This window comes from Lepus europaeus, chromosome 14, assembly GCF_033115175.1.
Source record: "Lepus europaeus isolate LE1 chromosome 14, mLepTim1.pri, whole genome shotgun sequence".
NCBI lineage: Eukaryota > Metazoa > Chordata > Mammalia > Lagomorpha > Leporidae > Lepus > Lepus europaeus.
In genome coordinates, this window is record NC_084840.1 from 43,182,198 (window position 1) to 43,395,057 (window position 212,860).

Below are 212,860 nucleotides of genomic sequence, written 5' to 3' on the forward strand. Positions count from 1 at the left end.
GCATATTTAAAGAGAAGAGAAATAATGAATGTGTTTTAGAAGGCACAAAATTGTTAGCAATACCCTACGTATAGATGCAAAGGGAAGAACTGAAGAACTTACACCATTTTTTATTCTGCATTATTCTTTCATTGTATTAATTTTGTCCTTTCCAATCAGCCACTAGAAGTTGAGATGTCCCCATTCAAATCAGTGAACTTGACTCCTTCAATACCACAATAGTTAGACCATTTGACTTCAGTGAATTCTAATCAATTTCATCATAGAATATCATTCATTATCTCAGTTGTGCATACCACGGACGAAAGAGATCACATTTAGTTTTGTTTTTGTTTTTTTTTTTAATAGGGACTTAGATGATGAGATCAAGATTTCTGAAAAATGCCTTACTGTTAACCATGGCAGAATAATCAAACATTCCTGAACAAAGCTATCTTACCATATTCTGATAAAGGAACCCATCTGAGAAACCTATAAATGTTGTGCAGTCTTCAATTCATACAATACATACAACTTAATAATATATAGAGTCAAGATCCCTGAAGTCTACTGTTGCAGAGTTAGCAAGTCACACATCCCAGCCCTTTGTCAGTGGATCAAACACCATGCTTCTTCCCCACCAGCCCTGCCGAGGCGGGTGACTGGGCTGGTGGAAAAATCTCTCACTAGTTTTTGCCTCACCTGAAAAACTCAGTCAAAATCCATGACCAGCTCCAACAGGAGAACAACCCAGAAGGTGCGTGCTCCTTTCCCGTGTCCTATTACTAAATTAAACCATGGCCTTCCACTTCGGGTTTCGTTAAGGAAAATCATTAAACATGGGCAATCTTTCCCATTGATAAACACAGAAGAAATATGGGGAAGGAGAACTCTGTCAAAACTTCTCTGCAAATGAAATTTTGCCCAAGAACAAAGAAAATTTCTTGACTTTAGAAATTTCACCCTGTACAAGAGTTGTAACAAAATCAAAAGCAAAATGTCATTCATAATAACTGGAATTTATTGGATATTTACATCTGCCAAGCTGTGTGCTACATTTATAGATGTTATCTCATTTGCTTGTTAGACAACGTTCATCCCATTCTGCAGATGAGGACATTGAGGCTTAAAAAAGGTAAATATTTTTCCCTCAAACCTGGTGCAGGTTTTACTCCTGAGCCCCAATTCTTAACCATGACATATGTCACCATCCTCCATCAGTGAATGTGGCTGATAAGACCATTTCTAAATTCCTGTCATCAGAATCTAATAACCGAATTTTTTTTAAGATTTTAATTCCCATAAAAAGATACAATAATTCTTAATGCTCTAAGTTCTGTTTCTACATAAACTATTTCATGAAGGCTTACTTTGGAATTAAAAACACAACACCAGATTTTGGAACAAATGCTTATCCATAAAAGTTACCAACGAAGTTGTAGCTTTGAAGAAAAAAAAAACAAACAATATTTGATATTCAAAAATCTATACTCTCTGACCTCAGAAATGCTGTCATTTTCCCCTCTTGAGTACATTTAGTATCAATTAATCTTGCCATCTCTTCAGTTCCTAAGATTAATTTCTGTCATAAAGGTTTTAGAGAAGTTCAGTTAAAGTTTAACTCAATAAAACCAGCCTTTGAACACACTAATTTAGCCACAAACCTATTTTAGTCAACTTACGATTAAATTAAAAATCATTCAGGCAGATTATAATTACTTTCTGTCAGGCATATTTCTCAAAAATGGCAGCATATGTTTCCCCAATCTTGAATATATTCCTGACACAGGCTGTGTGCTGGGAAGACCATGTGAAGGGGAAGAAAAGGCAGCCCTACAAGTCTGATTCAATTACCACCACCACTAGGCAAGATTCTTTTAACAGTTTCTGACTGCAATGATGTCCATTACTTCGTGTTATTAAGCTATCAAAAAAAAAAATCCTCACTAGATTTTATACTGTGATGTCTCGTGGTCTCTGCCACTTGGGTGAATGGACAGATAACACTGCATGCCTCTAACAGATGCTAGAAGAGCAGACACGAAACATCTTACTACTTCAAGCTTGGTAAACATCAAGCTTTTCATTTTGAGAAAATGAACCCATGTTCATTTTGACAAGCAGTCATGGGGGCTGGGTACATCCTACTAAGGACACTGGCGTTTGTAAGAAGTCCTCCCCTGCACTGCCCCCACTGCTGGCCCTTGCTGTTTCTCTACTGTAGTGTTTCTCAAAGGCTGCTGGGACACCCAACCGGCCAGCGCCAGAACTGCCTAGCGCTTTGCTGAATCTGAAGAGTTCCTGGCCCACGACCACTGATGCAAATCTCTAAAGAAGGGACTCTGGGATCTTCAGGTTCCAAAAAGTCCATGGTATGAAAACCATTTGTCACAGATGATTTTTTTTTTAATTCTAATTTTTTATTTGAAAGGCAGAGAAAGAAGAGAGATGTCCCATCTGCTGGTTCACTCCCCAAATGCCTGACAATAGTCGGGCTGGGCCAGCGGAAGCCAGGATCCCGGAACTCAATTTGGGCACCCCATGTAGGTAGCAGGGACCTGGGTATTTGAACCCTCACCTGCTGCCTTCCAAGGTGTGCACTAGCAGGAAGCGGGGTCTGAAGCTGAGCAGCCAAGACTTTAAACAGGCACTCCAACATAGGGCAGGAGTGTTCAAAACAGCAGCTTAACCACTGAGCCACAAGGCCCTCCCCTGAAAACCATTTTTCTACAGTCGTTATCCTCAAAGTTAAGCCACAAAGTGTTAAGTAGATTTAAGAATAAATTTTAATTTTTACATTGTCCAAGCTGTATTTTAGAATATGGCAGTAAGGCACTATCACAAAAGAAGGAATAAAATGTATTTTCACAGCAATCTCAATCTTGCACTACGGATAATTTTAGCAGAGCAGAATAACATGGTAGGAGAATATAGCAAAGTAGAACAGAATGCTGTAGTTAAAAGAACTTTTAAGGAAAATCAAAGTATATTCACAGAATTTTATAAAGTATAATCTAGAGATATAATATCAATACAAAAGCTGAATTAGGGGCTGGTGCTGTGGTGCAGCGGGTTAACGCCCTGGCCTGAGGCACTGGCATCCCCTATGGGCGCCGGTTTAGTCCCGGCTGCTCCTCTTTGGATCCAGCTCTCTGCTGTGGCATGGGAAAGCAATGGAAGATGGCCCAAGTCCTTGGGCCCCTGCATCTGCGTGGGAGACCATAGGAGGTTCCTGGCTTCTAGCTTCAGATTGGCGCAGCTCTGGCCAATTGGAGAGTGAACCATTGGATGGAAGACCTCTCTCTCTCTGCCTCTCTCTGTGTAACTCTTTCAAATAAATAAATATTTAAAAAAAAATAGCTGAGTTAATAATATGCCTGCAAAGTGCATTACGTATACAGAATTTAGTACTTTTTAAGCACTTACAAAGAAATCAATCTTCATGTGTGAAAGCACACACTATTAATCTGGTAAAAAGATCCCAATGCCTCATTTCACAAACTCCTATGAATTAGAACAAAAGGCCATCTATTGCTAAAATACCTGTATGCTACTTTGCAATCAAAACATTAAAAAACAAAACCCCTAAAACATTAAAGTTAGTATTACCAGAAAATGGAAAAAATCAATTATTCTTGCCCAAAGGTACACAAGTTAAATGAAATCTAATCATAAGGAATCATCAAACTAGCTCAGATTCAGGGACTTTGCATAAAACAGCTTTCTTGTACTGTGAGCTGAGAAAGTGAAGAAAAACCAAAGAATGGCTCTAGACTACACAGATGACAACAAATGTAATTCCTGAACCTGGAATGGCTCTTGACCCAGAACACACAAGTGTACTTGCAAAAGTTTGCAGAGAGGCTGGTGCTGTGGCACAGAGGGTTCAGCTGCTGCCTGAGATGCCAACATCCCCTATGGAAGCTGCTGTTCCACTTCTGATCCCTCTCCCTGCTAATGCACCTGGAAAGGCCGCGGTAGATGGTCTGAATGCTCAGGACCCTGCCACGCACACTGGGGGCTCAGATGGAGTTCCAGCTCCTGGCTTCAGCCTGGCCCAGGCCTGGCCATTGCAGCCATCTCAAGAGAGAACCACCAGATGGAAGATCTCTGTCCCTCTCTCTCCCCTGCTAACTCTTTCACATAAATAGAAATAAATCTTAAAAAATATTCATAGTGGGGCTGACACTGTAAGCGTAGAGGCTAAAGCTGTGCCTGTAGTGCAAGCATTCCATATGGGCACCGGTTTGAGTCCCAGCTGCTCCACTTCTGATCCAGTTCTCTGCTGTGGCCTGGAAAAGCAGTAAAAGATGGCCCAAGTCCTTAGAGCCCTGCACCTGCATGGGAGACCTGGAAGAAGCTCCTGGCTCCTGACTTTGGATCAGTCCAGCTCCAGCCATTGCAGCCATCTGAGGAGTGAACCAGCAGAAGGAAGATCTCGCTCTCTATCTCTGCCTCTCTAATTCTGCCTTTCAAATAAATAAATAAATCGTTAAAAAAGATAAAGGGTAATCCCTGCGAAGTGCCATTTAAAAAAAAATTCATGGTAAATGGAATAGTACAAAACATTATTTCTTTAGCAAATCTTAATGTGTTTTACAAAAACACTATGTATGGACTTCAAAAATGTTTTGCACCAAAATGCTTATACTTTTAATCCTATTTTCCACAAATTTTTAGAAGTACCATTATACAGGCATATATACACATCTACAATCCTGAGATTGGAATAAGGTTTAAGGATTAGAGAAAGATACTGTATCAATATTGGTCTCCTAACGTTGATCACCTTAATTTTCCTAATTTTGACAATGTAAGAATGTCCTTCTCCTTGGGAAATACACCATGAAAAAATTAAGGTTAAAGTTTTCAGCTACACTCAAATGGTTCACAGATATTATGAAGAGGGAGAACCACCACAAGTGTTCTTGCTAAGTGGAGAATTTAAACGAAAGCTTTAGAGAATCTCCACTATTCTTGCAACTTTCCTCTAAGTGAATTTTTTTCAAAATAATAAATAACATTTCTTAATGCTACACAACAAGGAGGGTATTTGGTGGTGCATTTAAGATGCTACTGGGGAGGCCGGCACTGCGGCAACATAGCGAGCGGGTAAAGCTGCCATCTGCAGTGCTGGCATTCCATATGGGCGTTGGTTGAGTCCCGGTTGCTCCACTTCCAATTCAATTATATGCTATGGCCTGGGAAGGCAGTAGAAGATGGTCCAAATCTTTGGGCCTGGCCACTGCGGCCAACTGAGGAGTGAACCAGCGGATGGAAGACCTCTCTCTCTGCCTCTTCTTCTCTCTCTGTGTAACTCTGACTTTCTAGTAAATAAATAAATCTTAAAAAAATAAATGCTACTGGGCCACCTGCATCCTATATCGAAGTGTCTGGCTTCGAGAACCCAGCTCTGCTCCTGATTTCAACTTCTGCTAATGTGCGCCATGAAAGGCAGCAAGAGATGGCTCCAGTACTTGGGTCCTAGCTGTCCATGTGAGAAGCCCAATGTGAATTTGAGGATCCTGACTTTAGCTTGGCCCAGCCCTGACTGTGTTGTGGGCATTTGGGGAGTGAACCTGTGGATGGAAGATCTCTATCTGTCTCTGTCCCTCTCTCTCATCCTGCCTTACAAATAAATAAAAATCTGTTAAAAAATAAAGTTACAACAGAAACACTAAAATAAAAATCTAAAATTTTTAGAATAGATTTTAAGCTTCATAGACTAACTGCTCATGTCTATTTTTATATTTTGCTATATAAAATATACTCTTATATTTTAAAATTTGTATATAAAATGCCTTCACACTAGAAATACAAAACTTTTTTTATTCCATCAATTCTATGTATAATCCACATCTGTATGAAAGGAAAGCATATTTAGCATATTCATTTGAAAAATCATTTACATTGCTTTTTAGTTATTTTTTTCTTCAATGATCCCTTCATGATTGTTTTATCAATCTTATAACCCATAACTGATTTTGAGTTTCTTTTCAAGTAGTTTCAAACCAGAGTATTATATATTTATTGGTGATCTGATAAACTTGTACACTTAGAACAAAGAAATTCAACCCATTACATTACAAATGCATTGTACTGTAAACACAGGTGTAGAGGAAATATGGCCACAACCAGAGACAAAGAAAGAGAAGTAGACTCCTTCTCCCAACACAGACCTTGAAAAGTGGCTGTTTGCAATTAACTAGTGAAGCAACTGCCCACTGTTTTCTTGTCTAGGGAGGGAAGAAACGCAAGTTCTGCTTCTGTAAACTCCAGTCATAAACCAGTCCTAATAAATCTGCCCCTGGTATCTCTTTTACAAACATGCCGGGTCCATTGACTATGGGAGTGTGGTCCTAAGTCATGTAGGCTGCAATTTAAACCCACCAATTCTCTAACAGCTAAGGTATGATGCTGATGAACCTATAAATATTGTAAGAAACTTGGGATTGTTGCTCAGTTCTCGGGAAATGATTCCAGCTGAGCCCACTGGCATAATAAACTGCTTCGATCCTCCACTGTCTCTGGTGTCTGTTTGAACAAAGGGAGTTTTCCCACCTCAGATTTCTGTAACACAGGTAATCATTTTGCAATGTGACTTCCTAACCAATCTAAACTAGCAGTCGAGCCAGAGGTCTACCTGGAAGGAGGGACAAAAGACAGGAGGAAGACGTTAATTCCCCACAACAGTGCTTGGCACGCTGTAGGCACAAAAGAAGTATTTCTGGGGGAAAAAAAGGATAACTGCAAAATTCTGTATCACTTGCAACAGACAATGCACAGCAGCACAAAAATCAGGATACCTGGGGCCGGTGCTGTGGCTCAGTGGGTAAAGCTACCACCTGCAGTGCCAGCATCCCATATGGGCAGCAGTTCGAGACCCGGCTGCTCCACTTTTGATCTGGCTCTCTGCTATGGCCTGGGAAAGCAGTAGAAGATGGTCCAAGTCCTTGGGCCCCTGCACCCACATGGGAGACCTGGAAAAAGCTCTTGCCTCCTGGCTTTGGATCAGCGCAACTCCAGCCATTGCGGCAACCTGGGGAGTCAACCAGTGGATGGAAGACCTCTCCCTCTCTCTTTTCCTCTCTCTCTGCCTCTCCTTCTCTCTCTGTGTGACTGTGATTTTTTTTTTTTTTTTGACAGAGTTAGACAGTGAGAGAGACAGACAGAGAGAAAGGTCTTCCTTCCATTGGTTCAACCCCCAAATGGCCGCTACGGCCGGCGCACCGCGCTGATCCCAAGCCAGGAGCCAGGTGCTTCTTTATGGCCTCCTATGCGGGTGCGGGGCCCAAGCACTTGGGCCATCCTCCACTGCCTTCCTGGGCCACAGCAGAGAGCTGGACTCGAAGAGGAGGAACCGGCACTAGAACCCAGCACCTATATGGGATGCTGGCGCCTTAGGCGGAGGATTAACCAAGTGAGTCACAGCGCCGGCCCCATAACTCTGACTTTCAAGTAAAATAAATAAATCTTTAAAAAAAAAATCAGAATACTCAAACATCTAAAGATTAAAAATAACACACCTGAAAACCTACAGTGGGCAAGTAACAAAAGCTTTTGGTAAAAATTATATTCTCATGTTTATTTTTACATTTTTTAAAAGTTGTAGCTTATGAGGGATGTTGCTGCATTGATTTGAAGTTAAAACTTAGAAGACATTTCTAAGCATCCATAGTGCATAATACATCAAGTTATAAAGCTAAGAAAAACTGGAAATGACCAGAATTTTAAAGAATGTCACCAAATACAACTGCATTTTGCTGTTACCAAGATTTCATGGTAACGGCCGGCGCTGTGGCTCAACAGGCTAATCCTCCGCCTTGAGGCACCGGCACACCGGGTTCTAGTCCCGGTCGGGGCACCGATCCTGTCCCGGTTGCCCCTCTTCCAGGCCAGCTCTCTGCTGTGGCCCGGGAAGGCAGTGGAGGATGGCCCAAGTGGTTGGGCCCTGCACCCCATGGGAGACCAGGAGAAGCACCTGGCTCCTGCCTTCGGATCAGCACAGTGCACCAGCCGCAGCGCGCCTGCCGCGGCGGCCACTGGAGGGTGAACCAACGGCAAAAGGAAGACCTGTCTCTCTGCCTCTCTCTCTCACTGTCCACTCTGCCTGTCAACATCAACAACAAAAAAAGCTTTCATGGTAGATGTTTTTCAAATGCAAACATCTACAGGATTGAAGTCAAGTCCCATTTTGGTCAAGTTCTGATTTGTACGCTGAAGGTAACAGTGACTTAGGGAGAAATTCCAGAAGTAGTCACAGGAAACAAATGCAAAGCCATTTCAAACACTTTTTAAAACTGAACTACCATTCCACACTTTATTTCCTAAGCAAATGACAGTTGGAAATTGGTGAAATCTAGAAGATATTGAAGATAAACTAAGGTTTAGACATAATTTGAGTATATTAATAATGTGGTTCACCAGTTTAATGTTTTCATTTTTATTAAGGTTAATGACAATTCCTTCTTTTAAGACATTCCACAATTTGAAGGGGAAAACAGTATTATAGCTGTTTGAAGGGAGTACAAATGAATTAATGCAAATTTTAGAAATATTATTTAAAATAGTTCTTGCAAGACAAGCATTTAATAAAAATAAGTATGTCAATTCATTATACTATATCACCAACCTGCCTGAAAATCTCTTCCATATAAAAATTCAAGATGAAATGATCAAGTGATGATTTAAGAGCAGAATGAACATTAGCACTTTGAGAATTAGTAACCTAATACATATTGCTCATTAAAAGCTGAAAACATTAAATATAACAAAATAAATAGCACCTTTAAAAAACCAAGTCATTTAAAACGAAAGTTTTGCACAAAAATATTTTGTACTACAAATCTCTACATGAGAAAAATCAGTAAAGGAAATGGTAATGCAAAACTCAAGCAATTTTAAGAAGTGTAATGTTACATGTTAATTGTAAATGTAAACAATACAGAACAGTTAAAGCCAGAACTACACCTAGGTATCTATATAGTGGGCAAAAAATTCCTGTTCTTTTAAAAGCCACATATTTAATACTCTCTCTAAACAAGGGTCAATACATCAGCATACTTTGATAGAGGAGAGAACATTTTTAAAGGACCTACTTAGGAATCAAAGCAGGATTAAGGTATCATCAGTGTAACTTTTTATTAAAGATGAGGACAGGAGCTTTATTACAAGACTTTTTTGCTACTCAATGGAATTCAGAATAAAATAAGTCTGTTTCAGATCTTACCCTAAAACTTCCAGATTCCTAAGAACCACAAAGGATTACTTGTAACATGATCTTTATAATTCCACAGTATACAGCAGCCTTTCTCCATCAGAGTTCTAAGCACAACATAATGATTTGATGTCATTTTATTATTCTTTTTTCTCAGTGGGGCAAAGTATATACACTTGTATTTTTTTCTAACCTCTTAAAAATCTTTGTACTTAGAAATGTCCTGAAATGGTTAATTCAAAGAAAAATAAATACACTTAATGGTATTAAAGAATTCCAATGGCCTGAAACTATTTTCAAAAAATATTTTCCAAATGTGACAGCCACTTGAATATTTTTGGTGCTACTTTACATCGGAAGTCTGTAACAAATTATGCTCCAATTTCCAAGATTAATCATAAATGCTGCCTTATAACCTGAAAAAATAAGATTGTGAGCTGAAAAATACCAATACATTAATCAATGATTATAATTTTATACTTAGTTTCATTTCTAAATACCACATAAATATCACTGGCAGGTGTCCTAATGTTAAATCACTAAACTAATTTCTAAATATTGATTCCAAAAGCTTTGAACCTGCATTGCACAAAAATCTAGTAAAAGCAACAAGTTTTTTCCCCAGGTAACTCTCTCAATTACTCTTCAACACCCACCTAGGAGATGATAGTATTTGCATAGTTCTTGTAAAAAAATAAACCTGGCACAGTATGAAGATAAATATCAGCAAACACCATGTGTCTCAAGTTATACTTTAAGAAACAATACAATCCATGATATTTCATGAAGTTGTTTATTCTTGTTATGGAAACTTGGACTCAAGTAATCCTGGTTATTCTGGAAAAAGCACCTTGTTTGCAGGGATCTTTAATCATCCTTTTCTACAATCACCTCTCCATGAAGCACCTTTCTTCTTTGTCGTAACATATGAAAGTAGAGTTGTGGAAACACTTTATCAAAAAAAGAAAACAAAGAATGACAAACTTACATGTGAAACCTGCTTAACCTTACAGACCTTGACTACCTGCCTAGTACACACAGATCAGAGGAAGGCGGAAGAGTACTATGGGAGGCCCACACCCCTCATGCTTAAGTATTTTAATGCCACGTACTGTTGAGTTTTTTTTTTTTTTTAAGCATACTTAAATACCTTGATAAATACACCTTCAAAATGACCTCGAAAGTCATGTTTGAATTAGAATTCTTCAACTCCTTATAATATTGTGCCAAAACATTCCAGTAAAGCAAAGCTGGCTCACAGGGCCTTTCTCTCTGCTCTACTGGCTGTCTCCTGTACCAGGAGGGGTCTCAATCCAAGCTTCCTCCATACCTTTGCTAAGCTGTGATCTCAGGGTGCAAACTCAGGTGAGACAGTGAGCACACGGACAAAGGCCTATAGAGACCCAGATGTGCACACAGGGCAGCAGGTGCCATGACCGCCAGTTTCCAGAATGGGACCTAGGAGAAGGTGGGGTATTGGATGGAGGGGTAACTGCTGAAGGGGCACAGCAGGGCCCTCTCAACAGCGCCCAGCTCACAGTCTTCATGGCTGGGTCTAAGAGGAGTTAGTCTTTTATATACAAATATCTAAAAGGATAAGGTCAGCTGGACAAATGATAATCTGTCCAATCAGATGCACAGAATATTTTAAACCAAACCAATGCTTCAAAGCTCAGTATAAATGCTGGTGAGTCAACAAATTAACTGTAATCAATACAAATGTAAAAATGTCTGAAAATGATATAAAGAGTAACCAAACCAATAAACCCAATCACAAAACCAGCTTTGAGTGTCTTGCTTATGCAATTCTGGATAAAAAGTTTTTAGAATCCAACTCCAACGGAGCAAAAATGCACATAAAAGGTGTTCTCTTTTTTTTATTTAAGTACTTCTCATCTTGATAAATGCAGCCATCGTGTTACATCTGGTGGACTAAATATGTTCAGGTCATGTACACTTAAAGCTAACTGACCAAGTATTGCAAATACTTCTTTAAAATCTGAGTTTAATAGAATGTGTGAGCTTGAGCACAAATCCTGGCTTTATTTACCAGGTGGGTGATTTTTAAGCAGTTTATTTAATCTCTCTCATCTGGAATGCTCTCACTGGCAAATAAGAAATAATGTCACATCCTCTAAGTACTAACACATGTAAAGAGTACTTTTAAACAGCAAGGAAATTGATAAGCCAAGCGCAGTTAGTTGATACTACTGCTATGGATGTCCGGGTAGAGCTCCATCTTCCTGGTTGGAGGACACTGGGGCAAATGGGCCTCTCAGAACCCTTCAGCCTGCTGACCTTGGAAGCTGTTACTGGCACAGGCCTGAGTCTAACACAGCCAAAGGCTACCAGTGTGCAGCTGAAGCGTCGGGAACCTGGGTTTCTGTGCAGATGCCTCAGTGGTCCCGAGGAAGAGGGGAAACCCAAGGCCTAATGTGTATATGACAGACACCTAACGTGCCCAGCTCTGCTCAAGGCCTGCTACCATTCATTAAGTGCTGGGAAAGGCAAGGAGCGTGAACAGTGCATTAACCCCCTAAGCAAGTGGCTCAGTAGAACACTTGACACAGACTCGTGCTTAATTGACAGAGATAAGGGGGAAAACACGCTCTGACTACTAAGTCAATTTTGGTTTCTGAAAAGCTTTAAAGTTGGAGACCTCAAGGAGCTGGCCCAGTTTTATGCTCACTTCCTTTCAATGAAACATTTCATATTGTGTCAATGCAGACTTCAAATTCTATAAACTTTCTCCTTTCCTTTCTCTCTCTACTAACATCGGTCTCTCACTTTATTGAGAAAGGAAAATAATTTTATTAAGAAGGGTCACATTTCATGACAGTGACTATCAAAATTTGACCTAAAAATCTATCACTACTCAATGCTTTCAGGAAGTGACTAAAACCTCCCTAATTCACAGCAACCACTGAGAGATGATGAGAAATTAGGGAGGAGTCTGACTTATCCAAAGTATCTTTCAAAAAGCAGCATTATTACTTTCAAGTATATAGAGTAATACAAACAAAACTAAACAGAACTCCTGGATGATCTGTCCAAGTCTGTTCTTCACAAATAGAAATGGTCTGAAATTTTCCTGAATAGAATTCTAAATGCTTGTGAATCGTTCCTTGAAGCATGTTTTAAAAAGCTAATCATACTAAGCATACTTTTAAATGACTTTGAAAAAACAATCATTTGTATATCAGTTCACTTACCATTTTTCTCATCATCAGTAAAGTCTCTGATTCACTACCCCTTTGATTATCACAAATAATGAATAAACTTGGGATTGAATATATAAGCTTTAACATATTTGTAAGCAAGTTATTTCTTATTATTTTTCCTTGCTCACATCACATGCTAAAACAAACTACTAACAAAAACATACTTACGCGGTATATATGAAGCCATGGTTATAAGAAGAAAGTAGTAGTAGTCAAAAGAGACATTGTATTTGTTAGGAAGTCGAATTGAAAACATCCCCGATTTCTTCACATATGGCAAGGCAGCATATATTGTAAGAAGTTCACCAGCAACTCCAACAGGATATAAGATGATAAAAAAATTATATCTAGAGAAAGAAAAACCTCGGAGGATTATTTTTCTAGAAAAACTACTGGATTTTATATCATGGTTGTTTTGCTACTTCTGTTATTTAAACTTGAAAATTCTTTCTGTACATACTTATTACAACCTCACAAAAGGTGAATTTTTCTACTTTAATCATATGCTTGCTAATTATCACCCTTTCTTCTACAGCAGTTTCGATTTCAAATGGCAAGGTCTTTATAAAACAAAAAAGTCAACTTACTTTACAGTATTGAAATAGAAGTACACTTGGAAATTTTAAAAATGTATATGCAGTTTCTTAAACTATGAGTATTGGGGCCTGCGCTGTGGCACACCAGGTTAAAGCCCCAGCCTGAAGCGCCACAATTCATATGAGCACCGGTTCGCAACCGGCTGCTCCTCTTCTGATCCAGCTCTCTGCTATGGCCTGGGAAAGCAGCAGAAGATGACCCAAGTGCTTGGGCCCCTGCACTCATGTGGGAGACCTGGAAGAAGCTCCTGGCTCCTGGTTTCAGATCAGCCCACCTCCAGCTGATGTGGCCATTTGGGGAGTGAACCAGTGGATTCTCTCTATCTTTCCCTCTCTCTGTAACTCTACCTCTCAAATAAATAAATAAATCTTTATTTTAAAAGAAAAAAGACCAGTTAAGATCCTGATTTTAAATCTAAATATTCTAATTAGCAAAGTGGCAAACTTTGTACAGTTACTAAAAAGTAAAATAAATACATAATTACTATTGTAGAAAACTGATCATACTTCCTAAAGCATCAGTAACTACTGTGTAGATTGTCTAAAATTGCTTTCACAACAAAGTAAGTTACTTCCTGAATTCTCCCACTCAAGGAATAGCTAGCAAGCTTAAAACAGAACTGAGAAAGTTATATTCAAACTGCCAGTCACTATCTGTCCAATTGCATTGTGGCAAGGTCTCCAAACCAAGGTGGGTTAGGCATCATTTATGCCTCTGGGAGGAAGAGCCTGTGTTTTACTGTCTCCAACAGGAAGGGCCCAAAGATCTTAGACAATGACACCCCTCCAGTGAAGAAAATCATAAACAAATAAACAAATACCAAGAAATATCTATTCAAAATATGAAATAAATTTATGAGTTCTGAAAAAGCTTGGATAAAACTTAAAAATCTCCTGACTCCCACAGGCCATGGCTACAGGAAGATAAGAGATGGTAGTATTTACTAAATAGATTAACTGTTCTAGAAAGAATGACTCCTTTACTGTGCATGTATAGCCTCGCTGTGCTGACCTGGAATGTACCTACTTTCTTGCAAGTCTTGTGTAGTTGTGTATATCAATTAAATAGTTCTCCTATCTTAATTTTTGAAATCAAATAACTGAACCTTTATATTCTCTTCCCAAATAAAACATCCAAAGAGACTAAGTTGTTTTTTCTACTGTTGTTTTACTTTACTATCTCTCACATGATTTTTCTGGTACCATCATTCTTAAACAGAAAAAAAAATTATCACTCCTAGAATAAAGTAGCTTAAAGCCTTAAAGACAGTGACAGTTTCTAATGGGAAGGAACAAACTATGTGATTTATCTGACTTTACCTGCACCTTAAAATGATTTCATGTCACTAAATGTCTAAGTTCTAAGGGCAGTAATGCGAGATTTAACTATTTATAGACCACATTCAACAAAAGATACAGCATTTTCTTGAAGATTCTCAATTGCCACCTAAAATTTTTTCAAGGGAATGCATATTTTAAATTAAAATGGAAATCAATAAGACAAAGATAATTCAATATACAATTATCTGTTCTTTGGCCTTTTCCAAGAACACTTTTAACACACAAATAGAATAAAAAGTATATTGAAACCAGTAAGGCAAACTGTTTATAAGAAGCCATTCCAAAAGGGAAATTTCCTTTGAGAGTAATAACAGTTTTAATACTTGAATATAACTCTTATTTTAGGTTACTAGACAAGGTTGGCAAATATATTTAGATTTCTGAGATTCTTAAGATTTTTACACATGATATCTAATTATCATGATTTAAATTAACTGACATGATAATATTCTAACATGCACTGCAAAGTTAAAGATCTTATAATATCTTGTTTAACATTGAAGAAAGCAATACACAAATGTTCTTTAAACCAGCCATTTAAACATGCAATGGCAGAGTTCTGAACTTTCTCAGAAATCCAGGACATGCAAACGCATTCCAAAATGCAGACAGACAAAGCATGAAAGACTAATGAGCTTGGACTATGGAAAATGTGCAGTGTGCATTCAAACAAATTATGCAAGTACGGCCCAGGAAAAGTGACTATATGATGGATTAGTACTTTTGAAGGTACTGCAAGTTCAGAAGACTGTCCTGCAAAATTGCACTGACACACACTCCAGGATTAGTGTACAGACAAGCCCATGCAGCAGAAGTGAGCATGTTCTCACAGACAGTAGGAATAACGCCAACCAAACACAGAAATGGGAGCAAAACTTGCTATGAAAGATGATATATGCAGAGCTCAGTTTACAATTTGCAAGTATTTTATTATATGCAAAGAAGTAAGCCACAATTGTATCACAAATATCTATAAAAGAACTAGAAAATATTTAAATAGTCTGAAAGAAGAAATATTAACAATCTTTATCCTTATGTTCAGATTATAAGTAATTTTAAAGTTTTTTCCTGTTCTAAGTTTATTTATAAATCCTAGTTTATTATATTTAACAATGTTTAATGAGTTATAAAAAGGAAATTACCACTTAAAAATATTAGACTTTTAACTCAACTAGCTCAGGATCATCCTCAAATTAAATGCCAAAGTACTAAAAAATAAACAGAAATATAGACAGAGCATTTTATATCTCAAAGCATTCTTTGTAGTATTAGAAGACTAAACATGATGTACATTCTAGCAACAGAGAACTGGTTCAGTCACACTGTGGAATGTTGTGCACCATGAAAGAGCTAGATTAAGATGTACTGACTAAAAAGAACAAAGAGCCCCAAATATATAAATAAAAAGCAAATGTACTGATGTGTTAAAAACATCTGTGGTTTTTTGCATTTTTAGTAAAAAAAAAAAAAGTCTAGATGTGGAGGAAACTGTGTTTCCTCCAAGGGAAGAGAATGGGTTGGTAGGAGTACAAACAGGAACTTTCTACCTTTATTCCATATACTTCTGTACTGTTTGAATTTCTTACAAGGAAAATATATTACCTGCTCATCCTGCACTGGTCACCACCTGACACAGCCATGTATCTATTAGGTTGTTTTCTGTCTTTATCTTGGGAGGACGCATGATTTTGCTCATGCCTGCATCTCAAGTGTTCAGTAAGCACACACTATTTGCCATTATTGTTATTATTATTATTGCTACTATAAATATAAAATAGAGAACACAATGAACAAATCTATACTAGTTCATGATTTCTTCTCTAAAGAGCAGTTCTGTATTTATAACTTTTGTAAAGTATCAGTTGCTCAGAGAATCCAAATTTCAAAAAGAAAAGGGTACAGTTTTTATAACTGTTGGTTTAGAATAGATATATTTGGTAGCCATCACTGTGGCATAGCAGGTGAAGCCATTGCCTGCAGCACCAGCATCCCATATGGGTGCCAGTTCTAGTCCCGGCTGCTCCACTTCCAATTCAGTTCTCTGGTATGGCCTGGAAAGGCACTGAAAGATGGCCCAAGTCTTTGGGCCCCTGCACCCACATGGGAAACCCGGAGGAAGCTCCTGGCTTCGGATGGGCCCAGCTCTGGCCATTGCAGCCATCTGGGTAGTGAACCAGTGGATGGAAGACCTACCTCCCCCCCCCCGCCCCTTCTGCCTCTCTATATTTCGGCCTTTCAAATAAATAAATAAATCTTTAAAACTAGATATATTTGGAACTACTGAAATATAAATTTTGTCCAGATTCCAAATAAAGCAATTTCAAGTAACTGTGCCTTTTATAAAGGTCTGCGTTTGCTACCTAAAGCAAAAAAAAAAAAAAAGCATTATATTTATAAAAAAATTAAAATTGCAAGTGTTAGATTAAACAGTAATTTAAAGCAACTGGATAAAATATCATATTTTGGTAGTTTATTTACATAATTTAAAAAATGCGCAATGTGCTTTCAATGGATGACCTCGTGTCTAAGTTCCATTTCTGAGTCAGGCTCCTGATTTCAGCTTCTTGCTGATGCAGACTGGGAGACAGTAGTGATGGCTCAAGTAATTGGGTTCCTGCCACCCACATGGGACACCTGGATGCATTCCTGGCTCCCAGCTTTGGCCCTGGCCCAGCCCCAGTCATGGTAAGCATTTGGGGATTGAACCAGTAGATGAGAACTCTCTGTCCATCTATCTCTGTCTAACTGCCTCTCATAGAAACACTGTTTTAAAAGTGGATGTTCAGGCCAGCGCTGTGGCTCATTTGGTTAATCCTCTGCCTGCAGCACTGGCATCCCATATGGGCACCAAGTTCTAGTCCCGGTTGCTCCTCTTCCAGTCCAGCTCTCTGCTGTGGCCCGGGAGGGCAGTGGAGGATGGTCCAGGTGCTTGGGACCCTGCACCCGCATGGGAGACCAGGAGGAAGCACCTGGCCCCAGGCTTCAGATTGGCCCAGCGCCGGCTGTGGCGGCCATTTGGGAAGTGAACCAACGGAAGGAAGACCTTTCTCTCTCTCTCACTCTCTCACTCTCTCACTGTCTATAACTCTACCTGTCCAAAAAAAAAAAAAAAAAAAAAAAAAAAAGTGGATGTTCAATTCTGAGGTTAAGGATATTCTTATAACATGTCTTGTACTGGTTTAACTCCAAATATACATTAATGTGATTCATCTCTAATCATTACAGTAAGATTTTGGAATATAAATTATAACACTGCTAATATCCAAAACAAAACAGCATTCTGACATCATGAGACTAAAACACAAATTTTAATTGGGTGTTAGTTCAGCACACAAAACAAGCATGCACAAGACAGTGAGAAACTAAACTGCAAGACATTGCCACCTGGCCCATTTAATGAAGTATGGCAAGTGGTCGAGAAGACTGAATGTGTAGAAGGAATAGCGAGTGATCTCTGTCACAGTCCACGAGACCAGAAAAAGCACCACACTCTCCTCATTCTGGATCTGCAGAATTACAGAAAAATCCACAGTGTCCTTCAACCACAGTGTCCTTGAACTTATGTTTCAATGAAGATATTTCTTTCTAATGATTTGTTATCTTTTATTACAATGGAATGTTCAGGTTAGACAAATGTAATACAGAAGACAATGCTGTCACTATTACATAGTTATAGCCATGAAACTTAAGTATGTCCTATGTACCGAAATGGTCAAATCCAGATTGGTTTTCTTCACTCCAGCCAATGACACTACCATCCCAGGACATCCTCACATCCTCTAATGAGAACCTGGAATCTGACTCCCCTACCTGTGTTAGTCACTGACTCATACCTATTCTACCCTAACACTCACACCGACTCCTACTGCCCACTCATCTCTGTCCCAGTACCACTAATTTAATTCAGGCACTGATCTCGCATCCAGACTACTCTAACGGTCTCTTAAATAATCTCTCCTCTCTATATATTCCTCATGAATGAAAGTTTCCTCTTAAAAATAAAATAAAATAGACGAAAGAAAGATAACACCCACGAAACACACTGGAATCAGTTTCACTGGTTCCCCCACCATGCAACAGGATGAAATGATGAACTCTTGACACCTGAGCAAAAGAGGCAAGGTTCGCTACAACCGGAGCCCAGGCAGCTCTCTCATTTACAACCACTCATCCCTTCTATCAACTTCTCTAGTGATGCTAAGCAATTTCATGTCTTTACACGTGCTGATCCCTCTAGTAAGAACGCTACTTCCTTATGGCTTCCCACAGAAAACCCTCTATCTTTCAAGATTCAGCTACAACATCAGACCCTGCAGAAAGCTTTTCCCAAAGCTCCCACTCTCCCTGAGCAGTTAGTTCCTTGCTCACCTCCCTTCTCTATCCTACCTGCCAGTTTGCATTAGGATTTGTCTGGCTAGCTGCTGTGCAGCAGATAATGCTCCTCCCTTGGGGAAGCCTTCCATCACTTCTGAGGATCAGACAGAGTCCGTGGTTATCCTGCAATGTACACTGCTTGTTTCAAAGCACTTGATGCTAACATAATTTACTAAGTATTTGTATAACTACCCCGTTACAGGCTCCACAAGGTGGGAGTTCTTTTTGTACTGTAAAGAGTCACACCCCCAGCAGACAGTGCAAGCCCAGAACGTGTGCAGTTAACATGCTACAAGGTTCAGTGTTTGTCTGACTGCCCCTACTTTCCCACAGCCAGGACATTTGACAGCTGCAATTGCCTGTTTCTTTTCTAAGCCCAGAACTCAGCACAGTGCTAAGTGTACAGAATGAATCCAAGCAATGTTGGTTGGAGGTGGTGTTGGTTGCAGTCGTTAAGATGCCCTTGTGATCTGTAGAAACGGTTTGTTACTCACTTGACCCAGAAAACCCCACAAAATCATGCAAATCAAGAGATTCAGATCTTCATGTCCACTTTGAAAACACTCAAGAAATTGCCCAGGCCACCAGGGGTCGGAATATCCAAAAAGCCACCAATTATCTGAAAGACGCTACATTGAAGAAGCAACGTGGGGGCTGGCGCTGTGGTGTAGCGGGAAGATGCAGTGCCGGCATCCCATATGGTTGCTGGTTCGAGTCCCCGGCTGCTCCACTTCCAATTCAGCTTTCTACTATGGCCTGGGAAAGCAGCCCTTGGGCCCCTGCAGCTACATGGGAGACCTGGAAGCTCCTGGTTCCTGACTTCAGATAAGCTAAGCTCTGGCTGTTGTGGCCATTTGGGGAGTAAACCAACGGATGGAAGACCTTTATCTCTGTCTCTCCCTCTCATTGTCTGTAATTCTACCTCTCAAATAAAATAAAATAAGGAAGGAAGAGAGGGAGGGAGGGAGGGAGGAAAGAAGGAAGGAAGGACGGACAGACGGACACCCCCTGAAACACCTGTATCCCGTATCTGAGTGCCTAAGTTTAAGTCCCAGCTCTGCTTCTGAGCATAGCTCTCTGCTTGTGTACACCCTGGGAGGCCGCAGGTGATGGCTCACATGCTTGAGTTCATGCCACCCACGTGGGAGACCTGGATTGAGTTCCCAGTTCTGGGATTCAGTCTAGCCCAGTTGTGACTGTTGCAGGCATTTGGGAGGTGAACTAGTGAATAAATGATCTGTCTGTCTGTCTGCCTTTTAAAGAAAAATGAGAGTAAGTAAAAATTTAAATAGCTAAGAGTGTTGGCTGAATTAATTACAGAGTGGGATACAGGTCCCAAAGGGTATCCATTGTCTGAGAAGAACAAACAGTAACAATAAGGCAGAGATCCCTGGGAGAATAAAAAGATGAAATGGATGCTGTTTCGTTGGTACCTGCCACTCTCCACACTCTAGCTTCTTTATTTTTTTATCTTTTTAGATTTATTTATTTATTTGAAAGTCAGAGTTACACACAGAGAGAAGGAGAGGCAGAGAGAGAAAGAAGTCTTCCACCCACTGGTTCATTCCTCAGTTGGCCACAACAGCCAGAGCTGTGCTGATCCAAAGCCAGAAGCCAGAAACTTCCTCCAGGTCTTCCCACATAGGTGCAGGGGCCCAAGGACTTGGGCCACCTTCTACTGCTTTCTCAGGCCATAGCAGAGAGCTGGATCCAAAGTGGAGCAGCCGGGACTCGAACCAGTGCCCATATGGGATGCCAGCACTGCAGGCAGCGGCTTTACCTGACACACCACAGCAATGGCCCCTTTAGCTTTTCTAATGCTGGCCTATCTTTATGTTTCTTTATCTTCATTCTCAAGAACCCTGGTGGTCCTGGCCCAGCTATTACACTCACTCACTGCCCGAGATAGTCTCTTTTACTCTGTCAATGCTGTGCACCCGCTTTTAAACTACAAAGCAACTGTACTGAACACAGTTTGGCTCTCCACGTGGCATGTACTGGCTTCTCTCTAGAAGGGACCAGGTGGATCAAGTGGGCTGGGTGACAGACAGGAATCAAGATGGCTAACTGAAGAGTGGTAGAGAGGTCGGCAGGTCAGTGATCTGTTCCCGGGCAGGAAGGAGCCCAGGGCAGCTACTAGGAAACTGACAAGAGGCTAGTGTCAGTCCCAGAGCACAGAGCACACAGGAGACAAGCAGGCATCAGAGGTGTATGAAGGAGCCCGACCTGTCAGGTGGATGGGGACTGGGAAGGCTGTCTGGGAGGTTGGTGAGTAGAACTGGAAATGTCTATCGTGGGCCTAAACGGCGCCAATCTTCTGATACAGTCAGCATGGTGCTCCCTGTGCCTCAAAGGTTTAAGCTACTCATCAGGCTGTCATTAGGTCTGTCTCTCATCATGCTTCAATCAACAGTTTATTCTTTTCCAATTTTGTTAACCCTTTAAAAAATCATTTTTAAGTAACCAATTACAATTGGGCATATTAACATTGTGAAACCTGTTGTTCTGAAACACGGATGCAATCATTGAATGGCTATATCAGCTAGTTACCACGCAGCACCTCACACACTTATCATTTATTTGTGGTGAGAACACTCAACAGCTACCGTCTCAGCACACAATACACTGTTATTAACAACAGCTCTGTTGTTGTACAACGGACTCTTGAACTTACCTTCTGCCATCCAATAGTGCTCTTAAGCATATTCCCCTAACTGAAATTCTGTGTCCTTTAACTCCCTTCCAAATTCTCATTTTATCTTTCCCATTTGTTCTCCAGAACTACATTTAGTTTTTATGTCCAATGCTACAATATCCAATGCTAAATGAGGAAAAATAAACTGTTTATACTGACAACTTCAATTATATAATCAAATAGAGTAACTCTAATAGAAAGTTTTATAGAAAAGAAAGTTTCCAGTTAATTATGTCAGAATATGAATATTAATTTTAAAAACCAGTCAACATCAGGAGAGTATATTGTGGCTACAAAACGACAGTACTTGGTTTTGCTTGTTATTTCTGTCATTGTACTAAAGCACTACGTCAAAGAACAATGACACTTATATTCAAACCCAACCCCTTTTTATCTGAAGCTAAATCTGTAAATGATAACATTTGCATTCCTATGAAGGAGAACCTTTCCTGCAGTCTCAGGTGGACGATGCTTCTGCAGCACTTACCGGTTTTATACTGTGAGTAATGAGCCACACCATGAAGATTCTTGAACTCACTTGGACCCCAGTCACAAGCACAGAAGTAGGTACGATTCCTTAAGGAGAAAAACAAGTCAACTATTGCCCTAAAGGCAATTTATAACAAAAATTAAAACTAAAGCAACACTCACCAATTAAACAGTGGACTATCTGTAAGCAAATAAAAAAACCACAAATCAATAATATGAAGCATAAAATAAATCCCTGTTAGAATTGGTATTTAACGAATCTATAGGAGGTATGTAATTAGTGAAATAAGATTGGTTTCACTCAACAAAAAATTTTAAGATAAATATTACAATATAGAAAAACAGTATGATTAAAAAACTTACCTCAAGCAAGGCAAAAGTCTGGAAAAACTTAAGTGTCTTCTGGATACTTTTATATAAACCTCTGTGTGTTCCTTTTTCCATATAAAAACGTACCATGGCAATTGCCAGAACCAACCACCTACAGAAAATGAAAACATTTTATAAAGGTCTATGAAATTAATACCACCAATCCATACATTATAGCAGCACTACTCACAACAGCTAAAAGGTGGCAGCAACCCGAGTGTCCCTCAATGACTGAATGTGGATAAGCGGAGTGTGGTATGTATTAAATGCTGGGACGCTTTTCAGCATTAGGAAGGAAGGAAATTATCACACAGGCTATAACATGGATGAACCTTGAAGGCACAACGCTCAGTGAAACAGGCCATGCACAAGAAGACAAATACTACAAGATTTCTGTTCTATGAGGTCCCGAGAGCAGTCACGTTCATAGACAGAGACAGTAGAATGGTGGTTACAGGGGCTGGGTGCAGAAGGCACGATGGGGAGCTGGTGTTTAATGGGTACAGACCTTAACACAAGGAATATGAAGAGATATTTAAGAGGGATAAGGAGCTTAAGTGGATAATTCATTTCAGTTTTGCAAGATGAAAAGCTACAGAGATGTGCAGGAGTGATGACTGCACATGAGAAAGCGCTCAGTGACATAGAACCTAAACAAGGAAAAAAATGGAAAACAGCACATATTTCACCATGATCTCAAAAACACTGATTCCTGAGAACAAAGGCCACAATTTACATGGTATTATTTATGCTTTTACTATGCTTTTAGTTCATTATTCTATTTTTTCAAAGCCCACAGGAAAAAATGACAAATGGTAGTTTTATGTTGAATCTCAAGGGAGGAACAGAATATGAGACACCTACTCCATATAAAACAATGTCCACTGCATTTCTGGCTTTAGCAAAAAAAAAAAAACTGACAAAATAAAGAATTAGTTTTATGTATCCTAATCCAGTTTATCATAAAGCACTGACAACTATGAAAAAATATCTTGAGGTTAAAAAGCCATCAAACTATATGTGTGTAGATAAAAATGTATAATTACATATACCTATAAGTAAATTCATTAAAGAGAATCACCAATTTATACTGACATAAGTTTCACTAAATAAAAACAACTGCTGTATTACAGAAGGGATTAACAAAGAAGATGGGACATGGGCCAGTCCCTCACTTTTCAACCTACATTTGTATATTACATATGGATTCCGTTCCCTGAGTTACGAGGACTTACAGTATAAGCTAACACTTGTGGCTACCAGCTTTCTCACTCTACATTTCATTCTTCCTAGTCACTGACAGGAGGTAATTTTTTTCCAGTTTCCCTTGCAATTACAAAGGCACATTTAAGAAACTGGCCTCAGCTTTGAAGAAAAAAACCCATGGAAGTGTTTGCCCACCTCAGCCTTTCAGGTTAGTGGTCTCCAAAGTCTCCAGCCTAACAGATTTACGAATAATAAAATATGCAGTTTTAACTTTTTAACTAAACAACACTCATCCAATGGGCAAGCAGCTTTAAAAGATTCCTACAAAGAAATCAGTGATTGGCTATGGTGAAAATCCAAGTTTAACAGAACAATACAAATGGTGAATGCTACTTCTCTTTAGCACTGAACAAGATACAAGCAACGGCTCTCTTATCAGATATGACAAGAAGGCAGGCAAATGTCTGAAATACAAAGATTTGTGAAATGTAGAAATATTAGTAAAAAGAAGTATCTTTCCGGTATGGTTTCTATGTTGTAGATACCATTATAAATGCATTACACACTAACTTTTGATAGTCACGATAATCCTATGAAAGGAACTACTATGACCCTTGTTGACTGCTGGCCCTGTTCTGGCTCTAAATATATTCTGTGTCCTGAGACATCAGCTAATCAGAACAGCTCATATTTAAATTACAAGTGCATTATAAAACTATATGGAGAGCCTATGTTCAAATATTTTATCCAATAGTTTGCTATCAAAAAAGTGTGAGGGTCACTCTTGTAGACGCAACAGTCGTCAGGCAGACAGTAAAGCCACTCACCCCAAGTCTCAGAGTAAGTTACTGGCTGGGCCTGAAACAGAACCCGAGACCTCCACATCCCCAGTCCTGTTCTCCTTCCATTATACCGCAAGTCCACTGGATTCAACTGCTAGTTTCATCTCGTGAAAACCAACACTGAATTCAGGGCTGGGCTAACAGGAGGGTGCTAATCTGAATCATGGTGTAGGTACTTTCCAGGCTTAAAATGTGATTTCATTCTTCTCAATTCCAAGTCCCCATACTTCTAATATTCATGTTTTCCAGGCACTTGCCGGTGTTTAAGCAAACCCAAATCAAACATCCACAAAAGATAAATTTGAGAAGCAACTATTAACTTTCCAAGGAATTCATCAAAGGATTCATCTAGAAACTCCATGCATTAAATTACAAATTGTACTGCTGTTCCATAGGTGGCAGTATTGCACCGATAGTTTAGTATTATAATACGAATCACAAACTGTTCAAAATAAATCAACACACTCTGAGGTTCAAAAAAGTTCATCAAACCATCTATTCCTTTATTTTTCAATAAAGGTGGCCAGAAATATATTGCAGAGCTCACTTCCTAAATCCACATAGGGGTACACATAATCAAAGTTTCCCTAAAGTGCCTACATTTCACTAACTTTGGATATCCTTCATTGCTAAGTTTAGTAACTGGAATAAAACTCCAAAAGCAACTGGGATTTCTACAGTTAGGAATTTTTTTCTGGAATGTCATGCTTTGTTTTGTTTTTCACAATATGCCAGGACTATTGATCACATGAATACAAATAGATATCCTAATTCTTTGATGAACTAGGCTCTCATTGGGGAAACAAACAAAATATGTGTTTAGTATATTAGAAGACTTCTTGCTTGCTTAATTCATTTATTTACTCATTCATCTTCAGGTTCACCATGTTTTGCTAAGCCAGGTACAGAGCTAAGAAGCTGTGGAATTAGAGATAAATAGGACATAGTTTCTGCCTCAGTAAGTGAGGACAACAAAGCTGTGCTAAAAGAAGACACTAGACGCCATAATTTACTAAACACCGGGGACTTCTCTCTCCATTATGTCTCCAGTGCCCACCACAAGCCTTACAGAGGGAACATCCATCTTCTAGCTGCCTTCAGTGCTTCCTTTTCTCCTAACATCTCTTGGAGTCGACCAGTCCCTTGAAGGTTATTTACCTCTACACCTCTTTTTCTGTTCATGTAACATGCTTTAAGAGATTTCAAACGTGTACAAAGGTACAGAGGGGCCGGCACTGCAGCACAGTGGGTTAACGCCCTGGCCTGAAGCGCCAGCATCCCATATGGGAAGCTCTCTGCTGTGACCTGGGAAAGCAGTGGAGGATGGCCCAAGTCCTTGGGTCCCTGCACCCACATGGGAGACCTGGAAGAAGCTCCTCCTTCTTTCCCTCTCTGTTTTTGTTTCTGGCAATCTGTCTGAAGACACTAGGTAGCTTTTCCTGCAAAGCTATCCTCAATCTGAATTTTGTTAAGTGGATAATGACATGTCATTTATTACACATGTCCTCTGTACTGCCTGTAAGTTGGTAGTTAATTCTTGAGGCTCAACCAAATTCACATTTTATTTTCTGGTAAGGCTAATTCATGAGTTGTGTTGAATACTTCTATAAGGAACACTTATATTATGGCCACCTGTTTCCTGAGACGCTAGCAGTCATTGATGAACATTGCCTTGCTCTATCATTTCAATAGCTATAGAAAAATGATGATATCCCAATGGTCAATTTATCTCTAAACCTTCAAAGTAACCATTTTGATCTCTGACTCATACAGTCATTACCTTCCATATTGTTCACTGCCACCTCTAATCTACCTTTCCTAGATAAAACATATACTATCACTTAGTAACCAACTTGAGTATTTTAACTGCCTGTACACAGGCACTCATTGTCAATAAATAAGGCTTTTTTCTTACCTGTTGTATGGGGTTGCTATAGATTTAAGCTGCAGCTTGGGATGCCTACATCCCAGGTCAGAACTCCTGAGTAGAGTCCTGGCCACTCTGCTTCTGATCCAGCTCCCTGCTAATGCACCTGGAAGCAGTGGATGATGACCCAAGTACCTGGGGTCCTTCCACCCATGTGGGACCCTCAGGCTGAGTTCTGAGCTCCTGGTTTCAGTCTGCCCAGTCCCCTGGCTGTTGCAAACATTTGCAGAGTGAACCAGTGGGTGGAAGATATCTCTCCTTCTCTGTTACTCTATCTTTCAAATAAATATATGTATCTTTAAAAGAAAAAGGAGAGTTTGATAAACTTGACTTCATGAAGATTAAGACCACCTTAATCACTATATTCCTAAAGCTGTACTTATAAAATGCAAGAAGTTTGTATTCCTTAAGTAAAAAGTTTCTTTGTGAAAACAATTAAAAAAAAAGGGGGGGGGGCGGTGCAGTGGCTCAACAGGCTAATCCTCCGCCTAGCAGCGCTAGCACACCAGGTTCTAGTCCCGGTCGGGGTGCCGGATTCTGTCCCGGATGCCCCTCTTCCAGGCCAGCTCTCTGCTATGGCCCAGGAGTGCAGTGGAGGATGGCCCAAGTGCACCAGCATGGGAGACCAGGAGAAGCACCTGGCTCCTGCCTTCGGATCAGCGCGGTGCGCCAGCTGCAGCACGCTGGCTGTGGCGGTCATTGGAGGGTGAACCAATGGCAAAAGAAGACCTTTCTGTCTCTCTCTCTCTCTCACTGTCCACTCTGCCTGTCAAAAAAAAAAAAAAAAAAAGACCACCCAAGTGACACTGTTAAAGACAGTAAAAAGCCAAACCACACCTGGGAGAAAGTATTTGCAAATCGCTTATCTGGTGAAGGACGTGTATCTAGTCTATAAAAAGAACTCTCAAAACTCAGTAACAGGAAATTAAACAACCCGTTCAAAGAAAAAACTGGGCAAAGGATTTGAACAGACATTACAGTCAAGAAGATACACAAGCAGCAGGTGAGCACATGTAAAAAAATAGTGTCTTTAGTCACTGGGGAAATGAAAATTAAAATCACAATTAGGTAACACAGTATACAAGCTACAATGAGTGGCCATACCAAGTGTTGGCAAGGATGCATAGCGACTCCAAGTTTCATTCATGGCCAGCAGGAAGGTAAAATGGTACAACCACTTTGGAGAGCAGCTTAGCAGTTTCTTAAGAAACTAAACATATGACTATCACATGACCCAGACACTTTACTCATAGATATTTAGAAAGGAAAAAATGAAAGCACATGCCAGTATGAGACTTGCACATGAATGTTCCTAACTTGACTTGTAAGAGCCAAATCTGCAAAGAACTCAAATGTCCATCACAGGCCAATGGTTAAGTAAATTGTGGTAGGCTAGTGTATCTCTCTTCAGCAATAAAATATATCCTACAGGTATCAGAACACATGGCGATTAACATTTTGGGAAACAAATCTTGGGTTTACACAGTGTGAAAATATTTTTAATAGTTTCACTTTCATGGGGCCAGCGCTGTGGCATAGCAGGTGAAGCTGGCATCTCATATGGGCGTTGGTTCGAGTCCTGGCTGCTCCACTTCCAATCCAGCTCTCTGCTGTGTCCTGGGAAAGCAGCAGAAGATGGCCCAGGTCCTTGGGCCCCTCCATCCACATGGGAGACCCAGAAGAAACTCCAGGCTCCTGGCTTCGGATGGGCGCAGCTCTAGCCGTTGCAGCCATCTGGGGAGTGAACCAGCGGATGGAAGACCTCTCTCTCTTTCTACCTCTCCTTATCTCTCTGTGTAACTCTTTCAAGTAAATAAATAAATCTTTAAAAAAAAATAGTTTCACCTTCTGCATAAAGTGCAATTTTACATTAACCACTCAACATGGGAATTACCATTCTTAAATGCCCCCTGTGCATCAGGCACCCTGCCAAGAACTTCATATTATCTCTTTATTCCTTGTAATGATCCTGCAAAGTAGCAGTTTTGTTCCAGTTTCACTGATGAAAAAACCTAAAGCAGAAAGATTAGACTACTGGTCCCAGGCTACCTGGGTACAAAGAACAGAGACAACCTTTAATCAGCACCTTCTTACCCTACTCACAGATTACAATGCAAGCTTGTTAGCAAGACATCTGAAGCTCCATAAGCTGGCCTGAGCTACCTGTCCACCTCCATTTTCCACTCCGTGTTTCAGGCCCTTTCTTGTTGCCTCAATGGACGTCTAGCAATTTCCCATCTTGGCACCCTCACTCGCACTATTTCCTCATCTTTGTCTACCTACCCTTAAAGCTCAGTCTGACCGCTATGATCTCCTTCACAAACCTTCCTCTGGTCCTTCCTATACGTCGGCTCTGACATCTCTGTTGAGCATTCTTGCACTGCATTTCTATATAAATATCCCAGGTTACACTTCTTCAAAGAGGGGTCTAAGACACTTAGTTTATGTCTCTCACATGACATAGGATGATGCACTTACACATGTGGGCTCTAGTTGATAAGCAAAATGAGAGAGAAAGAACCAAGACCCTGCTATTAGCTAGTTCCCTAAAAATTCTGAAATCCTGGCTGGCGCCATGGCTCACTTGGTTAATCCTCTGCCTGCGGCGCCAGCATTCCATATGGGTGCCGAGTTCTAGTCCCGGTTGCTCCTCTTCCAGTCCAGCTCTCTGCTGTGGCCCAGAAAGGCAGTGAAGGATGGCTCAGGTGCTTGGGCCCCTGCACCCGCATGGGAGACCAGGAGGAAGCACCTGGCTCCTGGTTTAGGACTGGCATAGCTCTGGTCGTGGCGGCCATTTGGGGGGTGAACCAACGGAAGGAAGACCTTTCTCTCTGTCTCTCTCTTTCAATGTCTAACTCTATCTGTCAAATAACAAAAATTTTTTTCAGCGATCCTTTAAAGGTGTTAATTCTACTACTAGGACTTCAACAACAAATAAAAGCAAATAGGGACATTATTTAATCCATTATTATACATTAACTCTATACACTCTTATGTATAATTATGGAAACTATATAGAAATACTTGATAGTTAAATGAAAATAGAAAACAGGAAAAATACAACAGAGTAGGTATTATAACAATCTTTTAAAGTATGTATTCATTTACTCAATAAGTACTTATTGAATGCTTCAAGGAGTTTACACCCTAATGAGGATGACAGACAATAAGCAATGGCGAATTAGCAAAATACACTAAAAGTAAAATACACATTAAGATTTCATTATAACTTGAAGACAGTTAAATATGCATATGAAAGATGATAAAAAATGAGTGGCTATGCTAGGTTTACAGAATTAGGTCCCTTTTCACATTTATGTAATTATATTTATAGTAATTCTTAAGTACTATTTTATTGTCTTCAAAATTACAAAAAAAAGACCTCTAAAGTTCTGCTAAAAGAGAAATAAACAAGTGAGTTAAATGAGTAAACAAGAACCTTAGCTAATCCTCTGCTTCCCACCCCCATGAAATGTATGTCTTCGTCTCAGTTTCAACACTATGGTTTTCCCAACCTTATTTACTACTGCTCTCCAACACCATCCCTCAATTCAACAAAGAAACCATACCAGGCTAGCAGGTCATGTCTATTTCTGGAATGTATCTCATTTAAAATGTCCAATGCGTGGGTCCAACACTGTGGCACAGTGGTTAAAGCTGCTGCCTGCAGTGCCAATGTCCCATATGGGCGCTGGTTCAAGTCTCGCTGCTCTCCTTTTAATCCAGCCCTCTGCTTATGGCCTGGGAAAGCACTTGAAGATGCCCCACGTGCTGGGCCCCTGCATCCCTGTGGGAGACCAGGAAGAAGCTCCTGGCTCCTGGCTCCAGATCTGTTTAGCTCTGGCCATTGCGACTATTTGGGGAGTGCATGAGCAGATGGAATACCTCTGTCTCTCTCTCCCCCCTCTCTCTGTAACTCTGCCACTCAAATAAATTAAAAAAATTTTTTTTTTAAAAAGGAGAAATCACTTAATTCTGCTCAGGTGAGGGAGAACACCTAGTGAAGTTCAAAGAGGCTGACTGATTAGACAGAAGTCTTGGGAGAAATGAGGACACTACACCAAAAGTGAACAGGCTGTGCAAAGATGGGGGGAGCCACGAAAACGTGGTGTTCTCTGAAAATGTGTCAGAGATGTCAAATGCAAGAAAATCAGAAAGGACAAGCAGGGAGCATACTGCAAACAGTCCTGAGTGACAACCCAAGTCCCTTAGATTAGGGTGGACGTGGCGGGGAGTCGCCAAAGACTCAACACTGGAATTAGGCGCTGATTTTCATTTTTGAAATGGTAACCTGGCTTTAGAAATGGAGAGTGGACTTGGAAAAAAAGAGACAGCTAAACTAGTTAACACATGGCAAGTGTTCCAGAAATGTCCACCGAGAGGTCCTGCATCTCCAACTGCCATCTAATGGCAGCAGCACGTAAGATTATAAAATTAAGGCAGGTGGGAAAATGAAAAGTAGCACAGCCCTGGAGTCAAAGTAAGTCGGATCCTGAATCCACAGATGACGCTGGTTCGCTGGGATCTGCAGCAAGGGACTTCGTCGCTCTGTGCCTCAGTTTCCCAATCTATGCTAACACCACGTACCCCTCACAGGTCTAGAGAAGACTAAAAACGCGGTAACTAAAATAACCAGCGCGGTTCACTTTACCACGTGTGGTATTCAGCACCGCGCGCTAAGCACCTAACAGATACTCAATACCACCCTCGGCAATTTAAACCCTTGTCCATCAGCTTCCTATAAACACCGAAAAACAGTTTTAACTTTCCCCTCCGCACACGTCAGTTAATAATACTTCGTGTGATAATGGGAACACCGCCGTTTTAAAAGCCAGTGCGATTTAGAAAGGAAAAAATCATTTTCCCAGCAGGTTCTGATAAGCAGTTGACACAGAACTCACTTCGACAGCCCACGGAAGAGCTAAAGTCATTGTGTAACGTCAGTCATGATACACGTTCGGGGATCAGTAAGGGAGCATGGGGCCATAAAGATGCTGGACACGGCGGCCAAGGCTCCCATAAGGTAGGGTCCCAACTGAGAAACTCTGGGACCTACTGTGATTTAAAAAAAAAAAAAAAAAAGTCACAGTGAAACAGTTCAGAACACTCTGCCCGCACGAGGAAGTGCCCAGGAAACGGGTCTGGGCCACCGGCCGGACAGCTCCGCGCTCGGCGGGTTGGCAGGACCCGGGCGCTTCTTCCACAGCAGCCGGAGGCGGCGGCACCGGGGGCGGCCGCGCCGCCGTCGCCTCCCCCGCGGGTCGGCCCCGCATTCCTGCCCGGGTCTATACTTAACCTCCGGCCCGCGCCCCGCGGCCGCCGCGCCACGCCGTGCACCGTATTAGGCAATGCCCAGCGAGCCGAGCCCCGGCCGCCCCCCCCCCCCCCGCCCCGCTCCGCTCCATTCAACCCGGCGGCCGCGGCCGTGGCGGCGCCCGCGCCCCTCCCCCACGCCGGCCGCCCGCGCCCCGGCGCCGCGACCACCCACGCCCGGCCCCCCGAGCCCCTCAGGTCCCCGGCGCCCAAGCTTGGCCGAGGCCTGGGGGCCGGGGGGCGCACGTACCCCGCGGTCATGGCGATGTTGTAGAAGGTGAGCCAGACGGTGGCCAGCAAGCCGCGCCGCCGCCTCTTGCCGGCGGCCTCCTTCTCCTCGCTGGCCTCCGAGGCGCCGCCGTTGGTGCCGTCCTCCTCGCTGGACGCCATGGTGGCCACGCACCCGAGGGCCGTGGACGAGAGGGGCAGGGGAGTGGGAGGGGGCCCTGCCGCGCGCGCCGCCGCCTCGGTCAGCCGCCCCATGTGCCGCGTGCAGGGGGACTCAGCGCCGCCAGCCCGGGGCCGCCGCGAGGGGGAGGAGCGGGCGCCCCCGGCCGCCGCCCGCCCCGCCCCGCCCCGCCCCTGCCCCCGCCTCTCGGGAGCGCGCGCGCGCGCCGGGGGCCGGGGCGGCCGCCCTGGGCGCGAGGGGCTCTGAGCCCTGAGGGCCGCTGCTGAGGGGTGGCAGGCAGCTCTGTGGAAAAAAAAAATCTCCCCGCGTGCTAGCAGCAGGGGGACGTGTTCCTAGAGCGACGCGCAGACGGCGGGTGCCCTGGGACGTGCGGCTGCCCGGGGCCAGGCGCGGGGTAGGTGCTTTTTTGGGGTGCGGGACCCTCCCGCCGAACACTCTGCGGCGCGGAGGCGAGCGCCCACGCCGCTCCGTGTTCTCTGTGGCGGGGCGGGGAGCATGGTGTCGCGCGCGCCTGCACTGCTGCGGAAGACGCTGCCCTGGTGGCACGGGTTTGAGTTCCGCGCCGACGTGTCGTCGGGAAGCTGGAGGGGACGAGGCTGGGGCCAGGCGGCGGGGAAGAGCCGTGCCCAGCCCTGGGGCCCGCGGGGAAGCGAGCCCCTCCGAGCCCCGTGTCCCGTTGCTCCCGGAGTCCTCGCTTTTTCCTAACGGCGCTTCCCTGAGTGAGGCTCTGGAGTCAGGTTACTGAAACCCGATCCCCAGATCCCTGACTCCGCCCGTCTTGTTAGCGGAGGGACCTGGTTTCCTCGGGAAGAATTTTTCTCTTTGAGCCACAGTGGAGGGCTGTGGGAAGATTTAAGTGACTGTGTCCATGAAAAGCGCGAACAGGCCTGGAACCGTCCCACCGCCTCCTCCCTTCACTTCATCCCGAAAGGGAAATTCTGCGTCGGTCGGTGCAAGTCCCCTGCTGGTTAGGCGGCTCTGCAGTGGACGCCAGCGACTGAGCGCACCAAAGGGGAGGACCCGGGACCCCGTGCGCCTGGGTCTTAGCTCTGGGAGCCTCGTCCCGGAGGCCCCGCCGGCGTTCTCGGGGGTTTTAGAAGGCCTTCAGCAAGAAGTTCCCGTGGGGAAAGAGCGAGATAGGAGGCAGGGAGACGCAGGCTCGCCTGGGGAAGGTGTAATAACTGTGGAGGGTGCTCAACCTTACCGGAAACTATGAACGCATCTAAAAAGGCATTGAAGTAGAAAAGGAAAAAATAAAACTATTTGCAAATGACAACACTGCATAATCTTAAAAGACTGGTAATCATGAGGAAGCCTAAAGGAAAAGCTACTGGAACTAGTGGCAATGTAATGAAAATCTGTATTTTTTTTTTCTGTATGCTAGCAAAGAACTGAAAAATGAAATATAAAATAACTGTATGGCTGTACTATGGTCATCAGCATCCAAAACATAAAGTATACACAAAACATAAATTACATACAGATATATATATATAAAACCAAGAACTGTACACTGAAAATTATAAATCATTGCTTAAAATAAAAATCACTGTTGAGAGAAATGAAAAATATAAATAGTCCATGTTCTTGAAATGGAAGATTATCTGTTAAATGACATTTGTCCCCAAATTCTAACAGGACTTTTTTTTTTATTTGACGACTTAATGGCTAAGATTTAGATGGAAATGCATAGAAAGAACAAAGTTGGAGCACATGCACACCTGATTTTAAAACTTATTATAAAACTACAGTTTCCTGTACAAGGTAGTAGGCATCAGAAAGGCCTACTGGTCCACAAAACAAAATGAGTCCTCGGATGCATTCATGTGTATACAGTCCATTTCTAGAAAGAAGCTAAAATAATTCAGTGTGAAATGCAATCTTTTCACTAAATGGAGCAATTGGATATTCTTGTAAGAAATGAATCTTGGTCCTTTCCTTACAACAGAGACAAGTAACTTGAAATGGATCAGGCCCCTAAATAGAAAAGCTGAAGCTATAATACTTGTACAAGAAGACGCAGCAAAATCTTTGTGACCTTGGGGGAGGTGATTTCTTAGGTACAAAAAAGTACTAAGAAGAAAAGGCAGATTCAGCATCAAAATGTAAAAGTCTGTTCTTCCAAAAACATTTAAAGAGTGGAAGTATTCACAATATATGTGTCTGAAAAGACTATGCATACCTCATATATAATGAATCCTTGCAACTCAATAAAAACAGCCTGATTTTTTTAAGTGAGCAAAGATCTAACACAGGTATTCACTCTTAGTCATTTAGCAAAGCAGATTAATCCCACAATGAGATATACTATACTACACTACACCACTGCTAAAGTGGTTAATAATTTTAAACCTTGGCAAAGATGTGAAGCAATTGGCATTCTCACAGAAAGTTAAAGAGAACAGTACTTTGGAAAATAATTTAGCAATTTCTTACAAACACTTACTTGCCAATAGATCCAGAAATTCCATTCTTATTCAAGGACAAGAAATGAAAATATATTTCACACAAAGACTTGGACACAAATATTCATAGCAGTTTTAGTCATGGTAGTCCCAAACTAAAAATATCCCATATATCTATTCATCAACACAGAAGAGGTCAATTGTATAGTATTGTATTGGTATAATGGGATATTGCTCAACAATAAAAAGGAATAAACTACTATATATGCGGCATGAATGAATCTCAAACTGTATGGTGCCTGAAAGAAGCCAGACTTTAAAAAAAAAAAAAGTAGTATATGATTACTGTTATATGAAACTCTAGAAAAAGAAAATTAAGCTAGAGTGAACAAAATAAAAAAAAAAAAGTTGCCTGGGGCTGGAGATGTTTTTGAATAGAAGAGATACTTTTTAAAGTTTATTTACTTTTATCTTCTTGAAAGTTTGAGAAACGGGAAGATCTTCCATCTGCTGGTTTATTCACCAAATACCTGCAATAGCCAGAAATGGGCCAGGCTGGAGCCAGGAGCCAGGAAATCCATCTGTGTCTCCCATGTGTATGCCTGGGACCCAAATGCTTGAGCCATCATCTGCTGCCTCCCAGGGTGCATTAGCAGGATGGTAGATTGGAAGCAGAAGAGCCAAGACTCAAACCAGCACTCTGAAATGGGATGCAGGCATTGCAAGCCGTGGCTTAAAACACAGGAATGTTTTTTTAAATAATGCAAATGTTTAATGAGTTGATTACACAGGTAGATATATATATATTTGTCAAGCCAGAACAGATAGGGGCTGGCATTGTGGCACATCTTATCCAGTTCCTTGCTAATGTGCCTGGGAATGCAGCAGAAGATGGCCGGAATCCGTGAGCTCCTGACACGCACGTGAGAGACTCAGATGCAGATCTTGGGTTTGACCTGATCCAGTTCCGGCCATTGTGACTATTTGGGGAATAAGCAGCAGACAGAGGATATCTGTTCCTTTCTCTGATGCTGTGCATTTCAAATAAGTATTTTTAAAAGTCTGAACACAGGGCCAGCACTGTGATGTAGTGGGCTAAGCCTCTGCCAATGGCACTGGCATCCCATTTGGGCACCTGTTCATGTCCAGGCTGTTCCTCTTCCGATCCAGCCCTCTGCTATGGCCTGGGAAAGTAACAGAAGATGGCCCAAGTGCTTGGGCCCCTGTACTTATGTGAGAGACTCAGAGGAAGCTCCAAACTCCTGGTTTCAAATTGGCCCAGCTCCAGCCTTTACCACCATTTGGGGAGTGAATCAGCAGATGGAAGATCTCTCTATCTACCTCTGCCTCTGCCTCTCTGTAACTCTGCATTTTAAATAAATTTTAAAAAATAAATCTTTAAAAACAAAAGGATACAACTCAGGATCAAATAGAAGAAATGCATAGAGCAAGAAATGGAGGAAGGAATGTGGGGCTCCAATGCTGTAGTGAATTATTAAAATTTTCTGTTGCCTGGGCATCCATTTTGAATATAAGTTGGACTTTCTCATACCGGAGCTAGGGTTTAGTCACCCTTAACAGAGTTCCTAGTTACTCTGCCTCCCTCCTTTTCCCCAAGGTGGCCAATCCAGATACCAGCATTATACAACTACCTCCTGGTGACCAACTCCCTAAGTGATAACTGGATACAGCCTACTCAAGTTGCCCCATTGACCCCAAGGTCCCACCATAGATGGGTGGCTATGACCCCACCTCTTAGTCAGATCACAGCATGACTGCACAGAACTCTCGTCTACCTGTTCTGTACCACCAATCAAAACTTCGAAGGGAAACCTGCTTGGATAATATGCTCAACCCAATAAAGGATTTGAAGATTGGTCCCTCAATCTCTCTTTCTCATCATTTTTATTGGTTAAGCACCATGTCAGATGTCTCACCGCTTCCTGTTGGCCCTGTGAGGCATTCCACCTGCTTCTCTGGGATCTGTAAGCCATAAACTGCTTCTGTGATCTCATATTTGTTGAGTGGCCTCCTCTGTGTCTCACTTGACCAACACAACAGAACCAAGCTTGTTCCCCAGTCAGGGCTCTCCTTGAGAATCGCTATCTTGGTAGGAATACACTGGACAGGAGTCAGACAAGAGCTCCAAGGGGCTCTGCCCATAAACAAACTTCTTGTGAGTGGAGCACCTGGTCATGAGCTGGACACTAAAGCCACAGGCCATCACCAGGATAAGGAATGTGTGAAAGGCACATTGTAAATATCCACAAGGAATTTCTTGGAGCCCAGTCAGGGCCACTCTTGTGGGAAAGACTTCAAATCCAAATTAGAAAAAAAGAAAAACATGACACAACACATCCCTCCCCAAGTATGCCAGTTTCTCAGCACCTTCACACATGCGTCACTCTGGTGGTTCTCCAACACCTATCCTTGGGGGTATTGTGGAGGCTTCCTGATGTAGATGTAGCTGATTAAATCAATACCCACTGGTGATCAACTAGGGCTTCAGTCCCTCTCCCATCTCCAGAAAGTTCCAGCCCTCTAATCACATGGTGTTTCTCCTGGCAACCAGTTTGCATCCTAAGGCTATCCCAGAGCTCCTAGCGACCAGTCATCGTAGTAGCATACAGAAAAGACACTACTCCAGATATTCCAAGGATTAGAGGAGCTTCATGCCAGGAAAGGATGGAAGGGAAACAGAGACCAACTATATGTAATAGAGGTTACTGGGTACGTTACTCAGAAGTGTTTTACATCAGTAGCAGGACAAGAAAGCTTAAAAGTATGACCTGAAAGGATCAAAATGTTTTCAAGAAATCCAACTGTATACTACAGCAAAGTTCAAGAATATAGGAAAAGAAAAATATCAGCACTCAAAAAGATAAAATATGCAATCTCTGACATCCAATTAAAAAATTACTCAACAATCTACAAGAAATATCCTTTAAATATAAGAACACATTATGGTATATAAAGATTACCATGCTAACATAAATCAAAAGAAAGCTAGAGTAGCTGTATTAATGTCAGACAAAGTAGATTTCAGAGCAACGAATATTATCAAATACACAAAATAATTTTATAATGAGAAGGAGGGTCAGGTAAACAGGAGGATATAGCAATCCTATACATTATTGTATATAATGATGGAGATTGAAAGTACACAAAACAGCGCTGGCATCCCATATGGGCGCCGATTCTAGTCCCGGCTGCTCTTCTTCTAATCCAGCTCTCTGCTATGGCCCAGGAAAGCAGTAGAAGATGGCCCAAGGCTTTGGGCCCCTGCACCGATGTGGGAGACCCAGGCTCCTGGCTTCGGATCAGCGCGGCTCCAGCCATTGCAGCATTTGGGGAGTGAACCAATGGACGGAAAACCTTTCTTTCTGTCTCTCCCTCTTACTGTCTATAACTCTACCTCTCAAGTAAATAAAATATTTTTTTAAAAAAGTACACAAAACAAAAACTGATGGAACTTCACTAGAAAATTGACAATTCTATCATGATCTCTGGAAATTTCTACTGCTCTGTCTTAATGTAAGTTGGAAAAATAGAAAATCAGTATGGCTGTAGAAGACTTGAATAATGCTACCAACCAACTATTTAATTGAAGTTGACACAACAGTATATCCAAAGAAACCCAAAGATATTATTTTTGGCTGGCACCGCAGCTCAATAGGCTAACCCTCTGCCTGCAGCGTCGGCACACCGAGTTCTAGTCCTGGTCGGGGCACTGGATTCTGTCCTGGTTGCTCCTCTTCCAGTCCAGCTCTCTGCTGTGGCCTGGGAGTGCAGTGGAGGATGGCCCAAGTCCTTGGGCCCTGCACCTGCATGGGAGACCAGGAGAAGCACCTGGCTTCTGGCTTCGGATCAGTGCAGTGTGCTGGCCACAATGCGCTGGCCACAATGGCCATTGAGGGGTGAACCAACAGAAAAGGAAGACCTTTCTCTCTGTCTCTCTCTCACTGTCCACTCTGCCTGTCAAAAAAATACATTATTTTCAAGTGTACATGATGTATTTATCAAGACAAATCATATTTTGTGCCATAAAACAAATCTCCATAAAAAATAAAAGGATTCAAATCATAAAAATTATGCTTAACTATTAAGTTAAATTTAAAAAATATATAATGGGGTTGGTGGTTAGCCTCTTGGTTAAGACACTGTTTGAGATGTTCATGTCCCACATTGGAGTACTAGGTTCAATTCCCTGCTCTGGTTTCTAGCTCCAGCTTCCTGCTAATGTGGTGGACCCTAGGAGGCAGTGGGCAGTGGTGATATCTCAAGTAATTGGATCCTTTTATCCACTTGGGAGATCTGAATTGAGCTCCTAGTTCCTGGCCTGGGCCCAGATCCTGCTATTGCAGGCACTGAGGGAAAGAACTAGTGGATGGGATCTCTCTCTCTCTCTCTCTCTCTCTCTCTCTCTCTCCACTCCCTCTCCTTTTCCCTCTCCCTCTCCCTCTGTCTCTCAAACAAATGAATAAAAATAATTAACATCAGGATATTTGAAAATCCCCAAGTATTTGGAAATAAACCAATATAATTCTAAAAATGCAGGCGTCAAAGGAGGCATAAAATGAAAATTAAAAGTATTTTAAATTGAAAGAAAATGAAAAGTAGTGTATCAGGACTTGTAAGAAGCAGCTAAAGTGTATTCAGAAAGATATTTATAGTAAGAAGAAAGGTCTCAGATGAAGGATATCAGCTTTCATCTTAAAACCATGAAAAAATAGCAAATGAGACCCAAAGTAAGCAGAAGAGAGGAAATCCAAATGGAAGCCAGTGAAAAAGAAACCATGAAAACATAATAAAAATAAATGAAACTGAGCGCTAATTTTATGGATGTGTGTGTGTGCATATATATATTTGAAAGGCTGAAAGACCTGGAGAGACAGAGACACAGAGCGAGATCTTCCATCTACTAGTTCACTTTCCAAATGGCTGCAATGGCCAGGGCTGGGCCAGGTGAAAGCCAGGAGCCAGGAACCATCCAGGAAGTCCATCCAGGTCTCCCATGTGGTGGCAGGGAGCCAAGTAATTGAGCCACCTTCTGCTCTCTTCCCAGGCACACTAGCAGGGAGTTAGCTAGGAAACAGAGGAGCAGGCACTTGAGCCGCTGCTCTGATAAAGGACGCCAGGTTGCAAGTGACAGCTTAACCCTGTTTCACAGCACTGGCTCCTAAAACTACTTTTTGGAGATCAATAAACTCAGTCAATTTATAGCCAAATTTATGAAGAACAAAAGCAGAAGAGTCACAAATTATCAATTTCAGAAGATAGGTGGCATCACCACAGATGCTACAAATATTAAAAGGATAAAAAAATATCACAACCAACATTATACCTTGGAATGAGCAACATAGAGAAAGTGTCAAATTCCTCCACAGGCATAAACTACCGGAGCTTAACCTGAATAGCTTTATTTCTATTAAACAAATGGAACTTCTCATTGCAAACTTGGACAGTTTCACTTAAGATTTTAAAAAATGTGTACAAGGAAATGTTTTGGAAGGGGTGGATGAAGATGATGCTCCGTCTTCATAATTTTGATTGTGGTGATGGCTCCATGGATACATATGTAAATGTTTACCAAATTGTACATTTTAGATATGTGCAGATATTATATATGAACTATAATAAAGCTGTTAAAAGTCATCAGAAATAGAATCTTATGAAAAGTGTAAGATGATTACTTAAAGGTAAATGAGAGATGGTATGTATTTCAAAACAGCAAAACGAAAGGAAGGAAGGAAGGAAAGAAGGATGGAAGGGAAAGGAAGGAAGGAGGGAGGGAGGGAGGAAGGAAGAAAGGAAGGAAGGAAGGAAAGGAAGGAAGGAAGGAAGGAAGGAAGGAAGGAAGGAAGGAAGGAAGGAAGGAAGGAAGGAAGAATTGAAAAGCACAGATTGAATCCATTTTCTGGTAGCCTTATCCTGCCCACCTCCGTTTTCCCCCAGTCTCTCCTCAAAGATATTCTGGATACAGGTGCTTCTTCTAGCATGGCTTACCATCTTTTTTTGAGGAGGCTGAATCTATATATATAAAGCCAGGGCCCATAAACAGCCCTTTCACAACTAACAATAGCTTTGTAAGAAGTGTAAATTCTTCCAATTTATTAGAGCTCAAGTTGTGACTTCTACTGCTTCTATTTTTCTATTGTAAAGATCATATCTTTTCTTTCTGAGCAGCTGATGGATGCCACAAACTGAGGAACTGGATTAGCTTACCAGCTGGTCTGGGTTTATGGCAATCCCCTGACTTGGTCCATAGCTAGTGCATCTTGAAGGATCTTTACAAAGACCTCACCAAAGAATCTACTTCTCCTCAGCATTTACCATTCAAAGACTTTTCAAAGCAGAAGTCTCCGGTTTTGAAGGTTATTCAGTGTAGCAGAGTGAAAAAGGCATATGTTTAACCTCAGGAGATTTGCAAGAAAAAATGGCATGTTCATTCTGAAGTTCCCAGACTATATCTGTGTTGATATAGACAATTTTCTCCCAAGTGAATTTAAAAAGCTCTTCTTTTTTATATTGGAATTATTTTTATAATAGCCTATGTATATGTTTTATTTTGTTTTTATAATCAAATTTGTAAGATGTAAAATGATTCTTCAGGAATAAAATTCTTATTTACAATACTACACAGGTCAGGAAGATTTTACTGCGAAGTCTTGACTTTCAATGAGAGCCCAAAATGAAATTTGTGTGATTGATTTTGTTCTAAAGGAAATTCTAGATGAGCTCTAGAAGGACTTCACTGTATATCAGTTTTCACATGAATACAAAACAAGGAGAGTGGGTTAAATGAGTTTCAATATTCTTTCCAAACCACAGTGCTCAATTTAGTAATTTCTAGATGACTATCTCTGTGTTTACAGCTTTCTCACTCTTCATATTGCAATTCTCATTCCCTTTCTGCATATTTGCTCTTAATTGTGCTTTCATTACCATTCCTGCTACATTTCACAAAAAACCTACTCAACTTTCTTTCTCATATTCATTCCTTTTATGATACATAGAAAAAGAGAACCTAGTTAAAAATTTAAGTTCTTTTTCTCCTAAATTAATGACACCACTTCTTGTTAGTAATAACATTGCTTATATACTGTTGAGGTAACCATACCTCATGCTTAGTCAATTTCTATCATGATATATGAAGAACATAAATGTTACACATCACTAATACAAATCATTAACACTATCTGATTTCAACATTTGTTATAATCTATGGTAACCAAGATACATGGTATTGGCATGAAGACAAATCTATTAATGGAACAGAATAAATATTACAGAATTATTGGATAGCTTATTTAAACCAAGAAGATTTTTGAGGGGCAGAGAGACAAAGACAGGTGAGAGAGAGAGAAAGAGTGAGAGCACACTCCCAGCTGCTAGCCCACTCCCTAAATGCCTGCATTGGCTGGGGCTGGGCCAGACTGAAGCTGGAACCTAGACACTCAACGCAGGCATCCCACATTCAGTGGCAGAAGCCCAATTAGTTGAGCCATCACCACTGCCACCCCACCCTCACTCCCAGGATCTGCAGTAGCAGGAAGCTGGAGTCAGGACCCAATCGTAAAGCTGAGATATGAGACATGGGCTGCTTCTTCTTCTTCTTCTTTTTTTTTTTAAGATTTATTTGAAAGTCAGAGTTACACAAAGAGAGGAGAGGCAGAGAAAGAGAGAGGTCTTCTATCCGCTGGTTCACTCCCCAATTGGCTGCAACGGCCGGAGCTGCGCAGATCCAAAGCCAGGAGCCAGGAGCTTCTTCCGGGTCTCCCACGCGGGTGCAGGGACCCAAGGACTTGGGCCATCTTCTACTGCTTTCCCAGGCAACAGCAGGAAAGCTTCCCATATGGGATGCCGGTGCTTCAGGCCAGGGCGTTAACCCACTGTGCCGCAGCCCACCCCATGAGACACGGGCTTCTTAAATGGTATCTAAATGCCAGCCCCTGGACAATTAATTTTTTTCGTAAACAATCGTATTTTTTTTTTAGATTTATTTTTGTTTATTTGATAGGCAGAATTACAGAGAGGGAGAAAGCTGCGAAGGATGAAGGATACTTCTTTATTCCATGTGTTTTTTTTTTTTTTTAAGATTTTTTTTATTTAAATTGGAAGTGAAGTAGCCATGAGTGGAACTGGTACCTGTATGGGACGCTAGTGCTGAAGGATGCACTTAAGCCACCATGCCACAATACTATCCCTGAAAATTCTTTTTTTTTTCTTTAAAAAATTATTTATTTATTTATTTGCAAGATAGAGTTACAGACAGAAAGAGGGGGAGATAGAGAAAAAGGTCTTCCATCTGCTAGTTCATTCCCAAATGGACGAAATGGCCAGAGCTGGGCCAATCTGAAGCCAGGAGCTAGGAGCTTCCTCCTGGTCTCTCATGTAAGCACAGGGGCGCAAGGACTTGGGCCATCTTTTACTGCTTTCCCAGGCCATAGCAGAGAGCTGGATCAGAAGAGGAGCAGCCAGGACATGAACCAGTGCCCATATGGGATGTAGGCACTATAGGTGGAGACTTACCCACCACACCACAGTGCCGGCCTGACAATTCATTTTTGATAAAAGTACAAAGGCAAGTCATCACAGACAGGATAGATTTTCAACAAATGGTGCTGGAACACCTGTAATATCTTGAATATCTGTAAGGGGAAATCTGAAGCTCATACCATATTAAAAAAATAAGCTGCAAATGAATCATAGAACTAACTGCAGAACCTCAAACTATTGAATTTCCAAAAGAAAACAGGACAAAATCTTTGTGACCTTGAATTAAGCAATGATTTCTTAGACATAATACTAAAAACATAATTTATCCAGGAAAAAACCTGATAAATAGAACTTCATCAAAATTGATAACTTCTTTTTGAAAGACATTATTAAGAAAATAAAAGAACAACCTGCAAACTGAGAGAAAATATTTGCAAATCATATATGTGATAAAGGACTTGCATCCAAATATATATATATAGTGTTCTTTACACTTAATAATAAACAAATTGATCCACTTAAAAATGGGCAACAGATGTGAATATCAAGTATATATAACTGACAAATAATCATGTGGGAAAACAGTATCATTAGTCATTAGCAAAAGAAAATTTGAAATCGCAATGAGATAGCACATTTATTATTCATTCAAAGGCTGACAATACCAAGTGCTGGACTGGATGTGGAGCAACTGAAACTCTCATAAACAGTTGATGGGAAATTAAAATGGTGCAACCACTTTAGAAAGCAGTTTGACAGCTTCTTTAAAAGTTAGACATAACTGGCCGGCGCCGCAGCTCAATAGGCTAATCCTCCGCCTTGCGGCACTGGCACACCGGGTTCTAGTCCCGGTTGGGGCGCCGGATTCTGTCCCGGTTGCCCCTCTTCCAGGCCAGCTCTCTGCTGTGGCCAGGGAGTGCAGTGGAGGATGGCGCAAGTGCTTGGGCCCTGCACCCCATGGGAGACCAGGAGAAGCACCTGGCTCCTGCCTTCGGATCAGCGTGGTGCACCGGCCGCGGCAGCCATTGGAGGGTGAACCAACAGCAAAGGAAGAGCTTTCTCTCTGTCTCTCTCACTATCCACTCTGCCTGTCAAAAAAAAAAAAAAAAAAAAAAGACATAACTCTTACCATGTTACTCAGGCTTTCTTCACTAAAATATTTACCTATGGTGTATCTACATATAAACACATGTACACAAATGTCCATAGATGCTATATTTGTAACTGCAAAAAAATCCAATGTTTATCAACAGGTGAACAGATGGATAAACAAACTATGGCATATCCATACAATGGAATGCTTTTAGCAATAAAGGAGAATAAACTATTAATACACTTGTAGCCACACATGGATGAGTCTCTAATTCAGGACCAGATATATAGTTTTTGTGGGCCTATGCAAAGTGAAGATGTGGGTCCCCTTGTTCAAAAATTATTAAGAATTGCAGGGGCAAGCATTTCATGGAACCATAAGACACAGCCTGGGAAGCCCACATCCAGTATAAGAGTGCCAGGATCTGAATTGTGACTCTGCTCCTTATCCAGCTTCCTGATAATGCACACCCTGGGGAGCAGCAGGTAATGGCTGAAGTACTTGGGTAACTGCCACCCACATGGGAGACCAGGCTTGATTTCTGGGTTCTGGGTTTTGGCTTGGCCCAGCTCCAGCTATTGTGGACATTTGCAGAGTGAATGAGTGGATGGAAGATGTGCCTGTCTCAATCGCTCTTTCTTTCTTCCTCCTTACCTCCCTTTCAAATAAATGAAAATAAGCACAAGTTTATTAAAAAGCATTTCACAAATGTGACTATAGAACATTAAGCACCAAGGCTCTGTGGGACATGCAGGTCACACGCCCATGAAGCTGGGCCTGCTCAACATGAGTATCCTGAAAGTGAAAGAAGCCAAAGACAGGGAGTGGGTAAAGCCTGAGTCTATCTCCATATACTTCTTGACAAATGCTAATTGCTTTGTTGGACACAAAGAAGCTTAGTGGTTGCTTCAGGATGGTGTGGAGTGGGGCAGGGCTGGGAGGGAGACTACAAAGGGACGGGAGAGAATTGTTTGAGGTGGTGTTATGTTCACGGTCTTGATTGTGGTGAAGGTTTCATGAAGAATATGTTAATCAAAACTCACTATGGCCTTTTCAAATAGAGTGATTCTCAGTAATGTATCTGTTCTCTTTCTCCTAACACTTTGAAGTCTTCACCAATTTGCACAGCATGGCCCTGTGTTCGTGTCACACCTTACCCTGTATTATACTCTTGGAATCTGTCTCCTGAACTCATACTCACCTCTCAAGTATTCAAAAGTGATTTCTTCATGAAGCCTGTTCTGAGATGTGTGTGTTCCCTGTGGCGTCTTAACTGCTGCACCAAAAGCCTGCACCTACATATTTATCCATCTGTAATAAGGTATGTATTCCTAGAATATTGAATTTTTTTAAAAAATTATATTTTACGTTGTAGAAAGATAACCATTGTGAAAATGAGGTAAATCTCCTGCTAGAATCCATGCTTTAAAGTAAGGGTTGGAGGACCGGCACTGTGGCATAGTGGGTAAAGCCACCACCTGCAGTGCCAGTATCCATATGGGCGCTGGCTGGTTCAAGTCCTGGCTGATCCACTTCTGAACCAACTCTATGCTATGGCCTGGGAAAGCAGTAGAAGATGACCCAAGTGCTTGGACCCCTGTACTCATGTAGGAGACCTGGAAGAATATTCTGTCTCCTGGCTTCAGATTGGCGGGGCTCCAGCCGTTGCAGCCAATTGGGGAGTGAACCAGCGGATGAAGACCTCTCTCTCTCTCTCTCTCTCTCTCTCTCTCTCTCTCCCTCTCTGTCTCTCCTTCTCTCTCTCTGCAACTCTGACTTTCAAATAAATAAATAAATAAACCTTTTTTTTAAAAAAAGCAATAGTTGGGGGCCACACTGCAGCATAGTGGGTAAAGCCACCACCTGCAGTGCTGGCATGCGCATGGCACTGGTTTGAGTCCCAGCTGCTCTACTTCTGATCCAGCTCTCTGCTGTGGCCTGGGAAAGTAGTGGAGGATGGCCCAAGTGCTTGGGCCCCTGCGCCCATGTGGAAGACCTGGAAGAAGCTCCTGGCTCCTGATTTCAGATCGGCACAGCTCTGGCCGTTGTGGCCAATTGAGGAGTGAGCCAGTGGATGGAAGACCTCTCTCTCTCTCTTTCTGCCTCTCCTTCTCTCTGTGTGTAACTTTGCCTTTCAAATAAATAAATAAATATTTTTAAAAGTAATAGTTAGAGGTTAAACTATTAACTGCAAAATATAAGTGAACTATGTCATAATATCTTGCTTTATGTAAAATATGAATAATATATATTTTATACTTTAAAATTTTATTCTTAGCATTTCAAAATTAACTTTAAGTAGTAATCTATACACAAAGAAATGCATTCAGACTTTTTTTTAAAAAGATGTTATTTTATTATTTATTTGAGAGGTAGAGTTACAGACAGAGGGAAAGACAGAGAGAAAGGTCTTCCATCCACTGGTTCATCCCCCTGGAGAGAGCTGATCAGAAGTCAGGAACCAGGAACTTCTTTCAAGTCACTCACGTGAGTGCTGGGGCCCAAGCACTTAGGCCACTTTATTGCTTTCCCAGGCCATAGCAGAGAGCTGGATCAGAAGAGGAGCAGCTGGGACTGGAACTGGCGCCCATATGGGATGCTGGTGCTGCAAGAAGGGGCTTTAACCTGCTGTGCCACAGCGCCAGCTCCGAGTTGTATCCATTTTTAGAAAAAGTTTATGAGAGGGAGAGAAGTGAGAGAGAGAGAGAGTGCTCCCACATGGTGGCTCATACCCCAAATTCCCACAATGGCTAAGGCTGGGCTGGAGCCAAAGCTGGGAGCCAAGAATACAATCCAGGTCTCCCACATGTGTAGCAGAAACCCAATTTCTTGATCTATCAATGCTGCCCCCCAGGATCTCTATTGGTAGGAAGCTCGAGGAAGGAGCTAGAGCTGAGAACAAAAACTGGGTAATCCCATGTAGGACACAAGTGTCTGAACTGCTAAGCTAAGTACTCGCACTGAGTTGTATCCTTTTTAATAAATGGGTCAATGTAAGTAAAGTGTTCCCTTGAATTCTGTGAGCTATTGTAGAAAATGATTACATTCAGGAGCAGTTTGTGGGAACCTTGAGTTTATAGCCAGTCAGACAGATGCACAGGTGACAGCCTGGACTTGGCACTTGGGGTCTGAAGTGGGGGTAGTCTTGTGGGAGTGAGCCCTTACTCTGTGTGTCTGATCCTATTTCCTTGTAGATAGTGTCAGAACAGAGTTAAACTGTAAGAGATGGTCTTCATTCTTGTTTTACCCCTGCTATCGCAGGATAACACACATTGAGAGATTTGTAAAGAAAAGAAATTGATTTCTCACAGTTCTGGAGGCCAGGAAGTTCCATATCAAGGTGCCGGTGTCTGGTGAAGGCAGATGCGTCATCACACAGGGGAAGAAAGAGCGCGTGGCACAGCAAGAGGGCAGGAGCTTAAACAAGCAGAAGCTGAATTTGCTTTTTTGACAAGCCACTCCTGCAACAACTAACCCACTCTCAAAATAACGCCTTAGTCCATCATGAGGGTGGAGCCCTCATGACCTAAACACCTTGGAATACCAAAATTCTGTTACATTGACAATAAAATTGCAACATGAGCTTTGGAAAGGGCACTCCAGCTGCTCAGACCATAGCAGACACCCACATGATACCCAGAGACCTGCAGAACTGCTCAGCATGGAAAACCACACGTGTGAATATAGAAAGTGTTTGTTTCTGCTCTACATCCTCTGAAATATAGCAGCTTATTTCTCCTGTCTGATAGGAACAAGTGCTATTCTTGGCCTGTGTGTGCTCTAAATAGTTCCCTCTAGTCTGCCTGTCCCCAGATTTGAGTACTTTTCTCACAAGTACAAGCTGATCAGTATTCATCTGGATCCTCAGGAGGGATCCTCTGTAGACGTCCAGGGTTCTCTCTGTGTGTTGCCCTAGTACTCTGCCCTGTGAACCCTAAAAGTTTCGAACCACCAGTGATACCAGCTCCATCTCCTCATCCCAAGGAGATTGATTCTCAGCACCACAGCCTGGAAGATCAATCCAGGCAGTAAGCTGGGCCAATTATACAACTCATTTCATTTGTGTCTCATTTCGGTTGTTCCTAAACTCTCTCCAGTTTTTTCAGTTGGTCCAGACAGGAGGGTAAAGCCAGTCTCTAGGGGCTGACACTGTGGCGTAGCGAGTAAAGCCACCACCTGCAGTGCCAGCATCCCATATGGGCACCAGTTTAAGTCCCAGCTGCTCCACTTCCAATCCAGCTCCCTGCTAATGTGCCTGGGAAAGAAGCAGAAGATGGTTCAGGTGCTTGGGCCCCTGCACCCATGTGGGAGACCCAGGAAACTCCTGGCTCCTGGCTTTGGATGGGCCCAGCTCCAACTATTGCTGGCATTTGGGGAGTGAACCAGTGGATGGAAGATCTTGCTTGCACACTCTTTCTGTGTAACTCTGCTTTTCAAATAAATAAATAGGGGCTGGTGCTGTGGCACAGAGAGTTAACGCCCTGGCCTGAAGTGCCGGCATCCCATATGTGCGCTAGTTCTAGTCCTGGCTGCTCCTCTTCCAATCTAGCTCTCTGCTATGGCCTGGCAAAGCAGTGGAAGATGGCCCAAGTCCTTGGGCCCCTGCACGTTGTGGGAGATCTGGAAAGACGCTCCTGGCTCTTGGCTTCAGATTGGCGCAGCTCCGGCCATTGTGGCCAATTGGGCAGTGAACCACTGGATGGAAGATCTCTCTCTCTCTCTCTCTCTCTCTCTCTCTCTCTCCTCTTTCTGTGTAACTCTGACTTTCAAATAAAATAAGCAAATTAATTTAAAAGTAATAAATTAATCTTTTTAAAAAAGTGATTATTTTGTCTATCTTGTTCAAAGGCAAAGTTTTTATCATTATATATAGTATTTTTAGCAGTAAGACTTTCCATATGGAGTAAAATGGACATTTTGAGATTCGATAATTGTTTACAGCCCTTGTCTCTTCCATTGAGGAATAGTGGTTTTTTTTTTTTTTCTTCATACTTCTTGTTGAACTCTTTTACTTAGTGTAAGGTTAACTATATGACCATTAAGTAAACTGAAAATAGATCTTTATAAAAATTAAGAGTGGGGTGTGAGTCTATGGCCATACCATCCTGAACGTGCCCGATCTCATCTGATCTCAGAAGAGTGGGGGTGTGAGAAGGAGGAGGAAGACGGGTTGGCACATGGGTGTGAGGGAGGGTGGGGGATGAAGTATCACTATGTTCCTAACTCTGTATATATGAAATACATGAAACTTGAATAACTTAAATTTTAAAAAAATTTGAAAAAGACTATCCCAAGTGATTTTAGTGAATAGTACTGGTGAAAATGGGAATTTATCTATTGTACATATAGAAACAGTATATTTTCTTTCATCATTAATATGGTATTGTGAGTTTCTTGAAGATGCCCTTTAATTGGTTGAGAAAAGTATCTTCTATTTTTAGTTTTTTTCTGTGAACAGAGAAAGAGGGAGCACAACGTCTTCCATCCACTGGTTCACTCCCCAGATGGCTGCAGTGGTTGGAGCTGAACTGATCTGAAGCCAAAAGCCAGGAACCAGGACCTTCTGCTGGGCCTCCCACATGGGTTCAGGGGCCCATGTACTTGGGCCGTCCTCCACTGCTTTTCCAGGCCATTAGCAGGGAGATGGATAGGAAGTGGAGCAGTCAGGACTCACACCAGTGCCCATATGGGATGCGGGTGTTGCAGGCAGGTGCTTAACCTACTTCACCACAGCACTGGGGGTAATGCTTTTTAAAAATCCAGACTGGTAATCTCCACCTTTTAACTGGAGTGTTTAGACCTTTTGTATTTGATGTAATTATTAGCTTTGGATTTAAAATGATCATATTATCATTTGTCCTGTTCTTTTTTCTTTTTCTCATTTACTACCATCTTTTAAATTATTTGAATTTTTAACACTTTCACAGCCTTTCTGGTGGTGACCTCCATAAGAGAACATGCATCTAGCAAAGGATCTCCTCTCTATGTCTCCAGAAGAGGAAACTCAAATAGGGCCTGACTCCCAACCTGTTTTTACTTCACGGATGTGAAATGCCCAGGCTGCAATAAAATCGCAATGGTCTTTAGCCTTGCACAAGTTCTGTGTGTTGACTACTCCAGTATCCTCTGCTAGCCTACTGGAGGAAAAGCAAGGCTTACAGAAGGATCTTCCTTGATGCCAGAAGCTGGTAATCAATCCAGGACTCCCCCATAGGTAGCAAGACCTAATTACTTGAGCATTACCACTCTTCTCAGGGTGTGTATCAGCAGGAAGCTGGAGTCAGGAGCCAGAGCTGGGTATCAAACCCAGATACTCTGACATGGGATGCTGGCATTTTAACAGTTAGATAAAACACCTGCCCCCCAGAGTGTTTCTGCAGACTGATTTTTCTACTTGTTATTAGTCACATTTCCAGTAATTTTTAAAAATTGGAATCTGGCCATTATAGAGTCTTTTTATTTAATTATTTTGAAGAGAATTAAAGTAAGAGGGAGAGACAGTGAAAAAAACAGATCATCCAGCCACTGGTTCATTCTCCAAATGGCTGCAACTGCCAGGGCTGGGCCAGGCAGATGCCAGGAGCCTGTAGCTTCTTCCTCATGTGGGTGCAGAGGCCTAACCACTGGGACATCTTCCACTGCTTTTCCCAGGAGCATTAGCAGGGAGCTGGATCTGAAGGGTAACAGCCAGGACAGAAACGGGTGCCCATATGGGATGCCGGCTTCACAGGCAGCTCTACCCACTGCACCAAAACACTGGCCCCGTTTTTGTTTATTTGTTTAATATTTATTTCTTTAGAAAGAGTTACAGAGAGGGAAAGAGAGAGAAACAGAGAAAGAAAGATCTTCCATCTGGTGGTTCACTTCCCAGATGACTGTAACTGTAGCCTTTAGCAGGGAGTGGGGAGCTATTTCAGAAGTGGAGCAGGGGCTGGTGCTGTGGTGTAGTGGGTAAAGCCGCCACCTGAAGCGCCAGCATCCCGCTTGGGCACTGGTTTGAGACCTGGCTGTTCCATTTCTGATCCAGTTCTCTGCTATGACCTGGGAAAGCAGATGGACCAAGGCCTTGGGCCCCTCCACCTGTGTAGAAGACCTAGAAGAAGCTCCTGGCTCCTTCCTTCCGATTGGCGCATCTCTGACCATTACAGCGAACTGGGGAGTGAACCAGTGGATGGAAAACCTCTCTCTCTCTCTCTCTCTCCCTCTCCTCTTTCTGTGTAACTCTGACTTTCAAATAAATAAATAAATCTTAAAAAAAAAAAGTGGAGCATCCGGGATCCAAACTGGTGCACATATAGGATGTTGGCATTGCAGGTGGTAGCTTTACCTGCTATGTCACAACAGTGGCCCACTGTGTGTGTGTGTGTATATTTAAACTATTTTATTTGAAAGGAAGAGGGAGAAGCAGAAAGATAAAGAGAGACCTTATCTTTGCTGGTTCATCCCCCAAATGCCTGCAACAGCTGGGGCTAGGGCAGGCTAAAGTCAGGAGCCAGGAACTCAATCTGGATCCCCTAAATGGGTAGCAGGGATCCAAGAACTTGAACCTTCACCTGCTGCCTGGGGAGGGGTATACATTAGCAGGAAGCTGAATGGGAAGCAGAACCAGGACTCTGACATGAAAAGTGAATGTCTCCTGTGCCAAATGCTTATTCCATCATACCCTTATTTGTTACCCAGCTTGATCCTTACTAGAGTTACTTTTCACAATTTTCTAGAGCAAACACAGAGTAGCCTTCTCTCTCAGGCTGTTCCCCACTACTAAGACATTACCATTAGTGGTATTAACTTGATACCCAGTGTACTCAAGTGGGTCTCCAACCCTCTGGCTTTGACAACTGAGATGACACCCAAACTAGTCTGAACTTTTGTTTTGATTCCTCAGTAATTGTTCTTTCCCTCAAGATTGTTTACCTAGACTTGCAGAGCTTCACCCTATGATTAGATTAGCCTGAAGCTAGAGTCTCAAGATTTCTGTAGCTCTTCTCTGCATTGCATCTTCCTAATAGTCTCTTTAAATTCTAGTCTCTCTGCCTCCCCAAACTTGTGTGATCTTTTCAAAATATTAAGACCTTTTGATTCTTTTTGGGTTTCTCTCCACTGTGTCACAGTCCAGAAACTGATTCCCAGCAGAAAGCTGTGGTATCCATAGATCTCACTGAACGTTTCTTTTCTCTTTGGGAGCACAGTCCACTGCTGACTGTTGTCTCATGTTTGAAACAAATCATTTCCCGTATTTTGTCCAGTGTCCTATTTGCTTATAGTGAAATGATAAGTCTGGATCCTGGTACTCCCTCATGACCAGTAACAGAATTATGCCATTTTAACCATAACCTATTTTATTTCTTTACTGCACTTAACAAAATATTTATGAAACATCTATTGTGAAGAGTCCAGTCATACGGAGATAGATCATTCACAACTAATGTTTTTCCAAAAAACTTACAGTTTTACTGTAGATTTCAAATAGGGCCCCCACATTCTTTGACACTCCGTCCACTTTATTTTCTCTCCCCTTAAGTACAGACCTGTGCCTGCATTTCCAGCAGAATCTGAGGGAGATGATGCTGTGCCTATTTCCCAGCACAGGTCTTCAGGAAGTGGCAGATGCCTCTTCTTGCCTTTCAGAATGCTGTCCTATGCCCCTCTGATACGCTGGAGGGACCAAGCAGATTTACGGGAGGACCTATGCGGTTGTTATGGCTGCCAGCCCCATTGACCCAGCCAAATGTCAGTATCAATTGCCAGATACATAACAGAGTAAATTCTCAAATCCTTGTAGCCCAAGCTGTAGAGTCATTCAAGCCTTGGAGCCATCCCTGCTCATGTTCTGTGGAAGACAGGCAAGTTGGCGCTGCTTAGCTTTGTCCAAATTTCTGATACGTTAAGCAAAAGAAATGATTGTTGTTGCTTTAAGACACGAAATGAGGGTGCTTTTTATGTAGTAATAACTACCTGGAACAAACATCACATTATTAAAAATAGATTTAATATTTATTATGTACCTAATACCGGTCACATACTGAGTCAGGAAATCTGAGTGGAGGTTTAGAGAAGGTCTAGGATCTAAATAGAATAAAGGCCAAGAAAGCAGAAAGAATTGCTTGTTTGAAGATACAAAAAGTATGGAAACATTTGAGCAATTGCGGTAGTTCAGAAAGACTAAACTAGAGGGTATGAGGAAAAAACTGTGAAAAGACAAGGTATTCGGGGACCAGTTCTTAAAGGATGCAACACCAAAGAATTAGCGTTTAATTCTGAAGGCAGGATACTACTCTGCACACTTGTAATCAGGCAGTTAATTATTTAATGACTTCCCCACAAGCTGTACTCCAAAAAAACTAGGTTAAATCACTTAGAGTTTTTATTCCTATGATATTTCTATCAACTAGAATGGTACCTTGCATACACATGGAGTTAATATATATTGAGTAGCTGGGTGACCAAAGAACCATATAAAAATCTCAAGGGCATAACATAATCAGATTGGTGAGAAAAATCCTTCTGGCAGACGTGTGGAGAATGATTGGAGATAGACAGCTGTATTAGTCGGCATGGGCTGCCAAAACAAAATAACACAGGATGAATGACTTAAATAACAGAGCATTTCTCACACTTGTGGAAGTTGAAAATCAGATCAGGGTGCCAGGATGGTCAGGATCTACTGAGAGTTTTCTTGCCTTCTCATGGTGTCCTTGCATGACTCAGAAAGGGAGAAAGAACAAACATTGTGGTGTTTCTTTCTATAAGGGCACTGATTCTATTATGAGGACCCTTGCCTCACAGTCTCACCTAAATCTAATTAACCCCAAAGACACCCCCCCCCAAATATCATCATTTTGGAGATTAGTCAATGTAGGAAGAGGAATTCAGTTCATTCTACAGAAGTAGGGATGGATAAAACAGAGTAGGAGGCGAATGTAATACAGCAGTCCCCACTTAACTGGAGGGGATACATTTCAAGCTCCTCAGCAGATGGCTAAAATTGTACATAGCCTGTCTATGTACATAACCCTGTCTATATCATATTTTATATTAGTACACATCCTCACATATTCCTATGATAAAGTCTATTTTTCAAAAGATTTATTTATTTATTTGAAAGGCAGAATTACAGAGAGGCAGAGGCAGAGAGAGAAGTCTTCCATCCACTGGTTCATTCCCCAAAGGGCTGCAACAGCTGGAGCTGGGCCCATCTGAAGCCAGGAGCCAGCAGCTTCTTCCGGGTCTCCCACGCAGGTGCAGGGGCCCAAGGACTTGGGCCATCTTCCACTACTTTCTCCGGCCATGGCAGGAGCTGGATCGGAAATGGAGCAGCCGGGACTTGAACTGGCACCCATATGGTATGCTGGCACTGCAAGCAGCAGGTTTACCTGCTATGCCACAGCGCTGGCCCCAATAAAATTTAATTTATAAGTTAGTCACAGTATGAGATAAGCAACAATAATAAAACAGTAACTGTAAGAATATGCTGTAATAAAAGTTATGTGAATGTGGTCAATTTGATAGCTGAGAAAGCTCCTAAGTGACTAATTGGCAGTGTATACGCTCCAGAGAGATGATTCACTTCCTGGGCAGGACAGAGTGAGATTTTGTCATGAGACACAGAATGCTGCGCACTTTAATACTTATGAATTATTTCTGAAACTTTCCATTTGATATTTATGGACAAGTTTATTACAAGTGACTGAAACTGCAGAAAGCCAACCCAAGATAAGGGGGCACTGGTATAATTTACCTAAGTGAGAAGGAAAGTATGAACTAAAGTGATGACAATGAAGCTTGGCAGGATTTAAGAAATATTTATTTAAGAAATATTAATCAGTCCTATGTTGGGGAGAATTACTAAACTGTTAGCAACTTATCAGAGATACTTATTTTCCTGAACTTTAAAATTACAGATTTTTCTGAATATTTCCATGTTAGTATGTTTGTTTCTCTTAAATTTTTACTGATTTTAATTTTATATGAAAGACAGAGAAATACAGATGGGGAGAGATCTTCCACCCGCTGGTTCACATCTGCAACAGCTGGCGCTAGACCAGGCTGAAGTCAGGAGCCAGGAGTTCAGTCCGGGCCTCCCATGTCGGGGGATATGGTTCGCCTCCTAGGCCTGCATTAGCAGGAAACTGGACTTGGTCCCAGGTACTCTGAAAGGAATATGGATCTCCCAAGCTGCAATTTATGAACATTGTGTCTTTTTGGGACTGGCTTATTTCATTAAGTGTAATGGTTTCCAGTTGCATCCATTTGTTGTGAAAAACAGGATTTCATTCTTTTTTATGGCTGAGTAATATTCCATATTGCATATATACATATATAAAATATTTTGTTTATCCAGTCATTGGTTGATGGACATCTGGGTTGATTCTAAATCTTAATTATTGCAAATTGAGCTGTAATAAACATGGGGGTACAGATAATTTTCACATGCTGATTTCATTTCCTTTGGGTAAATTCCAAGGAGTGGGATGGCTGGGTCATAAAGTAAACACATAATATTACAGACACATTTCAGTGATAAGTTGATATCTAGTCTCTAAAATGTTTTAAAAACTATGTTAGTGACTATAGTTAGAGTCATGGCTGCTCCACTTCTGATCCATCTCCCTGCTAGCACTCCTGGGAAAGCAGTGGAAGATGGCCCAAATGCAGAAGTACTTGCCAAACACATGAGAGATCTGGATGAACCTCTGGCTCCTGGTTTAAGCCTGTCCCAGGTCAGGCCTTTGCGGCCATCTGGGGAATGAACCAGTGAGGGAAGGTCTCTGTCTCTCTCTCTGCCTTTCTTTCTTTAACTTGGCTTTCAAATAAAACAAACTACAGTAATACTAAAAGTGAAAATCTTATAATTTCATTGTCTTAAAGGCATGATAAGTTGATCTCAAAATACAAATCCAGGGGCCGGTGCTGTGGAAAAGTAGGTTAATCCTCCACCTGCGGCAATGGCAGCCCATATGGGTGCCGGTTCTAGTTCTGGCTGCTCCACTTCTGATCCAGCTCCCTGCTGTGGCCTGGGAAAGCAGAAGATGGCCCAAGTCTTTGGGCCCCTGCACCAGAGTGGGAGACCAGGAAGAAGTTCCTGGCTCCTGGCTTTGGATCGGTGCACCTCTGGCTGTTCTGGCCAATTGGGGAGTGAACCAGCGGATGGAAGACCTTTCAATCTCTCTCTCTGCTAACTCTACCTCTCAGATAAATAAAATCTTTAAAAAGAATTTTTGTTTTCATATTTGGTCTTTGTTGTTATATGTAAAGTTATTAATTTTCTAAAATGTTTTTTATAGCATATAAATTGCAAAGACTGCCAATGGTTAAAGTCTTTTAGGTCAGAATATGTAGAAAATACTATCAATTCTAATATGTTATTTCCAGTGTTTACATATTGATAATCAAAGCTTGAACAATTTGTTCACCAGCTTTTTACTGGCAACAGAATATTACCCAGTCTCATTACTGGAACACAAAACATGTCTAAATGCATTTTCTTAAACATCTGACTTTGATACAGGGTAATCATGATAATGGACCCAAGACACTGCCTAGGAACTTGAGGTGGACAAGTTGTCACCTGATTCTCTCAGACCAGTACTAAAAAATAGGTTTTTGAGAGAGAAGGTCCTGCTTCCCTTATCAATATGTTTTGGAATAATTTTATGTCCATCATAATGACACAAAAGCAAGGTTTCGGTATTGATCCTTCAAAATGTTAATTATATGGAGTACTAATTTTACATTGTTGTGTTTTAACTTTTTTCTGCTATTGAAAGAAATGTATGGGGACCAACGCCGTGGCTCACTTAGTTAATCCTCCGCCTGCAGCACCGGCATCCTATATGGGCGCCAGGTTCTAGTCTTGGTTGCTCCTCTCCCAGTCCAGCTCTCTGCTGTGGCCCGGGAGGGCAGTGGAGGATGGCCCAGGTCCTTGGGCCCTGCACCCGCATGGGAGACCAGGAGGAAGCACCTGGCTTCGGATCGGCGCAGTGCCAGCCGTGGCGGCCATTTGGGGGGTGAAACAACAGAAGGAAGACCTTTCTCTCTGTCTCTCTCTCTCACTGTCTGTCAAATTAAAAAAAAAAAAAAAAAAAGAAATGTATGCTCATCTCAGATGTGTCTGGAAAATATAAAATGCATAAAAAAATCACTGAAAGTCTAACCATTCAGGGATAATCATAATATTCTCATGTTTTTTGTCTTTTATGATTGTGGCTATTCGCCTCTTTACATGTTTTTGTATCTAAAATTCATGTTTTCAGATGTCTATATAAATATACCAATTTTTAGGTTCACTGGCCGGCGCCGCGGCTCAGTAGGCTAATCCTCCGCCTTGCGGCGCTGGCACACCAAGTTCTAGTCCTGGTCGGGGCACCGGATTCTGTCCCAGTTGCCCCTCTTCCAGGCCAGCTCTCTGCTGTGGCCAGGGATTGCAGTGGAGGATGGCGCAAGTGCTTGGGCCCTGCACCCCATGGGAGACCAGGAGAAGCACCTGGCTCCTGCCTTCGGATCAGCGTGGTGCACCGGCCGCAGCGCGCCTACCGCGGCGGCCATTGGAGGGTGAACCAACGGCAAAGGAAGACCTTTCTCTCTGTCTCTCTCTCACTGTCCACTCTGCCTGTCAAAAATAAAAAATAAAAATAAAAAAAAATTTTTTTAGGTTCACTGTCAAAGATTGTCTAGTTTTTACATAACATCTACTGTAATTTATTCAACCAATACTAATTATGATTATGTATCCTTTTCTACTTACTACTTTTAGGGCAGACACTTACATTTGACCATCACTGCCTTATTATTGTTTTGTATAGATGATTTCCTCTAGGAAGAGTCTACCAATTTACACTTCCAACAACAATATGAGTGTACAAATCCCCACATCCCTGATTCTTTTTCATCTTTTTGTCTAAATGACATAAAAGCATTATCTGGTATTTTAATTGCATTTTTGACGTTCAGAAGTGAGACTTCATTTGGATTGATTTTCGTAAGCACCCTATGATTTTAAATCTCACTGAACCTCGATATTGGTTCCATCACCACATCTGTAAGTGTTGGTAATTTGGGTATAATTTAGGTCATTCTGATGTACATGCAAGGTGCGTTTACTGAATGTCCTCCAAAATCTGTAGCAGATATTCCTCAAAATTTCCACATGGCAGAGGATACTTCTCCTTTGCTAAATACACTTATCAACAATATGATTAAAGCAACATTTTAAGCCGCTAGGAACCACTAATTCCTGGTTACATTTTTTCAGATTTTTTTGTTTTGTTTTTCCCCCCTTTTCAGTTTAGGAGCCGTCTTGGCTTGTGACATTCATTTCCTAATCCACAGCTGCTCAGGGACTCGATTGACGCCCCTCTAGAAAAGGGCTCCGAGACTCGGGAGCCCGGCTCCCAGCGACCCCGGGAAGGCGCCAGCGTTCCCGCAGCCTCTCCAAGGGAGCCGCGGGCCCTGACACTCCCCTCTAGGGAGTCGAGCCAGTCCGTTCAGCTCGCGGGACTTCAAGCAAGTTTCTGGCACCTCAGCGAATTGAACTGATACACTTTTTACAGAGAAGATGACCTAGAGGGATTTCCATGCCCTGCCAGAGCGACTACAAGGGTATTAACAGACAAGACGGCGAAAAAAGGGACTCGCTCGACCCAGGCTCGACCCCTGTTCTTTCTCGTTAGTCTCTGATACGCGACGGGGTTGTTAGTCGTCTTCGGCGTGCCTGGAGGACCCCATCCTCCGGAGACTCTTGGCCAAGGGAAAAGCAGAAAACACAGGCACTAATCCTAGTCCCATATGCAATGAGTCCAAAGAAGAGTCAAGTGGAGGGAACTCTTGGCTGGGTGTGGGACGGCGGAGCAGGTTCTGCGTCGTTTCTGGTCAGGCGGCATGGAGGGCCCCTAGATTCCCGACACGCTCTGCGCGGGGACCTAGTCGGCTGCTTAGCTGTTGCCGCCGCCGCCGCCGCCGCCGCCGCAGCTGCTGTTGCCGCGGTTGCTGGGGGTGGATGAGCTCCGGAGCTGGTGGGGAACTGGTAGAGTCGCTGTTGCTGCTTTTGCCTGAAGGGTGTTTCTTCCTACGTCGCATCCTGACTCCTGTGGTGGTGAGGGGGAGTCTCCGCGCTCACCTCGGCACGTAGTGGAAGATGCCTCTCTTTGCCACCAATCCCTTCGACCAGGATGTTGGTGAGTGTTTGTGCCGTGGCCAGTCCGTTCCCCCACTGGACTGCAAGCCCACTGTGCCCGCCGTTGTGCACATTCGGGACCCCCCGGCCGGGGCCAAGCTCTTCCCCTTTCCCAGGGCTGCTTCCTTAAGAGCTGGGAGAAGGTTAAGGGCTTGGCACATTCTCTTCGAGAGAAATGGCACTCGGGGAGTCTGTGAAATGGGCCTGGAGCTAGGACTGGGTTTCCAGAGAACTGCTTAAGGGGGTGGTGTAGAGGGCCTCAGAGGAGCAGCTGGTGTGGCATCTGGTGCTGGAAGAAGAGCGAGAGCTCAGGCGGGTGTCAGCTACAGGAGGCTTGTAAGCCCCGTGACAGAAGTGTCCCCCTGGACCACTGTTGAGCACCTGGAGCCAGCCGGGTGTTTTCGGTCAGGTTCCTCTCTTTTGTAACGGTTACTGGAGGCGCGAGCTCTGGTGCAGCCTTTCCAACGTGTTGGGACAGATGAAGATGTGAATCCTGGCGGTGGCTGAAGCGAAATCGGGGATCTGAGTCTTTGGGATGTTTTTCGTTGACGAGGTCTCTCAGCACTTTGAAGAAGTGTGGAGGAAGACCTTGAGTCAGGACAGGGGTTTGAAATGTTAAGTTTTTTGTTTTCTGAATCATGAGTGTTAGGTACTGGTCATATTGAGTCAAGTAATTAGGGTTTTTTGTTTTTTTTTGTTTTTTTTTTTTTTGGTGTGTGTGTGTGCTCTGGCTTGAAGGTAGTAATTGTGGGAAATTGAGTTTTGAGGTTATTTGAATACTCTTCGGAACTTCCTTGGCACACAAATATGGAATAAAAACAGACCAAATACCATATCCAAATCCCTTAAGGCATAATTTTATGCTTATTGTAATAAAGAAATATAAGGGTAACCTAAATATAAAGACCATCTGATGGAGTTGCTTTTTGACTTTCTATTTTAATTATGAAAGATGGGTGCTGAATTTTGCTTTTTAATTTCTAGAGTACGTTACTGGAGCTGGAAGGTTTAAAACTAGGAAAGGGTTTAATCCTATCTCTGCCACTTCCTAGCTCACAGTGAAATCATAGACAAGGTAAATTCTTTGAGTTTCAATGTCCTTATGTTGAAAAATGGGAAAACACATCATTCTGTTCTGTAAATCCATGAAATACTGTGTGTAGAGGGTCTCCTATGGTGGCATTGTGTAGCAGGTACTTAATACTAGCTTTTTGTCCGAGTTTAAATGTATGTACTGAATTTTGCAGTGCATGGAACGTCAGAGATAATACTTATATACTGATAATACTTATATACTGATAATACTTAATAACAAATTGGAAAATTATACTTAATGTAGTAAGCACTTAACACATACTCTTTATGGGACAGAGTACTCAGTAAACAACACCTGGTTGCTGAGCTCAGGCAGTTTTATAATTTGCTACATCAGGGCAAATGCTTAAGATGAAAACTTAAGTTCTTAATATTTCTTTGGTTTCCAGCATCTTTATCTAGTTGTCATGGCCCTATATAATCTAGCTAGCTACCAGTTATCCGTTCACATTTGAATCCTCCTGGCTTTCTAAATACACATTTGGGTTGGCTTCAGATAATGTCCACTCTGCCTGTCAAAAAAAAAAAAAAAAAGAGCCAGTTCATTATTGGATTAAAACTAGGGTTTCTCAGTAGCAACACTGTTGTTTTGGACCATATAAACATCTTTGTGGGAGTCTGTCCTGTGCCTGGTAGAATGTATAGTTTCAACCCTGGCCTCTACTCTCTAGCTATTAGTGACACCCAGCCCAGATTATTTAAATGTCAACATTTAAATAGTCCTATTTAAATAATTAATTTAAATTTAAATAATCTATTTAAATGTTGACATTTAAATAATCTCCAGACATTGCTAAATGTCACCTGAGGAGTCAAAATAGCCCCTAGTTGAGAACCACTGCTTAGTCTATTGTAACTTCTGCCTTTTTTCAAATGCTTGAAATGATAAGTATGATCTGTATTTTGCTCCTAAATTATTTTAATAGTTGCTACATATTAGGTGTTGAATAAATGTTTGTTGGGTTTGAGAATGTGTTAGTTGAGCCTTCTAGAGTATAAGGACATTGTTTTGACCCAGAAAAACTTACTTTTTGTTTTTTTTAAGATTTATTTATTTGAAGGTCAGTTACACAGGAAGAGGAGAGGCAGAGAGAGAGAGAGACAGAGAGAGAGGTCCTCCATCTTCTGGTTCACTCCCCAATTGGCCACAACAGCTGAAACTGTGCCAATCCAAAGCCAGGAACCTCTTCTGCATCTCTCACGTGGGTGCAGGGGCTCAAGGACTTGGACCATCTTCCACTGCCTTCCCAGGCCGTATGAGAGAGCTGAATCGGAAGTGGAGCAGCCGGGTCTCAAACCATATGGGATGTTGGCACTGCAGGCGGCGGCCCTACCTGCTAAGCCACAGTGCCGGCCCACCAAAAACTTAGTTTTTAAAGTTTGTCAGGTTTTTAGTATTTGTTTCAGGCCTCTCCACATGATTCATGTATTGAAATATCATGGAAGGTTTATTTAGGAGGGCCCTTCAGAGACTCCAAATAAATAATCCTTGGACAGCGTCCAGTAAACTCTCATGTTGAATTTTTACTGGTATGGCATATAGAATACAATATGTAGAATACATTTAAAAATACTTCTTGTCACTCTGTCCATCTTTGAGTATGTCAGTGATACTAAAGTGTTTTCACTACCTCATTTAATACAACTACTAATCACTTATGTTTGAATGCATTTTTACTTCTTCCAAATTACCTTCAGTTTTGTTCATACATTGAAGCTGAGTCAGAAATTCACTGATTTATGTAGTATATTTCTTATAAAAAGATGAGGTTCTGGCAATAGCTTTTCCTTTGCAAAAATGTCTAAACATGTTGTTAGCTCTATGAAGATAAAGATTTTTGTTTTGTGTGTTCAGTATTGAATTCCTAGCATGCAGACAAGTGTCTGCCACTAATAAACATTCGGTAAACATTTACTGTGTAAATGAATCTCATTTTGGTCATTATATTTCTTTTAGATTCAGCTCTTGAGTTATACTTATTCCATCATGGTTTTATTTCAGAGTCTCTGTTACTTCCACTTTGCTAAATTCTTTTTTTTTTTTTATTTTTTGCCAGGCAGAGTTAGACAGTGAGAAAGAGAGACAGAGAGTTATAGACAGTGAGAGAGAGAGAGAGAGAAAGGTCTTCCTTCCGTTGGTTCACTCCCTAAATGGCCACCATGGCTGGCATTGCGCCGATCCGAAGCCAGGAGCCAGGTGCTTCTTCCTGGTCTCCCATGCGGGTGCAGGGCCCAAGCACTTGAGCCAAACTGCACTGCTCTCCTGGGCCACAGCAGAGAGCTGGACTGGAAGAGGAGCAACCAGGAAAGAATCTGGCACCCCAACCGGGACTATAACCCGGGGTGCTGGTGCCGCAGATGGAGGATTAGCCAAGTGAGCCACGGTGCCAGCCCTCAGTTTGCTAAATTCTTTGTCCTTTTCCTTGATGATCTCTTAAGCATTCCTCTTTGATTGATATTATTCATGACTTTTCAGGACACCAAACTTTTTCTGATTTTCTACTTACCTCTTCTCTAGTTTTTTTCTTCTTGCAGCGTCCAAATGCTATACAGCCTTTTCTTTTAGCTTTTTTTCCTCCTTGGGGAGTCTTACGGGGCAACTTAATATAGTATTTAGAATTCAGACATTGTATTCACACTGCTTGAGTTCAAATCTAAGTTTTGCTGTTTCCCAGCAGCGTGACTTTAGACTGGTTGCTTTCAGATACCGTGTGCCTCAGTTTCTTCATTGTTAGTATGGCATATATGGATAATAGCACTTTTTTTTTTTTAACGGGCCCAATGTCAAAGACAGTTGATCCAGGATTTATTGAACCTAGGTTTTTTTTTTTGTTTGTTTTTTGTTTTTTTTGCTAATGATTTTATTTATTTAATTGAGAGGTAGAGTTACAGTGACAGGGAGAGACAGAAAGAAAGGTCTTCCTTCCACTGGTTCACTTCCCAGTTGGCCGCAATGGCCGGAGCTGTGCTGATCCGAAGCCAGGAGCCAGGAGTTTCTTCTGGATCTCCCACGTGGCTGCAGGGGCCCAAGGACTTGAGCTATCTTCTACTGCTTTCACAGCCATAGCAGAGAGCTGGATTGGAAGTGGAGCATCTCAGACTAGAACCAGCATCCATTTAGGATGACGGCGCCACAGGCTGAGGATTAACCTACTGTGCTGCAGCGCCAGTCCCATAATAACATTTCTTGACTCTGTTAAGAGAATTCAATATGTATGTTTAAAGCACTTAGAAAAACTTGTGTGCTTTCTGTTTATAAAGTAAGGTTTAAAAAAACCTCTCACCTAATTTTTTTTAACTTTAAATGCTGTGTGTATCCTGCTAATTCCCAAATTTATGTCCTTAGTCTTAGCGTAAGCATCTCCACGTGGATTCTGACAGGTGTCTAGCACACAAGATGTCAAAAACTCAATTACTAGTTTCTTTCTCCAGACCTCATTTTTTTCATCCTTATCCACTCCAGTAAATGGGACAATTAATATTACCTATTACTCAGCTCTGATATCTAGGAGTCATCATTGATTCGTCATTTTCCTTCACACTGTGTGTCCATTCTGTCAACAAGATCTTTTACCTCTACTTTAAAACTGTATTCAGAATCTAATCAGTTTTCTCTGCCTCATCACTATGGTCTTATGCCAGTTATCATTACCCCTTTGAGATAACTGTGGTTTCTTTTCTACTATCCTTGCCGCCACAATCAGTTCTGGTTTACAAAGACCAGTAAACTTTGAAAAATGTTAGATAATGTCACTTAACCTGCTCAGAACTGTCCAGAGGATTCCCATACAGCTTAATAGGAAATGCAAATTCTTTATGGTGACACACAATCTGGCCCCTTCCTGTGTTTCTGAGGTGATTGTACTGTTCAGTGTCTGTCTGTCTCCTTTCTTCCCTCCTTCATCCCACATACATTTTGGATCTGAACACTTAAAGCACACTTTTGTTTTTTGTATTTTGCTGTTTTCTCTGCCTGGGATACACTTTACTCAGGTAAAGGTCTTGCTGTCAATCACATTTTCCAGGTCTCTGTTCAGTAGTTATTTTCCAAGAGAGGCTTTCCCTAATTACCTTCTAATCTTTACCCCCTTGCTGTTTGCTGGTTCCATTTATTTTTCTTTTTATAGCACCTCACTACTTGAATTAAATTGGTTGATTGATTATCTTTTGTGTGGAATGTAAATTCTGCAAGGATGAGAACTTGTCATTTATACCTTTACTTTTAGGGACAGTGCCTAGTATGTAGTAAGCAATCTGAGTATTCATTGGGTAGTGAATTATTGATATTGTTCTAGGTAGTTAGTCTTGTATTTCTATTTGATGATCTGTTATTTAAAAATCTATCAGAAAAAATCAACTTTCCCAGCATGGCTCTTCATTCATTATTTGCTAAGTTTTTAATATGCTAGTCATTTGACTTGAAATCCAGGTGATATCATTGGATCATTCCTCTGCCTCTGCTAAGTCATTATGTTTTTGTTTTTATAAGGATATTTTTGTATTCTTAGAGTACTTTGGATCAGTCCTTATTCTTTTTTTTTTTTTTTAAGATTTATTTATTTATTTGAAAGGCAGAGTTACAAAGGCAGAGAGAGAGAGAGAGAAAGAAAGAGAAAGTCTTCCATTTGGCTGGTTCACTCCCCAGATGGCCACAATGGCCAGAGCTGTGCCAATCCAAAGCCAGGAGCTTCTTCTGGGTCTCCCACGCAGGTGCAGGGGTCCAAGGAGTTGGGCCATCCTTCACTGCTTTCCCAGCCCAAAGCAGAGCGTGATCAGAAGTGGAGCAGCCAGGACATGATCCAACACCCATATGGGATGCTGGCAGTGCAGGCAGCAGCTTTACTTGCTATGCCACATTGCCAGCCCCCAGTCCTTATCCTAAAACTTGAACATGTTTTAGTCATTCTTATTTAAATCAGTATCATTAACCACAGCCAGATTAATCTCCAAAAATGTTAATATCTTTTTTTTTTTTTTTTAAATTTTTGACAGGCAGAGTAGATAGAGAGAGAGAGAGAGAGAGAGAGAGAGAAAGGGAGAAAGGTCTTCCTTTGCTGTTGGTTCACCCTCCAATGGCTGCTGCGGCCGGCTCACCACGCTGATCCGAAGCCAGGAGCCAGGTGCTTCTCCTGGTCTCCCATGTGGGTGCATCCTCCACTGCACTCCCGGGCCATAGCAGAGAGCTGGCCTGGAAGAGGGGCAACTGGGACAGAATCCGGCACCCCAACCGGGATGAGAACCCGGTGTGCCAGCGCCGCAAGGCGGAGGATTAGCCTATTGAGCCACGGCGCCGGCCAAAAATGTTAATATCACATTATTCTCCTGAAGTATGATTTGATAGGCAGACCTTGACTTTGGTCTGAGATGTAGTATTCACTGTTAGTAAATGGACAAAACATATAGTTGGACAGGTACAGAACCCGTTGACGTTCCCTGTTCACCTTTTAAATAGGGATAAAAGTGTCTATGGAATTACTATGAGAATTACTTGTAAAAACACTTGGTATTCCGACTTTCTTCAGGAGTTGAATATGCTTTAAATAACTCAGATTCAACGTGTTCAAAACTATATTGAAACTTTTCCCCTCAATTATACTTTTCTTTGTTGATGACTAGTACTTCAGTTTACTTAGTCATACAGGTCAAGATCTTGAGAGCCATTCTAGATTTCTGTAATTGAGCTCTTTACATTCTTTTTTGTTTGCTTGTTTGTTTAAAGATTTATTTATTTATTTGAAAGTTGTAGTTACATGTAGAGAAGGGGGTGGGAGAGAGGGAGGTCTTCCAACCGCTGCTTCACTCCCTAATTGGCCGCAATGGCTGGAGCTGCACCAATCCAAAGCCAGGAGCCAGGGGCTTCTTCTGGACCTCCCACGAGGGTGCAGGGGCCCAGGGACTTGGACCATCTTCTTCTGCTTTCCCAGGCCATAACAGCTGGTTCGGGAGTGGAGCAACCAGGACTTGAACCTGCACCCATATGAGATGCCAGCACTGCAGGGGGTGGCTTTCCCTGCCACAGTGCTGCCAGGCCCTGCTCTTTACATTCTCAACAACAAGTATTTACTACCATCTGTATGCCAGGCACATTGAATGTGCCATTCCAGGATTCTGTTGTTGCTGTAGTTTGTATGCTTTACCTTCCTAATAGTCCTTGAACCCATTCCTCTTTTCATGCAACTGCCATCATTTTCCAGGAGGCTGACAGTGATACTTTAAAAATGTGGCTCCTATCATTAAAATATTTTAGTGAATCTAAAGGCCTCACAGTAATTTAAACTCCAAGTGGCATGTAAGACCTCTTAGTATTTGGTTCCTTGTCTCTTCATCTTTTCCTTTCATTTCTTTCCTAAAGGTATTTTTCACTCCTTGATTAATTTCCACTGCTGTGCTTTTTAGGTGTGGATCCTCTGGACTGACAGATCCTTCTCTTTGTTAGTCCTCATTAGGGTTGTTTTGGGCATATGAATCATGTAAAGTACTTAGGTCAGCACCTGACTTACAGTAAGCAGTGGACACATTTCAGCTCCTTTTATAATACCATTAGAAAGAGATGTGGGGACTCTTCTTCTTTTCTTTTTTTTAAGATTTATTTATTTATTTGAAAGGCATAGTTACAGAGAGGCAGAGAGAGAGAGAGAAAGAAAAAAGTCTTCCATCCATTGGTTCACTCTCCAAATGGCAGCAATGGCCAGAGCTGGACTGATCCAATGCCAGGAGCTAGGAGCTTCTTCCAAGTCTCCCATGAGGGTTCAGGGGCCCAAGCACTTGAACCATCTTCCACTGCTTTCCCAGGCTATAGCAAAGAGCTGGATTGAAAGTGGAGCAGCTGGGATGGGAATTGGTGCCCATATGGAATGCTGGCACAGCAGGCAGTGGCTTTACCCCCTCCGCCACAGCGCTGGCCTGATTTGACTATTCTAAGGGGTTTCTCAGTTAATGTCCAGACATATTTAGGAGAGAAATGTGAACTTTCAGAATACAAGAATGTTAAATGAATAATATTTACTGGATTAAGACATTACACTCTGATTCTTTTGTTCCTATTTTACCTCTCGTAGAAGCTCTTTGTTATAATACTTGTAGGTTATCATTTCTATTTTGTGCTCTTTGAGATGCTTCCATGCTGTTCTTTAGACATCTTTTCTGGTTAGCAGAGTTTAAGATGGCTTTTCTTTGTAGAAACGCTTTCCTGTAGTTAGGAGAGTCAGGGACATTAGGTAAACATTTTTGAAGAATTGATTCTTATCACAAAAAAGATGAGGGATTATTTCTTTCAGACTTGCTTTCTCCGTTGGCCATTTTTGAAGAGCTATTATATCTCCAAGTAGACTGAATGGAAGTCCTTTCCTCACAGCCTAAATATGATGGGCAGTCTCTTGTTAACATTTCTCCTCTCCCCAAATCTTTTGCAGGTATATTTTAAGAAAAATCAAAAGTACCTGCTTATCAAAAAAAAAAAAAAAGAGAGAGAGAGAAAAAGAAATTCCAATTTACTGAGACTGTTGAAATTCAAATATGGCTGTATGTGTGATTTTTCTGGATTTTGCTGTGCAGATTTCTCAATCTCTTTTATTTTAGTATTAGTGATAATCTGATAATAAAATGAGATCACTATAAAGTTTTGAATTCTTTAGAGTCAAGTCTGTATTTTTGTCTTTCCCCTTTCCCACAAAGCCTTGATTTTTCTTAGGAAATAGTTTTGACTTTATTTGCTGTTAACAAAACCATGCTGAACTGCTACTAATAGCCTGTATTCTCCTAGTTTAAAAATATTTGTTCTTTTGGAACTGAAAATTATACTACTGATCTTGTTGATTGTGAGCACTGATAAATGGGGAGAAAAATTTTACAGTTCTGAAATGAGTGCATTTCTGATTTTATGTATAGTAGTTTGAGTCAGACATTAATGCTCTTTGTGTATAGGAATATAAGCAAAGTAGTTCATGATTGTTTAACATATCTGCTAATGACTATATCATACATTCCTGGGTATGTCATTAATTCAGGAAATGTTAGGATCATACTTAGGATAATTGGAAATTTGTATTTGATTAGACATAAGCCTACCAGAATTAGGTACTAACTTTTTCATAAGTTAAGATTTAATATGCTCAGCTATTATGGTAGATCTTAAGATTTAAAGTGTTTTATTTTTAAAATGTGCCTGTAGGGGGGCCAATATTGTATACTGGTTCCAGTCCTGGCTACTCTACTTCCAATCCAGTTTCCTGATAAAGTGCCTGGGAACACAGCAGGAAATGGCCCCTGCCACCCATGTGGGAGGCCAGGATAGAGTTCCTGGTTTCTGGCTTCTGTCTGGCCCAGGTCTGGCTATTGCAGCCAATTGAGGAGTGAACTAGTAGATGGAAGGTATCTCTGCCTCTTTTTTTTTTTTTTTCCCTCTCTCTCCCTCTCTCTGTCGCTTCAAATAAATAAATAAGGGAATAAAGATTTTTTAAAAATGCCTGTAGATACATATTTGTTTTTTTAGAAAGCTTGCTTGACTGTCAGTAAGAATGATAAATTAATTATTAAAATGCATTACCAGATCAAAGTAATAACTGATTTTCCTGTTCTAAGATGAAATAGATGTTCATGGGATATTGCTGAGGATGGCTCAGTCTTTGTGGGTTTCAGAGGGGTTGAAGACCTATGTGGCAGGGCTCTGGTACACAGAAGCTTTGCATCTGGGATCTTGCAGAACCAGACCTATGTATCTTTGTTGACTGGTTTTTGCTATTTGTCCTTTAGCAATGCTATAAAATACAGTGCTTTTCAGTCCTGTGAGATGTTATGGTGAATTAGTGAATCTGAGGCAGTGGTGGGAACCCCCAAATTTGTAGCCAGTTGATCAGAAATGCTTGGGATAGCCTGAGAATCCAGAGCTTGTGCCTGGTGTTTGAAGTGAGGAGAGACTTACGTAGAACAGTGCCCTCAACCTGTGGAGTCTGTATTACTCCCTGTAGTTAGCCTCAGAAGTATCCTAACCCTTTGTGTAGTTAAAATTGTATTGAGGGGCTGGCGCCATGGCTCACTTGGTTAATCCTCTGCGCAGCGCTGGCATCCCATATGGGTGCCGGATTCTATCCTGGTTGCTGCTCGTCCAGTCCAGCTCTCTGCTGTGGCCTGGGAGGGCAGTGGAGGATGGCCCAAGTGCTTGGGCCCCTGCACCCGCATGGGAGACTGGGAGGAAGCACCTGGCTCCTGGCTTCGGATCAGTGTAGCTCCGGCCGTAGTGGCCATTTGAAAGGAAGACCTTTCTCTCTCACTCTTTACTAACTCTGTCAAAAAAAAAAAAAAAAAAAAAAAAAAGAATTGCATTGAAGGAGGTTTCTACATTTAAAAATAAAACTTGCAAATCATTGAAGTAGATGTTATTTATATTTAATATCTGTGTGTTTCTGTAACTCTAAGGATCATCCTGTAGATCCATGATTAACCTTTTTTTAAAATTTATTTGACAGAATTATAGGCAGCGAGAGAGAGACAGAGAGAAAGGTCTTCCTTCCGTTGGTTCACTCCCCAAATGGCCGCCACAGCCGGCGCTGTGCCGATCCGAAGCCAGGAGCCAGCTGCCTCTTCTTGGTCTCCCATGCGGGTGCAGGGCCCAAGCACTTGGGCCATCCTCCACTGCCCTCCCGGGCCACAGTAGAGAGCTGGGACTAGAACCCGGCGCCCATATGGGATGCCGGCGCTGCAGGCGAATGAGCCATGGCGCCAGCCCCCATCCATGATTAATCTTAGCATTTGATGAGCACTTAGGCCAAGAGGTTGGATATTGAAAGAACTTATTTTCAAGAGGTTCCCCCCCCCCCCTTCTTTATTTCTTTTATTTGAAAGGCATAGTTTCAGAGAGGGAAAGGCAGAGGCAGAGGCACAGAGAGATCGGTTGATAGGTCAGTCTTCATCCGCTGGTTCACTACCCAAATGGCCTCATGGCCAGGGCTGGGCCAGACCGAAGCCAGGAGCTTCATCTGGGTCTCCCACATGGGTACAGGGACCCAGCCTCTTGGGACGTGTTCCGCTGCTTTCCCAGGCACATTAGCAGAGAGCTGGATCAGAAATGGAGCAGCAGAGACTAGAACTGGTACCCATGTGGAATGGCAGCACTGTGGGTGGCAGCTTGACCCAGTGTGCCAAAGCACCGGCCCTGAGGGACTTATAATATATTATGGAAACTTGAACAGTGACAGGTAGATTTGAGTCAGTTGTCTTAGCATAACCCCCTACTTCCCAGAACAAAATTGAACAGCATTTCCACATTGGCTTTTTGAGTAATCACTTAATAACTTGGGTTGTGTTAGTTTTTTCATTATGCTTTCTTCTTCCTCCCCTTCTAAACCATTATTACGTATTGGCAGTATATTTCTCCAGAAAGCCCAGTTCTGAGTAGATTTTTTTCTTTGCTTAAAATTCTTGGCTCTGGTATTTTCTTGAATTGTTCAACACCTCATCTGGTGTTTTAGATTGTAGTGTGGTTCTTTCTTATTATTCTGGCCTTGTATTAAGTCTGAATTTGAGCCAGCCTTGATTCTTTTTTGTTTTTATAACTTCACTCTTGATTCACTGGAGTAGAAACAAGAGTTGATTAGTCTGTTCACAGTTTCTAAAGCTGTCAAGAAACTTTCCTGATTGTCCTCTCCTCAGATTCTTTCAACTTGCCTTGAACTTTACATTTTTTTCTATCATATTTAGGCCTCTGTCTGTTGGTTCTGATTCTTTTTTAGACAGTAAGCCACTTCAGATAGACCTTGGCAAAGACTAGATCCTCATTCCGTTTTGTTGAATATGTATTCAAATTTTATTATTTACTGCAAATAAATCATCTTACCAGCATAGGGGTGCTTGGGAATTGTAAAAGAATTTTATTTGGCACCATAGGATTTTCAATTCAGGAGTCACAGATTCAATTAGCTCTTGAATGAGTGTTCTGAAGGAGATATGGAAAGTTGGAACTTATGTAGGCATATTATGCTGAGTTCTTGTAAGGCAGTAACAATTTCTTTGTGGAAAACTTCAGTTGGAGTTGAAAAAGACATGACAGGGACTATGTGACAGAAGATAAAGAATATATAAACCAAATGGAAATGCCCAACATAAAAAAAAAAGAATTCAGTAACCTACTGGTATATATCTTAGGTCTCTGGGCAAATATGATTATCTGGTCCATCTAGATATTGGAATGAAAGGGTGAAGGTAACCAAAATTTCACATTCCAGGTAGAGCCTAAGAAATGCCTAAATCATGTTTTCTTAATGATCTTCTGACTCTGGTTTGAAAAGCTCTCTGTCTAGGTGCTGCCTTCATAGTGATTTTCTTTTTCTTTTCACAATGGAAAAGGGAGGTGATCCCTTATGTGCCCATTGTAAAGGATTATGGCTGACATACTATAAGAGGTCTTTTTCTTTTTTTGCAGTTTGAATGGCCTTTATTGGTTACCATGCAAAAGGGAACAGAGCATGGGATATGACAGTTCTTGCTCCTGGGGAAGGCCTCCACAGACTTGCTCCCTGCCCCCTGCCCTCAGAAAGCAATAAGAGGTCTTAATAATGTGATAGGAAGGTGTGATGGGAGGGGAAACCTGTTACAATTTTTTTTTTTTTAAGATTTTGTTTATTTATTTGAGAGGTAGAGTTACAGACAGAGGGAGGGAGAGAGAGAGAGAGAGAAAGGTCTTCCTTCCACGGTTCACTTCCCAAGTGGCCACAATGGCCAGAGCTGCTCTGATCCTAAGCGAGGAGCTTCTTCTGGGTCTCCCACACAGATGCAGGGGCCCATGAACCTGGGCTATCCTCTCCTGCTCTCTCAGGCCACAGCAGAGAGCTAGACCAGAAATGGAGCAATCAGGACTTGAACTTGGGCCCATATGGGATGCTGGCATTGCAGGCCTGGACTTAAACCCGCTGCACCACGGCACCAGCCTAACTTTTTTTTTTTAAAGATTTATTTATTTATTTGAAAGTCAGAATTACACAGAGAGAGGAAAGGCAGAGAGAGAGAGAGGTCTTCCATCCGATGGTTCACTCCCCAATTGGCTGCAACAGCCGGATCTGTGCCGATCTGAAGCCAGGAGCCTGGAGCTTTCTCCGGATCACCCACGCGGCGCAGGGGCCCAAGGAGTTGGGCCATCTTCCACTGCTTTCCCAGGCCATAGCAGAGAGCTGGATCAGAAGTGGAGCAGTCGAGCCTCAAACCAGCACCCATATGGGATGCTAGTGCTTCAGGCCAGGGCATTAAGCCACTGCGCCACAGCGCCGGCCCCACTTTTTTTCTTCTAAATAATGAAAAGTTACCAGCTTATTTTTTATGGCAAGTAAAAAAAAAAAAATAAAAGCAAGTGTGAATAGGGAAAATAATCGTGATGGATAAACTCTTTCCTTTAAAGATGAACATGAAATCATATTAACCTGATTTGTGATTAGGACTTGGTTATAATATAGTTTAGTGTGATTTAAATGTGAGTATATATCTTTTAAAGATTTAAGAATAATATTTCTGCAATTCCTTTTACAATCTACAGAGAAAGCAACCAGTGAAATGAATACTGCTGAGGACTGGGGACTCATTTTGGATATTTGTGATAAAGTTGGTCAGTCTCGCACTGGGTGAGTATTCAGTTTTGAAAGACTTTGATCCATCTTTTCATAAACATGAAGAAAAGGACTAGGAGGTAAATCATCTTATAATTTAATTTAAAAAGAATACTTTCAATGGAAAGATTTGAGGACTCATCTTACTGAGGTTATTCCTTATAGCCAGTTAGGATAACATGCTTGCTTTAAAAAAAAAAACCCTCTTACATATATATTTTTTTAAATCTAACTATCCCACTGATTTTTAGAATCATCCTTGATGTTTTAAAAAAATTCATTTATTAATTTATTTGAAAGGCAAGAGTTAGAGAAAGAGAGATCTTCTATCTGCTGATTTACTCTCCAGATGGCCACAACAGCCATTGATTCCTCTTTGGTAATTTAAAAAAATAGTTAGTTATTTGAGAGACACGGAGAGAATGAGATAGAGAGGATATGTGAGTGAGCTCTCCCATCCATTGGTTCATTCCCCAGTTTGCTGCAGTGGTTGAGACCGGCTGGTCTGAAGCCAAGAGCCAGGAACCCAGTCTACTTTTCCCACATGGTTGGCAGGAATTCAATTACTTGTGCCATCATCTTTGCCTCCCAGGATCTGTATTAGGTTCTAGTCCCGATTAGATCGTCAGTTCTGTCCCGGTTGCTCCTCTTCCAGTCCAACTCTCTGCTGTGGCCCGGGAGGGCAGTGGAGGATGGCCCAAGTGCTTGGGCCCTGCACCTGCATGGGAGACCAGGAGGAAGCACCTGGCTCCTGGCTTCGGATCAGCGCAGTGTGCCGGCCGCAGTGCACCGGCTGTAGCGGCCACTTGAGGGGTGAACCAATGGAAAAGGAAGACCTTTCTCTTTGTCTCTCTCTCTCTCACTGTCTAACTCTGCCTGTCAAAAAAAAAAAAAAAGAGAGAGAGAGAAAACTGGAGTCAGGAGCCAGAGTGGAGTATCAAATTCAGGCACTCCAGCATGGGATGTGGGCATTTTAACCTGTATCTTAATTGTTTAACCTTCTGACAGTGCTTTCTTTGGCTCTTCTTCCATCCTCTTAAATGTAGATAAACTTTCCTTGATTCATTTTTTTCTATAACTTTTCCTTTGAAAATTTCACATCTTCTAGGTGGGTGCCTCTGTGGTTTTCTCTCAATTCTCTTTTATTTTGTTTTTTGTTTGTTTTAAAGATTTATTTATATTTGAAAGGCAGAGTTGCAGAGAGAGAGAGAAGTCTTCTATCCTCTAGTTCACTCCCCAAATGGCCATGATGGCCAGGGCTGGGCCAGATAAGCCAGGAGCTTCATCTGGGTCTCCCTGTTTGTGCAAAGACCCAAGCACTTGGGTCATTTACTGCTGCCTTCCCAAACACATTGACAGGGAGCTGGATAGGCAGTGGAGCAGCTGGGATTCTTACCAGTGCCCATAAGGGATGCTGGCACTGCAGGTAGTGGCTTAACCCACTATGCCACAGCGCTGGCCCCTAGCTCATTTCTTTATACCTAAGCAGCAATCCTGTGGGCGCAGCATCAATTTTAGATAAAAGTCTCTAGTTTACCATAATATATAATATATATACCATAGTATATTTAATATGTAAGTCTTTATTTTATCTAGAAATCTGAAGCATCTCTTTTTGCTTTAAATCTGCTTCCCCTGTTTTGTTCCCTATCACTGTTCAGGACAAGATAATTCTTTCATCACGTTACTTTATTTACAACTTCACAGACACCTCCACATTTATTTGAAGGTAGAATTTGTCTACCTTCATCATCTCTCTCAAAAAGTTCTTGTTATCATCTCTAACTATTGAGCATGACCAAATCAGGCAAGGGCAGTTGTATTTAGGGCCTGTCTACCCCTTCTCTCTAGTCCTTTGTGGCCCTTAATATGCTTCCTATATTAAATTCTCCCACATTTGGTCTTACCTATCCCTGTAGTTGTCTTTTTACATTATATTTTACAGTATATTAAGTCTTGTTCTTTCTGACCCAGTTTATTAATTTAATTGAAATTTGAGTAACTACTTTGTGCTTCACAGCCATTCTTTTTCCTCCATTTTTTATTTGCCATTTTTATTTGCCAACTTGACTTAAAACCAACCTTCCTTCCTTCCTTCCTTCCTTCCTTCCTTTCTTTCTTTTTTTTTACAGGCAGAGTGGACAGTGAGAGAGAGAGACAGAGAGAAAGGTCTTCCTTTGTCGTTGGTTTACCCTCCAATGGCTGCCACGGCTGGCGCACCGCGCTGATCCAAAGGCAGGAGCCAGGTGCTTATCCTGGACTCCCATGGGGTGCAGGGCCCAAGCACTTGGGCCATCCTCCATTGCCCTCCCGTGCCACAGCAGAGAGCTGGCCTGGAAGAGGGGCAACCGGGACAGAATCCGGCACCCCAACCGGGACTAGAACCCGACGGAGGATTACCCTATTGAGCCGCGGTGCCGGCCTACTTAAAACATTTCTTACTTTGCCTAGACTGATAAATTTAACCTTCTGGTTAAATTCTTTCATTTCCATCTGTTTTCTCTTCATTTCTTATACCCACTTGCCATGTCACCACTGTATTCATGTTACTCTTCTGCTACCATGCTAGATCCAAACTCCTTAGTCCTCTGAAGCGTTTAATTTCCTTTTACTTCTTTCCTATATTCCATCCATTTCGACTCAATTGAGTTATCTCTGCTTTTCTACCTAAGTTTAATGCTTTTGGTTCTATTTTTTCAGTGTGGAATGTTTTCCTCTCATTTCTTATTCTGTGTCTCATATCCCTCCGTATTCAATTTAGATAGAATTTCTCACACAGACCCTTTGCTTATCCCTGTTACTTACAATAACATGGTCTTCTGAATTCTTAAAGTGCTTTATCAAAACCATTCTAATACTTTTGTCCTGTATTTTAGTAATTTTTATCTAATGAACTTAGATTTGTAGAATGAAAAATCCATATATTTTTATTGTGCAAAAGAAAGAAATCAATAGCTCAGTGGTTGAAAGCATGGACTGTGGGATTAGACTGTTTAGGTTCAGATCCTGCCTGTGATTTGTCATACTGGGTAAGAGATTTAACCTTTCTGGGCCTTACTTTTCTAGTTTACCACTTAAGAATAAAAATAGGATTTTCCTTATAGGAGGATTATTGTGACTGTGGGATTAGATAATATATAACGTAACATGGTTAAATGGTGGAACTCTGCTCACTTTTGATTGAAGTCATATTTTGTGACAATTTGTTGAAGATTGGATAGCCTACTTTTTTTTTTTTTTTTTTTTTTTTTGACAGGCAGAGTTAGACAGTGAGAGACAGATAGAGAGAAAGGTCTTCCTTCCTTTGGTTCACCCCTCTAATGGTCGCTACGGCTGGCGCGCTGCGCCGATCCGAAGCCAGGAACCAGGAGCTTCCTCCTGGTCTCCCATGCGAGTTCAGGGCCCAAGCACTTGGGCCATCCTCCACTGCACTCCCAGGCCACAGCAGAGAGCTGGGAGCAGCTGGGACAGAATCCGGCGCCCCAACCGGGACTAGAACCCGGAGTACTGGCGCCGCCAGTGGAGGATTAATTAGCCTAGTGAGCCGCAGCGCCGGCCTCACCTCCTCTTATTACTGGAAATAGTCTATATATTTTTCTAGTTATAAAAACAAATTTGCAACCCATCTGAAATTCTGTATGAGGTGTAATGAAGGTATAAAGTTCAGTTTTGTTTTTCTTCATGTTAACGTTATAGCAGAAAAAATTTTCAGGTTTTTTTTTTCTGATTTTAAATTGTTAATTAATTTTGAGAGGCAGAGCGATTGAGAGAAAGAGATAGATAGGCTTTTTGAAATCCACTGATTCAATCCCCAGTTCCCACAATTGGCATTTATTCTCTGTTTTCTTTAAATCTTCACAAGTTAATCTCCAAATATTTGTGTAAATGGAGTAATTTTTCATAGCTATTCTTAATAGAGTTGTTTGAAAAGGATTAAATGATAATTAAGATATCATTCTAATATTACTGAGGCTTTTTTAAAAATGTCAGACCCTCATTAATTGCTCATGTATGTGATTTTTATTTAAGAATGTTCCTTTGTATACATACCAGTTGTGTTTCACTTTTCTTGCTATACCTTGATAGTCTCATTATGACTTTGATGGGCTCGGGTCTCTTGCTTTCATGGGCCCCTTCCTTAAATATTTGATAACTATGCTGTTAAAAAGAAAACTATATTAATATTGCATATTAAAACATTTTCTTTGATTTACAAGTTCATTTTTTAATTATTTTAAAGGAAATGAAAATGATTGCCTCTAAAAAATTTTGGGAACTGTAGGCACTTGTACCTACATGCATAATAGGTAAGCATTACAGAATTGGATTATATAGTCCCAGAACAGGTTAGTCATAAAAAATTGTTAAGATTCTTTTTAGGTGAACAGTTAACTGTGGTATCCTGTGGTGACATTTCTAATATTCTATTTGTTTTTAAATTTATTTTGTTGTGATAAATATGTGTAAAATAAAACACCATTTTAACATTTTACTTTTTCAAAGCGTATTTTGTCCTCATTGACAGTAATTACCATAGGAATGCTTTTAAAAAATATTTTCATCTACTTTAAAGGCAGAGTGAGAGAGAGAGGAGGGGAGAGAGAGAGAGATCCGTCTTCTATCTGCTGAATCACTCCCCAAATGCTTACAATAGTCAGGGCTGAGCCAGGCCAAAGCCAGGAGTCCAGAACTCCTTCTGGGTCTCCTGCACAGGGGACAGGGGCTCAAGCACTTGAGCCAACACCTGTTACCTCCTAGGAAGCTTCATCAGAGGTAGAGTAGCCAGGACTGGAACTGGCACTCAAATATGGGATGTGGGCATTGTGAGTTGCAGTTTAAACACCTCAGGACAACCCCTGCCCCATTATCATTTTAATAAAGTATGTGGTTCAGTGGCATTAACATTGTTGTGCAGGGTATCATCACTATCTCCAGAACTTTTTCATCATCCCAAACTGAAACAATTACTCATTCTATCCTATGCCCAGCCCTTTTTACCATTTGTAACTTGTTTTTAATTTTTTACACTATTTTATACTTAGTGTGTATGAAAAAGTGGTGGATATCTGGTTTATATTGCCTAGGAACACAGATGTTTAGATACTTGTTGCTTATGGTAATGTAAGAATTCTGCGCAAAGTTATAGGTTGTCAGTGAAGTATCCCCGGTGCGCTTTAGAGAAGACCCCAAGACTTGTAATTTGGGTGACAGGGGAAAGAGGATTTGAGTTTTCCTGAGACAAATTCTGATAGAGTAGTTTGAAGTGCAGGAAAGTTACAGATTGGAATGTTGTTCATAAGATGATTTGTATATTAGGCAACAATCTAGATTTTTAAAAAAATTTTTACTATTTGGTGTTAGTCTGAAGTTTTATAAGGTGTGGAGAACTATGTAAGATCTGATTTGGGAATGGTGGAGGGACTTTAGGAAACACATTTCCCTTTTAGTAATTTTGTCTATTTTTAGTCAAAATAATTTGTAATCATTATATATAATGGAATTATTTAGTGCAAAGATAAAATAATTCATGTTATTTTAGTCCTTTTTTCCCCTCCCCCCTTTTTATGAAACCATCTCTCTAGAATTGTCTTAGTTGGAAGAATCTTCTCAGATTTTAAGAGAGGAGAAAAAGGTTCCATTATTATGAAGTTTTGTTTGGTTAGAACAGTGATCCAGAAATAGGCTCCCGGTGATGTGAAAAATTCTTCAATTTTCCTGTTTTAAAAAACTTTTTGAGGCTGGTACTGTGGAGCAGCGGGTTAAAGCCCTGGCCTGCTGCACAGCTATCCCACGTTGGCTCTGGTTTGAGTCCTGGCTGCTCCTCTTCTGATTCAGCTCTCTGCTAATGTGCCAGGTAAAGCAGTGGAGGATGGCCCAAGTCCTTGGGCCCCTGCAGCTGCATGGGAGACCCAGAGGAAGCTCCTGGCTCCTGGCTCCTGGCTTCAGGCTAGCCCAGCCCTGGTTGTTGTGGCCATTTGGGGAGAGAACCAGGAGATGGAAGACCTCTCTAATTTTATCTTTCAAATAAATAAAATAAATTTTAAAAACTCCTTTTTTATTATTATTTAAGCCACACATATGGATAAAACATACATATATGTAAGTATGTATTTTATGAAAAGAAAATACATGAATTTTTTTTTTTTTTTTTTTTTTTTTTTTTTTTTTTTTTACAGGAAGAGTTGTAGACAGTGAGAGAGAGAGAGACAGAGAGAAAGGTCTTCCTTTCATTGGTTCACTTCCCAAATGGCCAGTACGGCTGGAGCTACGCCGATCCAAAGCCAGGAGCCAGGTACTTCTTCCTGGTCTCCCATGTGGGTGCAGGGGCCCAAGCACTTGGGCCATTCTCCACTGCCCTCCCAGGCCACAGCAGAAAGCTGGACTGGAAGAGGAGCAACCAGGACTAGAACCCGGTGCCCATATGGGGAGGAGGATTAACCAAGTGACCCACGGTGCTGACCCCGAAGTATGTATTTTAAAAATACTATATATTCAGATGGCTCAAAAATCAAAAGTAGGCCGGCGCCGTGGCTCAACAGGCTAATCCTCCGCCTTGCGGCGCCAGAACACCAGGTTCTAGTCCCGGTCGGGGCACCGATCCTGTCCCGGTTGCCCCTCTTCCAGGCCAGCTCTCTGCTGTGGCTAGGGAGTGCAGTGGAGGATGTCCCAAGTCCTTGGGTCCTGCACCCCATGGGAGACCAGGAGAAGCACCTGGCTCCTGCCATCGGAACAGCGTGGTGCGCCGGCCGCAGCACGCTACCGCGGCGGCCATTGGAGGGTGAACCAACGGCAAAAGGAAGACCTTTCTCTCTGTCTCTCTCTCTCTCTGTCGACTCTGCCTGTCAAAAAAAAAAAATCAAAAGTAAAAAAAAAAATTGAACATTGACAAGTCTAACTCCTATCCCTGTTTCCCTCCCCTATAGATAACCACTTTTCTTTCTTTTGTATCTTTCCATTGTTTATTTGCACAAATGTGAGTATATTTCTACCCAGTCATATACGGGAAGCATATTATTGCCACTATTCTGCTTTTGCTATTACACAATTTCTATCAGTCTTAGAAATATATTTCTCTCAATGTCTATCAGTGTTAGACACACTTAGAAATCATTTCTTAGTTTAACACAGTTTTGGTTGGAGACATGTAAGATATTTGATACCCTTTAATATTGAATAAAATTTAATAGTTTTTAGTAATTGTATCAATCTCAAACCAAGTAGATGTAATCCCTATTGCTTCATATAGATTTTAGGATGCTTTTTCAAAAGCTTGAAGTGTTTTGATTTTGCTGAGCATTAAAATATTCTGAAATTTTTTGAGATTTCTCAAGATATTCACGTGATATTTAGTATGCAGATCCAGTGTATGAGTAAGCAGTGAACAATGCCTGGCCAATTTGGTCATATGATAGACTGAACAGTCTCTGTTTAGAAATCAACAGAACTTTCAGAATGATAGTAACGGTGTTTTTTTTTTTTTTTTAAAAACATATTTTTGCATAATAGGTTTCCTGTTTTGATGGGCATAATTAAATTGATTTAATTAATATTGAAGTTCTATGGTTGATCTCTAGATTCATTTGTTCTGTTATTTTATGTACTAATTGCCTTTTCTTAGCTTTATCTAAAGTTATAGTTAACTGAAAGTGGGGAAGTATGAGGCAACTTTCTTTTACTTGGCTAATGGATATATTTGGGTGGTAAATTTTTTCTTTATTCAAACAGAATTAGTAGAATAAAATAATAGTCATTACTGGTATTTTGTGAAAAATACTAGGAAGGAGTTTGTTAAAAATGTTTTTCTTGGTTCTGTATTGTCTTCTCCAGAACTGAGCTGTGACTATTTCTGACCTTCAACTGGAAGCTCATAGACTATTTCCCAATTTTGTGTATGAAAAATAATCCACTTAAACATGTTAGAATTGGAAGGGCAACATCAAATAGTGTCTGAATGTCAGTAATTTGTGTATTGCCCCAAACTGAGAAGGAATCCTAAGAGCAAAGAATGAGAAAGGAAGTCCCATATTAAAAGAGTTTAATTAGGGCAGTTTACATAGGGCAGTCTAGACAGAAGTACACAGATGATCTGGTTAGAAGCTGTAGCAAGATGTTGTTGCCCAGGAGTGCGGATGAAGGAAAAATTTTATACAGTTGCCAACCTAATGGAGAGAAGGGATAGGAACATGTTATGCAACATTCCTTTGTGTGTGCTTTCAGAGTTAACCTCTTAGGCATGGTCTTTCTGACCTTGTCAGAACAACTTACACTTTATAGCTGAAGAATCATCTGCCACTTAGACTACCAAGTTGTCAGTGTTCTTTTGAGAGAGAGAGTGTGAGAGAGAGAGATCAAAATGGAAGGACCAGACTCAAGATGGTATTAACTGGTTTGATCAACCTTTGCCATGTGTCTCTCTCCCTTGTTTTTACCCCCAAATAAGCTTTTAATTCCATTTTTTTCATAAACTTTTTAGGAAGCCTAATGTTATGTTAGTTTCTGGAAGTATTTAGTTCTTTAAGCAACAATTTGAGTTCCTGTATCTTTTAGCTATTATGTGCTTGCCAGTTACTAGCAACTAAGACCTGTAAAAGCTGTGTAGGCTCATATACCCTTCCCAAATAAAAATATGCATATATCCATTAAAGAATCACCCTCAATACAGCAAGATACTCAGAGTATGTACTTTTTACAAAGCAGGGAGCTAGTTATATGTGAGGCAACTACTTCAATTAGTAATCAAAGCAATAGTTTTGCTTTAATAAGTGAGGAAAAGATAGGTGTTTTTGACACATTTGGGAGATGATGCAGTTCATTCTCCAACAGGTAACTTCCTAGTAAGGGAGTATTGATTAACTGCGATTTTGGCTATACAACCTGACCTTCAAAACTAACTCCAGGCTTTGTTGCTACTCATGACACTTTACAATAGTGTGATTTGTGTCATGATTATTCAGCAAGTGAGAAACATATTTTTGGATGGAAAGACGAAAGATACTTCTTTATTCCTTTTTTTTTTTTTAATTTTATTTATTTGAGAGGTAGACTTACAGACAGAGAGAGGGAGAGACAGAGAGAAAGGTCTTCCATTGCTAGTTCATTCCCCAAATGGCAGTGACAGCCAGAGCTGGGCCGATCTGAAGCCAGGAGCTGCTTCTGGGTCTGCCTCCCACACTGATGCTTTTCAAGACCACAAGACCATAGTAGAGAGCTAGATCTGAAGAGGAGTGAGCAGATGGGACACGAACCAGTGCCCATATGGGATGCTGGTGCCATAGGTGGAGGCTTAGCCTATTACACCACAGCGCCAGCCCCTATTCCTTATTCTTACCCACGTCCCTGGCTCTTTTTCTTTTCTGGTCTTTATCTATCTTACAAAATGTATTAAACTATCAAAATGGATATTGAGAAGCTTTCTGAGAGAGTGAGAATTTGCTTATCTTTTACAAAGATACTTGATGGAAACTTTGAGTAAGTTTTCTAAAGGCTTAATATGGGTTTTATTTAACTTGCATTTTTTATTTTATTACCATCAGTCTTTTTTTTGCTTGCTTTTGTTTTTTTGAGACAATGCACATTTTAATTAGCTCTATTTTAGCTATTCTACAGTGTATGCATATTTCAAAACATCTTGAAGAGGCCGGCGCCGCAGGTCACTTAGCTAATCTTCCGCCTGCGGTGCCGGCACCCCGGGTTCTAGTCCCGGTTGGGGTGCCGGATTCTATCCCGGTTGCTCCTCTTCCAGTCCAACTCTCTGCTGTGGCCCGGGAGTGCAATGGAGGATGGCCCAAGTGTTTGGGCTCCTGTACCCGCATGGGAGACCAGGAGGAAGCACCTGGCTCCTGGCTTTGGATTGGCGCAGTGTGCCAGCCGTAGCGGCCATTTGGGGGGTGAACCAATGGAAAAGGAAGACCTTTCTGTCTCTCTCTCTGTATAACTCTGCCTGTCAAAAAAAAAAAAAAAAAATCTTGTAGAGGGGCTGGTACCATAGCTCACTAGTTTAATCCTCTGCCTGTGGTGCTGGCATCTCACATGGGCACGGGGTTCTAGTCACAGTTGCTCCTCTCCCAGTCCAGCTCTCTGCTGTGGCCCAGGAGGGCAGTGGAGGATGGCCCAAGTGCTTGGGTCCCTGCACCCGCATGAGAGACCAGGAGGAAGCACCTGGCTCCTGGCTTCGGATTGGCACAGCACCGGCTGTGGTGGCCATTTGGGGAGTGAACCAACGGAAGGAAGACCTTTCTCTCTCACTGTCTATAACTCTACTTATCAAATAAATTAAAAAAAAAAACTTGTACATGATAAATATGCACAATTTGTATTTGTCAATTAAAAATTAAATAAAAAAACCAATATGGAAGGTATCAGGAAAGCATCAAAGACATGCTTCCTCTACTTTAACATTGGTGACTTTAGATATGAGTAACCCCATATTTGCTGTGCAGATGATTTTAAGATGTGCCCCCTAGCGCTGTGGCATAGCAGGTAAAGACGCCCCCTGCAGTGCCGGCATCCCTTCTGACACTGGTTCGAGTCCTGGCTATTTCACTTCTGATCTAGCTCTCTGCTATGCCTGGGATAGCAGTAGAAGATGGCCCAGCCGGCGCCATGGCTTAACAGGCTAATCCTCCACCTTGCGGCACCGGCACACCGGGTTCTAGTCCCGGTTGGGGCGCCGGATTCTATCCTGGTTGCCCCTCTTCCAGGCTAGCTCTCTGCTATGGCCCGGGAGGGCAGTGGAGGATGGCCCAGATCCTTGGGCCCTGCACCCGCATGAGAGACCAGGAGAAGCACCTGGCTCCTGGCTTCAGATCAGCAAGATGCGCCGGCCGCAGCGGCCATTGGAAGGTGAACCAACGGCAAAAAGGAAGACCTTTCTCTCTGTCTATCTCTCTCACTATCCACTCTGCCTGTCAAAAAAAAAAAGATGGCCCAAGTTCTTGGTCTCCTGCAACCTTGTAGGAGACATGGAAGAAGCTCCTGGCCTTGGATCAGCCCAGCTCTGGCTGTTGTGGCCATTTGGGGAGATAACCAGCAGATGGAAGACTCTCTCTCTCTCTCTCTCTCTCTGCCTCTGCCTCTGCCTCTAACTCTGCCTTTCAAATAAATAAATCTTCAAAAAAAGAAAAATATGTACTTTGGCCCTGACACATGTGCAAAGCTAATTATCTCTTCTGTAAATTCTCTCCTGAATTCCACAAGAGTTTACTTTTCTGCCAATCTCTCTTTTTTTTTTTAAATTTTATTTTTTACGTTATACAAGTTTCATCTATTTCATATATACAGATTTAGGAACATAGTGATACTTCCTTCTCTCCCACCCATGCTGCAACCCTGCTTGCTCTTCCCTATCCCATTCCCACTCTAAATATTTAGAGATCTGCTTTCCATTACTTAATGATTGTAAGGTTAACCCTACACTAAGTAAAAGAGTGCAACAAATAGTATGAGGAAGAAAAACACTGTTCCTTAGCGGAAGAGACAAGGGATATAAACAATCATTGAATGTCAGAATGTCCATTTCACTGCAATACATTACATTTTAGGTACTCTGTTAGTTACCCCTGATTAGGGAAACATGATAACTTGTCTTTTTGGGACTGGCTTATTTCACTAAGTATAATGCTTTCTAGTTGCATACATTTTATTGCAAAACATAGGATTACATTCTTTTTTACAGCTGAGTAGTATTCTGTTGTGTATGTGTACCATAATTTCTTTATCCGTTGATGGACGGATAAATTTCTTTATCGGTTGATGGACATCTGGGTTGATTCTATATATTAGCTAGTGTGAATTGAACTGCAATAAACGTGGGAATAAAGAAACTTTTTTCATATGCTGATTTCTTTTGGTATGGATAAATTCCCAGGAGTGGGATGGCTAGTTCACATGGTAGGTCTTTATTCAGCTTTCTGAAGTATCTCCATACTGTCTTCCAAGGCGGCTGACCACCAACAGTAGATTAAGATACCCTTTTCTCCATCCTCACAAACATTTGTTGATTGTTGATTTCAGAATGAGAGCCATTCTAACTGCAGTGAGGTGAAACCTCATCGTGATTCTGATTTGTATTTTCCTGATGGCTAGTGATCCTGAGCATTTTTTCAAGTGTCTGTTGGCCATTTGAATTTCCTCTCATGAAAAATGCCTGTTCAAGTCCCTTTGCCTGTTTCTTAACTGGATTGTTTGTTTTGTTGTTGATGAATTTCTTGTTCTTTATAAATAAGATTCTAGATATTAGCCCTTTATCAGTTGTGTAGCTTACAAATATTTTCTCCCATTCTGTCTGTTGCCTCTTTGCTGAGTCTTTCTTTTTGCAGTGCAGAAGCTTCTCAGCTTGATATTGTCCCATTTGTCAATTTTGGCTTTGATTGCCTGTGCTTCTGGAGTCTTTTCCAAGAACTCTTTGCCTATGCCAATGTCTTGCAGAGTTTCCCCAGTGTTCTGTAGTAATTTGATGGGATTGGGTTGTAGAGTTAGGTCTTTGATCTGTTTTGATTGGATTTTTGTATAAGGTGTAAGGTATGGGTCTAGTTTCATACTTTGGCATGCAGAGGTCCAGTTTTTCCAACACCATTTGTTGAAGAGACTGTTCTTGCTCCAGGGATTGGTTTTCGCTCCTTTGTCAAAAATAAGTTAGTTGCAGATGCGTAGATTGATTTCTGGAGTTTCTGTTCTGTTCCATTGGTCTTCACATCTATTTTTGTGCCAGTACCAGGTTGTTTTGATCGTAACTGCACTGTAGTATGTCTTGAAATCTGGTATTGTGATGTCTTTGGTTTTGTTTTGGTATATAAGATTGCTTTAGCTATTCGGGGCCTTTTTTTGTTTCCATGTTAATTTTAGCATCATTTTTTCTAGATTTGAGCAGAATGTCCTTGGTATTTTGATTGGGTTCACATTGAATCTGTAAATTGCTTCCAGTAGTATGGGTATTTTGATTATATTGATCTAATCCATGAACATCGAAGATTTTTCCATTTTTGTGGGGTCTTCTATTTCTTTAATGTTTTGTAATTTTCATTGTAGGGATCTTTCACCTTTTTGGTTAAATTTATTCTAAAGTATTTAATTATTTTTATAGCTATTGTAAATGGGATCTTTTTTTTTTTAAAATAAATGTTTTATTTTTAAGATTTCATTTGAAAGAGTTACAGAGAGAGAGAGAGAGAGAGAGAGAGAGAGAGAGAGGTCTTTCATCTGCTTGCTGGTTCACTCTACAAATGGCCACAATGGCCAGAGCTGGGCCGATCTGAAGCCAGGAGCCGGGAGCTTCTTCAGGTCTCCCAAGCAGGCTCAGGAGCCCAAGCACTTGGGCCATCTTCTGCTGTTTTCCAAGGCCATAGCAGAGAGCTGGATCGGAATGGAGCAGCCACGACTTGGACTGGCGCCTCATATGGGATGCCAGCAATGCAGGCAGAAACTTAGCCCACTATGCAACAGCGCCAACCCTAGTGGAAGTTCTTTCTCAGCCATGGCATTGTCTGTAACTACAAAGGCTGTTATTTTTTTGTGTGTGTTAATTTAAATCCTGCCTCTTTACCAAACTGTTTTATGAGTTCCAATAGTCTACTAAGAGTCTTTTGGATCCCCTATATATGGAATACTATCATTATAAGTAGAGATATTTTGACTTCTTCCTTCCCAATTTGTATCCCCTTGATTTCTTTTTCTTGCCTAGTGGCTCTGGCTAAAACTTCCAGGACAATATTGAATAGCAATGATGAGAGTGGGCATCTTTGTCTGATTCTGGATCTTAGGGGGAATGCTTCCAACTTTTCCCCATTCAATAAGATGCTGACTGTAGGTTTGTCATAGATTGCCTTCATTGTGTGGAGGAATGTTCATATTCCGTATAGTCGATGAAGTGTTCTTTCCTCAGTAATGTGCCAACAGCTTTTTTTTTTTTTTTTTATAAAAAGCTTTTATTTAGGGCCGGCGCCGCGGTCACAAGGCTAATCCTCCACCTTGCGACGCCGGCACACCGCGTTCTAGTCCCGGTCAGGGCGCCAGATTCTGTCCTGGTTGCCCCTCTTCCCGGCCAGCTCTCTGCTGTGGCCAGGGAGTGCAGTGGAGGATGGCCCAAGTGCTTGGGCCCTGCACCCCATGGGAGACCAGGAGAAGCACCCGGCTCCTGCCATCGGATCAGTGCGGTGCGCTGGCCGCAGCGCGCCAACCGTGGCGGCCATTGGAGGGTGAACCAACGGCAAAGGAAGACCTTTCTCTCTGTCTCTCTCTCTCTCACTGTCCACTCTGCCTGTCAAAAAAAAAAAAAAAAAAAAAAAACCTTTTATTTAATAAATATAAATTTCAAAAGTACAACTTTTGGATTATAGTGGTTCTTCTACCCATACCCGCCTCTCACCCCCATTTACTTACTTATTTATAAACCATCCTACCTTTTATTCCCTCTCCCATCCCATTCTTCATTAATATTCATTTTTGATTATCTTTATATACAGAAGATCAGCTCTATACTACGTAAAGGTTTCAACAGTTTTCATTCACACAGAGATATGAAGTATAAAGTACTGTTTGAAGACAAGCTTTACCATTAATTCTCATAGTACAACTCATTAAGGACATCCTACATGGGGAGCAAGTGCACAGTGACTCCTGTGGTTGATTTAACAATTGGCACTCTTATTTATGACATCAGTGATCACCCTAGGCTCTTGTCATGAGCTGCTAAGTCTATGGAAGCCTTTTGAGTCCACAAACTCCATCATTATTTAGACAGGACCGTTTTTAAAGTGGAAGTTCTCTCCTCCCTTCAGAGAAAGGTACCACCTTCTTTGATGGCCTCTTTCTACCGAAATCTCACTCACAGAGATTTTTCATGTAGGCCATTTTTTGCCACAGTGTCTTGGCTTTCCATGCCTGAAATGCTCTCATGAGCATTTTTAGGCAGATCCGAATGCCTTAAGGGCCGATTCTGAGACCAGAGTGTGCAACACATTCTTAAGCATCTATTGTGAGGCTGGACAAGTGGTGATAAATTCTTTCAATTTCTGTTTGTTAGGGAAAGTATTTTACCTTCATTCATAAATGGCTTTGCAAAGTACAGTGTTCTGGGTTGACATTTTTTTTTTTTCTCTTAAAATTTGTACTGTGTCTCTCTATTCTCTCCTAGCCTGAAGAGTTTCTGATGAGAAGTCAGCTGTGAGTCTAATTGGAGATCTCTGAAAGTAGTTTGGTGTTTCTCTTGTATACATTTTAGATTTTTTCTTTATGTTTTACTGTGGGAACTTTGACTACATTGTGTTATGGTAAAGGTCTTTTCCGGTCATATCTGCTAGGAGTTCTATGTGCTTCCTGTACCTTGGACATACTTTCACCAAAATGGGGGAGTTTTCTGTAATTATTTCACTAAATATGCCTTCTAGTCCATTCTCTTATTTTCACACCTTCAACAACTCCTAAGCCCCACATGTTGGGTTATTTGATAGTACCCCATAAATCTCTAACACTGTTTTTGATTTTTCGTTTTTTTTTTTTTTTTGGTCTGACTGAAAAATTTCCAAAAGTTTGTCTTGTAGCTTGGATATTCTTTTTTCTGCCTCACTAAGTCTGTTGTTAAGGCATTTCACCACATTTTTATTTGATCTATTGCATTCTTCATTTCTAAAATTTCTTTTTGATTTCTCTTTAAAAATCTCAATTTCATAGGAAAAATTTCATTCATGTGATGTATTGATTTCTTTAGTTCGTAGATTTGCTTCTCATTGCTTTTGAATAATTCTGTGCTTAATCTTTTGAATTCTGTTTTCAGAATTTCATCAATCTCTTCATCTTCACATTCTAATACTGAATTGTTGTTGTGTTCAGTCAGTCTTTTTTCTCATATCTTCGGCTCCTTCTAGCACTATTTACTGTGCATTTTCCCATTATGGTTTTGTTACAGTCTTGTGAAGTTTTATGAAAGCATGTACATTTTCTGCTTAGAAAGTGAACAGAGTGGAAGTTATGCAGAAGTTGGTAGTAAATAGAGCTCTGTAAGGAAGATTATTTTAAATACTACTGATAAAAAGTAGTGTTTTCCATATTTATCTCCAAGACTTTTTATTGAGCATTGGCCATTGCCTGTTCTAGGACTGTTCAGAATGAAAGTATTCTCACTTTTTGTCACTGGAGAGCAACAGTAGTTGATAAGTAATTATTTCATTCTCAGATTTTGAGAATCTTTTTTGTGCCAGAGGTCATGGCTAAGGATAAGTGCTAAGAATATGCAAATATGGTCCAGGGCCCCACTGTTAGGAACTTTAAAACAGTTGCGTTTAAAGAGAATGTGGGAGAAGAGAGACTGAAAGAGAAAGGAAGGGAAGGGAGGAAAGAAAAACAGATCAGAAGGGAGATGTTAAGTGCCAAAGCTTAAACTGGCAGTGAAGAGCTGTCTGCTCATGAGGTTCTTAGCATAGCATCTAGCACAAAGTATGTACTCCATAAATGTTAACTGTTATCTTTACACTATTATCTGACAAATTTAGTTTGATATTTGAATTTGCAGCTGGAATACCTAATATTCCAGGCTCAGCTTGATATGGGGGAGCCAAGGACTAAATTTCTCAGTATAAGAGATGCTTAAGCTGTGACCTGGAGGAAAAGTAAGCATTCACTAAGAACTGCAGGGTAGGAAAGTGCTAGAGAGAGGAGCACCCAAGGACCTGGAGGGTCGGAGAAAAAGAGCAGGGTGCTTCTGGCAAGTTATCTAGAGATGAGATTCATGGATGGACTTTGTAAGCTTAACTTTTTTCTAATTTGAGCTTATAAACTTGAAACTAATTTATTTATGTACATGTTATGCTTACAATTTTTTAAAAGATTTATTTATTATTTATTTGAATGACAGTTACAGAGGGAGAGAGAATGGGAGAGAGATCTTCCATCTGCTGGTTTACTCCCCAGATGGCTGCAGTGGCTGGGGCTGGGCCAGGCTGAAGCCAAGAGCCAGGAGCCAGGAGCTACTTCTGGTCTCCCTCATGGGTGCAGGGGCCCAAACACTTGGGCCATTCTCCTATGCTTTCCCAGGCACATTAGCAGGGAGCTAGATCTCAACTGTGTCTCAAACCAGTGCCCATTTGAGAAACTGGCATCATAGGTGGTGGCTTTACCCATTAAGCCACAGCACCAGCCCCTATGCTTAAATTTTCATTAAAAAAAAAAAAAAAAAGTTGAAAAGAATACCTTTTAGTTCTAGTCATACAGTTTGATGTTATTGAAAGGTTATAGCTGTCATCAGTATACTTTGTTAGAGGCTGTTTTAGTTACCTAGTTATTCCTTGCTTTTTTTTTTTTTTTTTAAGATTTATTTATATGAAAGGCAGAGTTAGAGAGAGAGAGAAAATGAATCTTCCAACCCCTTGTTCATTCCCCAAAAGCTGCAATGGCCAGGGCTGATTCAGACTGAATCCAGGAGCTTTCTCTGGGTTTTTCACATGGGTGCAGGGGTCCAAAGACTTGGGCCATCCTCTGCTGCTTTCCTAGTTGCACTAGCAGGGAGCTAGACCAGAAGTGTAGCAGCTGGGACATGAACTGGTGCCCGTATGGGATGCTGGTGTTGCAGGTCGTGGCTTTATCTACTAAACCACAATGCTGGCTCCTGTGTCTTTTTCATGGTGAATTTTATGGTTTTTGTTTAATACACATGACAAAGCTTTTAGTTCTATTGAAATTATAAAAGCCAAAGTGAAGATAGTACACTTTTCTGAAATTCGTGGTTTTATAAGCAGTGTTGTGGTTTATACAAATTTGAAACAACCATTTATATTTATGCAACAGCTCTAATTTATTCTAGAGATCCATTTAATTTAGAGTTCAAGGCACAGGCTAGGCTCTAAGCAGTGTCAGTGTCCTCTTGTTTACTACTTTATTCCTAAAGCCTTGCATAGCACTTGTTACATAAAGGGTAATAAAAAATATCAATTAATGAGTTGTTTGCTGCCTATATAGTCAGTATAATTTGTATGGAGAAGGTGATTTATCCAAGCAGTATTACTTATCTGATTGGATTAATCTTAAGAGTCAATATCCTATATTTAACAATGATATATACAAATAGCACTCTGGATGGTGAAATTAAGACTTCTGGATACTTCAGTAAAGTTAATGAGCAAGAATTATTCATCATTATGCCAAACAGTGTTGTGGTAAAATTCATTTAAAAAATCTGTCCTTTTTAGATTTGCCATAAGAGCTCCATTCTGTATATTATATAGGAAATTGGAAAAGTGTGTATTGTAAGAGAAAGCATAGTAGCATAACTCTGATATGTGCCTGAAGAGTGATTGAGAGGGCTAACACCTTAATTTTCATTTTCTTTAAGCATGACAGAGTTCTTTCTTTTTTAAAAAAAAATTATTTATTTATTTGAAAGACAGAGTTACTGAGAGGCAGAGGCAGAGGCAAAGGCAGAGAGAGAGAGAGAGAGAGAGAGAGAGAGAGGTAGGTCTTCCATCCACTGGTTCACTCCTCAAATGGTTGCAATGGCTGGAGCTGTGCTGATCTGAAGCCAGGAACCAGGAGCTTCTTCTGGGTCTCCCATGTGGCTGCAGGAGCTATCTTCTACTGTCTTCCAGGCACATTAGCAGGGAGCTGGATTGGAAGTGGAGCAGCTGGGACTCAGACTGGCGCCCATATGGGATGCTGGCATTGCAGGTGGCGGCTTTACCTGCTGCCTTGTTATTTTCTTTTTAAGATTTTATTTATTTATTTGAAAGTCAGAGAGTTACACAGAAGAGAGGCAGAGAGAGAGAGGTTTTCCATCCAATGGTTCACTTCCTAGTTGGCCGCAATGGCGGGAGCTGCACCGATGTGAAGCCAGGAGCTGCTTCTGGGTCTCCCACACGGGTGCAGGGGCCCAAAGACTTGGGCCATCTTCTACTGCTTTCCCAGGCCATAGCAGAGAGCTGGACTGGAAGAGGAGCAGCCAGGACTTGAACTGGCGCACTTATGGGATGCCGGCATTTCAGGCCAGGGTGTTAATCTGCTGCACCACAATGCCAGCCCCTTATTTTTCTTTCTTTTTTTGTTTTTAAAGATTTTATTTATTTATTGGAAAGTCAGAGAGTTATACAGAGAGAAGAGAGGCAGAGAAAGCCGCTGCCTTATTTTTAAAAGTTGTGACTTCACCTTGACTCTGAATGGCTGAGAGTGGTAAGATGGGATGGGAGTGGAAATGATGAGGATTTGATAGAGAACAGCATCCTGTTAAAGCTGTTTTCTGTGATTCTGGCAATACAGTTGAGGGAGATTGGGGTAATATTAGTGAATAGTAAAGTTGACTTTGATGTTTTACTTCATCAAAGCTGATATAGGCAGTGTCAGGTATCTATATGCCTCTAAAATCTGTTCTATGTCCTATCTGTGATTTGAGAAAAAAGAAGCCACAGCTAGGTAAAAATGCTGCCTTTGTTTTTTCACTCTCTTAAGAACTGGTTCAACATCCAGATTTATTCATAAAAAGATGGTTTTTGTGGATGAACAGAGTTTTGGCTAAGATGCCCATATATCCAGTTTGCCTTGGTAAATTACAGTTTATACCTGCTATTTTTGTGTTATGTCATTTAGCAACCCCTTTTACTCTGAAAAGGGTACCTGCATTGATGATATACACACAATATTTGTAGTTTCCCTTCAATTCTTAGTAAAGGGACAACAGCCATATCATACTTTAAATTCACTTACAAGTCCTAAACCTTTTAAAAAAATAGTGTTTTAACTACATTTTGCATTCAATTTTAAGGTTTTATAAATACATATAGTTGTGTGGTATGTATAAAATTTCAGTTTGGCTTGTAGAAATACTAAAAAAAAGGACTGGCGCTGTGGCATAGTCAGTTAAATATCTGCCTGTGGTGCCCGTATCCCATGTGGACGCTGTTTCAAGTCCCGGCTGTTCCGCTTCTGATCCAGCTCCTTGGTGATGGCCTGGAGAGCAGAAGATAGCCCAGGTGCTTGGGCCCCTGCATCCGCGTGGGAGACCAGAAAGATTCTCTGGGCTCCTGGCTTTGAATTGGCCCAGCTCCAGTCTTTGTGACCATTTGGGGAGTAAATCAGTGGATGGACAACCTCTCTCTGTCTCTCCCTCTCTCTCTCTATAGCTATGCCTCTCAAGTCAATAAAAACAGGCTTTAAAAAATAAAAAAATAAAAAATTCAAATACTTAATGGAAAAAAACCACATGGAGCAGAAGAGGAGATATTTAATATGCATATGAGATTGTTGGGGCTCAGTTATATTGTTGAATAGTGCCAGCTTTATGTACAACTGTAAAGGGGTTTTTAGCCTGTCATCATCTTTAACCATATTGCTGTGTTAGCAAACTTAAAATGTTATCAGCACTTATAAATATTCTGATGGACTTTGAAGCTCCATATCTTGTTTTTAAAAGATTTATTTATTTGAAAGAGTGAGACACACACACACACACACACAGAAAGAGAGAGAGAGGGGTAGAGAGGTCTTCCATCCACTGATTCACTCCCCAAATGGCCGTGGTGGCTGGAGCTGAGCCTGTCAGAAGCCAGGAGCTTCCTCCCTTTCTCCCATGTGGGTGCAGGGCCCAAGCAACTGGGCCTTCCTCCACTGCCTTCCCGGGCCACAGCAGAGAGCTGGACTGGAAGAGGAGCAACCGGGACAGAATCTGGAGCCCCAACCGGGACTAGAACCCAGGGTGCTGGCGCCGCAGGCAGAGGATTAGCCTGTTGAGCCACAGCGCCGGCCTGTACCTTTTTTTTTTTTAAAAAAAAAAAAAGATTTATTTATTTATTTGAAATTCAGAGTTACACGGAGGAGAGGCAGAGAGAGAGAGAGAGAGAGAGAGAGAGAGAGAGAGAGAGAGAAAGGGGGAAGGAGAGTGGGAGGGAGGGGGAGAGAGGTCTTCCATCCGATGGTTCACTCCCCGGATGGCTGTGCCAATCCGAAGCCAGGAGCCAGGAGCTTCTTCTGGATCTCCCACGTGGGTGCAGGGGCCCAAGCTGGGGCTTTAACCCGCTGCACCACAGCGCTGGCCCCTTGTCTTAGTACTTCATTATTTTCTTCATTTTTTTTTTTTTTTTGACAGAGTTAGTGAGAGAGAGAGACAGAGAGAAAGGTCTTCTTTTTCTGTTGGTTCACCCCCCCAAATGGCCGCTACAGCCGCACGCTGCACCAAACCGAAGCCAGGAGCCAGGTGCTTCCTCCTGGTCTCCAATGCCGGTGCAGGGCCCAACCACTTGGGCCATCCTCCACTGCTCTCCCGGGCCACAGCGGAGAGCTGGACTGGAAGAGGAGCAACCGGGCCAGAATCCGGCCCCCCAACTGGGACTAGAACCCGGGGTGCCGGCGCCGCAGGAAGAAGATTAGCCAAGTGAGCCACGGCACTGGCCTTCTTCATTATTTTTATTCTGATAAAATATATCTGATAGAATATACCATTTTAACCATTTTTATGGTCCAAATTCAGTGACATTCAGTATATTCATGATGTTGTGCAACCAATACACCACTGTCCATTTTCAAAACTTTCTCATCATCTCAAACAGGAACTTTGTACCTGTTAAAGAATGATTCTCCATCTTCCCTCCTAGCTACTAGTTACTTCTTTCATCCTTTCTGTGAAATTTGCCTATTGTAGGTGCGTCATATAAATGGAATATTAATATTTGGTCTTTTGTGCCTGGCTTATTTACTTAGCATAATGTTTTCAAGGTCTATCCATATTGTTGCATGTCTCAAAATTTCTTTAAGGTTGAATAATAATTCATTTTATTTATAGACCATATTTTTTATATATATTCTTCTGGTAATGGACATTTGCCTTTGGTGAATAATGCTGCTCTGAACATGGGAATATACATGTCAGAGGCACTGCTGATTTATAAAATAGTGTTGTTTTAACTTTTGGGGAACTGCCAGACTTTTCCATAGTGTCTATATTATTTTGTATTCCTAATAGCAAGAAGAAAAATTTTTTGTACCAAAATAAGCTCGTGCTAAACTTGTTATAACATGTCTGAACAGGATTTGGTTTGAAACACTGAGGAGGATCAGACCTCAGTTGTTTGTTGTGCTTTTTTTCCCCTTAATATTTATTTTTATGTACTTGAAAGAGGAAAAGGAAAGACATGTTCTGTCTACTGGTTCACTCCTCAGATGGCTGCAGTGGCCAGGGCTGTGCCAAGCCAAAGCCAGAAGCCCAGAATTTCCATCAGGACATCCCACATGGATGGCCGGGACCCAAATTCTTGGTCCATCTTCTGCCGTTTTCCCAGGCACATCAGCAGGGAGATGGATTAGAAATGGAGTGCTGGGACTTGAACAGGTGCTCTGGTGGGATGCCATAGCTTAAGGTATTCTCCCACAACACTGGCCCTGGTATCAGTTTGAAAAGAGGCTCTATCAAAGCAACATGGACTCTATTGAAATTAAATGCGGAACAAATTTATGGTGAAACTTAGTGGAAGAATGGAGAAGTCATTAGTGCTTTATGAAAAGGTTATGGGGATGGATGGCTGGCCCTGTGGTGTAGCAGTTAAAGCCACCGCCTGCAGTGCCGGCATCCCACATGGGCACTGGTTTGAGTCCTGGCTGCTCCACTTGCAATCCAGCTCCCTGCTGATGTGCCTGGGAAAGCAGCAGAAGAAAGCCTATGTTCTTGGGCCCCTGCACCCATGTGGATGACCCAGAAGAAGCTCCTGGCTTTGGATCAACCCAGCTCCATTGCAGCCACTTGGGGAGTGAACCAATGGTTGGAAGATCTCCCTTCTCCCTTCTCTCTCTTGTCTCTCTTGTTTCTTCCTCTCTAACTCTGCCTTTCAAATAAATAAATAAATGTTAAAAAAAAGGGATGAGATGATATTGAATAGGAAGCCCACAGGACAGACCATCTATATCAGTTTATAAAGAAAAAATGAATTTTGTTTTTGCCCTAATTGAGTAGGACTAGCATGTAACAGAAGAAACAATAGCCAACACCATAAATAGCTCAGTTATTCAACTAAAATAGTTCTGACAGAAAAATTAAAGTGAACTAAATGATAATGGTGCTTGATGAATGCCAGAACTTTTGTACCCAGATCAGCTTCAGACAAGAGTGGTGCTTTCAATGCAAATATTAAACAAGTGGGATTAAGATCTTGAAGCAGCCAGAGCCAAGGCTCACTTGGTTAATTCTCCGCCTGCAGCGCCGGCACCCCAGGTTCTAGTCCCAGTCGGGGCGCTGGATTCTGTCCCGGTTGCTCCTCTTCCAGTCCAGCTCTCTGCTGTGGCCCGGGAGTGCAGTGGAGGAAGGCCCAGTTGCTTGGGCCCTGCAGCCCATGGAAGACCAGGAGAAGCACCTGGCTCCTGCCTTCGGTTTGGTGCAGTGTGCTGGCTGTAGCAGCCATTGGGGGGTGAACCAACAGGAAAAGAAGACCTTTCTCTCTCTCTCTCTCTCTCTCTCTCTCTCTCTCTCTCTCTCACTAACTCTGCCTGTCAAAAAAAAAAAAAATCTTGAAGCATTTCTTCAAAGAATTTTAATAGGAAATGGAACATGGCTTTGCCTGTCCCATTCTGAACACTGAGCACAATTAGAGCAGTGACTACCAGGAGGTGGAATTGATGCTGTCAGAGTAAAAGTGGACTGGTCCAGAACAGGGTTTATGGGTGACAGTTTTGTGGGAATGCTCAAGATATTTTGCTTGTTGACTTTCTGATGGGCCAAAGAATCTAACATCCTAACACCTGGTTGTTAGGAGAGTGTTTTAAGAAAGCCGAAGTTTTAACAGCAAAACACCGAGGAGAGCTTCCTGGAGATTCTTTCTGTACCACAGCAATGCTCCTGCCCATTCCTCTTGTTAATTAAGGGCTGTTCCGTAAAAGTTTCCAATAGGAAATCACCAGACATCCATGTTATAGTTTTGATATGTCTAATTCTGACTTATTTTTGTGTCCCAGTCTTTTTTTTTTTTTTTGACAGGCAGAGTAGACAGAGAGAGAGACCAAGACCTTCCGTTGGTTCACCCCCGAAATGGCCGCTATGACCGGTGCACTGCACCGATCCTAAGCCAGGAGCCAGGCGCTTCTTCCTGGTCTCTCATGGAGGTGCAGGGCCCAAGCACTTGGGCCATCCTCCACTGCTCTCCCGGGCCACAGCAGAGAGCTGGACTGGAAGAGGAGCAACCGGGACAGAATCCGGCGCCCCGAATGGGGCTAGAACCCAGGGTGCCGGCGCTGCAGGCGGAGGATTAGCCTAGTGAGCCACAGCGCTGGCCTGTGTCCCAGTCTTAACAAGTCTTTAAAGTACACTCATTTTCCTTTGGTTAATTATGTACAAAAAAAATATAAAGACTGCGTTGACAAGGTTAAATTTGCCGGATCCTCAGTTCTTTATGGAAGACCTGAATGACTGATACCTCATACAAAAGTGTACTGAACTCAATGGGGGTATAGAATGAGAAATAGTTTTTTTAATTTTTATCTTTTAATTCCATTTTCTGTAGACTGACATTTCCTCATATGATTTTTGAATATTTCTTGACTTTTCATTATTGATGGTGTCCCTTACACAAGTTTTTAATTTTGCTGATATTTAATTTATATATATTTTTTGTGAAAATTGATGTTAATTCTTCTTGAAACTAGTCTTGGAATTTTTTTTCTTTATACAGATTTATTTTATTTGAAAGGCACAGTTAAAAAGAGAGAAAGAGAAAGAGGAGGACGAAGGGAGGGAGGGAGGAAGGAGGAGGAGGAGGTGGGGGAGAGAGACAGAGATCTTCCGTCTGCTGGTTCACTCCCCGAATGACTGCAATGGCCAGGGCTGGACCAGACTGAAGCCAGGAGTCTCCTCTGGGTCTCCTATGTGGGTGCAGGGGCCCAAGCACTTTTCTGCTGCCTTCCCAAGCCATTAGCAGAGAGCTGGATCAGAAGTGGAGCAGCCGGCAGTAATATGGGATGCCAGTGTTATAGCAAGTGGCTTTACCTGCTATAACACTGGCCCAGGGATTTTCTTTTTGGCGAGTTTGTTTATTAGTAGTTCGATCTTTTTACTTGGTAGAAAGGCCTATTCAGATTTCTGTGGTTTGTGTCTTTGTAGGGATATGTACATTTTATCTTGTTCATAGTGATTTTATTTCAGCAAAGTTGGAAATAATGTTTCTTCTTTCTTTCCTGATTTTAATTATATGAATCATCTTACCTTCATGGTCAGTATAATTAAATTTGTCAATTTGGTTGATGTTTAAAAAACCAACTTTTGATTATGTTCATTTTTCTCTATTTCCTATTATCTATTTCATTTATTTCCTCTCTTTATTGTTTCTTTCCCTCTGTTTGCTTTTGATTGAGTTTTTTCCCCTCCCCCCCTCGCCTTTTTTCTAGTTAATGAAGGTAAATATTTAGGTTATCGGGACCAACATTGTGGCATAGTGGGTTAAGCCACTGCCTGCAGTTCTGGCATCTCATGGGTGCTGGTTCCAGTCCTAGCTGCTCAGCTTGAAATCCAGCTCCTTGCTAATGAGCCTGAGAAGGCAACAGAAGATGTCCTAAGTATTTGGGCCTCTGTGCCTGTGTGGGAGACCCTGAAGGAGCTCCAGACTTTGGCCTGGCCCAGCCCTGATGGTTTTGGCCATTTGGGGAGTGAACCAGTGGATGAAAGACCTCTCTCTTTCTGTCTTCCTCTCTCTCTGTAACTCTGGCTTTCAAAAAAAGAAGAAAATTGACCCGCGCCGTGGCTCACTTGGCTAATCCTCCGCCTGCGGCGCTGGCACCCCGGGTTCAGGTCCTGGTTGGGGCACCAGATTCTGTCCCGGTTGCTCCTCTTCCAGTCCAGCGCTCTGCTGTGGCCCAAGAGAGCAGTGGAGGATGGCCCAAGTGGTTGGGCCCTGCACTGGCATGCGAGATCAGGAGGAAGCACCTGGCTCCTGGCTTTGGATCGGTGCGGTGTGCCGGCCACAGCAGCCATTTGGGGGGGTGAACCAACAGAAAAGGAAGACCTTTCTCTCTGTTTCTCTCTCTCATTGTCTAACTCTGCCTGTCCAAAAAAAAAGAAAAAAGAAAATTAAGTTATTGATCCAAATTGTCCTTTAGCAATTTTTGATTGTACAGATACACATAACAAAATTTCTTTTTGTAGACTTATTTATTTGAAAGGCAAAGTTACAGAGAGGGAGACATACACACACACACATATACATTTTCCATCTACTGCAATGCCAGGGCTGAACCCGGCTGAAGCAAGGAGCCTGTAGCTGCATTTGGGTTTCCCACCTGGGTGGCTAGGGCTGAAGCACTTGAGCCATCTTTTGTTGCTTTTTTAGGCACATTGACAGGGAGTTGGATCCAAAGTGGAGCATCTGGAACTAGAACTGACACCCATATGGAATGCCGCTGGCATTGTAGGTAGCAGCTTTGCCCACTGTGCCACAATGCTAGCCCAGTGTTTTTCTGAAAAATTTTTTAAAATTTTGAAAATTTTAAACTATACAGTGTGCAGTTTTTCAAACTTGTCATTAATAATAAAAATTGAAGTTCTGTACTTTACCATAGTCTCCCTTTTGTATGGCAATCTACTGCCTATTACAGTTAAGGGGGTTGGGGAAAGCTAAATGTATAATTAATTAATAGGTTTTTTTTTTTCATCTTTTAGACCTAAAGATTGTCTTCGGTCTATTATGAGGAGGGTGAACCATAAAGATCCTCATGTTGCTATGCAAGCTTTGACTGTAAGTTATTTCATTTTTAACAGTACCACAAAATTAGCTGCCAACATTGAACGCTTTTAACTCTTGATTTTGTGTTTTTAGCTTCTAGGAGCATGTGTGTCAAACTGTGGCAAAATTTTTCATTTAGAAGTGTGCTCAAGAGATTTCGCTAGTGAAGTGAGCAATGTGTTAAATAAGGTAAGGAGCATTATTTCCATAAATTAAGGCAGTCTTCTTTCTTCATATGTTTTGTTGTTGAATTCTTCACATTTTTAATCGCAAGAGACTGTCCTGTGTTTTTTTAAAACCCTTTTTAGGTTATGTGTCCAGTGAGTAAGTAAATGTTATGTTTTTGCTGAAGAGACTATAAATCCATATAACTTTAAGAGGTTTTTTTTTTTTTTTTTGGATTTATTTATTTATTTAAAAGTCAGAGTTACACAGAGAGAGGAGAGGCAGAGAGAGAGGTCGAGAGAGAGGTCTTCCATCCGCTGGTTCACTCCCCAATTGACTGCAATAGCTGGAGTTGTGCCGATCTGAAGCCAAGAGCCAGGAGCTTGTTCCAGGTCTCCCACACGGGTGCAGGGGGCCAAGTACTTGGGCCATCTTCCACTGCTTTCCCAGGCCATAGCAGAGAGCTGGATTGGAAGTGGAGCAGCCGGGACTAGAACCGGCATCCATAAGGGATGCTGGCGCTTCAGGCCAGGGTGTTAACCCACTGCACCACAGCGCCGGCCCCAAGAGTTGGTTTTTTTTAAGCCCTGTTATATAACTATTTCCCCCCATCATTCTTTTCATCTGATAAGAAAACGTGTATTTCCAAAACTAAATAATACCAACCTACTTTAGACACAGTTTTTATTGCCATTTTTGTAGCCACACACAAGTATTTTCCTAACATAGAATCCTTTAGAAATTCTTCCAAAAGTATATGACAATCCTAAGTTTCATCTGAAACATGAATAAGGCCATTGCATGGCCATCACAGGATGTTAATATTTTACCTCTGTTCTCTTTGGCTGAACTTGTACCTGGAGTTCTTCAAAATAATGGCAGGGGAGTTTCCTGTCCAAAATTGCCCAAACCTTCCTGAGATGGGGCTGGTTGTGATTCCAAAGAATCACACACTAAATGCCAGGGTGATCAGTCAAAGGGGAACTTACTTGAGGCTATGGTGTCCTCCTGATAGACAATGAGATGAGAGATGTTCCATCCGGGTATGTCTGTAATGAATGGTCAGGTTTTTTATTGAGTAATATGAAGGTTTAAGGATTTTGGTTCAGGGTTGGGGCTAGTTTCTAGGTTTTTAGCAACATATTTGATCTTTTAGTGTTTCAGGCCACAATTTTAACTTTTGTCAATACCTGGACATGTTGAAGCCCATGTAACTTGATTAGGGCAAAGAAAAACTGGTGAGGTGAACTGAGAGACTTTACTTACTTGATAATGGAATAAAGGAAGTATACCGTTTGTTTTCTCCTTCCAATTTTTTTATTGGTTTTGCCGAAAACAAAATGTCTTTGTCTTCCTGATATACAGTGGTTGCTTAGTTGCAGGGTGCTCTGAGAAATCTTGTTTTGCTGATCTAGCAAATGCTAAAACATATTTAATATTTTAATTTTGAAACGATACATATAAAATGATTCTATGTTTTTTCATTGTGTGAAAATAGCAGTTTATTTCCAGCAACCAACTATTTTAGTATTTCACATGTGTAGTCTAGGAGTTCTTTGTAATTGAAAAGACTCTATAACTCTATAATCTTTCTATTTAAAATGTCTATATTATATCATCAGCCATGAAATTTCACTTTCTCATTAATTTTTTGTTCTGTTTCTTAGGGTCATCCTAAAGTATGTGAAAAATTAAAGGCTCTTATGGTTGAATGGACAGATGAATTTAAGAATGATCCGCAGCTTAGCCTGATATCAGCAATGATTAAGAATCTTAAAGAACAAGGAGTTACGTTCCCAGCTATTGGCTCTCAGGTATTTTATAAAGTTGTGTGTGTTACAGTTTGTTTCTCTAAAATAGCTATGTTTACTTACGTTTTTTTCTCCATCCCCACATAGATTTTACTGCTTCAGAGTAAAATTATTATTATTATTATTATTTTTGACAGGCAGAGTTAGACAGTGAGAGAGAGAGAGAGAAAGGTCTTCCCTTTGCGCCGGTTCACCCCCCCCCCCCCCAAATGGCTGCCATGGCCAGCGCACTGCTGCAGGCTCACTGCGCTGATCCGAAGCCAGGAGCCAGGCGCCCCCTCCCGGTCTTCCATGCGGGTGCAGGGCCCAAGCACCCGGGCCATCCTCCACTGCCCTCCTGGGCCACAGCAGAGAGCTGGACTGGAAGAGGAACAACTGGGACAGAATCCGGCGCCCCGACCGGGACTAGAACCTGGGGTGCCGGCGCTGCAGGCAGAGGATTAGCCAAGTGAGCCGCAGTGCCGGCCTATTATTATTATTATTATTATTATTATTACTAATAATAGTAGTCATACAAGAAAAACATCATAGTGGAATATTAAAATGCTCCAACTTATAATCTCTACTTCCTCACTATTTCTCTTTTCCAACTGAATTGATTTAGCATTTTATAATTTTTTATAGTTTTTTTAATAATTTTTTTTTTTTTTTTTACCTTTAAAAACTTTATTTGAGAGACACAAGGAAGGAGCTACTATTGTGCTAGTTCACTCCTCAAATGCCTCAGTGACCTTTACCCAGGGGCCAAAGCCAGGATCTCTATCTAGATCCCCCATCTAGGTGGCAGGGACCCAATTCCTTGAACCATCACTACTGCCTTCCAGAGTCCTCATTAGCGAAAGCTAGAGTCAGGAGCAGAGCCAAGCATTGAACCCAGGCTCTCTGGTATGGCAAGTGGGTGTCTTTAACTGCTAGATCAAATTCTTTCCCCATAATACAGTTTTTTTTTTAAAGGAGTTATTTATTTACTTGAAAGAGTTACACCGAGAGAGAGAGAGAGAGAGAGAGAGAGAGAGGGAGAGAGAGAGGGAGGTCTTCCATCTGCTGGTTCACTCTCCAGTTGGCCACAAAGGCCAGAGCTGTGCTGATCCGAAGCCAGGAGCCAGGAGCTTCTTGCGGGTCTCCCATGTCGGGGCAGGGGCCCAAGGACTTGGGCCATCTTCTACTGCTTTCCCAGGCCACAACAGAGAGCTGGATCAGAAGTGGAACAGCCGGGACTCGAACTGGCATCGATATGGGATGCCGGCATTGCAGGCAGCAGCTTTACCCGCTGTGCCACCGTGTTGGCCCCCATAATACAGTTTTAATAATGTAGACAGATTTGCTTTATTGTATCAGGTAACACTGACTATCTAAATGCTCTGAATGCTATAGTTTTATCTACAGAGAATGACAGCTCAAATATCACAATGTATCTTTAAGATTTAACGATGGAAGTCAAGTTCTTTTCATTGTAAAATTCATGAATAACTTAAAAATGAGATAAAAGAGCTAAATGGATAGACACATATGAAACACTTCTCTTAGAGAGCTGATCAATAAATAAGTCGTCTTCACTCCCCTGCAGACATGATTGAAAGGCCTAATTTTTTCTATCACAAAACGAAAAAGATTATGTAAAATCTCTAATTCATTCAATCTCTAATTCATGTCATATGGAAAAAAAAATCAGTGAATACTTTTTTTTTTTTAAAGAAATTTGTTTATTTATTTGAAAGAGTTACAGAGAGGGAGGGAGAGACAGAGACAGAGATTTGATTCTCTGGTTCACTCCCCAGATGATCACACATATCAGTGCTTGGCCAGGCTGAAGCCAGGAGCCAGGAGCTTCTTCTGGGTTTCCCATGAAGGTAGAAAGGGCCCAAGTACTTGGGCCATCTTCTGCTGCTTTTCTCAGAATATTGGCAGGGAGCTGGATGGGAACTGGAGCAGCTGGGACACAAACCAGTGACCATTTTGGATGCCAGCATCTCAAGCAGTGACTTTAACTGCTGTAGCACAATGCTGGCCCCAGTGGATATCTTTTGTATTCACTTTGACTTTTGGGTAATGGTCCTTTAGGATGCCCCACTAATCAGGGTGATTCAAAATGTGTGGTAGTTGTCTTTTCCCACCATATGTATTGGAATAGATTATAATGAGTGGCATAAAGTCATGGACAAAAAACTCTTAGTGTGGAAACTTAATTTAGACTTACGAGCACTTCAGAGAGTCTTGTAGATTAGCTGTCCTTCAAACTTATCTGAACTTTCTTCCCAGAGCATTTTCACTTAACTAAGGACTCTTGAAAAGATCCAGAAGACATCCAGAGAAAATGAAGCAAGAAATATTGTTCTTCTTACTTAAAAATGGTTTATTGATAGCTGGCTTTTCCTGTGTAGATTAATTTCTAGAATCTGTGTAATTAAGAAATAATTGTATTCAGAATATTCCAAGATGTTGTAAATTTCTTGATAACAGAAACAGTGTTTGCTTATCAAAAGTGGACTACTTGCAGAGAACCTAAGAGTATGGTTAGTTCAATTGTATTTTCTATACATGTTCTAGAACTTGTTACTCAAAATGTGGTTTATTGAATGGTATCACCTGCATTACCTGGAAGCTTGTTGGCAGTGTAGCCTCTCAGCTACCACTCAGACATACAGAATCCTTATCTCCATTTTAGTAAGATCCTCAGGTGATCATGTGTGTATGTTGATGTTTGAGAGGCACTGCTCTGAAGTTTTCAGTGCAAATAAAAATAACATTTTATTGCACAAAGAGGCTTACTCTTAGAAGGAAGGACAATTAATAATATGTAGCATTGTGTGGTTAATCTAGAATCTTAGATAGCTTAGGAACAACTTGAGGGATATTCTGTTCCTATCCTCTAATTTTACAGATGAGGAAACTAACACGGTTAAGTAACTTACCCAGGGCCACAGCTAGCAGTTGACAGAACTGGAACTAGAAAACAGGCACAGTGACACTCAATTCAGTATTCTTTCCACTACCCAGTCTTGCTTCTGTTTGATATAGAAGTTGTTGGATATGTGTCTGTCCAGATGGATTTCAAAAAGAGCAAGAAGTGGAGGGAAGTGGAGTAAAGTTATTTTGGTCTAGATAATGTAAAAGGAATAAAATTCTGTTTGCTGTGTCAGCTACAGTAAATACATAAAATGTATATAGAATATGATGAGGTAGGATTTTTTTAGTGACTTATGAAAAGCTTTAGAAATCATGTATATAAAGAGCTTCATGTTTAAGGAAAAAATGTCATCTATGTTCAGTTACAATATTCCCTCTAGATTTTTTTTCCAAATATTTATTTATTTATTTGAAAGGCAGATTTAGAGAGAGAGAGAGAGAGAGAGAGGTCTTCCATCTGCTGATTCACTCCCCAGATGGCTACAACAACTGGAGCTGGGCCCATCCAAAGCCAGGAGCCAGAAGCTTCTTCTGGGTCTCCAAAGCGGGTGCAGGGGCCCAACCACTTGGGCCATCTTCCACTGCTTTCTCAGGCCATAGCAGAGAGCTGGATAGGAAGTGGAGCAGCCAGGACTTGAACCGGTGCTTATATGGGATGCCAGCACTGCAGATGGTGGCTTTACCCACTACGCCACAGCGTGGGCGCCTTCCTCTAGATTTTATAACCGCTTAGTTATTTAAGTCGTCAGTACATTTTCACCAGACTAGCTTTTGTCAGAGCATACTTAAGAGCTCCCAGAAAATATGAAGATTTTTCTAAGTAAATTTTTTTTCATTCAAGTACATACAAGTACAGGGGAAAATAAGGTAAAAAATAATAAAAGTCATACTTTGGTTACCAGCTCATGCCAATGCAATGCTGTTTGTACTAACTTTTGATATATAGATACAAGTAAACTAATGCCATAATATTTGACTAGTTAGTAAGACATATATAATTTACTTAGGACCTGAAGATAGAAAGGGACTTTGAAAAGTGTGTAATTCAAGAATGTAGGGCTTTCTTCTGTACTTCCTACTCAACTGATGGACTTCCTTAATGTCACAAAAGATCAGTGTAGCTATAATGTGAAATTTATAAAACTGGCAAGAAAGATTGATACAAATAAAGTTTCTCCTCAGTACTTTGAATTTTTGGAAGTGTTTTATAATTAAAACATTATCTAAAGAAGATTACAACTAGGGATGGTTCAGAATTGAGGGTACCTAAGCCTGTAGAGAGTGAACTCTACAAATACCCTTTATTTTGTTTCATTTCATTTCATTTCATTTCATTTCATTTCATTTCATTTCATTTCATTTCATTTCATCTTCCTCACCTTCTTCTTCCCCTTCCCCTTCCCCTCCATCTTCCTCCCTCCCTCCCTCCCTCCCTCCCTCCCTCCCTTCCTTCCTTCCTTCCTTCCTTCCTTCCTTCCTTCCTTCCTTTCTTCATCCACTTGAAAGGCAGAATTACAGAAAGGCAGAGAGAGAGAGGGAGAGAGAGAGAGGGGTCCTTCATCCGCTGGTTCTTTCCCCAGATGGCCTCAACGGCCAAAGCTGTGCTGATCTGGAGCAAGGAGCTTCTTCTAGGTCTCCCACGTGGGTGCAGGGGCCCAAGGTCTTGGGCCATCTTCCACTGCTTTCCCAGGCCATGGCAGAGAGCTGGATTGGAAGTGGAATAGCCAGGACTTGAACTGGAACCCATATGGGATGCCAGCACTGAAGGTAGTGGCTTCACCCACTATGCCACAGTGCCGGCCCCACAAATACCTTTCTCCTTACCTACTTTTCCACAAATAAATGCTTGGGTGTTCATCTGACAATGTGAGATACAGTAAGTGAAGAATTAGAACACAACTTATCATGTTGACAAAGAGCATTTTGCTTTTTATAGTTAACAAACATTTATTGATTACTTGTAATATTTATTCACATTCTCTCAAGGAACATGTGATCTGGTTGTTGTGGGGACAGATGTTTTGCTGTATTATTATAATAGAAGCTGATATCTATTGTCTGTTACTGTGTGCCAGCTGCTGTTCTCAGTGCTATACATTTGATCATTTGAGTATTTTTTGAATTCTATTTTAAAAAATATTTTTCATTTGCTTTAAAGGCAGCGCGAAGGGTAGGGGAGAAAATGAGAGAGAGAGGGAGAATGAATGAATATGAGAATGAGAGAGAAAGCAGTCTTCCATCCACTGGTTTACTATCCAGATGGCTTACAATGGCCAGGCTGAAACCAGGAGCTCAGAACTTCATCTTGTCTCCCATGTCGGTTGCAGAGGCCCAGGCCCTTGAACCATCACCTGCTGCTTCCCAGAATGCATTAGAAGTTAGCTGGATTGGAAACAGTAGCCAGGACTTGCAGCAGCACTCCAGTAGGGAATGCAGGTGTTCCAAGCAGCAGTTTAACCCATTGTGCTACAATGCTCACCCCTAGAACTAAAATTTTTTAAGTTGATTGTTCTGAGGATTACAGTATACTTTGTATACTCTGGATTAATATTTTACCATTTGCTGTAAAATGCGGAAACCTGGCAACTATACATAGGTCAACTTATTCCTCAACTGAGCATTTTTTATGATATGATTGTATATGTATCACCTCCATTACATTATAAACCCCCTAGGACAGTGTTATGGTTTTTTGTTTAAACTGCTTAATGATTGTTGAGTTGAAAACTCAATAAGGAAAAGAGTAGATGGAGCAAAAGGAACCAGAGGGAGAGAACATACCATAGGTGGAAGCAAATGTGTTATCAGAGTGTAGAATACCACTACAAGGACTGCTCAGGAACTGCTAGTATTTTCTGGTAACTGGTAGAGTAGTTGAAAATATGGCTGATAAGATAGACTGGATTCTGATTTGCCTTCAGTGTTATGAAAAACTAAGAGGTCATGAAGGCCATAAGGCTTAGAAACCTGTAATTCCAGAAGTGTTAAACAATTTGTGTATTGACTTATTTGTATATTGCTTCATTTACAAAAGATGTTTCTTATAGACAGTAATACACTGTCAGAATTAACTATTTGTATTTTGGTTTACAAAACAGGATTTTATGAGCATTTACATTGTTACATGCAACAATGTTTTTTTTTATATATATATATATGTATGTATGTATGTATATATATATCATCCTGTGCTTTGATCTGGAAGGGAACATTAAAATATAACCATTGAATAGATAACAAATTTGTTTTAAAATGAATTGTTTTTAAAATAATCATCTCATTCCCTCTTCCAACCCCTTTTTAGAATTTTTCTGTAAAAATTGAAAATCTCCTTTAGTTTTTCTTTCCCGAATTACATATTACCTGCTTAAACTGTTACAGAAATCTGGGAGTGTCTGAGATGTCTACTCTTTTTTTTTTTTTTTTTTTAAATTTTTTTTTTAATTTGGAAATCAGAGTTACACACACATACACACACACACAGAGGGAGGGAGGGAGGTTTTCCATCCAATGATTCACTCCTCAATTGGCCACAATGGCTGGAGTTATGCCGATCTGAAGCCAGAAGCCAGGGGCTTGTTCAGGTCTCCCACTTTCCCAGGCCATAGCAGAGAGCTGGATCAGAAGTCAAGCAGCCAGGTCTCAAACCTGCGCCCATATGGGATGCTGGTGCTTTAGGCCAGGGCGTTAATCCACTGCGCTACAGTGCTGGCCCCTGAGTTGTCTACTCTTAAGTGTCCAGTTGTCCTCAGTCTGTTTCCTCTAATTCTTACTCTTCTCCCTTTCAAGGTACAAGTTGCTCCAGTTTGGATTTCTTTCTTCTTCAGAAGTTTGTGATGAGTTGATGAGAAGGGTCTTGAGATTTCTTGGATTAGGTGTGTTAGGAGAATTTGAGAACAACTTTCAACTATTGTGTTCCTTTTCTTGTGTTAGGCTGCAGAACAAGCAAAAGCAAGCCCAGCTCTAGTAGCCAAGGATCCTGGTACTGTGGCAAACAAAAAGGAAGAAGAAGATTTAGCAAAAGGTGCGTTTTTAAGTTCTTGGTGGGAAGAAGTCTCTGAATATTTTTCCCTCAGGTATTTCATGAAAAAAAAAAAAAAAAAACAAAACTAAAACTTGACATTCACAGCTGAAGTCTACTGTCTTCCTCTCCTCAGTTTCATTTCTTTGCTGTCCTCATCAGAGTCAACTGTTAATCTTGTGTGTCTTTTTGCTGTTTTTATATTTTTACCATACTGTATTTCTGCAATCAAGTACTTTGTGTCCAACAAATGCATTTTCATAAATAGTACATTAAAACAGATATTGTCAGGGTGATGGAGAGTGAGGGAAAGAACGAGAGATTTCCAATTACTGATTGATTTATCAAATGCCCTCAACAGCCAGGGCTGGGCCAGACAAAAGCCTGAAACTCCTCCCAAATCTCCTGCATGTGTGTTTTGGGCCCAAGTACTTTTTTTTTTTTTGACAGGCAGAGTGGACAGTGAGAGAGAGAGAGACAGAGAGAAAGATCTTCCTTTTGCTGTTGGTTCACCCTCCAATAGGCTGGTGCGCTGCAGCCAGTGCATTGTGCTGATCTGAAGGCAGGAGCCAGGTGCTTCTCCTGGTCTTCCATGCTGGTGCAGGGCCCAAGCACTTGGGCCATCATCCACTGCACTCCTGGGCCATAGCAGAGAGCTGGCCTGGAAGAGGGGCAATTGGGACAGAATCCGGCGCCCTGACCAGGACTAGAACCCGGGGTGCCAGCGCTGCAGGCAGAGGATTAGCCTATTGAGCTGCGGCGCCGGCCGGGCCCAAGTATTTGGACCATCACCTGCTGCCTGCCAGCAAGAATTAGTGGGAAGCTGGATGGGAAGCAGAGTAGCTGGCATTCAGACCGTTACTCTGATATAGAATGCAGATATCCTAAATGGCAGCCTAACTCAATAGTATACTCTTAATTACCATCTGCAGCTCTTTTAATGAAACATTATTTGTGAGATCTATTCATGATGAAACATATAAATGAAGTTCCTTTGTTAACTGCTGTATAGTATTCCAATATGTTAATATACTATACTATTTCTGTCTTCTTACTGATCTACTGATCAATATTTGGTTTTGTTTCTGACTTTTTCATTTTAACAAATGATGCTGCAGTGAGTATCCTTGTATATGTTCCTTTGTGTGTATGTATATGTGTGTAACTATTATATGTACCTTAAAGCAGTGCTGTTGGATCATGGGATTGGTTCATTTTCAACTTTACGAAATGGCTCAGTGACTTTTTTTTTAAAGATTTTTATTTATTTATTTGAAAGGAGAGGCAGAGAGAGAGAGAGAGGGAGGTCAGTCAGTCGGTCGGTCTTCCATCCACTGGTTGATTCCCCAGATGGCGGCAAAGGCCAAAGCTGCACCGATGTGAAGCCAGGAGCCAGGAGCCAGGAGCTTCTTCCGGGTCTTCCATGTGGGAGCAGGGGCCCAAGGACTCAGGCCATCCTCTACTGCTTTCCCAGGCCATAGCAGAGAGCTGGATCGGAAGTGGAGCAGCCGGGTCTCGAACTGGCGCCCATATGGGATGCCAGCGCTTCAGGCCAGGGTGTTAACCCGCTGTGCCACAGCACTGGCCCCTCAATGACTTTCTTATCAGCAGCATATGAATACTTTTAAAATTATTTTTGTGTGTGTGTGTCTTTTTTTTCAGAGTAAATTTCTTTTTTTTTTTTTTTTTTTTAAGATTTTATTTATTTATTTGACAGGTAGAGTTACAGTGAGAGAGCGACAGAGAGAGAGGTCTTCCTTCCATTGGTTCACTCCCCAAATGGCCACAATGGCTGGAGCTGTGCCAATCCTAGGAGCCAGGTGCTTCTTCCTGGTCTCCCATGCAAGTGCAGGGCCCAAGCACTTGGGCCATCTTTTACTGCTTTTCCAGGCCACAGCAGAGAGCTGGACTGGAAGAGGAGCAGCTGGGACTAGAACCAGTGCCCATATGGGATGCTCGTGCCATAGGTGGAGGATTAACCTACTGCACCATGGCACCGGCCCCCTATTAATACTTTTTAAACTGCTGATAACACTTTGTATTGTCTTTAATTTTTATAAATCTGATAGATGTGAAATGGTATCCAATTTTTATTTTATTTCCTTGGTTGCTGGTGAGGTTGAGTTTTTTATTAATATAGTCCTTGGCTATCTGATTTCCTCTGAGGTAAATTATCTTTTCCTTTGTTTTTGAATTATGATATATGGTGGCCTTTATTTTAGATATTAATCTGTTGTCTATTATATCTGTTGTATGTTTCTATTCCTGGTATTTGGTTTGTATTTTAATTTTGATAATGGTGTGTTTTATTAACTATAAATTTTAAATTTTGATTTTTTTGTTTTCTGTTACACTTTTTTTAAAACATGTATTTACTTGAAAGTCCGAGTTAACACAGAGATAGAAGGAGAGGCAGAGAGAGAGGTCTTCCATCTGCTGGTTCACTCCTCAATTGGCCGCAATGGCCGGAGCTGTGCTGATCTGAAGCCAGGAACATCTTCCGGGTCTCCACGCAGGTGCAGGGGCCCAAGGACTTGGGCCTTCCTCTTCTGCTTTCCCAGACCACAGCAGAGAGTTGGATTGGAAGTGGAGCAGCTGGGACTCGAACCAGCACCCATATGGGATGCTGGCACTGCAGGTGGCGGCCTTACCCACTATGCTACAGCATTGGCCCCTATTACAATTTTTAATTTGTGCCTTTTTAAAGAAAATTTTTCTTACCTCAGAGTCCTAAAATAAATTTTCCTATATTGTGTTTAATACTTTTAAAGTTATATTTTCATATTGCATATTAAAAAATCAATCTAAAACAGGATAGAATAGAAGTAGTTATGGGTTCTCTTAAAAGCGAGGTAGTCAATGCTTTAAGATTATGTTGCAGAGCCCATGTGATCCATGATAATCTTAGGTCTGCACTAGGGGACTGGTGTGGAGATAGAGGAGATGCATTTGAGTCTAATTTGGAGGATTTTTTGGTGAGTCTTCAGACTGAGTATGTAACAATTATATTCCGAGCAATAAAATCCAGGTTCTTATACTGCCCTTGATTTAGTAAGTCTGCAGTGAAATTTGATTTACTTGGCTTCCTGGGTGGTTTTATTTATCATTGTGGGAGTTTAAGCTGTAGGAATATTTTATAAAGGAGAAAGAAAATATAAATTTTCTGCAGCTGGATTGAATGAAAGGGCCTAAGGGGTTATATCTTATTATACTCAGAATAATTTAAATTGTAGCTCTTTGGTAAACATAAGAGTAATCATGCTATTCAATTTCTTCATTAGTTTATTTAAACTTCAGTTGTGAGTGAATGAATAAAATTGACTAAATGATTTGTGTTTGATATAGCATTATTTGTCCTAGTTTTCAAATGCAATATTGAAGAAAGAGTACTTTTACCTTTTGTGCTTCTTTGGATTGTTGGATATATTAACATTTTGGTTCTTTTTAAACTCACTATTTTCCAGCCATTGAGTTGTCATTGAAGGAACAAAGGCAGCAGTCCACTACCCTTTCCACCTTGTATCCGAGCACATCCAGTCTCTTAACCAACCACCAACATGAAGGCCGAAAAGTCCGTGCTATATATGACTTTGAAGCTGCTGAAGATAATGAACTTACTTTTAAAGCTGGAGAAATTATTACAGTTCTTGATGACAGGTAATGGTTATATTAAACATTCATATGAAAATATATAGCATATTACTCCTGTGTTTCACATTATTTCTGTTGAATGCAGTTACCAAATATGATATAATATATTGACCCAGATTATTTTCTCTGCATGACTGTTGGTTGACTTGCTTGTGTAATATTCAGTGAATTCTTATTTCATCATTGAATTTTTTTCTTGCTTATTATTTAAATGGTTTTTTATTTGCTTTGGAGGACTTGTTTAATTTTTTTTTTTTTACAGGCAGAGTTAGACAGTGCGAGAGAGACAGACAGAGAGAAAGGTCTTCTTTTTTCTGTTGGTTCACCCCCCAAAGTGGCCGCTATGGCCGGTGCATTGCAGCCGGCATGCTGCGCCGATCTGAAGCCAGGAGCCAGGTGCTTCCTTCTGGTCTCCCATGTGGGTGCAGGGCCCAAGGACCTGGGCCATCCTCCACTGCACTCCACAGCAGAGAGCTGGACTGGAAGAGGAGCAACCGGGACAGAATCCGGCGCCCTGACCGTGACTAGAACCCCGGGAGCCGGCACCACAGGCAGTGGATTAGCCTAGTGAGCCGTGGTGCTGGCCATGTTTAATTTTTATTTTTTATGCCATCTAATGATATAGATTATAAAAAAAATTTAAGGTTTTAGAAAATACATTGAATATGTGTATTTATGTATGAAGTTTGTAAGAAATATATAATCTATTGAATGTCTTTATATAGAACAGCAGTCTGTGCAATATACTTATTGTACATTGAATTACATATATTATTGTAGGGGAGTGATAATGCATTAGTTTTTTTTACTATCACTTTATGGTATTTTATTTGACAATGAATTGCTACTGATAATGTACAAATATTTGAAAATAATTTTTAAAAATAAAGTTATTCCTATAGGATTACTTTTACTGATTGTCTTAGCCCATTTGGGCTGTAGCAGCAAACTGCCATAGACTGGGTGTTTTATAAACAACAGAAATTTATTTCTTCTAGTTCTGGAGGCTAAGAAATCTCAAGATCAAGGTGCTCGCAAATTTGATGTCTAATGAAGGTCTTACTCCTAGTTCATAGATGGCTATCTTTTCCTTGTATCCTCACATGGCAAAAATGGCAAATGAATTCTCTGGGTCTCTTTCATAAGGTCACTAATCCCACTCATAAGGGCTGTGTTCTCATGGCCTAATCACCTACCATGGCATATCCTCCCAAATCCCTCACTTCCTGATACTTTGCAGTTAGGATTTCAAAATACAGATTTTGAAGGGAAACAAAAATTATACGAGAGCACTTCTGTTTTAATATGTTTTATTTGAGTTAGAAGAAAATGTAGTAAAGTTTGAGCTGGAAATTGCACAAAATCTTGGTCATTCATTCTTTCAAAAATTGAATACTTGCCAGCTTTCTATATAGTAGCACAAGGGATATAGTGGTAAACATGAATATACAATAGGGAGTGTTCTGCTTGTAAACTTTCTGTGCTTTGAGAGCAGTGGAGAGCAGTGTCTTCTTTCTTACATGTTTACTGTTGGGAGAAAAAATTGCTAAGGAGTAGAAATTTAGGTAAGGAGTGTACCTTTATTTTTATTTTATTTTTTTAAAGATTTATTTATTTATTTATTTATTTATTTGAAAGTCAGAGTTACACACAGAGAGGAAAAGAGGCAGAGAGAGAGGGGGGGGGGGTCTTCCATCTGATCTGATGGTTCACTCCCCAGATGGTCACAATGGCCAGAGCTGTTTTGATCCAAAGCCAGGAGCCTCCTCCTGGTCTCCCACGTGGGTTCCGGGGCCCTAGCGGCTGGGCCATTTTCCACTGCTTTCCCAGGTCATAGCAGAGAGCTGGATCGGAAGAGGAGCAGCTAGGACTCAAACCGGCACCCATATGGTGGGTGCCAGCACTGCAGGTGGCGGCTTCATCTGCTATGCCACAGCGCCAGCTCCAGGAGTCTACCTTTAAATCTCTATTATAAAGGCTTCTTATGCTGGAGACCACAAACCACCTGAAGTTGACAATTTTTAAACTTTGCATATCTATTTTTGGGAGAGAATTTACAACTTTATTACATTCTCAAAGCATCTACTGGCTTTCCAAAAAGACTATGTGTTTAGTAAATTCTCTGTGACCCTATTTCTCATTTTTTTTTAAAAGATTTATTTATTTATTTGAAAGAGTTACACAGAGAGTTGAGAGGCAGAGAGAGAGAGAGAGAGAGGTTTTTCCATCCGATGGTTCACTCCCCAGATGGCTGCAACGGCTGGAGCTGCGCCGATTGGAAGCCAGGAGCTTCTTTTGGGTCTCCCATGCGGGTGCAGGGGCCTAAGCACTTGCGCCATCCTCCACTGCTTTCCCAGGCCACAGCAGAGAGCTGGATTGGAAGTGGAGCAGCTGGGTCTTGAACCGGCGCCCATATGGGATGCCAGCGCTTCAGGCCAGGGCATTAACCCACTGCGCCACAGTGCTGGCCTCCGTATTTCTCATTTGTAATAAGGATACATTCATTGACACCTTTACTGCATTGTTGTTTCAGATATAGTAGTAATATAAGCTAAATGGTATAGAAATAAAGACTTAAAGAAATAAAAATCTTTATTATAGTAAAGCATTCTTTTTTGTTGTAGTGATCCCAATTGGTGGAAAGGTGAAACCCATCAAGGTGTAGGGTTATTCCCATCTAATTTTGTGACTGCAGATCTCACTGCTGAGCCAGAAATGAGTAAGTATTTTTCATTATGTCAATGCATGATAACCCATAATCCTCACCTTAGTGACTCTGAAATGGTAGTACCTCTCAGATGTTTATTAGAAACATGCAGCTCTCTATGCCACTCTGGCTGGAGGTCTCTGACTCTAGTAAATCTTGCTTTTTAAATATCAGAAAAACAAAACAAAACAAAATCATACAGCTCCTTAAGCAGTAAATTATTTACTAGAAATGATCTGTACCAAGATTATCTTTAGACAGACTATGGAGTTTATCATATATATTTATGTAGATATATAGATGCCATTATGAAAACACAAATCAATTAAGAAGTGTTATAGAATTTATACATTATGTATTTCTTTCGTCAGTGTGACAGCTTCAGTGTACCCTTATAGAAGATTCTTCCTATTAAAAGGTAGGGATCATTTCCTTAGTGTCTAACCCAGATTTGGAAACAGCGTCCTTTAAGCAACATAATAGCTTTCTTGAGTTCCTATGTTAGATATTAAGATGGAGCCATATTACCTAATATTTAGCTAATCATATAAATGATATTTTGTTTGATTCCAAATCTTTGCTGACTGGAAGAGAGAGTAAACATTTGACACAGTGATGAAGACAGTTGCACTCCATGTTGAATTGCGTTTTTGAGTCCCAGCTCTTTTCTGATTCTGCTTCCTGCTAATCAGTACCCTGGGAGGCAGCAGGTGACAGCTCACATAGTTGGGTTCCTGCCGCCCACGTGGAAGACCTAGATTGAACTCTGAGCTGTGGGCTCTGGCTTCTGCCTGGCCCAGATCAAGTGTTGTAGACATTTGGAGAGTACACCATCAGATTGGAGATCTCTGTCTTTTTCAAATAAAATGAAAAACGTATTTTAAAAGCTAGAAACTGGGAATATTACTAGCAGGTATAATAATTGCAATAGTCTATTAAACTATTAGAAAACAGTTCACTCTGAATGTATTTTTTTTTTTTAAGATTTGTTTATTTGAAAGGCAGAGGAGTGACAGAAGTATTTTCATCCACTTGGTTCACTTCCCAAATGGCCACAAAAGCTGAGCCTGGGGAAGGCCGGAAGCCTGGAGCCAGGAATTCCATATAGATCTCTCATGTGGGTGACAGTGGCCTATGTACTTGGGCCATCTTTTGCTGCCTTCCCAGGTACATTAACAGGGAGCAAGGTCAGAAGCAGAGCATCCAGGACTAGAATCAGTACTCGACCATGGGATGCCACCATTGCCAGTGGTGCTTAACCCACTGTGCCACAATGCCAGCCCTGTTTATATTTCTATTAATACTATACTTTATCAGTCTTCAAAATGCTAAGTTTTGAATCATCAATAAAAGTGTGTTATAATCTCTATTTAAGAAAAAAAAAGTTCAAGTCTAGAAAGACTACTGGTAATTGAAATATGTAGAGTTTTTGGAGAGTTTTTATATAACTTTTTTTAACTGCTGTTAACCTGGTAGAATATCTCATCTCATCTTTCTCTAATGCAGATGGGAAAAAGTTACAAAGCCATATGATGCTTAAGTATTTTTTAGTTTTTACGAATTGTAAGGAAAGATCTTTGTCTTAGTCACCTTTTTTATTTCCAAAAACATCTAATACTGGATCTTTCCTGTAATAAATACTACATAAAATATTTATAGGAGACGTGATAGATAAATATGCATGTTAACAGTAAAAAGATATTTACTTCTTTTTCAAGGGAAAGCTTTAAAAACAAACCAGAAATTACAGATCTTAATTAAATGATGACTTCTCATAGTTATTGCCAGGTTATCTTGATCTTGACACTCTTATAGACACATTTCTGATATCCATTCTTTCTATGAAGTTCTTTTCCTTCCCCCTCCCCTCCCTCCCCTCCCCTTCCCTTCCTTTCTTTCCTTCCTTTCTTTCATTTATTTGAAAGTTAGAGTTACGGGCAGAGGAGAGGGAGAGGGAGATCTCTCATCTGCTGGCTCATTCCCCAAATGGATGCTAAAATTGGGGCTGAGGAAGGCTGAAGCCAGGAACCTGGAACTCCATCCGGGTCTCCCATGTGGCTGATATGGGTTCAAGCACTCGGGCCATCTTCTGCTGCTTTCCCAGGCACATTAGTTGAGAGCTGGATCAGAAGTGGAGCAGCCAGGACTCAAACTGGCACCTACATGAGATGCTGGCATTGCAGGTGGTGGCTTAACTCGCTACAACACAGTGCTGGCCACATGTTCTTTTTCTGTTAGTACTCAGAAACACATAGAACTTTGTTCAGATGGCATTGCATATTATGTCAGCTTTTTAATAACCTTAGGGCAGTTGTAGTGGTATGGGGTTCTTTTTTGTTTGTTTTGGGGCTTTATTTTTGTCCTGAATCAGTTGTCAGGAAGGATGGAATTTGCTTGGATTTCTCTTCATGATAAGATTGAACATCTAATTTAGAACATGTAGCCATTTCATCATTTTTTCATCATGTGTCAATGAAGCTTCACTGAGTTTTTTTTTTTTTTCCGTATTTTTCAAGTTCATAGAAAATTTAAATTAAAACTTGTTTATTTTAGTGCACAAACATTTTGAAGTCTATGTGTGGCTTTTTCATACTACACTTTTTTCATGAACTTTTTAAAGACCCCTTGTTTCAGTCTGGAAAACCTAAAAGGGAATTAGGAACATCAGACCTTATGTAGTGGGTTTATACTTGTAGTTCTTTTTTTTTTTTTTTTTTTTTTTAAGATTTATTTTATTTATTTGAATGACAGAGTTACAGAGAGAGGTAGAGACAGAGAGAGAGGTCTTTCATCCACTAGTTCACTCTCCAGATGGTTGCAACAGCAGGAGCTGTGCCGATCTGAAGCCAGGAGCCAGGAGCTTCTTCCGGCTCTCCCATGTGGGTGCAGGGGCCCAAGGATTTGGGCCATCTTATACTGCTTTCCAGGCCATTGCAGAGAGCTGGATCAGAAGAGGAGCAGCCGGGACTAGAACCAGTGTCCATATGGGATGCCAGCGCTTCAGGCCAGGGCTTTTAAACCACTGCGCCACAGCGCTGGCTGTACTTGGAACAGACACGCTAGGATGATCTTTGTAAGCATCATTCTTTTTGAGGAAATAGAAACCCTCTTCATTTAATGTGTCAACTAGAAAAATCTGCTCTACTTAGCTAGTTTTGTTTTGGAGAGATACCGTATTGGGATAACACTTTCATCATGCATATGAACACTTCAAAAATTACCTAGAACATGGAATTAAAAGAGGTATTTTGGTGTAAAGATTTTAAAATCCATGTCTAATTTTTTCATGATACATATCGTTTATGAAATTTTTGAAGATCCCTCTGAATGGATTTCAAAAAATCTTTACATCAAAACAAACATCATTAATTCTGTTTTCATTAACTTTTAAAAGTGCCCTCATGTGTGTATATAAAATAATTATTACATATACATGGTAATGGTATTCCTGTGAGAGAAAGGGCTGCAAGTTCTGTATTGTAAGCTGCTAGAATATGAATTCTGCCTTATGTTCTCTTAAAGGCAAGAATATTAATCCAACTTTTGATTGTTAATAGCTCAAGATAGGAAAAGCAAAAGTGCTTGTAGTATATGTGTCTTTTCCTTCATGGGAAAATGAATCAGCTGAAACTTTTTGGTATTTAGAAGTTTGCTTTATAATGACTTGAATTAGATTAATATATTCCTTATGTTGGGAATTAAATTGTTTCTATTTTGCTTGGAAGTTCACAACACAAAATATATAAATGATATTACTTGTTCTAAGGCCTTAATTTTGCCCATCTTCCTTTCCATCTCAGTTCTTAATATTTTTATGGATTCTGGCTGATCACGTTATTATAGGGTGAAATGTACTGAAAGGAAGTTCATTACTTTAGTGCTTTATATGCCTCTCAGTATTATTTGGAGATTGTCATATTAATAATCTTATATTTACTAATTCATGTTATATTAAAGAGTTCCTGAAGATTGCTTTAGAGAGCAACAGAATTATGTGCTTCATGTCAATGATTTGCTGATCCCTTAATTGCCATTTTTAAATTTCAAACTATAACTACAAAGTATAGGTTGATTTTCTAGAAAATTTGGATCCCTGCCAAGGCAACTTGCAAAATACTTCATTGGCCTGTATTTTCTCTTGCCTGCCTTTTAGACATGCAAGAGCATCTATAAATGATTTGTTAACTCATTTTGCTGAGATGTGTGGTTTTTCTATCAAAAATGTTTTTACTTTGAAAAGGAGTTGTAATTTTAAAAGAAGATGTATTTTAAATAGAATTCACTTATGCCATTATAAAATTTTTTTCAATAATTTACTAACTCTGATATGTAGTAGATGATTGATGAATTTTAAGTTCAGAAATATACCTTTTAGTGAAATATTGTATGGAAAATGTACAATCTTTATGAGAAGACATTGAGAAATCTTAACAGTTTCATAAAATAAAGTTTTGTCTTTGTTGACTAAATCTGCAACCCAGTTGTTTTTAAGTTGAGTCTCAGCTTGATGGGAATGTAAGAGAAATCCAAATTCTCTCTTGGAACTTAAAATGCTTTAAAATAGATTTTTAAGTTTATTATAAGGAGAAGATAATTCTTACAATATTTTACAGTTAAAACAGAGAAGAAGACGGTACAATTTAGTGATGACGTTCAGATAGAGACAATAGAGCCAGAGCCGGAACCAGCCTTTATTGACGAAGTAAGTGATTTCATGGCAATAGATAACATTGGTAATTTGTATTGAAGTACTTTTGCCTTCTTTTAAAAGAAATTGATTACTTGGGTACTCTTGATTTTTTTCATGTAAAAATTCAAACAGTACAGATAAAGCAGATTGTTTGTGACACTTCCTTTGCAGACCAACACCCTGTCAGTACCTCATTTTTAATTCCTGCTTAATATTTTATGGAATGAGTTTATGGTGATTTTTAAAATTATTCTATTGTTGGACGCTTCAGCTTGTTTCCAGTTTCTGTTGTTAAAAACAGCATTGTAGTGAGACTTTTTCTTTTATCTTTCTTTTTTTAACATTTGTTTTGTATTTCTTTAGATAGATATCTGGGAAGACACCCAAGTTGAAGGATATGTGTGTTTCTGTATTAATAGATACTGCCAACTTGTACATCACAATGCAGTTCTTTACTTCTTTTGATATCATGAGAGTACCTATTTTCCATGTACTCAGTAAGCTTATTAAAGCTGTTGCCCATGGGAAGCAGGACACACAGCAGACATATAGAATGACAAATACCTTAAACAGCACTATGACCTCAGAATCAGCCCTTAAGGCATTCGGATCTGGCTAAAAAGCCCATGAGAGCATTTTAGGCATGGAAAGCCAAGACACTGTGGCAAAAATGACCTATGTGAAAGATCTCTGCGAGTGAGATCCCAGTGGAAAGAAGGAGCCATCAAAGAAGGAGGTACCTTTCTCTGAAGGGAGAAGAGAATTTCCACTCTGATTATGGCCTTGTCTACATAAGGTTGAAGTTGGCAAACTCAAGAGGCTTCCATAGCCTTGGCATCTCATGACAAGCGCCTAGGGTGATCACTGACGTCATAAATAAGAGTGTCAATTGTTAACAACAGGAGTCACTGTGCACTTGCTCCCCATGTCCTTAATGTGTTGTATTATGAGAATTAATGGTAAAACTAATCTTCAAACAGTACTTTATACTTTGTGTGTCTGTGTGGGTGCAAACTGTTGAAATCTTTACTCAATATAGAGTTGATCTTCTGTATATAAAGGTAATTAAAAATGCATCTTAATGAAGAATGGGATGGGAGAGGGAGTAAGAGGTAGGATGGTTTATAAATAAATAAGAAAATGGGGGTGAGAGGCGTGTATGGGTAGAAGAATCACTATAATCCAAAAGTTGTACTTTTGAAATTTATATTTATTAAATAAAAGCTTTCTATAAAAAAAGCTGTTGGCACATTACTGAGGAAAGAACACTTTATTGACTATCTGTTGAATGAATAAAACAAAGTTACTCTTTGTAAAAATTAAACTGCCATTTAGTTACTTCTGTACAAATCATTTTATAAAAGCATTGCTAAGATTTTGAGTATCATTGGAGATAATTCACATCCCTACTTGGCTTTAACACAGCCCAACATTTGGAAGAATTATGCTAACTTCACGTTAAATGTCTTCATATGTCATTGTCATATGTGCAACAACAACATATAGATTGAATGATTATGTTTGAAAATATGGGGTCAACTTGATCATAATTCAAATCACAGTTTTTTGAAGCCAGTTAGTAGAACCTAAACTCAGGATTTACATTTGATATTTTCTTGACTCAAGTTAATTCCTCGTGTTTCCTTACGAGTTATAGAAGTCTCTGCTGTTATTACATACAAGGAAAGCGAAGATTAAAACTGATTACCTTTATTTATCTTTAAGGAAATTTGTGGCTGTCTTTTTCTGCTAAAATTAATATTATAGCTTTCTTTGAATAACAATATTAAGTTATAACTATTAAGTTAATGGAACTAGCAAGGCCATACAGAATTTTTCTAGTGTCATATTGTATAGATGGAAGATTGGCAAACTGTCACCTGTAGGCCCATTTGCTTGGTTTGTAAATACAGTTGTTGTTTAAAGATTTATTTATTTATTTATTTGAAAGAATTAGAAAGATCTTCCATCCACTGGTTCACTGCCTAAATGTCTGCAGTGGCTGGAGCTAGGCCAGGCTGAAGCCAGGAACTTCTGGGTCTCTCACATTGGTGCAGGGGCCCAAGCTGTCGGGCACAAGCTTTTGGGCCATCCTCCATTACCTTCCCAGGCATGCACCAGCAGGGGAGTTGTATTGGAAGTGGAGCAGTTGGGGGAACCACTGCCCATATGGGTTGCTGGAGCTGAAGACAGTGGCTTAACCCACTATACCAAATTCCCAGCCCCTGTAATGCAATAAATACAGTTTATTGGAACACAGCCACATTTGTTTACATGTTTTCTGATTGAATAACAGCAACATAGATCTTGTAGCCCACAAAGCCTAAAATGGCTGTCTGCCTCTTAATAAGTTTGCTTGATCTGGTGTGGATCATTTTAAGATAATTTTTTCAGATTTTCATTTTTCTGTGTGTGTTCTTTCCTAAAATTAATTTGCCTGAGAACCCTCCCTGCCACCATTTGATATTTCCTTTTTCTCCTCCCTTTTTTATAATCCCCATCTCCCACTTTATAGAAGAAAGGTTTACCTCTTGTCCATATTGGCTCTCACTATGGTACATTGCCCCAGAATATAAAAGTTTCCTTGGACAATTCCATATGTTGATGTTGGTATTGAAAAAGTGACAACTGTACTGATTAATAAAGTTAAGATGGTTTCATATAGATAAATATATTAAAAGATTTATTTATGTATTTGAAAGGCAGAGAGTTACAGAGAGGCAGAGAGAGAGAGAGAGAGAGAGAGAGGTCTTCCATTTGTTGGTTCATTCCCCAGAAGCTCCAGCTTCCACAATGGCTGGAGCTACAGATCCGAGGCCAGGAGCCAGGATCATCTTCGGATCTCCCATGCGGGTGCAAAGGCCCAAGTTGGGCCTTCCTCTACTGCCTTCCCAGGCCATAGCAGAGAGCTGGATTGGAAGTGGAGCAGCTGGGACCCGAACCGGCGCCCATATGGGATGCCAGCACTGCAGGCAGAGGTTTTACCTGCTACACCACAATGCTAGCCACAAGATGGTTTCATATATTTTCCTATCAAAAGTGGGAGGACTAAAATGAATTGTCAGCTAGCAGGTGACAATAATTTTTTATGAAAGACCATTGTGATGCCTAACCTAAAACTCAGAATATATTCAAAGATGATATATAAGCCAGTTTTCTTATCACCTTCAAGTATAAAAACAAAAAGTAGGAATAGATGCTGAAGCATTGCTTAGATTTCAGAACTTGAAATTTAGTTCTGTTGTTTTGATCCATTATATAACATTAATCATTAGCTCACAAGGATGAATTTAACACTTAGATCATTATCATCAGTGCATATACATATTTTTGTTGCAAAGAGATTTGATATGACCATCAACAGAAGATGTTTTTTCTTTTTGGGGGGGGACAGGCAGAGTTAGAGAGAGAGACAGAAAGAAAGGTCTTCCTTTTCCGTTGGTTCACTCCCCAAATGGCCACGTTGGCCGGCGCACTGTGGCTCGGCGTGCTGCGCCAGTCCGAAGCCAGGAGCCAGGTGCTTCCTCCTGGTCTCCCATGCAGGTACAGGGCCTAAGGACTTGGGCCATCCTCCACTGCCCTCCCAGGCCACAGCAGAGAGCTGGCCTGGAAGAGGAGCAACCGGGACAGAACCGGTGCCCCAACCGGGACTAGAACCCGGGTTGTCGGCGCTACAGGCGGAGGATTAGCCAAGTGAGCCGTGGCGCCGGCCAAAAGATTTTTTTTTTTTAAAGATTTTGTTTATTTGAGAGGTAGAGTTATAGGGAGAGACAGAGAGAAAGGTCTTCCATCTGCTGGTTCACTCCCCAAATGGCCACAACTGCTGGAGCTGGGCTAATCCATTGCCAGGAGTCAGGAGCTTCAAGCATCTTGCACTGCTTTCCCAGGCCATAAGCAGAGAGCTGGATCAGAAGAAGAGCAGCCGGGACACAAACTGGCACCCATACGCAATGTGGATGCTATAGGTGGAGTCAACCTACTAAGCCACAGCATAGTACCAGTGTCCACATAGGGATGCCAGCATTGCAGGTGATGGACTTAACCCACTGCACCACAACACTGGACCCTGGATATAGTTTTTATTGTGTTTTTATTTTATGATGTCAGTTCTAAAATACAGAAGTCTTTTACTTGGGAAAAGTTTTTCATATCCTTGTGTCATCACTAAAATTTTTAATTTATTTCCCAAACTCCTTTACTTCATAAAACAGTTTTTTTGTTCGTTTGTTTTTGTTACAAATAATTACTTTGGTCAGAGTTTAGTCTTTGAATTGTTTCCCCATGTACCAATGTATAATACCAATTCTAGAAAAACCAGTTGCAGAGAGAGATTTGTAACTATTTTAGTAGCATCTTTAGTATATTTACTTTGGTTTTTAAAAATGCATATAAATATGTGTGTCCTTATGTAATGGGTATATTTATGTTATGATTGTTTCATTAGTTTCATTGCTCCATGCAACAGAAGATTCTGGAATAGATCTGAGGCATTGATTTAAGATGCTTTCCAGCCTTTCCCAAATGGGATAGAGAAACCATGAGTCTTCCTCTTCCATAATATGACAATCTGAAACGCTGGCAGAAAGTATATAGAATAGATCCTTAGAGCCTTGCTTAGAAGAACAGCTGTATTATATCTGAGCTCTGCCTTACTGAAGCAGCTGCTGGATTCACTGTGAGAGAGAAGTAGTAATGACTAAGCTGTTAGTCATGCATTGCCAGTTTGAAAGGGATGTTACACCTGTTGCTTGACTAAGCTACAGCTGCTCTAAAACAAAGTGAAATCCTTTAGCATGACATGAGATTGAAGAACTCACGTGTTATTTCTTTAAATGTGGCTCTGTAATCTCTATGAGTAGTTTTAGAATACATAGAAAGAACTTTTTTTTTTAATTAAACTTTTATTTAATGAATATAAATTTCCAAAGTACAGCTTATGGGTTACAATGGCTTCCCCCTCCCAAAACTTCCCTCCCACCCACAACCCTCCCCTTTCCCGCTCCCTCTCCCCTTCCAATCACATCATGATTCATTTTCAATTCTCTTTATATACAAAAGATCAGTTTAATATATATTAGGTAACGATTTCAACAGTTTGCCCCCATATAGCAACACAAAGTGAAAAAAAAATACTGTTGGAGTACTAGTTATAGCATTAAATAAGAGTGTACAGCACATTAAAGACAGAGATCCTACATAATATTTTTTTAAAAAATTAATTAATTTTCTTTTTTTTTAACTTTTATTTAATGAATATAAATTTCCAGCATACAGCTTATGGATTACAATGGCTTCCCCCTCCCATTACTTCCCTCCCACCCGCAACGCTCCCCTCTCCCACTCCCTCTCCCCTTCCATTTGCATCAAGATTCATTTTCAATTCTCTTTATATACAGAAGATCAATTTAGTATAAAGATTTCAACAGTTTGCACCCACATAGACACACAAAGTGAAACATACTGTTTGAGTACTAGTTATAGCATCAAATCAAAATGTACAGTACATTAAGGACAGAGATCCCACATCAGGAGCAAGTGCACAGTGGCTCCTGTTGTTGACCCAACAAATTGACACTCTAGATTATGGCGCCAGTAACCACCCTAGGCTGTCGTCATGAGTTGCCAAGGCTATGGAAGCCTTCCAAGTTTGCCGACTCTGATCATATTTAGACAAGGTCATAAAAGACAGAGTGAGGATAGTAACCAATGATCCTAAGAGTGGCATTTACCAGGTTTGAACAATTATACAGCATTAAGTGGGGAAGAGGACCATCAGTACACACAGGTTGGGAGTAGAGCCATTGGTGGTAGAGTAGAGGTTATGATTACGAAGGAATGAGGCCCAAGTACGCTAGACAGGGCCTAGAACAAAGGACAGAGTCATTGTTAGAGGAGCTAAGAAAGGTGCTGTCTAAGCTACAATTAAGTTTTCTGATTTAGAGGCAAATAGAACCTGATAGAAGGGGCTTGATAATAATCTGGTGGGCTTTAGGCCTTGTAAGTTAAGAGGCCCAGACCTATCTATCTCTTCACATGGGGTATATCCTAAGGGAGGTGTGAACCTCCTAGGGGAAGGCACTCTGTTGACTTTCATTACTTGGCTGGCCTGGGAGGAGAGCTGGCCAGGTAAAGGCAGGGGGCATCTCTAACAAGAAATTTACAGTTCTGCCTGCCATGTTGCTGACCCTACTTGACCATCCCCTCAGCTGCAGTGGTCACTTTGGAAGTTGGGCTGAGTGAAGGGCTTTTCAGCTTAGAGCCAATAAGATCTGTGGCTCTGACCTGGGCATCCTTCGACTCCAGGGCAGGTCCATTTCCAGTGATCCAACTCTTGGCAGAGCTGCCAGGGCTCTTCACAAGCTGACTTCTGCTGAAGCCCAGGCTTACCACATTGAAAGCCACTGCAGTGGACTGGCCTGTTGGGTCTCCTTGAGGGCAGATCACTGTACAGATCAGCCATGAATAGGCCTGCCACCCATTGCTTCTGATGCCTAGCTTTCTTTTCCTCCTGGTTTGTGTTCAAGCAGACCAGAGGATGCAAGTCAAGGGAGTGCCCGTGTCCCATCTCTAATCTTCGGTGGCCTGAACTACAAGTCTATAGTCACAGGCATGTTCTGTAGTAGTTTTTCTAAGGTAGACAATGCCCATGAGGAAAATTATATTCTCAGTTTAAAAGTTTCTTTCCCTTTGGTCTGAAAGGGAGGTTTTTTCTACTTACTGTATACTTCGCTGATGGCGAAGTGAATCTAGCTATGAGATTATTATTTAAGTTCTTATTGTGGCTATGCTATTACAGAAAAATGTTAGCCATCTCTTTTATAAGGTCTAAAGATTAAATTGTGCGTCCTACAAATTCCTTTATAATAGAATTAGTTTCCTACCTTGAAGAGAATAGAGAAATGAAAAAACAAGTTGGGCTTAGAATAGAGAAATGAGGGAGCAAGTCCTAGATCGCTCGCTGACAATAGCAATATTACATGAATACTTAGCAAACCGTTTCAACCATTAGATAACAACTTAAGAAAACATTTACCAGAAGGTCCAATGCCTTCTATAAATTTTAAGAATCATGTATTTGAAAACACCTCTTAAATATCTAACATGGTGTAGTTTGTTTAACCAGTAAACTTAAGCACAACCATATAAAATGTTTTTAGTTTCTTTCTACCAACAAGTTTAAAACATATGATACACAGATTCAGGTCACACGAATTAAAGTGTATCTTTGATTGATTTTAGCAGCTTAAATTTATGGACAATCTTATCTATAAACCATTTAAAATAAAACTCTTAATAAAATTTCCCCATGTGGACATACAATATGTACACACATATAACATAGCATAATAGACCAATATAGCAATTTTAATAATAGCTTTTAAAATCTTTATCTCTTTTTGTAGATTGCCAATTGATTTGAATTGCTTTTTTAGTAACCTCAGTTAACCATACTTTCTCTCAGTTGGTACTGTTAATACATTATTGGCTTCATCTGTTTACAGAGCCATCCCAAAGTACTGAATACAATAGAAGTGGCTGGAAAAAGTCCATAGGAACCTATAGGAGGACAGCTAAACACAGAACCAACAACGTTTTAGTTTTATGAGCAGCATATCATATATAACTGTGGATGACAAAAGACTTTAAGTTGCCATGTTTAAAATTATAAACTCATCAACCAACAAGAGGCCCTTGCTTACTTCACAGTATTTTTTGAAAGCAACTGTAGGATTTTACAAGTATTTAACCCTTTATGCCTCTGGGGCTTTCTCATTAAGATAACTATCATGTCTAGTAACACAAGATCATTAGACTTTTTAAATCTCAAACATTTGTATTAATAGCATTTACCATTATAGAAACTTAAAGTCTGGTACCACATCACATCTTGACAGTCCTTCTAATATCATCCAAATAGACTGATTAGTTGGTGTCTCTATAAGATGAGAGACATAGGTCCTTCGATTTTTTCAGCTGGGCCCAAACTGGAAAAACCAAAGTCCAGGATTTACTGGAAATTTTAGAGACCAGATTGTTTGAAACTTTGATTTTTTGAATGCCTGTCAAGAATGCCAAGAAGGCTCAAAATCCAAAATATCTGGTTGAAATAAGATTCCTTAAAATCATGACATAACATAGACCAAATTTGATCAGTTACAGGTGATTATTCAAATCTTTGAAAATAAGCACATATTTAAATAACCCATAGCTCTTAATAAAAATTCAGCTGTTTTTGAACAATTAGAATTTAACAGACATCAAGAGAACATAATAGATTACTTTAACACATTGCTTTAATAGAGCATCAGAGTTTAATTCTATGTCAAAGAGAAATTGAGCTTCCTGTGATCTTTTGCTGTGAGGTTTCCTTCCTTTAGCTTCTTTCATATTGGTGACCATGTTTCTGTGTTTCTGTGTGTAACACATCTTTAAGCATCTTTTGCAGGGCAGGATGAGTGGCAACAAATTCTTTCAGTTTCTGTTTGCTATGAAAAGTCTTAATTTCACCTTCATTCACAAATGAGAGCTTTGCAGGATATAGTATTCTGGGCTGGCAGTTTTTCTCTCTTAGTACCTGGGCTATGTCTCGCCATTCCCTTCTAGCTTGTAGGGTTTCTGATGAGAAGTCTGCTGTGAGTCTAATTGGAGATCCTCTAAGAGTAATCTGACGTTTCTCTCTTGCACATTTTAGGATCTTTATGTTTCACTGCGGTGAGTTTGATTACAACATGTCGTGGTGAGGATCTCTTTTGGTCATGTTTATTAGGGGTTCTATAAGCTTCCTGTACTAAGATGCCTCTGTCCTTCTCCAAACCTGGGAAATTTTCTGCTAGTATCTCACTAAAAAGGCCTTCTAATCCTTTCTCCCTCTCCATGCCTTCAGGAACTCCTAGAACCCGAATGTTGTGTTTTTTAATAGTATCCTGTAGATTCCTGACAACATTTTTTAGATTTCTAATTTCTTCTTCTTTTCTTTGGTTTGCCTGTTTCCTTTCCTGTTCTCTGTCTTCTAAGTCCGATATTCTCTCTTCTGCTTCGCCCATTCTGTTTTTAAGGCTGTCTAATGTGTTTGTCATTTGATCTATTGAATTCTTCATTTCATTATGATTTCTCGTCACTATCACAGTTTCTTGTTCCACTAGTTGTTTCATTTCATTTTGATTCCTCCTTAATATTTCATTTTCATGAGAGAGATTTTCTATCTTGTCCATTAAGGATTTCTGTAGTTCAAGAATTTGTTTTTGAGAACTTCTTAATGTTCTGATCAATTTTTTGAGATCTGCTTCTTGCATTTCTTCGATCTCATCATCTTCATAATCTTGAATTGGGGTGTCTTTTTCATTTGGGGGCGTCATAGTGTCTTCCTTGTTCTTGTTACCTCGGTTTTTGCGTTTGTTGTATGGCATGTTGGAGATATTTGGTTTCTTCACTGTGGTGTTTTTTTTTTCTTGTTATACTATGACTCTAGATTACGTGGACTGTCTGCTTTCAGTGGAGCCTTAGAGGCTTGAGATGAGTGTGACCTGAGAGCTCTGTTTGGTTCCTCAGGGTTGAGGGTGTGTCAAAGATGACACTCCCAGGTTAGGCGTGGTAAATCTCTCTCTCTCTCTTTCTTTTTTTGATTCAAAAGGGAAGTAATTCCGCACAGCTGAACGTAATTGGAGGTAGTTAGCAGGCAAATGATATACCCACAGGAGCCAGAGATTGGAAGCTCTTTCCCAAGGACCACACAGGGAATCTCTGCTGCCCTCAGTGTGGGCTCCAATTCTCCTGCAGTCTCCCACTGGGTTGCCAAGTTAGATGCTAATCTCCTGTTATTTCACCCCTCCCCCCAGAGTCAGGTTTTTCTGCTAGGCTCAGGGCCAGTGCAGACCTGAGGTCGCCCTGCTTATGAGGTATGTCCAAAATGGCGCCTGCTCTTTGTCTTGCTCGCCTTTGAGAGGTGAGCGGAGAGAGAGAAACTTGTGTCTGTATCGGTCACTTTTTTTTTTTTTCCTCTCTCTCTCTTCTAGTTAGCCTGGTGAACTTTTCCCCACGGGATTTCAAGCCTCATTCCCTCTAGTCTCCTCTTTCCACTTGCCCGCTGGTGTCTCGGGCTATGGAGGTTCGGCTCACCTCGTGTTTCAGCGCTGGTGTGTTGAGTCTGCCGCTGGTGTCCTGAACTTGGGCTCCCACGCTCTCCACGCAGGTCCACTGTGAATCACTAGTTCCAGAAGAGTTTCCTCTGCTGTTTCTTCCCCTATTCTTCCTTGACCCTGCAGTATCTCCACTCTTATTAAACTGTCTCTGCCCCCGGACTAATAGTGTGCTCCCGTCCTATTCCGCCATCTTGCCGCTCTCGACCAGAAAGAACTTTTAAGATTTTGACTTTACATGATATTAGAGAGGACACATGGGATGCTAAAAGCATCAAAGGAAAATGAAAGTCTTCATAACTATGAATTGTACAAGTTCTATCCATTTAACAAAGTGAGATCATAATGTTGGATGAAGTTTAGTTGCTTTTTATAGTAACTACTTATTTCTTGTAGGATAAAATGGATCAATTGCTACAGATGTTGCAAAGTACAGACCCCAGTGATGATCAGCCAGATCTTCCAGAGCTGCTTCATCTGGAAGGTAAAGCTGATTTTCCTTTTACCTTGCAAGTAAAGAATAATTAGAAGTTATATTAGTATTCTCTTAACAAGATCCTTTTTGAGAATGATACTGAAAATGTAATCTTTCTCATTTTTTCTTGGGTCAATCTCACTTTCATATGTTGTTTAAACCCTGGGTGGAGTTTGAATTCTTACACATAAATTAGTCTACTCAACACTTCAGACTTTTATAAAGTGAAATTTTCTTTAACTTTTGAAATCAATGTTTCAGATTAAGTTGTCACTATTGTGCTTTAATACAATTTTGGGTTCTGTGTTATGATTTTTCTTACTGTAAATTAGATCATTTATTCTGTAAGTTATATGACTATCAGAAGTTCACTTTTGTTATGTTTTCTTATATTTCTTCAATCTTCTTATCTTAGCAATGTGTCACCAGATGGGACCTCTCATTGATGAAAAGCTAGAAGATATTGATAGGTAAAACGTGTTATATCTATATTTTATATGTTCTTACCTGAAGCTATCTCTATAAACTGGAAAGCGAGCTACATATGCCTTTCAAAAGAGAAATTCCAAAGGAACCAATTCACATGCTCTTATTTTTCATCTAGATTGGAAATTTAGACTTTTCTTTTTTTGTTCCTTTTTTTTCTTAAGTGAGGATTTAATTGACTTTTTACCATGTTCGTTTTTTAAAAATGAGGCTTAACTAGTGAAACTTGCTTTGCTAAAGTGACATTATCAGGGACCACAAATTGCCCATCTGTTAATAGCTAGGGAAACTTAGGTATTGCAAGGTATAATCAAGTACAGTGAGCTGGATTCTCCCAGCATAGTACCTAAATCTTGAACAGTTTGGGTTGCTTTAGAGCTAAAATACAGGATATTTCTGTCAAAGGTTAAATTTTTAATAATATTTATCAGTTCTACTTTTTATTATTTTGGTTGTCATTATTTAGAACATAGGAGTTAAGTAACAACTTTGTTTCATATTATCATTTAATATTTTAGAAAACATTCAGAACTCTCAGAACTTAATGTTAAAGTGATGGAGGCACTTTCATTGTATACCAAGTTAATGAATGAAGATCCGATGTATTCTATGTATGCAAAATTACAGAATCAGCAGTATTATATGCAGTCATCTGGTGTTTCTGCTTCTCAGGTAAGCTTTTAAAACTTAAGTGTATTATTTTAAATTCTAAAATGTATTTGAAATAGATTTGTTTTTGTAAATGTCAAGCATTCTTTTTTAATAGAAAACATTTATTTAATAAATATAAATTTCAAAAGTACAACTTTTGGATTATAGTGATTCTTCTACCCATAACCACCCTCCGACCCACAAACCATCCCATCTCCTATTCCCTCTCCCATCCCATTCTTCATTAAGATGCATTTTTAATTACCTTTATATACAGAAGATCAACTCTATATTGAGTAAAGATTTCAACAGTTTGCACCCACACAGACACACAAAGTATAAAGTACTGTTTGAAGATTAGTTTTACCATTAATTCTCATAATACAACACATTAAGGACATGGGGAGCAAGTGCACAGTGACTCCTGTTGTTGATTTAACAATTGACACTCTTATTTATGACGTCAGTGATCACCCTAGGCGCTTGTCATGAGATGCCAAGGCTATGGAAGCCTCTTGAGTTTGCCAACTCCAACCTTATGTAGACAAGGCCATAATCAGAGTGGAAATTCTCTTCTCCCTTCAGAGAAAGGTACCTCCTTCTTTGATGGCTCCTTCTTTCCACTGGGATCTCACTCGCAGAGATCTTTCACATAGGTCATTTTTGCCACAGTGTCTTGGCTTTCCATGCCTAAAATGCTCTCATGGGTTTTTTAGCCAGATCCGAAATTTGGAGGTTCCTCAGAAATCTGAATATAGCCCTACTACACGACCCAGCCACCCTACTCCTTGGAATTTACCCAAGGGAAAGTAAATTGGCATATAACAGAGCTGTCTGCACCTCATTGTTTATTGCAGCTCAATTCACAATAGCTAAGATACGGAATCAACCTAAATGCCCATCAACAGAAGACTGGATAAAGAAATTATGGGATATGTACTCTGTAGAATACTATACAGCAGTCAAAAACAGTGAAATCCAGTCATTTGCAACAAAATGGAGGAATCTGGAAAACATCATGCTGAGTGAAATAAGCCAGTCCCAAAGGGACAAATATCATATGTTCTCCCTGATCTGTGACAACTGAGTACCTAAAAGGAAACCTGTAGAAGTGAAACTGACACTATGAGAAGCAATGATTGATCAGCCCTTGTCCTGACTGTTGAGGAACAACTTACTATTTTATTCTTTTTAGTATTTTCTTTTTCTACTTAATACCATTGGTTGAACTCATTAATTAACACAGAATTATTCTTAGGTGTTTAAACCCAACTGAAAATTGATCCCTGTTAAGAGTGGGAATAAGAGAGGAAGGAGATGTAGAGTTGGACACATGTTCCCTCGGACTTAACCCTAAGGGCAAAGCTAAAAACTTGCCATGGGACTCCAAATCCCATTAAGTTGGCAGGAACCAATGCCACCTTACTAGTTAAAGTGATCCGTGTAAATGTCAAATGTTCTGAAACTAATGTGTAGAAAAGTTTAGAAAAAAATTTTAACTTGATGAATACAATGTAAAATATGCTAAATATACCGATACTTTTTTTTTTTTTTTTACAGTTTTTGTATAAGGATAGACTTGACAATATAATCACCCGTCAAGCTTTAAAAAAAAAAGCAGATTTGGTCTACAGCTTTTGATTTTATAGTGAGCTACTTATGCTGAATATTCTTTTTTGTTAAAGATTTATTTATTTATTTATTCAAAAGCCAGAGTTACAGAGAGGCAGAGACAGAGAAAGAGGTCTTCTATGTGCTGGTTCACTCCCCAAATGTCTGCAGTGGCCGGAGCTGGGCTGATCTGAAGCTAGGAGCCAGGAACTACTTCCAGGTCTCCCATGAAGTTGCAGGGGCTCAAGGCATTGGGTCATCGTCTACTGCTTTCCCAGGCTGTAGTGGAGAGCTGGATTGGAAGTGGAGCAACTGGGACTCGAACAGTGCCCATACAGATTTCTGGCGCTGCAGGTGGCAGCTTCACCGGATATGCCACAGCACCAGCCCTGCTGAGTATGCTTAACACATACAGTATGTGATAGATTATGGTGATGGTTCCATGGAAATATACATATCTCCAAAGTTGCCAAGTTGTATTCACTAAATATGTAGCACCTTTTTTATGTCAGTCTGTCTCAGTAGTTTTTGAAAAAACACAAAATGTGGTACTTTCAGAGCTAGAAAAAGTCTTAAATTTATTTATTGAAGTTCTAATTTAGTGGGGAAAAAAGAAATGGAAAAGCTGTTATAAACCAATGAAATGTATATTTCAAATAAACTGCTTTACTCTGGAATTTTTCCCTCTTTTTTATATGAGAGCATGTGTAATGCAGCATAGGGACCTTTTCCTTCTTTTCACACCAAACAGCTTGTTTTAAGAACAACTTTCCCATAAACTCAGCAAGTTCCAAGCATAAGGAATAATTAGCCAGGTCCCCCATTTTATCTAAGTAGAATAAACAAACTTTTTCAGATTCATCTTTTTGCGTGATTATTTCCCCTGAAATGAAGGAGCCAGCAACCTCAAGATAAACCCATGCTGGAGAAAACTGGGGCTAGATAATACCTTTCTAAAGGGATCTTGAACATCAGTTTGAGTTAGGTTTAGTTTGCATAAAGCAATGAAGTACGGTTCTGAGAACTTCTGTGGCCTTGTTTATAATGGAGACCTTTTGGATTCTGATATATGTTGAATCTTTTATGATTCATGGAAGTACCAAGTGATTATTGTTTTTGTCTTTTGGTAGTTGCTTTACTGTCTTAACATAGGGTAGCATTCCTACTACATAAACGATGGAAGTTCCGTTTTCAGACATGAAATGGAAGAATCTAATGAACACTGTAAAAAAGAACATTATATGTCTAAGACTTTGGATATTTCAGGTGGGTGGGCATTTGGCTTAGCAGTTAAGATGCTGCTTGTGATGCCCACATCCCATACCCATAATGGAGTGCCTGGGTTCAAATTCCATCTCTGCTCCCAGTTCCAGTTTCCAACTGATGTACACCTTGGGAGGCAGCAGGTGATGGCTCAAGTACTTGAGTCCCTGCTACCCACATGAGAGACCTGTTTGGAGTTTTCAGCTCATATCTTTAACCTGGCCAGCCTCAGGTGCAGACATTTGAGGAGGAATGAACTAGCAGATGGGAGGTAATTCATATTTTGTATTTCTCTTTTTTTCAAGTACAATAAGTACATTTTAAAAAAGACTTCTGTCTCAGATTTTAAAAAATAAATTTTTTCGATGCAGGAGTAGAAACACAGACCCAGCCTATTGCCTGTTTTTTCTCAATAAATTTTTACTGTAATGCAGCTACCGTCAATCATATCTGCATTGTCTATGGCTGCTTTCTGTACTGGCAAAGTTGAGTAGTTGTGACAGAGAACATATGACTCCTAAAGCCTATTAAATATATCTGGCCCTTTACAAAGAAAAAAAAAAAGTTTGTTGATCCTTGATTTAGAAAGCTTGATCTACCTTCAATAAATTCTGATTTGTAAAATGTAAATTACAGATACAATATAACAGTGAAGTCAAATATACTTCTTCAATATCTTTTGAAAACTTTTAAAGTGTTAATGTGGAAAATATTAAATACATTCAGTAAAAAGAGAGGTTATGTTAGTATAAAGTTTTAGGGTAAGTTGCATTAATGTTTTTGTATGGAGATAAATGAAGTTAAAACAATCATCGACTAGTAGTTTCATGGAAAAGCTTTTTATATATGCTATGGGCAGAAGTAACTTTTATACAAATTACAGAGAAGCAATTTATTTTGAAGATTTTATTTATTTATTTATTTGAAAGTCAGATTTACACAGAGAAGCAGAGGCAGAGAGAGAGAGGTCTTCCATCAGCTGGCTTACTCCCCAGTTGGCTGCAACAGCTGGAGCTGCACCAATACGAAGCCGGGAGCTTCTTCCTGGTCTCCCACGCTGGTGCAGGGGCCCAAGGACTTGGGCCATCTTTTACTGCTTTCTCAGCCCATAGCAGAGAGCTGGATTGGAAGTGGAGCAGGTGGGACTGAACTGGCGCCCACATGAGATGCCGGCACCGCAGGCGGTGGCTTTACCTGCTATGCCACAGCGCCGGCACCAGAGAAGCAATTTTAGTCCTTGTAACTGAATGCCTCTAAAAAGAAAGATTGGTTTGCCTGTTAAAATTTTGGAATTGAGTATGTTTCTCAATAATTGTTGTAGGTATATCCAGGGCCTCCACAAAGTGGTGCTTACCTGGTTGCAGGGAATGCACAGATGAGCCATCTTCAGAGCTACAGCCTTCCCCCGGAGCAGCTGTCTTCTCTCAGCCAAGGAGCGGTTCCACCATCTGCAAACCCAGCCCTTCCTGGTCAGCAGACCCACGCTGCTTACCCGAAGTAATTGATTATTAATTATTGTTTGGCGTTAATTCTGATAAAACTCTTTAAGTTCTCCCAGTCATTTGTAACCATAGATCTGGAAAAGAAAAATCTGGGGTAGATGTTGTCACTGTTGCCACATGGTCAGCCTCATTAGTAATGATTACTGAGTTATATAGGAACCTCTGGGGTGTTACAAAACCAGCCCAAGCCTGTCCTCTGTTTTACTGAATCACTCCTATCTTTTGGTAATAGTTCTGTATTTCTGATACTCCTAAACGTTTTATTTGTTTTTATTTAAGTCAATGGTGTTATTTGAAAATATCTTTAATGAAACTTAAGTTTGGTAGCTAAACTATGATTTTCCCACAAATTTGATATAAACTCTAAATTTTGTTATTGTTTTGTTAGAGTATATACACTGGGCTATCTGGTTAATGCAAATACTTCCTTATTTTTACCTGTATTCAAATTTAATTTGTATTACAGTAAGGTACAACATTGAAAGAGGAGGTACTTGAAGCTGTCTGCTTGAGGTTCAGGAGGCACATAGCTGAGTATGAGAGGACAGACACTAGTTATTTTTGGCATTTACTTATAATGGTCTCTGATGTGTAGTTAAATGATTATTGATTATATAAATGTCTTTTCTGCTTTAATGGGAATCTAAGCTTAAGTCTTTACTTTGAAGTGAATAAAAGGTAGATTTTAATAAGAGTTCACCAGCTATTATTTTTTTGTTTGTTTGTTTTGAAGATTTATTTATTTGAGAGGTAGAATTAGAGACAGAGGGAATGATCTTCTGTCTGCTGGTTACTCTGCAAATGGTTGCAGTAGCTGGAGCTGGACCGACCTGAAGCCAGGAGCCAGGAGCTTCCTCTGTGTCTCCTACACAGGTGTAAGGCCCAGGCAGTTGGGCCATCTTCTGTTGTTTTCCCAGGCCATAGCAGAAAGCTGGATTGGGAAAAGAGCAGCAGGGACACAAACTGGTGCCCATGAGAAGCTGGCACTGCAGGCGAAGGCTTAGCCTGCTACTCTACAGTGCTGCCCCCAGCATGTATTTTAGAAGTCATGATATTTTTTTCTTTCTAAAGATTTATTTATTTATTTGAAGGTCAGAGTTACACAAAGAGAGAGGCAAAGGGAGAGAGAGAGGTTTTCCATCCACTGGTTCATTCCCCAATTGGCCGCAATGGCCAGAGCTGTACCGATCCAAAGACAGGAGCCAGCAGTTTCTTCCGGGTCTCCCACATGGGTGCAGGGGCCCAAGGACTTGGGCCATCTTCCACTGTTTTCCCAGGTCATAGCAGAGAGCTGGTTCGGAAGTGGAGCAGCTGGGACTCGAATTGGCGCCCATATGGGTTGTCAGCACTACAGGCTGTGGTTTTACCAGCTGCACCATAGTGCTGGCCCCAGAAGTCATGATATTCTGATTCACAACATGAGTTTGTAGGTGGCACAGTTTCTAGGAACTTTCCATCAGTGGCCCACAAATGCTCCTGTCTATCCTCACTACTATTGTTCATCCTCAAAGAATTACATGTTCTAGATGGTTGGGGTTTTTTCAAGTATTATTCTGTTGTCACATGGAATATTCTGAGGTGACCTTAAGAAACAGAGTAATAGGGAGGCTTAGTAACATCTGTGGGATATTGAGTATGTGCCAGGCTCTGTGGTATATGCTTTGCATGTATTAACTCATTTAGTCCTCAAATAACCCATGAAGTAAGAAGATAACACTTCAAGGTACTTCAAAAAGTTTGTGGAAAGTTGAATAAAAATATAAGTTTACTTTGGTACAAAAAATTTGTAATTCATGCATAGTTTTTTCATTGTATACATTTTTCATCATATGCTTAGATCAAAAATTTTTTTGTGCCAAAATTTATTTTTTAATTTCATTTGTGATGAACTTGTTGAAGTACTCTCTTACTATCTCTGTTTTATAGATGGTAAAACTGAGATCTGGAGAGAAGTATAAAGTCCTCCTTTAGCCAAGATTCAAACCTAGGCATTCTGGTTCCAGTTCTTAGCACAGTCTGTAACATTATTATAGCAGTACACTGGCCAATAATGATGCAAGTAACAGCATGAAATTTGACTATGTTTAATACAAGTTTAAATCTAAAAATGCAACCCATATAGAATAGTAATGGGCGATGCCATAGATCATAGTGCCTGTCACGTATTAAATAAATGTTATCAATTACTGTAATAATTCTCACTTTATACTTTATTTTTTAAATAAGATTTATTTATTTATTTGAAAGGCAGAGCTACAGAGAGGGAGAGGCAGAGGCAGAGAGAGAGAAATCTTCCATCCACTGGTTCACTCCCCAAATGGCTGCAATAGCCAGGACTGGGCCAGGCCTAAGTCAGGAGCTTTATTCTGGTCTCCCATGTGGGTGCAGGAGGCTAAGCACTTGGGCCATCTTCTGCTGCCTTCCCCGGCACATTGGCAGGGAGCTTGATCAGAAGTGGAGCAGCAAGGACTCCAGTCAGTGCTCGTATGAGATGTGGGTGCTACAGGCGGCAGTTCAACCCACTGCAGGCTAGCCCGTATACTTTATTCTTTATCTCAGTTTGCAGTTTCACCATCCACCCAATTGCTTGGGACAGAACCCTGTCTTCACTCATTATTTCTTTCCTTTATCTCTACTCGGCATTATCTTCCTACCATGACACTCAACATGCAATTATTTACTAATCTCCTTAATAACTCTTCTCCATTGATATTGTACTGTACAGTTAAGCACTCATCATTTCTTGCCTAATACATGTTGTCTCCTGGTTTCTAATCCTGTCCCTATGAATTAATTTATGCTGTTGCCAATAAGGCTCCTGTGGGCTTTCTCATTATCCTTAAGATAGGACCCAAGCTCCTTAACATGTTATTTAGGGCCATTCATTTTTCAGTCCTCATCAGTATCTCCAAGTATCTCTCTACTACTCCCACCACATACTTTAAGTGACATACTTTTAGTTATAGTGTACTATTGGCAGTTCCCAACACGGACCATGCCTTTTATACCTCCCACTTTTGCTCATGCTGTCAATGCCATGTCATATCACACTAGCGTATTGTTCATGATAGAACATATTTCTTTCTTTATATATATATATATATATATATATATATTAATTTATTTGACAGGCAAAGTTATAGACAGTGAGAGAGAGACAGAGAGAAAGGTTTTCCTTCCATTGGTTCACTCCCAAAATGGCCGCCACGGCGGGTGCTGTGCCGATCTGAAGCCAGGAGCCAGGTGCTTCTTCCCGTTCTCCCATGCCGGTGCAGGGGCCCAAGCACTTGGGCCATCCTCCACTGCCCTCCGGGGCCACAGTAGAGAGCTGGCCTGGAAGAGGAGCAACAGGGACTAGAACCGGCACCCATATGGGATGCCAGCGCCGCAGGCAAAGGATCAACCAAGTGGGCTACGGCGCCAGCCCTGATAGAATATTTCTTACTGTCTTGTCTCTCAACTTAGAACAACATAGTGTGAGTGTATTTCTTTATAAAGCTTCCTTAAACCCTGAGGCTCCTAAAGCACCTAGTATTTATCTTTATTTGTTATTAATTTATGCTATAATAAATTGTATGTATTTGTATATGTTTGCCCGTACTGGTCAGTAAGCTTCTTGAAACCAAGAAACTAAATCCTACTTGTATGTCACATGATTAGCATAGTGTCCGGCCTATACTAAATGGTCAGTAAATATCAGTTTTGGAAGTAAACTGAAATCATAGACAAAGAAGTACATAAGCTTTGGTGGTCTTATAACACTGTTGCTTTTCACTTATTTATTGCCTTATAAACTCCTATCACTACAGATAAATTTTGAAGACTACATCAGTTCCCACCTTCTTTCCCAGTTAACAGTCAGATGGTCCAGGGATGACAGAGGTCTGTAAAAGTGTTAACTGTAAAACCAAAATTAGGTGTAAAAGGGTAGGAAATAGGCTTCTGGCTGAGGAGGAACTAAATTGCACTAAAAAAACCTGCCTATCAAAAATAACAGAAATTTTCCTTGACCTTGATTGTAACCAGTACAAATACGCAGTACATTTCTGGCAGGTAAATTTTAATCAGATCTTTGTTCCTTCCCTTTTCCTTATCTTGCATTTGCTGTGCCAGCAGTTTCCTCATTTTCCCATTTAAGCACAACTTTGTTTCTGTATATTTATAAACATCCATATGTGTGTATAAATATGTGGAGAGAGAATATTTGTGTATAGATTCTTAAATTGCTACAGAGCTTTTGTGAATTCCTTACAAGAAATGTGAAGCTACATGTGAAATTGTCATTACCAACACTTAAACGTTTGTTTATCAAGTATTTGTTGAGTTCCTATCTGATATAAAACTGCTTCACAGTGTAGCTGTACAGGTGAAAGATACCCAGTTTCAGCTTTCAGGATGTTATCATTTAGTGAAGACAAGGGCAAGTAAAACGTCAGTTACCAGAGAGTATGTAGTGACAGGAGTGCCTGCAGGTCCTCTAATAGCGCACAGGAGGATCGAACAGTGCTGGAGCAATCAAACAGTGCTGGAGAGATGCGAAAGCAAGAGAGGCATCTGAGTGAAAATTAAACCAAGAACGAGAGAACAAGCAGGTATGAGCCTGGCCAAGAGGGCTAAATATTTCCAGGGCGTTCTCTCAAAAAGTATGTGTTGAAATGAACATGTGTTCCTTGAGAGGCGATGTTAAGGTATACTGGGTCAGTGGTGTCAGGTCACACACCGGTGATTTCACGAATGGATGTAGATATAGGTCCGAATGGATGTCCTTGCACATGGTTGATAAATATGGTGGGATAAGGAAGGCCTCTTTTTTTTTTTTTTTTTTTTCCAGGGAAATAGAGTTGAGGTATCAGGCTTTCGTCGTCACTAGTCTCAGCATTGTTCTTTATCATGGGTACGGGTATTTCCCCATTGCCAGCTCCTGTGGCTCTCAATTCTCCTAATCCATTTGACAGTTCATCATTTCTTCCTTTTTCTGGAAATACTTTGTTGACTTCCCAGAATTATAAATTTTCTTTTCCTTCTCGATCTCCTTTGCCTAGTGCCTCTTTATCCCTTCCTGACTTTAAAATCTAGGGCTCAGTATATTGACCGCTTATTTCTGTTTGCAGTCACTCTCTAGGGATCTCATATAGCCATATGAGTTTGGACACGATGTGCCTATATATGCTGATGACTCTCAAATGTATATTTCTATTCTGACTTCCTCCCTGGATTTGCCTCTACTTGAATAGCTGACTACCTATGCATTGTCTTTTCTTGGTTACATCCTATGCATCTAAAATCTTTCTCTGTTTGATCTTCACCCCCATCCCATTTTCCATCTGCTGTGAAGTCTTATCAATAGTCTTCTCCATTTACGTGAATGGCCTCTCTCCCGGTCACTTATTTATTTATTTTAAACATTTATTTATTTATTTATTTGTAGGGCAGAGTTAGAGAGGGAAGGAGAGACAGATCTTCCATTCCCTGGTTCATTCCCCAAATGGCCAGACCAGTGCCAGGAGCCAGGAGCTCCTTCTGGGTGTCCCACATGGATGCAGGGGCCCAGGGACTAGGGCTGTCTTCCATTGCTTTCTCAGGCACATTAGCAGGGAGCTGGATTGGAAGTGGAACAGCCAGGGCAGTAACCAGTGCTCATATGGGATGCCAGCACTGCAGACCCTGTCTTTAGCAGCTGCCACAGTTCAGCCCCTACCAGTTATTTTAACCAGTTGTTCGGTTTTAAAACCTTTGGCATTCTTGTCTGGTTTGTCCAGTAGCAAATTTTGATGGCATTGTCTTCAAGCTGTATCTAGAATCTGACCCTCCTCTCCCAGCTCCATGGCTGTGGCCAGCTTTCAGCTGTCACTAAGATGATTATAATAGCCTCATCTTTGCTCTGTCTGTATCTCAGAGTGAGCCTGTTGATATCTGAATCGAATCACATCATCCTTCTGCTCAAAACCAACCATTGTCTTTCCTCTCATTCACAGGCTAAGCCAGAATCCTTACAGCCTTCTAAGGCACTCTGTTCTAAGGCCCCCTTTCCCACCTTAATTCAGCCACTTTATCTTTTGCCAATGTCCCCCTTGCTCATTCTGCTGCAGCCTTTGTGGCCCCTTTGCTGTTCCTTGTTTGTGCTTAGCATTGTCTCTCCTCAGTTTCTTTGTCTTGGCCTGAAATGTGCTTATGCTAGATCATCAGTGTGGCTCTTTCCCTCACCTATATCATGTCTTTGCTTAAACATTGCCATAACTGAGGGGCTGGAGCTGTGGTTCACTTGGTTAATACTCCGCCTGTGGTGCCAGCATCTCATATGGGCACCGGGTTCTAGTCCCAGTTGCTCCTCTTCCGGTCCAGCTCTCTGCTGTGGCCCGGGAGGGCAGTGGAGGATGGCCCAAGTGCTTGGGCCCCTGCACCTGCATGGGAGACCAGGAGGAAGCAACTGGCTCCTGGCTTCGGATCAGCACAGCGCCGAAGGAAGACCTTTCTGTCTGTCTCTTTCTCAATGTCTAACTCTGCCTGTCAAATAAAAAAAAAATTGCCATAACTGAGATGCTTTCTCCTCCGTTCTAACCCACACCAGCTAGAATCCTTTGTCCCAGATAATCTTGGTTTTCCCTGCTGTGTCTTGTGTTTCCTATTAACAATTATGACCAACTCATACTGGAATATAAGCTCTATTATGGTGACTTATTTTTCTTTATGATATCCCTGAAATTACAATTTGACACAGTGTAGATAGTCAACAAAGATTTATTGCATGAATTTAATATGTAAATGAATATTTAGTAGTTAGCTTTCTTGTTAATCTCTAAATGGCTGTATATTATTTATCTAATTGAGTATTTTTCTCTTTCTACAGCACAATGGTTAGTTCTGTTCAAGGAAGTACGTATCCCAGCCAGGCTTCGGTATATAGTCCTCCTCCTCCTGCTGCCACTGCTGCTGATGTCACTATGTACCAGAATGCAGGAACTAATTTGTCCCAGGTGCCAAACTATAATTTAACATCATCAACACTGCCTCAGCCAGGAGGCAGCCAGCAGCCACCTCAGCCACAACAACCATATTCTCAGAAGGCTCTGCTATAGGACCTGGTATTCCTCTTTGTGGGAGATATCTGCTAAATGCCGCAGACAATATTAGGAGAGTGATTAATATCTTAAAGTTTGTTTGTCCTCAACTCATAGGAATCTATCTTGATCAGCAAATTAAAATATTCAAGAAGGTAGGACTCTCTCCAGTTTGCACTGACTTTTTCGAGGTTCTCCTCCCCCTCCCCAACCCCCAGAGGAATGAAACTACTTACAACATTTAATTCCTTTTATAATACAAAGAATTGATACACGATTATTTGTCTCGTAAAATTACCTGGTCTGCAAAAGGTCAAACTTATAAAAACTGTCTTGGGAAATGTTATGTACGTCTATTAATATGTAACTTCATTAGTGGCCATTTGAATCACAGTGGTGATCATGTGAATATATTTAACACTGTTAAATTAATTTGCATTGCTATTTTATTTTAATCATGAACAACTACCATGTTTCATAATGTATTGTGTACATTTTAAATAATTACACTATCCTTTTAAACTGCAAGAGAACAAAGTTGTAGCATATTTACTGAAGACATTATATTGTCCAGGTTTCAGGTTCACATTAAGTGGAACCTTCCTTTTACTAATTGTGAGCTAAACAGATGTATATTATGTCTTTCTGTAGCCTCTGCATACTGCTAGCTGTCATCACACCAGCGTACAGTAGCTAAATTTTTGGTATAGTTCTAGCAAATGATAATGTTCCCTTTTAAAGTTTCACATTTTAGCATGATATTTCAGGTTTGTGGGACCATGAGACAAAATTAAGTAGAATGATATTCTTTATATCCTATTTTAAAAGAAATAATGTTGATTTACATTTTCCTAGTTGAAAATAGTAATTAGGTTTCTATGCTGTATACTGTGTTTTTTTTTTTTTTTGGTGACAGTTACACCAAAGATAGAGGCAATGGGTAGAAATTTTTAAACTGGAAAGAAAACATGAATTACACTACATTTTTAAAATCACTTGTAATTATTTAGGATATAAGTAAATTCGATTCATCTGTCTTAGCCCACTGCTAGTCTCTTAAAAATGTCTTTAACATATTGAATCTTCATTAAAATGGATATAAGTAGATGTTTCAAAGTAATTTATATTCATGAGTTTGCTTAACAGTTTATTTATTGTTATCTTTCAAACTGGATTTTTGGGCTGCTCTCTGTCTCTCCTCTTTAAAATTATAGTGGAGTTTTTGGTTTCCTAGTTGGGTGTAGGTTTGAATGAATGCTTTTTTTTTTTTTATTCCATATGAAAAATAGTTTTCACTGACATTTTAATCTTAATTATTTATAATTTCTCTAATAATGGTAGGTTATAATTGAACACTATCATTTAAGTAGATGAAAATTTGAATTGAGCACCATATCTGATGAATTGATTTAACAGGTTTCATACTATAAATGAGAATGTGATTTGTATTTTCTAAGACTGTTGTCAGCAAGTAGCTTGTTTCCTTTTGGACAGATGGCTCCATCTTTGACAAATGCTCTTCCTGGTGTCTCATTTCATAGGTTCAGATTTAAGGCACTGCCTTCAACTTAAGAGTTTCACTCTAGTGTTGTGTTTTTCTGAATTTAGAAAAATATGTTGCCCTAAATAGCAATTTTAACATTTGAATTCAAATATCACACTTTAAATATTTTTGGTAAATTATTTTTGATAAACATTGTCAAACAGATTATTATCTTTGTTCCAGTTTGAATATTATGGTTTAACTGATATACTTTCTCCAAGTCATACTGTCTTTTTCTTTGTCTTTTGATAAACTTCTGTTTACCACTATCATTTCCCTCTTTTAATATCCATCATTCTGTAAAATCAGTGACCTCTTTTCTAATATGCATTTGCCCTATAAAAGCCAAAGAATGGTAAAATGAAAAAACTAGTTATTATGAAGCATGTATTTTTCTTTACTTGTTAGAGGACTAGGCCTATAAAGATTGAGATGATTAGACTTAATACTGACACTTATTAGTTTGTGCCTTTTACTTACTAAGAATGAAAACAGTAGATGGAAAGTTTTCTGTAAAAATGAAGCCATTTCTTTTCCATCTTTCAAAGACATGGCAAGAATGGAAATAGGAAAAGGACCTGTTAGGATCACAAGTGTTTTGTTCTGAAACCTGTGTGCTGCACTTATGAGAAATTTTTCATTAGTAGCTGTCCTTACTTTTAAGGAGTATATTTCTTTTATTATTTTCTTTTTATAAAATGAACTAAGTATAATGTAAACTTCTGTGAAGCAAATTTTTCTCAGTTTTTTTTTTTTCTCTTACCATGTTTGAAATGTGTTTCCATAAAACAGTGACAATTGAATGGAGAAAATTCAGTCCATTTACTGTTTAGCATTTGTAGCCTATAGATGTCAAGACCTTTTGATTGTGATAATACATCAGTGTTCTAAACCTACCAGGAGTGACGTAATATGTACTTAGTGTGGTTTTTATAGTCTTTGCTGGTTCTATGGTCTTCCTTCAATGTACCCATCCCCCCTACTCAGCTAGGGACCTTATGTGCAGAGGGATTCCCTTCTACATATTAAATATTTCTGTAACTTTGTATTTAAAATGCTTAATAGACCAGTATTATTCTCTTCTGTTAACTACAGCTTTAATACATGACATATATATAATTGAGCTTGAAAATATCTTTTTTTCAGAGCTTCAGTTATATGTAAGAGAAATGACTTCCCTACATGATAAACTGCACAACCATGAAAATTATCAGAATTATTTTCAAATATAAGGTTTATTGGTATAATAGGTCAGATTTTCATCTGTTTAATACACATTAAAAGATCACAATTTTCATTTTCCTCCTGTTACCTTGGTTTATTTATCAGTTGTACTCATATTTATAGTTTACTATTATATCACTTTAAAAATACTTGGTAACAAGACTATAATTTAAACTTTTCACTTTTGTATCATTTTTCATCTTCTAATTTTTTTCTTCTTTTGTTTTTGGTTTACTAGTAGCATTTAGAATAAAGTATATAGGAGAAATGTAACTAAATAGTTTCTCAAAAGCCTTATATTTGGCTGTCTTATTTTGCGGAGATGGTAGGATACTGATAAAGTGGCCCCTTAAATTAAGTATCCAGTGTTAATAAGCAGTACTTTTCCCAAAACCTTTTTGTGTCATAAATTTTCAGACCTGCAGAAAGATTAATACACTTAAGTACTCTTCATCTGGACTTGCCAGTCTTTAAGAGTTTGCTACATTTGTGTTAATTCCTTTCATATATTCGTGAACATGTATGTGTGTATACATACACACACACACACACATACACTGGTGCCCACATGTCTATGTATACATACACATACTCTAAAGACTTATTTATTTGAAAGGCAGAGCATCAGGGTGAGAGAAATCTTCCATCCATCAGTTTGCTCCCCCAAAATGACCTCAACAGCTAGGATTGGGCCAGGCTGAACCCAAAAGCCAGAAACTGCATCCAGGTCTCCCACAAGGGTGGCAGGGGCCCAAGCCCTAGGGTCTTCATTGACTGCCTTCCCAGACACATTATCAGGAAGCTGGATCAGAAACAGAGCAGCCAAGACTTGAACTTGCATGCTGATGTGGGATGCCAGCATTGCATGTTACAAGCAGCAGCTTAACCCACTGTGCCACCGTGTTGGTCCCCACATTATACTTTATTGTATGTATAGACAAGTTACAGGCATTGTAAACTGTGCTCCTAAGTGCTTCATCATGCATCTTGTAAGGATAAGGGCAATCTCATACATAAGGTAAACAATTATCACATCTAAGAAAATTAGCAATAAATGTGTAGTACAGTGTTATCAGACATATCCTAAACTGATTATATCTGACTCTTTTTTTAAATCCAAGATCCATTCCAGAAATATATGCTGCCTTTTTATTGTTAATGTGGATTGTTATTCTTGGTATATTTCCTTCCATGGTATTGACTTTTTAAAGACCAATACCAGTTGTTTCATAGTGTCCTGCATTCTGTATTTTTTTTCTGTGTTTCTTTATGGTATTATTTAACTTGATGTCTGTTCTCATTATAGTGACTTTATTATCAGTTATCCCGAAAAGAACCATAGTCAGACCCATATGATTGTGATTAAAAATAATGAAACTAAATGTTTCATTATTATAGGCTTCTATAATGAAGTGTACATATAAATTGACATTGTTAACTTAAAGTGTCTATTATACTCTGTATAATAGACTATATAACTCAGACATTGATGCTACTATATAACTCAGAAGTTTTGTGTTCTTTTTGAATTGTATTTGAGTAACTGAAGAAAATTTATATACATAAAAAAAAAAAAACACACCAACAAAAATAACCCTACAGGATCCCTTTTCATTTCCCACATTCAAAGTAAAGTTGCCTTTTTCTCAATTTGTTCGCCTACCCAATCCACTCTAGATGACTTTTAGGTAATTTTAGAAATATAGTCAGCAATTAAAAGGCTGTATTTTTGATGAATAAATTTTGGCATATTCTAAAAGATTTTTCAGTACTACATTAAGTTACTGAAGTCATTGAAGTTATGAAATTCTTTCCTTTGTGAAAGTTCTAAATTTTACTTGTTTTCTTCAAATTGATTACCAGATTGGGTGCTGGATGCATGTATAACCACAGTCAAGTCTGAAATGCATGCAGGTACAGTAATGTATACTACCAGCTTAATAAATAGCTGATGTATACAGACACATGAAGAGATAAAAGACAGAAATCCAAGTTATTATTTTGGAATTTGTTTCTTTTTCTTCAGAGAAAAGGTTTCAATACAATTATATTTGACATTATATAATTAAAAAATATAATGAGACAGAGAAAAGACATAGCTAATTCTGACCAGGAAAAGTTAGCAGGAAAAAAAAAAAGCAGAGGAAGTCTATTCCCAGGGGAGAGCTGGAGGGACGTTTGCAGTGGAAATTCTACACAAATTCTACGTGGAACACCATGGAGCACAGCAAGGAAAGTGATGCGTGCAAGTGGGGACATCACACACGAATCCCACGGCCAGGGGCTGGTGGAGACAGCAGGTTCTGAGAGCAGGTTGACACCAGACTGCAGCAGTGTATGCTACTGTTAGTGTTGTGGAAGATTCTTGTGGACTACACTGACTTTGAGTCTGGGCTGGAGCTCTAGTCGGGGGCAGAGTACCCACCTAATCCAGCAAAGAAAAAGCTCATTTCTTTTACCCCATCCCTGCATAAGGGCATCTGGCAACTGTGGGGAAAGGTGCCATCTTAACATCGGTAGAGGCTGCAGTGCCTCTCCTGCACAACCAGGGGATTTTACTAGAGGGAAGAATCTGCATTTTCTGCAGGCTTTGAGTCTGGCTGGGGGTAGTTGGTAGGGGACTGGGCACCCACTTAGGAGGTATGCCCATCCTCTCAATCTATCACAGGCTCTGGGGCTCAAACTGGCAAAGTGGAACACCCATAGGCAGCTGGTTCTGGAAACAACAGCTCTGTGGACAGGAAAGGCTCATGGGATGGTGAGGGGATCCTGTGTACCCTGTGATAGTGGTAGTTTTGTGTGCTGTGACTATGGGAATCCTGTTGACTACCCAATGGAATGCAGGGTGTAGCTGGGTCTCTGGGCAATCACTGTGTCTGGTGTCAGAGGATCAGAGCTCCCTGCTGTGAGGAGTGGGTCATTGCAGAGGGTTCAATGCTCATGCTGAAGACTGCACAGATCATTTGTGTGGGTCATGTGCCAGCATGGATGAGGGTTGTATCCACTATAGGCTAACCCTGGGCATGGATCACCTTGAAAGGGAGGAGGTGAGGTGGTGATTACACCAACAGGTGTGATCATACTCTCCTCCCTGCTGGCAATAAAGGAGATCTACCACACCTAACTTGGAGTCTCCCTCGACACTTGAACACTGACCAGAGCTCTCTGGCCACACTCAGTACACACACCTCTGGGTATTCTATGAAGGAACAGACACTCCACTAAGTCACAAAGGTGTAATTCAAAGATAAAACCCATCAGTGGAGAAAACCAAAAAATGTTTCCATGAAAGTCTAAAAATAAATCCAAAAATACAATAAACAAGAACAAGGAATACAACATGACTTCCCCCAAAGGAACCCCAAAACATTTCAATATTAGAATATGAAGGCGAAGAAATTGATGAAAGGGATTCAAAAGAATGATCATAGGATTATTCAGAAGCAAATTCACAAGTTAAATCCATACATGACTTAGGTGAAAAATATTCACATGAGATCTTTCGAAGAAAAATCAAACTAAAATATTAGATATGAAAAATTCAATATGTCAAATGAAAAAGAGTGAAAAGCCTTAACAGACTTGGTAAAGCAGAAGAATGAATATCTGAGCTAAAAGACAAATTTTTGGAAATATTTTAGGCCTCCTCCCCCCAAAAAATGAAATTAAAAATTATAAACAGATTTATGGGGTGCTATCAAAAGACCCAACATAAGGGTCTTAGGAGTTCCTGATGGTGTGGAAAGAATGAACTAGAAGGCCTATTCAGTGAAATAATAATAGAAAACTTCCCAAATTTGGAGAAAGGGACATCCAAGTACAGGAAGCACACAGAACTCCAAATAGACATGACCAGAAAATATCTTTACCACAGCATATTGTAGTCAAACTTTCAAGAGTACAACAAAGGAAAGATTCTAAGTATGTAGGAGAGAAATGCCATATTACCTTCAAAGCATCTCCAATTACACTCACAGCTCACTTACCAGAAACTCTTCAGGCTAGGAGAGAATGGAGAGAGAGTATAAGTCTTAAGAGAAAAAAAAAAAAAAACTGTCAATCCAAAATACTGTACACTGTAAAGCTCTCATTTATAAATGAAGGTGAAATAAAGGCTTTCCATAACAAATTGAAAGAATTTGTCTTTATTCGTCCAGCCTTACAAATGGTGCTAAAGGATATGCTACACACAGAAACGATAGTCATCATCATAAAGAATGTGAAGGCAGAAAAATTAGTAAAACTGCAAAGTAAATCCAAAGCAAACAATTGGAATATTTATGGAAAAATGGCTGGGCCAAGTCATTACTTATCAATAGTAGTCTTGAATGTAAATGGTCTAAATTCTCCAAGTAAAAGAAACTCGCTGAAGGGGTTAAGAAACAAGACCTATCTATGTGCTGCTTACAAGAAACACCTCACTGACAAAGATATTCTCAGACTGAAAGTGAAGGCATGGGAAAAGATACTCTATGCTAATGGAAAGCACAAGCAAGCAGGTGTAGCCGCCTAATATCAGACAAGATAGACTTAACAAAGACATTATGTAATGATTAGAGGATCAATTCAATAAGAGAATGTGACTGATAAATGTATGCACCTAATACCAGGGTGCCTGCCTATTTAAAATAAATGTTAATGGATATAAAGGGAAATACAATACAGTAGTAATGGGGGATTACAGCACCAGTTTCATCAATGAACAGATCAACTAGACAGGAAATCAACAAAGAAACAACAGAGCTAATTGACACTATTTAACCAAATGAACCTAACTGACATCTACAGAATGTTTTATCCTACAGTTGCAGAATCCACATTCTTTTTATGAGTGCATGGAACTTTCTTAAGGCTAGACCATAAGCTAGGCCATAAAGCAAGTCTGAGCAAATTCAAAAAAATTGAAATCATATGTCTTTTCTGACTACAATGGAATGAAGCTGGAAATTAACAATGTAAGAGTCTTTAGAAAATATACAAATACATGAAGACTGAGTAACAGTCTCTTGAATGAATGGTGGGTCATAGAAGAAATCAAAAAATTACTGGGAACAAATGATGTAGTGGATATTGTGTTCACAGTGAGGCCATAGCCTCCTGAATATTGGACATGTCTGTGGTCCTGCTTCTACCTAAACGAGCCTTGTGAAGGCATATCTCCCTAAATGGAATGCAGCTGCAGTAAGCAGAAGATTTGGGTTATTATTAGATACTGCTTTTAGGAAAATGCCTTACCAAACTCCAAGGATATAGATGTTGAGCTCATGACTGCCAGTAGCAACTTAAACTTTTGCTTCCCACTATAAATGTGTCACACAGCGCTTACCTCTCTTGCTTGTGCCTGCTTGTTATTTAACGATTAGTCCGCTGTACATTCCTAATGGTTATGTTACTAGTTGAACCCTAGACTAAATAATAAAAAGTGCCGGCTGCAGCTGTCTGACAGCACTCTGGATGAAAATGTCTGTGTTTTGGCTCATTTGAAACTCTACAGAATGAACCTGATAATACAATGTATCAAAACTTATGGGATACAGCAAAAACTGTTAAGAGGGAGGTTTATAGCAATTAGTGCCTATATCAAGAAATTGGAGAGGCATCAAATGAGCTATCAATTCATTTCAAGGACCTAGAAAAATAACCAAACCCCAAATTAGTAGAAGGAAAGAAATAATTAGAGATGTAATAAAATTTAAACAGAATATATGAAAGATCACTGAAATGAAGAGCTGTGTTTTTTGAAAAATAAAATTGATACACTGTTGGCCCAACTAACCAATAATGAGGGACGAGACCCAAATTAATATCAAAAATGAAAAAGGACATGTAACAACAGATACTGCAGAAGAATCATCAGGAGTTTCTACAAAGAGCTGTATGCCAATAAATTGGAAAATGCAAGTGAAATGGATATCTTTCAGGACACATACAATCTACCAAAATTGAGTCATGAAGACAGAAAACTAAAACAGACCAATAACCAAGGTGGATATTTAAGCAGTAAAAAAGACCCCCCCGCCCAAAAAAAAAAAAAAAAGGTCAGGACCAGGTGGGTTCACCGCTAAATTCTACCAGACTTTAAGCAATTACTGATTCCAGTTCTCAAACTATTCAAAACAGCTGAATCGGAGGGAGTTCTCCCAGTGTCCTGGTATGAGGCCATCATATCTTAATTCCTAAACCAGAAAAAGATATAAGAAATTAAGAGAACTATAGACCAATATCACTGACGAACATACATGCAAAAAGCCTCCAGAAAATATTAGCCAATTGAATCCAATAAAACATCAGAAAGATCATACATCTGGACAAAATGGGATTTATCCTTGGTATACAGGAGTGGTTCAACATATGCAAATCACTAAATGTGAGACATCACATTAACAAATTGAAGAATGAAAACTATATGGTTATTTCAATAGATCCAGAAAAGTAATAAAATACAGCATCCCTTCATGATGAAAACCTTAAGCCAATTGGGAGCTCAATTTTAAATCTTATTTAATTTGAACTAATTTAAAATTGAAATACAGAAACAAAGACTATTTCCCCCCTTAAACATAGTGTCATGGTTTTGCCCACAATAGCCATTGCATCACATAAAGTACTGCTGTTGTGTGTGTATTTTTTTTTTTAACTTTCCTAATGTGACTACTAAAAGTTGAACATTTTGTTTGTTTGGACAGTACTGACATATGGCTTTCCAGGACCTGATTGTAATCCTAAAGAACGTGTCTAACCTGCTGTGGCAGATTCTAGGGGAATCCGAAGATCGTGTTTTCATGAATTTCATGCCCTTTTTAATTTCCTTGAAGTGTGTGGAATTTTTGCCAACGACCAATAAGATGACTAGGGATGTCACGCCTATATTTGTGTTATGTCACATAAGACTCCATTGCGCCAGCAGGCTGAACTTGGAAGCAGTCCCTTACCAAGTTGAGCCTCCAGATAGGAATATAGCCCTGGCCAGCATATTGACCAGCTAAGCCATGTCCAGACTGCTGACCCTCAAAAACTGAGGTAATTAATGTATGCTGTTTGAAGTCACTACATGTATAAGTTGTTTTATAGCAATAGAAAACATGGGCTGGGAAGGGGAGAGAGTGGAGGCGGAGTGGGGCAGTGGCATACAGAACCATGGAACTCTCACAAAGGATAAATCTGGTGACATTTAGCGAATGTAATTTGAGAGTCCAGCCCCTTCAATCAGCTGTTCCTTAGGTGGTGATGTATAAGGCATTGGTTCTGAGTGGTGTACCTGCCCTTGTTTTGGTTTCATGTTCGCAGAGTAGTTTGGTGATGACTGCTTGTTTCCCATGTTAGGTCCACTTCAGGGAAAGGAAGTTCAGGTCCATCTGATTTTCAAAGGTAAATTCTGGTTGTGGAATTTATTTAATTGGCTGGGTGCAGGGCCAGGGGGATATGGTTGAAGTTGCCTTTAATCCTGCTGCTCAGAATCTTTTTTCTTGAGGTTTTAATTAAATACTGTGTGAGATGAAGTGAACAGATTTGGCCCAGCCTCTGTTAGATCAATGACAGATTGGCAGGTATTTTCATGGGGAAATTTGGCAAAAACTGAATGATGTAGACATTCTTAGATGGTTCTCCATAGTTTGTTCATGTTTCTGCATAACTTGTAAGCAAAGATGCTGCTTTTTCTAGACCACATTCTCAAGGATGTTTGTATAACAATGAGCCTTGGAAAGCAGAGAGATGTCCTCTGGAACAAGGAGCAGATTTGCTTATAGCCTTGAAAGAATCAGTGCCTCCATGCAGAGCAAAGAAAGGCCAGGCAAGGCAAGTTTCTTGTTATAAAAGAGTTTGGTTCCCTAAGCCTGGGGTTCCTCTTTTGTTCTGCAACTCACTGCATGTGCAAGGTTCCCTGGCCTTAAATCTCCTGGGCTTAGAGAACCGGCAGAAGAAAATGCTGAAGCTACTTCTGTGAGTTATACAATCCTGAAAATACTACTGCCATGAGTAGTGTAGTCCTTTGTCTTGGAATATTGCCTTTTGTGTCTTCTGTCGGCATTCAGAACTATGACACTGTGGCAGGCTGACAAGTCGGGTGAAATCTCAGACCCTTCATAGGTCTTTCCAGTTGTGTTGGACAATTGTAATAGTCAAGAAGTTATTTATTGTGAATCAGAATTTAATTCTGATTAATTCCATGTGAGAGTTCTCATGGCTAAACCTTTTCAGTATTGATTTGGGTACCCATGTGTTTTTATAAATTCCTGATGTGTATCAGGGAGAGGTGGGGATTTGTTTTATTAGATAAAATTCCATTTATTTCTGAAGTATGCTGTATCAATGACCAGATGATCTTCTTGAATGAGGTTATCTGAAATGATCATAACTTCTATGATGGCTTATTGCTTTTTCCTTTTCTGGGCCTAGTTTTTCCATCATCATGAGATAATTATATCTCTTAAGGTCCCTTCCAGCTGTAGCACCTCCAGTGATATAAAACATAATGTCTCTTTAGTTTGATATATCAGTAAGCACATACATTCTCCTTACTGTAGGATGTGCACCTGTCTTAGTGCTTTTCTAACAAGTCATTTAAACTAGGGTGATATAAGTGTCCCTATGTTATGGGTGAGGAGGAATGTGGCACAGAGTTTAGCAGTTATCCCTAGGTCATCCAGCTAAAAGGTGCCATAGCTAAGGCTCAAAACTAGGTAAATGTGTTCCCATAATCACCATACTCTGCTGCCTCCCATCTTGTCATAAAGTATTGATTCAGTCTTGTGTGCAAAGAACAAGTTTAGAAAGCTGGAAGCCATAGGGAAGCATGAGGCTGCTTTCTAGAATCTTGGCACTAATACAGATTTTTGTATTCTTTGTATGCATTGTGTGTATGTCTGAAGGATTCCAAGGTAAGAATTTGGATGTGGAAATACCTTATTGGAAAAGTATATATTAAGTGTTTGGTCCCAGGTATTTATTTATTTTTGTTGTTGTTGTTTTGTTTTTGTTGTTATTGTTTTTGTTTTTGAGAGACAGCTCCCATCCACTGGTTCACTCCCAAAATGCTCACAATCAACAGAACGAGGCTTAGTCTGAAGCTGGGAGCATGGGTGGCAGGAACCCAATTATTTGAGTAATCACTTGCTGCCTCCCCCAGTCTGCATTAGCAGGAAGCTGGAGCCAGAATCCAGGTGCTTCAGTGTGGGACATAGGTGCCTTCCCGGCTAGACAAAACTCCTTATCTGGTTTGAGGCTTTTGACTGGCTTATTTAGGATTGTTTAAAGAAACCTTAGGATTCTAATCTGACAGTGATAAACCAGGTCAAACTCTTGCAGGCAACTATGGAAACATAATTGGCCCAAATGCTTGCCTATTTGGTACTCAGAATTAATAAGAAATTGTGTATAGAGATTAAAACAGTCATGTTGCAACATTTTTCTTTAAAAAGTTTCTTGTAAACCCAAATCCCCTTATGTAGGTTAATATGAGTTTCTTTAGGATAATAATGGAATCTTTTCTTCTCTGTACCTGCCATTGCACCAAGGACAAAATTCTTTCATAGTATTCAGTTAATAAGTGTTGAATGAGGAGCCAGTGCTGTGACACAGCGGATTAAAATCCTGGCCTGAAGCGCTGGCATCCTATATGGGTGCCAGTTCGAGTCCTGGCTGCTCCTCTTCTGATCCAGCTCTCTGCTATGGCCTGGGAAAGCAGTAGAAGATGGCACAAGTGTTTGGGCCCCTGCACCCATGTGGAGACCCAGAAGACACTCCTGGCTCCTGGCTTTGGATCAGCTCAGCTCCAGCTGTTGCGGCCAATTGGGGAGTGAACCATCGGATGGAAGACCTCTCTCTCTTTACCTCTCTCTGTAACTCTTGTCTTTCAAATAAATAAAATAAATCTTTTTAATAAAAAGTTAAAAAAATAAGTGTTGAATGAATGATCAATTTCATTTTACAGAATGCAGGCTGAGTCTCCAAAGGACTGGATAGCCAGGACCCTCAAGGAAGTTCAGCTGAACAGGCTTTCATGAAAGAATTACTAAAGACTAAAGGAACAGACAGGAGCATTGACGCACCCCACTGTCACCACACCCAGGCCAATAGGGGCAAGAGGTGAGTGCATGGATTCCAGTGAGAGCTGGACTGTGGAGAAGGGACAGACTGACAGGGCATTAGCTAGTACAGTGGGCAGGAAAGATAGACAAAGGGGATAAATGTCCCAGTTTTCTGCTGTTCTCTAGTCTCCCTCAGTTCCCTCATTGGCTGAACCCAATTGGAATACAGAAGGGGGGTGGCTTCCAAAGGGCACGATGACAAATGGAGACAAGACAGTGTGCCAGGGAGATTTTTTATTGAGCCATGCATTGTCATTTAATGCAACTTGATTTTTCCACCTGAAGAATGCTAATATTAAAATATTAAATTTTTGCTCTAGCAGTTACATACATTATTTTGTGAAAAGCCAAGCATGTTCTGGTTATTTTTATAACTGATTATTTAATATTTATGTTGCTAAGAATTTATGTAAAATACTAAATTTAAATTATCAGTAGGTGGTGCTGCTGAGATTGAATCTTGAAAAATCTAAAATAGACATTTAACTGAAGGTTAACTAGGGTTCATGCAGGTGATTTGGGAAAGGACTTAATGTTACAAGACAGTCAATTTCTGATTTTTTGCCTTTCCATGACTTTGGAAAGCTCTGACACTATTGAATTTTGATTTATTTGATATGTGGATTCTTCTTGATTGGCCCAACTATCATAGGATCAGCAACTGCTATATCTTGGCAGAATCTGAAGGATGAGCAAACTGTTGCTAATTTTCTGATATGGTATACTACTGTTAGCTGTTGACCTCATGTTTAATTTACTGCTAGAGACCCAAGCAATGAATCATGTATGTCTTTTTTTTAAATAATAATTTGAATTTTCTGGAGAAGATAATTTATATACAAGCAACTTCAGAGCTTTATTTTCTAGCAGCATCAGAAATGATTCCCTGAAGTACCATTTTCTTGTCAAACCTCAGGAACTAGAGAGTAATACAGACTTTTATCACTAGAAACAATTCCATAAAAATTATGCAGCTATAAAATGTCTAGCCTGGCATAATTCTAGAAAAACTAAAATATTCTATTCCCCACACTGTATCATAGTTGTTAGAATACAGATTCCCAGTCTATCTGCATGGAGATTGTGATTTAATTGATCTGGGATAGGACTAGAAAGCTGTAGTGTATCAAGTGCCCCAAGTCATCCTTCAGTCTCACTAGTTTGGACAACAGTGATTCTATAATTTCCGTTAAGTCTATATGTTCTTCAAAATAAAGACTATTAAAATATTCTGGTCAGGATTCCATGTATTATATGATAGAACCTCCTCCTTTTGAAGTAAGTCACCTTACTCATTTGGTCTAAGGCTTCACTAACGTTCTGAAATCACAGTCCCCTTTGAAAAGCTGAATAAAGATATGGAACTTCCAGTGCTCCTGCCTAAAGTTTTACACCTATTTGCAGGTGCTTCAGAGACACTTAGAACTCATTTATGTAGCCTGTCTTTTGAACACCTGTCCTCTAGAGTCAGTCTAAATTTCCCTAGCCTAATATCAAGATTTTCTGTTATCTTGCTCCACCCTACCAATGGAGCCTCTTAATATTGTCATTATAGCTAGGAGCTGTGAAGATGGATAAATTTTACAGATGATATTCCTGAACATAGGAAAAAATTAGCCAGGAACCTATATGATTACCTATAAGTCTACATGTTCTTCAAAACACTTTGTATTAAGAAAATATTCTTTTTTTTTTAAGGTTTGTTTATTAATTTGAAAGGGAGAGTTCCAAAGAGAGGGAGAGAGAGAGAGCTATCATCCACTGGTTCACTCCCCAAATGGCTGCATTGGCTGGAGCTGGGCTGATCTGAAGCCAGGAGCCAAGAGCTTCATTAAGGCGTCCCAAGTGGGTGCAGGGGCCATCCTCTGCTACTTTCTCAGGCTATTAGTTGGGAGCTGGATCAGAAGTAGAGCAGCCAAATGGGATGCCACTGCTGCAGGTGGTGGCTTAACCTGCTATGCCACAGCACTGGCCCCCTTTAGAAAATATTCTAGCAGGATCCCATGTGTTACAATCATTGGCATCTCCCAGGAAAGATGATAAAGGAGACTGGTGATATGTTGATTAATGTGTTCCTTTCTTCTGTCCCTAGGGGCACAGCCTCTTGTATGTCGAGTGTGATTTGGGGCCCTGTCATAGCACCACAACTCATTCTTACAGCACAGTGCTGAGTCCAGGTGTTCATCTCAGGCTTGGCCAGAGTCTTGCCAAAACTTTACAGCATCAGCAAACCTAGATCCTACTAATAATTATATTTGTCCAGTCATTCAACATCCTTAATTATTGAGGCTAATGGATTTATTACCAGTCCAAATCAATCTATCAATAGTCTGATACTGGCCCTGTGATACAAGTTCAAAGTCGTGTTATCATAATGGAGGAGAGGCATTTAGATTAATGCCTATGCCAGATTCTAAGTAACTATTAAAAATAGAAACTAAAGCATATCTGTGGTAGTAATTTAAACCATGTATTTTACTTCTGTATTTATTATGATTAGCTAGCTGTTTACATGTAATTAGTTTGTCTACAATTAAATAACACAGGACTGAAAAATTTGCTCCAATGAATGGTGACTTTTTGAAAACATAAATGTAAACAGTTATAAAATATAACCCCAATTCTTTGTATGTATTCCTCATTTCTTTAATTCTGATTGTCTCAATTTAACAATAACAGAATTGAAGATGAATTCAGCAGATGAGTCCTGGACAGAAAAGTTAACACAGCAAGTCTGACTGCTTTCTTTTGAAAGACCTATTACCAGGTTTCCCTTAGCTGCCGTCTGGGAACCTGGTTTTGGGGAATGTTACCACTGTTCCCAGAACTGACAAAAGTAGCTTGCTATGCCTAAATGATTTGCCCAACTTACGAGGTTTATGCTGAGCCCTTGTTTTCCTTCTGGGAGTCTAGGCCAGGAGTACCTACAGAATCCGTGCCCAGTGCAAACCCCAGGCACTGGGTCTCCAGTGAGCTTTCCTGCTGGCAACATTTCCTGTGTTGTCACTGCTTGTTACTCGAGGACTAATCATGTCCATTACCCGTGTGACTCAGTTGGGAGAAGGCCCTTGGATTGTGCCTCCTTTCCCCTGAACTTCATCCTGTACACCTTCTCTCACCACTAAGTTTGCTTCAAGTACAATATTCTGAGTCCTGTGAGTCCTCATGACAAATTGTTGAAACTGGTAGTCTTAGGGTCTTCCCAAGATATTGTCAATGTGTTGTATATAATTCATTTATTTACAAATGAATAAGGGAAATAAAACACTTAAGTTTGAAACTACAGTACGAGATTAGAATTTAATAGTTTAAGAAGTCATAAGAACTAATATTGTTTCCAGCTAGGCTGGAAATGTTTTGTAGCAAGTTTAATAGTTTTTTTCATTAGGACGCTGAAAAGAGTCTAGGGACAGGCATTTGGCTAGCAGTTAAGACGATGCTTACGATGCTCACTTGCCATGTGTCTGGGTTTGGGTCCTGGGCCAAGCTTCCTGATAAGACACACTGTGAGAGGCACCAGGTGATGGCAAATTGGTGGGTCCCTGCTATCTGTATGACAAGGAAGGTTCCCTCTGTTTTAACCCTATGAGGTTAAAGCTGGGAAGCCACTGGGGGAGGGGAGCTTTTGATGAGGTGAAGCCCTTGACTTGCCTCATTGAATGTTTATAAAGCTCAATTGGCCACATGTACAGAATATAAGATGCAATATTTTTTGTTTTTAAAGATTATTTATTTGAAAGTCAGAGTTACACAGAGAAAGAGAGACTGAAAGAGAGAAAGAAAGAGAGAAAGAGAGAGAAAAAGAGAGAGAGAGAGGTCTTCCATCTGCTGGTTCACTCCCCAATTGGCCGCAATGGCCAGAGCTGCACCGATCTGAAGCCAGGATCCAGGAGCTTCTTCCAGGTCCCCCACGCGGGTGCAGGGGCCCAAGCATCTTCCAGTGCTTTCCCAGACCATAGCAGAGAGCTGGATCGGAAGTGGAGCCACCGGGACTTGAACCGGCGCCCATTTGGGATGCCAGCACTGTACGCGGCAGCTTAACCCCACTACACCACAGTGCCAGCCCTAAGATACAATCTTATAATGCTTAACTATGGGAATACCTTTTAAGAAAGTTATCTTTTGGTGACTTGTCCTTGTGTGAATGTCACAGCACATACTTAAACCTCAGTAGTATAGCCTAGTATGCAGACAGGCTACGTGGTGTAGCCTACTGCTCCTAGGCCATGGATAGCATAGTACTGTCCTGAATATTGTAGGCACCTGTAGCACAATGATATGTTTTTGTGTATCTGAACAGGTTTGTGTACACCAGCATCACCACAGGCCCATGAGTAATGTCTTGTACCACCGTGTGATGTCACTAGGCAATAGGAATGTTGCAGCACCATTGTAATCATATGGGACCACTGTGAGCTATGTAGTTCATTGTTGACTGAAACAGCCTGATGTGGTGCTTGGCTGGATATTGTCTTCCACAAGACTCGTACCTTTATAGCCTGAATTTTTTAAAATGGGGCACTTAGGTTAGAAGATTCCAGTCCCACAATATCAACTCAAATCTTCACAGAACAAACCAAATCTGCACCACCCAGTGGAGTTAGAGAGCACTGCATACAGGCAAACCACTTGAAATTTCAACTATTTTATCCACGTTGACCAAATTAAGTGAATAATTATTATTCTTGCTTATTTTGTGAGAATATGGGCAGCATTACTACCTGGTTTCAAGTTATTTTAAGTAATCAAAAATTGAAGAGCTGCAACTATATTAAGTCTTCAGCAGTGAAGATTTGGGAAATTTAGGAGAAAATATCCGTGTAAATTTTGGGATAAGTTTATGCAAATTGTTTACAGATGTACTACATTTAAATAAGTTTTATTTGCTTAAACTTGTTACTCTGAAATACTGAAAGGATAACTCAAATTGTGGAAGTCTTGAAAAATAAAATTGTAGAATCATAGAATGTAGTAACTTCCTTTTTTTCTTTAAGATTGTTTCTCCAGTTCTAAGATCCTATTTACAAACTGTTGTGTAAATCCTATTTACACAATTTGTGTGCTGTTACAAGACCTGAGTAATTATAGTAGAAAAACATTTCATGGAGCACAATGATTTTTAATAATTTAAAAAATTCTCTACTTTTTGTTAATTTCAAGAATACAGTTACCAGTTTTATAAAAGAGTTGCAAAAGAGAATATGCTATTGTTGTTGGTCTTACAAATTTGCTCTTACAAATATTTAGTAACCTGAAAGTTGAAATTTTACTTTGTCTTACATTATAAACTTTGGTAAAAGGGCATATATCACATGGTAACATAATCTTACTAAATTCTTTCCAAGTGATTTATTTGCTAACACACACTTTTGAGGATTAACAACTCTTTGGAAATTACAACTAATCAGTAATTAGGCCCAGAGGTAGACTTTCACCTGTTCCGTAAGCTGTCTGTGCAGCGTGATCCTGACGGCAGCTTCATTACCACCAGCGCTTGCCTTTTTGCACATCAACGCCAAATGATCACAGGAAACAAGCCACAGATATGCCAGAACATTCCTGGCAGTTTTTACATTTTGCTTTGCAGACTGTATACTGAAAACAATGAGCAAACCTTGAGATTAAAAATGATCTTACTAACAATTTCAGAGACTTTCAGTTTTTGACTTCCTGCCTGCAGGAAGGAAATGACAGTTGGAAGTGTGGAGAACAGGTGTTCCCTTGGACAGAATGATATCTTCTGCTTACTAAAATAAAAAACACTGCATCAACACTCCTACATGGAAGTGAATTCTAACCACAAGACTCAGTTTTTCCACCACAGATCCAGCTTCAGAAAACCAATCTGTTTTCTACCAGGAAGTTGTTGAACCCAGCAATAAATAGGAGTCTGAGATACAAGATTCTTCACAGCCCAAGTCAAGGGTCTGAGGCTTGGAGATGTCGCTCTCCCTGTCCTTCCAGTTACTGGCAGCACAGTGGCATGGCAGATTCGTCAGGGGACTTAGAAGGGAAAGAATCAGGACTGGAGTAAACAGGTCCCAGCTGAAGAGCAGGTGATTTTTAAAGCTTTTCTCACCTCCCTCTGTCTTTGTCTCCCAGTGAGGGTCTGGATTATTTCCTCACAGTAGCTTAGTTTTGGCCTAATGACATTCTTTTTCTTTGCCAGACTAGCTGGTTGCTTTATTATTCATGAAGCAACGTGTCCTGCCTTCCAGTCTGTTGATAGGTGGTTGGTACCTGAGAAAGACTAAAGCCTAAAATAATTAAAGGCTCTGTCTTGGACCAGAAAAACATCAGACAATCCTCTACAGCCTCTTCTGATAATGGTTCAAATCCTTTATAGAGTATGCATTTTTGAGGATGCACGGATTCAGGAAGATATTGTAGCACTAGCATTTGTAAAAGTCTTTGTCGGTGCTTGGAAAGGATCATGGTCTTTTCCTAACATGCATCATGAAATGAATGATTCTGCAAACCAAAGGGACCATGTCTTTTCTTTCTCATTTGGAGATCCTACAGAGTCATGGCACGGCAGAAGAAGATATGGTAGCTTTAACTGGGCCTAAGCAAGGGAGTTAAGGTTTGTGGGCTCAATGACTATATAGGTTATATTGGCACAGATTGTGCACAATTTCTTCTTCTGAAATATCTGTGTAAAAGCCAGCGTTTCCTTGCAGTTAAAGAGGAATTAGCTATTGTTGAAGCCCTGCACATTTCCCCTACCGCTTGCCAATCCCCCTACAGTTCATTCTTTCCAAATACATATTAAGGGCCTATTACGTGCTGAGAAATACTGTACCCTGCCTCCAAGGAGCTTATGATTTTGTGGAGGGCCCTGTGTGTAAAGAAATGATTTAGGGAGGTAAGTGCTACCCAGAAGTATTCAAATAGTGTTTAGCACAAAAGGAGAAAATGTTCAATTTCCCTTGGAGAAGGAGGGTAGGAACGGCTGCACAGAGGAGAAAGCTCTTAACATGGATGATGGAGGGTGGTGATCATACTTTCTAGCCCTGTCCTGAGCGGGAAAGATGGCTCATTTCCCCCTCAAACAATTATTCAAGACTGTCCCCTGTCTTCTGCTTGCATTTTTGCCGTTTTTGCCTCTAGCACTACCACTGACAGGATAAGTGGAAGTGAAATTTGTTTATCCGGCTTATGCTTAAGGAAAAAAGAGGGAAAACAAATCAGTGCAGGAAAGGGTAAAAAAAATTAGACCACAAAAGTTTTATTAAATTGGAATTACTTTTAAAATTTCTCATAGTCTAAATTATATTTTGTGAAATACTCAACTTGACAATATTAATACAAAATGAAAACTCTTTCTACCCCATCTGGTCCTTCCTCCAGAGATCACACTATGAATATTTTGTTGAGTCTGTTTTTGGATTCTTAGATGTGCCATTAAATCCATAGCTATAGTTTTTTTTTTTTCAAATAAAAATATATGATACCAATCATATTCTTTGACATAGCATCTGCAACCCACTTTCCACCTCCTCTCCTCTCCAACTGCTCACTACACCATGAATATTCTGGAACTATTTTCCAAATGAAATGTCATTGCAATATATAGAGAAGATTGATGTAGCTATTTATAGATATTGACTTGGGCCCACAGAAAGATCAGTACAGGCCCAAGCTCACCTTTGAGAAGGCTTCTGTGATTAACTCTTTTTTTTTTTTTCAGTCCTCTCCTTTGAATCATTCACTCTTTTTACATGTTTTTTTCTGAGTGAAATTTGACCCCTGCTCATAAACATGCTTTTGTGTTTCACTAAAAATCTTCTTGTTGCAAAGAACAAAGACCCCTTATTGTAAGGAAACATGTGAGGCACATATAGAAACTTCTTTCTTGGGATGCTTCTCCTCCCTGTTGATCTATTCCATTCTTCTCACTCTTCAGGCTAACTTCGTCATTCCACTAATTCCTGTATTTTTTCCCTAGCCAGCTTATAGTGGATCATTCACTCATTCATTCATCAGATAGTGCTGAGTATTCATAGCATGTCTGGGTGGTTCTGTCCAATACAGTTTGGCTTGCTCTAATTCTGACTCAAAACTATGACCTCCTTAACTTTACCTACCTTATCCCCCTGCGTTTCTGAATTCAAATTCCCAAGGTTGAGAATAAGAATTGTCCAGTTCGTGCCAGTCCACACATAATCTGCTTGACATTCCATAGTCCAGTTCCAGTTCATCTTGGCAGAAGGAGGTTGGAGGACTTTGGGCAGGGTGGCCCTTTACAGGCCTAACCTGCCTAGAACATTCCATGAATGGACTTGGGTCTTACCTATCTGCACTTCTGTCCTCTCCCTAAACAGAAGGACTGTCATGATGTGCACACAGTCACTGTCCAATGGACAATGTTAACACAATTATTTCTTCGCATGGAGCTGGACTCACTGTGCACAGAAGGTGAGAATCACAGCCTCCGTGCTGCTCAAACATAAACCATTCCATGTGCTGGAGAGCCGCAGGTCATTGTCACAGGAATGCTGATGTTCTTGGTTTTATCTTTGGAGGTAGAAATGAAGAGAGATAAACCAGAAAGAAACCACAGATGAGAAATACAAAGCTAGAGCTGGTTTAAGTCCCTATAAAGGGAAATAAAATTGAGCATGAAATTACAGACCTGTGTAAGACACTTATTTTTCCCTGGATTCATACTGTTTTTAGTTAGTAATTCTCTACAAAGTTCAGGTTTTAATTCCTATTAGTACATAAAGTATATGCAACTTAGCACTGATGACCCCAGACAGAGGATTAGGCAGTTAAAATGTAATTTGTATCTAGTATCAATTAAATAAAAAATTTTATTACGGATGATCTAGACAATCGAAGTCAATTATATGTGTTACTAGAAATAGTTGACAACAGAACGAATGCTCAAATGGTGTCTTCCTCTCCCATACATATTCTTTTCTCCACTCATTCTTCTAAGTCTCCTCTCATTTGAGAGGACTTCTGCCAAACTTTAGTATATTTAAAATTTGAGCTTATGTAGAATAGCTGGATATAGTTGAGGAGTCACCCGACACGTTGCTGTGCGGTGAGAAGGCAGACTGTATTAATCCTGAGCTGCTAGCAGAATGTTAGAAGGCATCCTACAAGTCAGACAGTGCAGGGGAGAAAGAGATGCCAGCTCTTAGAGGGTAGTGGGCTCAAGATCTGTTGGTGCAACGTCCTCCTCATCACTCCTGCTCCATTAGTGTTAGCTGTGGCTCTCACCTCTTGTCCAGACTCTGCTGAATCTTCGCTGGCTTCCCTGTCTCCAGGAGGTGCTATTTCTGTCCTTTACATCTGTACTAACTCCTTTTCCAAGTCATCCAGTGACTCCTGTGTTCAGAACCCATTGCCATACACTTACATACCCCAGATCCTTAATGGGGCTCTTATATTTAATAATCAACTCTAACTGATTTCTTTTTTTTTTTTTTTAAAGATTTATTTATTTCTATTTGAAGAGTTACACAGAGAGAGAAGGAGAGGCAGAGGCAGAGAGAGAAAGGTCTTCCATCCGATGGTTCACTCCCCAATTGGCCGCAACGGTCACAGCTGTGCCAACCCGAAGCCAGGAACCAGGAGCTTCTTCCGGGTCTCCCACGCGGGTGCAGGGGTCCAAGGACTTGGGCCATCTTCTACCGCTTTCCTAGGCCATAGCAGAGAGCTGGATTGGAAGTGGAGCAGCCAGGACTCGAACTGGCGCCCATATTGGATGCTGGCACTGCAGGCAGCAGCTTTATCTGCTGCACCACAGTGCCGGCCACAACCCCAACTGATTTCTAACATCGTCTTCCCCTGTTCTCTGTGGGACCACACCAGACTGATTAACCATTGCAGCCTCCTTGCCTCTTTTGTTTTCTGGCTGAAATGTCACCTTTCCCTAAAATCCCACATCCATCTTGATCTTCCCCTTCCCACAGCCCTAAGATGAAGTTCCCCTGTGTGTTCACATAGCCTTTAGTTTTTACTCTGACCTTTGTTCTTTTTTTGTTGTTCATAAATTTTTTCCCCCATTGGACTGTGAGCATTTTCAGGACAAGGACTCCTGTCATTCATTCATCTTCACACTGTAACACCTAGTGAGGTTCTGATTACAGCTGTTCAGATTTGGTTTCTCAAAAATTTATTTTTGTTTGAAAGGCAGGGTGGGGGGAGAGAGAGAGAGAGAGAGAGAGAGAGAAATACCTTCCATCCTGTAGTTTGTTCCCCAAATGCCTGTAACAAACATGGCTGGGCCGGGCCAAAACCAGGAACTGAGAATTCCATCCACTTCTCCGATTTGGGTGGCAGGGACTCAGGTACTTGAGCCATCACCTGCTATCTCCCAGAGTTCACATCAGCAGGAAGCTAGAATCAGAAGTAGAGCCAAGACTCAAACCGAGGCCCTCTGATATGGGATCCAGGTATCTTAACTGCTGAGCTAGACACTCCCAAATTTGGCTGCTGCTTCTTCTTCTTTTTTTTTTTTTTAATTTGAAAGTCAGACTTACAGAGAGAGGGAGAGTGTGCTTCCATTTGATGGTTCACTGAAATGGCTGGGGGCTGGCTCAGGCTGAAACCAGGAGATTTATCCACTGTCCTACATTCGTGGCAGGGGTCATTTTCTGCTGCCTTCTCAGTTGTGTTAGCAGGGAGCTGGATCAGAAGTAGAGCAGCTAGAACTTGAACCAGCACCCAGATGGATGTCAGCATCACAGGCAGTGGCTTGACACACTATGCCACAACTTGTTTTTGGAAGGAAGGATATTTATGGTCATAATTGTCTTAAATATTTCTTATGCTTTTGACTACATATAGATAGTTCTTAAAGTGTTAGTCCTGGAGCCCGTGCTGTGGCTCAGCGGGTTAATGCCCTGGCCTGAAGCGCCGGCGTCCCATATGGCGCCGGTTCTAGTTCCAGCTGCTCCTCTTCTGATCCAGCTCTCTTCTGTGGCCTGGGAAAGCAGTAGAAGATGGCCCAAGTGCTTGGGCTCCTGTACCCATGTGGGAGACCCGGAAGAAGCTCCGGGCTTCTGGCTTCAGATCGGCACAGTTCCGGCCGTTGTAGCTAGTTGGGGAGTGAACCATCAGATGGAAGACCTCTCTGTCTGTCCTCTCTCTGTGTAACTCTGGCTTTCACGTAAATAAATAAATCTTTTTTAAAAAATAAAGTGTTTGTCCTGATCATGAGTTTCTAATATTGCCATTTTAGTCTCCTGACCAATAAGATAAAAACAATATTCATCTGTGTTTTATAGCAATTATTATACAATTATGATTAAGTAAATTATCAGGAAGAATCCTGGGTGGGAAGTTAACAAAGTAAATTCAAACTCCTTTTTCAAGTACTTTGAAGAAGAGTGGGGTGTAGTTTTCTAAGATGAAGGTTCAGAGTTTGGGTATCTCTTTTTGCCTGAATTCACTAAAACATGAAAATAGAGAATTGGATTACACCCACGCCTCCCCTTCCACTCGAAGGTTGTATTATTCAAATGGTTCTACTTAACAGGGCTTAAATATTATTTAAATTATTTTGTGCTAAAGGTTTAAATATTATTTAAATAGTTTTGTGCTAACAATAGCAAGAAAGACTACATTTAAAAATTTTATTTTTACCAATGCTCCAAGAAGTACTTTCAAGTTCATTTGGCTTCTAATTATAGATGTACAAATACATCTAATGATCATTTTCACAGTGGCCCTGTTTCTTTAAGAGACCACAGTTGTTAAGTTGGAAGTTCATTGAACCATACGAGGGTCAATAAAAGGATAAAGTCACTGGTTAGTGATTCGAGGACAAGGAACTTGATCATAGCTCAGTATCTGGTGTCCATATGCTGCTCACAATCAAAGGGGAAGCTCTGGGACCTTGTCAGCTCACGTTTCCCCAGGATGGCTTCTGGCAGACTAATCAAGCTCGTGGTTTTCGAGCTTCTGGAGTTTGCTGCTTTCTCCATTCCCACGCTCGTGATTATGGAGCAGTTTGCCACTGCCTACCAGAGGACCAGGAATGCGTCTGAGAAAACACATTACTGGCTGATTGTTTCCTGCTCTATCGCCTATGTTGCCGTAGTGAGTCTTTTGATTTGGGTTCCCGTAAAAGTTCTCTTACACAAGAAACGTCATCTTTACAAAAAAATTAAAGGATGGTAAGTAGAAGAATGCTTTAGTAGGGAGTCCCTGTGATGCTTTCATAGTTGTTTGCTAATGTTCTCTCTTTAAGGATGTAAACATGGCATATGCATGTGTATAAAGTGTGAGATCAAGAGTGAACTTACGGCACTGTTTCTGTAAGTGCGCTGACCTGGTATCTTCTGTACATTTTCTTTTTGTACATTTTCCTTTTTGCTGAGTGATAATGACAAATTACATATGTTATTAAGACTGGTGTTAGCATGAGTCCATGATGCCCTAAATAGACAATGTTGGACCTGGTTCCTCCTTCCACTAAGTCCCATGAAGGTATCATAGTTAGCTTACATCAGTCATCAGAAATAATGCGGGTTTTTGTGTAAAACTGAATGTAACATCTATTTTTCAAGTGTTTGCTTTTCGTTTTGTAGGTCTAAGGCATACTTTGACCATTAACCATTTCAGATATTTTATCTTATTTTTTTTTCCATTTCAGATATTTTAAACACCTTGTTCATTTACTTAGATTTTTATTAAGAATACTATGTTGTTAAATTCTATTGCCCTTATGGTGAGAAACTACTTTGATAAGAAAACAGAAATAGTTTACATGAATTGAGATTTAATGTTGATTTAACTAGTGGTTTAGCTAATGATTATACTGATCCATACAAAGGTATTGAGAACAAATAATCTCTGATACATTTGTATCAGAATGATACATTTTCCTTTTAGATCTTCAGATCTAATTCTTACTCATCTAGGATTTCTTTGTTTTTCTTGATAAGTTAAATTTTCCTTACTGCTCTTTTTTTTTATTTTTTATTTTTTGACAGGCAGAGTGGACAGTGAGAGAGAGAGAGAGACAGAGAGAAAGGTCTTCCTTTTGCTGTCGGTTCACCCTCCAATGGCCACTGCAGCCGGCACGCTGCGGCTGGCGCACTGCGCTGATCCGAAGCCAGGAGCTAGGTGCTTCTCCTGGTCTTCCATGCGGGTGCAGGGCCCAAGGACTTGGGCCATCCTCCACTGCACTCCCGGGCCACAGCAGAGAGCTGGCCTGGAAGAGGGGTAACTGGGACAGAATCCTGTGCCCTAACCAGGACTAGAACCCAGTGTGCTGGCGCCGCAAGGTGGAGGATTAGCCTAGTGAGCCGCTGCGCCGGCCCTGCTCTTTTGTTTTAACATCAAAAACAGAACACATTTGCAAAGTGAGGACCACCCCTTTTAAGTAAGGGCGGAAATGTAAAAATAATAGCCACAGCATCATGTCTAGAAAGACAGCTAGGAGGACGCTGGAGGCTGAGCTGAAGTGTGGAGTTCTTTAGGTGCTGGCACTGCACGTGACCCCCGTGAACCTTGTTGGGCTATCTTCAGTTCCCAGAGGGCAGGGCTCTTATGGCACTTTCAGAAATAATCCACTTCTTGTTGGCACTTCTCTTAATCAGTGGGGTCTAGGACCTGAACCCCAGGGTGATCTGAGGGATAGCTTGAAGATGGGTTCAGCCCTTCTCTTATTACCCCCAGCCCCTCTTGGAGTTGCTTTGACTACCCACGACTCATGGCTGGGTGGGGAATTTTGAAGGAAGGAATGGAAGAAGATCCAAATGACAACAGGAGTGAACAGTGGGATGCTGGCTATGACAGCTCAGGAAAGTGTTTTTCCTTTTATTTTTGCTTGGTTTTGCTTGTTTTTTATGTTGGCTCAGATCCCTAGGACTCTAGATTCTGAATGTCATTCAGGGAGTTCATCTTCCCATGTTTTTTTTTATATGTCGTAGATTATGTAAAATAGTTTTATATATGAATTTCATTTCATTCTGTACCACCTCATATAAGAACTGATGTGAGGAAGTATATATTTATTTATGAGGCTTATTGTGAATTTTATCATTATCCTTTAAAATTTTGCTTATTTATTTTCACTTCATTTGAAAATCAGAGAAAGAGAAAGAGACACACAGACAGACAGAGGAGATCTTCCATCTGCTGGTTGACTCCCCCAAATGCCCACAACAGCCATGGCTGGTCCAGGCTGAAGCCAGGATCCAGGAACTCAATTCAGGTCTCCCATGTGAATGGTAGGGACCCAAGTACTGAAGCCATCATCTGCTGCCTCCTAGGGTGTGCATTAACAGGAAGTTACGTGAGAAGCCAGGACTTGAACCACATACAGTGATATCGAATGTGAATATCCCAAACGGTATCTTATCTGCTATGCCAAATGCTTCCCCCTCCCCAAGTTTATCATTATCGGTTCCAAAGGGAACCTGAGGGTTAGGGAAATTAAAACAACTTTCCCAAAGTCAGTCAACTAGTGAGTGAAAGAGCCAGATCTCGAACCTAAATCTAGCTGATTCCATAACTGGCACCTCTAATCGCTATCCTAAATTACTTCTTTTGAAGGACACAGTTCCAGTCTTCTAGGGCAACTGAGATTAAGGCAGAAAGTTCATTTTTACTCTCCAGTGCAAGTGGTTTTCTACTCGCCTCTGGTGTCTGTTCAGATTGGGTTTTGTACATCCAGTCTGGATATTCCCCTGTGCTAAAGTAACTTGGGTTGTCACAATAATTACGGCTTTCAGTGATTTCTTTCTTTAGTTTCTGTTTGTGGGTGTGGCTGGCCACAAGTTTTTTAAATAGTTTTAGATAAAAGGTTATCTATAATTTTAGTGAAACTATGAAACGACTTCCTTATACGTAACCTTTCACTCGCCTGGAAGAGAAGAAACAGCTACTAAGTACTACTCTGGGAACTTTACACTCTCCATACAGTTAAATGTAAACTTTATGACAATCCAGTGAGGTGTCTTTGATAGTGTTCTCATTTTATAGATGAGAAGAAACTGAAACTTTCAGTTTCAGTGACTTAACACAGTGATTACCTGTGTCAAGTGAAAAAGCCAGGGAGTGGTAGAGCTGGCATTTTTGAGCCCAGATGTATTCAGTTCTGTGCTATCTCCTTTAACTCATGTAACTTTTCCTTTATTCTTTCTGACTTGAATGCCGATTGTGCTTTAGGAAAAATGCAACTCAGTAAAATACATTTGCTCCCCCCATGTGTATTTGGATACTGTACTTAATTCCTAGAGATGTGTATCTGGATATTCATTCATTTTTATTTATTTATTTACTTTAAAGAGCTATTTATTTATTTGAAAGGCAGAGTTATAGAGAGGCAGAGGCAGAGAGAGAGAGAGAGAGAGAGAGAGGTCTTACATCTGCTGGTTCACCCCCCAGATGTCCGCAATGGCCAAAGCTGAACCAATCGGTGTAGCAGGTGAACTCTAAGAGTTCTTCCTGCTTTAGTATTCCATGGAACACCGTCAATATTTGGTTCTATGAACCAGGGGAAGAGCAGAGTTTTTAGGAGTGGAGCTGATGTTCAGGAATTTCTTTCAAGAAGAGTCTAAGCATATGCAATGACAGACTGCATATACCATAGGGGTCCCTTAAGATTATAATGCAGCTGAGAAATTCCTGTCACCTAGTGACATTGTAGTAGCATCACATCTTCAAAGCAAAATGTTGTGTTCATGTATCTGGAGTGATGCTGTTGTAAACAAACAAGGGAGCTGCTGAGCTGCCAGCCATAGAAAAGTATGGCATATGCAATTATATACAATACATTATGCTTGATAAATACAATCAATGATAATGTTACTGATTTGTCTTTAATAAATTATATGCTTTAATCATTCTTTAAGCCTGTACTCCTTTTACTTTTTCAAAGAACCCTACAAAACAATACACCATTGTTATGGGTTGAACAAAGTGTCTTAAACTCTGATGTCTTAATGTTAATATCTGATGGATTACAGGTAAATACGGCCTAATGATGCTGTGTGAGGTGTGGCCTGTGGGAGTCTTTAGGACCCTGGGGGAATGCCTGGGACAGTGGTTCCTGAGAGGTATGATTATTTGAATTGGAGTTCAGCCTAGGTTCTCTCTCTCTGCTTCCTGTCCTACCATGTGATTGTGCATCTGCTCCCACCATCACCAGCCTCCATCAGACATGAGACTGTGGGGTTGCTCAATACTGTAACCTCCAACTGTGAGCCTCAATAAACCTCTTCTTTCCCCAAAAAAAGTTCTTCTCAAGGTAAAGTAATGAAAAGCAGACTAATACAGCCCTGTTATACCAGCAACAGCCTCATACTCATACATCTTGTATTCCCAGCATCTCTTGATTGACCTGAGAGGTGACGTTGAATGATTGAGCTGTATCATCCAGGTTTGTGTAAGTAGACTCTATCATGTCCACACAACAATGAAATTACCTAACAGCCCAGTTCTCAGAACTTCTCATGGTTAAGTGGTGCATGACTGTATTACCTTATGGACAGGGACAGTTAGGGAATGAGGGGGAGAAAAGAAACAAGGACAGCAGCAGGTGATGGTTGTCAGAGTGTTAGTTTAGAAAATGCTCCTCGAGTTTTCTTGAACAGAAATAATCAGGAAAATGGCCTAACACTGGGTCTGAATATATACAAATTTGGGAACCCATGCTAGAAACTCAGATGTACAGTAAAAGGTCATGGAACACAAGAAACTGATGCAAGAGAAATGAAGAATTCATGGAATATGGTGAGTTATTGCATGTAGTGGGGGAGAGAAGAGCAAAAGAATACTATGTTGATTAACTACTGGGCATGGTGAGGCAAGGAACAGATAGCGTGCAGTCAAGTGTGACAAAACGATTGACACTGGGTCTATAGAGGATGACAGACCCACTGAGAAACGGAAGTGCGCTGGGAAAAAGCTAATCACCAATATTAAATGGTATTTTACCAGTGATTTCTCAGGGGCAGAAGAGAATGGGTTCATTTCTTTCAGGTTAGCCAGTCTGTTTATAGCATACAGATGTTATTGGTGGCGTGCATTACATGTGTGTGTGCTACTGTGGAAGAGTAAGGGGTAGTCTTGGCTCAACTTCTGGGCTGGGTGGTCTTTTTACACTTGCGCCTCAGTTTTCCCATTTGTACTCATTACTTTATACTCATAATATTAACCCTACACTAAGTAAGAGTAAGAAAAAATAAATTAATTAAAAAATAAATAGTAAGGAAAAAAAACACTATTCAGGGGTGTAAACAATCATTGAAGCACAAAATGTCAATTTATTTCAATCCTATACATGGGTTTTTTGGTACTCTATTCTTTACCACAAATCAGGGAAAACATATGGTATTTGTCTTTTTGGCTCTTATTTCACTAAATATGATAGTTTCCAGTTACATCCATTTTGTATTTCATTCTTTTCATGACTGAGTAGTATTCTATAGTGTATGCATACTATAATTTCTTTATCCAGTCATCAGTTCATGGACATCTAGTTCATTCCAGATCTTAGCTATTGTGAATTGAGCTACGATAAACACAGGAGTACAGATAATGATTTCATATACTGATTTCATTTCCCTTGGTAAATTCCCAAGAGTGGGATTGCTGGGTCATATATATATCTATTTTCAGCTTTCTGAGGAATATCCACACTGTCTTCCACAATGGCAGCACTAGTTTATATTCTCATCAACAGTGGATTAGGGTACCTTTCTCCCTACATCTTCATGAGCATTTATTCTTTGTTGGTTTCTGTTTGAGAGCCATTCTTAACTGAAGTGAGATGAAACCTCATTGTGGCTTTTATTTGCATTCCCTTGATGGCTAGTCATCCCGAGCATTTTATCATGTGTCTGTTGGCCATTTGATTTTCTTCTTTTGAAAAATGCTTGTTCAAGTCCTTTGCCCATTTCTTAACTGGATTGTTTGTTTGGATGTTGTTGAGTTACTCGAGCTCTTTATAGATCTGGATATCAATCCTTTATCAGTTTCATAGTTTGCAAATATTTTCTCCCATATTGTTGGTTGTCTCTTCACCTTCCTGAGTATTTCCTTTGCAGTGCAGAAGCTTCCCATTTTGATATAATTCCATTTGTCTATTTTTGCTTTGATTGCCTGTGTTTCTGGGGTCTTTTCCAAGAAGTCTTTGCCTACACCATTGTTTTGCAGTTTCCCCAGTGTTCTCTAGTAATTTGATGGTATAGATAGAGGTCATAGATTTAGATCCTTCACCCATTTTGAATTGATTTTTATATAAGATATAAGGTAGTTGTCTTGTTTCATTTCTGCAAACAGAGATCAGTTTTTTCAGTACCATTAATTGAAGAGACTGTCCTTTTTCCAAGGATTGATTTTAGTTTCTTAATCAAATATTAGTTTGTTGTAAAGGTGTGGATTGATTTCTGGAGTTTCCAGTCTGTTCCACTGGTCTATCTGTCTTTTTGTGCCAGTATCATGCTGTTCTAATTATAAGTACCCTGGACCGGCGCCGCGGCTCAATAGGCTAATCCTCCGCCTGCGGCACCGGCACACCGCGTCTAGTCCCGGTCGGGGCGCCAGATTCTGTCCCGGTTGCCCCTCTTCCAGTCCAGCTCTCTGCCATGGCCCAGGAATGCAGTGGAGGATGGCCCAAGTCCTTGGACCCTGCACCCACATGGGAGACCAGGAGAAGCACTTGGCTCCTGGCTTCGGATCAGCGCGATGTGCTGGCCACAGTGTGCTGGCTGCAGCGGCCATTGGAGGGTGAACCAACGGCAAAGGAAGACCTTTCTCTCTGTCTCTCTCTCTCTCTCTCACTGTCCACTCTGCCTGTCAAAAAAAAAAATTATAAGTACCCTGTAGTATGTCTTGAAATCTGCTATTGGGATGCCTCCAGCGTTTGTGTGTGTGTGTGTTGTGTGTGTGTGTGTTTCTGTGTAAGATTGCCTTAGCTATTCAGGCTCTTTTGTGTTTTTATATGAATTTTAGCATCGGTTTTTCTAGATCTGAGAAGAATGTCATTGATATTTTGAATGGGATCACACTGAATCTGTAAATTTCTTTTGGTAGTATGGACATTTTTATGATGTTCTTTTTCATTGAATACCCAGATGTGTGTTAAGGGTGTGGTCTGGGAGCTCTGCTCAGTGCCCCAGGGTGGGGCAGGTATTCAGGGTCACACCCAAGTTGGGTGTGGGAGATCTCCTCTGTTGTCAGCAGGGAAGAGAGTATGATCACCCCTTTTGGTATAATCACACCCTCACTTCTCTTTCAAGGTGATCAGTGCCCTGGGTTAGCGCACAGCGGGTGTAACACTCCCCTGCGCTGCCACCTGAACCACACAGCAGATGTCTGCAGTCCTTGCGTGGTCATGGATCCTGCTGCAGTGACCCACCCAGGTTATCAGGGAGCGCTGAGCCTTTGGTGCTGCACACAGTGATTTCCTGGAGACACAGCTGCACCCCGTGCCCTGTTGTGCAGTCACAGAGCTCCCGTGGTCTTAGTACACGAGGCTTCCACAGTCACAGGGTGCAGAGGATCCACTCTGCCCTGCTAGCTTGTGCCATCCAGGGAAAGGCAGAGACATCCCCAGAGCCAGCTACTGTAGTTTTAAAATCATAAATGTAAAAATTTATTAGATCACTCAAGTGACAGTGTGGACATACATAGAGTTTAGAAGAATTAAAGCAATCATCCCCACTTTTTCTTAAAGCGTGATATTCCTACAGCTCCATTAGGAAAGGATGGCCTGTGTATTTAATTACCAAATTTAACTGAGCTAACACAGAGTCATTATTTTGAAGCATTCTTTGTGTCATTTTATTTATTTCCACAAGTCCTTTATTAGACCAGATAAGAGAGTCATCAGTATTAAATACTGACAGCAGAGAGGTGTCCTTTTGATTCATCTTTCCTTGCCCTGCTGCCCTAGCCCCTCAGCCCACCCCAGGACCTTGCATTGCAGGTTTTCAATGAGGGAGGTTTATGGACTTAGATTCATTAAGAGAACATTGTGTTTGGGGGTAGTCACAAAAAGTTTCGCAAGAAAAGTTCAATTTGATCTGAGTTGGAAAGATGGGAGTGGGAAGATATTCCGGAGGAAGGAGATGAGTATGAATCAGGAGTTCATGTAGGAATATGCCTTTCCTTTAACAGGTGGGAGAAAACCAACATATTTAGAAAGGAGTGAGTAGGTATGGGCTGGGTAGTATTGCAGAGTGACTAAGAGTGTGAATTTTGGGGTCAGAAAGACCAGGATTAGAAGTCATCTTTCACCTTGTGGTGGGACCTTGGACAAACTAATTAAACTTTCGATATCTCTTTTATCATCTATAAAAGAGGGGTGATATTTCACCCAGAGGCTAGAGTGATATTTGTAACCTGCTTTCCTCCGGTACCTAGCATGCAGTATGACCTCACTAAGTTGTTGTGGAGAGGAGAAAGTGAGAATGTGATTATGTACTGGAGAGTTAAGGCCGGATTGTTCGAGCCTGGAAAGCCAGGCAGGAGAACTTTGACTCACGGGTTAGGTAAAAGAGAATCTTTATTTGTTTCTGAGCAGAGTCATTTCCCAAATTATTATTTGACCTGTCCCGCCCACCATGCTTCCTCTGTGAGTAATCTCAGGGTCAGAATTTTTGCTCCACGGGCAGTAATGTTTAACCCTTTGTGACTGAGCTCAATTTTTTCCTCATTGACCCCACCCCACCCCACCCATGGGAGTCCTTTTCATTGCCAGTTTATTACAGAAGCACAGAGGTCCAACAGCAGCACCTTAAGTCAGGCTTATGTCTGATAATTGCATCATTGCTGAGATGGGAACTCTGCAGCAACTTCAACCCATATTTCTGGTTGGCATTGCTTTAGGAGAGGCTCTGTGCAGTGGCTCCACCCCTGCAACAGATCCCTGTCACATGGCTGCTGCCTGAGGCTGTGTGCTAGTGTCTGCAGCTTTCCTCAGGGTTTCATGTTGCTGGCATCTCTACCCTTCTGGGATCTCTGCTGTGGCTTCACTCCCACAGCTTTCCCAGGCATCACCCAGTCCTGCAGCACAGCTTTGCCTGGCCTCTCTGTTTCCAGTCAAATCCCCATGGAAGCCAACATGACTCGTACATTCTGCACACCTGCAGCATCATCACGTGGACGGTACCAAAGTCAGCCACCAGCAAGAGCCACGCATGGACCCACTTGTACCAGTACTGAAGCAAACTTGGAGCGCTTTGACAGCAAGCCAGACCCTAGAGCTGACCTTAGGGTCCCATGAGCAAATTCTGCTCTCCAGGTCTCTGGGCCTGTGATGGGAGGGACAACATTTTGGCCTTTTTTCTCCTATTGTTTTGCTGATTGGCACATGGCTCCCTTTTACTGCACCAGTCTCCTTAGCAATTGATTTCTTTACCTCACTTTTGTATCCCAAACAAGCTTTTCCTTCCTTCTTTCTCTGACTAGGCTGCAAATTTTTCAAACTGTTCTGCTGTGTTCCTTTCTGCTCTTGATTCTCACTGTAAAAGTGACTGAAAGCAGCTGATGATATCTATGTTGTCGCTGTTTTGGAATCTTCTCCATCAAAGAATCTAGTCCACCAGCTGTAAGTTCGGTCTTCCACAAAGTCTCAGGACAGGGACATGTACAGCTAGTTTATTTGCCACCAGGTATCAAAGGGGTCTTTAGTCCAATTCCTGATAGAATCTCCATTTCCATCTGAGATATCATCTACAAGATCTTTACTGTCCACGTTCCTTTCAGCATTCTGGTCTTCAAGGCCCTCAGCAGAATCCCCCATAATGCCCTGCTTACAGCTTTCTCAACTTTCTCCAGCCTGCTCCTTCAAACTTTGAGCCTCTGCCAGTTAATCACATCCAGTGCTGCCTCCACGTTTTCAGTAATGATTCCATTCCTTGGAACTTTTTTCTGTATTAGCTTTTCATGACTACAATACAATACCTAAGATAAGCTACTTATGAAGGAAAGAAGTCTATCTTGGCTCACAGTTTTGGAGGATCACAGTCAGAGGTCGGTTAGGCTACCTGGTGGAGCCAGAGGACAGGACAGGAATGGCAGAGAGTATGTGGTGGAACAGTCACATGGCAAGCCAGGAAGCAGGAAGAATGGTTAGGCCCAACTTACCTCTTGTAACTAATCCTCTTACAAGAACCATCTTCCAAGGACATACTCCTAATGACCTAAGAAGGTCCAACTAGGCCTACCTTCTAGACACCATAATTGGATTAAGATTGCATGTTCTGTACCTTTCTCTGAAGGGAGGAGAGAACTTCCACTTTGACTATGACCCTGTTGGAATAAGATCCAAGTCGGCAAACCCTAAAGGCTTCCATAGCCTTGGCAACTCATGACTAGAGCCTAGGGAGATTACTGACGCCATAAACAAGAGTGTCAAATTGTTAAGTCAGCAACAGGAGTCACTGTGTACTTACATCCCATGTGGGATCTGTCCTTAATGTGTTGTCCAATGTGAAGGGATGCTGTAACTAGTACTAAAACAATATTTTTACACTTTGTGTTTCTGTGTGGGTGCAAACTGATACAATCTTTACTTAGTATATACTGAATTGATCTTCCGTATATAAAGATAATTGAAAATGAAAAAAAAAAACCTGGTGTTAAATTGGAAATGGCATAGAAAATTAATTAATTTTTAAAAAATATCATGTAGGATCTCTGTCTTTAATGTGCTGTACACTGTTATTTAATGCTATAATTAGTACTCCAACAGTATTTTTCACTTTGTGTTGCTATGTGGGTGCAAACTGTTGAAATCTTTGCTTAATATATACTGAACTGATCTTCTGTATCTAAAGAGAATTGAAAATGAATCTTGATGTGAATGGAAGGGGAGAGGGAGCGGGAAAGGGGAGGGTTGCGGGTGGGAGGGGAGTTATGGGGGGGTGGGAAGCCATTGTAATCCATAAGCTGTACTTTGGAAATTTATATTCTTTAAATAAAAGTTAAAAAAAAAAAGATTCCATGTTCTTAGTGCCATCAACTTAATGACTTGAGATTTAACCATCTGTATGAGCTCAGGACCTTGTCCTATTCAAACCATACGAGTCATTCTTCCCTTTTTGTGGATAAGGTATTTGGAGCCAAATAGCACTATCAGCCAGTTTCCTCCTAGACCTCCAGAAGTTAGCATCCCTTTTTCATTTCTTCCCATCTCTTTCACCTTCTGTCCAAGCCAGCAGTATTTCTATTACAATGATTGATTGGGTTCACAAGCCACAACTTTGTTGTTTTCTTGTGAACATGCAATCACATTGTAGTGCTCCATTCACAAAACCCTTTTCATTCTTCAAAACTGAAGCTCTGGGTACATTAAATAATTAACCCCTCACTTTACCCTTCCCTCTGCTCTCCTGCTCCCCACCCCAAGGCTCAGCACTGGAAATTTGTAAAAGCAGTGTAGTGACAGCTGTGTTTTACATTTGAAAAACATGATTCCAGTAAAAAAAAAAAAAAAAAAAAGGAGAAGCTTGATAGGCAAGAATAAAAGCACTAATAGAAGCTATTTAGGAAATGTCTTAGATGAAAGATGATAATAAAGAGATTTGAAATTGGTTTCAGCAGTATATCAGACAGGATTGAAAGATGGAGTTGAACATGTATGGAGCAGGATGTGGATTCTCTTTAGACATTGCTTCTGTCATCCAAGTGGTGATGTCAGGTTGTTGGGTGTACAAGCCTAGAAATCAGGAAGAGGGCCCCCATATATTTGAGGGTCATGGGCAGGTGGGTGGTATTTAAAGTTATAGGACTGGATGAAGAAGAGATCAGGTATAATCCCTGGGGCGCTTTCATCTTTTAGAGGTCACCTCGAGAAAAAAAGGATTTTGTCATGGTTTAGCCAATCTTTCTTTGAGCTAAATGCTGCAGAAACTTGTATCTGAGCTCCAACAAAGAGGCAAAGCTACCAAGTTGAAGTCCCATCCAAGCTGGTTTTAGCTAAGTAACATTAGATCTGGCTGTGAGAGAGAGGCAATTTTACCTGCTAAATTATGTTTTCACCTAGAATATCTAAGATGAGCCTGGGATGAGAGAGACATAAGAGGATCAAGGAGAAATTGTTAATCTTTTGGAAGCATCCAACATTTCTTGCACTTAGAAACACATAATCATATAAATGTAACTAATATATATTAACTAAGAAAAGTGGGGTAAATATTTCATTACAGATAAACTTTGAGTGTCTTTTGTCTTCCTTTAAATAAACAATTCCAAACACACATTGTATCTTTTTTCTGTCACAAGATAAAATAGTATCCATACCATATCTCCATAACTATTTGATCATGTAAAGTTTAAGAAGTAGCTCCAAAAACAACTTTTAAAAGGTATGTCATTTTTCTATGTATGTAATTTTTTGGTTCAAGTAAAAAATATCTAAATGATTTTAGTTTAAGTTATCTTTAAATATTCAATAGTTTATCGTCTCTAAATGTATTTTTGGAAAATCAATTTTGCAACATAGGATATACATAACTTGAGATGGTCATGCTGTTCTTTCCCAGTTGGTCACCAGAGCCTGACCTTTTGGGTAGGATTCTAATTAATGGATTATGCAGCTGTCCAGCATCATTTGACTTGCTCTTTGATGCTTTAGAAGTCAGTGGTTTGCTCATTATTCAGATTATTTGGAAATCTCTCACCCTTTGTTCAGGAAAAGCAATGTGGTTTTTGCACGAGTTCCTCTTTGCCGTACTCAAACATTTGGGAAATGGAAATAGGAAAGCAGTAGCTTCTCAGAAAAAACTGTAGATGAATGGAACAGGAACTGCAAAATTAGCAAAATGTAACAGGAAGTGTTGATCTTGTACATTATTGCTTTTGCTTATTTTTTCTCCTTTGCTAGGAGACCTGTTATGATGATGTGTGTAGTACTCACCACACTTCCCAGCTTCATCTTTTCTATAGCAGTAACTGAGGTATGGTATTTTGATTTCTTCTGCTACAAGATTTTGAGATTTTTGAGTTTTCTGTTATCATAAGTTTGTAGAGCTCAACAAATTTAAAATTAATTTACTCTAGTCTTCTTCTAAATTACAAAACCCAAGGGTACTTCAAAAAGTTTGCAGGGGCCGACGCCATAGCTCAATAGGCTAATCCTCCGCCTGTGGCGCCGGCACCCCAGGTTCTAGTCCTGGTTGGGGCACCAGATTCTGTCCCGGTTGCTCCTCTTCCAGTCCAGCTCTCTGCTGTGGCCCGGGAGTGCAGTGGAGGATGGCCCAAGTGCTTGGGCCCTGCACCCCATGGGAGACCAGGAGACACACCTGGCTCCTGGCTTCGGATCAGCATGGTGCGCTGGCCACAGCAGCCATTGGGGGGTGAACCAACGGAAAAGGAAGACCTTTCTCTTTGTCTCTCTCTCTCACTGTCTACTCTGCCTGTCAAAAAAAAAAAAAAAAAAAAAAAGAAAGAAAGAAAGAAAGAAAGAAAAAAAACCCACTGTTACCCATATGATTGTGGAAGAAAGTGTAACACCTAATTTTTAAAAAATTACTTTTTATGTTTTTGTGTGAGATGGGATATTATTTCCAAATAATTAAGAAGTGAAGAATTTGAAAATTGATCTACATTTATTTCTTCTACCAACCTGATGTTTTTCATAATTGTTCTCAGTTCTAAATGGAAATAAAAAATTCCAATTGAACAGCCATTTACAGCCTAACATCTTTTATATAAATTCACAAGTAATTTACACATGATATTTATTTGAAAATAATATTGAGTTTATGTTTTGACTGAACATGGCTTCAAAGGCCTCAAATGGTCATCCATAAAACAGGAACAGTATAGGCAAAATTTTCAGGCTGTGAGAATTTTATTATCCAAGAAGGTCAAAAAAGAATGCCCTACTAATATTAGTTTGCAAGGTACTGTGAAAAGTATAATTTTCACTTCTCTAAAGTACAAAATTCAAGTTATTTTTTGATATTTCATTTATATGCTGAGCAAACATTCATTAAGTGCACATTACAGGTCAGGCTCTGTGTTAGGTACTATGTCCAGAGCAGTCAAGAAATATGGCAGTCTCTGCCCTTCAGCGATTATACACTCTCAGAGGAGAGGAAAATAGATAAGTAATTAGAGTATCTTAACTGTTGTGAAAGAGGTGCACAGTGCGTAATGTACAATATGAGAAATTACACTGTTGTTAGAATATGTCCTCACTTAGGATAATTAAGATAATACATGAATGCATAGGATAACTTTGGAAACCATAGGGTTGTACTTTGTATCAAAGAAGCTGCAACATTTCAATCTAGATTTATGATTTAAACCTCCCTCCTCCCCAAAGACCTTGTAAAACACTTGAGGAGTTCCCAAGAGCTTTAGAAGTTCAGTTTACAGGAGCCAGAGTTGTAGCATAGTGAGTAAAAGCTGATACCTGTGATGCTGGCATTCCACATGGACGCCAGTTTGAGTCCCAGCTGCTCCACTTCCAATGCAGCTCTCTGCTATGGCCTGAGAGAGCAGCAAAAGATGGTCCAAATGCTTGGGCCCCTGCAGCCATGTGGGAGACCTGGAAGGAGCTCCTGGTTCCTGGCCTTGGCCTGGCGCAGTCTTGGCTGTTGTGGCCATTTGGGGAGTGAACTAGCGGTTGCAGGATTCTCTCTCTTTCTCTCTCTCTCTCTCTCTCTCTCTCTCTCTCTCTCTGTGTGTGTGTGTGTTTTCCTTTCTCTTTGTGTAACCCTGACTTTCAAATAAATAAATTTAAAAAAAAAAAGAAATTGGGCCGGCGCCGTGGCTCAACAGGCTAATCCTCCGCCTCGCGGCGCCGGCACACCGGGTTCTAGTCCCGGTCGGGGCACCGATCCTGTCCCGGTTGCCCCTCTTCCAGGCCAGCTCTCTGCTGTGGCCAGGGAGTGCAGTGGAGGATGGCCCAAGTCCTTGGGCCCTGCACCCCATGGGAGACCAGGAGAAGCACCTGGCTCCTGCCATCGGAACAGCGCGGTGCGCCGGCCGCAGCGCGCTACTGCGGCGGCCATTGGAGGGTGAACCAACGGCAAAAGGAAGACCTTTCTCTCTGTCTCTCTCTCACTGTCCACTCTGCCTGTCAAAAAAAAAAAAAAAAAAAAGAAATTGAATTTATAACCTTTCAAGGAAAGTCAGTATTGTAACATGATAGTTTATCTGGAATTTGGTCACCTTTTTGATTCTTTTCTTTTCTTTTTTTTTTTTTTTTTTAATTTTTGACAGGCAGAGTGGACAGTGAGAGAGACAGACAGAAAGGTCTTCCTTTTGCCATTGGTTCACCCTCCAATGGCCGCCGCGGTAGCGCGCTGCGGCCGGCGCACCGCGCTGTTGATTCTTTTCTATGATGTCTCATCCTTTGCTACATGTCTTTCTATTATTTTTTTAATTTAATTTTTCACTTAAGTGTGGGACAGCAAAGTACCTGACATGGGAATAGAAATGTACAATATCAATGGAGAGCCACAAGCAGACCCTGTGTAAACATTGCTCAGATTAAGATGGTAAAGTTGGCCAGCCCCATCTACCCACACATCTTCTTTGCTAGGATTCCCTTTCCCTCCTCCCCAGGGGTAACTTCTGTCTTGACTTCTAATACCGCAGATTGGTTTGCTTGTTTTTGAAATTTTCATAAGGCAAAATTATAGATAACATATATGTACATACGGTATATAATGTCTATGTAAGATATATATTTTTTAAAAAATGTATTTATTTGAGAGAGTTACAGAGAGAGAGAGACAGAGAGAAAGGTCTCCATCCACTGGTTCACTCCTCAAGTGGCCACAATCGCTGGAGCTGGGACGATCTGAAGCTAGGAGCCTGGAGCTTCTTCTGGGTCTCCCACATGGGTGCAGGGGCCCAAGCACTTGGGCCATCTTCTGCTGCTTTCCCAAGCCATAGCAGGGAGCTGGATCAGAAGAGGAGCAGCAGAAATACAAACTGGCACCCACAGGGGATGTGGACTCAGCAAGGGGGAGACTTAGCCTACTCCACCACAGTGCTGGCCCCCAAGATATATATTTTATGTCTCTTTTCTTTTATTTAAAAGTATGGTTGAGAGGGTAATTCATTTTGTATATAGCTATAGGTCATCCATTTTAATTGCTGTAGAGAATTTCCTCTCATGAAAATACCACAATTTATGTATCAGTTCCACTGTTTGATGGCCATTTTGGTTGTTTCCAGCTTGAGCTATTTCAAAGAATGCTGCTGTGAACATACCTAGACATGTGTCTTGTGACATAGATGCAAGCATTTCAGTTGGATAAGTACCCAGGAGTGGAACTGACCGGTCATAAATGATTCAAATGTTTAGTTGTAACAGATAATGCCAAGCAGTTTCCAAGTCTTACTGATTTCTATAGTACAGACTTTGTTAGGAGAGAATGAGCATTCCCATGGCTCCACGCGCTCACCAGCACTGGCACCGTACATTTTTTCTTCTGTCAGCTGTTTTGGTGGGGTACGTTCTTGAGTCTCATTGCACTTTTAATTTGCATTTCCCCGATATTTAGTGGGGTTGTACATCTTTTCATCTTGTCCGTGTTTCTGTTATGTTGCTTATCTTAAAACTGATTTTGGGGGCCAGCGCTGTGGCATAGCCACCGCCTGCAGTACCAGCATCCCATATGGGCGCTGGTTTGAGTCCTGGCTGCTCCACTTCTGATCCAGCTCCTGGAAGAAGCTCCTGGCTCCTGGCTTTGGATCGGCCCAACGCCAGCTGTTGCAGCCATCTGGGGAATAAACCTGTGGATGAAAGACCCCTTTTTCTTTTTCTCTCTGCCTCTAATTCTGCCTTTCAAATAAAATAAATCTTTTTTAAAAATTGATTTGGAAGAGTTATTTAAATATTCACATTTGTAGGCCCTTTGTTGATTATAGGTATTTCAAATATTTTCACATTCTGTGACCTACCTCCAGCCTTTTAAATGGTATATTTTGATGTGTAGAAGTTCTTAATTTAAAAGTAACGTATCAGTAGCACTTCTGGGCAGTTTTTTGAAAAGATTTTGTCACACTGTGAATCTGGACCTCAAAGTCCTAAAGGTATTCCTCTGTGTAATGCTGGGAGACTGTATTGTCTTTTTGTTTACTTTTATTTAAAAATTTACCTGGAACTGATTTTTGTATGTGTTGTGCAGTTTGTAGTCAGGTTTTACTATTTTACTTCCCCAAAAAACATTTAATGGATTAAGCATCATTTATCAAAAAGTCTGTCCTTCCCACATTTCTCTGCAGTCATAAATCAGATGTACATGCACTGAACTGTATCTGGCCTTTCTGCTCTGTCTCACTGTCCAGTTTTCTACTCCTGATCTAACATCACACTGTCTTAGTTCATGTGGATTTATAATAGTTCTGTTTATCCTGAAGAGTAAATCTGTCTTGCTCTTTTTCTTTGAGATTTTCATGCCCTTTGTATTTCCATATAAATTTGAGAATCAGCTTTTTTTCCACAAAAGTTGGGATATTGATTTAAATTGCATTGAATGGTATAAGTATTTTTTAAAAAAAGATTTATTTATTTACTTGAAAGAGTTACACAGAGAGAGAAGGAGAGGCAGAGAGACAGAGAGAGGTCTTCCATCTGCTGGTTCGCTCCCCAGTTGGCTGCAACAGCAGGAGATGTGCCGATCCGAAGCCAGGAGCCAGGAGCTTCTCCCGGGTCTCCCACGTGGGTGCAGGGGCCCAAGGACCTGGACCATCTTCCACTGCTTTTCCAGGCCTCAGCAGAGAGCTGGATTGGAAGTGGAGTAGCCGGGTCTCGAACTGGCGCCCATATGGAATGCCAGCACTGCAGATGGCCGCTTTACCCACTATGCCACAGCGCCGGCCCCGAATGCTATAAGTTTTTTAAATCTTATTTTCTAACTCTTTGTTGTTGGTATTTGGAAATAATTTATCCATTTGGGGGATCATTTTTCCATATACAATTTTGTGATCTATGAATAATGACATTTTTTCTTTATTTCCAATTCTTATGTTGCTTATTTCTTTCTCTTGCCTTATTATGCTGGTGAAAATTTCCAGTGTTGAATAGAAATAATTATGGTGGTATCTTCGTTTTGTTTTTCGCCTCAGGGGAAAAACTTTTTTTCCTTACGGTTTATTTTATTTATTTGAAAGGCCGAGTTAGAGAGACAGAGAGAGATCTTTCATCTGCTGATTCACTCTCCAAATGTCTGCAATGGTCAGGGCTGAGTCAGACCTAAGCCAGGAGCCAGGAGCTTCTTTCAGGAGTCCCGTGAAGCTGCAGAGGCCCAAGCACTTGGGCTTTCCCAAGTGTATTGGCAGGGACCTGAATGGGGAAGTGGATTAGCCAGGGCTCGAACCAGCACCCATATGGGATGCTGGCATAGGCAGTGACTTTACCTGTTATACTGCAATGCCAATTCCCAGGGGGAAAACTTTTTAAGATTTCACCATTAACATTAATATAAAGCTTGTCAAAGGTATTTTATAGATACTTTAAGATAATATTCATCCCCTTACCTCTTTGAGGCTGAACTCTCGGAGGTTCTGCTTAGAGTTGGAAGGAATTACCCATTCCACTGTTACTAAGAGCCTACTATATTTCCATATGTATTTACCAAGATTGATCTTTAATTGAATAAAGTGTTCCATTGATGTGAATCCTTATTACAGCCTTAGAAACAGTTCAGAACCTTGTGGAGCTTAAACCTGAGAAGCTGAAAACCAAGCTTCTAATTTTTTAATAAATGTATTTTATATAATGTATGTATACATTATATATTATTTTTATATAACATATGTATTTTACATAATGTATGTATATAATAAATTTAGTGCTGCTTTCAGACTACTGAAGGAATTTTGAACAAAGCACAGTAATTTAATGTTTCTTTTCTTTCTTTTTTTTAAAAAAAAAAAAAAACAAACAGGTTCAGAAGACCATTAATACTACCGTTGATGTATTACCAGATACCTTGCCTGACCTGCCAGTATCTCTGGTTATTTCATCCTTGATCATCACTGATATTATTGAAAAACTCAGGCTTCATCCTCTTAGAGGGTATCAAAAGAGTAAGTATGCTTTCAATTATAAATGTTCTTTCAAGTTTTATATGCATTTCACCTTTCTGCTACCCTCTTGTCTGACTGCATATGAGGGTGTTTCAAAATGTTCCTAGAGGGGCCGGCACTGTGGCATAGGGGGTGAAACTGCCACCTGCAGCGCTGGCACCCCATTTGGGTACCAGGTTCGATTCTCAGCTTCTTCCCTTCCTATCCAGCCCCCTGCTAATGCACCTGGGAAGGCTGTGGAGGGTGGCCCAGGCACTTGGCCCTGCACACACATGGGAGACCTAGAGGTGGCTCTTAGATCCTGGATCCTGGCTTTAGCCTGGCACAGGTCCGGCTGTTGTGGCCATTTGGGGGAGAGAATGCAGTGGATGAAGGATCTCTCTCTCTCTCTCTAACTCTGCCTTTCAAATAAATAAATAAATAAATCTTTTTAAAAAAATCTATTTATTTATTTGAGAGAGAGGTCTTCCATCCACTGATTCACTCCCCACATGACTACAATAACCAGAGCTGAACTGATCTGAATCTAGGAGCCAGGAGCTTCCTCTAGGTCTCCCACATGGGCACAGGGGCCCAAGAACCCAGGCCATCCTCCGCTGCCTTCCCAGATCACAAGCAAAGAGCTGGAGCAGAAGAGGAGCATCTGGGGTGGGAACCAGATCCTATGTGGGATGCCAGAGCTACAGGTAGAGGCCCAACCTGCTATACCACAGTGCCTGCACCATAGATAAATCTTTTTTTTTAAAAGTTCCTGGAAAACTGAATTAACAGTAAGTTATTTTGGTGCAAAGTTTTTTGGAAATGAATTTTTTTTTAATAATATGTATTTTCCATGAACTTTTTGCAATCCCGTTGCATTTACACCTTTCTAGGCTGTCATTACTGATAGAAGATTGCTAATGAAGATAACTAAGCATAATTCCATTTAAACCTACTTTGATAGCTGGACAGTTATTTATTCTTTGCATTTTGGTAGTACTGATACATCAATAAAGTTAACAAATGTCTAGTACCCAAAATTTTAATGTTTAAAATAAGTTATTATACAGGTTTCTGTTTTTCTAGGAACTTTCTTAGCACTATAAGTTTGGATGAGTAGAGTTCAATTTGGACGCCTTTGCTACAGGAACTAATAGGAATATGACTACTGCAGTTCTGTTTTAGAGGACTATGTGCTTTTAATGTGGATTATAAAAAAGTCAAAGCTCACACTAATAAAATTAAGATGTGCCACATTCCTCTGAAGTGAGCAGTTGCAATTAAATATTGGTTGGATTTTGAAAAAATATTTTGTTAATTAAATATTTTATTTCTTCAGTCATAAATTCCTCCACCTGATGTCTTAATTTCATGTGACAGTATCTGTGTCTGACTTGTAGTATTTGCATGCTGCAGTTATTGTGTGGCTAGCATTTTTGTCGTGTTGTACATTTGAAATGGATAGGTTTTGCAGGATGACTTCCTGGTGGGACAGATGGCGTAAAGGCCATGAGTTACAAGAGAACGCTTCAGAGTGGAGGGATACCTCCTAGAGCCATTTATGAGTCATATGCCACCACCCTTCCAGTCACTTTTGTTCCTCAAATTAAAAGCAAAACCAAGCTGGAGGCCACCAGGAAATCTGAGACTCTGAGTCTCATTTTGTACTTTGCCCTTGGGCGGGACGTGATGGACACAACATAGGTGTCAAGTAGATGAGATGGCAGCCAGAGGCCATCTGCGAGGCAGGTACATACCCAAGTTGCACGTGCGCTCCAGAACCAAGTGTGCTTATCTACAATCTAGGGGCTTCGAGAATCTATAAACCCTTTGCTGCATCTATAGACACCTTGAGATTGCAAGTCTATCTTAAAGTTGCCTGATTTTGATGACTTTGTTGTTCATGTTAATACTTTTCTGCCCAGGCGAAGGGTTCTATTTTTCAAAAAATGCACAGGTATAATTTAGGGAGTAAGCCAATGGCATCTTATTTTTGATAATGATGTGTTAGATTAAAAATGTTAAAGGTATTTATTTATCTGAGAGACAGAGAGACTGACAGAATACTCTCACCTGCTGCTTCACTTCCCAGATGTCTACAATAGCTGGGGCTGGGCTGGGGCCACGGCCAGCAGCTGGAAACTCAATCCCGTTTCCCATGTGGGTGACAAGAACCTAATTACTTGAGAAATCACTGCTGCCTCTCTGGATCTTCATTAGTCAGAAGCCAGAGTCAGAAATCAAATAAGGCTCTCCAAAGTGAGATGTGCATGCCATGACCACTAGGCTAAATAATGAGTCCCAGTGAATTTTTAAAGGGACATTTTCTCTGTATCCAGCAGTGATGACAATGAGATTCAAAAAGAAGATCCCCAAGAAGTCAGTCTTGGGGAGAAGACCCTAAAACATCTTGTAAAACTGCTTCTGCCCAGACATAGTAAGGTTAATGTTTGGCTTAATAGCTCCACTATTTAATGTATGTCACATTTTAAAAAACTGGCATTCTTTTTAAACACCTTTGAAAATGTTAATGATGTGTGCATTTAATTTTTGTGTAAAGTTTGAACTGAAATAGCTTCCTGCATTTTTAAAAAATGTATTATTTATTTGTTTGAGAGGTAGAGTTACAGACAGAGAGAGGGACAGAGATAAAGGTCTTCCATCTGCTGGTTCACTCCCCAAATGGCTGCAATGATCAGAATTGTGCTGATCCAAAGCCAGGAGCCAGGAGCTTCATCCAGGTCCCCCATGTGGGTGCAGGGGCCCAAGCACTTGGGTCATCTACTGCTTTCCCAGGCCATAGAAGAGAGCTGGATCGGAAGTGGAGCAGCCAGGACTCGAACCAACACCCGTATGGGATACCGGCACTGCAGGCGGAGGCTTAGCCCACTATGCCACAGCACCGGCTCCCCAGTATTTATTTTAACAAGCACATTAATCAAACTAATTATGTGGATTTTGAATCCATTGGAATATTTTCATTTGTTTGCTGGAAGTTAAACTAATACATAAAATACATTGACTTATTAATACATAAATCTGAACCTAAGAAGTATGGTTTCACTACATGTGAATCGGGGACAAAGTGGATGAAAATAAGGTTTAGAATGCTTTGGCTCCCTTTAGAAGATGTGAGGAAAGTGCATATATTCTCTGTCTTTTCCACATAGCTTGAAATGCATACATGAGTAACTGTTAGCTTGTAGCAGCTTTGGCTTTCTATTAGGTGAAACTTAAGTGATGTATAGTGCTTGGTTTAGGGACACTCTTGTATCATCCTAACCATCCTTAATTCTAAGCTATGAAATTTTGATCTTTGTGGAGCATTTCCTTTTCCAAATTTTTAAATAAGAATTTATTCTGTATATGAAATATGCTTCTGCTAAAAGCAGTCTTCACTGAACCAAGAAATCCCTTCTACTAACTTCTTATTACCAATGGAAATACCTCAGTGTCTAGTGATCACCATGGCACAATTTCTAAGTGTGTTGTCTCACATAGATTGGGCCTCTCCTGGGAATATTTTTCTGGTACATAGATTTCAGAGTCAAGAAATTCTCACAGATGCACGTGGTGTTTAATAATGTCAACTACTAGTCGTGGAAACAAATAACAAGAAGACAATGGATAGCTTGAATGTCCCCCATTCTTATTGATCTGTGGGTACAAATAAAGTTCATTTTACATTTTCATCTGAATTTTGCTGTCTGAGTCTGGACATATTTAGTCCAGGCTGTTGAATATCCCATTGCTCCTTCTCTGTTCCTAGTTTTGTTCCTGTGTACAACTTGGCATTCTGTTCCCCACCATTTCTGCTAGATCCTCTGCTTTAAACAACTGCTAGTGCCCTGGGATATGGACTGATGTGTTGCTATTGCTTTAGACTGATTATCTTTCATTCGCTGGTTGGACTATTGACTTCCTGGCACCAAGTTCTACTTTTCTAGAGCTATCCTGAATAGAGTCCTGGAATAGCTATTTTTGTTTGGAAACAGCCTTTTGTCACCAGAATGTATTTGTATCAACACAACAGCTAAACTTCAGTGATGTCAGTAATGGCCATTCTAGTTCACTACTGGACACCACCATTCTCCCTCCTATCCATAGACCTCATGGCTAGGTCTGGTAGAGATGTATTCCTTCTTTTTTTCTAAAATTAAAAAGAGTTTATTAATTGGCTTGAGAGGAGGATTAAGAGTGATCCCATCTGCTGATTCAGTTCCCGAAAGCCTACAATGACCCCAGGTTGGGACCAAAGCCAGGAGCTAGGAACTCAATCCAAGTCTTCCCACATGGTTGAAAGGAACCCAGTTACTTGAGCCTTCTTTTCAGGTTTTTTTTTTTCCCGTAGAGTCTCATAACCTGTCCTTCCATCAGTCTTAGCTGTATTGTCCAAACCTTGACCCCGGGCACCATGAGATTTCCTTCCCTGCCACCATCGATATTCCTCAGCCTCCGTATAAACAGTGGCTGCAGTCAGACCTGTGACGCTGTCCACTGCTCTGGGGGAATTTTCTTTCCTAGCTATGGAACTCCCTTGAATAGTAGAAAGTTACTTCCAAAAGTTCTCAGGAAACCAGAGTGAAAAGAGAAGTTTATTTTGGGGAAAATATTTTTTTTTCTTTTTGACAGGCAGAGTGGATAGTGAGAGAGACAGACAGAGAGAAAGGTCTTCCTTTTTGCCATTGGTTCACCCTCCAATGGCCGCTGCGGCCAGCGCATCTCACTGATCCGAAGCCAGGAGCCAGGTGCTTCTCCTGGTTTCCCATGCGGGTGCAGGACCCAAGCACTTGGGCCATCCTCCACTGCCTTCCTGGGCCATAGCAGAGAGCTGGCCTGGAAGAGGGGCAACCGGGACAGAATCCGGTGCCCCGACCAGGACTGGAACCTGGTGTGCCGGCGCCACAAGGTGGAGGATTAGCCTGTTAAGCCACGGCGCCGGCCAGAAAATATTTTTTAAAAATACGTATGTACCAGTGCCCTTCAAAAAGTTCTGTTTCATCAAAAATGTGTACTATGAAAAGCTCTACATGGATTCTATTTTACATGGACTTTCTGTAGCGCTCTCATATTTGTAGCTTAGCTTAGACACCACTTGTTGCCAAGTGGTAGGATGGAAGACAATAGTCAAGTACTGTGGGGCCAAAGATGAAGGAAACTTAGTTTTATTAAAGGTAGTAGAAGTCAGAAATGACTAAAAAGGGGACCAGGGCTTTGCAGGAGTTTGCAGGGAGACGTGGTCGTGGAAGCTTTCTTACTTTGAAGACTGGCTGGGCTCAAGGAAATCAAGTGTGCATGTCATGAATGGGTGTGCTTAGGAAGTAAAAATGGCTCCAGTTGGATTTACACCCTGAATAAACAAACCTGTTGCTGGAATTGAAGTTGCCTTCTTAAAACCAACACTACTTGTTTATCAAATTGTCACTTTGGAAATCTACAAAGTTGTATCGAGAGCTACTATGAAAATTTGCATGGAGTGTGTGTGTATGGGGTGAGGGTTGTTGCATAGGGAGGGAGGTTGAATTGGGGTCTCTAGATGTCCCACTTCCTACTTCAACCAGACCAATTCAATTTTTCTTTTTTTTAGGAGTTAATATTTTATGTCAGATTCCATTTGGAAAAAAAGGTTCTGTTAAGTTTTTTAAACCATTCACTTGGATTTCATGCAGAGTTTCAGACTGTATCTGTTTCTAGGGCAGAACCATACCGAGGGACCAACGTTATCTTTCTAGGCCCAGCTCCCTGGGACTCCCAACTTTGTACCTCCTAGAGGCAAAGCAAGCCCCACTAAGAGCTCGTGGCTGCTGCTGCACTAAGCTGATTCAGGTTTTCAGATAGTACAGCCCCATCCTGGTAGGGTACACACGGATTTGAGGCCCAAAACCTACAAAAAACATACCACTTTTAAAACATGCAATTTTGAAGTGTTTTATCTCTAGTTTTTAAATTTTTCTGAAAGTATACATCCATTGATAAAGGTTGTATAACAGAGATAAGCAAAATGGATATCAACCTTAATCTTACAAACCAGAAATTTCTATAACTGATGGCATCTTGATGAACATTCTTCAGTTAAGAAAGCCTATTTCTTAATTTTTCCCACTTTACAGTGTATGGTGGGTATCATTCTTGTAAGTACATCTGTTTCCACAGTGCTGTTTCTTTTTTTAAGATTTATTTATTTATTTGAAAGGCAGAGTTACAGAGAGGTGGAGGCCGAGAGAGAGAGAGAGAGAGATAGAAGAGAGAGAGAGAGTGAGTCTTCCATCTGCTGGTTCATTCCCCCAGATGGCCACAACGGCTGGAGCTGAGCCAATCCGAAGCCAGGAGCCAGGAGCTTCTTCCGGGTCTCCCATGCAGGTGCAAGGGCCCTAGGACTTGGGCCATCTTCTACTGCTTTCCCAGGCCATAGCAGAGAGCTGGATCAGAAGTGGAGCAGCCAGGGCTCAAACCGGTGCGCATATGGGATGCTGCCACTGCAGACAGCGGCCTCACTCACTCCACCACAGTGCTGGCCCCCACAGTGCTGTTTTTGTTGGTCAAGCCATAATCCAGGATATCAGTGAAGCATAATATATTTCTTGAATCCTCTGAAGTTGAGCAACTAGATTTGTTCTAGTTTTAAACGATTGTAAACTCTTATAATATGAAACTTAGGACTCTTGTTCTGCAGTAAAAAGGACTGAGCGGGAAAAGACAAAGATATAGTTAGAATGAGTAAGGTGATGTGTGTTTGAGTTGGGTAGGGGTGATGAGCTATGATCACAGCACACCTGTATGTGCGGTGCAGAATCCCGTGCTGAGTGTGAGTCAGAAACCACTCACTGGATGACTGGCCAGACAGGACCTGGGGACAGAGAGAGTTAATTGCTGCTGGACGAGAGCTGAGTGATATCAGGATCATGACTGCACAGTGTCCTCAGAAGACCTGGCACATCTGCTCATGCCCAGACTCCTTGGCAACAGCACTGCCAGAAGAAAGTGCCTATTATGGGGTGGCTGCACATGCCAGGAAACATAGAATGTGTCATAAGGGGATTGTATAAATGGTGCAGTGTCGCAAAAGTGTGTTGGTTACTCTAGGGCTATCTCAATCGCAGTCACAGATGGCTGGCTGAAGGTGAGGTTAACAGGCTATTTGGGTGGAAAAGCTCAGTGCTCTGCAAAGGAGATGGTTTCCACTGTCACGTCAGTGAGAAATGCCAGGCATGATGTTGGCAGGGTAAGGTTTTCAAATGAATCTGCTCACAAGGGCCCTGGTCCAATTCCTTCTGTGTAGTCTCTTTAATCCCCAGAAACTTGGGCCAAGTGCCACTGGGACCTCAACAGCATACGTGATAGTTTTCTTAGGTTAAACGCATAGATGTGGAATTTCTGGCTTAAAATTTATGCAAGATTTTATGTTTTTTTTTCCCCCTCTGTGTTGTTAAATTGCTCTCTGTAAAAATGCCCTAATTGACCTTCTAAATGACAGCTGAAGAAATTATCTGTTTCTCCTCAACCTTTTAACACTGGATAATTTATTCCATTTTATCTTTGCCCACTTCATAAACAGAATTATATGTTGTTACTTTTAAAATTTTCTTTTTAAAAGAAGTTCATGTGTTTAACACTTCCTCATAGGTTTATTGCCTATTTTTTTAATTTGTATATCTATCTCCTTGATGTGTCTGCTGTTGGTATATCCATTTTCTTTTTACTACTGATTCATGAGTTCTATATATTTTAAGGATGTTAAGCTTTGCCTGTCATAGATGAAGCATATAATTCAAAGTTATCATTTGCCTTTAATATTGCTAGGTACTCTTATTATTTAGAAAATTTAACTTTGGACATATTTTAATATTTATGTTTTAGTCTTTGGCATTATGCTTAAAAACTCTGCTTTCACTATAAGTGAACATTATTTACCAATTATTTTCTTTAAAATATGTACTTTAATGTTTAATGAGAAAAGTAGGGTTCTCTTTGGGGTACACATTTGTTAATTTATATGAAACAAATTAGATACGATCAATATGTTCATTTCTTTGATCTGATGAAAATTGTAAACTCTGCCTCTATTGTATTCCTGTCCATTTACTCTGTTATTTTCATAATACAAAAAGCACTCAATAAAGTCTTTTAAAAAAGTCAGGGGCCAGCACTGTGGCATAGCTGGTAAGACTGCTGCCTGCAACACCAGCATCCCACATGGACTCTGGTCCATGTCCTGGCTGCTCCACTTTCAATCCAGCTCCCTGTTGATGAACTGGGAAAGCAGCGGAAGATGGCCAAAATCTTTGAGTCCCTGCACCCATGTGGGAGACCTGGAAGAAGCTCTGGGCTCCTGGCTTCAACCAGACACAGCCCCAGCCAGTGCTGCCATATGGGGAGTGAATCAGTGAATGGGAGATCTCTCTGTCTATCCCTCATCTTTGTAACTCTGACTTCCAAATAAGTAAATAAATCTCTTAAAATGGTCAATGCCAAACATAGGCACCCCTGATGAATTGAACTGAGATCCTTGGGGCTGGAATTTGGCTACAAGATGATTTTTAGAAAGAAAACCTCATTGAATGATTCTGATTTATTTCTTTAATTAAGAGGAGCAGTTCTCACCCTTGGCTGTACATTAGCATCAACAAGAAGGCTTTAAAAATGTTTGACATTGGGACTGGCATTGTAGCACAGCAGGCGAAGCCACTGCCTGTGGGAGAGGCATTCCATATCACCATGTGTGAGACCCAGATGGAGTCCTGGCTCCTGGTTTTGGCCTGACCCAGCCCTGGTTGCTGCAGCCATTTGGGGAGTAAACCAGCAGATGGAAATGCGTGTTCTCTCTCTGTTTCTCTTTCTCTCTCTGTTTCTCTCTCTCTCTTTCTGTAACTCTGCCTTTCAAATGAATAAAAATAAATTTTTTTAAAGTTTCGGAATGAGGCCCAGGTCCTAGTAACTTTCAGCCTTCCCAGGTGATTCACAGTTGTGAAAAAAATACGGGTGGATAGGGAGAAAGCAAGCAGGCAATTTGCACTTGATACTGCCACATTTCTTTGTGAACTAGGAAGCGCATTTTCTGCTGAGAACAGTGGAGTTAGATGGAAGGGAGTAACTAGCACAGAATGGGCAAGGTCTGGGGTCATTGCTGTGGAGAGGGATGAAGGGGGCTGGAGACACACACAGAGGTTGGCACAATGCTGAGGGTGCAGTGAAGAGTGGAGTGGGAATTTGCTCTGCGACCGATCAAGAGCCTGATTTTTCCCCGTGATTCTCAGGCATTGACTACGGAAGAGGTGGGACCACGGGACTGGTCAGGCATGGAGTTTGCAGAGCAGGAATGGAGGGAGGAAAAGGCTCTGTGCCTTTCTGAGTCATTTCTTCTTGTTGCCGACTTAGCAAAACATGATTTCTTAAATGAATGGCAATTATGACTCTTACTGAATCTATTTCCAGGGAACCAGGCACCACTTACTGGCATATTTTCAGTCAGAACCACCAGAAGAGTATTTTTTTAAAAGATTTATTTATTTATTTGAAAGGCAGAGTTATAGAGAGGTGGAGGCAGAGAGAGAGAGAGAGAGAGAGCTCTTTTATCCACTGGTTCACTCTCCAAATGGCTGCAACAGCCGGAGCTGGGTTGATCCAAAGCCAGGAACCAGGAGCTTCTTCCAGGTCTTCCACATGGGTGCAGGGGCCCAAGGACTTGAGCCAGCTTCTACTGCTCTCCCAGGCCATAGCAGAGAGCTGGATTGGAAGTGGAGCAGTGGGGTCTCAAACAAGCGCCCATGTGGGATGCTGGCCCTGCAGGGGGCAGCTTTACCCAATACACCACAGCACCGGCCCTCAAAAGAGTCTTTTAAAAATATGTGGAGCCTGCGTTGTGGCGTATTGGGTTAAACCCCTGCTTGCAACACCTGGGGTCCTGTACCAGCCTGTTCAATCCTGGCTGCTCTGTTTCTGATCTGCTTCCCTGTTAACATGTCTGGGAAAACAACAGAAAGTGGCCTCCAGGTGCTTGGGCCTTGTGGAAAACCTGGAAGGAGCTCCTGGCTTTGGTTTCTGCCTGGCTGTTGTAGCCATTTGGGAAGTGAACCAGTGATGCAAGATCTTTCCTCCCATGGCCACGCATTTTTTTTTTTTTAAAGAATACATATTAATGAGCTATCCCTGTTGATCAACAGATGGGAAGACAGAACCTGGCATCTGTGATGTTTTAAAGCTACTCAAACAAAACAAAAACATCCTGACAGACAACGCCTGATTAGAGGAAGTATTAAGAGCTGTGACAAGTGTCAAGGTGAAAGCTCTGATGATAAATCCAAATTCCTACAGGAATTTGCTCTCTAGTTTTCTTTGAAGTGTAACTCATCACACCCTAACCAAATAGAATGTAAGCAATGGCACAGTGGTTAAAAGGAAGAAAAAGGGGAGCACTGCTTTTTTTCCTGAATAACATGAATGGCATTTTTGAGTTCCTCTTTGTTTCTTTTTAAGAAATAGCTTATTATACAATCTGAGCCCAGTATGTGAGCTGGTTTCCATAATGTGTTATTTTGCAATGTGTTCAGGGGTGAGGATGAGGAACACTGTGTTCAGGGCCAAGCCAAGAAGGGAGTCTATTTCCTTTCATACCGGCCCCCCTGGTTATTTAGAAGAGGGAAGTCTCAGGAACGTGTACCAGTTCTAGGACTTCTTTTTTTCCCTTCTCAAAAAGTAAATGGCCATTTCCCAGCCTGGGATGAGGCAGGGGTAGAACTTGTGATTCATGCCTCCTGATGGAGCACCAGCTGTCAGGACTTGATCCGTGTGGATTGAACCACAAGTGTTCCTGGAGTGAGGTCCATGGCAGCAGGCATGGGACCTCGGGGCCTCTCACCATCTTGAAAGAAGACTTGTTTTTGACTAGGACTGCATTACATGCTTCTAACAATTTCATCCCCAACTATTGGTTTTTTCTTAAATGGGCAACAAGTTGTGAGCAATTTTAGTAACTAAAATGAAACACCTTGAGAATTGCAGGATATATTTGAAATAAACATTGCAGGAAAAGTGACCAGAATTAGGGAACATGAAGAATTCAGCATGTGCTACTTTGGAATACTAAGTTTTATCTCCCATATCATTACGAACAAAGCAACTCTTATGGCTTGAGTTTAACATGAAAGGAACAGGTCATTGGTTTTCAAAACTTTACATTTTCTTGTGTTGGATGTGGAGAGCTGATTGCCTGCAAAATGTGCAGACATTCATGGTTACTTTTTGCTTCTGTTGATAGTGGGATCCTGTCTAGGGGAACATGGATTTTCTCACACTCTGCTTCCACTGCTATTTTGGAGTTCAACTCCTCCTACGGGGAAGGGTTCCAAAGGCTGCTTCTAATGAGCTCATCCAGTCTTCTTGGAATCACACCTCTGTCCTTTTCTTCCCCTGCCTGGTGACCCGGGAAGCCTCTGAAATGCTTTGAACCACTGCTACTGCTGTTGATGTCATCTCTCTGTCGACCCAAGTCCTGCCAGGCTGTGCAAGTGCCTCACCATGCTGGCAGGCTCCTCCAGGCCTGGTGCCATGTCACAGCTTCCCTTACTGTTGAGCTCTGCAGGTCCCCAGGCTGTGCTGCCAGACGCTCTTCACGTCTTCCAGGGCTTGTTAGTGGAATTACTTCTCAAGGCCTTGCTTAAAGGGCTCTCTTTAGGAGCAGGGCCAGAGGCAAGGAGTGGTAGGTGCTGAGCAGGATGCAGAGTTCTCCTATCTACCTGCGGATTCCGAGGGACTGTTACTGGTCCAGGGTTCACGCTTTGGCTCACTCACCTCAATGCAAGGTCCCCCCCCACCCCAGGTTGCTTATTCCTCCCTCATGCTAAGAGAACCCAGATAAATCGTCCTCCTACCTTTTATTCAGTGCATCTTTATGGTGGTTGATTCCATTCCAGTAGGAGGTGCTCCAGTAGGAGCTGGGGGGTACAAGGGTGAGTAACATAGGCAGAGCCCTCCTTTGCTGGAGCTCATGGTCTAGTGGGCATAAAAAGACCTGAATGCACTGCATAGCACGCGCGTGTCGTTGGAGCTGAAGCGGGTGCTCTAGAGGCCATGAATCAGGCTCCTTGCTGTGCGGATATGCTTTGATCATCCAGCTTGGACTCAGATTAGACTTCCTCGTTCCTGTCTGTATCCAAGCACGTAGTACTCCTGAGTATTTGTAATTACGAAGGACATACTGGTAGAGACATCTCAAACTGCTCAAAGTGTACAATTATTTATGTTCATGGTGAGATAATTACATGTTTTCAACTTTTTACCTTACTATTTATGCTTCAATAAATATATTCAAGGTTATTTTATATAGATTATAAAATAAAAATTTCAAGGAGACCAATAAGAATAAGGGAACACGAAGAATTTAGCATGTATTGATTTATATATTATGTATTTCTTTTTTTTTTTTTTGACAGGCAGAGTGGATAGTGAGAGAGAGAGAGACAGAGAGAAAGGTCTTCCTTTTTGCCGTTGGTTCACCCTCCAATAGCTGCTGAGGCCGGCACATCATGCTGATCCGAAGCCAGGAGCCAGGTGCCTCTCCTGGTCTCCCATGCGGGTGCAGGGCCCAAGGACTTGGGCCATCCTCCACTGCCTTCCCGGGCCATAGCAGAGAGCTGGCCTGGAAGAGGGGCAACCGGGATAGAATCCGGCGCCCCAACCGGGACTAGAACCCGGTGTGCCCGCGCCGCAAGGCGGAGGATTAGCCTGTTAAGCCACGGGGCTGGCCTATATTATGTATTTCTAGTCAAAAATATCTAGAACTACATATTATGTATAATTTGGTGTTTTTCTACTTGTGAATATATAAAACATATAAATACAGTGTATGTATGTGTGTGTGTGTGTGTGTGTAGAATATAAATTAACTCACAGCCTAAACAGCTGTCAACTATAACGAGAGGCCAGAATATCCTAAATGAAAATCTGAAGATTAGGAAGTTTAGATTAGAAAGTTTTCTCATTCTTTAAAATATAGCATATTTTAAAATTGATAAACTTATCAATTGTTAGCTCTTCTTGTCCAGTGTTAGATGAATGTAGACTAAAGTAATGGTTGAGGGGAAACTGTTCTTTAGACCACTTAAGCTTTCATTTGGGTCCTCAGATAAAAAAGAATTCTTAAAAAATTTGGCTTTGCGGGGCCGATGTCGTGGTGCACTAGGTTAATTCTCCGTCTGTGGCGCCGGCATCCTATATGGGTGCCGGTTCTAGTCCTGGTTGCTCTTCTTCCAGTCCAGCTCTCTGCTGTGGCCCGGGAGTACAGTGGAGGATGGCCCAAGTGCTTGGGCCCTGTACCTACATGGGAGACCAGGAGGAGGCGCCTGGCTCCTGGCTTCGGATCGGTGTAGCTCCGGCTGTATCGGCCATTTGGGGAGTGAACCAATGGAAGGAAGACCTTTCTCTCTGTCTCTCTCTCTCACTATCTATAACTCTACCTGTCAAATAAATAAATTCAAAAATATATTTATAACTAAAAAAATTTTGCTTTGCCTAAAATTTAGAAATGATACATTCATTGATGGTTAGATTTATGTAAGATGTGGCAGGGAACTAAAGTTGGATCTTAGGACTTTTGAATTTGGTGGCTAACAGTTTAACTCCAGTTGTAAAGAAGGTTATCTCAGCTGAGGATTTATGCTCACTGTGCCAGAACTGATGGCTGAATATCTGGCTAAATTCATTATTATTGTCTAGTGAAAATGCACATCCAGTCTAAGCAGGTAGTACTAAGCCGGTTAGTATTGACTCAACTGCTTCTCCAAGGTGGGGTAGAGGGAAGTCCTGGTTGAGTAGCTGCCAGTGCCAGTTTCTGTGGTATAAATCCCCCTGCCTTGACCAATGTTGGCTGTCAGAGTGCATCACTGGACACGATTGTGGAGTTGGGAAGACACCCATGTGAGCTCTTGCTAACTGGGGTAAAGCTGTGTCCTGCTCTACAAGTTGTTATCTCCAGGATAGCATTTGTGATGTGAACTGGCAAATCTAAGAACTAAACTCAGGATCTTAAGGCTCTGAAGTGTAACACTAGTTCTCAAACTTTTTGAGTTCTTCAGACTGAAGGGGCACCAGGTAGCTAACGTGTAACAGGCTGCCATCAGTCTTTTTAGTTACTACATGCTGGCATTTTCTATTTTTTCTAAGTTAAGACAATAAATTGTTCAGCTATTTTTATGTTTATTATTTACTATGCTCTGATATTTTCTGTTCTCTTCCAATGAAGACAATAGTTGTTTAGCTATCGCTTTATTTACCATATGACTTTTCTGTGTGTCAGACACTATTTGTACATGCTTTATGGATATTGATTTATTCCTACATTATAACCACCCTGGGAGGTAAGTTCCGTGATTCCGTGTCCCAGCGAGGGACAGTGTCAAAATAACAATGACCATGGTTTACCGTTAGGGTACATATTCATTTATTGCTTTTTCCCCTTCTTGTTCTTTAAATGTATTAGTGACTAAAAGTGCTTTGTGTGCTTAATCTGTCTTAAACACTGTTTTAATAGAAACATTAATTTTCTTCTCTGGATTTTTTTCTAGTGTTATCCTGAATTGTTATTAGCTTTCTCTAGAACTTTTCCCCTCAGGAAAATTAGATTTGGGGATGTTAAACAAGACCAGTCAGACTGGTTGTCTGAGTCGTTCTTCATCTTTGGGTTTCTATGGACTGAGTAACAATCTCGTCTAACATCAGCCGCCTTTTCGCTAAACTCTCCGTGTTGCCTCGGACTGCAGTGCCTTTCATTCTCCTGTCAGTGGGCCTCCCTCCCTCCCTCCCTCCCTCCCTTCTTCCTTCCTTCCTTCCTTCCTTCCTTCCTTCCTTCCTTCCTTCCTTCCTTCCTTCCTTCCGATGCAATAGGCATAAAATTAGTCTGTTGTTGAAATTACATTTCCTTCATTATCTGGTTTGCATAGTGAGGACAAAAGCTTGTTTCGGCGACTGACATCAGATGTGGGAGCCACATAGAATGGCTGCTACTTTTCCTTCTTACAAGGGATGTGAACCTCTCTGGAAGTGAGTGTATCGCTCTATGCTTACATTTTTAATAGGGTTTTGCAAAAATAAATATTGCAATACCCAAATTGAACAAATCTCAACTAACTGGAACAAGGAAAAGAATTCCAGCTGTAGGTGGAAATTTTTAAAAGTACAACATTTGGTGGCTGGTGTTGTGGTGCAGTGGGTTCAGCTGCCACTGGCATGTTGGTAGCCCATACTGGCGTGCCGGTTCGAGTCCCAGCTGGGGCACTTCCCTTCCAGCTCCCTGCTAATGTTCCCGAGATGGCAGCAAGGAGGATGGCCAAACCCTGCCAGCCATGCAGGAGACCAGGATAAAGTTCCTGGCTCCTGCCTTGGACCTGGCCCGGAATTGGCTGTTGGAGCTGTTTGGGGAATGAACTAGTGGATGGAAGATCTTTCTCTCTGCCTCTCTCTTCCTCTCTCTTTCTCTGTTGCTGTGCCTTTCAAATAATGAATTCATTTTTTTTTTTTTCAAGAACTGATTTGGAGAGGATACTAATCTTGGATCCAAAGGGACACACTCATACACATGACCATTGACACTGCTCAGAGACTCATGGCAGGGTCCAAGTCCACTTGGAAGATCCAAAGATCTCTTGGCTGCTTCAGCCCTCCCCTGCCCTTAGGGAGGCCAACAGAACTTTCCTGTTAGTACTTCTGGTGCTCTTCACTTGAAAAACAGGACACTGGGGTCTCCATACCCCCAAATCTAAACCAGTCCCCATCAAGCTGCGGAGCGATAGGAAGTTCCCAGGCCTCCTTTCACCCAGTGTATGTGGATTGGGGCCTTAGTATCTCATCGGAACCAAACTGTAGCAAAGAATTCATTGTTTCTACCAAGAGCTCTTATCCTCAGATATCAACTCTCATTGACTGTTTAAAAAATGTCAATGTGTCACTGCTTAGATTGCTACTTCCTGCCTTTGAAATAATGCTGAATTTGCATTCATCTTTCACAAGCCCAGATTATACACTGTGTTCTTAACGCTGACAAAGGCATTTGGATTTTCCTTCCAACAGCTTTATCTGTTAAGAGAGTTGAAGGAGTGTTTTCTAGGACATGACATCCTCTAACTAACATTTTCTGTACTGATTTTTCTTACTAGAAGGAGAGATGCTACTGACCATTTCAGGTTAAAAAAATATGAATTCTTGCAGCCAAAAATAAAAGGCAACTAGTATATAGTTTTCTCTCTTATGTGAGTACTGTTTTTTAAAGGGATAGTCACTCAGGCCGCTGTGACTTGCACAGTTGGTAAAGGTGCCTATAGTGGTCATGGATTTTAGCCTTTGCTTATAAATGATTCATAATAGAAGTAAGTTCATCAAGAATTTAGATTATCTTTTTAGTTTTTAAAAATAGTCAACCCACACTTAAAATTGTAATGTAATTCTCTAGCTGTGTGAAAGAAAACTGAGGGTTGTTGTGTCTTTTATAAACCCTCCTATTTGTAGTAATCAAGCATTTTATTAGTCATTCATCATAACATTTATTTTGAAATGTTTTCACTTTCAGCTCAATGCAGTACAACAAATTCTTGTTGACTTTGAATCTTTGACCTTTAGAGCTATTCCATTTAATGACTGCCTTGCGATTGTGTCCTATCAGTCATGTGGCAGCTCAGCATGTTCACTGAGTAGACTTTGTCAAGGTCTGATAAATTGTTGGCAACAAAATAGTGTTTAGGTGGACAGCTATTTGAAAAACAATGTGGTATACACCTTTCATGTCTGAAAACAATGCCATCAACATTAATTGTAGATTTTAAGATGTGAGGACCCATCCATAAGTTCTAACCGTGACACCCACCTAAACACAACGAGGGGCACACACATGCCGAGATGGTGACAACTCAGATTCCCTACTCATTCAGTTGACCGGTGTGCTGACCAGCCTCAGTCTCATGGCCACAGAAGAGATGCTTTCCACTAAACACTTCAAACCCTTTGGGGAAGAACAGCTTTAAAATCTTGAATTCAGCGTGCTACTCTTCCCCATGAATCTCTAATGGTCAGAGTCCCTCCTAGCACCCAGCTCCATGGTGGAGAATTGTGCACTTCTGCTTCATCTTATAAAATGAAAGGCTTGGACTGGCGAACTTTATGATAGCTCTGTGTTTTGTAATTAGCACATGATGTATTGCCTCTGGACAGGTAATACCAACCATCACATTAAGAGTTTGTCAATTGGAGTCACACAGATCTGGGTGGGAATTCCAGTTCTGTCCATTGCTAACTGTGTTTTTGCATTCAGGCCTTATTTAACCTCTTGCATCCCAGTTTTCATATTTGGAAATTGGAATAGTAATCCTGTCTCTCAGCTTTGTTCTTAGGATCAAATGAGATAATTGTGAAAGTAGCAATTTGCTCAGGAGCAAATAATGACTCTTGCTATAAAATGGTACACGTGGCTTAGAATGCCTATCCAGGAAAACACCAAGGCACCAGGCTCCTTCTCCATTTCTGTATTTTTCAAGTATGCTCTTACCTTGAACTTCGATATTTAAAATAGGTTCTAATAAAAGAACTAGAATTTTATTTGTAAATCAAATTGTAGATTTTAAATTTCAATAAAACAAAACAATATTTTTAAATTTTAAAATTATAAATATTAAACTATAAAATTGATGCATGATTATAATATATAATTTATATAGTATGTCCATGTAAGAATTAAGCTACAAATAAATCAATCCTTTGCAGGTAACGAAGATAAACACATCCACACGTCCTCTTTGCAACAAGTAAGAACTGTGACGGAGCAAGTGAGGCAAAATGGAGAGAACGCTGCCTCTCCCCGCGCAGCCAGCCCCTCTGAGACGTGGCAGCCCCCAGGGACACTGACACACAGCACCGTCCCCATGTTCGCTGGGCCCCAGGAGCCTTTCTTTGGCTCGGGAATCCTGAAGACAATGTCCCGGCGAGATGTCCGGGCCGAGATATTCCTCTGGAGCTTTCTGCTGTGGTCTGACACGATAGAGATGGTGCGAGTGGCCGGTCACCCTAATGTGTACAAGACAAACTGGCTGTATCCAGTCTACTTATTCAGTTTCATTTCTCTCCTTCGCATTATATTCACCCCCCAAAATCCTCTTCTCAGTTTTCTGGGCATCCTGCTGCAGGATTTACCCTTTGTGTTTGTCAGGCTCAGTTTGATCATTGTCCTGGGGACAATCACACCTGTCCTTGGCCTTTGTAAAAACGTGCTAGTGACTCTCTCTTATGTTTACTTCAATTTCTTAACCAGATTCAGGGCTTTCTCTAACTTTGAGTTGTCTCCATTTTGAAAAGAAGACTCCTGTTTTTAAAAAGATGAGACCTCTTCCTTGAGTAAACACACATTACAGCAGTGGCTTTTTTGTTTTTTTCTCCTTTTTTGGCAGAGCCTAAATTTTTGTACTATAGAAGAAATGAAGAACAGATTGTACAGAGTAACCTGTTTTTAATTACTGTAGATATCAATTGTTAATGTATACAGTTGGTGCTAAAGTTCAACAAAGTTGTGTTCTTAGAAGTTGGTGCCCATACATCTCTTTCTGAAAATGTTAGTACTTTCAGTTACATCTTCAAAAAACTCATGGAAAATGCATATTATGAAAAAACTATGCATGGATTTCCAGAATTTTATACCAAAATAAACTTATCTTTAATTCCATTTTTCTTCAAATTTTTAAGTACCCATATACAACATTTTTTCCAGTAACACTCCTTCATAAAGCCTTTTTTAAAACTGAGAACATATTTTCCCACTACATGAGCCCAAGAATGAGATTTTTACCATTTATGCAAATTATGGAATATTACATGAATTAATCAGATTTTAGGAAATACACCTGAAGTTACTGAATAATTTTTAAGATTATTCTTTTTTAAATTTGAAAATTATACCTTAGAGTCTCTTTCAAACACAGAATTATATTCCTTATCCCACTCCTTCAGGTGACTTATTTAGTTGATTTCCCCATGAGAAACAATTCACTTGAACAGGTGTTTCACTCAGGTGAAGGTTTAATCTAGCTGTTGAACTGGAACTGCAATACTGACATGAATTTTGTTTACTGTAATGAGGCAAGGTACATCAGTGATCTCTAGATAAAGTTTTATAATGGGAAGCCATAAATTGAAGATGTAGATTTCAAAGTGTAATATTATTTTATTTGTGGAATTTGATACCATCATAAAAATAATTGAGTGCAAGCACTATCTAAAATTAGAAGTTCAATGTATGAATACAATGGCAATTACGCCAGTGTCTTACGTGATGCTCTGTTGTGACTATCTTCATGTTTTGAAATAATCACATGCAAAATCATGGCATTTGCCTTCACTATGTGGGGACACTCCAAAATTCAGGGCAGAGGTGCTCCATCTCATGTGACTTTTCAGACGCTGGACAGATTTGTAGGAGGCCTAGGAGCACAGTGTAATGATTTGTGTAGCCAGTCTCTTTCATGACCTGGATGGATGACAGACCTGGTATGTTCCCTGCTCTCCACTAAATCCCCTAGTCTCTCACCCCTGCTACCTTCAGGTTTTTATAATCTCATAAAGGAAGGTCTAAGTCATTGTTGTTCAACCTTGCCTGCTAGTTTTATGACCTGTGACACGTTCCTGAACCGCTGTGGCCCCCATTTTCATATCTAAAGATGAATATACACCTAAAACCACTTTAATATGGATGAAAGCGTGAGGACTGCTCCCAGCATGCTATCTGGCAAACAAGAATATCTGTATAAATGCTAAGTATTTTCATGGTGCCTGTCCCCAGTAAACAACTAAATACATTGCTGCTTTGTTCTGTTTTATTCTTTCTCCATGTCCCTGCTTAGCTTTTGGGAAAAATTTAAACCTTGAATTTCTGAAAAGTCATATGTGAAATCTGACCAGAGACTATAACTTTTTATCAAGTAGTAGAATGTTGAGAAGTGAATATGCAGCATAAAACGGATGTAAACATTTGCTCATCAGACGTTGGAGAGTCACCCTGTGAACTCCAGTTGTGACACTGTATGAAGGCTTTCATTGTATGTTTACTCTTCTGTATTCCTCACTAATCTTATTCCTTAAAGAAAGGTCTGAGGATATTTTCTTTAATAATGCATCTTTTACTGTCAATAAAAACCTGTAATCAAGTGATTAATTTAAAATATTCCTACATATAGAAATATTTTACATAAATATATATTTATTTTATATTGGAATTTATAGAGAAATGGTGCTTAGGTAAACTCAGAGGTATTACTTGAGTATTACTTGAGTTTAGGATCCATGTCAAAGGGATCACACAAACAAGACTAGTGTCTGCTAATACTAACTGATAGAATCAAAAAGGGAGAGAACAATCCATCATGGGAAGTGGGATACACAGCAGACTCATAGAATGGCAGATGTTCTAAATAGCACTCTGGCCTCAGAATCAGCCCTTAAGGCATTCAGATCTGGCTGAAGAGCCCATGAGAGTATTTTAGGCATGGAAAGCCAAGACACTCTGGGAAGAGGAAAAAAAAAAAGAAGACCTAAATGAAAGATCTCTGTGAGTGAGATCCCAGTGGAAAGAATGGGGCCATCAAAGAAGGAGGTACCTTTCTCTGAAGGGAGGAGAGAACTTCCACTTTGACTATGACCCTGTCGGAAGAGGATCGAAGTCGGTGAACTCAAAGGCTTCCATAGCCTTGGCAACTCATGACTAGAGCCTAGGTAGATTACTGATGTCATAAACAAGAGTGTCAAATTGTTAAGTCAGCAACAGGAGTCACTGTGCACTTACTCCCCATGTAGGATCTGTCCTTAATGTGTTGTCCAATGTGAAGTAATGCTATAACTAGTACTGAAACAGTATTTTACACTTTGTGTTTCTGTGTGGGTGCAAACTGATGCAATCTTTATTTAATATATACTGAATCGATCTTCTGTATATAAAGAGAATTGAAAATGAATCTTGATGTGAATGGAATGGGAGAGGGAGCAGGAGATGGGAGGGGTGCGAGTGGGAGGGAAATTATGGGGGGGGGCCATTGTAATCCATAAACTGTACTTTGGAAATTTATATTTACTAAATAAAAAATAAATATGAATATGCCCAATATTTTGAGTAGTAATACAAAACATGACATGTAGGAAGAAAATTATTGGATAGCTAATTTATTTATAAACATGTGTTTATAAAGTTCAACTCTGTTATTTAACAGATGTTACATAAAATTGTGCTGACAAAACATTGATCTACACTGTGTTATTAAAATTACATTATTAAAATTATATGGCAATTATCATAGCTTCTAATTGTTGTTGGTACTAAGACTCATATAACTTTTTTTGTTCTGATAAAAAATGTTACTTTTCTGCTATATGAAATTGTACATGCCAAAATGTCATGATCTATAATACACTGTACAATGTTTTATTCCCAGTAATATTTGGAGTGCAACTGATAGTTATGTCTTCATTTAGCATTACACTCAAAGTTAGTTATAGTTAAAAGACACATTTTTAAAATAACCTATGATCTGACTATTTGCTATTTATAAAAATTCTTTACAGACTTTTATGCCTTTTCTTTCTCAAGGTTAAGTAAAAAGGTTTACTGTGTGAATGTTGCAGTCTTGTTTTTCTTATAAGAGCCTCATTGCACTGAATAATATTAGGACATGGAAAAGGAAAAGAAATGAAGCATTTTGTTGAATGCCTGCTATGTGCAGGGAGCTATGCTAGTTTTTGTAGACTTGGGAACAAAACGTTACTTAGAACAACCCTTTTCTCGACTGTTGAGGAATACTTTTTTTTTTTCCATGCGAATTGTTGAACTCTTTACTTAGTATAGAGTTGATCTTCTGTGTATAAAGTTAATTGAAAACGAATCTTAATGGAAAATGGGACTGGGAGTGGGAGATGGAGGAGGAGGAGGGGTAGGAGTGTGGGTTGGAGGGCAGGTATGGGGGGAGAATCACTATATTCCTAAAGTTGTACTTATGAAATGCATGGCTTATATTCCTTAAATAAAAGGTTTCTTTGAGGAAAAATGTTACTTAGTGAATATATGAAGATTTTCTTAATCATAGGCATTAAGAGCTATACCAAATTAAATTTACAAAAAAGAACAGATTGGGGCCAGCGCTGTGGATTCGAATTGGTACAGTTCTGGATGTTGTGGCCTATTGGGGAGTGAACCAGCAGATGGAAGATGATTCTCTCTCTCTCTCTCTCTCTCTGTGTGTGTGAAACTCTGACTTTCGAATACATAAATAAATCTTTAAAAAAAAGATTATAAGGAGTGTTTAACCATGGTGTTTAGGGTGACTGTGTCCCACATGAGAATGCCTGAGTTTGCTTCCTGGCTCTGGCTACTGGATTCCAGATTGCTGCTAATGCAGACCCTGGGAAGCAGTGGTGATGGCTCAAGTAATTGGATTTCTGCCACCCATTTGGGAGACCTGGATTGTATTCCTAGCTGCCATATTTGACCCTGGGTCAGCTTGGCTGTTGTGGGTAAACTGGAGAGTGATTCAGCTCACGGGTGCGCTCTCTACCCCTCTCCTTCATAAATAAATCAAAGATTTAAAAACACTTTTTAAAAAAGGAGCAATATATCACGTAGAGGCTGGCGAATTAACTGGATTCAGCACCTGGTTCTAACTCCCAATTCCAGCTCCCTGCTAATGTGGGCCCTGGGAGTCCACACAATGTGGGAGCAGAAATGATGGCTGAAGTAGTTGAGCTCATGCCACCCGCATGAGAAACGGGGATTGAGTTCCTGGCTGCTGGCTTCAGCCCCAGCCCATTAGGGGTTGAGCGCATTTAGAGAGCGAACCAGTAGATGGGAGCCTTTCTCTTTCTCTGTCTCTTTGTCTCTCAAATAAATACATAAATAAATAACGATTTTTAAAAAGAAGCTGTAGTGTGTAAAAAGATCTCTTAATACACTATAGAGAGGATATTGTAAATAGTAAAAGGAAAAAAACAACCTGTTGAATATATAATGCATTCTACTGCTGAGATCCAATACCCAAATACATGTTTAAATGCAAATTTCCACCCTAATTTCCACATTGTCTCCATCCCACTGACCAACATAGAGAAATGAGTAGTGCTGAAATATATATGTGTGTTCGTGTGTGTGTGTATCGCTGAAGCCATTGTATTTTACAAAATGGTTTTTACGTGTTACTTATTTCTATAACCAGGTCAAAGTTTGGCTGTGATGTTTGCTTCCTTATGGGAGAATGTGTTTGCCCAGTTTCCAGTTTCCTGGATGCCTGCCTCTCATCCAGCCTCTGGGCTCTTTAGTAACCTGCTCCTAACACAGCAGCAGCGAGTCAAGGTGAGAAAATAGAGAAGGAGGGACGCAAGTACACCTGCACACACTGAAACGTAGAGAAACAAAGCCACTTGTCTTAGAAAGGTATTTTAAATCCTTACCAAAAAGAAAGAATAAGAAAGGAAGGGTAGGAAGTATCACTATGCTCCTAAATCTGTGTATATGAAATACATGAAATTTGTTTAACTTATATAAATAAAACATTAAAAAAATCCCAAAAATCCTTACCAAAGACATAAATTCACAAACTCCAAACCATATTCTTCCTCGTATTTATCAAGACTGCCATGTGTGGTTGTTGTAGCCTGGGGAAGAGCATGGCTGCAGGTTGAACAATGTATCTGTGGCTAATAGTTTACCAGGGGCTGGTGTTGTGGAGCAGCAGGTTAATGCCGGCATCCCATTATCAGAGTGCCGCTTCTGATCCAGCTCCCTGCTAATGCGCCTGGGAAAGCAGTGGAAGATGGCTTAGTGCTTGGGGCTCTGCCATCCATGTGGGAGACCTAGATGGATCTCCTCCAGCCTCCTGGCTTCGACCTGACCCAGTTCCAATCATTGTGGCCATCTGGGGAGTGAACCAGCAGATGGAAAAATCTCGCTCTTCTCTGTCACTCTACTTTTCAAATCAATAATGTCTTTTTTTATAAAATGGTTTTATTAGCACAATTTATAAACAATTGGCTATATTTATTCCAAATGTTATTTTTGAGCATTTCCTTAATTCACTCCTTCAACACATTTGAGTACCTGTTACAGACTGGACATAGTTTTTATAAGTAATCCACACAGAAAAAAATTCTTGGTAAAACTGGAAAAACTACTTTAAGAAGTAGTTTAGGGATAAAGCTGCTGCCTGCAGTGCTGGCATCCCATATGGGCGCCAGTTCGAGACCCGGCTGCTCCTCTTCCAATCCAGCTCTCTGCTATGGCCTGGGAAAGCAGTAGAAGGTGGCCCAAGTACTTGGGCCCCTGCATGCATGTGGGAGACCTGGAGGAAGGTCCTGGCTCCTGGCTTTGGATCAGCTCAGCTCCGGCCATTGCGGCCAATTGGGGAGTGAACCAGTGAATGGAAGACCTCTCTCTCTCTCTCTCTCTCTCTGCCTTTCTGTAATTCCACCTTTCAAATAAATAAACCTTTTAAAAAAATAGTTTAAACTTAAATGAATTATAATTTGATTTTACATGAAGGTAATACTTGCCATGCAAGCTTGCCTTTATATATACACAAACTAATTTTCTAGAATATATATCAATTTCCATGAGGTTGGAATGTTAGTGGATTTTTCAGGAATGACTTCTTTATCTACAAAATCCTTTGTTTTTCTTTTTAAAGATGCCATTTAAATGCCCACACAGAATAAGTGTTCCAGAATATATGAATGAATAAAACAAAATTTTCATCCCAAATTAGGAATTAGGTAACACTACGTATTTGACATAGTTCTGAAGAACAAGCCCAGTATTTTTGTGTCTTGCTTTCCATGTATTAAGTGAAGATGACTTCCAGAGTATACTCATAAATACAGTTTTTTAAAAAATTTATTTATTTCTTTGAAAGGCAGAGTTGTATGGAGGCAGAGGCAAAGAGAGGGTCCTCCATCTGTTGGTTCACTCCCTGAAAGGCCACAACAGTCAGAGCTGAGCCGATCCAAACCAAGAGCCTGGAGCTTCTTCCAGATCTCCCACATGGATGAAGGGGCCCAAGGTCTTGGGCCATCTTCCACTGCCATAGCAGAGAGCTGGATTGGAAATTGATCAGCCAGGACTTGAGCCGGCACCCATGTAGGACACTGGCACTGCAGGCAGCAGCTTCACTTGCTATGCCACAGCACCAGCCCCCATAAACACAGTTTTTACTTTTAAAGAAAAAATTCTAAATTTATTTGAGGAGAGAGAGGTAGAAGGAAAGAGACAGCGAGAGAGACCAAGCTCCCATCTACTTGTTCATTCCCCAGATTCTTGTAATAGCAACAGCTAGGGCAGGGCCAGATCATGTGTTTTTAAACTAAGGTTCAAAGGGCCGGTGCTGTGGCTCACTTGGTTAATCCTCTGCCTGCAGCGCCGGCATCCCATATGGGTGCCGGTTCTAGTCCCTGTTGCTCCTCTTCCAGTCCAGCTTTCTGCTGTGGCCCAGGAGGGCGGTGGAGGATGGTCCAAGTGCTTGGGCCCTGCACACGCATGGGAGACCAGGAGGAAGCACCTGGCTCCTGGCTTCGGATCATCAGCACAGCGCCGGCCGTAGCGGCCATTTAGGGAGTGAACCAGCGGAGGGAAGACCTCTCTGTCTCTCTCTCTCACTGTCTACAACTCTACCTGTCAAATAAAAAATAAATAAATAAATAAACTAAGGTATGTATCCTGAGTTTTGTTTGTTTGTTTTAGATACAATGCTACTGCATACTTACTAGACTACAGTACAGTGTAAACAAAATTTATAAGCACTGGGAAACCAAAAGAATGGTGTGACTCCAGTTTTTGCGATATTCACTGTATTGCAGTGGTCTGGAACTGAATCAGCAATATCCCTGAGGTCTGCCTGACAGATCACCACAGGATTTGTTAAAGTAGTTTCCTTGAAACTGTTTCACAGCAAGTCAGACACCAAGTTTATCTTCTGCAGAACTGAGTGGGTGTAAGGCGGCTAATGTTTGAGAAAGTCTAGGAGGAAATGAAATAGTTCAGCACTTGTCTTGCCAGTCAAAAAGGAGGATTTCCTTCATGTTAGCTTGAAGGAAGGACTAGTTAAAAGTTAGTGTAAATAGCTAACAAAAAAATCAGAACAAAACAGTAGAAGAATATAAAGAGGAAGGCAAGAGTTGGGTTTTTAGCAATTGTGGTAAAATAAACATAAGTGGTACCATTGTGACCATTTCTAATGGTACAAATATGGCTTTAAGTATATTTCAAATGTGAACTCTCACCACCTCCTATTTCTCCAGAACTTTTTATCATCCAAAACAGAAGTTTTGTGCCCATTGGATAAATCTGTCTTCTCCCCCATCCTCAACTGCCTATTCCCAGATGAGCTGTTCTCTCTGTCTCTATGAAGCTGCCTATTCTATGGATCTC

General features: G+C 40.7%; 3 protein-coding genes across 5 annotated transcripts; 2 read left to right on the forward strand and 1 right to left on the reverse strand.

The window, feature by feature from the left end:
• Window positions 1–9,970: 9,970 nt before the first annotated feature.
• Window positions 9,971–32,060, reverse strand: HACD1 (3-hydroxyacyl-CoA dehydratase 1). The gene is made up of 7 exons (XM_062210520.1): window positions 31,820–32,060; window positions 22,276–22,393; window positions 22,075–22,093; window positions 21,911–21,999; window positions 17,739–17,860; window positions 12,586–12,764; window positions 9,971–10,146 (listed from the first exon to the last, which is right to left on the reverse strand). Exons 1-7 carry the CDS (start codon window positions 32,050–32,052, stop codon window positions 10,064–10,066), a joined length of 843 nt encoding a protein of 280 aa, XP_062066504.1. The 5' UTR covers window positions 32,053–32,060; the 3' UTR covers window positions 9,971–10,063.
• A 26,848-nt stretch (window positions 32,061–58,908) lies between these two features.
• Window positions 58,909–143,739, forward strand: STAM (signal transducing adaptor molecule). Of its 2 annotated transcripts, none has more exons than XM_062210521.1 (14): window positions 58,909–59,148; window positions 72,763–72,847; window positions 99,435–99,510; window positions 99,592–99,687; window positions 101,331–101,477; window positions 108,315–108,405; window positions 111,867–112,059; window positions 114,678–114,772; window positions 119,374–119,462; window positions 129,983–130,070; window positions 130,477–130,531; window positions 131,066–131,219; window positions 135,394–135,569; window positions 142,422–143,739. In XM_062210521.1, the coding sequence occupies exons 1-14, from the start codon at window positions 59,109–59,111 to the stop codon at window positions 142,648–142,650; spliced, it is 1,614 nt and encodes a 537-aa protein (XP_062066505.1). In that variant the 5' UTR covers window positions 58,909–59,108; the 3' UTR covers window positions 142,651–143,739. The 2 variants fall into 2 exon arrangements, with proteins under 2 accessions (XP_062066505.1, XP_062066506.1); XM_062210522.1 differs by lacking the exon at window positions 58,909–59,148 and adding an exon at window positions 77,073–77,139 and having other exon boundaries at window positions 72,762–72,847.
• A 9,802-nt stretch (window positions 143,740–153,541) lies between these two features.
• TMEM236 (transmembrane protein 236) lies at window positions 153,542–207,402 on the forward strand. Of its 2 annotated transcripts, none has more exons than XM_062210523.1 (4): window positions 153,542–155,485; window positions 180,290–180,362; window positions 186,318–186,459; window positions 204,181–207,402. In XM_062210523.1, the coding sequence occupies exons 1-4, from the start codon at window positions 155,400–155,402 to the stop codon at window positions 204,762–204,764; spliced, it is 885 nt and encodes a 294-aa protein (XP_062066507.1). In that variant the 5' UTR covers window positions 153,542–155,399; the 3' UTR covers window positions 204,765–207,402. The 2 variants fall into 2 exon arrangements, with proteins under 2 accessions (XP_062066507.1, XP_062066508.1); XM_062210524.1 differs by lacking the exon at window positions 153,542–155,485 and adding an exon at window positions 167,300–167,621.
• Window positions 207,403–212,860: the final 5,458 nt, after the last annotated feature.

Excerpts from the sequence above, each read along its gene's own strand:
- STAM (XM_062210521.1), top strand. The coding sequence starts at position 59,109 with ATGCCTCTCTTTGCCACCAATCCCTTCGACCAGGATGTTG. Across the intron at positions 72,848-99,434 it reads GTTGGTCAGTCTCGCACTGG|ACCTAAAGATTGTCTTCGGT; the intron begins GTGAGTATTCAG and ends TTCATCTTTTAG. Across the intron at positions 130,532-131,065 it reads AAGCTAGAAGATATTGATAG|AAAACATTCAGAACTCTCAG; the intron begins GTAAAACGTGTT and ends TTAATATTTTAG.
- TMEM236 (XM_062210524.1), top strand. The coding sequence starts at position 167,365 with ATGGCTTCTGGCAGACTAATCAAGCTCGTGGTTTTCGAGCTTCTGGAG. Across the intron at positions 167,622-180,289 it reads TACAAAAAAATTAAAGGATG|GAGACCTGTTATGATGATGT; the intron begins GTAAGTAGAAGA and ends CTCCTTTGCTAG. Across the intron at positions 180,363-186,317 it reads TTTCTATAGCAGTAACTGAG|GTTCAGAAGACCATTAATAC; the intron begins GTATGGTATTTT and ends AAAAACAAACAG.
- HACD1 (XM_062210520.1), bottom strand. The coding sequence starts at position 32,052 with ATGGGGCGGCTGACCGAGGCGGCGGCGCGCGCGGCAGGGCCCCCTCCC. Across the intron at positions 12,765-17,738 it reads TACTTCATTAAATGGGCCAG|ATATAATTTTTTTATCATCT; the intron begins GTGGCAATGTCT and ends TTCTTTCTCTAG. Across the intron at positions 10,147-12,585 it reads CATGGCTTCATATATACCGC|TGTTTCCACAACTCTACTTT; the intron begins GTAAGTATGTTT and ends TTTTTGATAAAG.